The sequence below is a fragment of the Hakea prostrata genome, chromosome 6, assembly GCF_041222555.1.
Source record: "Hakea prostrata isolate BN-2017 chromosome 6, UWA_Hpros_2, whole genome shotgun sequence".
NCBI classification, from domain to species: domain Eukaryota; kingdom Viridiplantae; phylum Streptophyta; class Magnoliopsida; order Proteales; family Proteaceae; genus Hakea; species Hakea prostrata.
In genome coordinates, this window is record NC_142605.1 from 35,474,121 (window position 1) to 35,692,824 (window position 218,704).

At 38.2% G+C, this 218,704-nt stretch overlaps 23 protein-coding genes, 2 non-coding genes and 3 pseudogenes across 35 annotated transcripts; 7 read left to right on the plus strand and 21 right to left on the minus strand.

Moving 5' to 3' along the window:
• Positions 1–766: 766 nt before the first annotated feature.
• LOC149013657 (expansin-A7-like) lies at positions 767–2,177 on the minus strand. Its single transcript, XM_089159634.1, has 3 exons — positions 1,947–2,177; positions 1,537–1,852; positions 767–1,440 (listed from the first exon to the last, which is right to left on the minus strand). The coding sequence occupies exons 1-3, from the start codon at positions 2,167–2,169 to the stop codon at positions 1,128–1,130; spliced, it is 852 nt and encodes a 283-aa protein (XP_089015760.1). The 5' UTR covers positions 2,170–2,177; the 3' UTR covers positions 767–1,127.
• A 4,854-nt stretch (positions 2,178–7,031) lies between these two features.
• On the plus strand, positions 7,032–11,154 carry SAP18 (SIN3 associated polypeptide P18). The gene is made up of 6 exons (XM_089158066.1): positions 7,032–7,231; positions 8,388–8,420; positions 9,925–10,035; positions 10,116–10,211; positions 10,576–10,650; positions 10,742–11,154. The coding sequence occupies exons 1-6, from the start codon at positions 7,118–7,120 to the stop codon at positions 10,772–10,774; spliced, it is 462 nt and encodes a 153-aa protein (XP_089014192.1). The 5' UTR covers positions 7,032–7,117; the 3' UTR covers positions 10,775–11,154.
• A 561-nt stretch (positions 11,155–11,715) lies between these two features.
• On the minus strand, positions 11,716–19,141 carry LOC149013659 (PGR5-like protein 1A, chloroplastic). Of its 2 annotated transcripts, none has more exons than XM_089158064.1 (11): positions 18,790–19,141; positions 17,249–17,364; positions 16,176–16,272; positions 15,951–16,051; positions 14,881–14,937; positions 14,603–14,679; positions 13,521–13,572; positions 12,964–13,074; positions 12,763–12,860; positions 12,364–12,439; positions 11,716–11,988 (listed from the first exon to the last, which is right to left on the minus strand). In XM_089158064.1, the coding sequence occupies exons 1-10, from the start codon at positions 18,998–19,000 to the stop codon at positions 12,370–12,372; spliced, it is 990 nt and encodes a 329-aa protein (XP_089014190.1). In that variant the 5' UTR covers positions 19,001–19,141; the 3' UTR covers positions 11,716–11,988; positions 12,364–12,369. The 2 variants fall into 2 exon arrangements, with proteins under 2 accessions (XP_089014190.1, XP_089014191.1); XM_089158065.1 differs by lacking the exon at positions 11,716–11,988 and adding an exon at positions 11,995–12,186.
• Positions 19,142–25,017: 5,876 nt separating this feature from the next.
• LOC149013660 (polygalacturonate 4-alpha-galacturonosyltransferase-like) lies at positions 25,018–33,673 on the plus strand. Of its 3 annotated transcripts, XM_089158552.1 has the most exons (12): positions 25,018–25,294; positions 25,396–25,571; positions 28,491–28,528; positions 28,651–28,710; positions 28,831–28,965; positions 29,099–29,165; positions 29,264–29,310; positions 29,537–29,871; positions 29,978–30,335; positions 30,492–31,079; positions 31,205–32,355; positions 32,387–33,673. In XM_089158552.1, exons 2-11 carry the CDS (start codon positions 25,421–25,423, stop codon positions 31,475–31,477), a joined length of 2,052 nt encoding a protein of 683 aa, XP_089014678.1. In that variant the 5' UTR covers positions 25,018–25,294; positions 25,396–25,420; the 3' UTR covers positions 31,478–32,355; positions 32,387–33,673. The 3 variants fall into 3 exon arrangements, with proteins under 3 accessions (XP_089014678.1, XP_089014677.1, XP_089014679.1); XM_089158551.1 differs by having other exon boundaries at positions 25,018–25,571; XM_089158553.1 differs by having other exon boundaries at positions 25,018–25,571; positions 28,494–28,528.
• An 11,496-nt stretch (positions 33,674–45,169) lies between these two features.
• Positions 45,170–47,640, plus strand: LOC149013661 (gibberellin 20 oxidase 1-D-like). 2 transcript variants are annotated; one of them, XM_089158477.1, is made up of 4 exons: positions 45,170–45,277; positions 45,775–46,403; positions 46,515–46,836; positions 46,941–47,640. In XM_089158477.1, the coding sequence occupies exons 2-4, from the start codon at positions 45,796–45,798 to the stop codon at positions 47,208–47,210; spliced, it is 1,200 nt and encodes a 399-aa protein (XP_089014603.1). In that variant the 5' UTR covers positions 45,170–45,277; positions 45,775–45,795; the 3' UTR covers positions 47,211–47,640. The 2 variants fall into 2 exon arrangements, with proteins under 2 accessions (XP_089014603.1, XP_089014602.1); XM_089158476.1 differs by lacking the exon at positions 45,170–45,277 and having other exon boundaries at positions 45,440–46,403.
• A 3,682-nt stretch (positions 47,641–51,322) lies between these two features.
• LOC149013662 (glyoxylate/hydroxypyruvate reductase HPR3-like) lies at positions 51,323–56,224 on the minus strand. Its single transcript, XM_089158109.1, has 2 exons — positions 55,651–56,224; positions 51,323–52,931 (listed from the first exon to the last, which is right to left on the minus strand). The coding sequence occupies exons 1-2, from the start codon at positions 56,146–56,148 to the stop codon at positions 52,410–52,412; spliced, it is 1,020 nt and encodes a 339-aa protein (XP_089014235.1). The 5' UTR covers positions 56,149–56,224; the 3' UTR covers positions 51,323–52,409.
• A 52-nt stretch (positions 56,225–56,276) lies between these two features.
• Positions 56,277–57,907, minus strand: LOC149013663 (glyoxylate/hydroxypyruvate reductase HPR3-like). The gene is made up of 2 exons (XM_089158111.1): positions 57,131–57,907; positions 56,277–56,992 (listed from the first exon to the last, which is right to left on the minus strand). Exons 1-2 carry the CDS (start codon positions 57,566–57,568, stop codon positions 56,447–56,449), a joined length of 984 nt encoding a protein of 327 aa, XP_089014237.1. The 5' UTR covers positions 57,569–57,907; the 3' UTR covers positions 56,277–56,446.
• Positions 57,908–58,871: 964 nt separating this feature from the next.
• Positions 58,872–62,181, minus strand: LOC149013664 (glyoxylate/hydroxypyruvate reductase HPR3-like). Its single transcript, XM_089158110.1, has 2 exons — positions 61,581–62,181; positions 58,872–59,617 (listed from the first exon to the last, which is right to left on the minus strand). The coding sequence occupies exons 1-2, from the start codon at positions 62,076–62,078 to the stop codon at positions 59,096–59,098; spliced, it is 1,020 nt and encodes a 339-aa protein (XP_089014236.1). The 5' UTR covers positions 62,079–62,181; the 3' UTR covers positions 58,872–59,095.
• Positions 62,182–62,288: 107 nt separating this feature from the next.
• Positions 62,289–63,543, minus strand: LOC149013665 (glyoxylate/hydroxypyruvate reductase HPR3-like; annotated as a pseudogene). The gene is made up of 2 exons (XR_016173908.1): positions 63,061–63,543; positions 62,289–62,922 (listed from the first exon to the last, which is right to left on the minus strand). The product of XR_016173908.1 is annotated as a glyoxylate/hydroxypyruvate reductase HPR3-like (transcript).
• A 680-nt stretch (positions 63,544–64,223) lies between these two features.
• On the minus strand, positions 64,224–65,792 carry LOC149013666 (glyoxylate/hydroxypyruvate reductase HPR3-like). Its single transcript, XM_089159160.1, has 2 exons — positions 65,264–65,792; positions 64,224–64,991 (listed from the first exon to the last, which is right to left on the minus strand). The coding sequence occupies exons 1-2, from the start codon at positions 65,699–65,701 to the stop codon at positions 64,467–64,469; spliced, it is 963 nt and encodes a 320-aa protein (XP_089015286.1). The 5' UTR covers positions 65,702–65,792; the 3' UTR covers positions 64,224–64,466.
• Positions 65,793–66,026: 234 nt separating this feature from the next.
• On the minus strand, positions 66,027–67,553 carry LOC149013667 (glyoxylate/hydroxypyruvate reductase HPR3-like). The gene is made up of 2 exons (XM_089159158.1): positions 67,116–67,553; positions 66,027–66,737 (listed from the first exon to the last, which is right to left on the minus strand). Exons 1-2 carry the CDS (start codon positions 67,551–67,553, stop codon positions 66,213–66,215), a joined length of 963 nt encoding a protein of 320 aa, XP_089015284.1. The 3' UTR covers positions 66,027–66,212.
• A 468-nt stretch (positions 67,554–68,021) lies between these two features.
• On the minus strand, positions 68,022–69,700 carry LOC149013668 (glyoxylate/hydroxypyruvate reductase HPR3-like). Its single transcript, XM_089159157.1, has 2 exons — positions 69,116–69,700; positions 68,022–68,546 (listed from the first exon to the last, which is right to left on the minus strand). The coding sequence occupies exons 1-2, from the start codon at positions 69,680–69,682 to the stop codon at positions 68,022–68,024; spliced, it is 1,092 nt and encodes a 363-aa protein (XP_089015283.1). The 5' UTR covers positions 69,683–69,700.
• Positions 69,701–71,141: 1,441 nt separating this feature from the next.
• On the minus strand, positions 71,142–73,196 carry LOC149013669 (glyoxylate/hydroxypyruvate reductase HPR3-like). The gene is made up of 2 exons (XM_089159709.1): positions 72,705–73,196; positions 71,142–71,752 (listed from the first exon to the last, which is right to left on the minus strand). Exons 1-2 carry the CDS (start codon positions 73,176–73,178, stop codon positions 71,204–71,206), a joined length of 1,023 nt encoding a protein of 340 aa, XP_089015835.1. The 5' UTR covers positions 73,179–73,196; the 3' UTR covers positions 71,142–71,203.
• Positions 73,197–81,134: 7,938 nt separating this feature from the next.
• Positions 81,135–95,525, minus strand: LOC149013670 (Nucleotidyltransferase family protein). Its single transcript, XM_089158163.1, has 6 exons — positions 93,965–95,525; positions 92,626–93,000; positions 86,275–86,498; positions 86,065–86,128; positions 84,360–84,556; positions 81,135–82,315 (listed from the first exon to the last, which is right to left on the minus strand). Exons 1-6 carry the CDS (start codon positions 95,318–95,320, stop codon positions 82,105–82,107), a joined length of 2,427 nt encoding a protein of 808 aa, XP_089014289.1. The 5' UTR covers positions 95,321–95,525; the 3' UTR covers positions 81,135–82,104.
• A 671-nt stretch (positions 95,526–96,196) lies between these two features.
• LOC149013671 (putative carboxylesterase 9) lies at positions 96,197–97,921 on the minus strand. Its single transcript, XM_089159238.1, has one exon. The coding sequence runs from the start codon at positions 97,868–97,870 to the stop codon at positions 96,563–96,565; it is 1,308 nt and encodes a 435-aa protein (XP_089015364.1). The 5' UTR covers positions 97,871–97,921; the 3' UTR covers positions 96,197–96,562.
• Positions 97,922–101,455: 3,534 nt separating this feature from the next.
• Positions 101,456–103,170, minus strand: LOC149013672 (putative carboxylesterase 8). The gene has a single exon (XM_089159437.1). The coding sequence runs from the start codon at positions 102,824–102,826 to the stop codon at positions 101,840–101,842; it is 987 nt and encodes a 328-aa protein (XP_089015563.1). The 5' UTR covers positions 102,827–103,170; the 3' UTR covers positions 101,456–101,839.
• A 5,329-nt stretch (positions 103,171–108,499) lies between these two features.
• Positions 108,500–108,695, plus strand: LOC149013673 (U2 spliceosomal RNA). Its single transcript, XR_016174171.1, has one exon. It is a non-coding gene; the product is annotated as a U2 spliceosomal RNA (small nuclear RNA).
• Positions 108,696–110,092: 1,397 nt separating this feature from the next.
• On the plus strand, positions 110,093–110,252 carry LOC149013674 (U1 spliceosomal RNA). The gene has a single exon (XR_016174192.1). It is a non-coding gene; the product is annotated as a U1 spliceosomal RNA (small nuclear RNA).
• Positions 110,253–116,671: 6,419 nt separating this feature from the next.
• Positions 116,672–116,829, plus strand: LOC149013675 (U2 spliceosomal RNA; annotated as a pseudogene).
• A 2,086-nt stretch (positions 116,830–118,915) lies between these two features.
• On the minus strand, positions 118,916–120,514 carry LOC149013676 (transcription factor bHLH120-like). The gene is made up of 3 exons (XM_089159644.1): positions 120,020–120,514; positions 119,384–119,719; positions 118,916–119,269 (listed from the first exon to the last, which is right to left on the minus strand). The coding sequence occupies exons 1-3, from the start codon at positions 120,383–120,385 to the stop codon at positions 119,192–119,194; spliced, it is 780 nt and encodes a 259-aa protein (XP_089015770.1). The 5' UTR covers positions 120,386–120,514; the 3' UTR covers positions 118,916–119,191.
• Positions 120,515–127,164: 6,650 nt separating this feature from the next.
• Positions 127,165–139,580, plus strand: LOC149013677 (YTH family protein). The gene is made up of 10 exons (XM_089158381.1): positions 127,165–127,274; positions 129,078–129,138; positions 129,909–130,002; positions 130,740–130,969; positions 131,051–131,302; positions 131,389–131,465; positions 131,550–131,946; positions 135,243–135,299; positions 138,811–138,869; positions 138,981–139,580. The coding sequence occupies exons 2-10, from the start codon at positions 129,094–129,096 to the stop codon at positions 139,045–139,047; spliced, it is 1,278 nt and encodes a 425-aa protein (XP_089014507.1). The 5' UTR covers positions 127,165–127,274; positions 129,078–129,093; the 3' UTR covers positions 139,048–139,580.
• Positions 139,581–139,822: 242 nt separating this feature from the next.
• On the minus strand, positions 139,823–142,739 carry LOC149013678 (receptor-like serine/threonine-protein kinase At2g45590 pseudogene; annotated as a pseudogene).
• A 2,677-nt stretch (positions 142,740–145,416) lies between these two features.
• Positions 145,417–151,401, minus strand: LOC149013679 (glycosylinositol phosphorylceramide mannosyl transferase 1-like). 2 transcript variants are annotated; one of them, XM_089159573.1, is made up of 6 exons: positions 150,847–151,401; positions 148,010–148,406; positions 147,369–147,532; positions 147,196–147,266; positions 146,478–146,646; positions 145,417–145,751 (listed from the first exon to the last, which is right to left on the minus strand). In XM_089159573.1, the coding sequence occupies exons 1-5, from the start codon at positions 151,113–151,115 to the stop codon at positions 146,486–146,488; spliced, it is 1,062 nt and encodes a 353-aa protein (XP_089015699.1). In that variant the 5' UTR covers positions 151,116–151,401; the 3' UTR covers positions 145,417–145,751; positions 146,478–146,485. The 2 variants fall into 2 exon arrangements, with proteins under 2 accessions (XP_089015699.1, XP_089015698.1); XM_089159572.1 differs by lacking the exon at positions 145,417–145,751 and having other exon boundaries at positions 146,116–146,646; positions 150,847–151,396.
• A 2,639-nt stretch (positions 151,402–154,040) lies between these two features.
• On the minus strand, positions 154,041–157,532 carry LOC149013680 (2-C-methyl-D-erythritol 2,4-cyclodiphosphate synthase, chloroplastic-like). 2 transcript variants are annotated; one of them, XM_089159386.1, is made up of 4 exons: positions 157,135–157,532; positions 156,916–157,046; positions 154,950–155,208; positions 154,041–154,671 (listed from the first exon to the last, which is right to left on the minus strand). In XM_089159386.1, exons 1-3 carry the CDS (start codon positions 157,475–157,477, stop codon positions 154,975–154,977), a joined length of 708 nt encoding a protein of 235 aa, XP_089015512.1. In that variant the 5' UTR covers positions 157,478–157,532; the 3' UTR covers positions 154,041–154,671; positions 154,950–154,974. The 2 variants fall into 2 exon arrangements, with proteins under 2 accessions (XP_089015512.1, XP_089015510.1); XM_089159384.1 differs by lacking the exon at positions 154,041–154,671 and having other exon boundaries at positions 154,694–155,208.
• Positions 157,533–159,626: 2,094 nt separating this feature from the next.
• LOC149013681 (DNA primase) lies at positions 159,627–176,201 on the minus strand. 3 transcript variants are annotated; one of them, XM_089159657.1, is made up of 14 exons: positions 175,992–176,201; positions 175,486–175,640; positions 174,833–174,987; positions 174,569–174,715; positions 174,434–174,485; positions 173,570–173,744; positions 172,692–172,774; positions 172,101–172,307; positions 171,365–171,481; positions 170,998–171,151; positions 166,968–167,075; positions 164,845–164,910; positions 164,460–164,752; positions 159,627–160,660 (listed from the first exon to the last, which is right to left on the minus strand). In XM_089159657.1, exons 1-14 carry the CDS (start codon positions 176,059–176,061, stop codon positions 160,565–160,567), a joined length of 1,878 nt encoding a protein of 625 aa, XP_089015783.1. In that variant the 5' UTR covers positions 176,062–176,201; the 3' UTR covers positions 159,627–160,564. The 3 variants fall into 3 exon arrangements, with proteins under 3 accessions (XP_089015783.1, XP_089015782.1, XP_089015784.1); XM_089159656.1 differs by having other exon boundaries at positions 171,365–171,487; XM_089159658.1 differs by lacking the exon at positions 159,627–160,660 and having other exon boundaries at positions 164,550–164,678; positions 171,365–171,487.
• A 1,389-nt stretch (positions 176,202–177,590) lies between these two features.
• On the minus strand, positions 177,591–183,788 carry LOC149013682 (DET1- and DDB1-associated protein 1-like). Of its 2 annotated transcripts, none has more exons than XM_089160186.1 (4): positions 183,580–183,788; positions 180,551–180,611; positions 178,780–178,841; positions 177,591–178,678 (listed from the first exon to the last, which is right to left on the minus strand). In XM_089160186.1, the coding sequence occupies exons 1-4, from the start codon at positions 183,661–183,663 to the stop codon at positions 178,610–178,612; spliced, it is 276 nt and encodes a 91-aa protein (XP_089016312.1). In that variant the 5' UTR covers positions 183,664–183,788; the 3' UTR covers positions 177,591–178,609. The 2 variants fall into 2 exon arrangements, with proteins under 2 accessions (XP_089016312.1, XP_089016311.1); XM_089160185.1 differs by having other exon boundaries at positions 177,595–178,681.
• A 2,208-nt stretch (positions 183,789–185,996) lies between these two features.
• LOC149013683 (calcium-dependent lipid-binding protein-like) lies at positions 185,997–206,427 on the minus strand. The gene is made up of 11 exons (XM_089158104.1): positions 206,078–206,427; positions 205,134–205,235; positions 200,920–200,970; positions 200,030–200,150; positions 199,061–199,182; positions 198,450–198,548; positions 196,934–197,014; positions 196,748–196,833; positions 194,829–195,054; positions 192,249–192,413; positions 185,997–186,996 (listed from the first exon to the last, which is right to left on the minus strand). The coding sequence occupies exons 1-11, from the start codon at positions 206,180–206,182 to the stop codon at positions 186,637–186,639; spliced, it is 1,518 nt and encodes a 505-aa protein (XP_089014230.1). The 5' UTR covers positions 206,183–206,427; the 3' UTR covers positions 185,997–186,636.
• Positions 206,428–207,088: 661 nt separating this feature from the next.
• Positions 207,089–213,867, minus strand: LOC149013684 (putative protein phosphatase 2C 75). Its single transcript, XM_089159133.1, has 4 exons — positions 213,183–213,867; positions 212,679–213,056; positions 212,015–212,120; positions 207,089–208,249 (listed from the first exon to the last, which is right to left on the minus strand). Exons 1-4 carry the CDS (start codon positions 213,666–213,668, stop codon positions 207,909–207,911), a joined length of 1,311 nt encoding a protein of 436 aa, XP_089015259.1. The 5' UTR covers positions 213,669–213,867; the 3' UTR covers positions 207,089–207,908.
• Positions 213,868–218,704: the final 4,837 nt, after the last annotated feature.

The following is a 218,704-nucleotide window of genomic DNA, read 5'->3' on the forward strand; positions in this document are numbered from 1 at the left end:
AGAAACTGTTTTGTTTGTCCTGCAGGAGGAACAACAGCATGGATTATTTAAACCCTGATTACAAAACAAATAATGGAACTCACACATATTTTAATCATGTAGGTCATTATAAAACCCACATATATAATGCTGCTTACCAACTTCCAACCCTTAATTAATTAGAATTTATATATATTTTTTCAAATATCGCCCTAATACAAGGAACCTAGATAAAAGATTAATGTAAACATACGTGCTCAGGACTAAGAGGGTGGGGAAGCCTACCAAAGAAAAATATAAGACTTAGTGGCTGGGAATGAAGTCACCATTTCTGTTTTTTTAATGTTAGTCAAACTTCAATATATTCTACCAAACATTATTCTTCATAACATCTTCTCCACTCAATAAAATTTGAAGGTTTCATGTTAACATGTTTTTCAAACATTTTCTTATGAGGGTCCACTTCTTATGAGAAACAGACCAGCGAGTTTGTCTTCGAATTAAAATTTTGTACCTTTGAAGGTAGAACGAAGATACCCACCTTAAAATACTGACAAAATAGAAAAGAGGGTAATCATCTATCCTCGAGGATAGAGGAATCAAACTCATTATCTTCTATCGTGTCTACATTATACCGATGTATCATTATTTTCAAATTTATCTTGATTTCATCATCTATACTTGCAAATGTAGTTGCCCAATGTAATAGTAGGAGTTTAATTGGGTAAAACGGAAATTGAGGATAATCAATAGCAGAATTATTACACAAAATTTCTTAATTTTACCATTAATTAATGGATTTCACATGAGGGCTTCTTACATTTTTCAAGCAGAACATGGAATTATGAAGTAGAAATGATCAAGGAGGAGGCTATGGTTGTATACTGATCTCAAAAACAAATTCAGAACAATCAAAATACAACCTTTCATGTCTCTCTTCCCTCAAACATAAACTATGCAATTAATATATGATGTAATAAGCTTTACATCATATAATGACTAATTACAGTATATGAGGATAAAAAAGAGTTCTTCAGGAAGAAAAAAAAAGAAGAAAAGAAAAAAAGAAAACCTTTAGAAAAGGCTCATAATATGATATAGTTAACCTTTCCAAAATATGAAATAGATAAGAAAATTCATATTTTGTATCAACGGAAATTTGCTCTAGCCTGGTATGTCATTCCAGTGTTCCAGTTCCTTGGGGCAACATTCCAGGCAATAAGAGTTTGTCTTGTGGTGCGAGAAGTGACTCTGAAAGAAAGAGCTTGTCCACCTAAAGATGCAAATGCTTGATATGAAGCTCCCCAGTTATGGCTCATGCTAATCCACCCTGTGCGGGTTCCTTTCACCCACATATTTGCTACATCTCCTGCTCCTCCCACATTCATCACATACACTAGTAACCAGTATCCATTTCCTTGAAACTGGAATCTAATTCCACCTCTTCTCATGCAAGGAACCCTAAATGAAACACCAAACAAGAACAAATAAACAACAATGGATTCAATGGGGGAGCTTAGTATGGAATAAGTTAAAGGGCTTGATTCAATGCACTACCTGCGGAACATGACTGGGATGATGCCGGCGTGCCAGTCGGCAATCTTCATGAAAGCAGGTTTAGACATGTCGAAGTGTGTCCTTGGTGGGTTGCACCAGCCACCAGCGTTGGAATTCTCAGACCAGTTAGGAGGGCAAAGGTTGGTAGCAGTGACGGTTGTGAAGGGAGAGCCTCTGTAGCAGTGTGGTGATTGAACACAGCGCATCTGAAAACATTGCCCACATCCATATCCATTCTGAAACAGTACTGAGCTCAAAGCTGCTGTTTGTAGCCCATAACCACTGCTGTATAAGTTTCCATATCCACAAGCTCCTCCTGCAAAAAACCCAAGAGAAGAACCGAATCAATCACACATAAAAGATAAGATAAGGAGAAATATTAAGCTAGAAAAACATTAATGATCACATACCCATTGTCTCAGAGGCTGTATCGTCGCCATAGAAGGTAGCATGAGCTATTTGCCATCGACTTCCTCTATAACCTGAGTAACCATAAGCTTCGATTGTTGGAATGTTCATCGTCATCATCGTCCAGCACACAAGAAGGAAGCCAAAAGCGAATGACAGGTTCAAGGAAGCCATGATCGACAGACTTGGAGAGTTGCAGGCTTGACTTGCAGATCTACAAATCATGCTTTGCTTATATAATAGAGAGAACAATAGCCCATGTTCTAAGTCGTCCGACCAAAATAGGAAAATATGCATGAAATACCTTCGTGAGCCTCACTAACTGGGTCAACATTATTAAATAGAAGATGGTCTCAGTGATATACCATCTGGTGGATCTGAGGTTACATCTTCCCAAATGTACCTTCTAATTGTACTCCTTGGTGCATGTAAGCATCGCCGATCCATCGGTTTGAGCTGGTTTTGGTCTGGTCTGGTATGAACTGGTTCATTATGATAAGGAAGAATCCTACTCCAAAAGAACCAAAACAATAAGGACAGCTTCTGTTGCTGCTGGAATTGCTTGAACGGTCTGATCACCAGTCAAACCCTCTGGTTGATTGGATTCTAATAGACCTAAATTGGTTTGAAATTGAATCAAGTTGAACATAGAACCTACTAAGATCAATTTCACTGGTTCAGTTTTGGTTTTTTAAGAGATCGAACCGTCATAACCAGCTGGACCATGCATGAAGTCCTCGATATTCAGAACTTGTCTCTTGGATTGGAATCCGTGTAAGAAGTGGCTCTGAGATGCCGTAGTTGCTGAGGTTGATGAGGTTTATGCGGTAGTGCCTATTGAAGATTGTGAACCCGCGGTCCATCGTATCAAGTTAGTACGGTTCGTACCTAGTAATTCTTTTTTTATAATAATTGTAACCAACAATTAAAAGGGAATAAAAATCAGTCGATTTTTCACGCATAAAATAAAATAAAATAGATAAGGTGTCGGCTGAAAGACGTGCTTACCAGTTACCAATAGATAGCACCGTTCGACTGATGCCACGCATTCAGCAACTCTGGAATTTAATATTCACCTGCTCCACCGGCTACTCCCAATGGATTACCGGCCATGTTTTATCATTTCCCACTTTAGGTATTGGGTCAACCTCTTACATCTTCACCAATAAAAGAAAAAAATTTCTCCACAAAAAATAAATAAATAAATAAAACATTCCTATGAGGAGACTCATGATCTTCTAAAATTCTCAAATATTTTTTCTTAAAATTACATATATATATATATATATATATATATATATATATATAAGCATTTTATTTACTCTGTTAAAAGAAAATAGCATTTTACCAACAGTGGTTGGTCCAAATGGTAAGCAGTTTGGTCCGCTTAAGTAAGGTTTCGATACCGAAACCCTGTGGATGTAAAAAATTCTCGATGGGAGACTCACCCACCACAGCCAGGTGTGCGACTCAAGTTGAACACCGAATTAGTCAGGGCAAACCCTTGAAAACCAAAATTGGCAACCAAAATTAAAATTAAAAAAAATAGCATTTTATTTACTCATAAGACACACAATCTCCTCAACTTTTGTAAGTAGAATCTGCTGACTCTTTGATCATAAACTTAAAGCCTCCAAAAAAATCGGGTGGCATCAACAGGGGTTGGTCCAAGTGGTAAGCACCTTGGTTCGCTTAAACAAGGTTCCGGTATCGAATCCTTGTGGATGCAAAAAATCCACGGGTCGACCACCGGTTTATAAAATCCAGGATTGGCAAACCCAAAAATAAAAAATATAAAAAATATAAAAAATTGGGTGGCAATTGAAGGAAGCAATGAGGAAATTTCAGAGCCTATGCTTTTTTTATTTGCTGAAAATTTTGGTTAGCAAGGAAAGATTACACATTTACCAAGAAGATGTGGACACCTGACGTCACCTGACGAAGTAGCTCATAAAACCACACAGACCCCTGATCTATTTTTTATATGAGAGCTTCCTCTATTTCCATTGGAAACATGATGCACCTCCTCCGAAATCAAAACCTTAAAAAAACTCTCATTCACACCTCTCATGGTTAGTGAGCAAATTAACTTTGTTAAAGTTAAATTAATTTGTTAATATGATCATATTATTATTTTTATTTCTTTTTAATTGGAGAGAAATTTGGTCATTTAATCTAGGATAATATGGTGATATTAAAAATATTCTTTGAGATTTTAAAATGAATATAAAATATTATTTTATATTTTATATGAATTTATTAAGTGCGGGTAAAAAGTAAAGTCATATTTATCGTTAAAAGAAAACTAACAATGTGAAGTTTAGAAGGAAGTTTTGTAAGATTTTGATTTTGGGGGAGGTGCAAAGTGTTTCTAATGGAAATGGAGGGACTTATGTAAAATACTCAAATAAACTGTGATGTTTCTTATGAGGATAATTTTCATCTAGACCCTTTTTGAGGTTTGATCTATGTCATTTTTAATCCAGAAAAACTGAAACTTTGCATCTGCCTCCCCTATGCTATAGAAAAAGTCAATTTAAGGACAAATTATCGTTTTTATGACCAATTTGTCCTTATTCTTTTTGTTGGGTAATTTTCATTTGGACTCCCTGAGATTTGATCTATATCATTTTTAGTTCAGAAAAAACTAAAACTTTGCATTTATTTGCCTCTCCTGTGTTATAAAAAAAGTTGATTTAAGGATAACTTATCATTTTTTTGACCAATTTGGCCTTATTATTATTTTTAATTTAAATTTATACATAAACACCCTAACTTGTCATGAAACTCGTGATTCCTCTTTTAGTCAAAAATTTATAAAAAAAAAAACCTATAATTCAAATGAATTTAAAAATATAATCAAAATACCCTTCTATATTAAAATGATTCAATTACCTTTTAGTTTAAATCCTATTTACAAAGATTAAACTTAAATGGAGATGGATGTTTGCTCCTTGGTTGAGTTGAGCAAATGGGAAACGAAGACGATGAGTGAAGGGGGAATCTCTTCATCCACCTCGACTGAGATTCTACTTTGCAAATAGGGTTTAAGCTAAGGGGTACTTGAGTTATTTTAATATATAAGAATATTTTGATCATATTTTAAAATATATTTGAATTTTAGGACTTTTGTATAATTTTTTGACTAAAATGGGAGTCACGAGTTTCATGGTAGCGAGAGAAAAAAAAAAAAAAGACAAATTGGTCATAAAAGTGATAATTTGTCCTTAAATTGACTTTTTCTATAGCACGCGAAGGCAAATGCAAAGTCTCAATTTTTGTGAACTAAAAATAACATAAATCAAACCTCAGGGGGTCTAGATGAAAATTACCCTTCTTATGATGACAATAACTTGTAGGTGGGCATGGGTAGTTGGATCACGAACTCTAAAGGTCAAACAATCTTGGCAATAGGGAGCCGGACCATTTCAATTTAGACTCTCATGGGTGAAGCATTTACAATTCAAGCAGGAATGCTACGTACATTGAGTAAAGGTATTAAGAAGGAAATTTATCAGGTCGGTTGAAATCCATTTATAAGTCACATCAAAGAGTTGATTGATGTGACCTGTAAATGGATTTCACCATTTGATATGATGTTGGGACATATGTCACACATTTACAAAGAAATGGACTTGATATTGGTCCATATTAAGAATGTCATAATTGAAATGGATTGATTTTCGACCTAATATAGCATCTATCAAGGCTACCCCATGCCAAAAAAAACGATGTTGATCCATAATGGCTGGCATTAGGCATTTGGGACCATATTTTGGGTCTTGTAATTTCTACCTCATATCTAGGTAGATCAATATTGTTGTTGATTACCAAGCAAGGACGATTCAGTCAGTGATGTGTAGGACTATTTGGCCAATTTCTTTTTTTGTTGATTATAAGATTTCATTAAGGCAGAGCTAAAGTCAAGGCTGAGGGGCTCAGCCAAGGACTAGAAATTGGCCAACTGTCCGACCATTTGGCCAATCTCGTTGGGAGCTTGTATCCTCTCTAGTCTCAACTTTACCATTTCAATAAATTCATTTTACTACGCACCCAAAAAAAAAAATAGGTTTTCGTACCGAAACTCCTTGTTATTTGGTGGACTTCCAATGGGCATGGAAGACTGCTTCACAAGAATTCAATTGAATCTGATCACAATCGCAAGGAGAGGCTATCAATTCACCTTGAAGCCATATACGAAGGCACCTCCATGCTTGGCTGTTTTATCACTTGTGTGTGATGAAATGATTAAATTCCCTTTTGTGGCTTCACAGAATTGTTTGTCATGATTTCGTTAGCTATACAACTCCCATCCCCTTTCTCCCAAAAAAAACAGGAGTTCAGATCATCTCCCCTGATGGAAAGCACCGTGACGGCTATTGACCATGAATTACAAGGGGGCCTACAGGGTGAGGGTCATCTTGGTGTTAGTGTCTCTATATATAAGACTACCATTGTGCCAAAAACATCTCCATGTGGTTTGGAACAAATCAGTGAATCAAATAGGGAGTCGGCCGATCCAATCTAAGACGTTCGGTGATCCCTCAGGTTGCGTTTGTTTGCAAATGTGGGGTGAGAAAAAAAAAATGTGGGTCCCATGTGTAATGGAGTGAGAGAGACGGAAATGAAAGGAAATGAAAAGGATTTTCTGGAAAAGTGATAGTAGTGAGTCCCACTTTCTATTTTTCCCAACTTTTTCACAAAAGTCCCACCAAATATGTGGGGTTTTAAAATGGCTTGGGGTGGAAAAGTTGAATTACTACATCACCAGACATGTCTCTCACTTTCCCACCCCAAGCAACCAAACAATCTTCCATTTTATTGGGATTTAAGGCAAAAATAAGAAATTCCTACAAAAAAAAAAAAAAAAAAGAAAGGCAAGAAACCTACATTTTTTTGAAGAATTTTCCCACCCCACCTTATTCCAGTAAACAACAGCAGCCAGTTTCACGCTGATTGCAGCCTCCTTGGAAAACTCGGATCAATCCCGGTAAATTCCGATCCGATCTGACATAGTGAGTGAGTCACTCGCAACTCGTCAGGATTATTTTGTTTTAAACCCTGGCAGTGAAGCTAAAAGGAAAAACCGCAACCCATACTCTAAGAGAAGTCCAAAATCTGTAGGGAAGAGAGGTAGAGAGCATTAGGATTACAGAGGATATTTCGAATAGAGATGGCGGGAGTCGTGGAAGCTCCGAACAGAGCTGCTAGAGGTCCCCTTCCTCCTCAAACCAGAGGCCCTCCACCTCCTGCTCGCCCTCGCTTCGAGCCAGTTGATCGCGAGAAGGTGCTTCCTCTTTTCTCTCTAAGCGCTTTCGTTTGATCAATTTTACCTTGTAACTCGTTAGCTTCTCTAGTTTTTGATATGATTGCTACGTCCTCTTCTCGGACATTTCTAGGGCTTGTGAGTTTTGACAACTGCTTATGAATTTGAAACCTTGAAATGATATTGAATCTTCCGTTTAACATTAGAAAGCTCGTTGTAAGAACTTAGGGTTTTAAGTTGAACTGCTAAACCCGCTTAAGAATTACTTTAGTGCTTTGTTAAATATCAAATATTCTGTACAGGGAGGTGAGCATATACAACTCTAGAAGGCGCTCATCGGCTCCATCGCATAACATGTGATGGAGTGCTTTCCCCTGGCGATAGAATGCCTACAATAGAACTCCTTACTTTTTGATGTTTCCGAGAAGAAAGGGGCTTTTTTTCTTTTTCATGGACAATGACATGATGCTTGAGCTACGAATGAGGGCTTGCCACTAGGGAATAGTTCTAACTGCCTGATCCTTGATGAATGGTTTTTTGAGTAAAACGGCGCTAGTATATAAGACCTTAGGGTTCCCAATTTTGTGACTGAACCACTGAAAGCTAGAAGGAAAATGCCTTAGGAAGCCCTGGTCTTCATGGGTTATTGTTAATCAGCTTCTTCCAATCCCAATCCTCCGGTCTCCTATTTGGAGAACCATGTGGTGCCATCTTCTCAGGATGGGGTGCAACAACGACAAGCCTTGGCCTAACTAAATGGGGCCGCCTACATGGGTATCCTGTCAGCTCTGTTTGAAGCCATACTAGATACAAAGCCTTTCTCTCTACTTCTCTTAAGGTGATCTTAGGTCTGCCCTTAGTTCCCTTCTCTCCCAAAGATATATAAATTGTAAAGTCCCTAATTTTAATAACATTTCTATGCTCGTTTGTCTGAATCAGTTATGGGTTGAACTGGAACCCGAGCAATTACGTTATATTGTCATGTATGGCTTATTGATTATGAACAAAAATTGAGTTCTTCTGTCCATTTACTGCACAGTTTCATGAGTTGTCACTTGCAATGCATGCATCCTTCTAATTTGTGCAGTATCTAACTGTTTGGAATTTTTCGTCTATATTATGAAGATTCCCCTATTTCTTCCCTTTTGATGAGGTTTTGAATTTTTTGCAAATGCAGACTTGCCCTCTCTTGCTTCGCGTATTCACTAAGGTATGGCCTTGCTTTCTTATTGCCCTACAGATTTGTCACCATTTTCTAAATTTCAATGGTGTAAAAGTAATATGTTCTTGATGGCCAATTCCAAACTAAGCTTAGTTATAGTTCAACGTTATTACTGCGATTTGCTGGTATGTACGTTTGTGTACATTCCAATGAGCACCTTCTCAGCATTCTTTGTTGCTTCACTGTGGCTTTTTCTTTTTTCTACATGTTATCGTTGTCAAAAGAATGGAATAATTGTCCATAGTTTCCTTCTTCTAGTAAAATGTCAAATCTGGTGCCGAAGGCTTCCGCTAAGAGGCTGTTTTGGTGCCTTGGCCTCTGGCTACAACTGTGGTCCATCAACCATTGTACCAAGCTTTCTTCTTCCAGTAATGGCCTGTAAATTCATGTTCCTTGAAGCCTCCTATCCTCATTGATGAACCTAACCAATCTATTATCCTGCAATCCTTATTTTTAAGAAGTATGTTAATGTTGGAACTTGGTTTGAGCTATTTTCCACAGTTTCTGTTTTAGAATACATATAGGAATTGTTTTCATGGTTCGAAAACAAACTTGGCTTTGAAGGCCAATTCAGTGGTCCAAAACACTCAGATGGATTGAAATCCGCCGAGTTGGTGAACTTTTTTTGGTTGAAATGAAAGCCATATTTGAGTGGGAAACATATACAGTAAAATTCCGAAATATGCTGAAATCTCAATATATTACCCTAGATATTTGTCTTTGCTGCAATCTTTCATTTGGAACCTGCACCTTCCAGTATGGTACCCTATATCCTTTGGTGTGACTACAAGGACAAGATAATTTCATGTTAAAACAGGTTTCCTTTGTAATGATGGCCAGTTTGCCTTCTTTTTGATAATTGAGGGTGCCCCTACATCCTTTGTAGTGGATATAACCCCTTGGGGCCCCTAAATGATGGCCACTGTAACCCTCGTGCTGCATATCACTTTAGCTATGAAGTTTATGGTCCCTGTTTGTGCTAAATTGAGATTTGTTAGGTTGTAGTAGGCTACTAGTTATAAATGCTCAAGAGGCATAGAGGGTTTAGTAGAATCTGTTCATCTAGTTATCTCATGGATTACCTGGAAGGGATGTGTTGTCATACTGGTAGTGGGCCAGAGTCTTGTCCTGGATGCTGAACTCCTGTATTGTTGCGAATGGCTTGTAGCTAAGAGCTGGATCTTCAGTGGTTCAAATTAATGTGTTGTTCCGCTCGCAGTGCTGCTGAACCGACGGGGGAGTTCCCCAATTGAGAATGGTTCATCTTCTTCCCTTGGCTGCATTTTTCTTGTATGCAGAGAAGTTTTAGTTGTCATGCTGTGATGCCAATGCCCACTTAGTGATGAATGCTTAAATTTGTTCTTAATCTGAACAAACTAGCTGGTTGTTGCATTTTTCTTTTTGAATTTTAAATGATCTCAAAGCCAACATTGTGGTTGGTATTGTTACCGTTGGAGACTATATAAACAGCCGCCTCGTTATTCCTATGCAGATTGGAGGTCATCATACCAAGGAAGATTTTGCAGTGAGGGGCAAGGAGCCCAAGGATGAGGTTCAAATATATACATGGAAAGATGCTACTCTTCGTGAGTTGACTGATCTGGTAATCTCAATTTTGTCTGTCAATCAATATTTGAGGTGAAAAGTTGTTTATGCTGTCAGTTGATATTAGCTCTCTTCCAGGTCAAAGAGGTAGCTCCTGCTGCAAGAAGAAGAGATGCAAAACTGTCATTTGCATTTGTATATCCTGATAAAAATGGCCGTAATGTGGTGAGACCGGTATGTAAAACCATCCCCCTTTTCTAAATATCAGTTTCTACATGGTGGTGCATGTCATGCATTTCTTCCTGCTTCATAGTGTATCCTTTTAGTATGGGCACTGATGAACTAATGCATAGCTTGATACCTTGGTTATCAATTAAAGAAAGCCTGAGGGATCACAATATAAAATCAATCACAGCCAACCACTTTTGGGGAAGAAAATGTCATGCAATCACATACACACAAAATCCTTCATCGTTTTGAGCCAAATTACTCAAAGGCCCAGGAAAATGAAGGTCACTTGCATGAGTTGCATCACATACAATATCTGTGTATACTCTCTTGGGGCTATCTGTTATCTTGATATTTTCCATTCTTGAAGGTTGGGATGACAAATTCTTATGGAAATGGGAGGCGACCGGATGACAGCAAAACACTGGCTGAACTTAGCTTCCAGGTGAGTGTTCACGTCAAGGAATGCAACACATCTCTTAAATGTTAAATCTATGATTGCTAATTTTTTTCATGCAACCTTGTGATTTTTGAAGATTGGTGACTACTTGGACGTGGCTATCCTATAGAGGCAAATGTATTGCTGTTGTGCAGTCTGATGCTATTGATATAACTGTAATCTGTTGCAAGTCCAGTTGATCGTCTATGGTTTCTATTGAAGGACGTCGTTTATTTTCAACCAGGGGTTTGAGCCTGCCTGCATATGATCCATTAGCGTAATGTGTTGCAGGAAAACCAAATATCTAAATTGCGTTGGTTGTAATGCATTAGACTTCATGTTTTTATTACTAGCAGGGAGATTCTTCACAATCGACTCTCGTGTCTTCGGGTAGCACAACTATAGTTGTATCCATTTCATTGCAGACTTGAAAGAGGGAATACATTTATTTTTCTTTGGGCATATGGTTTTCATGGGAACTTCACGTCTACTATTTCTAAGATTTCCTCACCGTTAGAATCCCACACCTCCTTTCTTTTCCATGTGAGGCGTTTCAACTCTAAATCAGGGAACGGAATCCAACCGGAGAGGATCCATCGTAATTGACCTGAACTGGATCAAGGAGTGAAAATGTAATAAGATTCGGAAGCTTGAGATTCATTCTGATTTGATATGTATAATAGGAATCAGCCATTTTGGTTGATCTGATCCCAAATCAGGAAGCAGCCAAGGGGAGCTCAGGTTAGGCGATTCATCAATTTGCATCTCAATTTCAAAGCCATGCTTCCGTGGAATGGGGTTATTTTCTGATGCTAGAACTCTTCAGAAGCATTTCTATGGAACCCACTTCATGAGTGAAAACGCCTAACTAAACTGGGTATTACTTTCATTGAAACGAGACTTAAATAGAGTTGTTACGGTTGATGAACTCGCAACGGATATCTGAACAAGCACAGTTTGATGTTAACTCGATAAATTTTAAGGACACTTAGATAGCATAATGATTATAAGAACTCAAAAGTATTACACAAGGGGAAGAGAAGAGTTTTTTTTTTTTTTTTTTTTTGGGGGGGGGGGGGGAGATGTTGTCGAAGTAGATTATTTTGTCATACACAGCAGCACTGAGGAGAGGAAGCAGAGGATCTCAACCTTACAGTCTGTTTATAATGTGAAAAACGGTGTGGAATAAATACAGCTTTGATTCCATGGATGGTTCTTCTGCTATTGAGTATACAGCAGGAGCAAATAAGCTGGTACCAGATATACATATCAACAACTTCACATACATATGGACAGACAAATGGTATGATCGGCCTAATCTCGACACTCCATACTCTTCTTCAGCTGCACAGAAGACGCTGATTTCAAATACGTGCAAAGGAGAAACCCAGATCGAGTTCTATTAGCAGAAAGCTTCACATCCCTTAGTTCAGATTATTGCATTAAGCATCCATGGTGTCAATGTCGTGGGGCTAGGCATTTAATGCAACATAACAATGATACTGGTACCAACGGTGATAGTAACAACTCATGCAGTTTGCACTACAATACAAAAGTAGTTGGATGGAAACAAGAAAGGTCAAGCACCCTTAAGCTCATTATGCTGTTCTATGAAATATATATAAACGTCTGGAGCTTGTCTAATTGTACAGTGGTCTATTTTTTAATAACTATATTCAATGGCAGTGAAGAGGAAATCTGTAACGGTATGATGCATACCTCAACTCAAGCGTTTGCAGGCTCCGGTAAAGTAATCAAACGTGTCTTAGAATCATATATCATCTCAGTGCCACAACTAATGAAAACAGATGAAACATCATAGTCATAAATCCAAGGGAGAAGTAGCTTAAAGCATGGAACACTGCAGGCATTTAAAACTCCTTAAGTTATATATAGATGATTGCATCAGTATCAGGTTGAGCTGGTGGAATCTGATCCAACCATTCATTAGCAGTCCAATCCAAGCTTGGACAAGATGGCACTCGGCGTAGTGACCAAATGCCTAACCTGAATATGGTCTCTCATGCTAGCAGGCTAGCAGCAAGGTTAAGGATGTGGGTTTGCTGGGATTAAAAGGATTTGATGACTAACACAGTGACCAAGTAGTTTGAGACTTACTTTGAACATTTAATTTTATTGGAGGAACCGCCACTCGACACTGATAGAATTGTCCCAAAGAAGGATACATTTTCTGTACCACAATTAGGACATGGACCCTGAACAATAAAGGAATCTGTCAAATACACATAGCTATTAAATATTATATGAAGATCAAGTTTTCAACTGATCAACTAAGATATCTGAGGCTTTGCCCTGTACCTTTAAAATCTTAAAGTCTTTCACAATTGCATTTGTGATTGATTGAGCAATATAAAGTATGAGGGGCAAAGCAGCAAACCATGTGAAAATGAAACTGTACGGCTCTGGAAGCTGCAGGTTGAATGATTAAATTAGATTTAAAATGAGAGAGAAATGCATTGCACAATTGATGCAAAAGGTACGACAGCTAAATGTAGGCTGATCGCCCTCCACAGGAATAAAAAGACCAAAATAAATATTGAAGTTTTGTCTATATGCATGTGTGTGTGTGTGGAGGCAGAATCAGTAATTTTACAGCCAGTAAAATCTATCATATTTTTCTGCTTGTGCAGAAGCCTTCAGCACCAGTTCACCCTTTTTTCAAATCTATCATATTTTCTGAGAGGATGCTGAAAACATCACATAACTATTGGGTCAAAACAAAAGCAGCCAGCAAGTGTTTGTATCAACCTTAAAACTGCAACAGCCCTGAAGAAAATAATCAACTAACAAATGATTTTGTCCAAAGGTAGTGCCACTGGGTATCAGCATAGCAAAGAATAGGAAGAAAAACCAACCTCCAATAGATATGTGATCTCAAAACCAGTCAAGTCATCCAAGAAGAAAAACCTGTGAGCATCAAAGGAGAAGAGAATGACATATGGCACTGATGCATTTCAAGGTTTCACCTGCAGCTCTTATGATGAAGTTAGCCTTAATTATATTTACTAATGAAGATACTAATTTATATAAATAACTGAACATACATTAAGTCTTCTTAGATCATCTACACTTCCCCACATACACTAAATAGTTGCAATAGCTAAAGCAGTTTACTTAAGACTTTATTAAGTAAAATGGCTAATTATTTTTGGTACGCTAGAGAAATAGATCAAATCATCATCAGAAGCAACCCTCCCTTCTCTACTTATTTTATCAAAATCTAGTTTATCTTTAATATATGCTTTCTGATTTGAAAATATTTTCCTGCATTCCCACACCCATATCTCTTCAATTTTCTTCCCATGTCATTCCCTTGTACACAGGATTCAAAAGGCTCTACATGATCCAAATTACTCCTCTTCTTCATACCATGAGCACATTAAAAAATCTATTGCCTGATACATCTACATCTCTCTCACCCCTAATCAATAACTGACATTAACTATAAATAAATAAATTTTTTCAGAACCATATCAAGCAGCAACTTGTTTTAGATAGGAACTGGTACGCATTGTAAGAACCGTATCTATTTTTCTCTTGCTGACTTACATCATTTACCACCTGTAAAATATTCAATCTTGTACTGGATTGGTGAAACTTGTAGTCAAAAGACTTTACTGAGTCAAGCCAAGTCATTGAGCAAGCCAAAGGACACCAACTCATGGACATTTCCAAAGTGAACCTTAGAGAGCTAGAAATAAACAGACAAGTGAAAATTATATATCTGTACCTTCTTGGTGTGTGGCATATGAGTGAGGAGAGTGAGAATTATAGGTAGAACTGAGGTTGAGCCAAGAAGAAAATCATACTAGCTTGCTAAAATGCACATATATCTACAACTGAGGGAACAAACTGATGAATGAACCCTCCCATGGAGATGGCTATTACAGTAATAATTTGTCCACTTTAAGAATGAGGAAAGAATCATGTTACTTACAGCGTCAGTGCAATTACGGCGGCTGGAACATACAACAGGAACGTTTTGAAATAGTCAACAGTCAAGTCACTGTATACCTATAGGAAGATAATCAAGAGTACCAACCATTAAACAGAGCCCCATGGAAGAGATGAACTAGTTATTGCCTAATGACCTTAGCATCACTTGTCTATGTCCAGCTATTTCACCAAATAAAATGACAGTAGAACAAGTTGTGAAAGATGAGAGAATATTCATAAATTAACAGTAGTAATACTATAGATGAAATGCTAGCATACCTTTCTACTACGAAGGCTGCACCGTGGGCCTTCAACTACGATATCACTCCCTTCCGTCTATCAAATGATTATGCAAAAAAATGAATGCTGTATCATTAGGAGTGGAAGTATGATAATTTACACTACCTCTCTAATGAGACTATTCTTTTTAAGCAGGACCAGAAACAGAAAACAAGGTATCCACAAAAAGCATTTTCTTGAGATTCACAACTGTCAAACCAAATGAAAACACAGGTTCAAGCGCGTCTTTGATCTACTAGTATACATATGTCAAAAAGGATGAGCTGACCATGTCTGTGGTGTGAACTGTTAAGTGTAAATACAAGTAATCAACAAATTCAGATAAACTAGAAAACATGCTAATACTTTGGAAAGGGAACAGGCTTCCTTCTACCTAATTTCATATTCTCCATGCACAAAGCTTGTATAAGAGAATACCAGCAGACAAACAGCCATTAACAACTGCACAGATCTCTACTTCCTTCATACTGTTGAAAATGTAAGCATTAAAAAGGTTTTGGCCATGAGTCCTCTTAATCTTTCTGGGCTTTGCAAAATAGAATCATATATGCCAAGATGCACCAACTAATGAAACACACTTGGTAGATAGCCAAGGTTTTGATAACAACCACATCAGCAATTATTCTTGGAAGACTTGGAAAAAATTTTAGAGGACTTCCTAGAAAAGATAACCGCTGCAATCAAGCAGCACTTAGCAGCCAATCTAGCAGAAAAACTGATCCTGGGGGAGTAAGATAATGTAAATCTCTGGAACTACAATACACTAAAAGTTTTTAGCCATCTTCCCCATGGGATGCCATTCAGTTCTAATGGTTCATTGACCAGTCAACAGTTCTAGAGATTCAAACGGTCTTGAATAAAGACTAGACTCTGCACCCTTTGAAGTTGGCAAATAATCCAATTGTCTGGTCCAAAAACCATCATTCATCTTTCTATTTAACAGTTGAATCCCTTTCTCAAATTGAAACCTGTCACTACTCCTTAGTTAACAATCCTTTTTGTGTCCCTCAACCATTTCCTTGTGGCAATTGAAGCAATGGTGCACAAACCTTAAGTTGTATCTTCAATTGGTCATACTCCTCATCTGTCAGTATGGGTTTCCCAGCAACATAAGCCATTGAAGCTTCCAAAAACTTCTGTTCATCTGAAGCTGCATTACAGATGCAATAAAAGATGTCAGCTGGAATTGTCTTTGGCAAACAATTAGAGAGAGAGAGGGAGCAGAATTTCAGATTCAAAGGATAAAATTTGTGGAGGAAACTGATAGGTCATACATAGCATGACAACGCTGCTGCCTTCCCACATTAGTTCTTCCTTCAGATTGTCAAATTCTTCATTTGACATAATAGCCTTTCCCTCATAATAGAATGCCTGTGGTATAAGAACAGAAACCCAGTATTCCTTACCAGCTATGAACAAGGAAGTCAAACAAAAATTACAACCATCAGACAGGTAGAAGCATGAAATCTAAGAAAAGTCTTTGTCCATCCATATCCACTGGCAGTGTCCATGTCATTCTTGAGTGAGAACTGAGAAGTAAGAAAATAACCACACAGGTTGCTCCACCAATGTAAAGATAATAGCTTGGAAAGCTTTTATAATTATTAGAAAATATATCATTAAAAAATGAATAGTATACAGGGGTATAGATAATATTATGATTAAAATGGATTTAAGTATATGAAGCAATAGAGAGAAGTGGTAATATGTTTTCCATAAAAGTTTAGGCAAAGGAAAAATCAGGAATGGGACTAAAGTGTTAAAAAGTCTTGAAGAGGAGGTAGGCCAGCATTGTCTTTTGTAACAACAAAGAAATGTTTCAACTTTCAAAATACAAAAGAGGGGATGGTTTGGAACTAAAAATGGGCATGGCAATATGACCTATTATGACTGGGTCATCTACTTTTTTCTTAGTAGAAAAATATAACTTAATGTATTAAATATAGAAAGGGGAGCATATTTGAAGAATATATAAACGTGAAGCATAGATATGGAGCACTTTGTGTACAAGAAAAATGAAAACAAGCATAACAATGAAAAATCTTGGAACACCAGTGGGCCCTATATAAGGAATACAACAAGTAGTGGATGAGTAATAGAATAAAATGCTAGTTTTGGAATAAGTTTTGTTGAGTGGCATTTCTGTAAACACTCTACGAAAAAATAGAACACTTAGGACATGGATTGAAACCATCAATGGCTTTTGTTATAGGCCATATGAATATAATATAATAGATAAGCAGTGGAACTTGTTTTGACGGTAAAAAATCAGGTACAAGGAAAGCCACAGGGTGCACAGGACTTCCCGGATTTTCTTTAATGAGGCTAGAATGATATGTTTTAGTACCTGTAGTGCTTGAAGAAAATCTTGTTCCATCTCCCCCAGTGACTTCTTCTCTTTCTGGTCTATGCTGCAATATTGCAAGATTTTACTGTCGACAACGTCATCTTTTTTAACCTGGCCTGGAGATACCAGAGGAGTCAGCAGACAGCCTTGCATGACATAAGCAAATAAAAACAAACATACATAATAAGCATAGAGGAAAGCGAAAGGGCACCGGAGTAAGTGTTGTGAAGTTTTTAGGTTATATATATATATATATATATATATATATATATATATATATTAAACACTAATGAACAAAATTCCACAGTCATTCATGTAGTGAATTCTTGATATAAACTTTGGGGAGGAAAAAGGAGCTAAGCTACATAACTTTCAGAGGATTCTATGGCTTGAATCAAGAATGTGCTTGATAGCTCTTCCATAAAGAATAATCCACATAATATAGAATTCAGAATTGAAATGAAGTACAATGACTTCACTCCAGAAATTCTAGCGCATTATTAAGTTACACATTTCTTTCTTTCCAAAGTACACCAAATTACAAGTCGACCACAAAGTTGGCAACAAAAAGTACTAGAAATTAAGGATCTGTTATTAAACAAAATTATACATGCATGGACTATAAAAGAACCAAAAATCCTTGGGCTAGTTGCTAAACTAGAGACGCATGCTTGAGATTTTAATGACCACTATTCTCAAGATCAGAACATATGTAATCAATACCAGAAGCACAGTTGACTAGGAATACAGCACCAACCACAGCAGAACTGATTTGGCTGTAATTTACAGGCGATCTTCCAATCGCTTTCCATGGAATGTAGTTTATGTCCAAAGCAATTTGCTAAGACATGAGTCCAAAAAGTGCTTTCACTTCACTATTCATCATTACAAATTACATGGTTACCAACCAGCTGTTCCGTTTGCAATAAATACGATCCATTTAAACTATTAATTAACAGAAAATTTTCAATTGAACTTGGAAATCTTGATTTATACTAACAAGCAAATTAGTTAGTATGAGTGTGTGGCTACTAGATTCAAATACCCACTGATTTCTATCAGAGGGCTTATGAAGTATAAAGGAATCATAGACTTCATGAAGCCTGTTCAGTCGTGCACACCATTGATAAACTCGGAGTTGAGAAACTTCCCCCAAAAGTATTTAACTGTCAGAATTACTTAAACTGTGGATGCTTTCCTGCTGCAATACCAATATACAATCAGTTTGGTACCTGCAGCAAATATAAATGAACATCATATACTTCCATTTCCATTGGAAACTGTGTTACATGCCCTCGTACCAGAGACCAATTGCATATTTTTCTAGATTTGACTGACCTATTCTGTTTCAATGTTCACCCTAAATCAGTCAGTTATCCTAGATAATACGTTCCTCCAAATTGTCAATCACTTCGATCAGTTTCATCAAATTGGCCATTTCTCGAATCACAATGAGTCAGAAACGACTCCTTAATTCATCTGTTGGCAAGAAAGATTTCAACTAGGAAATATATTAACGTCCACATAAATGAGATACCAACCTTGCTGATCAGTTGCCTTAGGGGAGAGTATGAAAAGCCTGCGCCGAGACGATAGACGTTGGCGACCGGAGAGCTGAAGTGATGGAAGGTTGTGAGCCGATGCAGGTTGAGATGAGTGAAGTCTTGAAGACGCAAGGGAGATTAAGGGTCTGCGAATATGGGCAGAGAGGAGACGAGAAGAAGAGAGAGAAAAACCCAATTCGGTGAGCATCTCCAATGACAAGATTAGAGGAGAAAGAGACTGGATGCTTTAGGGTTCTGTTCAGGCAAGGACGGAAGCAGTGAGAGGGTTGTGTGTTGAGCTCCAATCGGTGAGTGTTGCTTCCCATTGTGTTGAGTTGCAAGAGATTGATCGACGAAATTACGAGAAGATAAGGCAATTCAAAATGTGTGGAGGGAAATTCAAGTCCACAGCTTCCTGCCTTTGTTGTTTTCCTCGTTGTTAAATATTAAACAGATAGAGATATTTTGCAGATTATCTACTTTTTTTTTTTCCCTCTTTTTTTCTTTATTGAACAAAAATCATCTACTTATCTACATTGTAGCAACTGCCAAGAACAATCCTACCAAAAATAATCTCCCAGAGAAACAATATTGTTTGGATCAAAATTATGACTTTCTGTTGCCTTTTCGTAGTGACACGTGGATTCTAAGATTTTCTTGTTCTTTATCGAGATCCTTTGCATCTGGGCGGGACATGTGTCCATTCTCCCTCCTCGCTGGAGGAAGACACGTAGCCTATCAGTGATTGCTTGGTACCACGGGCAAGGCATCCTTCCGTCCACCCTGCTCGGCAAAGGTTCATCATGCCTCTAAGCCAAGTTGAGATCTAAGAACAACATTGTTTTTACGTCCCCTCCTAACACATCTATAAGGAAAGACTAACATTGAACATTGACACGCTGAACCCCTACTGAATCCATAATAGAGGAGTACTACCTTCGAAGGTAGAGTAATCTTTAGGCCTCAATCAACTAGCCAAACTTATTCAACATCATATTAGAAACAATAAAACTCTTTTGGGTCTTTCCTTACACCCATAGAGTCAAGCACTGCTTGGAAAGTATCGCACTTTATCACAAACATCCTTCATTTAGCCTCCTCTTTTGATGAATGCATTTTCTCGTATATGTATAAAGAGGTCAATTACGTAGCTAACAAACTAGCCAAAGAAGCAGCCAATACCCAATATTGATTTATCTATCATCATTCTCCCTTTTCTCCCTTGGGGTTTACTTTTTGATCCTATTCGATGTAAGTTGCCTTTCGACTTCATGTAAATAAATAACATTTCTTATATGACCTCAAAAAAAAAAAAAAAAAAAAAAAAAGAGATATGATAAAACATAAATTACACGTGCCATAACTTTTAAGGTCTTTTTGGTTACACGAGTCTGGAGATTTCAAATCTATGGAGTCATAATTCATAAAATTAACTATTTGGTTGTGGAATGAAATTTGTGGATTCATCCTAAAAAACTATTTGGTCGACGTGATTTTTGTGAATGCGCAAATATTTAGCGCTTTTATAGTAGGGGTAAAATCTCTAGATTTCACCCAATACCCATAAATCTACAGGTTCATGCACGTTTTTAGTGTAAAAATATGAATCTCTAGATTTCATAAATCCAAGGATTTTCACAACCAAACGAGTATAAATCTTGAATTCATGAATCCAGAGATTTTGAAATCTATGCATTCATGTAACTAAACAAGCCCAAAGTTGTTTACCAAAATGTTATTTGGTTGAAAATGCACCAAAAAAAAAAAAACTTTTAGTCACCATATGTATGAAATCCCTTAGATTTTTGACTTTTTAACCCATCGATTCTAGAACCGCAAACCCGGAGTACAAGTAAGAGATAACTCTGGACCATATGAGTTGAGCCCGGATGTTCGAAAATCGAACCTATGGAGGTAGATGATCACGATGAAGACCGACCACTCTAATGAATTTCAAAAGAAGAGAGAGAATCAATCTTGAAGGCATAAAAAGGAGGTTTTAGCATGTCCGTAAACAAATGCTAGAGGACTTGAAATTCGAGGTTAACTATACGAATGATCGGGCCTAGAAAGGACATTTTTACCCTTCGAAACCCGTTGCAATTGGCTTTCTCATGAAGGAGACATAGGGTTGGTTGGTCGAAGGTGATTAACCGACTGGACCAACCGCCCCTGCAATTTCAAGGCAAATTCAGAATTTCGGGTTTAAAATCCTATTTTATGATTCTCTAACCCCATAAACACATTGTTTATTCAAAAAGGAGGTTAAGAACGTGGTGATTTTGAAGCTTCTTCACTCCTTGGGTGGTGCCAAAGTGTGAGAAAGGAAAAAAATTGCGCGATAAGGTAAAAATACTCGAAAACCCTTTGCAACCATCTTCTGAATGCAATTATGGTAGAATCCTTTGCATTGTTGGGATGGTTTTCATTGTTGGTCACATTGAATGCTTCATATTGCCCCATTAATGTTTCCCAATCTTTATGAGAACTGGTTCATGCAATTCTTTGTATTTGAGACCAATTTGAACATCTTAGAGATGCCCGCGGAGACACATTGATAGCCTAAATTAGGGGTTTTCGTTTGAGAATCAATTGGGGTGTTTGAAGGTAGTTTGGGGACCCTAATACCGTCAAATTAAAAACCCAAAATTCTATTTCAAGTTGAGAGCAAATTGGGGACGAAATTAGGGTTTTGGGCCGGAGCCCTACATTGGGCTGTCGACCAAGACATGTCGACCGGCCTTGTATGGCCCCACCCTCCTGCCCTCTGTTGGGTGTGTGTTTTAGCCCCCTTTGATTCAGGATGATTCTCGACTATTACTCATTTAATTTATTATGTCTCTAGGGTTATTTTAGGTCAATTTCTCTCTCTTTTTTGTGGATTATTTTAGGATTTGGAGATTTATATAAGCTTGAAATGTGAGAAATATACTTAACCATATATTGTATGAATGATAAGTTATTTAAATCTTCAATGTTTAATATCTAGGAATCTCTTATAAATTGTGTGTGACTTTGCATGAATGGAAGATAATGTTAGTTTGTACTTGTTTTTATTTCAAATTTCATAAATTATCTTATGTGAGAATGGTGTGAGCTTGATTTTGGGACTATGTCCTCTTATACTTATATACCAACTAGAGTTATGAGTTCTCCTTTTACCTTAGTGACTTTATATATATATATATATATGCACTTAGACTTAAGTACATGAATGCTAGGTGTCTAGAAGTGTTTGGTTAGGTAACCTATGAGTACTATTACCCTTCTAGTAATGGTATTGAAACCAGTTAACCTGAGATGACAGTGGTTGGGTCCTATGAGTATCAAATAGGCTCACTGCCAACATGAGATGGTAGGGTTGCATATATATAGAGTTAGGGCTTGTGTCACTTTCAATGCGATGTGCGATTTCCAAGGGAAAGTCATGAGAGCGTTCGCCTATATATATGTGGATGACTATAGGGTTGAGAAATGGAGTTCAACAGATGCCTCCCGTTGAGGATCTCATTTCTTGGTGGATAAGGATATCGGGCCAACAGATGCCTCCCATTGAGGAATAATATTCATACCATATGTAGTACAAGACTATATGACTATGCATTGGGCTTAGAGTTGTCATTGACATGCGCCAGTTTTCATGCGAAATGGTGATATGAGAAAGTGGTGACTTATATCCCTAGCCATGGATTGATACGACTTGACCCAATGGACATCTCTTGTTGAGGGAGAGTGACTGAGATTGCCCAGAGGAGATTGATGTATAACTTAATGTTTGTCTACCATATAAACTTCATGAAAGAATTAGGAGTATAACATCATATTCATTTATTCGTTATATTCTCATCATTATTAATCTTTTATGTGTGATGTGAGAAATTGGTGGATGAATGCTTGGTATGTTGTTGAGTCGACCTCATTGAGTTTTGTGGAACTCATTCATTTTATATGTATATTCTGTTAGATCTTATTGCAGGTTATGAGGACTCCATTCAAATGGATGATCCGTCGTCGGCAGACTATTATAAGGAGCGACTATATGAAAGTGGACTCATCCGCTTATATAAAAAGCGTCCTATTGTGACAAAAATATTAGAGGGCTAGAGATGCTTTGAGATCGATAACTCCCATCTCTAACAGTTTTGGTACATCTTTACCCTTATACTTTTGTGGAGGAGGGAGATAGCATTTTCTATCACGGATTAGATTACCCTCCAAGTGAACAAACAATTTCTTTTAAACTCTGATGTCCATTGATTATGTCCATTGTTTCCATTTGGATTATGTTTTAATCCTAGTTGAAGGATAACTCTAACCTTTTGATACACTACGTTTATAATTTTAGTTAGGGATTCATGTCTAAACTTGCCGATTAAATGATATCATATAATTGGTAAGGGTTTGCCTCTCCTAACCATGGCGTGGTGTTCACAATATTACCTACACGGATATGACACGGACCGTTGGGTGGGGTGATGGGTGTGACAATCTATATATACACACACACATATGTGAGTATAGATGTTTGCAGTTGCCCTATTTATATGATATATTATGTAACATGATATGATCAAGGAATAAGTATATTTTCTCAACGAAGGGTGGTTTCCCTAGTAGGATGTTATCAATTTTGTGCCAGCACAATCCAAGTTGCTTGTTTTGGTCAATCCAACTCTTGCTTAGTGGAGCAGTAGGGAGGCTCATTAGAGACGATATGTAATACCTCCTCCCTTAGATATAGCGTCATTGACAAATATTAGGTATGTCCTCTCCCTTTCTAAAAGTTGTCTTGTTTTGCTGGAGGTTGGGGCTAAATTATACATAGCCTCCAAGGCCATCAATGTCGATTGGATCAACTTAGGTTGTCTTAGTTTTACAATACATCTTTTGGGGGTTCCTCTCAAAACATCGATAAAAATCATTCTTGAATACGTTTGTTTCTTAAGTATGGTGGTTGACATATGAGCCTTGTAATGGTTATGCTAACTTCCTAGCCGGTAGTGCTAAGAAATTCGAATTTAGTCAAATTTGATGGCAGTCCCTACCAGCTGGTTTAATTCGTAATACTTTTCATTTCTTTACTATCACACTAGAGAATCTAATAAAAAGATAAATGCAATTACTATTATTTATCTATTCATCGTAAAATAATATAGATATCCAATGAAATACCATTCCATTACCGCAACGTAATTCACATGATAGAAATAGAAACACTGTTTGTCAATGTAGCTTCCGCATATGGAAGGACACGTAAAAGGGAAAAAAAAAGATTTGAACAAAACTAGGAAATATTTATTATTTCATAGTCAAGATTGATATGTTATTGAAGAATATATTACTAAATTCTTATTATAATTAACATACAGAACAGAAAAAATAGAGGACTTACCAAAAAAAAAAAGAAAAAAAAAGAGCGGAATCAGGAAAAGAAAACGTAGAAACATAAAAGTTATTATCTATTTGTGTAAAGTTGAAAAAACTTATCCATGGTGTTGTGTCCATAAATATATAAGAATTAAAGATTTTATTTTCTTTTAATTTATTTATCGCTATGGATGAGTTGTAGTGACGAGATATAGACATTTTATTGACAATAAGACTGTTTGTATAGAAAAATTCATTTTTTTTTTGACTTAAGCATAGAAAAAAATCATTGATCTGCTTTTTTTTTCCGAAAAAATGATACATCATTGAAAATTAAGTCTAAGAAAGCACATCATTGCTTACTTGTTATAAGTTTGATTTCTTTATATAAAAGAAAATTGGAATTTTTACCAAAATAAAATCACTTTGTTCAGAAGTGGGTCTTCAAGCTGATCCCTGAGTTCGGACCTGTGACCTTACACCTTACACCTGGACACTTTCCAACCATAAAATACAGGAAGACCATATGGTATTGGTGTGAATCATACTTTGTGCTTTCTGTCAAAGATGATTCGGACTCCTGACCCTGGTCATTGGAACCTCGTTCTCCCTCAGCAACAATGAAAACATAATTATGATATTAATTTTCGTTATATATATTTTTTAGAGTATTGATATTCGGTATAATTTAAGTATATGTAACATCGTATCGGAAACGACCCGCTACAACATAATAAAATAGCGCTGAAATCCGATTCAGCGACCACGAAACGCTTTTACCAGATTCTTGAACTCGTCACCGACATAATTAAGGTTTATATATTTCCTGTTAATTAACTTTTACACCAAAAGCAAAAAACGAAGCACTGGTATCGTCTTCTCTCTCCCTCAGTTAGCTTGAGAGCATGAGAATCAGAGACTTCATCTACACATTGCTTCGAATCATTAGCAGTTCGCTGCTTACTGCGACTGAAAGTTGAAAGTGCTTCTCATCAATCGTTCTCGAACGGTTTGGTTGAACTTACTGTCATTTTGGATGGATGTTTCCGTTTTCTATCCCTAATTTCGTTTGACATTCTTTTATCCCTTTTTCTCTTCTTGATTGACATGAAGATGAGCGATTCTAAGCTCTGAGGTTGGAATAAGCAGAGATCTGTGCTTCATTTCACTGCCATTCACTTTGTTTCTGTTTTTAGTTAGTCTTGTAATGACAATTGCCTTTTACTGCCGGAAAAGGTAGTTTTGATCTGATCAAGTAACCATGGCTTTGAAACGGGGATACTCTGGTGCTGGTCTTCACAAGAATAGAAGCAGTTGGTGTCGTGCACCTGTCGTAATTCTTCTCTTATTTGCGGTTTTCGTGCCCTTTCTGTTCCTCCTCGGACGGGGTAACCACACAGCTACCGAAAACGGTTAGTTTCCTCTGTACTTGTGTTCTGCACTTTCATCTTCTTAATTTGGTGTAGGTTGGATGTAGTTTTCATCCATCTGTGATGAGGCTACAATATCTGTTACTTTTCTGGCTTGCTTAAATTCGTTCTATGAATCTCTCTGCATTCTCTCAGGAACAAACAAGGAAAAACCAGAATACTATTTTTTCATGTAGAGAACGAGAAAAAGGTGTTACGTGTCTGTTGAGTTACCTTGACTTGACAGCTCCTTACAGAAGCAATAAGGATCCATAAATAAGAGCGGATCCCTTGTTTTTCTATTATAGTCATGAATGTGTAGTGAGTTCTATACTCTTAGGCTAGTGATGTTAGTGTACTTGAATTTCAGCAATTTTGCTACCGTTCTGTTTACACAAATACGAATATTTTCAAGACTGGAAGTTAACTTTCAAATCTTTATACTGAATAGTTGGGACCAGCCACCTGAATCGTGTTATATCATTCCACTCTATGTAGGGCAACCTCTTCTGTTGAATCATCAGTTGGTGATTCGTGAGGATTCGTATCAGTGTCAGCTTTTGCATTCCTTTCAAAAGCTATAGCTATCATTGTTTTTTCTGTTTCATAGAACTGAATATAATCTTTTGAATGAGTTCTCTGGAAGTTCTTTTTTGGAGACAAGTAGAAAGAAAAATGAGCTTCGCATTTTCAAGGGGCAAGCGGGATTAGGGTTGACAAATAGCTTAAGGGATGACACCTTCTGATTGAAGACACGATTGTGGTGTCAATATACATGATATACATAGCTTTTCACATTTAACTAGGGTGACATCTTTAGAATTGGTAATGTCTGAATAGTGGTGCTTGAAATGTACTTTTATTGTGGATAACTTGAAATTCCAGTGGTGGTTTGTGTAAGTGGCCCTAGTTGTAAATTTTGGAAAAATAAAAAATTAGTCAATTTACAAGGAATTTTAACTTTTGGCAAAATTTTTACTTGTTTTGGTTGTTTTGACCATTGTCCATATTTAAAAGCAGTACTTTGACAAAATTTCAGGCTTTAGCCCCCTTTGCCTTGAAGCTCCCAAATGCTAGAAGACCTCAATTTTGTTGGTAAATCCTTTTTTTTTTGGGATGAATAAATAATTATTTTAGTGGTAAGTCCTTTATTTTGCTGCTGATACAAGGTTCAGTGGTCAAGTGTTAAATGTCCACCTGACATTTAGTGAATTTATAGTATCATTTGGTTAAGATTTTTCTAAATTCCAATTTAGTATTTATGGACTTTGAGATATTCTTCAGGCAAACAATAACATAGCCATCATAAGTTATAAAGTCCGAACCCCAACAATCACTTTGGAGGTATTGTTCCCAATTCAATAATTCTAACACGGGTCCATATGAGTACTTATACACCGTGGTTCAATGGATCCACTATCATTATAAAGCTCTTACAGTTTGGTTGCTAATCATTTGTTGAATTGTTAGTTGTTGTTTCATTTTGCCCTACTGTTAATCCTAAAGGCCCTAATTAGGTTTCTCTCTTATTTTATGTTGATTTGTATAGGATTTTACTAGTAGGGTCTTAAGTGGGAATTTTATATGGACATCTATGTCATGCCTTTAGTTCCTTTTACTGGTGACTTGGTTCTGACAGCTCGTTCTCTTTTTTCTCCCTTAAATCTCTTCCTCTCTCCTCTCTTTTCCACTTGACTGGTTCCAGAGTCTGGGCTTGTCACAGGGTATCAGAGCTGTAACCAGTACTTGCCATCCCTTGATATTTGCTTTGCGAATCCTGATAATTTTGTCAGAGTTATGATGATGATGACGACTAAGCAGAAGAGTAAAATGTATCTGAAAACCTTATTCACTGGGGAAGTAGGGGTTTGTTGAACCTGTTAGTTGCTGATCAAAGATTTTGGTTTGCTGCTTCTAGCTGATCAAGCACTATGCCAATTGTACATATGCTGAAGGTTTCTGCTGTGAAATCTTTTCAGCCTTATGAGGATAACATGGATGCTATTCCATCTCCTCCTGACCCTCCTGACCCTCAGTTCCTTGAACACACAGAGAATAGAATCCTAATTAGATCTCTTGCGAGGTACACCACAAAGTGGTAAGCGTGAAGAGAGGCCAAGATGAGAGGATGCCTAACGGCTGACTGACTTCAAATTGGACCAACCAGGTACACTGACTATTCTGTGAACTTGCAGATCTGGGACAAGAAAACATTTGTCTCAAGACCTGTTGACCCATTATGAACGAGAATTGACTTATGCTGGATTTTTGCCTCTTTTTTTTTTTTTAAAATGAATAATTTTTTCTGTTGTTTTTCTGGTTTCTTTTTCTAGTGAATTGACTAGAACTGTTGGAATTGACTAGTTGGATTGCTTGGTACTAATGATATGCTTGCTACTCAGTTATTCCCTCAGGGTGTGGGAGAGAGGGATGATCTTAAAATAGATTAATTCTCGCATTTGCTGTCATTTGAAATCTATTTGATTATTCCTTACCTGGAAAAAAATGGGAGTTTTAGGGGTTGTATGGCAATGTTTCTGTTTCGTTTCTCTGTTTTTAGGTAACAACTTTTTTTTTTTTTTTTTATTTTTTTTTTTTTTTTGCATTTTCATTTTATTGTTTCACTGTCTCTGGGTGCTGAAAGCATGTATGATTACACTCCCCCGGCGGGAGGGGGGGGGAACGCGTTTTTGTAACCATAAAAAGGAAAAAAAAATGAAACAGGGAAGAAACTTTGATTTTTTAGGGTTTCAAAATTGGAGGTTATGTTTTGTGTCAAAAAGACAACAATGCCCCTCTATCTTTTCAAGAGAAGCATTTTTTGTTTTTTATGGGGTGAGAAACTGTGCCAAAGCGCCTTTTGTCCCTACCTGTGCTTTTTTGTGGTATTTGAACTGATGGGAATTCTATTTATCTAATCAGCAGATATAAACAGAACCCAAAATGGTGCCGACAAACAGGTAGCTCTGTTTTGATCATTTTTCTCTTTTTATTGTTTGTATTTTAGATTGCAATAAGAGTTCCCATTCCCAATTGCTCCTTTTGTTTTCTAAATCATGAAATTGTGGTTGAGTGGTTGTAGAATATAGATTGGCGAGAACGACTGGCAATGCAACATTTAAAACCCATTTTCTCGAAGGAGGCAAGTGAAATTATGCCATTTCTAACCAAGTTTGTTTAGGGGATACATTTTCTCTTGGCACCCTTTTAGTAATTATAGTTTTTAAATGAGGGTCTGATCCTAACTAAATAAAAGCGACAGGTCATTGACGCTATCAAAGAAAGCATGGAGGATATGGGACCATGGAGCCTTGATTTTGTAAGGAAAAACCCTTTATCTTCATGGAAAGTTGTGGGGTTGGAGAAATCTGACCAGAATACTGCTACTTATACAGAGGTAAATGACAGTTAGGCTTAGATATTTCCCCCCCTTTTTTCTGCGTTGGTTGCATATATTGAGTCTCTTATTGGATAACCAAGTCAATTACAGCTTTTGATACTTCCCTGTGATTTTGTGGTTGTCTTTGAAGCCACACCAAATCGTTACAAACATAGAACGAAAAACTTCTCACACCAAACCACAAATTGTTGCTACAGGTAGTTATTTGTATATTGGGGAACATTTGCCTTTCTTGGCTCAATTGGTGTTTCCTCTATCTACATGATGTTATAGAGTGAAACTTTTCTTGATGCAGGAGATGATGCTCAACTTCTTGATACACCCGAAAAACTAGCCCGAAGGGTAAGTATCTGTTTTGCAGTATCACTGGCTGTGTTTTTTTCTTTATTTTTTTTGTCTGATTTTCCTCTATGGCTGGAGAAATGAGTAGTAAATACTGATTCTTGGAGTATACAAATTTCTCCAGTCTATTTTTTGGTAATGCAAATTTTTTGAGTGGCTTAGGGCTAAATTGTTGTTCTATTAGTTTTCTGCATTTGTATTTTTATTAGTTCAACCTTTAATGCAGCGATTAAGAGAAAAGAAGCATGAGAAACGGGCAGATGAGTTGGTTCGCCAAGATGCTGGAGCAGTTGTTAAGCTAGAAAATGCTGCCATTGAACACTCAAAAGCTGTAGACTCCTCAGTTTTGGGCAAGTACAGCATATGGAGGCGAGAGAATGAGAATGAAAACTCTGATTCAACCGTACGCTTGATGCGAGATCAAATCATTATGGCAAAGGTTTTTGCAGGCATTGCGAAAATGAAGAACAAGCTTGACCTTCACCAGGAGCTTTTGTCTAGGATCAAAGAAAGCCAACGTGCCCTTGGAGAGGCCAATGCTGATGCAGATCTTAGCCGAAGGTATTGAAAGTTTCAATGTTCAATCTATTTTAAAATGGTAATTTGTATTTGTGGTTGTAATAATTCCTGTCCTCTGTGTTCTGTTCATTTCATTCTTTATTTCTAGTGCACCTGAGAAAATCAGAGGTATGGGTAAAGTCCTGTCTAATGTACGAGAACAACTCTACGACTGCAAGTTGGTATCCCAGAAGTTGAGGGCAATGCTTCAATCAGCTGATGAACAGGTGCGGAGCTTGAAAAAGCAGAGCACGTTTCTGAGCCAACTAGCGGCAAAGACAGTTCCGAGTGCTATCCACTGCCTTTCAGTGCGTTTAACCATAGGTTACCACCTCCTTCCACTTGAGAAGAGGAAGTTCCCAAGAAGTGAAAATTTAGAAAATCCAAATCTTTACCACTATGCTCTTTTCTCTGACAATGTCCTGGCTGCATCAGTTGTTGTCAACTCAACCATCATGAATGCAAAGGTGAAGTAATTGAATATTTCTTAGAATGAGTTATAGTTGGCAAGAGTTCTGCTTTTATGTTAGGATATAAAATACTTCCATGACATATGGTTTCTTTATCAAAGCTACCAACACTTGTTTCCATTATTAAATGAATATTTTTTTAATGGATTTCAGGAACCTGAGAAGCATGTGTTCCATCTGGTGACAGATAAGCTGAATTATGGAGCCATGAATATGTGGTTCCTGTTGAACCCACCTGGAAAAGCCACCATCCATGTTGAAAATGTTGATGACTTTAAATGGTTGAACTCGTCCTATTGTCCAGTTCTCCGTCAACTTGAGTCTGCTGCTATGAAAGAGTACTATTTCAAGGCAGCTCATCCAACTACTATCTCAGCTAGTTCATCAAATCTAAAATACAGGAATCCAAAATATCTCTCAATGCTTAACCACTTGAGATTCTATCTACCACAAGTTTATCCCAAGTTGGATAAGATCCTCTTTCTTGATGACGACATTGTTGTCCAGAAAGACTTGGCTGGGTTGTGGTCAGTGGATCTCCATGGAAAAGTAAATGGAGCAGTAGAAACCTGTGGTCCAAGCTTTCACCGCTTTGACAAGTATCTTAATTTCTCTAACCCCCATATTGCTAGGAATTTTGATCCTAATGCATGTGGATGGGCATATGGGATGAATATTTTTGACCTGAAGGAATGGAAAAAGAGGGATATAACTGGGATCTACCACAAGTGGCAGAATATGGTGAGTTTTCCTGACAATTGAATCACTTGTGTTTTTATTGATTTGTTACCAAATGTTTACTCCTAAATGGCCGCATCCTTGTGCATGCATAGTTTTACAACTCTTTTTTTTTTTGTTTGAATTAGAATGAAAACAGGGAGTTGTGGAAGCTTGGGACATTGCCCCCAGGCTTGATTACATTCTATCGGCTGATACATCCACTGAACAAATCATGGCATGTGCTTGGGCTGGGGTATAACCCTAGCGTTGCTCGAGGAGATATTGAGAATGCAGCGGTTATCCACTATAATGGGAACATGAAGCCGTGGCTAGAGCTGGCGATGACCAAGTATAGATCATACTGGGTAAAGTATATCAAGTATGACCACCCCTACATGCGCAGTTGCAACCTAGAATGATCAGTGGTGTATGTCTTAGCAATCATTGCTCAACTAGATAAGGTACTATCTCTTGCCCAAACGAAAGATCTGTAGGATCAAATGCATGAAGAAGAGCATGTCTGCCATCCATCTCCATGCTGCACATAGGTGTTTACCTTTTCCCACATTGGTTATTCTTGGTTATTCTTCTAATGTTTTAATTCACATTTAATTCATTTCCTAATGGAAGAAATTGATATCGTTTCTGTGTAGCTCTATTATCCTTTCCTGTTCAGTCCATTAGGTAGCATCTCCGGGCCAAAAATGAGTAATAATCCAAATTCCAAGGATCTAAATGATTTGGCTTGGTTTATCTTTCTGGTTGATTCTCAATCGTTCATACTGCTTGATTAGGTGATAAAATGAAAATATATGGTATTGTATTGGTATCCTTTTGAGGGGAAAGACATCCAATTCAACCTGTTTGGGTTGTTTTATATTGGATATGATATCTGTTGACCCTTTGATTGACCTACTGATAGGAACCTTGAGCTGGAAGCCTATCTTGAGAATGGTCTGGTTTTAGGATTCAGTTTGGACACAGTAGCTATGAATCAGTCTTGAACCGTGTATTCTAGGTTCTTGAAAGGTATTGTTGTAAATTCGTGTTTACTTTTTTTTTTTTTTGTAATCAAACTTTCTTTAAGAGACACGGGCAGAAGGGGAAACTGAACATAACCTTTGTAACCACTCTGAGGAACATTGCCAATAATTTGGGCCCTGAACTGAGTAGACCTTCCGTGCTAGATGATCTGCTGCACAGTTGGATAGTCTAGAAACATAAATGGGTCTAAACCCCATAAATGTACTGTCTATAAATATTTTTAATTACAGGTAATATAAAAATAGGGGATAAGGCTGTCTCTGTAAATAAAAATAGGGGATAAGGCTGTCTCTGATAAGTAACTCACCAGCAGCTGAGAGTTGGTCTCTATCACCAGTTCACCACATATTCGAAACCATTAGCCATAATTTCTAACATCCCTGCTCGCATTGCTTTTGCCTCCCCTTAAACCACAATATATAGTGTTATTTGCATTCGAATTGGATTTGGGTTCAAACATAAATTCTCACGTTGGAAGAAGAAAGTATGTGAAGTCCTATTTGGTTTGGTTTCAATTAATTGCTCTGTTTTTTCACTTCGGGTTCAAATCATCAATCTGAATTGTCCCGATTATGATGGTTTTGCTCCTATGGTTTCATTTAAATGATTTTACCACTGATTTGTGTCGGTTCATCACTTTCTGTATGGATAGAATTATAGAAAATCTTACCGTTCGTATACCAGAAAGGCTCTCATCTCATTTGCGAGGGAACCAACAAAGAATTAAGAACACTAAAACAGATTTACAAGTCTCCCTAAAGGGCCCAAGGGAACAAACTATAAGAATGACAACATATTGTTAATCTTCTTCATTTGTGGATGATGTGGCTTCTTTCTTCAGAGAGATTATTAACTCCTAAGTCATAACCCATCCCTTAAAATAACTGGCATCATGGCACAGCACGCACTGGGCTTTATTTAAGTAAGGACAGTGATCCATGGGATGAGTTCCTTGTTTCTTGTCCATAGAAACACAAGTGGAAATACCCATGCATGCAGCATCGGTGGAAGACAACTACTCATTGCTCTGCCCTTTCGCTTTCTATCTCATAACTTTAGATATGATGGACGCATGATCAAGTCTTTTTAACCTATTTTGTATTATGTTGATCTTGTCCACTGAGTGGAGCTTCATCTGCAGTTGGTTTGTGTGTGTGTGTGGGGTTTGTGCTTTGAATTCCTGATGTTTGTATGTTTTATTACCAAATCGACCGATAAGCTAAAAGTCCCAGCTTGTCGGATTCAAAGTTCACGTAGTCATGGGTTCGACTCTTTCCGGTGGTATATCATATATGTAATAGCCTTACCCCTTAATGTAAAGATACCCATTCAAATAAAACTCCGGTGAACGGGTGCTGGTTGATAGATCCACCCTCTTTTATCGTGAACATTGTTTCTGTTTTGGGTAGGAGGTTTTTCATGTTCATTTTGAGTAAAATTTTATATCTTTAACCTCGAGGGGTGGTTCAGTTGGCAAAAGACCAACGCTTCTACATAGGAGGTTAGAGTTGGAATCCTCTCAGGACCAGGGCTGAAGCTCCTCTCTCTATTAATTATATAAAAGCTCTCCTGTGGATTTAATCGTGGTGCGCGCAAGCTGGTTTTGATGAACCTCAAATAAAAAAAAAAAAAAAAAAAAAAAGGCCTGTACTCCACCATGATTAAAGGAAAAGAATGGTTTTCGAAATAGAAAATAATCAATATTTGGGAATTCGTATTTTGTTATTGGTTCATTGGAAATTTATTACTACGAAAAATACCTCTTCAGCTCAGTTGACCATAATATGAGACCTTTCCTGTCTAGTCAGTCTGACCTCTGTCTCGTCCGTTTAGAAATTCAAATTCTTACCATCTTGAGCTCTTCTGGCTGTAATGTTATAGAGAGAGATGACAATTTTAGAATTTGAAACCAATTCAAGAAAGAGTATCCAGAAAAATTCTTCATTTTCTCTATAAAAACAACCTCCTCTCCTTTCGATTCCATTTCGTATCTCCTTTCTCTACTCTCAATCTTAATTTCGGTGTTTTTTTTTTGGTTCTCCAATGGCAATGAGGATGAGCATCAGACAAGTTTTTTTCTCCTCCCTTCTCCTTTCTCAATTATCTCTTTATCTGCCTACCCCCACTCACCACCCTCATCATCGCCATTAACATCGTTACGAGGAGTTACACAGGAAAGCATGGCCATTTGCAGATTGCCGTTAACACATGGACTTAGTGAAGATGTTACAGTCGCAGTGAAAAGTGTTACCTCAAATTGCAGAAACTGATGATTGACAACTTTGAATTGGTGGCCATCCTTCAAGTGCAACTACGGCCAAATGTTCATGGGGATTGGCTGGTATTCTTAATTTGGTATGCTTCTTTTTCTTTTCTTCTTCTCCCTTTCCTCACTTTTTATTGTTGGATTTGTTCTTATAAGAAATACAATCTGAATTGTTTTCCTGATTCATGATTGTTTTCGGCTTTGCTGGATTTGGATAACAAAATTCTCAAAAATGCTATAATATCCTTTTCAAAAGTAATAAATACTCCGAAACTTACTCTGCTAATACCATTCCATTCCCTGCCATCCTGACTCTTATGTAAGTGAGAGATAGGGAAACCTTAATGAAGCATGAGTTGAAGCTCAGGTCATTCTTATGTTCTTAATGGTGGGTTTTGTAACGCTCTGAGCATTGTAGGTTGGTGAAGAAGTGGCTCTCTATTGGGATGAAAGGCTGCAACTGCTGTTTTTCTTTGTGCTTAGTTGCCACCTGGATCTCTCCCTCCCCCTACTGCAACCACCCTGCCTTTTGCTCTTTTTCTTCCTCGTCCTTCTGAGTAGACATTGATCATAACCGTGTAGTTGACATTGATCATAAATTCCAAAGTTGCCACAATCCCAATCTTTGGGGGGTTCTGGATCCTCTCTAGGGAGGATATCGCTCATAAAGTGTCCAATGAACCCTTAGAGAATGCCACATGTCTGATTCAAATCTTGTTTTTTTTTTTGGTTTGCCAACCCCGGTTTCAAGTCTTTGCCTTGTCTGATTCCAATCTAAAGGCTATGATAAACATTTTTTTTAACCCAACTTGAAACCTACATTATTGTGGAACTTAACTAATATTGCCAAACTTGATTTAGTTTCCAAGTTTTCCTCCACTTTTCAAATTGTTTGTCGTTTCATCTTCTTCACCCTGCTTCTTGTCTCTACAGGCTTAGTCTTCATCTTCTCCATTAGATCTGAACACTTTCTAAATCTATTTGGATTTATGTGTTCATTTTTTTTTTCTTCCTACAATAAGGCTTTGTTTAACTTCTTCTTCTTCTTCTTGTTCCTTTCTTTAAAAAAAAAGATTGTGGAAGACATTGAACAACAGTTTTTTTCAACGTTGTTGTTTTCTTTTTTGCTTTTGATTTAAATCACTTCTTTTTTGCTAGAATTTTTTTGGAAGAAGCGGCTCTGAGATTTCAACGTCATCGTCTTCTTCTTCATTGAGTTTTATTTATACTCCAGTGAAAGAGAAATGATTAATTTGAACGTAGTTTTCTTCTTCTTTTTTCTTTTCTTCGGTTGAGTTTTATTTGGAGAGTGAAAGGAAACTTGGATATTAAATCGGGTTTGGGGATATTAGTCGGGTTTTACAGTAGTGTGAGTTTCAAGTTGGGTAAAAAAGAGAGTTGTTTTGTCATAGTCTTTAGATTATAATCGAACATGTGGCATTCTCTGAGGGCTCACTGGGCACTCTATTGAAGATATCCTCCCTCCAAACCCGCAGGAGGGGAGGGGGAGGTTCAGGTGGGCGAATAATAACAAAGAATACAAAAATTGCAGCCTTTCATCTCAGCAAAAGGCTACTTCTTCACCAACTTGCAATGCTCTACTCGTTACAAAATTAAAATTCCACCCACTAGTTAGAACATAGAAATTGAAAAACCATTTTCCCACAGCTTCAACTCATCCTCAGTCAGGGTTTCCAGGTCTCTTACTTTGATAGCTCGCCAATTGGGATGACAGGGAATGGAATGGTGGCAAGCAGCACGAGTAGGTTTCCAAGTATATATATTACTCTCCTTAGGTCCTCTGGGCTGAGACGAAATGGATGCCTTGTATGGTTTTCCGTGTTTGACTTGATGCTTATATGGAGAAGCATTGAAAGAAAGGGCGTATCGAAAGTTAGAGCAAAAATATTTGGTGCACATCTTCGTTAGTTGTATTTGGACTCAATGAATGATGCCTTGTATGCTTACATGGTTTGGCTTGGATTATGTCTAAATTGTTGTGCATGGATGCATTAAAACTGTTCAACCCGAGTCATTAACTTGCTCTTCTATTTTACTACATTTTCTCAAAACAAATTAAGGCTATCGAGACCTTGAAATCGCAATAATAAGTATTCTAACTAAAAAAAACAATTGCTGAAGCAACCTAACAGAGTAATGAGCAGTGATGGGTCATAGTTTCACGCCAAGGCTCCAACAATTCTATGTATGCAAATCTAAAATCTGAATGCCATAACTAGTAGGCAAGAAACAACTCCAAACTCCTCATATATAAACACGTAAATATGAACCACCTCTTCCAAATGAGTGCTAATGTCATTATCACAAACGTTGGGTTTATATTTCTCAATTAACCAATAAACCTTGATGCGTGGCTATTGAATGTATTCATGGTAAGTTTTTTTGTTGGTAATTAGAAAAGGGGATGCAGTAGCGGCGACCTAGCGTCCTCCCCACTACGCACTACCAACGCAAGCATTGGCCTCGTCAGCGGAGCCTCACCGGAGGCCTAGTATTGTCCACAGTAGCCGGTAGCACTCATGCTTAGGTCAAAAAGCACATAACTGTCCAATTCAAGAAACAGAAGAGTAGAGGAGATTCAAACCTGGGACATGAGGCTTACCAAACCACTTGGGAATGACTTGTCCAATAAATGTATTCATGGTAAGGTTGCCACATGGGTACCCGTACCCAGCATGATATTTGACCAGAGGTTGCTCGAAAATTTTCTTAATAACCTTCCAAGGTAGGTTAGCTTAGATATGTAGGTTTTGATCAATTTTACTTGAATGCTCAGGTACGAGTGTATGATCCCCTTCATATAGATAAATGCTTCATGTAAGATTAGAAAAGTTGACAAAAAGATGTTTTCTTTATTTAGTGACACATTTAATGCTACCAGCTTAAGCTAATGCAAGGAGTTGTAAATTAATTTTGACTATTTCTCATTTAACATACAAATGGAATTGAAAATTTTACTTTTGTTACCCCTTCACAATTACTCCAGTGAGCCCCAAATTCCCTCCACCACTTTGTCTAGTCTTCTATATATGTATGAAAATAGAGAGAGATATGACAAAAATGTGTCTTGCTCGGTAAAGTGTAGAATATATATATAAGTGATTAGCTGATGTACTTTATTGTTTATTTTAGAATTCTACAATGAAGGCAGGTGTATCATGTATGCATACAATGATACAAGATACATACTTTGTTTTCTTAAATTGTTGAACAAAATGAAGAAGATCGAAATGATTCCTAATGATTCTCTCTTTTCCTTCCTTTCCTTCCCTCACTCATTCTCAAACTGTCTAGCGTCAAATTGAAAAAAAAAAGCTGCTCTGATAACTGATAAGAGACTAGTCACCTTTTCATGAGGTGTGATGGGATGCCCATCCGATCTTTTTCCTCTCTGGTATTTGAACAAGTACCCTTTTATGCGCAGTTGAAGGCTTTAAGCCTTTTATGAGACCAATGCCATGGCACATCTCTCCTTCCATCGAAAGCAAAGATCAAACTTAGATTATCTCTGCTCCCCACCATCACCTTCCACCCGGCCTCTTCTTCTCACTTCTCCTCCTCACCATCATCAGTCGTCTCTTTCTGGTACGGCTTTCTGAGACAAAGACCACAAAGTCTTGCTTTACTTTTGTCTTTCTGAGAGTCCAAACTACTGCAACTTGGTTAAAGATTGTTTTAAGATCCGAGCTTGTTGGGTATATCAGTGTATCTAAATTGTTTCAAAGAAGGGAAGGAGAGTGGGTAACAGTTCTGTATAATCTATAATGCTGATGGATATTTTTTTGGGTTCCTAGCAAGTTTGTTTCTTCCTTCGATTCATGTCTTTCACCAACTCAAATCTAGTGGAAAACTGAATTACTTTTTGAGTTAAACAGACATTTTTTGTCGTGGAGCCTTTTTTTACCTTATCTGTTTGGATCACCTGCTTACAAAAGTGACCCTTGTCGGATTATGTTTCGGATCTCCATTAACAAAGATCAACTGCAACTCACAGGTCTTCGGGCCACGTTTCACATTTTGGTTGGTTTTCTAAGAATATTTGCCTCTACTTACCATGTTTGATCGAAGCTCCATCTCCCTTCCTTATCTGTCTGGGTTTATAGTTTTATTACGGTTTCTGAATAATTATTGTAACGAAGGCAGAGATACCCTTGCTTGATAAAGGACAAAGGAGGAGAGTACAGTAGACAAGAAAGAGAAAGATGAACGACAAAAGAAAAGCTACTGACACTGCTCCCCTACAAGCTAGAATCTAAATTCCCATCTCTAGTAGATCTTTAACTGTTGTTGACAACTTGACACAAATGGGAAAGACAGTAGGTCAAAAGAGGTGATGAACAAACAAGTATCAAATAGGTTCACGAGTACATCGACCAACATATGTTACTGTTAGTTCTCTTTAGGTGTACAGAGACCTGTACCCTGCGAGTTTTTAGTTAGAGATTTGATGTGGTTGTCCGTTGTCCTCTAGAGATTCATACAAAAAGGAAATCCAAGTCATGTTGAGATTATTTACCAATATATATATATATGATTTAATTGGATTGACTAATAATACATGAGGAACTACCTACCTCTGACCTCCTCTTATCTAAAACATATTCTTATCTGCTCATTCACATTCTAAGTTTGGATAACATTGGGCTTTCCACTTTTGCATGTACAATTCCACCTCCTTAAGCTCTCATATTCAACAACTTATCACTAATCCTACAACTTACTCATCAGAGCCACTCCACCAATCTCACATTCTGATCTCATTATGGATACAATGGACTCGATACATTTTTCTTATTAATCCGTTGTCTCATATGAAATCAGTGCCGGAAGTCTCATCTCACATCCACAAAGTAGTAACTGACTACACCACTGATAATGCAGGTCATGGTGGTATAGCCCGGGATCACACATGCCATATACTTTTCTCTTTCGGCCAAGTTGTAGGCATCCAAGAATCTATTATCACAAAAACTGTCTATTCGAAGAGCTCTCCTCTGGGCAACATACTTTCACCTACCATGCATACTCATTGAGAGTGATAACCAAGCCATGGTGAGACTGCTAGATCACCCTTCCTAGCCTACTCCAGGAAGATATCCCTTCTTATATGCGATATTCGGCAATTAGTTTCGACCTTCATGGAAATAGTATTCCTCCATATTCATAGAGAATGAAACTTTGCAGCTGATATACTTGCAAAGACTGCGACAAAGACTCAAGAGTCCTTTTTGTATCTTGAAATCCTACTCCCATTTTTGTATTGGGCTCTCCTTCTAGACTCTCTCTTGTAACATCCCTCGTGGATTTGACCCTCTTAAATAAATGATAGTGATTTTCTTATTCCAAAAAATTAAGAAAAAAAACTTATAATTCAAAAGAAGGGACCTCCTTCTTGAAGGAAATATACCCGTGATAATTTCTCTCTTTGATATATACTTTTTGCCACCGAGTTAATGATTGTACCTTTTAGTGTAATCCCCAATAACAAATCTGCTTCATAACCATCATCAATGAATGTTCTTTTATGTTCAAGCCAAACTATTCATACACAGAATTTGTGTTGTCCGGCCCCCAAGAAGGCCACTCCACCATTCAAAAGCAGCAGCATTATTCTTGATCTGGAAGTTAATAATATATAAATAGCCCACATTACAAACAGGCCCTCACCATTTATGTGTGTTTTGGTGTTAAATTACCAAGTTTTGAGCGTTCAAGGTCATGGTCAGATGTTTGACCCACAGATAAATCAGGCTTCAAAAAGACTGGTTCTAGTTAAACCTTTAATTCATCTGTGATTAGTGAAGTATTGTCATTCATAATTTAGATAGTCAAGTTGATATGTCGGTCATCTTAGGGATCATCATTAAAATCAAGGGAAATTAAGTTTGACAAGGCTGCAATGACGTTATTTTTTTTTTCTTTCTAAGAGATTAAGAGGTGAAAATTTTGGGAAGCAGCAAAGTTTAAAGGAGTAAGAATGTTAATCAGTGCAGATAACAGTGCATGTTATTAAGATGACTGCCAAGATTATAAAGAAGAAAGTAAGTCTTCGTGACATTAACAGGTGATAATGAGATGGGTTAGAATCTACTGATTGGTTATGGCTCAATTGTTTAGAATGAGGATCGATCCATCACAGCTTGTGCAGATTAATGCTTCTAAAATTGTAATAGGGTCTGAAAAATAGTGAGAAAAAAGGAGAGTTCATCAGTTATAATGGATAATAGCAGAGTTACACTATTAAATCTGAAGAACTACAAATACAGGCATGTTGGAAATATATGTACCCACCAAGGAAAGTGTTGATTGCAACTGCAGTGTGTTGTCTCCACTCTTGAAAACAGCATATGGGATTCACTTTATCAAAAAAACATTCACATTTCCAGCGCAATATATGCTGGTCCTATCTATTATTGTTCTATAAAGACTGTCAGATTAAAGGAGTTTTTCACTTTCCATTTGTTTTAAATCATTCTTATCAATGGATGCATATATGTTTCCTCTTCTTTTCAATTTCGTTTTTGCAGGTTGAAGAAAAAGCTGTAACATAAAATGTAAGTTTTTCTGTGAACCATATGGTGTAATTAAAGCATACCTTCATGTAATTCTGTATCTACAAGCAGGCCATAATTAAAGATCAAATATCAAATCAAGGGGCTTGATTATTAATTTGACTGGAGTTTTTCAATTCATAGGTTAGGTAATCAAGTCATCTAGGTATCTAACGCACTATAGATCACAGGTCCACATGAATAGGTCCCAAAGTGCCTTAAAAACAACCTGAGTCCTATAGTCTTTATCTTCCACTATATAGGCTATTATAAAGTGAAAACTTGAAGCTTTTTTATTTCTTCAATAAAGAAGTTGAAGCTTCACTCACTGAAAGATTCATTGATCCACAGATTTCAAACCGTAGAATTAAAGAATGGAGGTAATGGAAACCAAAAGGAGGAGAGGCTACAAAGGACAGATGAAACAACTCTTCAATGTCTACCAGAAACTCCATTATGTTCAACCATTTATAATCAAAATTAAGAGAAAATAATAACTACCCAGATCATCTCACTTTCCTCTAAATCTTTGCTAATGCAGCTCATGTTCCCACCTGAACTGCAAACAAGAAAATATATAAAGATCACAAAGGTCATTTGGCTGAAACCCATAGAGACAAATGGATATATTGTGTAGTGAATATGCATTTCACGTGCATACCCCACCATTGATACTTAGACCCAAACCTGAAAGCAACTCTTATATATAAGTGCTAGGAAGACGATGAAGTGAAAAAGACACTGAAAGGAACCATTACACTATTAGTGATGCTCTCTTCCTTCCTATGGACCCTATTGGTTCTGTTGATGTTGATAGTGCCCAATAGTAATAACAAAACTAAATATTGGATATCTGGGTTCTTATTTTTTTCCCCTTTTATTTTAAGATAATCTACACTTATTTTGATCTTTTATTATTCTGTCCAGTCTCTTGGAGTAGTTTAGATAAGGAAACCCTAATTTCAAGTTGGTAGCAGCACCAACGGACGTGAAAGGCTTGGCATGGAAAAAGGCATGCAACACACACTCCCTGGCTGTTGTTTTGTGTTCTCTCTCTCTCTCTCTCTCTCTCTCTCTCATGACTGAGTGTGATCCACCTAGGAATCCTCGATATCATGATCTAAGGAACTGTACCTTTTATCTTCCGCAGTATCATCTCTTATGATATCCTAGTATAAGACAGAAAGCTATAATACATTCTTGCATGAAAGCCAAGAAAAATGTATTAATGCATGGAACAGATCTCTTAACTTAATTAAAGGATTAGTGTTCGATAACTACATTAATCTAAAAGAGTCTGTTAGTTAACTACATCTACATCTCTCCTGATGGAGCTCTCTCTTCTGAAATTTGTACTTCTTGGTATATTATATGTTTTACCAAACACCGACGGCTCCACTCCTCCTCCTTACTTCCATTTTTTTTTCCTCCACCTTTCCTTACTAATTATAGACACCATTTTAGATTTAGTTCACCATCAAATAAGAAAGTGAGACAAATCATAGGAGAGGTTTTTGTTTATTATATTCTAACCATCACAGTCTGAGATTTGAAGAGGGCTATATGTAGATCCTTTGTAAATCTCTTGAAAGAAAAAGGAAAAAAGAAAAAACACAACATTGGACGGTTCTTGCTTGGCTTCCCTAATCGAATATCATATAGAAAATTGCAATAAATAGTTAGCATCAATCCAATCATGGGTTACACTAAATATGTTTAAGAATATATCATTTGCTATATATTCTCCTAACCCCACCTCAACCAATGACTTTAATCATATTTATTTGATCCTCTTTGATCTTTTTATTATTTAATCATTGTCTTTACTTACATGGGTCTCTAAAAGAGGCACTTATTTTAAAGATAGTTTGTTTGGCTAAGTCCAGAGTGGGAGAGGAAATCAAAGGAGAATCTTCTGGATTTGGAATAGCTTCTTCTCCAGGGTGATCAGGGTTGTACTCTTTCACCTTTCACATCCTCACTTAGTTCATGAGAGTTTAGACTACTCTTAGGTTGACAAAGCTTCACCCAACCAGCTGAAACCTGAATCCAGAACTGGAGGAGAAAGATCCAATCCTTCAATCTTGAATGCTATTCTAAGTACCATTTTTCATATTCTTATAGTATCCAATATATTAGTGATGCTATAATCACACCAATTCACTTGAACACACTTCAATTTTAGCCTCTAGAACATAAAAAAATGGCCATTTGGAGATGGGGTTTTTGTCTACTGCTTCTAAAATTTGTCTGTAATGATCCTTTTTGTTGAAGTGCAATCAGAAAGCTCCACTGTCCCAGCTTTTAGTCTGGAACCACTGAACCAGCATTTATGTATCTATATGTTCTGCTTTTGAATATCAACAAACGCAGGTTTTTAACTAGCCTGAATAGAAATCGTTCACTGAAAAAACCTTATCGATCCTTACCAAATGGTTTACTGCCAAAAGGAGGACCACAACAGAAAGCAAAAGTTATTTGAAAGTTCTTTGTGGAAAAGAAAATTGGGGTTAAAGCTATACTATGCATGCTCCTCTCTTGACTTTCAGTAGAGGGAGCCTCATGTACCTTTCTTTTTTTGGGACAGAATAATAATAATAATAAAAAAATTATGGAAAAGAAGAAGAAAAATAAAGGTGTAAATTTGTAATCCAAATTTGTCACTGTGCATTCCATAAACAGTTTAAAATGTAAAACAACATTTCACCCTCATAAAAGTGGTCAAGATCCTCCCAGTTTTTAAGTGTGATTTAATATACACACTTGAAGACCATTAACTTTTAAGCTTGAATGATCGCATTTAAAATAACTCATTTGGCATGATAAAGTAATTTTTTTTACTGTATATTCTTGCATATGTAAATGTCATAGTAGTCGTGAAATTAGTTATCTTAATGTTCATATCTTTTTCGTATGCAGATACACTTGGTTGTCACCATTTAAGATTAGATTATATAAAACAAAGAATAAATTTGTCTGCAATATGAGAAAAGGCTTCCCCTTATTATATAAATGAGAAAGACAAATTTCGTATATTGACAAACTAAGGGTAACCCAAATTGTGATCATCAATACCAACCCATATCTAGAATATCACTCCTGCTACTGTCATTGAATTAATTACTACGAGTTCAGACCATTATGGATGATGAGGGTAAATGTTGTTTGTGCCAGCAACTTCTGGGATCCAAAAGTTAAGATACCCAGATTCCACCTGAGAAGATAGAGACATTTATATGAGTTTGGATTTCAATAAAAGTAAAACATGAAATGAAATGAAATGACCAGAAATTTTTTTGATATCTCTAATGTCCCACAATATATGCTTGGGAGGCATGGTACACCCTCGAACTAGAACTAGCCTCCCGATCAAAGTTTCCTATGACTTTTCACTGGGACCATTGAAGTTTAGGACTATTGCTTGGATATTGGTATTATGACGCGACTTGAGCTAAAAGTTATAAGTCTGGATCACCTCCCCAGCAGAGAATACAAAACAAAAGAGTTGGCGAGATTAGCTAAAGAAGATGGAAAGAGGAACAACACAGAAAGTAGAGAAAGCAGTTATCCATGGAATCAGGAGGGCCTTTACAGTCAGGGTCCTACATACAGAACCCATTCTTGCTTAATACAGCAATTTAGTTCCTTCAACTTCAACTACCAGAAAAGCTAGTCTGTCTTCACTGTTGGAGTAGCTAGGGTTGGCACTGGCCGGGCAATCCCTGATAATTGATCATATCATGAACAAAAAGCCAAATAAATCAGGTTCCACCTGAAAATGTGCACCTGTCTATTTCGGGTCTGGTTATTCCACTTGCTTAGCTGAGACCATTGTCTGCCCAGTTGAGGCCCAACTCCACCGCTCGGGCAAATTCATCCAACCACCATGGGCCCAGCCTCTTTTGTATAAATTCCACACAACACCCCCACCCCCCACCCCCAAAAAAAAAAAAAAAATCTCAGTTCTGCCCTGTTGAAGATCAAGAATCATAGTGATTTTTACTGTGGGCTAACCATGGTTTTCAAAGATCAAAGTATAATTTTCTGTTCTAGGGCTTATCTAAATGTTCCTGAGGATTATGGAAAACAAAAAGTAGACAGACATATTTCTTCTTCTTACTGGAAGAAAGGTCCCCCCCCCCCCCCCCCCCACTGCTTGTAAGAAAGGCTATTTCATTCAATCCCTGTTCTTAACCATTCATTATAAATCACAAGAGAAGAAGAAGAAGAGGAGGAACTTCTCTCTCTTTTGTGTGTCTTTTTTTTCCTGATCTGTCTAGAGTTCTTGCTAACAAGACACATTGGACATCAAGTTGAATTGAATTGGTCTGAATCTGGTAAGTTTATCTTGACATTAGCTTTCCAGTTCTAATAGATTGGTGGTTAGAACCAATCTGATTTCGTTCTATGGGGATATAAAGAGTAGTTGCGAATTATTTATTGGAAATACAAAGACATTTTTTTTGGGGTTAAAGAAATACAAAGACATAATACATCTATATTTAGATATTGTTGTGCCTGTCCATTTTGGATCTTCTTTGCTGACACACACATACATGAGTGCGTGTGGGTGTGGGGCAACAGATACCACACAAGGCACACGATATATACATAATCCAATTCCAGATTGAAGAGGGTAGTAGAGTAACAGAGAGAGAGAGAGAGAGAACAAGTGGGAGAAGAGCAGAGGCAAAGATCAGACTCCAAATGGGCTACCTTGGCTTTTCTTCTACTCTCATCTTCAATCTTTCTCTGTTAATCTAGAGTCATAAAGGTTGGTCAATCCATCTTAACACCCAAGTGTCTCAAGTTGTATTTCGAATCTGCTGCGTAGTGGAACTAGCGAGTATATACAATGACGATCGATTGCATTGCAAACGCATCGATGATGAGAGGTCCCTCGTCTCCACAGCAGCAGCAGCAACCACCGATGTCTCCAGCTTGTGAAGCAGATAGAAAAGATGAGCACCTGCAACAAAAGCCTCTAGTATTTGATGCCGTGGTACTTCAACAACAACCCAACATACCCAAACAGTTTGTCTGGCCAGATGATGAGAAGCCCAGTGCTGAGATACGACAACTCCATGTTCCTGTCATCAACTTTGGTGGGTTCCTATCTGGGGATCCTATTGCAGCCATGGAAGCGTCCAAGCTTGTTGGAACTGCCTGTGAGAAACATGGGTTTTTTCTGGTTGTTAACCATGGCGTCGACAGAGAGCTCATTGCAGATGCTCATCGCTATATGGACTTCTTCTTTGACATGCCACTCCATGAAAAACAGAGGGCTCAGAGGAAACCCGGCGAGCACACTGGTTATGCCAGTAGCTTCACTGGGAGGTTTTCCTCTAAGCTTCCATGGAAGGAGACCCTCTCATTCCGCTACTCTGCTGATGTACAAGCACCCACCAACATGGTAGAAGAATATTTTCTCGACTACTTTGGTGAAGGATTTGGGCAAGTCGGGTAAGACCAAATATCAAACACATAACTATCATGATCATTAAATACAAAAATCATCTTCTTCCATTCCTTCTCCAATCAAGCTTATAGTGTGCTCTGTTTTATTTTTTCCAGAAGGGTGTATCAGGAATACTGTGAAGAAATGAACAAGCTCTCACTGGGTATCATGGAGCTACTGGGGATGAGCCTTGGAGTCGGAAAAACCCATTTCAGGGAATTCTTTGAAGGGAATGATTCAATAATGAGGCTAAACTACTACCCACCATGCCAAAAGCCACATCTTACTCTGGGAACTGGTCCTCACTGTGATCCTACATCTTTGACAATCCTTCATCAAGATCAGGTCGGAGGTCTGCAAGTGTTTGCAGAAGACGAGTGGCGTTGCATAAGCCCCTGTTCTGAAGCATTTGTTGTCAACATTGGAGACACTTTCATGGTAAGTTTATAATTAATTCAGAATGACGCAATTCAGACGACTAAAAAAATGTATAAATTAACCTGGGAATGAGCCAAAAAAGTTGATTAATTTTTGGGTTTCAGGCACTATCAAATGGAAGGTACAAAAGCTGCTTGCATAGAGCAGTAGTGAACAGAGAGAAACCAAGGAAGTCACTGGCGTTCTTCCTGTGCCCACAAACGCAGAAGGTGGTCACACCACCAAGTGGGTTGGTAGACAAGGAGCACCCAAGAAAATACCCAGATTTCACATGGTCGTCGTTACTGGAATTCACACAGAAACATTATAGGGCAGACATGAAGACCCTGGCAATGTTCTCAGAATGGCTTCAGCAAGAAGAGAACAACGAATGAGGAGAGTGAGAGAGAAAAGCCTGACCGTCTCAGTCAGCTCTAACTCGTCCTTTTGTAAGATTCAAATATTTCTTCTTCGTCATCTTTGTAAACTGCCGAGGAAAGCGACTGCTTGGACTCTGGAGTTGAAGGAAAGAGCGAATAGAGAATGAGAGAGAGAGTAGAGTAGAGTAGTAGAGTAGAGAGAGAAGCGAGGATAGGAAAATTATATAATATAGAAAAAAAGGAAGGGAGGTTTCTGTGGGAGTAGAGAAAGATTGTTTTTTGTTTAAGATGTAATTTCCGATTTTCCTGGGGATTCGAAGGGGGAAAAAGACAAATTAGAGAACCACGAGCTAACCCAAGGGGCTGGTCCGACCATATTCCATGGGGTATCCAAGACTGGCCCACTTATTTGTATCACAATATCTATATGGAAGAGTATATTTAAATATTATATTGTTATCTATCTGAATGAGTTTCTGGTTGAATTAATTTTTTTTCTTCTTTTTGGATAAAAAGTAAATTTTTTGATAAATATTAACGTTTGAATCACAAAGATCTAGAAGCCAGGAGTCGATGATAACTGAACTTTTAGAAGCTTAACTGGATGAAATTCAACTAGTGACGAGTCTAGATTCTCATATTATGAAGTTTCTGAGTTTATTCTTTTTTTACTTTCCTCCCCCAAAAGGTTGAAAGTTTACGAGGGTGTGGAATTTGACCTAGGCTCTTATACACTCTTTGACAACAAAGACGGAATTTTCTCACTTTCTTGGCTTTCATCTATAGACATATGGCATGCAAGAATGATTCTTGTGTAAGTCAAAGATAATGATTCTTATCTATATGAAGTGATAAGGAGAAAATAGTTCTAATGAAATCTCATGTTTCCAACTTGCAAGTTTCGAGCAAAATTTAACAGGTTGGATGACTTGGGTTTAATTATATCCTAGGTTTAACAGAACAAAGCTCAAGCTACCAATCATAAGGATGTCTGCTCCAAACTCGTTTCCTTCCTGTGCCTAAACAGTTGTTGGATTCTCGAAAGAACCGACTCATTGTTGTCACTTGAGATCTAGATACTCTTTGTTATATCTTTCTAGGCATTTCTAGCCTAGCATGATCCCCACTCCCACACTCTTTCTCACCTTGCAGTTTCTTTTATAATTTATAATTATAATATATTTTTATTTAACATAAAGAAATTGGCTAAGGTTTAAGCAGTTGAAAATGGGTTGACTTTAGATTTTTAGCCTTACCCCAGCCCAAAGAGCCTATGAGGATATGAGCCCAATTGGCTCAGATGTAACAAATTTCACCAATGGGGCTTCATAAAGAAGAAAAGTCCTAGATAATCTCAATGTATCCTATCATGTCCTCTTGTAAATGTCCATGAACATACCATATTTTGCCACTTGATATATATATATCTGGATTCTGATCATGAACTCATTTTTGACAAACTAATCTCCAGAAGACCTTTAAGTCACAAATTTGACAAAGTAATGCAAATGGAACCAATTGAGCTACAAAACCCCATCTCTGTCTCTCTCTCTTTTTCTCTCTCTTTGAGGTTTACTGATGTCTTCCAATAGTGTATTAACAAGTTAAGATTGTCTGGCAACCCATGATGCCGATAATATCGTTTTCTGTTTCTTTATGAAATTTGGTTGTTTCTTCCTTGTTTAATCTGTTCCTTCTTTGTCTCTTGGTGGCAGAAGCAGATAGACTCATGTGTTCATTTTCTTCACCAATTATTATATTTTCACATGTAAACCTTTGTTTTTTCTTTTCTGGTCAAGCTATTCAAATATAAACCAATCCAAGGTTGATCTCTTTTATGATTTTATCTACCAACACTGTTGAAATCACCATATCAGCACCTGACCCAGTGGGTTTGGTTTCCAAGCATCAATTTCCAGAAAAAAAGTGCTGCAGACACCTCTTCAAAAATGCTTCTACAGAACGTTGCATGGTCAGCAGATTTGGTTGGTCATGTAGTTGACTCTTCTACTTGAATATGAGTGAGAGAGAGAGAGAAAGAGAGAGAGACAAGACTTATAAGCGTCTTCGCATGGAATAGATTCATTCAAATTTCCTTTTTATCTTTACCTTCTTATGTTCTTGATTCTCTTCTTTTGATTTCCAGTTGAATTTGCTGCACTAGATATATTCCATCATCTCCATTTTCCTGGTTTTTGTTCGATATCTTATGTTCTTTCTTTTGACTTTTACTGGAATCTATTGAACTAGATTTATTCTAACTATTTGAAGATACACAAACTTCCCATACAGATATATTCTACTTCCATAAACCTCTAGACTTAACACAGAACATAACAGAAAAAAAATTCTGATCTGTAGACCAATTAAGGGATTTCATGGCCTGTAGGACCAGACCACTCAAATGGAATGAATTCCTCCATTTGGATAAATAGTTACTAGTGAACTCTTCTCCAAGAATCTTATCCAAAGGAACAGAAAAATAATTCTTCTTCGAGAATATATATACATGTCATGTAGAGAAACGATCTGGCATCGTGAGGGTTGCATATGTGTAGGATAGAATCTTGACATATTTACTCAAACTGTTCTTAGTAGCAGTCATGCCTATGGAAGAAGTAAAATGACTACCAAGAGAGATATATAACTATTCGATGAAAGACTGTGTCAAGTATCCTATAATGGTAAAGATTTATACTAGAGTGGATTCTCATTAACATTGACTTCAGCATTGAGTCTAACTTAATTAAAACCTTAAACACAAGATATAGATTTAAACAATCAACATGCACTAATCCTAGTGCTCCTCCATCATTCTTTCACACCAATTATAAGACATAATTAAACCTATGGTTATTAATGTGCCATCAACTCTCTTCTTGGATCCCACTCCAACCCCAAAAGCCTATAGATACCCACAAGAGATTTATACTAGTTTGCTCCACATTCCCTTTTGCATAACATCCAAACAAGGCCACCATAGGAGAATCTCCCTTAAACAATTATCATAAGCATTAGCATGTTCGTGTGTTCATATATACATGAATGTGATTAAAATGGACAAAAGAAAAACCCTATAAGAAAATCCCCAAGGGAATTGCGATCATCTTTTGCTGTCATGATCACAAAATTCTCCGTTGATATTACGGTAGTACTAGCCGTGTTCAAGCAACTTTTTCTTTTTATTTATTATTTTCCCGCTTCTATAGAGAGTATCTTATTAAGGGAGAGTGGTCCTGTGGATTGATATGAATAATTCAAACTTTTTTTTAGACGATACAAATCGTCCATGATATGTAGCTTCATAAGAGCAAAAAAGGCAACAAAACACTACCACTCAAGAGCTCCAAAGCATAGCATTTTCCCTTTCTCTGTCTTTTTTTTTTCATTTGAAATTCTTTTTCTTTTCTTCATAAAGTTTTTCATTGGTAGTCCCCCCCTCCTCCCTCCATTCGCTTGTTTACTTTTAGTTTATCTTTCTTCACACCATGGGGGTAGTCTCCTCCCCACCCTAATAAGATAGGGCAGCAGTTTAAAAATAATGGAGTTGCTGTCTATTCCTAATTCCAAATCAATGAAAACTAATCATAGGATTTGATTCTCACTTTACTACTTAATTAAACATGATTAAAGTTCAGATTCTAGACTCAGCATTATATGAAAACCACAATTATAACAAAAGGCACAATCAGATTTATTTGTTCTAGATCATTTCTCTCTTTTCTCTTCATTTTTTTCTTTTCTGGGAAAGGGGGTGGGGTGGGGAGAAGAGAGAGAGAGAGAGAGAGAGTAATGTTTGTTCTCTACATATATGGTCTTTGTGTTGGAATGTGGGGTGGGGTTAGTTGAGGGGAGAAAATTTAATAAAGCCCGTGAAATTCAGGTGGTTTGAGTGAAGCCCACTTGACTCAGGCCCAGCCCAAGAAATTTTGGAATTCTTGGGCTACGTTGACCCAATCTAGCCCAGATAAACACGTACCAAGCCTACAGGACTTTTAGGGTCTGGTATAAGGTTTCCTGTATTTACAGACAAATTACACCCCATTCCCCATGTCATGTTCTTCGGTTGAAATTTTACAAAAATCTACGTGAAAAATAAAGCGCTTTTTTTATTTTTTTTTATTTTTAATTTTTAATTTTTTTTAAACTGCTCATCACATAGGAAGATGCAAGAGATTAAAATTTGACATGTGCCTAATTTAGATCATCTCTGAAATACCCATATGATCAAAATTACCAAATCACTTTTTTCATCTCATAAATTTTCTACGTATTAGACAAACACTCTAGCTTTGCTAGACAAAGTTAGTTATTAGGCTACGTGGTCAAAAAACTTTGAGATTGCAGTAAAGATTGTGTAGTCAGTGCAACCTTGGCGACCCCTGCCACCATATATTCAAAGGAGGACCCACGTTGTCAGTATTCAAAAATAAACCCCTCTCCTGAATGAATGTGTGGAGTGGGCCGTATGAAGAAGATTATCAATCCCAATTCATCACAGGCTAGCCCCACATTCTCATTTTCTTATGACGAGGAATTGCAATTAATTATTCAGGGCATGTTTCGTTACATGAGTTTAACTGTTTAATCGACGTGATTTTTGTAAATGCGCATATGTTTAACACTTTTATAGTAGGGTACCCATAAATCTATAGATTCACGTTTTTAGTATAAAAAGATGAATCTCTAGATTTCATGAATCCAAGAATTTTCACAACCAAATGGGTATAAATCTCGCACTCATGAATCCAGAGATTTGAAATTTCTGGATTCATGTAACTCTTTAGTCGATTTCAGCCAACATGACCTTGGCTGGATTTATGATTGCAAAGCCCAAGAAGTCAAGCCCAATCCTAGTTACAGTCTTCGCATAAAAATTCATGTTTTCTTTCTTTCTAGTCACCTGGGCTCTAGAAATGAAATCCAAATCAGAAACAGTGAATTCAATCCTGATTTCCGAAAATGTGTGTCTCAGGCTCTCAGCTGCGCCATCAGTCATATAAGGCATCTCGGCATTTGGAGGAAGAAAAAAAAAAAAAAAAAAGATCAGAAGAAAAAGGACAAGCACAAATCATGCGTAAAACAGAGCATTTATCTGATACTGAGCTTATTACAACTCAATTCTCACGTGAATTTAGTTTTTCTAAATTATTAAAAATTAAAAGAAAAAAAGGTAGAACGTTGGGGAAAGAGAAGAAGAAGAAGGGTTTTTCCTTAATCCTTCACCGGAGACAGTAAGGGTTTACCTGCAAAGAAAGCCTCCAAGTTGTCAAGGGCCAGTTTTGCCGAAGCAGCAAAGGATTCTGGTGTCAACACAGCTTTATGTGGAGACAATACAACATTATCCAACACAAAGAGCTCCTGGGGCACATCTGGTTCATTTTCATACACATCCAAACCGGCACCACCAATTTCCCCTTGCACCAAACACCGAACCAGCTCCTTCTCATCAACCAGAGCCCCACGTCCAACATTAATAATGACTCCTTTCTCTCCCAATGCTGACATTATATTCCTGTCAATCAGATGGTATGTTTCCTTGGTCAATGCACAAGAAAGGATGAGAACATCACTGTTAGCAGCAAGTTCATGGACATTTGAATAGAATGGAAATGCAACAGATGACTTTTTCTTCCTTGAATTGTATGAGATACTGCATCCAAAGGGCTCAAGCCTTTTTGCAACTTCGGAGCCAATATTCCCCATTCCAATAATACCAATACGCTTGCCCCCTAACTGCAATCATCACATAACCAAAGAAATAGGGGAGTAGAAGAATATTATACACCAAGCAAAATTCAGTACTCTGCAGTAAAAGCTCTGTAAGGAAGAAGGGATTTGTTGTCTTTTCTAAACCATTCAATCAGTCAAGTACTTGTTCTTACACACAGTTCATTAGAAACTGGGCAACAAAGTCCTTTTAAGATCATAAAGGCATGGGTCATTTGGATCACTTCTTTGATAGTGTTGTGTGGATAACAAGAACCTTAAAAGTTTTAAAGAGAACTAATATTATCATAAGACCACCCAATACATAGCAGAACATTAAGCAACAAAGAATTTTAAGTGCGCAGTTCTATTTCAAGGCTTTGGAGATAATTGCACAGAAATAAAGATGTGCACTCTAGAGTAAACAGGAAACAAGAAACAAGAAACAATTCAAGGGATGGTCACTAGAAATAGATGAGATAACAGTATTGGACAGATTAAAAAGTAATATAAACATCAGCGAGAGAAGAATTATAAAGCAATATTTTTCTGGTCTAGTTTATGTTTTTCTCCCCCCCAATTCTCGTTGAACAAGATCTAGTGCAAACTGATAAAGTTTCAACATAGGTGGAACACAAAAAGAAAAAAAACTGGAATTAATAACAACAAAAGTATCAATGTAAAGGCAAGTTGGTTGAGATTGATTGGATTGCTCCAGTAAGGAGTTATATGATGCACGGGGATTGGCACTGAGAAAAGACAAAGGAAGGAGAAATCTAACTCAAAATGTAAGTGGTGAGATAAGTCATGGTTTTCTTTTTCTCAATAAGGATTGATCATATCAATAATGAAAAAAATGAAAGGAATTACATCAGAAAAGGAGCTATACAAGACTAGATAGAAAAAACCAAGTCCCCAAACAAATTCAACAAAACTGAAACTGCGGTTGTCTTGTTGCATCCCTTTCTAAATCCAACACTCTCGAAGAAGGCCATTCCGTCACCAGTGAAGAGGTTTGCAACCTAGCTGTTGATTTTGCAATAAAATCAGCCAAAATATTTGTTTCCCTATAGCAATGGGTTATTTTCTTTATAATTCCTTCCATGAATGTAATCGAGGCATTCCACCTTTGCAAAGCAAACCATGGAAAAAGAGCCCTTTGTTTACGATTTAACTTATGATCGGAGTAGCGGAATAAAGCTAAAGAATTCTTGTTCAAATATCATCAACAGAAAGAAGAGAAGGAAAGTGATTTTTTGTCCCCGTACAAGATAAATCAGCAGGAACCCTAAAAGCTCCATGTAAAGTATGCATTTACCAGCTCTACATAAGGATTCTTATGTAAACCCTTGAAACGCCACCCGCAGTTTTGGACAATCGTTCCCAAGGAACTTCGGATCAAGTGATGATTGCATATGGTGGTCATCAAGGGAGAATTTTAAGTTCCTCAATGAGTTTCTTGATTAAAAATTGTTCTTTTCACTATAATGCAGTAGAGTGCAGGAAGAAGAATTGTACCTCACTTGGAAGCTATACGGATGAGCTTAGCTTCTGATTGTTAGCTTCAAACTAGATTAATAATGGAAGTTTTGTAGGTATCCTGTACCAGCTGGGATCGATGAAGTACAAAAGATAATAAAGCGAAGGTGATAGTTTCTTTTCAAGTCCTATTGGAGTGGCAGATTTGACGGTAGTAAAAATAGAAGCTTTAATTAAGAGGATGGAAATTGCAAGATAGATGCTGACAACCCATTTTGAGCAAAATCTTATTCCAAAATGAAGAAACACAGATGCAACATATTACTAGACACTATAGTGTCTGCATAACCCAATCAAGTATGACCTATCGAGTGCAGATGAAATGAATATCTCATTCTAGTTGGTTGTCAATCAACTACATGGTGGATGAATTCACTAAAGCAGGAACACAAACGGATTCAACATACTTGAGGGCCAATCCATTCTGTAGCATATTTTTAGGTGGTGCTCTTTCTGTATTATTTATGAGTTGACCAGTGCATCCTGCTACATATGTTTGTTTATGAAAGCCCAGGTTGGAGATATCCTTAACCTGTCATCCTTTTGCACAAAGTGGCCACTCTAAAGACTAGCCCCTGCATTTGCCAATCGGTTGCTTTTAAAGAATATAAAAGCAACAACTAAAATGTGAATGAGGGAGTAGAAGGTTATTTGATAGGATTAACCATATTAGCCATCTCTCAGCAACTACTCTCCTCTTAAAGCAGATTAGATAAAGGTCTCAGCAACTACTCTCCTCTTAAACATATTACAAGGTTATCCGAATGTGGAACTTGTTTATGGGCTCTAGATAAAGGTCTCCTGCACAAGAAGCTTTCAGGGGGTATCCCAGCAAATTCATTAAGACAAACAGAAAAAGATTTCTGTAATTGTAGGAAAGAAAGATTCATTTGAGTTCAGCCCCGAGAAACATAGATTTACTGAATTGAGGGAAAGAAATCCGAAAATGCAGATGGGGGAAAATGAAGAATTCTAATTGGGTTAAAGATGATTCATGTAACTGTAGAAAATAACTGAACCCCTCAAAAAGGCTAATGGGTTTGATCTTCATTGTTCACCGGACCAAAAGAACAAAGTAAATAATACAGTATTCGCTAAATCAAAAGAAAGCCAACAAATGATGCAGAGAAACAAAGTCAAATGAAAAGGAAAACAGGGAAGCTGGGACGAACCATGAAGTATAGAGGAGATGAGATAGAGATGATACCTTGGAACCAAGGGGATAATCCCCCTTGATGGGCCAAAGACCTTGCCGCACAAATCTATCAGCGGCGGAGACACGGCGGAGCACATCGAGAAGTAGGCCGACGGCAAAATCGGCAACATCTTCAGCGAAGGCAGGTCCAGCATTGGTCACTGCTATTCCCTTCCTCCGGCACTCGGCAACATCGATATGGTCAACGCCGACGCTGGTGGCGACAACACACTGCAAGGATGGAAGACATCCGATGATTTCAGAATCGATGCGGTGGAGACCTACGCAGGCCAAAGCTTTAACCGACTGAGCGTGAGTGGTCAAGAATTGTTGGGTCGACATGGATTTCTCTTCCAATGGCTTCAGAAGTCTGAACCTGTTGGCTAAAGGACCAAAAAATTGATCCAATGAGTGACCAAAAATCAGAAGCTCCGGTAGCTCAGCCTTTTGTTGTTGGGTTTCTTCGACTCCCCCACCGGCACCGGCGACAGCACTAGCAACGGTATCCATTGACGATGAATACTGAATCAGAGACTCAAAAATAACCCAATTTTATGGTAAGGTAGATTTCTTTGTGATTGTACAGCACCTTTATTAACAACTATTCTTTTGTATTTGTCTTATATGTTTATTTATTGATTACGGTTGCAAAAACGATTTTCTTTCCTTACTTATATGATAACGACACCATCCAAACAATTATTTTTTTGGGTTGAATACTGAACAACTAGTACAACAGAGTAAGCAAAATCAATTACGCCTCTCTTCGTATTTAATAACTTTTCAGAAGAAGAATCCTTTACTGTAATTACATCATGGATGGTAATATGGGTTCAGTCTTAACTTCTGAAACCAATGGTTTTTTGGAGAAGAAAGCCTTCAGATTTTCAAACACCAAATCCTGCAACGACTGATAGGATTCTGGGGAAGAAACCGCATTATGTGGAGATAATACAACATTATCTAACTCGAAAAGCTCTTTGGGCACTTCCGGTTCATTCTCGAACACATCCAGACCAGCACCTGCAATTTCTCCTTGCATCATACACCTTACCAATTCCTTCTCATCAATAAGAGCACCTCGTCCAATGTTAATCACAACACCTTTCTTTCCCAATGCCAACAGCACATCCCTGTTAATCATGTGATGGGTTTCTTTAGTCCATGCACAACAGAGGATCAGAGCATCGTTATTAGCTGCGAGTTCAAGCACATTTGAATAATATGGAAATGCAACTGATGGCTTCTTCTTCCTTGAGTTGTAGGAGATACTGCATCCGAAGGCCACAAGCCTTTTCGCAACTTCAGAGCCTATATTTCCCAGCCCAACAATCCCCACTCGTTTACCTCCTACCTGCAAATCACGACCATTTCATCCACATTAGAACTACCATTCAACAACTGCTACAATGCAAGATCATGAAAGATATTCACTAATCTCACAGCCCAGAAACACTATTAGTCTAATCAGAAGAGAGAAGAAGAATGATACCCTGGAGCCCAGAGGAAACTCGGCTTTGGTAGGCCAAAGTCCTTGACGAACATAGCGGTCGCCGGCGGAGATGCGTCTGAGGACATCGAAGAATAACCCAACTGCGTAATCAGCAACGTCTTCAGAGAAAGCATCGCCAGAATTTGCAATGGCAATGCCTCTTCGCCGGCATTCTGCTAAATCGATGTGGTTAAGACCGGCGCTGGTGGTGACGATGCATTGGAGTGAGGGAAGGCATCGAAGGACGTCAACATTGACAGGGGTAGCACCAGAGACGAGAAGGGCTCTCACAGACTGCAAATTTGTGGTCAAGAAGAGTTGTATGGGCATAGAAGATTCCCAGGCTTTGAGAAATCGGAATTTCTTTAAGAATCGATCTTCAGCAGAATTGATTGAAGGGACAGGACGGAGTTGTAAAACTATCGGTAGATCTTCCATTTCTGCTCCTTCGAAGAGGAATGAGAGTAGAATAGTGTACTAATGCATATCTACAGAGCAAAAAGGCAGAACACAAAAGGAACTGAATGGCAAGTAAGCATGGACATTGCCGAGCTCTTCCTTCGTATGACGACTCATGACTCAATTGCATTTTGCATTCCAAAGTAAAAACAGGGATGCTCCATGCTGACAACAAATCGTCGCCTATCCCACTAAAGACAGAATGAAAATTTTCTGTGATGGATTTTGGGTTTAAGGAAATTCAAACATCGATTTTGGATTTAATATTCTCATGTATATAGATGAAAACAGATCAGAAACAATCATAAGACACATGGGTTCTCCACTTCAGGTACAGGTTTTAGGCATGGATTTGCTATTTAATTTCTCCTTGATCATTTTCCACTTGCAATGAGTTTTATCAATTGCCTGGTTTTTATGTAAGACTTGTATAACATGCAGGCTTAAATTGGAAAAACAATGAATAACCCTTCCATTAATTTTTTGTTTTCTTCTTGTGACTGTTGAAAAGATTTATACATACAGTTTTAACACTTTTTAACTCTGCTTTCGTGCCCCACACCTTCAATTGTAGCTTCTCCTTCTCTTGCTCTGTACATGTTTTAAGTTTTAACTATGGAATTGCAATTAATTATTTAGGGCATGTTTGGTTACATGAGTTTGAAATTTTCAAATATTTAGAGATTTCAAATCTGTGGAGTCATAATTCATAAATTTAACTGTTTGGTTAACCTGAATCTATGGAAAGAAATTTATGGATGCATCTTGAAAAACTATTTAGTCGACGTGATTTTTGGAAATGCGCAAATGTTTAGCACTTTCACACCATTAACCATAAATCCACATATTCATTTTTTTAGTGTAAAAATATGAATCTCTAGATTTCATGAATTCAAGAATTTTCACAACCAAATGGGTATAAATCTCGCATTCATGAATCTATAGATTTGAAATTTCTGGATTCATGTAACCAAACATGCCTTTAGTCAATTTCAGCTAACATGACTTGGCAGGATTTATAATTTCAAAGCCCAATCCTAGTTACAGTCTTTGCATAAAAAGTCATGTTTTCTTTATTTCTTTCTTTCTTTCTTTATTTCTTTCTAGTCACCTGAACTCTAGAAATGAAGTCCAAATCAGAAACAGTGAATTCAATCCTGATTTCCGAAAATGTGTGTCTCAGCTGCGCCATCAATCATATAACGCATCTCGGACATTTGGAGGAGAAAAGAAAAAAAGAACAGAAGAAAAAGGACAAGCACAAATCATGCATAAAACAGAGCATTTATCTTATACTGAGCTTCATTACAACTCAACTCTAACGTGAATTTAGTTTTTCTAAATTACTAAAAGTTAAAAGAAAAAAAGTAGAAGGTTGGGGGGAAAGGCCTGAAACTTGCCAAAGTCATGCCACAAGTCCCTTTTAGGGGACAAAATAGGGGAGTGAGGTTGATTTTTAACCCACTAACAATCTCCACCATGCGAACAGAAAAAATGGGTTTTTCATTAATCCTTCACTGGAGTCAGTAAGGGTTTACCTGCAAAGAAAGCCTCCAAGTTGTCTAGAGCCAGTTTTGCTGAAGCTGCCAAGGATTCTGGTGTCAACACAGCTTTATGTGGAGACAATACAACATTATCCAACACAAAGAGCTCCTGGGGCACTTCTGGTTCATTTTCATACACATCCAAACCGGCACCACCAATTTCCCCTTGCACCAAACACCGAACCAGCTCCTTCTCATCAACTAGAGCCCCACGTCCAACATTAATAATGACTCCTTTCTCTCCCAATGCTAACATTAGATCCCTGTCAATTAGGTGGTATGTTTCCTTGGTCAATGCACAAGAAAGGATGAGGACATCACTGTTAGCAGCAAGTTCATGGACATTTGAATAGAATGGAAATGCAACAGATGACTTCTTCGTCCTTGAATTGTATGAGATACAGCATCCAAAGGGCTCAAGCCTTTTTGCAACTTCGGAGCCAATATTCCCCATTCCAATAATACCAACACGCTTGCCCCCTAACTACAATCATCACATAACCAAAGAAATAGGAGTAGAAGAATATTATACACCAACCAAAATTCAGTACCTTGCAGCAAAAGATCTGTAAGGAAGACGGGATTTGTTGTCTTTTCTAGACCATTAAATCAGTCAATTACTTGTTCTTACATAAAGTTCATTAGAACTGGGCAACAAAGTCCTTTTAAGATCATAAAGGCATGCGTCATTTGGACCACTTCTTAGATGGTGTTGTGTGGATAACAAGAACCTTAAAAGTTTTAAAGAGAACTGATATTATTATAAGACCACCCAACACAGAGCAGAACAATAAGCAACAAAGATTTTTAAGTGCACAGTTCTATTTCAAGGCTTAGGAGATAATTGCATAGAAATAAAGACGTGCATTTTAGAGAAAACAAGAAACAATTCAAGGGATGGTCACCAGAAATAGATGAGATAACAGTATTGGACAGATTAAAAAGTAATATTAACATCAGCGTGTGAAGGATTATAAAGCAATATTTTTCTGGTCTAGTTTATGTTTTTCTCCCCCCAATTCTCATCGAACAAGATCTGGTGCAAACTGATAAAGTTTGAACATAGGTGGAACACAAAAGAAACTGGAATTAATAACAACATGAGTATCAATGCAAGTTGGCTGAGATTGATTGGTCATGTACAAGAAAGATTACTGATTGCTCCAGTAAGGAGTTATATGATGCACGGGGATTGGCACTGAGAAAAGACTAAGGAAGGAGAAATCTAACTCAAAATGTAAGTGGTGAGATAAGTCATGGTTTTCTTTTTCTCAATAAGGATTGATCATATCAATAATGGGAAAAAAAAAATGAAAGGAATTACATCAGAAAAGGAACTATGCAAGACTTGATAGAAAAAAACCAAAGTCCCCAAACAAATTCAACAAAACTGAAACTGTGGTTGTCTTGTTGCATCCCTTTCTAAATCCAACACTCTCGAAGAAGGCCATTCCGTCACCGGTGAAGAGGTTTGCAACCTAGCTGTTGATTTTGCAATAAAATCAGCCAAAGTATTTGTTTCTCTGTAGCAATGGGTTATTTTCCTTTTAATTCCTTCCATGAATGTAACCGAGGCATTCCACCTTTGCAAAGCAAACCATGGAAAAAGAGCCCTTTGTTTACGATTCAACTTATGATCGGAGTAGCGGAATAAAGCTAATGAATTCTCGTTCAAATATCATCAACAGAGAGAAGGAAAGTGCCTTTTTTGTCCCAGTACAAGATAAATCAATACGAACCCTAAAAGTTCCATGTAAAGCATGGATTTACCAGCTCTACGTAAGGGTTCCTATGTAAACCCTTGAAACGCCACTTGCAGTTTTGGACAATCGTTCCCAAGGAACTTCTGATCAAGTGATGAATGCATAGAGTGGTCATCAAGAGAGAATTTGAAGTTCCTCAATGAGTTTCTTGATTAAAAATTGTTCTTTTCAATATAATGCAGTAGAGTACAGGAAGAAGAATTGTACCTCACTTGGAAGCTATACAGATGAGCTTAGCTTCTGATTGTTACCTTCAAACTAGATTCATGGAAGCTTTGTAGGTATCTCGTACCGGCTGGGATCGATGAAGTACAAAAGATAATAAAGCGAAGGTGATAATTTTTTTTAAAGTCCTATTGGAGGGGCAGATTTGACGGAAAATGAAGAAACACAGATGCAACATATTACTAGACTAGTTAACCCAATCAAGTATGACCTATCAAGTGCAGTTGAAATGAATATCTCATTCTAGTAGAAAATAACTGAACCCCTCAAAAAGGTAACGGGTTTGATCTTCATTGTTCACCAGACCAAAAGACTAAAGTAAATAATACAGTATTCGATGCTAAATCAAAAGAAAGCAAAGCCAATAAATGATGCAGAGAAACAAACTCAAATTAAAAGGAAAACAGGGAAGCTGGGACGAACTATGAAAGTAGAGAGGAGATGAGATAGAGATGATACCTTGGAACCAAGGGGATAATCCCCCTTGATGGGCCAGAGACCTTGCCGCACATATCGATCAGCGGCGGAGACACGGCGGAGCACATCGAGAAGTAGGCCGACGGCAAGATCGGCAACATCTTCAGCGAAGGCAGATCCAGCATTGGTCACTGCTATACCCCTCCTCCGGCACTCGGCGACGTCGATATGGTCAACGCCGACGCCGGTGGCGACAACACACTGCAAGGATGGAAGACATCCGATGATTTCAGAATCGATGCGGTGGAGACCTACGCAGGCCAAAGCTTTAACCGACTGAGCGTGAGTGGTCAAGAATTGTTGGGTCGACATGGATTTCTCTTCCAATGGCTTCAGAAGTCTGAAACTCTTGGCAAAAGGGGTAAGAAATTGATCCGATGAGTGACCAAAAATCAGAAGCTCCGGTAGCTCCGCCTTTTGTTGTTGGGTTTCTTCTACTCCCCCACCGGCACCGGCGACAGCACTAGAGATGGTATCCATCGACGATGAATACTGAATCAGAGACTCAAAAATAACCCAATTTTATGGTAAGATTGAATTCTCTGTGATTGTACTGCACCTTCATTAACAACTATTCTTGTGTATTTCTCTTATATGTTTATTTATTGATTACTGTTGCAAAAAACGATTTTCTTTCCTTTCTTATATGATAACGACACCATCCAAATAATTATTTTTTTTGGGTTGAATACTGAACAACTAGTACAACAGAGTAAGCAAAATCAATTACGCGTCTTCGTTTTTATTTACTTTTCAGAAAAAGAATCCTTTACTGTAATTACATCATGGATGGTATTATGGATTCAGTCTTAACTTCTGAAACCAATGGTTTATTGGAGAAGAAAGCATCCAGATTTTCAAACACCAAATCCTGCAACGACTGATAGGAATCTGGGGAAGAAACCGCATTATGTGGAGATAATACAACATTATCCAACTCTAAAAGCTCTTTGGGCACTTCCGGTTCATTCTCGAACACATCCAGACCAGCACCTGCAATTTCTCCTTGCATCATACACCTTACCAATTCCTTCTCATCAATAAGAGCACCTCGTCCAATGTTAATCACAACACCTTTCTTTCCCAATGCAAACAGCACATCCCTGTTAATCATGTGATGGGTTTCTTTAGTCCATGCACAACAGAGGATCAGAGCATCGTTATTAGCTGCGAGTTCAAGCACATTTGAATAATATGGAAATGCAACTGATGGCTTCTTCTTCCTTGAGTTGTAGGAGATACTGCATCCGAAGGCCACAAGCCTTTTCGCAACTTCAGAGCCTATATTTCCCAGCCCAACAATCCCCACTCGTTTACCTCCTACCTGCAAATCACGACCATTTCATCCACATTAGAACTACCATTCAACAACTGCTACAATGCAAGATCATGAAAGATATTCACTAATCTCACAGCCCAGAAACACTATTAGTCTAATCAGAAGAGAGAAGAAGAATGATACCCTGGAGCCCAGAGGAAACTCGGCTTTGGTAGGCCAAAGTCCTTGACGAACATAGCGGTCGCCGGCGGAGATGCGTCTGAGGACATCGAAGAATAACCCAACTGCGTAATCAGCAACGTCTTCAGAGAAAGCATTGCCATTGCCCAGAATTTGCAATGGCAATGCCTCTTCGCCGGCACTCTGCTAAATCGATGTGGTTAAGACCGGCGCTGGTGGTGACGATGCATTGGAGTGAGGGAAGGCATCGAAGGACGTCAATATTGACAGGGGTAGCACCAGAGACGAGAAGGGCTCTCACGGACTGCGAATTTGTGGTCAAGAAGAGTTGTATGGGCATAGAAGATTCCCAGACTTTGAGAAATCGGAATTTCTTTAAGAATCGATCTTCAGCAGAATTGATTGAAGTGACAGGACGGAGTTGTAAAACTAACGGTAGCTTTTCCATTTCTGTTCCTTCGAAGAGCAATGAGAGTAGAATAGTGTACTAGTGCATATCTACAGAGTAAAAAGGCAGAACACAAAAGGAACTGAATGACAAGTAAGCATGGACATTGCCGAGCTCTTCCTTCGTATGATGACTCATGACTCAATTGCATTTTGCATTTTGCATTCTGAAGTAAAAACAGGATGCTCCATGCTGCCAACAAATCGTCGCCTATCCCACTAAAGACAGAATGAATTTTCTATGATGGATTTTGGGTTTAAGGAAATTCAAACATCGATTTTGGATTTAATATTCTCATGGATATAGATGAAAACAGATCAGAAACAATCATAAGACACATGGGTTCTCCACTTCAGGTACAGGTTTTAGACATGGATTTGCTATTTAATTTCTCCTTGATCATTTTCCACTTGCAATGAGTTTTATCAATTGCCTGGTTTTTATGTAAGACTTGTATAACATGCAGGCTTAAATTGGAAAAACAATGAATAACCCTTCCATTAATTTTTTGTTTTCTTCTTGTGACTGTTGAAAAGATTTATACATACAGTTTTAACACTTTTTAACTCTGCTTTCGTGCCCCACACCTTCAATTGTAGCTTCTCCTTCTCTTGCTCTGTACATGCTTTAACTTTGGAAGCCTGAAAAGCCTATCTCGAATTAAAAGAAGTCGGATGGAAGTCTCTTGTATGAGAGAGGAATATAAATTGTCATCAAATTGGCCACATTTTATTATGGTATAAAAGGAATAACTTGTACATATTCTTAGTTGTGTGTCTTTGGAAAATACAAGTTTTCCAAAGATTACAAGAATAACATTTATAAATGCAGAAATTTGAGCAGGGATGACATTCAAATCTCTTCATGAGACCACCACGTAATGATGGTTGGTATACTGCAAAGTTTTTTCCTTGATGATCAAAGTGTGTGTTGTTGATGTAATCCTGCAGAATGGGTCTTATCATTCATCCTTCACCTCAGAAACCAATGGTTTACCTGAGAAGAATGCCTCCAAGTTGGCTAGCACCAACTCATGCAATTCTGAAAGGGATTCATGAGTCAAAACAGCATTATGTGGAGACAATACAACATCATCCATTGCAAGAAGCTCTTCAGGTACATGCGGCTCATTCTCAAACACATCCAGACCAGCACCTCCAATTTTTCCCTGCATCAAACACTGGACCAATTCCTTTTCATCAATAAGAGCTCCCCTTCCAATATTAATGATAACCCCATTCTCTCCCAGTGCCAACAGCACATCTTTGTTAACAATGTGGTGTGTTTCTTCAGTCAATCCACAACAAAGGATGAGAACATCACTTTTTGCTGCAAGTTCACAGACATCTGAATAGAATGGAAATGCAACAGATGGCTTCTTCTTCCTTGAATTGTAGGAGATACTGCATCCAAAGGCCACAAGCCTTTTTGCAACTTTAGAGCCTATATGTCCCAGGCCAATAATCCCCACACGTTTTCCACCTAACTGCAATCCCCACAATTTCATCCACATTAGAACTACCTCGACATTGAAACAAAGAAGGCATATTTCTTTGTTTCAGCGACAAGCTAATTCAGATTCGAATTTTGTAAGGAAATAAGAAAGCTAGAACCTGAGCAGCTGATGCATATATTGTGGTAAATGTGTTTGAGAATAAGCACCAAAAAGTCCTACTTCTTAACCTTTCTCATTCCATGAAAAGAATTCAATGGGGATTATAACTAGAACTAATAGATTAAAAGGGAGAAGATTGATACCCTTGAGCCAAGAGGGTAGATGCCCATCGTAGGCCAAAGCCCTTGGCGAACATACCGGTCGGCAGCGGAGATACGCCTGAGGACATCGAGATAGAGGCCAATTGCGCAATCAGCACCATCTTCAGAATAAACATCACCAGCATTGGCTATGGTGACACCTCTACGATGACATTCAGGCAAATCGATGTGGTTGAGACCGGCAGTGGTAGTGACAACGCATTGGAGGCACGGAAGGCACCGAAGGACGTCCACAGTGACAGGGGTAACACCAGAGACAAGAAGGGCTCTCACGGACTGCGCATGCGTACTCAGAAAGAGTTCAATGGGCATTGGAGACTCCCAAGCCTTAAGAAATCTGAACTTCTTCAAGAATTGATCTTCAACAGGAGCAATTAGAGGAACAGGACGAAGTTGCAAAACCACCGGTAGCTCCTCCATTTCTGCTCCTCGTTGCTGTTCTTTTTCTTTCTTCGATGAGGAATGGATGTAGATTAGTACATTTATTAAGGAACAAAAAACGAGCTGGAAAGGAATGAATCTTGCCGAGCTCTTTCATCTTGTAATGATTTCATGACTCCACCTTGCTGTCGTTTACATACTTTGGATTTTCATGAGACAGTTCCCTTCAAATCGTTGGTCGCAGTTGCAGTATGGACGTTAGTGATGAACAAACGTAATCAAGAGCTTGGTTGGTTCAAAAAAGACTCTAGTGGACTTTTAGAGATTTGAGTGACGAAATCAAGAGATTCGAAAATATTCATTACTCATGACGCATTTAAAGCGTGACCCACTTGCATTAAAATCAAATACATGTAAAACGTCTCCAGAAATTGGCCCAGAGACCTGTGAAGAGATGATTGATATTCAAGTTTTTTCAAGAGACCATGCACTGCATAACAATTATTAATTTATATACTGTTACGTGTTGTTTATTAATCAAATGCAGAAATCATTCATCCTTGAACTCAGAAACCAAGGGTTTATCTGAGAAGAATGCCTCCAAATTGGCTAGCAGCAACTCATGCAATGACACGAAGGATTCTGGAGTAAAAACAGCCTTATGTGGAGATAATACAACATTATCCAAATCACGAAGCTCTTTTGGTACATCTGGCTCATTCTCAAACACATCCAGACCTGCACCTCCGATTTTCCCCTGTATCAAACACTCAACCAATTCTTTCTCGTCAATAAGAGCTCCCCTTCCAACGTTAATGATAACCCCTTTCTCTCCAAGAGCCAACAGCACATCCCTGTTAATGATATGGTGTGTTTCCTTGGTCAGTGCACAACAGAGGAAGAGAACATCACTATTTGCTGCAAGTTCAACCACATCTGAATAGTATGGAAATGCAATCGATGGCTTCTTCTTCCTTGACGTGTAAGAGATGCTGCAACCAAAAGCCACAAGTCTTTCTGCAACTTTAGAGCCTATATGTCCCAGACCAATAATCCCCACACGCTTACCTCCTAACTGCAATTATTTACCACAATTGCATCCACATCAGAACAACAATTCACAAACTAGCCATTTTCAAACCTTGGCTTCATAAACATGGCATATCGTATCCAGAGGTTTCGTAATTAATAGGCTTGGATTGTTTCCAAACCCTCTGCTTAATATTGTAAAAACCCAAAACACAGACAACTGACATGAAACAAGAATGCAATTTGGAGCTGGTTTAAAGGTAATCTGAAAAAAAAATGCTCAAGGTTTTATTTACCACTACATACCAATGCTTCGATGAAATCGAGAGAAAAAAACAGATTACTATGAATGCCCATAAACGAATTCGATCAGGAAGAATACTAGAAATATGAAATTCTTAGGGTTTAGAAGATTGATAGATACCCTGGAGCCTAGAGGATAATCGCCTTTGGTAGGCCAAAAACCCTGGCGGACGTATCGATCGGCAGCGGAGATATGTCTGAGGACATCGAGATAGAGCCCAATTGCATAATCAGCAGCGTCTTCCGAGAAGGCATCGCCAGCATTGGCTATGGCGACACCCCTTCGCCGGCACTCGGCCAAATCGATGTGGTTAAGACCGGCGCTGGTAGTGACGATGCATTTTAGAGAAGGAAGGCATCGAAGGGTGTCAGCGGTTACAGGGGTTCCACCAGAGACGAGAAGTGCTCTCACCGATTGTGCATGTGTACTCAAGAAGAGTTCGATAGGCATCGAAGACTCCCAAGCCTTCAGAAATCTGAACTTCTTCAAGAATCGATCTTCAACAGGAGCAATTGCAGGAACAGGACGAACTTGTAATACCACCGGCAGCTCCTCCATTTCTGCTTCTCGTTGTTGTTCTTTCTCTTCATCCTCTGGTGGAGTACTAATATACTAGGAAAGACCTAAAAAGTTTCTTTTCATTATTTTCTTTCGGTGGGACCTAGGGTTTGGAGAGCTGTCATTTTCATCCCCTGCATTTTGCATTTTGGGTGGAGTTCGAATCGCACAGTTGGTTGTTTGGAATTTGGATTATTACAAACTGACGAATTCATCTATGTTCTCTGGTTCTTGACAGCCATTAATGGATTTCACTGTCATGAATGAAGCAACTTAGCTTTACACCATTGTCTTCCTATGCTTTATTCTTTAGAATTCTTTCGCAAGGAATGAGAAACCCTAATTCTAATCCACCTTGTCAAGGGCTTTCTGAAAAGCAGAGCATACAACCCAACAAAATGATCAACCCTCCTTGTTGTTCAATATAACAAATTGGATTCTGAAGAAAAGACAAGATGATCTTCCATCTTATTCATCCCTCACCTCAGAAAGTAATGGTTGATTTGAAAAGAATGCTTCCAAGTTGGCTATCACCAGATCATGCAATGCTGAATTGGATTCTGAAGTAAAGACGGCTTTATGTGGAGATAACACAACATTATCCATGTCACGAAGCACTTTGGGCACATCAGGTTCATTCTCAAACACATCCAGACCAGCACCTCCAATTTTGCCTTGCATCAAACACTGAACCAGCTCTTTCTCATTGATTATAGCTCCACGTCCCACGTTCACAATGACTCCTTTCTCTCCCAGTGCCAAGAGTACATCCCTCCCAATTATGTGGTGCGTTTCCTTTGTCAATCCACAACAGATGATGAGAACATCAACATTAGCTGCAAGATCACGAACATCTGAATAGTATGGAAATGCAACAGATGGCTTCTTCTTCCTCGAGTTGTAAGAGATGCGGCAGCCAAAGGCAACAAGCCTTTTTGCAATTTCAGAGCCTATACGTCCCAGCCCAACAATACCCACCTGCTTTCCTCCCAACTGCAAGCACCAGCATTTCATCCATATATCAGAACTGGGGTTCATAAAACTATTTCCTGAGCAACATTTAAGCGCCACAAATGGTGAGAAAACCACTATTAGAATGTGGTGTAGCATAAAGTCAGAGAGTTAATTTCAGTAGATATTTAGAAGAAACAAAGACAGCACATCTTAAATTGCAAATGTATTCGAAAACCCTTGATTTATATGGAATATAAGTTGAACACTTGATAGATGTGCCACGAAAATTCCCTAGAATGATACAGAAACGGTATTTAGAATCTTAATTTAAACAGAACAGGCAACTGAGTTATTTAGGCTACGAAAACTGCACCGAAAGTTCATGAAGGATATTCACTAATTCCATAGTATCATCATAGCAAATACTTCCAACACTAGACAGAAAACCCATTAGTCTAATCAGCTTTTGTTGTCTATTATTGCTATTAGCAAGGCAACAGCACATCTCAAACTCTGGGTAGCACCGAAAAGGCATAATAATTGAAAGAAACAAAGAAGCAAACAGGTAATCTGCCTTAAGAAATTGAATTGAGCAAAACGACACATACCCTGGAGCCTAAAGGATACTCGCCCTTGATAGGCCAAAGCCCCTGGCGGACATACCGATTGGCAGCAGATATACGTCTGAGGACATCTAATAAGAGCCCAATGGTGTAATCAGCAACGTCTTCAGAGTAAACATCACCAGCATTAGCTATGGCAATACCCCTCCTCCGGCACTCAATCAAATCAAGGTTGTTGAGACCGGCACTGGTAGTGACGATGCATTTGAGAGACGGTAGGCACCGAAGGGTGTCGTTGGTGACAGGGGTACCGCTAAAGCAGAGAAGGGCTCTCACAGACTGCGCATGAGTGGTCAAGTAGAGGTCCAGGGGCATCGACGATTCCCAAGCCTTGAGAAATCTGAATTTCTTCAAGAATGGATCTTCAGCAAAAGCATTTGCAGGTACTGGACGGAGTTGTAAAACCACTGGTAGCTTCTCTGGTTCTGCTTGTGGTTGTTCTTTTTCTTCATCTGCCATGAACGAAGTTTGGTGCTGATAAAACAAAAGAATGTCTTCTGTTGACAGAGCTCTGGAAAGACTTGAAGAACTTGAATGGGTGGGACAAGTCATGCAATGATGCAACTAGCCACAAATAATTTAATCAGTTTTTCTTTTTGGGTTAACAAATACAAATTACAAAGAAAATCAAATGTATAAAGATGCCTTTTCATGCCTTTCAAAAGCAAGAGCATAAAACATGAACAGAGAAAGCAAAAAATTTGGATTTTTGACCGATTCTGTCCTTATAAGTGGGAAAAATTAATGGATGTCCACTTTTAACAAAATCATAAATTGTCCCTTATTCACTGTTAGTTTAAAATTTATTTTCTTAAATTTGAATATAAAATGGTAGATTTGTCTTCATTTGTGGTAAATTGATGTTCACCACCGTCTCTTGCTAGAAAAATCTTTCTCCGAAAACCACCATCTTCCAGTTGAAGCTCAAGGTTCTTGTTCTGCAAGCTCTTTCTAACTTGTATGCACCGTGATCATCATTATGTTTTTCACCATATTTTTTTCATTTTTTTGTTTTCCCTTACATTTATCTACCTGTCTCCTTTGGTTTCTTGGGAACTACTGTTGAAATCCATTTTCACTTTGTATATTTAGTTTTCCCCTCTCTAAGTTTATTTCTTCAAGGGATTTGTTAGAATAGTTAGAATTCGAACAAGTTTTCATTACATAGATGTTTTTTTCTTTCGTTATTTCAGTAATCGCAACATATTAGGGTTTCATCATAGTTGAAATTTTGGGATTGATTGTATAAGTTTATATGGATAAGTTCAACAGTTCGGTATCTCTAAGTACTTTGAATCCTTTATAGGGGATGTAGAAAAATCCAATGCATTTGATGAAGAAAGGGAAGGGAAACAAATGCCAGAACTTTCATTACGGAAACGGTATTTTTGTTTTAATAATAAAACTAGATTAGATCTGCTTTAAGAGAGATTTTTTTTTTTTGCAGAAATGATGATGGGTGAATTCTGACCAAGGTTTAAAGTATCGATATCAAGTATCATATCAGTCAAATGATTCTAAGAGACGTATCATCATATATCGAGTATTGTATTGTACTGGCGAATATATTTTAGAGTAATAAAATAGAGAGACGTATCGGCTAGTATCGCATCATATCATGAGATACTTTAAACCTTGCTTCTAACAGGTATTTTCCAACAGGCAAGGCTTAGGTAAAAGATGGGTGAATTCTCTTTACATCATTTAAAGATTGGGTATTGGAGGATAATTTAATCATAACACTCTCCTACAAGCAAACAAAATGATCATTTCAATTTCAGATTAACAGAAAAATTAACAGTGGATAACGGATAATTTTAGGTTCTTGTTGATAATGACTAACCAGTAATTTTTCCCATTTAAATGGATAGGTCAAACTTTCAGTAGAAAACTCAAAAAAAATTCAGCATGACTTTTCCCACTTATCAGCCAAAACTACCCAAGAAATGTGAATTCAATAATCCAACACTTGATGTGGCTCAATATAGCACACTACAAGAACCAGAAAAACTAGGATTCCTCAGGGGAAGTATGCATAGTACATTCAAGAAAGGAACTTTGAAAATAGAAAGATTAGAAAGATAAGTCATGGATCAACTCATTTATATTCACCTCAGAAAGCAATGGTTGATTTGAGAAGAAAGCCTCCAAGTTGGCTATCTGCAAATCATGCAATGATGAATTTGACTCTGAAGTGAAGACAGCTCTATGTGGAGACAATACAACATTATCCAATTTGCAGAGCTCCTTGGGCACAGTGGGTTCATTCTCAAACACATCCAGAGCAGCACCTCCAATTTCTCCTTGTACCAAACAATGAACCAGTTCCTTCTCATCAATGAGAGCTCCACGTCCCACATTCACGATGACTCCTTTCTTCCCCAATGCTAACAGTACATCCCTGCTAATTATATGGTGCGTTTCTTTGGTCAATGCACAGCAAATGATGAGAACATCACTATTAGCTGCAAGATCATGGACATCTGAATAGTAGGGAAATGCAACGGATGGCTTCTTCTTCCTTGAGTTATAAGAGATGCTGCATCCAAAGGCAATAAGCCTTTTCACAACTTGAGAGCCTACATGTCCCAGCCCAACAATTCCCACCCTCCTTCCTCCCAACTGCAATCACCACCATTTCATCTGAACATCAGAATTCACATCCATAAAACAAATTTCCAGGAGAATCATGGCAGAGCTTTGCAAAAAATCTGAGGGTTCTTTACTTTTTTTTCTTTTTGGCTACAAGAACGGGTGATCAGGCAGAAATGCAAGGTAACTTGAATAAGTAAAATGTAGTTGGAACGAAATTTTTCAATGGTCACAAATCATGAAAAAGGACAAAAAACACATGACAAATCCAATATATTTGTGGCCCTTGATCTTCATTTGAACATATAATCCTTTTATTGTGGTTAATTCCATCCATGGATGGCGTGACAAGAAGTACAAAGTAGAAAATAAATTAACATTTTAAGTTTCTAAATGATGTGGAAATTAATCTTAAAAGAGTGAGTTTCCACATTAGATAGTAACCAGTTGTTCTATGTCGCTTCTGTACCAAACAACAGTAATGCAATCAGACATCCCTTCCCAAACAACTGCATTCAGGAAATGAAGCAAAGTATTCCCACTTCCAGAGGATCAACATGTTAAACACTGAAACAACTCGAAAACCCATTAATCCAATCACATTTTATTTATCAATAGCGCCTAGCAACTACCCAAAAAGAAAAGGGAAATTGTGAACTATGGACACAGAATAGGACCAACAGGTAGATGAAGCAGTGTGTTCCCTAATAACTGGAAAACCCATAAATCCAATCACATTCAGGAAATGAAGCAGTGTATTCCTCAATTTGGATCAACATGTTAGACACTGAGGTAACTGGAAAACCCATGAACGCAATCAGATTTTGTTTATCAATAGCCACTAGCAATTACCCAGAAAAACAAAAAGGAAATTGTGAATAATGGTCACAGAATAGGGATATATTCGTTTAACACAAACCAACTTTGATAAAGTAGAAATCTAAAATGTAAGAAATTGAAATGGGGGAGAAAAGAATGGTACCCTGGAGCAAAGAGGATAGTTCCCCTTGATGGGCCAAAGCCCTTGGCGAACATAGCGGTCGGCAGCAGAGATCTGTCTGAGGACATCGAGCAATAATCCAATAGCGTAATCAGCAACATCTTGAGAGAAACAGTCTCCAGTATTGGCGATAGCGATTCCTCTACTCCTGCACTCAGCCAAATCGATGTGGTTGAGACCCGCGCTGGTGGTAACGATACAACCGAGAGAGGGAAGGCATCGAAGGATATTGGCAGGGATAGGAGTTGTGCCACAGCAGAGAATAGCTCTCACTGATTGGGCATGGGTGGTCAAGAACAGTTCAGTGGGCATCGATGATTCCCATGCCTTGAGAAATCTGAACTTCTTCAAGAATCGATCTTCCGCACGGCTTATTGAACCAACAGGGAGGATTTGTAAAACAACCGGTAGTTGCTGTTGGTTTGGTTCTTCTTCTTCCTCCTCTCTGTTCGCCATGGTCGACGAGGACCAAGAGTAGAGAAGGAATTCTCACTGAAACGTAGCAAAGAGCACGTATCGAGCAGGAACGAGAAGATTCTTTTATCTTCTGAACCTGTGCGGACATTTGTCGGACCATGGAATTAGAACCAGCGTAAACAGGTTTCATGTCAGAAAGCTTCGCTTTTAATCTTTCAGTCCATTGTCATTCAAGATTTTGTGTGTTAGTTTACAGAACGATTACGTTTTTAGCTAGAAACAGTAATTGGAAAAAATTTCAGCGCCACCTTTTGAGTTCTTGAATTTATCAATCCCACCCTTTTCCAAAAAAAAAAAAAAAAAAAATTATCAATCCCACCCAAGGTCCGCATGTCGCCGCGCCGTGTCGGCCATGGCGACGACCCCCGGGCGGCTGGGCGACATGCGCCCGACTTTTTGGGAGGGGGCGGAGGATGCCATTAAAGGCATATTAGAGATTAGATCCATCGCCTGTTGGCCGGTTCCGCGAAGGAAATCAAGAAGATTTAGAAGGGAAGAAAAGGCCAGTGAACGTGTGCGAGATCGGGGACGCGCGTTGTGGGGCGGTTGAGCGCGGTTCCGTTTGTGTGTTCGACAAATCCTCGCAAGAGTCCCGGGCCCCGTCGCGGTTTCCGCTTGGTGGGTTTTGGCCCGGCGTTTCCCTTCGGGTTCGGCCTTTCTTGGTTCCGCTGGCCTCCGATCCCCTCTCGTATAGTTTCTATAGTCAATTTTCTTCCTTTTCCTCTCCCTTTGTGTTTTCGTTGTGTTTGATGATCTTTGTCGGGGTGTCTTACTATGTCATCCGTTTCTTTTCCCTCCTCGCTTGTGTCGTCTTCATCCGTTCGCTTCGGCGCCGCTTGGTCGGCGGGGTCGTGTCGTGCGGTGATATCGCCGGGCTGTCCCACCTTTGTAATGTGAATCAATAACACCTCTGTTGGTAAAAAATCATAGTTAAATGTTTACATAAAGAAGTTAAACTTTTTAATAAAATAAAAATAATATCGAATGAGAACCTTGCTAGATTCATTTTTTTCATCTTCTTTGGCAAAACTGCTATTAAATTTGAATTCGAATCCAAAACTTTATGGAATATCTAATAATAATCTGATTCGATAAATTATTCTATTGGTGATTTTCGTTTTTTTATTTTTTTATTTCTAATTTTCAATTTTCGATTACCGATTCCTAGGTTTATGAAACTGATTATCAACCACCCTTATTTAGATAAAAGAATATTTAATACTTTACTCCAACAGAATAATTTTCGATTATCATACTTTTTAGATAAAAAGAATATTAAATACTTTATTTTATCTGGATAAATTTTTGTCCAAATATTATTTGATCCGAAAGTTATATATTGCTCCACTTAAAAAGCTCCCCCTCTTTAAAAAAGAAATTAAGTTTTTTAGTCATGGTTTGAGTCTTAATGTCTCCTTTTGATCCTCTTGATGGATTTTACATTGTCTTCTATAACCTTCTATGTTGATTTCGTCATTGGAACCCAGCTTGTGAAGTTTAATTTACATCCCAATTTTATTTCTCATTCTGTACACTAAGTTCTAGCCTACGCCCTCTTCATTAAGAAAGGCATGCATTGAATGATGTCGTCATTCTAATTTTACAAGAACACTATGGACATCCCTTTCTCATCTCCAGTCCAACAGGTCTATAAGAAGGGAAAAGAAAAGAAAAGAAGAAAAAAAATACTGAACAGCGATCACAGCCCCATATTTGACTTATGGGAATGTCTCTAGACTTAGTATTTTGGTTAGTTTAAGTTTCTATTTCAGTATCCTTGTTTTCTGGCCAAGCAGGGATAACTCTGAGTGAGAAACCCAGCCTGAGAGAAACATTTCACTTCCCCCTTCTCTTCCCATTCATCCAACCGACCATGAAGCTTTAACTTGTTACTATTGCTACACACTTCAAAGACCAAAATCTAAGAACTGCTCAAGGATTGCTACTACTGATTATAATCATCATCAGAGAAGGATTGAAAGTTAATTTCCTGCCCAGATCTCCAGCAACTTCAAATCACTAGATCTGCGAATTCTGAACTCGGTTTCAACTTTCAACTGATATTTGTAGAAGATAACCTGGATACAAAAGCACTTACTTCTATTGTTGACTCAAAAAAGGAAAAAAGAAAAGAAAAGAGAGATACAAGCACTCATTCAATCCCAATTCAGTGTCATATTCCATTGGCTAGATTGCTTCATACCTGTGAGACCGGCTTAACTTCATTTCACACTTATCGTATCTTAACTTCTGTCCATCAGAATCTCACCGAAATTGCGGCAGAGCTCTTTCATGCCAAAGCAGTACTGAATGCAAGTGTTCTACAAACCTTCTATTTAGCTTTTCCTCCGTATCTCCCAATTCCGTCTTCATAATTGGCTGGGACTTCTCTGCGGTATCTCCCAATTCCGTCTTCATAATTGGCTGGGACTTCTCTGCAGTGTCTCCAATCCATAAAAGGGCCGTCAATTCAAGTTTGGTTGCATTTTGCAAAAGTTTGTCTCAACGAGATCTCAATCTTGACTGTCCATTTTGCAAAAGTGTGTTTGGACGAGCGCTGCAGGTGTTGCACATTAATTACATAGCACCCAAGCAACGTATCCCAAAAAAAAAAAAAAAAACTACACTTGCCTCCCTATCGATGTAAAGCTTGCTTTGCTGTTGTATTCCTTGTTTTGGCTGAGGGGTACAAAAAAACTACCCTTGCCTCCCTAACTGATGTAAAGCTTGCTTTGCTATTGGTATTCCTTGTTTTGGTGACGGGTACAAAAAAGCTTCCCTTGCCTCCCTAACTGATGTAAAGCTTAATTTGTTGTTGTACTCCTTGTTTTGGCCGAGGGGTACAAAACTAAAACAACAACCCTTGCCTAAGTGGGCAAACATACAAAAGTAGTCACTCAATCCCAATTGTGTGTCATATTCCATTGGCTAGATTGCATCATACTTGCAGACCGTCTAACTTCATTCCACTCTCATATCCTCACTTCTGCCTTCAAAATCTCACCAAAATTGCAGCAGAGCTCTTTCATACCAAGCCCTACACATGAATTGATGAGCAAATGACATGTTGAATGCAAGTGTTCTACAAACCTTCTAGTTTGGTGTTCCTCCATACCTCCCAATTCTGTCGTCAGAATTAGGTGGGACTTCTTTGCAGTGTCTCCAATCTTTATAAGGGCCATCAATTCAAGTTTGGTTGCATTCACACAGCTGATTTGGTTTAAAACCCTAATAATCCAATTTTGTTTGCAGGATATTTTGGACAGTCAATCTAGTGTAACATTTGTTGGTATCAGAGCTAAGGCTGATGAGAAAAGTTTAACAAACTTGCCGTGCTCTATTGGCCCCTAATTTCTGTGGGTACTCGAACATACATATGTCATCTGATACTTTAGTTGGGAAAAAAAAAGGTGTTTATATGCACTTATTCATAATGTGTACTTGTGGGTCAGAAACATTAAAAACTAAGCTACGAAAAGAAGAGAGAAATGGATGCACAACAAATATTACCAGGCAATTTAGTGGGTTTTCTCACAGGGACAAATTTTATTCCAATAGCCAAGGCAATAGGAGGCCCAAATATGAAACCTCTTGCTAAAATTTCCATAATTTTTCACCAATATGAAACAAATAATAAACAAAATAACGACAGGGTTTAACTGCTAGTATGAAGCAATAGGGTTCTCGGGTCATGACACAACGTATGAACATGTCGATGGAGATTAAAATAATAGTGTAGAAAAACATTCAACTTAGAGCCCATTGATTGGCATGGCCGACAAGCGACACCTTGCAACAACAACAAGACAAACTTTTAGACTTCAGATTGGAGTGGTCACCGGATGATGGCAGACGCACCCCCTTGTTGGGAAGACGATAGAAAGCAGATTGGAGTGATTGGAGTGGCTACCGCGTCTCAACACAGGAGTCACTGGATGATGGCCTTATTGGGAAGACGATAGAAAGCCAACTCCCACCAGAGCTAACCTAGTAGGATGAACTGGCATGGCGGACGCTCCCCTTATTGGGAAGACGATAGAAAGCCAACTCCCACCGAGCTAACCCGTTAGGATGAACTGGCAAAACTCGTAGCCCATTGTCCCCGCCCATCATATTGATTTTAGAAGCCCATCATATTGATTTTAGAAGAATTACCTTCTATGTTTATACATTTTATGTTTATAGACATTGTCCCCGCCCATCATAAACATTTTAGAAGAACTACCTTCTATGTTTAAACATGTTTTCTACCGTGGCTTCTCTAATCTCTAGCGATGTGGGATTATATACTTTTGACAACATTCCACTATGCCTGATTATGTAACTACAATTCTCTGTAGTTTTCATAAAGATTTTAAAAGAACTACCTTCTATATTTATACACGTTTTTTATCGTGGCTTCTCTAATCTCTAGCGATGTGGGATTATATACTTTTGACAACATTCCACTATGCCTGATTATGTAACTGCAATTCGTTGTAGTTTTGTTGGATTGATTTCTTTTAATCAAAACTGTCATGTCCCTCCCATACATCACTCATGAACAAGCTTAATCGAATCACAAACCTACAATTCAAGATGAACTTTCATGGACCATTAATTCCTCTAAAACAAGAAAATCAATCAATTCAACCATTCAAAACTATTCAATGTGAACGTCTTGAAAGTCCAAATAAAACAACCCAAAACCTCAAAAGAAAGTCACATAAAAATTTGATAGACATCTTCTCTGTTCCCTTCTATGTTGAAAGTGAGTTTTAGTCCCATATCGGAAAATGTGAGAGAAGTTGGGACGAGGAGAGGCTATAAAAGGATGCCTCCCCCTTCACATGTAATTAATCTCAAAATTATTTCTTCTTGTGTAATTCTTTCTATATAGTAGAGTTTTCTCTCTTGCCCGTGATTATTTTTTTCCTTGGGTTTTCCATGTAAATTCTTGTGTTCTCCTTTTATGCAAATTTTTATTTTTATTTGTTGATTGTTTTATTTGGGGGTTTTATAATCTAACAGTGGTATCAGAGCAAGGTTTTTTTCTTTTTATACAATTTTTTTTTATTTGTTGATTGCTCTATTTGAGGGGTTTTATAACCTAATAATGGTATCAGAGCAAGGTTTTTCTAAAGTATGCTCTGTGGTTGCTACATAGTCTAATCATTAAAGGAAAATTCCTTAGGGGTCTATTTGGAAAATTTTATTTGTTGATTGCTTTATTTGGGGGTTTTATAACCTAACAGTGGTATCAGAGCAAGGTTTTTCTCTTTTTATGCAAATTTTCTTTTTATTTGTTGATTGCTCTATTTGGGGGTTTCTAATTGGGGGTTTTATAACCTAACAGTGGTATTAGAACAAGGTTTTTCTCTTTTTATACAATTTTTTTTTTATTTGTTGATTGCTCTATTTGAGGGGTTTTATAACCTGGATAGTGGTATCGAGCAAGGTTTTTCTAAAGTATGCTTTGTGGTTGCTATATAGTCTAATCATTAAAGGAAAATTCCTTAGGGGTCTATTTGGTTGGTTTTTTGAAGCCGTTATTCATGTGTTTGTTTTCTTTTCGAATATCCTGGAAATGTATATTGGGTGATTAAGTACATGTCTAGAAAAATTTTATCTAAGGATTTGGTACTTAAACGGACCTGGAAACATTCCTAGTGTATTTTGGTTCAATAATATACCAATTGGAGGTAACCTAAGGAGATATTTTTTTCACGTGAAATAGTTGGAGTTATTTTGTAGTCAACAATAGCTCGTGATAGAAACAATGGCAGCAATGATCGACATCAACAAGTCTGACAGCACAAAAATTATCATTATAGAAAATGAAGATGGATACATTATTGATAAGAGATAATTGCCTAAAAGCCATTAGGAATCGGTCGGCAGAGATTACAGATAACGAAAAGTGGAACATAATAGATGCAATGGCCATTTCCAATTTGCATATAGCATTATCTGATCTAGTTTTTCATTCCAAGACAAAACACATAGAAGTACAATATCATTTTGTTCGTCAAGTGGTGGAAGACGGAAGGGTAGATATACAGAAAATCCACACGAAATAGAACCTAGGTAGAAGACGGAAGGGTAGATATACAGAAAATCCACACGAAATAGAACCTAGGTAGAAGACGGAAGGGTGGATATACAGAAAATCCACACGAAAGAGAACCTAGCAGATGCATTAACAAAGACAATCAACACTGGCAAGTTCATTTGGTACAGATCCTTATATAGCTTGATAGAGACGTAGACAGCATGGTAGTGGCAAAATACAAAATGGTGTGGAAATTGATTGGTTCTCAATCTAATCTCCAAATGGGAGATTGTTAAAAATGAGTTTTAGACCCACATCGGAAGATGTGGAAAAAGTTGAGAGGAAGATGTGGGAAAAGTTGGGATGGGGAGAGGCTATAAAAAGATGCCTCCCCTTCCACATGTAATTAATTTTAAAATTCTTCTTTCTTATACAATTATTTTTATATATTGGAGTTTTCTCTTTTATCAGTGGTTTTTTTTTTTAAAGGGTTTTTTTACATAAATTTTTGTATTCTCCTTTTATGCATTTTTCTTTTATTTGATTGCTTTATTCGGTGGGTTTTTATAACCCGACATTCTAATCATTGCATATGTTATTAAACTCCAAGCAAATCATTTGTCCCAAAAGTAATAAATATTTTTCTTTTTTATAACCCGACATTCTAATCATTGCATATGTTATTAAACTCCAAGCAAATCATACGTCCCAAAAGTAATAAATATTTTTCTTTTTTGAGCACTTGGCTTGCTTCCCTATTAGCGCCTTCACTATTCCCTTTGTTTGCCAACTCTATTCTTTGGCACTGCCTTGGTTTAAATGTCTCATCTCTCGTCATTGCCCTTTCATTCCTACATCAACATTCCACATCCATTGTCACATATTTGTAACCCCTCGCTATATTCTTCACTCTCATGGAATTGAAGATGTCAACCACTTCTTTATATGCCCCTTTGTCTGCTTTATTCAAATGTGTTCCATTAGTTCCATTCGACCTTATCCGGGACTTATATCTTGCTTTGTTGGGGGAATGATCATGATTTCCAGGTCCTTCACTAGTAATTCCATGTATGACACCATTGAAAAAGGCTACTAGAATTTCAAAGATGGACTTCTAACTCTAAGATTATGTAATTTATGTGCAAAGCCAATTTTTAATTTAGTTCCTACATTTAGTTGTTAACCAAAGCCTTCGCATGCCTACAGTGACTTCTCCCAAGGGGCTCCCTACCCCCATTATAACTCGGCCCATCCTCCGGATTAGTTATTTGATTTTTCATTCATCCAAAAAAAAATTTTAAGAATTTAAGTTAACTAGATAATTGTAATTTCCATCAACCTATTTTGTTGTTTATAATAAAAGGAAATAACCATGATCAGAATTAGTTACAAACTATTGTAACCCTCTCTTTTTTTCCCTTTTGTATAGCAAAATTTCTCAATGAAGATAAACCTCATTATTTCACATGAAACTGCACCAAATAACTTTTAGGAACAGAATAAGGGGTAAAAAAGTTACAATGGAATTCCTTATTTTTCCACTACCGTGACAAGAAATTGTTCTCTCTATAAAAACATGTGGCGGTGTTTTTAAACTTAGGAAGAGGGAATAATTTTGAAAATAAATAATTAAAAACTAACTAAGATTAACCATATTAGTAATAGGAGTCTTGACTGATAAATTGAATAACTTAGGGAATGACATTAATATTAAGAAATAACTTTAAAAAAAGTATAATTTTTTTATTTTATTATATTTTTTTGAGTAGAGGAATTGGTAATTTTATATTAGGAGGTTGAGATTATTATATATACCACACAAGGAGTGTGCAATCTATGACCTCTTCACTAAGAAATACCAAGCAAGCAGTTCGACTCCGCAACCCTTTGATGATGGTAGAAATATGTAAATTACCCCGACACCTCAAAACAAAAGCTTTAACAGTGACCACATACCTTTATATGCATGGGGTGTAAATGTCCATCCATACTCTTCACAATTCCCTCTCACACCAATCTCTTTTTTGTTTTCCTTTATTATTTTTCATAAGAATATTTAATCAACCTTACATAATTCAAAGGATAATTTCAAAATTAAAAAAAAAAAAAATTTAACCGGCATTTAGTAATGAAATGTGCCCACTGAAATCAAACGTTAAGATATCTTTGTTTTTCGAAGACAAAGTAGGGTATCTTTCCCTCTCTTTCTTTTTTTTTTTTCTTTTTTTTTTAATTAATTTTTTTAATCAGACAAAGGAAAAGAGTGTACATTCATGATAGATCATCATCTGATACATAACAAGCCTACCGGGCCATATTGGATGCTGCATATGAACAGAGTTAGTATCCACAGACACAGAAGCAACAGAACCCCTACCTGGTTAGAGATAAAGTTTCTATATTGGAGTGACGAAGCAATTTACTTTTAAAAAAATGATAATGACCATTGAATGTGTATGTATGTATGCTAAAATAATATGGGTTTGGTCACAGACTCACAATGCAGCAATTTCACCATTTCAGCTTTGAGAACGAACAGCAACCAAAGTAATATCATTTGAAAAATACTCGACTCGGCAACACAGTTGTGCCCTGACTCAAAATGACGTATTAACGAGGAGGGTTTATTGAACTCCGAATTCACCAGAGCCTTCATAAGTCCCCAAGATTCATTGGGAAAATAACAAAATTTAAAAGCTAAAAGATTGCGTGAAGTCCTACAAAATGATTGAGTAGCTATACAGGGCAAACCTAATATTCTAAATTACATATGAACAAAAACTAGAAAACATATCATATCAAAGAACTGATGCAAGAATACACACTTCAAAACACATACTTACACCGACATAATGCCCAATCTCAGGGATAAACTCAACTTGGTACATAGCGGTCAAATAGTTTTATCGAAGGATCAGGATCGTACTGCATAATCTTCGCAGCTCTTTCAAATTCCTCCCGAAGAATCTTTATGCTGTGCTTATCGACAACTCGACCAAGATCATGAGATGTTTCAAAGGGATCTTCTATGCATATCAAATGACGATCATTCCCAATTCGCCTTGTCCAGTCCTTGGCTTGCTTACTATATGTTTGACCCAGAAAGAAAGATTTTTAATTTAATGAAACAATGAGAGACATACTGTAAGGAGAAAATTAAAGAAAGAAATGATATACATAAATAAGTTTTAGACGTAAGGCAATCCCACCGGGTAATTAGTAGTTTTGGGGGATGAGGTCAGAGTAGTTGAAAAGAAAAGTTGCATACAGGAGAAATTCTCTAAGGTCACTCCATCCTGCAATGGACGAATTGATGAAATTCTCGGGAAATTGAAGTAGAATCCAAAATGTGACACGAAACAGGTCACCCTAATGATTGTGCAAGATTAACCAAGCCCATTTTGGGAATGTATGGCAGATGCTAATGCTTCCTAGAGCTTCACTATATGATTTCTTCACAGCAATAATATACTTTTCTTACGAAAACTGAAGGACATGTAGGGGTTGGTCGAGAGCAGGAATGATTTTCCTCTCCATCTTAATGACATGTCTTGGGAATAAAATTTGCCTTCCCCTAAGATTGGGTAAATGGCTGAAGATGAAAACGAAGGTTCCCCATAAAATTTTACCCAAAAAATGACCAATAAACCATAAACTGTTTAAAGCATCTCCATTTACAGTTTTCAATATGACGATGAAATCATTCAAGGACTAAGGATTTATCAGATAAAACAGACAAAAGCAGCTACGTGTCACATCCTTACACATACATGACCAGCCTTACATGTCCTAATATTGTATTGTAATCAAGTTAGGTGAACCTCAGTATAGAGTTTTAGTTGCCACTGCCACCATTTGAAAACTAGCATTTGCTGCCACCATCAATCAAATTTGGATCAAGCGGAACATCAGGAAATAGACCTCCAGCTCCAGACCTTTTTGTCAGAATTGGGATCCATCTCTTTTGATGTAAAAGAAAAATGTTCCTCTATTGTAATGTTTCCCCAGGAATAGGCACATTAGCCTCCTGAGCCAACACTTCCACCCCCACCCCCCAAAAAAAAATCCCCTGCCTCCCTGATGTGAAGCTTGCTTTGCTGTTGTGCTCCTTGTTTCAGGAGCTTGTTTTCTTTTTCCAGTAATTACTCATTCACCCCCCCCCCCCAAAAAAAAAAAAAAGTTGCTATTGCAACCTGCTGGTTGTGGGTACAAAACTAAACAGCAACCCTTGCAAAGAAAGGGGATGAGGCTGCATAGATATGCTGATGTAGGACAAAGCACGAAGAAAAAGAAGCCAAAACACTGCTCAAGTGAACAGTGTCACAGCTCCTAGTTTCTCCTTTGTGTGAATGATACTAGAAGAATCTTGCAGGGCCCAAGACCAGATCATGTAAAGATTTTTTTTTTCAGAAGTTTAACTTTGTAATGTTCCACCCAGGAATATGCACATTTTAGCCTCCTGGGCTAACCCGCCCTCCCACCCCCCAAAACCCAAAAAAGAGAGAGGGGGGGACCCCAACCATGCCTCCCTGATGTAAGGCTTGTTTTGCTGTTGTGCTCCTCGCTTCAGGAGTTTGTTTTCTTTTTCAAGTAAATTACTCATTAACCCAGAAAAACAAAGTTGCTATTGCAACCTGTTGGATGTGGGTACAAAACTAAAACACCAATTCTTGCAAGGAAAGGGAATGAGGCTGCATAGATATGCTGACGTAGGACAAAGCATGAAGAAAAAGAAGCCAAAACACTGCTCAAGTGAACTGCGTCACAGCTCCTTGTTTCCCCTTTGTGTAAATGATAGTAGAAGGATCTTGCAGGGCCCAAGACCAGATCATGTAAAGGTTTTTTCCAGAATGATAATTTGTGTGGGGGAATTAGGAGTTCATCTAGTTTTGCAGGTATTTTAGGGTTAAGTTAACCTTAATTTCAGCTCGACATTATTTTGTATCTAAGCCATGGTTTATCGAATTCCCCTTTGCATACTTGGCATGAAATTCAGCACATATGATTTAAACTAAAAGCCATAATGTTACAATATTAGAATGACACTAAACATCCCCAAACAAATTATATATGCATGAATAGCAGGCTGGGAGTAACTGGATTCTGAAGGTTAAAAAGGAGTAACGCACCTGATTATACTCCCTGTGCGTACCGATATAACAGCATTTGCATAGTCGTGCCGATATGCCCAATAATCAAAAAATTCCCATATCAGTTGAGCAATCCTTTCTTTGTTCTGTGCTCCAAAATCACGCAGAGCATCTACTCTATCAAAGTATGCACATTCTACATCATCTACCGTCACTGAGTATGTTGCCTCCATTCCCTTGAATAAAATTGATGGTTCAGTAAAAAATAAGATAATTCACCAATTCTTGACAGGGAAATAGAAATATTATGATGATAATAAATTTGTACCACCCCACATTTAACATGAGATAACAATAGTGCCGACAGTAGTCACAAAGACCAAAAATGCTTAACAATCAAATTCTTATAGCAGGCAAGAAGAATTTGATTATGCAACCAATAACTGTACCACAACTCATGACAGAAAATATGGTACTATTTTTTATTTATTAATTATTATTACTACTCTGTTAGAAAAGCATTTATTTGTTAAATGTTCCATACTTTCAAGGCTCTAGTAACTTGCTAGGTATTCTATGATTAGAAGATTGGGATCCAATCCATCACAAGTGTTAGGTGGAACCTTCAAATTATAACTTTGTTTTGCCTACAACCAAGTTGCAATAATACAAGTACTTTTACTGTATCTCATGGTTATGGGATAGTAAAAACCATCAATAGATCACTCTAGCCACATAAGCTAATCCAACTTCAACCCCTCCCCTCAAAATAAGTTAAAGATAATCCTTTTAGACAGTTTTATCTCATGTTCCACTTCAGTCTTTTCCCAACCACTGAATTTTTTTCTTCAGGTCTTCAAAAGCAACAGTGCAAAATTAAGATTGGCCTATTGCAACTGAGTGATTGCAGGTTCAAATCCCAGAAACAGAATCTAGATGATGCCGGAGTTATGGCTGCATGTACCTCGCAGACTAGTCCCAACATCTAATAAGCTCCATCGAAGAACTGTGGGGCAAGACCATTCGTAAAGTTCTGGTCTTCCACCCTGGTTTCGGCTGGTGGTACAAAAAACACCTCCCTCCCCATTTTGATATCATATTCCTTTTAGACACACACACACAACTCTTGCCTTCCCATTCTGCCTTTGATCTCTTCTGTCCTTTATTTTCTGATTATTCCTAGTATATCCCACCTAATAAATGTTAATCCCCTAGATACTGTCGTCTATAAAGTACCACCTTAAGACTTCAGATTCTTTATGAGGTTGCCACTTTCCCTAATAACCCAGGAATAATTCATGTTTAGTCACTATTCACCCAAAAAAGAATCATGTTTAGCCACCATACTCTGAGTTCTCTATTGTCCTATGGAACCAGAGTGAATCCCAACAGTTTCCAAACCCCAGAATCACCAAGGGGATATGAAACTAATTAAGTGAACACTGCAAAGTAAAACAGCAAAGTCATGATCCCTGTAATAAATTACCAGCCTTATGTGACAGCAATGAATATACTAAACCACAGTGAAGCAAATATTTCAGTCACAGACAATTCATTACCATCAAACAGCAAGGCAAGCTTGCACAACATAAAATCCACAGACGGAATGAACAGATGGGTAAAATCTAAGAAATAAAAAAACCTGGTGCCAAAGACTTCACACATGGAAGATCAAAGTAATAAGTACTTCAAAAAATAAAACTACATCAAAGTTTGAAAATTAGCCAAACTAATAATAGGGTACCTGCAAACATGGAAGAATAGCAGGCTTACGCTGTTGTAAGAAGTGGATGCACATTAAAACATATCTGGAAAAGTAATGCAACAATCAGCTTACCAGAATAACATAGATATGAACAAGGTGCACAAAAAGATAAGGAAAGTTGGGGGGGGGGGGGGGTGTTGGAACACCTGCTAACATAAAAGTAGTAGTTACCAGGTGATAGATACTCACGCATAACTAGATAAAGTTCCCTGATATGTTTCATTGACACCCCGTGACTTTGCCCAGTGTTTCACGATGAAAGCCAATTGGCGCAGTCTGGCATCTATTCGTGCATAGTCTCGAAGGAGCTTTGTATTAACAACAGCCAAGACATTATTTATGCATATGTCGCAGGAGATACCGGTTGTTGGATCCATCATCTTTACTATAGGGACTCTGGCACGTGTTAGAGCCTGCAGATATAAAGCATATCATGCCCTTATAGTCATAGCCATTCAGGCAAACTAAACAGATTTTTGAGACACAATTTCTTCTTCTTCCTCCCAATGGCAATAATAACTTGCTGAGCAAGAACTTTTGAAAGCATGTCACCATTTGGGAAGTAGAAAGTGAATTCACACAAAGTAGTAGATCATGACAACCCCCCCCCCCCCCCCCCCCAAAAAAAAAAAAAACCCCAGAAAAAATCTACCCCCAAAAAGGGAAAGGAAAAAAAAACATGGGGAGGAGAAGAAACTAAGCATATCAAGTGAAAATTAAAGGGAAAAGGGGGCTAGAATCTTAAATGACTCATAGAACCATTGTACAACTCAATTTCTCCACAAAAGTATGCCATATGATGTGCAACAATTGATGAGTTTACAAATTTTAAAAAGCCTACACATTATTGCTTTTTTTATAAGCCTTCAAGTATCCACCAAACCATAAGAGCAACACGATGACAACAAATACCCAAATCTTTGCACTTATTGTGATAAAATCAGAAATTGAGAATTAAAGGTAAGTTTTCCAAAAGACATCTGCCCGTTGATTTACCAATCACAAAATCCAAGCAAATGAATAATTCATCAAGGATGCACAAGATATAATTGCATTCAAGCGATATGGTGATGATGGTGATTGTGATTCACTACTTTTTTTTCTTTTTTCCCTGTTATTTGTCTTTAAGATTTCCAGATGGGGATTGAGCCAGAGTCAGAGCCAGTGTGCTGTCCAAGCAGGACGCGGTATACTCATGCCTGATGCAGATCCAATATGTCTCTGGGTTTCCCAACTAACTTGAAGATTATCTGTGGTGTTCCGTCTCCTGGTGTGAGTCCCACCATTCAACCGGGGTGGTATATCCCACCTAGTTACTGTTCGGTTAATCCCATTACTTAATCATGATATCATCTACATGAAGATAAATGGTGGCACCAATTAATAGAAGTACTATGCAACAGTTTATAATACCTACAAAGACCAGGACTTTTTCTTTGGGATGAATAAATAAATTGACTAACCAAGAAGAGAAAGTACAAGAGCACGAAGGGCAAAGCCCGAGCATAGCCACAGCGCTCAACAACAAGCAACCAAAGAAGCAACAAAATTAGCAGCTACCTAAGAGTGCAATGGAAGCAAACAAGTCATACAAACAGCATCTATTTCAGATTTTTTTCTTCTTCTTATTACACGGCTACGTAAAATCAACAATGAAATCATCCTGATTTGTGTTGCCCTTTATTGGCTTCGTTGCTCCTACAACTCTCACAATGGGGACCGACAATGGGTTAGGGACATCGTCCTTGGTTTGGCCAGAAGGGGGAGAAGGGATAAGAGGAGTGGGCTGGAGAGAAGAGCAGGTGGGAGAACTAGGGGTAGGGAAGAAAAAAGAAGTGGACCTAGATGGCTGGGCAAGCAGAGGAGGCCGGGGGGTTGGGCCAAAAGGAACCAAAAGGAGGGGAGGATAAGGGCCTCGGCTGGGAACAAATCCCACTTCTGGAAGGGACCAGGCCCAGCAAAGGTGGGGATGGGCCATCCCATCAGGGGAGAAACATAAGGGTGGAAAGTAGGATCCTGGGTTGAGTGGGATAAATGGGCTGAAGTAGTGGGCTCACTAGGAGGCAAAGGTAATAAGGAGTGGGAGGCCCAGATGGGGAGGCCCACATGAGAAGAAATAGAGGGGCGAGAAGGGAAGGACAGAAGGAGAGAGTGGAGGGTTGCCTGCTCGTCGTAGATGAAGGCGGGGCAGTGAGCAAGGGGAAGGGGGGAATTCTCTAGAGAAGGCATCGGGGAAGGGGATGCATCGGGAGTGTCAGGGGCAGCCAAGACACAGGAATCCCGACCTACATCACAGCCGAATTCCCGCCCTGAAGTGCAGCAGAATCAGAGGCCAGAGGAGCAGAACCAGAAGCGGGATCAGCAGTATAATCTGGATTTCGAGCTAGGTTGCGGTTTGCAGGAGGGCTCACCGAGGTGACGGCTGGTCGTAGGTGTTGAGGCCGAAAGACAAAGGAAGCAACCAACGACGGTGGGAGGGAGCTTCAGGGAAGGTCTCTGCAGCAGCAAGAACTTCAAAAGGGGTTATTTCCAAGGAGTCGGAAGCGTCATTGCCGTAGGGACGGCCAATAAAATCTTCTCAAGAACATCTATGATGGAGGACGGAACAGAGGGTTCTTCCAGCGGCATTCTTTCCTCAATTGAGGGGGGAAGTGGGGAACCACCGATTGGTTAATTTGAACAAAGGAGTATGAGAAGATATCATAGCCGAAAGAAGAAGAACTACATCGAATTGGGACCCAATTTTAAACGACAATTTGGTTGTATCTGAACCATTTTCGTCTTCAATGGTGACGAAAGGAGGCATGGCTTTAGCAACAGAGACCTCCACACAGATTTGAGCATAAGAGAGGCATTCCAAGTTGATCTTTTTGAACCTGAGCACAAGGGTCTTCCAACAGCAGAGCCAATATGACTCAAGCAGTCCTGATTCCGAGTTCCCAGAGGCAGACCAGGGAGATTAATCCATTGGGGAGGGAGCTGAAATTGAGTCTACAAAGGGGCATCAAGTGTTCCCAAGTTTTGAGAAGGATCAGAGAGCTACCAACAAACAACGGAGAACCTTTGAGGGCTTTGGACTAGCAGGCAAGGGAGGCAAATTTGAAGAGGAAGACCCCACAATCAACCATGAAAATATCCATCATGCCTTGAGCCTTCCATTGTTTACCAAGAGAGGATTTTACTATGCTAAAAGAGGGAGACAGCATAAGCATGCATTTATCATTATTTATTGAGCAAATTGCACTGGACCCCAAAATGGAGGCTTTAAAGTATTGACACCCCACTTTGTGTTTAAAAAGCACAGAGACCCCAAAATTAGATTTTCTTTGGATAGATTTGTCCAATTTGTCATTGAAAACCTTTCAGACACTTTTTATTATAGGGATATTTTTTAAAATAAACAGTGATTTAACTATTTTTAGTGATAAATTTGACAAATAAATCCATTAAAAATCCAATTTTGGGGTCTCTGTGCTTTTTAAACATAAAGTGAGGTGTCAGTGCTTTATGGCCTCCATTTTTGCGTGCCAGTGCAATTTGCTCTTATTTATTTGATTTAATTTCCCATACTTAGTTAATTAAAAGAGAGCTAATTGATTATTTTTGTGTATTTTTCAAGAATAAGGTGATTTTGGTTATTAGAGATAATGTGGAGCAAAGTTGGCAAATTTATTAGATATTGGAAGATTTTAAATCATGGGATTCAATCTTGTTGCCCAAGAAATCATGAATGCTAAGATCCAACTTAATTTATGCAAGGAGTGCATGAATCTTAGCCAAATTGGAAACAAGTGGAGGTCCAAGGAACAAAATTGGTAATAAGATCAGAAAATCGGGTAAACAGACCCACCTTGAGTATTTTGGACATATATCTCTTGTATGAACTCTAATTTCGGTGATTCAAGATGCTATAGAAAGATAACGAAAATATAAACAACTTTCTAGTTTTGAGTTTTTTCAGAATTCGAACGAATAAAGGTCGAATTGACAAGTAAAGAGAACGAATTCATTGTGTGCGGGATACATAAAAGAGAAGCTAGCCACAGAGGAGGAGAATACAGCGAACGCGGATCTTGGCTCTCATCTCTCTCATTGCTCAAGAAGAACACCACATCTGTCTCTTTTTCTAAATTTCATCTTGTTTTATGAACTTTGATATAATGAGTAGCTAGTTCCTTTTCTTTGGGATGTAGATGAACCATGTTTATTTTATTAATATGATTGTTCTATATCTTCTACTTGATTGTGTTTGAGTCTGGCCAAAGATATTCTATAACTCAGCAAACTAAGCGTGCCAAGCTTCGGCGAAGGACGACAATCTTGCGAAGATAGGGCATACCTAGGAAGACCATCCTTAATTTGCTTTGTAGAGTTATATCGGTTAGTGAAAAGCATAGGGGATTCACAATCCCAAAGATCTTCACGTATTTATAATTAAAGTTTTTGCATTAATTAATAGATTTAATTTAAATTTATTTTTGTTAAATTCAATCTTAGTAACTTAGCCTTTTAGTTCCCCATAGTTCAACCCCATACTTTCTGCTAGCTAGATTAGTATAGGATTTTATAGATTAGTATAGGATTTTATTTTTTATTGGTTAGCGACACGATCACAGCCCAAGGAATTGGCCCACCATAGCATTTTGCCATCGTTGGATTATTGGGTTGGCTGCGGAAGAACGGCAATGGATCATTGGAAGAGGGAGGGATGAAGGTTAAGTCGTGACCAAAAGAGGGTTCCGGAGTAGGGGGAAAGAGAGAGTTCCATGGTTTGGGAGCAGGAGGAGCATGGGGAATGGTAGAGCCAGGAATAGGGATGGGAGGACAGGCAGGGGAAAGGTGGCAAGGTGGGATTAGCCATTAAAGAGAGGGAGGGGGTTCAGGGGAGGTGAAGGTAGCAGAGGTGACCGGAAGCAGGTAAGGTGAGATAGCCATCTTTTGCCCCATAAAGACAAGGACTTAATCCGGTGAAAACTGAAAACATATGTCAAGACACACATTTAACAAAAAGGTCTAGCTGCAGGTGTAGCAAATCAGCAGAAGAAGAACTGGACAACAGAAATTGTCTCAATGAGGTACTGACTTACATTGATGATTTGGCAGCCAAGTGAATTAATGTGTTGCAAGAAAAGTCTTAACTTTTTCTTTTGAATGTGGTTTTTCTCATGGAACAAATCTCACCTAGATATCTAAGCCTTTTGAAGGTCAGAGACAAGACTGATGAGTTAAGGAAACAGCATCGCTTCAAAATCTAGGAATAGCAATGTATCTCAGTATTTCACACATTAGTTGTAACTTGCTAATACTAAATTACATGCAGAACAGGGCCTATTAGTACGTTGTAGCTACCAACCTAGGGTCCGAAGTCAAATTCCTATTTGGACATTGATACTTCAAGACCTAAAATAGTGTCTTTGGGTTTATTGGCCCAAAATAGGATGTATACCAAATTTCATGACCTAACTAAGTCAAAACCAACTGAAACCTGATTTTGAGTTTTAACCTGCCAACATCTTGGTCTAACTCAGTTGTTTACCTGTCCAAAACCAAGACTTTGAACCATGGATCTTAACAAGTTATCTCTGCTTTTTCAAGATGTGAAACAAGAGAGAGGACTAGTAAAGCAAACAGCGTTACAATCATGATCTCAGATTCATCTCAGCATCTGGCCGAGTCCTCAAAATTTTGTAACTATTTTAGGTTGATAGTATTCTTTCTAATTCTAAAATTATGTATACAATAAATTACATATAAAATAGGGCCAATTAGTATGTAGTAGCCTACAAACCTAATGTCTGAACTCAAAACTCTTGTTACGACACTGATATTTCAAACTCTGATAATGTCATTGATATGCCGCATACCAAGTTTCATGACCTCAAACCTGTCAAGTTCTTTCTCTCTCTCTCTCTCTCTCTCTCTCTCTCTCTCAAAAAGAACCCAACAAGACATTGGTCCAATTAAGTTTTCTGCCTGGCCAAAACCAGGCCCATAACTGAGACAATGAACCATGGTTTCTTAAGGTCCCATGATGGTGGAACTCAGGAATCTTGTTCACTGGGTGTGGCTATTTTTGTTTGATTTTCCTCATGTTGTACCCCATAGCATTTAATAAACAGATGAAATAATTAATAAGATGATTCCCAAGCCTAGAATGATGAATGACAAATATGCTTTTCTAGAGCCTACAAAAAAAGGGTTATCAAGGCGATTCAACACAGGAAGGGGGAATTTGAGGTGACACCACCAAGGTGACAAGGCGTCGCCTACACAACCAATGTGACACAAGGAGCCCAGACAACCACAAAGTTCCTGGGTGGCGGGTGCCAAGGCAACGCCTTGACAACTAAGCAGAGAAGTAGCATATATTTAAGGACCAATGAGGTAGAGACTTGTTCCTACTATGGTCCTCACCGCCTTACCGTCTATTAGGAATAAATTCAATCCTACGATTAAAACAAGAATCTCTAAAGGCTTGGCTAGTCAATGACATCCAAACTGTAACAGGCATACTGAAAATAGAGCAAATATTCTGCTCACCTGCACATCCTGGAGATTATCCGACTGCAAAATCTCTGCCAACTTCAACAAGATCTCAGACTTGTTAATGTCTGCATCATCAATTGCAAGGCAAACATCAATGTCGCTATTGGAAACCCCAAATGAATTAGCACATGATCCATAAAGATACAGCTGAGCATTAGGCCACTCCTTGTTAACCAGTTTTTCCAACAAGGTCATCAGTTGCTTCTGCTTGGCCTTTTCTTCCTCCGCTGGTATTAGAGATTCATATATTGCAAGAAAAGGAGCATTTAGCCTGTCTATATCACTGCGACAGATCTCTCTTCTCTTGTTCCTGGTCCACTGGCCAGATACACGTGACCCCCTGGAACTGGACATATCTGATTTTAAATCCTGCTCAAGAAAACTGACTAGTTAAATCTAAAGGGAAAGGAATCATCTTATTTATGAAAAGAAAAATTAGTGGCAACACAAGTTTCAGCTCACAATACAATTTATCAACATAGCCAAATTGACCTGACACAGACCATGACCAGTGACCATCTTGTGGAAATAATTCTCCTCAAATTTTGCTCATTTTGTCTTGTTTCTATACAAGCAATTTGATGCTATAATGTTGTGAACTTAGCATCTTCTTTGTGCATCTATCTTCTAGTGCAAAATGTTAGGTCAGCAGAAACAGACTTCAAGAGAGAGAAATTTAAGGTGGCGTTTGTATAAATCAATGACAAGGAAAATTGGGGTTTTTTCCCCCTTGTTTCTCATATATTATTTTGCAGGTGAACTAAATAAAATATATCCTGATTTAGAAGAGAAAGAGGGTGAAATGATGGACCAGTATTTAGCTCTACCAAAAAAAAAAAAAAAATGGACCAGTATTTAGCAATACTTTCCATAGTAGTCTAGAAGCGTTTTTGAAGGCCTATTCCTCTGCTACATCTAAGAGGATAAAGCCTAGGAAAGTATCTCTAGATGCAAGTGACACACTAGTTGAATTTAGGCTGTATGCATGTATTCTTCTCTAAATCTTAAGAGCCATTCTCAACCAGATCCGTATGTTTTAACAATTGAATAACTACATAAAAAGAGATGGACCTCGTAGAGTTCTAACGTTTAGATTCACCAGACGCGACTTAGGACATGAAATCTCAGATCGGATAATGCTAAATTCACCATTGTAAATATGTCATTAACAAGAAAACTACATTATTTAGTTAATATCATTTTTTCTCTTCCTTCCCCAGTGGATTGCTCTATTTTCCTATCCTTACATCAACACACCACCAAGTTCAACGCACTATCAAATGTTACTTGACAAAAGCAATACAACTACTAAATTTAAAGGGCATCGAGTTACCTTCCTTGTGCCATTGTTGTTAATTTCATCCTCATGCATCAAAGAACCCACATGCTTTTCAGCCAAAATATCATGTTCAAGTAGTCGATCCCTTCCATAGGCTGCAGCCACTACTCCATTCCTATCCCTCTGCCCAGGCCTCAGAAGTCCGAGATTTCCCCTTTCAGCAGCACCCCGAAAATGTAAATTCGACAGAGATTCTTCAATTTCTGACGCAGGAACAGAATGTAGGTTACTCCCTGTTGGTGGCCCAGGGCGATCAATCTGAGTAGTGAGTCCCAGTCCACGAGATGCATCACCTTGAATTCCATGATCTTCAGGGACCTGTCTTCTGATGAACCGTTCTTCAGTGTACAAAGAATTCATTAGGTTTTTCACTTCATCACGACTTTCTTGACCCTCAGAAACCCGATGTCCTCGGCCCTGGGGCTTGTGCGGAAAACCAGGAGGTGGTCGCCTTTGCTCCGGCAGAACAGAACTATGAAACCCAGGAGACTGCTCATTCCCCCAGAGTGTTCTTTCCCTTTTTGAAAAATGCTCATGAGGCGCATAACTCGCTTGCCTCGCACCAGGGTAATTTATTTGCCCATCTAATTGCCAGTTCCAATTCGACTGAAGAGGAGATAAAGAGTGAATATCTATACCACCAGAGATTCGAGCTTCAGCTTCACGTTCTAGCTCCTTCTTGGCACTGAATTCGGCCTCTGAACTTACCCTATCGACTCCTCGGTTGGGTGGTTGAGAAGAATTCTCATTTGGAAGACCCTTACTGCGAGGGAGGTCAATCGAGAATGAACCAAACATTAACGTGCTCTCTGGTGGCTGTGTCTGCTGATGCTGGTTCCGAAGCTCCAGCCTTCCCGCACCATCGGGAGTACCCCAAATCCCTAATTTCTGAAGGTCGTCGGCTAGAAACAGGTGATTTGCAGGTAAATGAGAGCTCCGGTGATGATCAAACCTGTCGATGCCATGGGGAGGGAGTCCTGGAGGACCCCAGGTGCTTTGATGAAAAGGAGGGAGAAGGAAATTAGAGTGAGGCGGCCAAGGAGGAGTTGTACGGAGATCATGGCTGTTAGAGAGCCATGTCGGGAAAGGGAGGGTAGGACCTACGGCTGCAACGGCAGGATCATGGTAGTAGTTATGAAGGTCAATGGAATCAACAGCCACAGGGAAAGGCGGAACCGGAGAGGGAGAAACTCTAGAATTTGCAGCGTTCGTTGGCTGTGGTGTTGAAGTGCTTGCTGGAGCTCCAAGAGGCGTTTGCGATTGATGAGGTTTTTGAAGGAGTTGAAGAAGAAATTCCCCACCGGCGTTGGCTTGAGGTGGTGACGCTCCTCCGCCTCCGCTGCTGGTCATGGTGGTCAGTGAATTAGTGAAGGAGTCCACAGGTCTAACCCTAGAATGAGCAACAACTGAGAAGAAGCCTCCATGGTTACACACAAAACTCGAAACCGATAGGAAATCCTTCTCTCTCCCTCTCTCTCTCTCTTTCCCTATCTGATCAACTTTTCAATCGACGTTCCTGACTCATTCCTCATTACAGTTAGATTGGAACTTGTTCCAGGATTACACTAATACATAAATATATATTCCGATCCAAAGATCACGTGCCAAATTGTTGAACGATTGTTGTGCTTCGAACCTAAGAACAGATATTCCCTCCATTCTCTACTTCACTTTGGTTCACATATATTTCTCTCACCCACTAAAAGTTTGCAACACATCTCAATTAATTACCCTAATTCTACCTTCCAAAAATTTCTATAGTTGATGTCAAGTTACAATTGTGGTCTTCGAGTAGACGTCTATGTTGTGTAGGATGCCCACGTGGTGATTACTAGAAGTTTTATATCTGATCCATTTTGTTAGCACTTAGAGATACATCTTATCTCGTAATGTAAACTGGAAAAGTATAAAGGAAGTGCAGACTTCTATCTTGAAGAATAGAAAATCCAAACTCGGTTCATCATTTAAGTTTAACTTTGAATGGATCTTTTCTTGTATGAATCATACTAACAACTTAAGGAATTTTATATCCAACTAAAAGTTGGATTAAATTAGTTAAGATTTAAATTCTACCTCGATCGAGCCTGATCTTCAGCGAAATTCTATAAGATGATTCATGTTAAACTTTATCAGAAATCAATGAAAATTGAGAATGATCCCACACCTAGTTCCAAGTTGTTGGCATTGGAGAATCTGAAATAACTAATGTTGAACCACTCGTATAAATTCTTAATCTTTCACTTCCGTTCTTCTAATAAGATAAATTGTTGAAATTTATATTATGGGCGAGACTATTACATATAGGACAGAAGTGTCAAAATTGTGACCTCTTCACTAAGGAGTGCGCAACTCCTCTACCCACAATTAATCATTATAGAACACCCCCATATCAAGACAGTAGAAAAGGGCAAAAATAAAGTGAAGACAACTAAAGTTACAGCAGAGAAGGGCAGAAATGAAGTGAAGACCACTAAAATGTTAATAAAAAACTGATCCAAACTTTCTGAAAGACGGGAGAATTGAAAAGAGATTCTTGTCAGAAGTAAAGGTAAGACAAACTTTAGTGAGGGCTGAAGGAATTGGATATCTTAATCAATTCTTGTTAGCGATGCGTTGTTCTGAGTGGAAATTGGATCTGGAAATGGAGGTGGATTTGGAGTAATTAGGGTTAGAAGAGGTAGAATTGATGAAATTTTTTAAGTAATTGAGAGTGATAACAGCTCTACGTGAATCGATGAGATCGATGCCATGGAAACCCACATCTTCGAATTGAGCTGCAACCTCAGCTCCATTCATCAGCAGCAGCTCCACCAAAGCTCTCTGTCGATCAATGGTAACATCTCCTCCGTAACCTCTCACCAATACCTTCCCCATCATCGTTATCTTCCGAATCAAATTAGGGCTGCTCCATGGATTGCAGTACTCATGATCCCTGTTTGCTCCCACTGGTAGCGCCATCTCCCAGATGAGATCACTCGCCGTCAATGGAAGCATCTGATCGTCGGCGTATCTAAGTTCAGAATGGGTTCTCTCCTCCCCACCAAACAATGGTTGTGTCATCATCACACCGAGGATCTTAAGTGGACCAAGATCCAAATCCAAAGCTCGCAACCTCGCATTGAACGCGATGTTTCCGCCGCTGTTCCACCCAAACAGCAAAATTCTGGAGAAATCAGCCATTTGCCTTAACCATGGCTCCCCGTTTTCATCTAGGGCTTGATGCTTCACCCACAGCAACGCATCATCTGCGTCTTCGTACGCCGCCGGGAGACGATTCTCCGGTGCCAGACGGTAGCTGACGGACACCACGATGCAAGGTACAAGTCGGGCGGCGCGTTCGCAGAGATTGTTGCAGAAGACGGTGCCGGAGGTGAAGGTGTGAAATCCGCCGCCATGGAAGTAGATGACTAGAGGGATGCGAAGGCCAGGTTCAAGATGGTCAGTTTTGGGGCGAATGATACGAGCCCAAGTTTTCTTCTCAGGGTTAATCTTTACATCTTTGCTTAGAATGCCTCTGGTTTCACCATAAGGATCGTCCACGGATGCTTCAAGAGTAGGAAGCTCTGCTAATCGTGTCAAAGTTCCATCTGGGTTCAGTTTGATCTGCAAGTGTTCATAAGGATTAATGTGTGACCCTGAAGGCTTCTCCTTCTTGTCGTTTCCATTACAACGGGGAGAATTCAAAGGACTACTGAGTGTTGTTCCTGTATCTGGATCTGGGTATGCGTGCTCTTGCTGCATCTTGGCCATTGCTTTCTTCTGGTATCTATGTGTGTTTACTGCTAGGATTGTGAGCGAGAGAGAAAAGATTGCTGGATAATGTCCTTCTTCTAATCTTGTTTGTCGTCGTTTATAAATATATATCGAGAGAGAGAGAGAGAGTTGAAGAACCGTAGACATGGTGGACTGCAATGGTAGGATAAGCGTCTTATGCGTTTGTCTACCAAACGTAAAAACTCCAAAAACAGAAAGAAGCTTCTTCCGGGTCAGAGTAAGAGACGGTTAACCGTCCTTTAACTACTGAGTTTTTGGGTCCTTCATTCTCACATTTCTGAGTCTTCTTTCTTTCAACTGGTGTCTTTTTTTTTTCTGGTTGAAAACTCTTTGAACTGGTCTCCTTCATTTTCTAATTTTAAGATTCCTTCTTGCTAGTTTAAGATTTCAGCTGTGAAAGAAAGAGAGCTGATGATCTGATATGTTAATGAAAGAGTGAAATATTACAAAAAAGAAAGGGAAATTTATACAAGGTGGAGCCCAAATTTAACAACGGATGGCCACAACTAATTTTACACGTGAAAAGAGAGACAATGCGGTCGGTCACTCTAGGGAAATTTCCAAAAATTCGAGGAGAAGGGTCAAGTACTAGTATTTCACACAGAAAGAAGGCCATCTACTCTTGTACATCATAACAGGGGTTCACACAAGGTCCGAAGTATTGGTTGGTGTCGCCATGTCGGTGGCTGCAACACCACCGAAACCCCGAAAAGTCGGCGACCTTTCGCCAACATTTAGTGGGGTGAACTGTGAGAGTAGACTTAGAGATCAGAGAAGACGGTAGTAGTAATACACTGTCGCAGACTGAGAGAGATAGAGAGAGATCTCAGACTAAGGGAGAGAAGAGATCACAAACTGAGAGAGAGAAAGATCACTAACTGAGGCCATGCGGGAGAAGAGTTGCAGGCTTGCAGCGGTGGTGGAGAAGAGTTGGAGAGAGAGAGAGCAGAGAGGGTTTTGGATTTTGGGACTATGCGTAGAGAACCAGAGACAGAAAAAAAGAGGGAGAGGTTCGAACAGCGATCGAGTTTTGTTAGTCGAAAAATGGAAGACCTATGGCTTGTATTCAGTTAGTTTCTTTCTCTCTTCCGGCGGTAGAACACACCAACAACAGTTGTACTCATGCTGCCGGTGACAAAAGCTTTAATTTCGTCGACATTTCGCCGGTTCGACGAAAAATAACCAATTTCCAGCGAATTTCCGGCGATATCTTGTACCTTTCATTTTGATTGCTATTTTCGTGTCGGACTTCGGCGACACGACGATATATCGCCAACATAAAGTACCATGGGTTCACATCCTCTGCAATTCTCTGTAATTCCTTTTTAAGGAAGCAGCCCATGGTCCACTTGAACCCCAACCTATTGTGGAAGATATTAAGTTTGCATCCTCCAAGCTATTGGGCTTCAATCCCACTTATATTTGTAGAAAATCTAATATTGTAGAGTATTTAACACGGAAGCCCTCTCAATTTCGTGCCAACTAAATTGTCTTGTCCTTGTGCGTGGTTATTAGAGCTATGTTTGGCCATGTCTCCAGTGCTAGTTAAATAAATTGCTTTATTACCACCCCCGCCCCCCCCCCCCCCCCCCCAAAAAAAAAAAAAAAAAAAAAAAAAAGAAAATAAGGAAAAGAGAAGGGAATGCCAATATCTGAAGTCATCTATTAGGGTAGCTTCATGCAAATTCAAAAACAACCATGGTTGGGGGTGTCACGGCCCCCTAGCCTTGGGGTAGCTCTCCTCTTGACTTTAATTGATTATGTCAACAAAATCTTATGTGAAATTAATTTCAAATCATTTGTTAGTCTTTGCTTTATGATGCGCATATGAATTAGATTTTTTTTAGACTGCATATGAATTAATTAATCTTTAACTTTGGGGCAACATCATTGTTCTAATATTATCAAAATAAACAATAGAGGGGTTGGGAAATAGTTTTTACATTTGATAAAAGAAAAGTATGACTTTATTGAGTGAGATTTCTTTGTGAGTGACATGTTCATGAAATAATCTTGATCTCACTTCAAGATGGGTGAAAATCAAAAAGTATTCCAAGAGACAAATGATAAAACCCTGATCTTACCATAATTTCGGAATGTGAAAGGGAATCTGCTTTTCCCTATAGAAAGATAAAATTTAGGCTTAACCCTATATTTCTAGGGTCTAGAATGCAACAACTTGGAATTCCCTAGGATGACTTCAAAAATAATAAAAACTGCAAAAAATCTTTGTCAACACAAATAGAAAGAGAATTGTTACCAATTAGCACATATGAGAGCAATCAGCAATGACATGGCTATAACTCGAAATTTTCCCCTACAAGAAGGGAAAATTGTTATCAAATTCATAGGTTTCGCAATCCCCTCATACATTATGTTTTTTCTCTCGCTATTTGCCCATTTGTATCAAACTTGAACAAGACATGTTATAGATTCGTGTGGAGACAAAGGAAATATGAGAAAACGATTTTTTTTTTTTTTTTTTTTGTTAGATCAGATTTTCTTTGTAAGCCAAAGCTTGAAGACCTTTTCCATAAAAAAATAATGCTTTGTCAAAAAAAGTTAGTTAAACATATAAATTTATTGAGAACTTGTTGATGAATTTGCACAAATGTTTAAAATATTGTAGTAATTATGAACTTAGTTACAGTTGAAATATACCAGAAATACTTTCTTTAACATATGTAGACACCCCAATTGACGTAATACGAGTATCAAATGTGTCTTTGCCCGCAAGATCAGTCAACACAAACTTGTAAGGTTGCACCTTATAAAGGTTATTTCATAATGAAAAAATTAGTTTATATAGAAAGAGCCAAAGGTTGTGGGGGAAACAATATAGTCACCCACTAGGTGAAAGTATGGAGAAGTCATTAGAGAGACAGTATTTTCTTAGCGGGAATTGAGTTGAATAATTATCATTGGATCACATCAGGGTTCAGGCTTTGTTCACGTCACATATAGGTTGGTACTGTAGGCATAAGTGTGATCCTTAACCTCGACATATTACATAACTCCTTACTATATACAAACGAGATAATCAACTCCTTTCTATCCGATATGGAACTAAAGTTTTTGTTATAGATATCATAAGATAAAAGACATAATTAAAGCATATATTTAAGTAAAAAGGAATATACATAAATTTTAAACATTTATCAACAAAATCTCAATAAGGCCAACTCTATCGATAACCAAAATTGATTTAAACTTGTGTATTTTTTTATTTTCTATTTTTTACATAACAACTTTCTTAATTCCCATCTCTGTTTAAAGTAGAATTATTCCAAAAGGATTTTTATGATTAGTGGCAAATGGTCATTCTATAAGAATTTTGAACAATGGCAAATGGGTATATGATCAACGGTTGAGGGTCTTGAAGTTGAAGCCCTTGTTTTATAGTCAAGTTTGTCATGAAAGTTGTGTGTGGATCATCTCCCCTAACGAGAATAGAGTGCTCTTTCGACAGTATTACAATCACAAATTCTATAAGTACAAATAAAAATTAACAAAATATTTTAAAAATAAATTTCATTAGTCTAATCTTGTGAACCCCTATAATTTATGGTCAACAACAGCAGCCAAGAGAGCACCCGTGTTCAAAACTGCTTCTACTAGACTTCACGCAAAAGAACAATTTAAATGAAACGCGAAGCCAAAAACGAATGAGTACAAGAAAATTGAGTAATCGACTAATTGACTTATTATGAAGAAAAAGTCAAAAATACCCTTGTATTAATATCTTTAAGACTTTAAGCACCTTCATGATTTGCCGCCAAAGCAGAGGAATTAAGAAAGATAAAGAGAATCTGATCTGGATCCATCATCAATATATCCCGAAGATAATAAATATATCTGACGGCTAAGAATGCTTGGACGGTCTCCAATTATTACACGTGAATAATAATTCTCACTTTTCTCTATTATTTTATTTTAAGGAGACTACAATAGAAGAAGCCGTGATCGAAGAGAAAGAAGCAAGACGATAGAAGTAAAAATTGGAAAATGCTTTTAACGAAGAAATCTCAATTTTTTTTGGTAATTAAATCTAATTTACCATTTCGAGAAGCAGGAGCAGCAGTAGTAGATCATAGATCAGCTGATGAATTCCTTCATGGCCTTGAAGTGATCTTCACCTTTCTCAGGCTCAAAGAGTTCCACAGCATGATAAGCTTTTTCATCATAGAACTCGACGAACTTGATTCCATTCTCCTCCAACATCTTTGTGAATCTCTTCTGTTGATCGAATATTGGATCCTCTCCGCCGATGCAAACCATGATTTTTTGGCTCTTCAAAGCTTCGATCTCTGTTTCTGATAAACCCTTCAACATAGGGTTACAGTAATAGTGATCACGATCGGCTTCGATTGGCAAAGACAACTCCCACATCAGGTCCGCGCATGGGAACGGCACGATCTTATCGTCTAGCTTTCTCAGCTCTGATGCTGTTCGTTGGATTCCACCAAAGAAAGGCTGGTTCAATATCAACCCTCCGATCTTCAATGGATGGAGTTGATCTAATCCCAAGTTCCACAACCGTAAAGCCACGTAATACACCATATTTCCACCGGCGCTGCTTCCCATGACGTAACACTTGGAGAAATCCACGTAGTCTCTCAACCAAGGCTCACCGTTGGATTCGTCTGAGGCTTGATTCTGGACCCACTTGACTGCTTCGAAGCCATCCTCGTACGCTGCAGGGAGACGGTGCTCCGGAGCGAGACGGTAATCGACGGAGACGATGATGGCGGAGAGATTCTTAGCCATGCGTACGCAGAATTCATGGTAAGGTAGAGAAGCGTGGCTAAAGAGAATGAAACCACCACCGTGGTAGAAAATTATCAGAGGCAACTTGGATCCGCTGACGGCGTTTCTAGGGCGGTAGATTCTGACGGTGGTTTTGTTGACCTCATTTAGAGTAACGTCTTTGGTGTACACCTCAGCTTCTACGCCGTCGCCGGTTGGTGGCACTTCTGGAAATGGAGGAATTCTAGTGATTGTGCCGTCAGCGTTCTTCACGATGCTGAGGAGTGCACAGGGATCAACGCTGGTTGCTAGCGTAGATTGCTCCGCGGTCGCCATGGCCCTCTTCTTCTTCTTCTTCTTCCTCCACCTTCAGGATTTTATACTACATGGAAGAGATCGAAAGCCACGATGAGCTCACTCGTGAACGTCAGATTGGTATCATTTCTGGTAACTCTCATCCAACTATAATAAAATTCTGGAACCCACCTAGATACCTACGTAATCATATAGTTTTTTTCCATCCCGACCTACGATCATAGGCTCATGAGTTGCCATCTATGACCTGAATTACGACCGTAGGATTAGTGATCAGAGGAAGTAGAAGAATGTAAAGCTGTTTGAAACTGTCTGGTAGGTAGGTTGGCAGTTGAGTGGATTGGATTCCAATCCGATGAATAAGGATCATGTCAATATGTGATCCTACGGTAATGGTTGGACGATATCTCACTTTTGAACTGTCAATAAAGTTGTGGGAATTGGGAACATGATGGTGTAGATTAAAAAAATGGAAGCATGAAACACGGCGAAGTATATTAACATTTCCCTTTTTCATGGCATGGAACAGAATGATAAGCCAACGAAATTATTTAATATTATTTACTTAGGCTATGATTGGAGATTAAGAAATAAATCCACGAATCATTAATGAGAGATAAGAATAAATACATGAATGGAGGTAGTTTTTTTTTTTTGGGTTGAATGAATTGAGGTAGTTACTGATATCTTAAGTGGGTTATGGACTATGAAATAATCAATAATCTTCAGGATAGGTGACAGATTTGGTTAAATTGATTTTCTTTTTTAAGGTTATTGATTAGTTTTTTTTGTCCATTAATTTTCTTTTTTTAGTTCTTGATTTGAAATCTGAGTTTATGGCGAGTGAATAATCCCAATTTTTAATAATACTTATTCATTTCTATGTGAATCTCAGCTAATTAATACAGTTCATTTTTATTTGCCAACCCTTACCAACCTCTCAAAGTCAACTATTTCTATAGTTAATAATATTATAATTTTCTCAACAAAAAAAAAAAAAAAAAATATAATTTTCCACTCCCCATGCAAATTTGGACTCATATGATATTGACTCACCAACCAACCCACTCGGAGAAAATGCACTTTGCAAGTCAAATTATTATATTTCATGAACCAGGTGAAAGTGCAACCAACACTTACTTTATAAAACACCCCTAGCATAATTATCAATTTGTCTAATCAAATATTTTACTTAATTAAAAATTACTGTTAAACTTCTAGGCACTTTCACCGGGGTCCAACTTCTCTGAAACGCCTAAAAATGAATGCCACATGTTCCTTATAAATTTATAACCATTGGATTACAATATCTTTTAACTATCTAACTCATATGGTTCATTGATTAAGCCAAACTATAAATAATCCAATGGTTATAAACTAATAGGTGACATATGGTGTTCATTGATAGCTAACTGATGGGTGATTGCTCTCTTGGACATTGTAGTCGATTTGAACCCCTTTCACCCCCAAAAAATAAAAAAATCTAGACCCAATTCATGTGCACTCGTGGGTAATAATAATTCATAAGCAAAATAGTGCATCATTTCATATTTGGACACAAGTGAGCAATTTTGAATTGTTAGGTAGTGCCCAAATAATTTTTTTTGGTAGAGTAGTGCCAAAATATCTTAATCTTTGAAATCAATTATTTGCATGACCAAGTCACCTAGCCGGTGGCTTAGTATTTTCATTCCTTGTGTCTAGTTGGAAAGTACATGTAGGATACAAAAGGTCATAAGTTTAATTCCCTTACCTCGTGTTGTTTTATTCTTTGTTTAGATTTAAAATTTTAGTCGCAATAAATTTTGGGTTAAATTCTACTTGACAAATGTAAAATTTTATATACTTAGAAGTTTTGTAGTATAAATACACAGACACTTTTGGATATATAATTTTAGATGTTCTATTTTAAGAAACATATATATAATCTTCACGTTTGATGTTTCTCTATCTTGAATAAGACATCGTGACAATGTGTGCTTGGATAGAATGTTAGAATCTATCATACCAAATAAACAAATACATGAAACCATGTATCACATGGTGTGTTATAAAAGATTCAAAGAGAGTTGGCAACGTAAAGACCTAATTTTCATTTATATCTTGTGATTTTATAGAGTAATTGTAGTTTGATTTCTATATATTATACAAAAAGCCAGACAATAGGCTTAATCAGTGGGTCAATGCTGGTTACAAAATATCATTAAAATAAATTAACTAGCATTAATCATTGACAAGTTGGCTATTTCTATGCTCACCTAAGCCAGAAGCTCACTAATATAACGAACCAATTGAGCATTAATTTATAGCCAATGTATTTCAAATCAAGGGAGAAATTTATTGGAATATCAATTCACATTGACTTAGCTTACTTGCAACTAATTATGATTAATACAATATTATTTTGTTTCGGTGCTGCTATCAACTGATGTGTGCCAATATCTTTGGGATCAATGCTATCAGTGTTTATATTGTCATGATCATCTTCCATTTTACAGGTCATTTCATCTAAGATAGTTAATTGTGTCTTGTTATTTTCTTTTCCATATGACTCATTTTACATATTACCCACAAAGATATGGAGTACATCGATACCAGATATTAGATATATAGACATGAAGTAGATCGATACCAGATATTAGATATTTAGCTAATCAAATTGAGTGTAGCTTCTTCTTTTTTGGGCCAAAGTTGAGTCTAACTTCAAGGGTTTGAAGTAGAAAGCATTAATTTTTGTAAAGTACAGTATTATTGGTCGTTATTAAATCTGCATCACTAAGTGTTGTAAATATGTTTAAAATATTTTAATATTTTTATATGTTTTAATCGTGTTTTTTATCCTATGGTTTTTATTTAGTCCCACACCGGGTTGAGAGGAGTTGATTATATCGTCTATATATAATAAGGTCCTATGTAATATTAATTTGGGTGGATCAAACCCTGTGAGACGCGAACCAAGCCTGAACCCTGTTGTGACCCTGCCATGATTATATAGATATATGTTATTATTAATAATTCTATATGACTTGGGATTTGGGTCATCGGCCTTGATCCGGAAGGCTCATTTTGTGAAAATGAAAACGTGGAGATGCCATTAGAGAAACACTTTCCTATAGGGAGATAGCTGGATAGGTACCCTCACAAAGATAAATGACCTTACCCTTTCATCCACAACCTTTGGGCTCTATATAAACCTATTTTCGAGTTCATTTTGGACATTAAATTTCCTACTACTCTTAAATAAAGTATTTCTGGTACGTTTCAGCTCTGAAGAAATATTGTGATTACAGCTTTGGTAAAGTTTTGCTATATATTTAAATTATATATAAAAAGCTATCTCGAGGATGTAGTTGAGGTGTGAATAAGTTGGTTTAGATGAACCTCAGATAAAAGAAAAAAATCTTTCTATGTAATAGTAGAAAAAGTCTGCTTAAAGAATTGTCTCAACGAATGAATAATCCTTGAACATGCATTAAGTGTATCACTTACTGCAAAAAGCTCAGTTTCATGTGTTTTCCCTACCCCAATAGTTGGTTTGGAACCTTGGAGCAGCTCAGCTTCTGAAATGAGACCTACTTGAATCTTAAAATAGGTTGGACCTGTGGGTGGAGCATCCAAACTACCTGCCTTGTTGAATGCTACAGGAACTCTTAATTTTTATGATTCTTAACATGACAGTGAAGCCCTAGCAAAATATGCAAAGAAAATGGTTATTGAATTTAAAGGACGAGGTGGCATGCTGGTTTTTGTGGGGTTATTGGTTTGTTTTCTTGATTTTCTCAATTTTTGAAATCCGTATGGCACAGCAGTTCTAAGTTATCTGTTATGATTCTTTTTCTTCGAACATTTGATCAATGCTTAAATATTAGCGTGAACAGATGATGAGGGATTAGGAAGATTCAGGATAAGTTGAACTAGGAAAAAAATTTCTTATCCTGATTTTGTTGCCCTAGGTGACAGTTATGTACTATAAAAAGAGAACATGAAGGTCTCACGGTTGTTTATAAATTTCTGAACTCTGTAGGTCTTTAGCTCCAATTGGTAGAGTCTTTGTAATACATGCTTCAAGCATGTTTCGAGAGGTTGGTGGTTTAAATCCATCGAGGCCCTATTGAATATTCAATCTCCATTGCATAGTCAGTCAAGATAATAGTGTAAAATTAAGTGCGAGTGACAATTTTCATATAGATGAAACCATAAACATGAAAATATGGAAAAAACTATCTCAATGGGTTAAAAATGGAGTCCATCTGTGACCTTATTGCTACTAATTAGCTTATCTCTTTTGGGTAATCTTGAGGAGGAAAGAAAAGAAAAGTTTGATCACAATGATTGATGGGTAGAGGATGATTGAAGAGGGAATTGTATTGGTTTTGGTTCACAAAAATACCAACCAAGAGGGGAGAAATATTTTAGATACCAGCAACTCTACAATGGGTTCTGTCGAGGCTTGACTCACCAACTAGATTGTTGCTGGTCTCTTGCCAACTGAGCAACCTCTTCAAGGTTCCATTTGAAGCAAGGTGGTGTGCCACAATATTGTTTGCTGAGAGAACTTTATCTGTTCAAAGTCCATGCCTAAGAATTTGATGTCTTGGATGGATGAATCCAACCCAAGGGACCTCTGATTTGATTGATGTAAGAAGCTGTATTATCTCCGAATTATCTCCTTTAGTTATATTCTTCATGAAATTCTGATATCGGGCATATATTAATGCCTTTTTTTTTTTTACTGTTAAAGCTTTAGCAGTAGGGAGTTAACAGAGCCACACCCTTTGGCGAAGCAGAACATCATTCTCCCTTGTTGATCACGAGCAACTCCTTCTATTCCTGCCAGAGCATAACTACTAGAAGTTAGAGCGGATCCATTGACATTCACTTTGACCCAAGAAACTGCATGGGGTTCCCATCAAATTTGCTCAGGATTTCTGCTGCAACAGAGATTGTGTCTTTGGGTTAAGCTTGTAGTCACATACTCACATTGTCATCTTATGTGCTCTTCAATATTGTTTAGTATAAGCTATTTGTCTTGGACTAGAAGTCTTTCTACTAGTATAATTCTTCCACAATAGCCACATTGCACTGAACACGACACCAACTCTTAGAGGATTTGTTGTTTCTTCAGTGTTTTTCATGATGAGACTTTGAAGAAGTTCTGAAGTTGAGGTTTGAGTGATTCCTTTTGTGATCAACTGTTGCTTGAGCTTGATCACAAACAGAGCAAACACTTGGAATGAGGCATCCTTTTCTAATAAGAAGATCTGGAGTTGATAGCTTACCTAGTAGGATTTTCGAAATGAACAGCTGAATACAAGGAGCTAGCTACTTGCAGATTCCAAAGTCGCAACCAAACCTTGGAATTGAGAGAAGAGAATGCTTGATCTCCCACATTGAAAAAGGAGTCATGTTTTAAATATTTTTCACACATTAACTTGTGCCAAAGAGATGGAGAATAGAATTCCCAGGTCTTTCTCAATACCGAAATTGGAATTATAAGATGAACTTTGGGATCAGAGTAGGAAGCTTAGACACATAATAGAAGCAACCTGGAACCAAGTTAATCGTACATCAAATGGAAAGGGAGAAGATATTGCAAGCGATTATTCTAACTACATTAATTCCCACATCGGTTGCTTAGAAGAACGGCACGACGGAACGCTATTATAAAAACGGAAGAGAGACCACGTCTTAAGCATACCTTTCTCGGCCTTTTGGCTAAGATCAAGTGTAGTATCTGTTCTTATCAGTTTAATATCTGATACGTGGGTCATCGACTCACATGATATTAAATTAATTTTTTTAGGGGGAGGTCCCACCACGGTAGCTTGCTGCCGGGGTCCTCAAGCGTCGCCCATGCGTTGCACTGCTGCACGGGCCTGGCGCACCCCACTAAGACTAAGTTTAATAATTTTTGCTTGGATTGCAGTAATTGGTTATCTCTAGCTGTGGAGCCTTGCCTTTCGATCGCAAAGGAAGTTGCTCTGGTCACATCTCTAATTCTCCTGAGACCAGTTAATCTGTGAGATTTCTGACTTTGGGTTTAAGCCCAAATCATTTTCCAGCTAAAATATGTATCTTCAAATTCTGTGCTACTGAGAGTATTGACCACTCATGGCTACATTTAAGGGAAACTTTTTCGATGCGTGCATCTCAATACCCAAATTCGAACCATGAGTTGAACTTGGCATCAGAGGAGGAAGCTGAGACACATGAATGGAACCAATTTAATCGTACATCAAATGGGAAGGGAACAGACATTCTCTTCGTTCAGGAGAGCAGCATGATGGAAAGCTATTATAAAAGAGGAAACAAAGAACTTGATGACTCCCTGTTTAATCTCAACAGAAGTTAATGATCAATTATTTTGCTAAGCTTCTATTTTTTCTTCCGAAGGACTGATCAAATCTGTTACAGCTATTGAATTGCTAGGTTAATTAGCTAGTTTTCCGAGATTCATAACAGCTGGACAAGCATATAGTCCCTGACAATTGTGTGTTGAGCGGTTTCCTTATTGATGGAAAATGCAAAGCTGTGATGAGAGAAGCACAAAATATTGTTGCTAGAGCATCAGAATTCTAATCACTGCCAGGGTAACCCGGCTTATGTAAAGGGAAAAAAGGAGACAAACTGCCCAGGAAATCGTAACAATAATGGTACAGAGTGTTTTGTACACAAATTCATTGATTATTAGATGAAGAGATACCTTAGGATGGAATTTTGTCAACTTATCCACTGGGTGATCGATGAAAAATGTATGCTCTTTTGGGCACGCATAAGATTTAATGCCAAGGAACTCAAATCATGTGCAGAAGTAAGGACATCCTCGTGAAATAAAATTCATTGACAGAGGCATGTATTTTCTGTGGGGGAAGGGGGTTTGTGAGGACACATTGATCCTGTATTGTGGCATGAACTGTGTGATATTTAAGATCTCATATTGTCTTGTTCTGTTCTCCTGCATTGAAGTTGTCAACTTCATTCCTGCTTGACAACATCATTTAACTAATACAAACACGAAGGGGAACTAAACTGCGAGTCAGTCTCTGACCTGCTTCTCCACCATGACAATACCCATGCTGAATGCATCATAAGTTCATAAGCAACAGCGAACTCTGTAATGGTTCGCGCACCTGCTTGAACTCTACTTGATAGAACCTTGATGGACATAAGAGAAGTAGCACCAGAGTTCACATGACGCGGTGCGGGTCTTTAGTCCCACATCGACCAGCATATGAAAGAATGAATAGTAACAAACAAATAAATAAGAGACGGCTATGATGGTTCAACATACTTACCTGGACGGGGTCAATGGCTGATCAAGAAGGGTCATGGCCTAGGTTGGTGACCTCCATTGCACTTGGGAGGGGTGCCCGCCTAACATCTCCCCAAGTGGGAGAGTGTACGTCATAATTTGTGGCAGAGGGGGTACGCGTTCGCGCGGCCCCTACCATTTCTACAGTTCAAAAGTTGCAAAGCCGGAGCTGGCATACTCATTTAGGAAATTTGGTTGTCTTCATAACAAATTGCGATGGCCAAGTTCTCCTTTTAATGCATCCAGGTATTTTCACATTTTCAGGTCACATTTTCCATCGTGGCTAGTTCACGAGTTCACGTAGTTGTTTTGGTCCTCAGCTCAATTTCCTTGGCTGCTATTTGAATCGGTACTTACGTTGCTACTAATATTCTGTTTAAAAACGACTTATTCCAAGAACATTAGAAACAAAGAGTATCTGATTCCGAAAGTAGTATGTGTGGTGCTGGTGTCTCCACTGTGTAGATATGTTGGAATATCAAGTCCGTGATCAATATTCAATTCTTGTCACCATATTCAAGTTGGGTTTTCAAATGATACATAGTGCGATAGAGTCAAAACAAAAACAAGGCGTATAGTAAGAAAAGAATAAAGAAGACCTCGGAGACAAGTAGGTTAATCAACGGACCCTCTATCCTCTCTTTTCCAGCAAATTGGCTTTGTCTTCATTTAGGATATCTTTTCCAGCAAATTGGCTTTGTCTTCATTTAGGATACATTTAGGATACCGAGAGGATTAGAAATCCTTTATTTTTGCAACCCGATCGCTCTTTTGATTTTGGAATAAATTATCTTTATCAATGTTTCTTCATTGGGATGAAATATTTTTTAACCCTCTATGGTTCTAAGACATTAAAATTTTATGTTTTACTCCGATATCATCTGCTTTAATCCCACATCGATCGAGACCTCACTTGTTACACATACCAGTTTTAAGGAACTAAGGTCGTAAAACTATATAAATGAAATGATGAAGGGCTAAAGATATTTCTTACACATACCAGTTTTTTTTTTTTTTTTTTGGTAAACATACTTTTAATTAGCAAAAGGGCAAGAAAAACTCAAGACATCTTGATTACAAACTTCAAGAAGCCAAGGAACGGAATTAGACCAGACAGTCCTACTTGCCATGGACCGGGCCTTCCTAGTTTTAATTTAACGGTTGAGGATTGAAGGTCGTTGAACTGTATACATGAAGGGCGGGAGACATTTGTTACATATGCCAGTTTGTTGCACATGTCAGTTTTAAGGGACTAAGTTCTTAAAATTGTAAAAATGCAGGGTTGGAGACATTTGTTATGCATACCAATTTTAATGGGTGGGGATAGGGGGTAACCCTTGGGAGGGTTGCTCTCCTAACATCAAGGGGTGGAGATAGAAGGTCGTTAGAATGAAGGGTTAGAGACATTTGTTACACGTACCAGTTTTAATGGATGGGGGATAGAAAGTTGTAAAACTGTATAAATAAACGAAGGGCTAGAGACATTTACACATACCAGTTTTAACGGATGAGGATAAGGATAGAAGGTCTTAGAACTATGTAATGAAGGGCTAGAGAAAACTGCGAGCCCTTCATTTATACAGCTAGAGACAGTTTTGTCTCCGGCCCTTCATTTATATAGTTTCATGACTTTTTATCCCCACATTCTACACAAGCCCTTAATTTATATAGTCTTATGTCCTTCTACCCCTTCCTCTACATTCTGCACAAGCCATTCAATTATACAGTTTATTGGGAAATTGCTTCATTGCGCATGCAGCACGAAGCTGCGAATGGTGTGGATGAATTTTATGTTTTTTTTTCTTCTACTTTTTGAACTACATCACTAAATAAAAATAATAAATAAAAACTTTAAATCTATACCATTCGCAGCTCAGTGCTGAAGCCAAATCAAGTTTTATGACCTTCATCCCCACATTCTACATGTTTGGAATATGAATGAAAGCTTTAATATTTTGACAAAAAAAGAACTGTAGACATTTGTTGCACATACTAGTTTTAATGGGCAGGGATGCTACAACCACTTTTTCCCACGCCAACTAATTTGATGAATGTTATTTATGATATTTGTCGCCCCATTTCATGTACTTTTCTTTCATTCCAAGGGATGCCAATACTGTAGCTTAGTCCTTGGCCAATGAAGCCCTAGCGCTTGAGAGTTGAGACAACGTTAGATTAGCCTATTTCTAATTTTCTACTAATTGGTTGAAGGAGCCTGTTTTTGTGTCTCCTCTTATTTAAGCTATCTTTCTACCCAAAAAAATAAAAAAACCCAGTTTTAATGGGCGGAGATAGGTGGGTCATTGAGAATGCCTACCTGTCTAGGTGGATAACCCTTGGGAGGGTTGTTCTCCTAACGGCTACCCCCTTGCGGAGACTGTCCGACATTGCCCTGTGGCTGCCGCGTGTGCGTGAGCGCGCGCGCGCGCGGTGGCCGCTGCTGCCTGTGTGTGCTCCGTGGTCACATCAATTTCAGTTCAACGCTTCTTTTCTTTGATCTCTTTAGTGAAATCTGTTGGGCAGCTTCGATGTCCAGTGGGATTTGTAATGTTTCCCTCAATCATTTTCTCTACCCTGTTTAGGCTATTCTGAGCTGTTGATTCCCCATGAATCTCTTGATCTGTTGAAAGAATTTATATCCTCCTGGTTCCTTTTTCCTGTCTTGTTCTGTGAACGGTGTATTCCAATTATTGGCTCTAAAATGACATTTATATGATTTGTTCGTTAACTAGCTCAAGAATTTCACCCAGAAAAGAGAAAAGAGAGTCCCGTAATTCCCAATTCAGATCACGAGCAAATAAAATGCGTTCGCGCCGCCGCTACCAAGATTTTATGTTCTAAAGTTTTTCCTTGTTTCATTCTTGATTTTCTCAGTTACGCTCCAATCACGCTTCGAAGGCGTTTCTCGAGCTTGAAGGAGAGTCCGCGGCCTACCGAAGAAGAATCCATTGTACTGCAGCCCTAGATGTCAAACGTTGAATCTGGTAATCTTAGTTTGTACTTTTCGGGTTTTTATGTTCTTGTATTCTGTTTCCCGGTTGGAAATACATACGGAATTGAATCACTGAAACCTAAACAAGTTATTCAAGGGTTCATAATTGTAAACTATTTATCATCTGCGAAGAAGTTTCAATGTTTGATTTCAGTGTCCATTTGTATGAAACCAAATGCTGATTCTAGACAATATATATCTTTGGTTCCTTGCGTATGATGGAATTCTGGGTGTCTGATTGATGTTTATTCATTGTGTTTAACTAATCTTTAGTGAAGTTGGAATTGCTTAGATGCCATATTTCTTCAGTGGGTTTTGCAACCTTGTAATTAAAGAGTATTGGAAAGTAAATTTGGTTGGTTAGCTGGAGAGTACAATGAGTAGGATGGGACCTTGCTATTGAATTCTCTGTGTTTCCATTCAAGAGCTGCTATTATAGATCTCTCTGATTTATTAGTGAAGCTTCAGTCTTCCAGGGTATGCACTGTACCATGCCTTGGTCTTAACTTCTTCCCAGTGCGATCCTTGTATTCCAAGCACCAAATGGTCTTTGGTTAGTCAACTGCCTTTGACTTCCTCTCTTACTTTATGTGATTTTTCTAGGAGGCACATCATGCTATTTAACTATTTTACATTGCAGCCATGCTTTGTTTTCTGCCATTGCTCCCTTCTTAGCCTTTCATTTTGGGCAGAAAGCCATCTAGTTTCCTCTTTTCACATGCCTAAAATCATCTTTGGTCGTGGAACATATCATTCTACTTTGAGAATTTTGATCTTGTGTTGGCAGGTTATAAATTTTGTAGTCAGAATTTCTTAGTCCGTGGAAGGTTTCCATGTTCTAATGGTTAATTTTAGGTTACTTTGTGATAACTGTCAGATCTTGCTTTCTTAGATATTAATGGTAGTTTCTTTTTGCAATGGAGTTTCCCTTTTCAGTTGATAGATGCTTGTGAAAGTTATGTAGGTTTCTTTGGTTTATTAAACACATAAAAAAAGGAAAGAGAAAAAAAGGGGATTTATAGTCACTGGCATGTTTTTAGAGTCAAAACCATATCGTATTCGAAAATCATGTTTTCACTCAGGCTTGTAAATCAGAATGTCTATTCTAAACATGAAGCTATATTTATGATCGTTCTTCTAAATGTGAAAACAAAGAGAATGAATTATCATTCAGCTTGTACTGGCTTTCAGAATAAGTTAGATGGGGCAGAAATAAAATCTCTTTTTATACAGTAATAGAAAAAGTCAGCATAAAGAACTATCTTAACCAATGGATAATCCTTGAACATGCATGAAGTGTATCACCTACCACAAAAAAGTCTGCAGTGGTTGGTTTGGGACCTTACAGCAGCTCAGCTTCTGAAAAGATATCTGCTTAACTTTTAAAATTGGTAGGTAGATCGAGCATCCATACTACTTGCCTTGTTGAATGTTACAGGAACTCTTAATTTCTGTGATTCTTCACATGACATTGAAGCCCTAGAACAATATGCAAAGAAATGATTATTGAATTAAAAGGACAAAGTGGTATGCTGGTTTTTGTGGGGTTGGTTCGTTTTCTTGATTTATTCAATTTTTGAAATCCATATGGTTCAGTAATTCTAAATTATCTGTTGTGATTTGTTTTTTCTTCGAACATTTGACTAAAGCTTAAATATTAGTGTCAACAGATGAAGAGGAATTAGGAATTTTCTGGATTGGTTGAACTTAGAAGAAATTTCTTACCTGATTTTGTTGCCTTAGGTGACAGTTGTGTGCTACAAAAAGAGGAAAACTGCGCTCTCACGGTTGCTTGTAATTCTGAACTGTATAGGTCTTTAGCTAAATTGGTAGAGCACTTGTGACATATGCTTGAAGCATGTTTCAAGAGGATGGTGGTTCAAACCCACCAAGGCCCTATTCATTACAAAACTGTCTCAAAGCGTTAAAAATGAAGATCCATCGCTGACCATGTTGATACTAATTAGCTTATTTCTTTTAGTTAATTTCAAGGATAGTTGAAATAGTTGATGCTGATGCTGATACACATGGTCTTCTTTACATGATTGATGGGTGGAAGATAAATAAAGAGAGAATTATATTGGTTTTGGGTCACAAAAAAATGCCAGCCAACACAGGGGAGAAATATTTCAGGTTACCAGCAGCTCTACAATGTGTTCTGGCTGAGGCTTGACTCATCGACTACAGTGTGCAGGAAGCAGACTACATATGATATGGAGATATTGTGGTTGGCTTATATTAATGCTTGCCTTTTCAAAATATCATCCTGAAAGCCATGGAGGTATCAGACACAAGCAAGGTAAGTCAAGTCTTTTCTTTCTTTTTTTCTTGGTCAAAAAGTAAAATTTGTATTAATTGAAAGCAGATAAACCAGGGGACATGATCAATAACAAAGAAGTATCAATGACAAACAAAGGTGGAACATTCCACCAAGACCGAATCAAGGAGACTTAGAAGTCAAGTCTAACACCTATTGGATAGCACAAATGGTGATCTCTGGCTGTGGAGCATAAAAATTGCATCATCTCTTGAATTTCCAAGCCCTTGTGTTGCCTTTGATAGCAAAGGAAATGATGTGTCAAAAATTTGTTTAATCCTCAATGTGTGCCTGCAAAACAATGTTAGAAGTGGGCCGACTCCATGGTCGGGAAACCACCTCCGAAGGTTAAGTCAATAATGGAGCACCACAGAGCTTTGGCTAGATGTAGAGCTTAATTGAATAACAATAATAAAGGGAAATGATTTAAATACCTCTGCTTTGTTTGACCCTTCAATTTATATAGGGTTTATATCTTATTTTCAATCATTAAATTTGCTTGTAGTTCTCCTTCATTGCCGTCCAATTGTAGGGTTTTTCTACTTTCATTTGAGTCAGTTATAGTTTCCATGTAAGACACGATCGCGTATCCCAAATTTTTATGGGTGAACTTTTCTTTCCATAATCGTCAGGTTCCTTCATGCCTACGTTACTCCTTGGTTCAGCTCTTGAACTAGTCTCGACCAAAATTCTTGAGCCGATCGTGGTCAAACCGGATTTGCTGTTATTTTATCCTTACCAAGAAATTGCCCTGCTCATGAGCTCTAGCAATCCTGAGACCAGTTCCTTCAAGATTGGAAGGATCTCTGAGATTTCTTAATTGGGGTTCAATCTCAACTCGTCTCCCAGTTGATTCTTTATACAGTTGGAAATTCCCAATATGCATCTTCAAGTTCTGTGATTTGGAGAAAGGATTGACCACCTATGGCTACATTAATGGAAACTTTATTAAGAAGAGAAGCCCCTCATGGTATTCCTCCATAATTTCTAATTTTGATGCTTGCATCTCAGTACCCAAATTTCGAATTATAAGATGAACGTGACATCAGATGAGGAAGCTTAGAGCCTTAGACACATAAATGGAAGCAACTTGGAACCGACTTAATTGGACATCAAATGGAAAGGGAAGAGAAATTGCAAGTGATTGTTATTACTATAAATTAAATCCCACATCGGTTGTCTCGAAGAGCGGAATGAGAGAAAGCTATACTTAAAAAGGAAGAGAGACTAAAATTTTCCACGGCAAACGACTTTTAGCCTTTTGGCTAAGGTCAAGTGGAGAAACTGTTCTTATCCGCTAAAGTCTGATGTATGGGTCTCCCGCCCACTATGGTAGCTTGCTACTGGGGTCATCAGGCGTTTCCCATGCGTTGCACTACTGCACCGGCCCTGGCGCAGCACACCAAAGCTGAATTAAAAGTGTATGATTACTAATAAGCATGATTTGCGATTAAATAACTATTGAGTCAATAATCTGGCTTGCAATCATGCCCAAAGTAGACAGACTTAGTGTCATGCTTTGTGGTTTCATTGCTGGAAACAATTCACCCTATTGACTCTCAATGTTTTTTGGCCAATGGAAGGACTCAAATCAAATTATTGTCCCATCAGGTCTAAACATTGTAAGAGCTGTACTGAGAATGACCCGGTGTTTTGGTTGGTTCCTTGCGTAGTTGAACAGGAGAACATCCTTATCAAAGGTCTCCAAAACTATGTACAGCTTCTTCATATGCATTCGCTCCACTTCTAGCACCAAATTTGTCAGTGCATACAACTCCAGAAGCTTGGTTCCAATGATGAAATCAAAGTAAAAGATTATAGAAGACAGTTCTAATCCATTAAGAGGATCAAAAGAAGACAAGACTCAAACCACGACTAGAAAAAACCTAATTTCTTTTTAAAAAGGGGAACTTCTTTGAGGTAATGAGAAGCAACCTCATGGGGTAGGAAGTCACCTTCAATTGTTTAGTTGGTCTTGTCTCCACCGTGATTCTCGGATTCATTCATGATTTTATGAAGAGAACAACTTCTTGTCACCAAAGTGGCATAATAAGAAGTCTCAACAAATTCCCCCCCCCCCCCTTCTTTATTCCCAAAAATCATTTAATGTATGCTATCTTCAACTCCAGTCAAGTCAAGAATATAGCAAGGGGGTACAAAGATGTGACAATGGGTGAGAAATGCCTGTGTGGGAATAAAAGGCCATGACGAGAAATGAGACATAAAAACTGGACAAGGCGGAGCCAAAGACTAGAGTTTGGCAAGGATACAAGCAATGCTCCAAGAAAAGGCAATAGTGAAGGTGCTAGAAGGGATATGTGCAAGCCAAAAGTGATAAATTTGGAGGGGCAAGGGTTAGTCCAAAGAGGGGAAAGGAAGGCCTACAGCTAAGTAAGACCAGTGACAGAGAGGAGTTTGTTTTTTGGTGGTGGGGGGGGGAGGGAGGGGGCAAGACCATGGGAGATAAAGGACGTGAGAGGGAGCTTTTGAGATCTTAGTGAGACCACTGTAATATTTCTAAGAATCAAACTAGTAATGAAATAAGTGCTTTTAGTAATGTATAGATCTATGAGTTCTACCAGCAATAAAATGTATAGATATGTATAAGAAGATGCAATGAATAGTTGCTGATGCGAACAGAAATTTGAGGATAAAGTCATCTCCAGGTGGACCACCCAATCTCACATCCAGGGAAAGAAATCCTTAACTAATGTAATTTTGATTTGGGCCATGCTGTGGCTGGAATTTAAAATGCATGAACATAGTTTGGGTACCAATAAGATAACACTGATCTCCGAGGTATGTTAGGTAGAGAAGATTTTGAAAGATATGGATTGAACAAAACAATCATGTGGCTGGTTAAGTTCCTTGAATCTACAAAAGACAAGTGGAAGTGGGGTTAAATGTTCTTTCATACTGGTAGGCTAGAACAAAAGGTAGCTGTGGCTCTCATCTTCAAGAACTGCCAAATTCTTCTTCTAGTTCTGTAGAAGTAAATAGCTTTGAGAGACCACTGAAGGTCTATCTGATTCTCCAATTTTAGGGAAGTAACAGTGGAAGGAAGATACATTTTATCAAGCTACCAGTTACATATGCACAAAAGAATACGCTGAACCTAAGCAAATCAGTTCATGCAATACTCAATTGATAGCTAGATATAAAACCATACTGAGACATCAAAGCTGATCGATCAGGTTGTAATTTTATGGATATAAAGAAAGCAAAAGCAAAGGGAAATGAATTTCCTTACCAAACATGTGATGATAGACCATGTTCCAAAAGTATTGCCACCTTCTTCAATCCACAGCATGGAAGTTTCTTTCATTTGATCATATATGGGATCAACATTAAGCCCGAAAACCCATGTTGATGTATCCACTGCCCTTCCCTAGTAGTTCTGGTTTTTAGGTGAAATGGTAACCAATAACAAGGAATATCCAGAGGCTCAATTTGAATTTGCATTTGTTAGCCAGATGTTCAATGGGAAGGAAAAAGTTTTCAATGTGAAATTTGCATTAGGTAGCCAAATATCAATGAGAAAAAGGAAGGTAAGTACAAGAAGGATGCCTGGTACATGGAAAAAAACACCCAGCTAGCTAGCTAGCTAACTTCTGGTGAAAAGAACTATAAACTATCAAACACTACTGAAGACATCCAGAGATTAATCTGATGAACTAGGCGAAAATGGTGAAACCCCAGTCTCCACCAAGAAAAACACCCTTTAATATCTTCCAGAAACGTTGTCCAACCAGCTTGATGGGACTCTTAATTCGAGCCGGATACAAGAAAATCAGTCAACATCTGTTGCAGTCCAGATAGATCTATGGATTCCATATCACTGACCTGTACATAGAATGTAGAACTAGAAAGTTACAATCTCATACGAAAACGAAACCCTAAACTTGTGAATTTGCAATTCTGGAGTTCAGAAGAATCGGTTGATTGGGTTAGCTGTACCTCGGACTGTATTGTGTGTAGTGACCTTTCATTTACTGTATTAGAGAAACAGCTAACTATACTAAACCCTTGGTTGGTCAGCAATCTCAGCACCTTGGACAATGGAAACTCCTCATTTCTCAAGCTGCTGTTGATAAAAACCTCCACCACTCCACTGCAACAAGGCCGGACTGAGACGGAGTCTGGTATACGACAATCGTTGGAGGTCATATCGGGAGGAGCCGAATTCATCTTGCTGAGCCTATCCCTCTTCTCATTAAGCTGTTGGATTTTCTCCTGTAGGTCTCTTATGTAATTGGTAGCCTCGTTCATGTGATCAGAGATCGAACGCTTTCCCTGCAAGATTGCATCACCAGTAGCACAATCCTAAACAACTGAACCCAAGAAACCCAGATCATGCATTGCATCACCAGTAGGACAATCCTAAACAACTGAACCCAAGACACCCAGATCATAATTTTTGAGAAAGAAAGAAATTGAAGAAGCAGTGAAAGAAAGAAATTGAAGCAGCAGTGTTAGTGGGTATGCATTGCATCACCAGTAGCACAACCCTAAACAACTGAACCCAAGAAACCCAGATCATAATTCTTGAGAAAGAAAGAAATTGAAGAAGGTATGTTAATGGGTAGGTCTCACCTTGAGATACTCTAGAGGGAGTTGTTGCCGAAGTGATGCATAAAGATTAGCCATTTCCTGCCTCCTTTGCCTCTCCACTTCTCTGTGTACAATCTTCTTCTTCTTTTTCTCATTAGAGGTTTCAACAAGAGAGTTGGGATTCATGTATGCCTTGTGGCTTCGTTCTTCAGGTATATCAAGTTTGAGGGGGAAATCAGTGCAATAATCTAGCAAAGGAGTCATGGGCAGTGTATCTTGATGTGGGTCTATGTAATATTGCTGACTGGAAGTAGATGAAGCTTGGAAGAGCGGCTCATCGCTTTGTTGCAAAGGGAAGATTTGATGATCTGGAGGAATAAAATCCATATCATCTGATCTCTCATCCATCTTTCAGGTCTTTCTTTATCTCTAAGTGGAAGACATGGAAGGGTGGAGGAGGTAGCAAGGAGAGACCATAGGACACAATATCTCTAATTCTGATTTTAAGAATTGTTGGTGTTGACGAGACCTGCTGTTGCGTTCTTGCAGTCTTTACAGACAAGGAGAAATAAATTAAGACAGAGAAAGGCCTCTCCTGTTGCTGGCCTCATTCCAACACCTAATTCCAAGCTCCTTTCCCTTTTAAAGGCGACCTGCCCGGTTTGAAGGGTGAGCAGTGGGCACTGTTCATTTTATACAATTTGGACCATTCACATCTGGGTGTCTATATCACATGTGAATACAAACCCAAATCAGCCATTAATTTCTTATGCTGTTAACTGGTAGAGAATTTATGGCATGTGGAAATAAAACCCTAATTTTGTCATCATCTGCGACCCCATGGCCATGGCTTACCTATGCAACTCTTTAAAGGTCAAGGTCTTGATCAAGGTGCTGTAATGGAGAGAGAGAGAGAGAGAGAGAGGTGAAAAGGTGTGGAAGGATATATACCTGAAGACTTGCCTGAGAGGACTTCGTCCCATCAAAGGGTGCATTAATTAACATGTGTCCCATGCATGATATGAAATTTCTGTTAGGGCTCTATTATGAGGGACCAAGAGATCAACTAATATATTGACATGAGATTTTCTCCAAACTTGTTGAATATTAAAATGTAAACAAGGATTTGCTATTATTAGGGTTTTGTTTGGTATTCTGTTGCCAGTCATACTACATAAAATAATTCGATAAGGTGATAAGGAAAATGATTGAACCCACGTACATAATTCAATTGATTATTTGACGGAGTAATGAATGGGATCTTCTAAACTTATGAAATAAGGTAATCATAGCTAGTTAGTTTCATAACTGCGTTCAGATTAATTTTTCCAAGTGGTCCATCATTTTCAGCAGGTGAAATTGGATTAGTTATATATCTTACAAATTAATCACATGTCAAAATTTTAAACTTAGGTTTAATAAATTTCATTCTCATAGATGTCTATGCATACTTGTATTTTTTTTTTTTTTGCCAAATATAAAAACTACATTCATTTATTTCAAAGAAACAAGTCTAGGGATATCCTCCCAGAAGGAACAACAATAGAAGGTGTAATACGTCTAGGTGGATGTAACCACCAAACTTTTGACACGCCCAAACAATGGGTGCCCTTAGCTAACAAATTAGCCAAACCATTAACAGATGTATCTATTTGAAGCACCTAAATGGTGTCAAACAAAACAAAAGAATGTCTAATAAGTTGAACTAATTTAAGACACATCGAGTCTAGACTAGTAAAAACCTCATTCAAACCCAAAATTGCTGCCCTACAATCCGGAAAAAACTATTAACATCTTTAATTCCAATGCTACTAGAAATTTGGAGAACATCATAGGTTGCTTCCAACTTAGATTGAGCAGCCGATGAAGCCGATCCAAATTTCATCCGGGCAGCTATAAAATCTCCATTCGGGCTTCAAATTTCATACGGGCATCTTCCAGCTAGAATATTCATCCAATGATGCTGCCATCGGACTCACACACCTTAAAAAGCAACCAAGCATATCATTTAACAGTAAGCACATAAAATTTTGAAACCGATGTAAACGTGGATCAATGCCTCCAAACTTATAAAGATTCCGAGCCTTCCATATTAACCAAGCAACTAAACTCCAAATGGTACGTACACAAGGTAAATTTCCAGAATCTTCATAAGATGAATTAATAAATTGCCACCAATTCATAATGTTTCACCAGCATTGGTGGTAACTTATTGTGGGTTTATTCTCTCAATATGGTAGCTTAAGGGAAATTTTTTAAAAAAATGTGGGCAAGGTTTACCTTTGGTTCATGCCTAATCAAAGATCCAGACACAAATTTTCAATTAAAAATTGAGATATTGTGTGATATTCGGGTGACTGCTGGATGGGTCAGGACAAAACCAAGGATTTGGATGGGTCAATGGGATCCCTAAAGATTATTAAGTTTAAGATATTATATTCATTATATAAGTTTTGAATTTTTCTGATATCCAAATATATATATAAACGTAGATTTCTTTGGGTTGCAAGAAAAGCTAAAGAAAAATAAAATAAATTAGGAAAACTAAAAGAAAAGTTTTCACCTACACAAAAATACCTATATACAAATATATATATATATAGTACCAAACTAAACAATTAAATAAAATATTAAATGAGATAAATCTTTCCTTCTCACCCTTAAGTATCATACATCAATTTAAATATTTTCAATGTGGCAAATGAGATGAGCTGTGGGTCAATTGTTCTTTCTTGTCACCCTCAGCCTGATAAGTGATGTGAAGCAGATCCCTTTTTCATTGGATTCTAATGATAAAGTAATAAAGAAAGGAAGGGAGGGAGTGAGGGATCGTTTCAAGCCATAAGTTTAATTTAAAAAATTGATCATTGGGTTTAGATTACTAAGCTGTGTTTAAGCCACGTTGTTATGTTATAAAGGAATTAAGAAGATTAACTTTTAAAATAGGAAAGATTATTCTTAACTTCACTGCTTCACTAGCTTCTTTAAGTCTTCCTCATCGATCTCCATCTAACACTTTCAACACTTTTCCTCTCTGTTGTGATGAATTAATTATCTTGGATACTAAATGCTTTCCTTCACCCCCCTCCCCTCTTTATAGCTTGTAATTGAGCACATTAAAAAGTCTGTGTTTGATAGTTCACATTAGCTCTTTTACTTTGGATTAGTTAAGGTTTGGGTTCCTTTGGCGTCACTTATCCTAGTGAAGTATGACATCTTACAATATATCATATAAACAACACATGAGTTAGTTTCTATGATAAAGGGATCATACAGACATCACATAACACATTTTCGACTTAACTTGAATAGAAAAGTAGATTACAAAAGAATCCATTTTATATTTTAGATTCATCTCAATATTATTATTGGTTTTTTTTTTTTTTTGGTTGTTTTTGGTAGAAACAAAGTGATATTACAAATGGCAGTTACTGCCTCCCATGTGTTTGAAATCGACTTATCTATGGTATTTTGTGCAAGGGTACAGATCCAAAGCTTGGACTTTCGGTATTTGAACTGATTCGATCCGGACACTAGTAGTCGCCTTGGCTAAGGAAAAAAGATCCTCTGTAACCTCAATTGGCCATGCTATTCGGGCTTTAGGAATGTATTGTGGTAGCTCCTTAATTGTTGTCTATATTTTTGTAATGCAGATACCGAATGATGCTGCGTAACAAGATCCTTTGATAAGACATTGAATAACCAGTTAAAGATGGTTGTTTGATCGGAATCTTCCAGCTTCACAGTGCTGCAAGCAGCCGTGTACAACGATGGCCCAACAACATCCTGTCCATTCACTTGTATCAAGCGTACATCCTACACATATGAGGAGATTATCATTTACAATTTCAGTTTTATGGAAGGCAGTGCAAGAACAAACATCGGGATAAGGGATTAGCTGAGAAATATCCCTAGAGCTACTCTCTGGTGGTTTGAGACTATGTTCCTTAATCCATTTGTTTAAAAATCCTACAACTTGACTGGGATGCAGATGAGTTTTATTGGCAATAGTCTCATTACGAGTAAGCCATATACCATAACAATTAATAATAAATACAGAGAAAAACCATGATAGGGTAACTTTATCCAACATATTTTGGAAAAACAGCAAAGCACAAAAGTCAAGCATATCGGTTAGGGCAAGATTTTCCAATCGAAGACCTAGTGGTCCCGAGGCCCAAATCCTCCGCGTCCATTGGCATCCAACAAAGAGATGCCAAACGGCTTAGCCATGGCTATCACAAAGTGTGTACACACATAGGATTAGCCATGGTCCACTTGGCCAGAACCTGCATGAAACACATGCCAAATTTTTTTTTTTAATTTAAGATGTAAAGGGATTTTCCAAAAGAATTTCCACCATTCAGACAACCTATGGCTTGCACCAACATTTCTTTCACCAAGCAAAAAGTGACATGCATGTTTAGTGGACAACTTGTTATTTTGAGAGTGAGTAACCACCCAAGTATCAGCCTCTTGATTAATAGGGACAGATGCCAGAAAAGACCTTTCTTGATCCCTAATTGGGACCAAGGATGGGAGAGAGAATCAAGACGATTAACTGCTTCAGCCACAGAGATCATCCGCATCGTCGTAGAAATGCCCTTACGATTGATAGAAGGAACAACGTCAGGAAACACCCAAGGGTCAAACCATAAATTGGTCGTTCTACTTCTACCATTACCTACTTTCCTTTTAATCATTTTAAAGAGTAAAATAATCACCCAAGATATTATTGAATTTCTTGATTTTATTAGAATTTTGAATCAAAATTTGAACAATTTGTCATTCTCAATGTGTCAATAAATGGGGTATGAAAATTTATTGAGAACTCTCATTGTCCTATGGGCTAATCATTATAATAAATAGTGAAACATTAGAGTTCACCAACCATGATGACACCTATAAGGAATTTATTTAATATTTCTTTTAATGTTTCATTTATTTAATATTTTTTTAATAGTGAAACATTAAACTTCACCAACCATGATAACAGCTTAGAGATTTATTTATTTACATGTTAATTTTGTCAATGTGGAACGAAAGAGTGAGATTCAAATCTGACAAACATATTAATCCTTACGAATCACGTGCAAATATAAATTTATAGAAATTCACTATCATTAAGTGATGACAAATGGAAGAAGCCAAACCAACAAGATATGATAGGTTAAAAAGGAACATTTTTTTTAATAGAATTCCTAGCACTAAGAAATGTCTTTGTTGAGAACTCAATTATATTAAATTCTTGGGAAAACCCAAAAATAGTAAATATATATATAAATAATTAATTAAGGTTGATAATTGAACTGGTCTAAGACTCTTAAGTGTCTAACTAGGCTAAGTTAATATAAAATATTTATTTATTTATTTTTATATTCTTTAATTAATATTCAAAATTAGTTGAGAGAGAGAGAGGGTCCCACTTGAAAATTGTCAAAGTAAACGAAAGTTGTTGAATAAAGGCCCTTCTTCATAGACAACAGGGAAGTAATACTTTAATTTTAATAAAGAGAAGAACAAAATGATAATGTTTAAAGTAGTTATTAAAATTACTGTTAACTCAGACTTTAGAGGAAGACTTCACACTTTATAACATGCAATTGCAAACAACCAATACAAAACATACGGGCAGGGCAGCCTCACCGACCTGCCCGGTTTTCTCCACCGTTTAACACCTTCATGGATTATTAATATAAAATCCACACCGACAACCCAACCCAACCCAACCCAGCCCAACACCCACCTAATATATGGGCCAGAAAATTGGGCCCAGTAAGATTTTTTTTTTTTGGGGGTAAAGGGCCCACATAAGATTTGGTAGTTCTTTTTAAGGGATCATCTACTGGGCCTTGCACGAAAGATATGAAATTGCATTGTTATTGGGCTTCAGACTGGTCCTACCATTTCAAACTACATCAGCCCATCATCACTTTTGAACCTAAAATATTGGACGAGTTTGGATCACCTTTCTATCATCGACATTTTTCCACCACACAATAGGGAATGGTGCTCACCTTTGATTATTGGAGCTTCTTCACCATAAAATAGGAGTGGGGACCACACCTCTTGTATGTTGGAGAAGCATTGTGGGAGGCGAATGGAGAGGTGATTCGGACTTATATTGGAAAACACCCCCTCTTGTGGACCTCATCCCCTATTGTGTTGTAAAGAAATATGAGAGAAAGTGAAGTATAAGCAAAGTAGAGGATCTAGACTCGTTTTTTGAGTACAAAGGCGTTTTTTTATTATAGGAGTTCGACTTTAGTGCTGCAATTAATGCGCAATTTCTATGTTGCAATATTTTAACATCGACCCGTTCGTTACTCAAAAGTGTGAAAACAATATTTCAAAATGGAGGTCGAGACTCAATTGAGATATCTATCTTGATCTTCGCTACACCCAATCAATTTCTTATATAGAGGGGCCCACACCTCTTGTATGCTAGAGAAGCATTAGGGGAGCCTAATGGGGAGATGATTCGGACTTATATTGGAAAACATCCCTTCTAGTGGGCCTCATCCCCTATTGTGTAGTAAAGAAATATGAGAAAAAAGTGAAGTATAAGCAAAATAGAGGATTTAAATTCCTTTCTTGGTATAAGGGCCTTTTTCGACTTTAGTGCTGCAATTAATGCTCAACTAATATTTCAATCTTGAATGTTTGCTCCTAAGCAATTTCCTATATACAGGATGATGATATTACATATACCATAATCAAGAGTCAAACCCACGACCTCTTTAAGGTGTTAGGTTTTACTAATCGAAATGCATCAGATCACACCATATATCGGATATGGGAGCCACTTCTCATACCATATGGACGGTGCAGATCCGATCTGCATTCACACGTGTAATTTGCAAATCTAATCTCAAAGTGATCGTCAGGGTGATGGAGTGATGATTGAGAATGCAACAGGCAAGATGACTCAGCCTTTTCTAAATCCTGATTGGTTTGATGGTTAGATCTTCTCAGAGTCTCGTTAAAAGTTAAAAGAGACTATTTTTCTATTTTCCATTTTCCATTTTGTCTCTTCTCTTCTCGGGAAATTGCTTTGCTCGTGCATATTGTACGACGCGTATCAGCGATCAAGAATTAAGATGGGCTAAAACAGTAAAAACCCAATTGCAGTCTTAACAGATGCTGTTGCAGGAAGTTGGGACTGAGAAGTGCGAAATGTTTAGGGCTTTGGTTGTACTGGGGAGTTCGTTTCGTTCGTCTTCATAGAGGGCTACATCGAAAGCTACCCGTTTGCACTTTGCAGTCTGATTCACATTTTAGCAGGCCTGTTTTGTTGGTACGCTTCTTTTCTTTACTTCTTTCTCATTCGTTTTCGATTGATCAGTTCATTTGGATATATTTATTGTCCAACTTGGTTGAAGATTTTCCCATGGTTTATATAAGAAAAGTGATTGTCGTATGTTCAGTTGTGTCCTTGTTTCAGATTTAGTTTGTTTCTGGAAAGACCTGTAAGACTATTATTTAGATTTCATCATGGGACAGTATAAATGGATGTGATTAAGCTTAAATTTTTTTTTTTTTTGGGTAAAAGTGAATAAGCTTAATGGTGTTGTATGAACTTAATTGGGCCAAGAAAAGGGCCAATGGATTTAGAGGGGAAGGGTTGGAGAAGAAAGAGTTAATTTTTTTGTCCGTAATAGAAGGTTTGAATGCTCCGGCGGAGAATCCTTGGCTGAATTGGCTAGAAAATATGGTCATTCAAAAAAAAAAACACTTCTTTATATGTTTTCCACCCCCTCCTCCTCTCCTTGTGGGGGGTTTGGGGGCGGTTGACGAGTTGTTGGTAAAACTGGACTATTTTCGAGCTTGATTCAACTGTGGTGGAAGAGAGTGAGGGAGTGATTCCTTAACAAGTGTAGTTCTTCTTTCAAATGATTTTAAGTCCACCCATATTTCAAAAGTTTTGGGATTTCATACAGATTCAGGGGATCTTCTAAATGTCATATATTAATTTTGGAACACATACAAGGGTGGAAGAGTCGCTTCACATAAAAACAGGGCAGGAGGAAACAATACAATGAAACATGAAAATTTTCATGTAATTTTGATATTTAATGTCCTTTGGTAGTCCACACAACAATTAGAGCGATGTCAAATTTTGTGAAATATCTAACTCCATTTCTTGCTCATGGGGTTAGCTTTCATAGCATTTGGTTAAAAGATGGATTATTTTACTCCAAGAAGACAAGTGCGCTGAATCTCTGTGGTAAGGATTCAACTAAGGCTGGGGTGAACCCGAGCATAATGCTGCTATCCTTTCATGTGTGAGAGAACATGATTACGTTATAAACTAGCAGAGGCATAATACATTCTTATCAAATGCTAATTTATTTTAATAATGATAATAGTTCTGGAAAACTAAGGGAATATGATATTCTATTAAATTATTTAAAGAATTCAGCTTTCTGGCTGTTTAGCCAGCTAGGCTCCTCAAAGCTAGGTATTTAGCTCTTAAAGCAAGGCCTTAGCCCTTTTTATCATGCAAATATGGACAATAGAACCAGTGCTCCTCTAGCATATTTCTTGCCAAACATCTCGGCATCTACGTCAATGTTCCTTACACTCTCTCTATAGAGATTAAGAGCTGATAATTTACTCTAGACCTGACATGGAGAGGCTTGTAAATGTGTGCTCCTTTTTCAAATTGGATGGTCAAAGTTGAGTTTTGATGGGGTGCTTTTTGGGAATCTTGGTCCTTCAGGTGTTAGGAATCACTTGTGTTCCAGCAGAAGCATGGTAGGAGTTCGGTTGGGTGAGGGGATTCTTTGAGAGATGAGAATGTATCCTTGTGTGTTTTTTTGTTGGCTGTTTGCACTTTTTTTCTTGGTGGGTGGGTGTGTGTGGGGTCGGGGGGGGGGGGGGTTTCACAGATATTCTAGTGGAAGGGAACTTAGAGTGCCCAAGGAGATGTGTTAGATGCAAGTCTTTGTTGTTTCTTTCTTTGGTTTTGGGAGGTTTTATGCCTGCTGCTTTGCTCGTTTTTGTCATTCTCCAATTTATCAGTGCAAGCAGTTGTTCATTGTAAATGGTAGAAGTTTCGTTACTATTGTGGTTCAAGTTTCCTATTCAACTTCAACAGGATTTTGAAGAAAGAAATGTTTTCACCAAGAGAAATTCCCACAGAGAGGCCGGACTATGAGGTAAAGTATTTCCCATGTTGAGCTATCTTAAGACTTGAAATTTCTGATTATTTACGTGTACTTCCATAGTCTTCCTGGGTGTTATTATTCAGAATGGTGTGTTGCGGGATTTGCTTTTTAACTTAAGATGAAGTGTTCTTCATTTGCTTTCGATGCTTGATTATGTGCAGATTTTATTGAATATCATGGAAACAACTATTAAATTTGGATTTTTAAAGCTGCCAACAACTTGATAAGTTGAAACTGGTGGCTCTTGTACCATAGTCTGGGGTATTTAATTCATCCCCACCTAATTACCCGAGGTTCTATAACTTGCAGGTTATGTAACTGTCTAACTGAATAGAGAATGATTGTTGAATTATTGATATGGACCTGAGTTCAATAAGCAGTTCCTCAGTCACACCAAATATCATAAAATTTGCTAAGTTTGCAACCATTTACTTCATATTTATTTGTACTATACTAGAATCACAGTCAAAACTGTCTACCTAGTGTTGAAACTTTCAACCCATGAACAAGTTCTGATCTGATTAATTTTATGTAGCATGTCACTGATGTGTAGTGTTTATCCATCTTTTGGTGGACACCAGTTATATATTTTGCTAACAATTGCTTGATAATTAATAATTTGGATGCCCCTTTCTTCACTTTCCAAGTCTTAATTAAGTATTATTCTGCTCAGAAATCATGTAAATATATATTTCTTTTAATTTATAGGCTACCTTATCTCTTCCATTCATTAAGTCTTACCAGCAAAGGGTGTAATTCAGGATTTATCAAGTGATACTGGGAAGGAGAATGCATCTGTTGTTGATTCATCAATGACTGAATCCAAAAATGACTTGGAGAATCTAAATGATCCAGGTAACGGATGAATCATGTTGTCTTGCATTTTTAATTTATGTCGCTTATTCGTATCTTTAGTTATTGTTTGAATTTGCTGAGAGTGGATATCTCGAGTTAGAAATGTCCAACTTTCTCGTACTAGATAGGTTTGTATGCTTACTGCTATTGAATTGACTGGCAGTTGCAGTGTCCCTGGAGGAACCTTAAACATCATAATTGTTAGGAGTTCCCTATGTTACTGTTTGTATTTATTTGGTGTTATGTATGATTTCGGTTTGTCAGGGAGGTTTCATGCATCATGGAAACACACTGCATACCCCCGCCCTACTGTTCTTTGGGTTTAGATGCTGTGAATTGCAAAGGTTGCGAAATCTGAAATTTCATAAGATTCTTTGTGCACAATACCAAGTGAGTGAGTGTAGGCAAATGCTTTGCATGGACTCAACAAAGTAAAAACTATTGATGTTATATTGCTGTTTTCTCATGAACTCAATGCCTTTATGCTATATTCTGAAAGTGAACTTTGGGATTTTGATGTTTCTTACTAGTAATGAATCTTAATTATGGTCCCCTTTTTTTTGCTCACATGGATGGTGCATGTATTCAGTTTTCTGTGTCTAAATTATGCATTTCCTTGCCGGTGTCTTCTCAATAATCCCCTTACTAATAGTTTCTATAGGGATACATTTTAATACACATCACTGAGTATTAACCTATGCTTGTATGTACTAGTAAGTTGAGAGTTTTGTTCTCAGGAAGTTCAAATTACAAGGAGAATGAGGAATGCCATCCATGTCGGACAAAAGAGCAGATTCCTTCTTCCAGCCAAGTAGAAAATTCTACTACAATGAAAAATGGAGGACATTATAAAACTAGATACTTCATCATTAAAAGTTTGAACCATCACAATATCCAACATTCAATCGAGAAAGGAATTTGGGCCACTCAGGTCATGAATGAACCAATCTTGGAAGAAGCCTATCATGTAAGATCTTGTTTTGTTTAATGTTGTGCAGAATATTCCCAACCTTGACTCTTCACAGGGGAGCTTATGATTGTCTTGCAGAGCTCTGACAGAGTTATTCTAATATTTAGTGTCAACATGAGTGGTTTCTTCCAAGGGTATGCCCAGATGATGTCTTCTGTTGGCTGGAGGCGAGATTGTGTTTGGGGTAATGCCAGTGGTGGAAGTAATCCATGGGGGCGAACTTTTAAAGTTAAATGGTTGCGATTAAATAACTTGGCTTTTCAAAAGACTCTTCATCTCAAGAATCCACTAAATGACTACAAGCCTGTCAAAATCAGCAGAGACTGCCAGGTGTATATTGTATTAAGTGATTTTTGCATTAAACCTCAACTAGTCTGAGTTTGAATATGTAACTGTGATCATCATACTTTTTCCAGGAGTTGCCTCAAGATATTGGTGAAGCTCTTTGTGAGCTCATCGACGGAGTGATTGATATAGATGGGAATCTGAAAAGGTACCAGTCTGGCTTCTTCAATGAGTGTTACATATTTTTACCCTCTATGCTTAACATGTTAATCCTCTGTATGACTGGATGCAGGAACATTTTTGCTAGGGATGAATTCTTTTTTAAAAGACCTTGTTTGGAATCTCCAGTTCCCATTCAGGATGATTTTTTTCATATTGCACCATTGCATATGGCATGGGCCAGGGCACCTTTGGCTTATCCTTCTGCGCTCTACCAATACAACCCAGAAGGTGAAGCAAATTATTTTCATCCAATGCATGGAAGATCTCCTAGGGGATTTCTTCCCAATAAACACCCTACCAATTTTGAGGCATCAAGAAGTTCACAGAAGAAATCTTTGTCGGATCATGGGAATCATGGTAGCACACTGGGGAATGTGGATGTGTCTTTTCAGCTGAATAGTGGGGGACAGTCTTCAAAAAGAAGCCATCTTGTTGATTCCCTATCTGAGGATGATTTTCTTGATATGGTACCTGTACCCTTAACCTCATTTTTGACTCTTTCTTTGTTTAAATATGGCTTTGGTAATTTAAATTATTAGTAACTCATAGGACCTGGCTTCTTGTTGATGTGATCATTAATACCTGTTTTCTGATGAGTGAAATTGTAGAATTTGTTCACATAAGAATGGTGTAGATTAAATTACAGTTGATGAAATTTTCACGAAGACATACATCTTAGTGACTAATTGATGCAGTGCAAAGCCAGCCAGAACAAGGTCCCAATTAATCACTGTTGGTTTGAGTTATAATTCGCCCAGCCAAGCCCTTTTTTGGCCAGTGACTTAAATCATAGCTGGGCCCATTCATGGGTCCATATATTAGTCATACTTAAGCCCAATATAAAGCCATGTCCCACTCCTGAGGTAACTATTAATCCCGTGTACTAACATTACCGACATATTGTGGGCTTGTAAATTAGCCTTATTACATCAATAAACCCAAAAATAAGACCTTGAGGTCTATGGAACCCACCTGTTGGCCAAAAATATGTATCCTAAGATCAATTTACCCATTTGAACAATCTTAGTGGCATCAGCCACTGGCTGTTTCAGTTTCCTCAATCTGAATCAAATCTTCTTCTATATTGGAATTCCAAGGCTTCCATTGAACATGATCATGGCATCTCAACTGATTTTGTTGAAACTTATTATTATTTAGAGCTATTCCCAACCCAGCTGTAATATGGTCATACCTTTCTTTTGTCCTTCCTAGTTTTACCACACACGCATCTCCACTACATCTTTCACTTGAGACATTTTTTTTAACTGTCCAACATTTTGTACTATACATCATTGCCAGTCAGATGACCGTTGTCTATAATTTTCCTTTAAGCTTTTGAAGGAATGTACCAATCATACAATAGCCTAGATGGACCTCACTTCTTCCATCGTACCATAGGGCAATATCATCCTCTGTCACCTGCTTTATTTATAATTGAGGCCAGGTGATGAAGTCTCACTTTGAAGACCCTAACCCACAAAGAACCAATCCAGTGGTTTTTGGTCTTTCAAGTATTGGAAGACTTTTTTTTTTTTTTTGGGGGGGGGGGGGGGTTATTATTTCAGTCTTTTGTTTGTTTTGGGTTATCAACATAGGAATTAGTGTTAAAATTTGGGTTGCAAGTTGTTTTTAATATGATTATCCAACTAGGGGATTTTTTTACTTCCTTTTTAAATGTGTGCTTGTAGTCTAATAATAGAAAGGGTGATTTGGATAGAAATTTAGGTTTTTTCCTTGAGAGCGTGCAATTGTGCACCCCTTCCCCTACATCTATTCATTTATTACATGTGGTCCTGCACCACCAGGTGCCTAAAGTAGTCACTATGTCGAGTCTTCCTGTCCTCAATATTCACTGCCTTATTGTCCATACTCGTGTGGCTTAAGGTATACACCATAAACCCTGTCTTAGTTTTACTTGAACTCCATTGCTGCAAGTTGCCTTTAGTCCTCATCTACCAAAACAATAACATCTTGTGGAAGCATACATGAAAGAGAAATTCTTGTATACCTCTAGTTAAGAGTCATCCATGTTAATCACAAAATATGAGGGCTTAAGGTTGATCCTTGATGTAACCCAATTGTAATTCAGAATGCACTACTTTGACTATGACAACTGGTTATTCTTGGTAATTTTGGTTCCGAAGCATATAGTTGAGTTATTTTATGGTTCTTGGTTATTGGGATGTCTTATAGAATTTAGAGTAATCAATTTTTGATATTTCTTAGTAAACCTCAAGCAATTTAACCTCTTAAAAAATTTGAATCTTGGGGAGCATATTCTTCTGATAACTAACTAACCTGGGTTATGTTTAGAGTCAAGTCATTATGTGGTCTCTGAGTGCTTGAGACACAAGATGAGTCAACTCTGCTACTTGGGCAACTTGCTTCACTCAAACTGAGTTTTCAGGGTTGATCAATCAAACTTCTTCCTTCTTTTGGAAAGAAACGCAAGTTTGTGGCATCAAATCCATGATATCAAAGGACTCAAGTGAACAACCAACCATCATGGCAACTCCTCTTTTTTTTTTTTTTTGGGTTTACAAGTGACAAAAGTTGGTATTCAAGCACACAAGCAAGGTTATTAAAGCGGTAAAGCGACCAAAGCGATGGGGGTGATTAAGCAGCAATAAAGCGACCAAAGCGGTTTAGTCAATATTTCTAATATAACTACTTTTAAACTACTTTTTAATACAAATACTTTTTATAATAAACTAAAGTACTAAACAAACATTCAACAATTACATTCATAAAAATAAAAATAAAAAAACATTTAAGGATCACAATTATGAAAAATTATCCAAAAAAAGATACCTCTATGATAGTGTGACGCCAATTAAGTGTCTTGTACTCTTGTGCATAGATCAGTAATCAGAATTGATGTATCCATTTTCCCTTTTTTTTAACTAAACAGTGCCGACATGATAAATTAATAGATCTCATCATTCCGATTTCCAAGTCATTGTTTATTTAATGATTCATTGATTATCAATGTTGAATATGTCTCATGCTTCACATTCTATTGCCGAGAGGCACTTTGGGCCTTGGAGTTCATTTGCAAAATTGGGCATCGATTCCGAAATGGCTCACATATTTAAATTTATATACGATATTGTAGAATAAATTATAATTAAAAGAAAACTAATATGCAAAAATTACAAATGTAAAAAAAAGTGGTTGCTTTAGCATTTAGGCAATATGGCGCAAAAGGCGGCAAAGCGGCAAGAAATCAGCCGTTAGTAATGTGGCAACAATTTAAGCGGTTCAAAAACTGCTTTGTCGCCTAGGCGGATGCTTTGATAACCATGCACACAAGAGTTCAAATTTGCCATAAAACACATACTGCAAGATGCAAACCTAGAGTTCAACATTTTCCAGAAACTGCAAAAATAGAAACTATACCACCATGCCCAACACAACTCTAATTATTATTTTTCTGTATACATAAAGAAATTTCTTTTTTTAAATGACGCCCCCTAATTCACTGGATTCCTGAGGGCCCTGAGTTGATAAAAAAGTCCAAGTTGCCAGACTATGTTCAAGAGCATCATTTTCCTTTCACAGTTTGACCTTTGGCTATTCTGCATTTACAATGCACAAATTGCTAATGCAAATCTTATCAAAATATACCCAAATCTTACCTCTGTAAATATTGTATGGTGAAATTGGAAATTCACTGTGTTATTGATCAGATAGCAAATATCAAAAGACCTTTGCAGTCAAAGTGAGCATTATGGTAATAGCCAGTTCTTGGTCGATATTACAGACATATGAAGAGTACGTGCAGACCCTTGGCAGAAGCAACAAGGCATCACATGGTCTGGTTAGTATTTTTCTTTCTTAATCTCCAGTTGGCATGCAGCTGCCTTCAGCTTACCAAGTCTAAGCATTTTGGATTGATTTTAATACTTGTATGTTAAGTATCTTGTGCATTGATGAAAACATGGTGATTTATTTGGAGTGTACAACAATTATCTCCATTCGAAAACCTGTTAGACCTAAGCATCGACATGATGGTCCTAAAATCCAATCAGTTGCACTTGTCTGTTCAATATATAGCAATTGAACTACAGAAAGAACATAAATATTCCATTATCTGAATGATAAAGATTAGTAATCTTGGCAAAGGGATAGGGTGCTTTCGCAGGTGACTGAAAATCAAACACTTGGTGAAAGGAACTGGAGGCTCTGCCTATCTTGGGTTCAAGCATCTGTAACTGAGCAGTTGCTTTGATAGTTTTTACAACCATCTATTGCTAGGGAGTAGCAAACCCCAGAATAAACAAGAACAATAGCCTAATATTGAACCAGAAATAAGGTTTTTTCTATAACTACTGGCAGATTAACCTGACGGGACAAGATTCTGGTTGAAGTTACCAATTAATGTAATGAACAAACTCTCAAAATCTGGTGTACCCCTCATGGTTGCGTCGTTTTTTTTCTCCGGTCAACAACATATCCATTTCATTAAGCAAAACAATCCAAGTTCAGGGACCTGTAAGATAACAGTGAAGGGGTAACCTGTCATAGTTGTATCATAGTTGTCAAGGTGACTAGGCATCCGAGGGGACAAAGAAAACCATGGCAATACCAAACAAGGTGCCTAGTGTCGCCTAGACGACACCTGGATGCCTAGACCACAGGCCTAGATGGTGAAGAAAGCAGCAGGTTGTAATTTTGGAAAAAGTGGTAGAAACAGCTACTAATATTATATAGACCTATTGTACCATCTGCAGGTCATTAAACTTCAAATATTGATTCAAAACAATAGAACTGAATGCTCAGATGAGAATCAACAGAGATGACAAACTAAAACCTGAAAGGCTCGCAGAAACCAACAAAAGACTTACCAATGGGAAGAGACAGAACAGCAGCTGAAAATGAAGAAATCAGAATAAATGGAAGTGACATGGTTGAGCCTCTCACTCAAACCTAGGTTAGACTTCCTTCCCCCACCAAAAAAAAAACCCCTTAACCCACGCAATCTCCCACCAGGGATTGTGCATCGCAGAGTCATCATAGAACCATTCTTCTTCTTCTTATTATTATTCTACAAATTGTGGCCTTTGTCCAGCCATTCCTTTGTTAACTAATGGAACACACATATTACAAGGATTGGGAGCTTCAAAATTGAAATGACTCTTATTCTAATATCTCTCTTCTAGAAATATTGCATGTTAGAAACTAAGACTCCGATATTGCTATTACATGAAATGGAAAGTCTAACTTTTGAAAAATAGAACAGAAGTTGGAAGTACTCAAAAAAGCAAACTTTAAAAGGTCTTGGGAGCATCTTCCTATGCAATCTCAGTCCTTGGCAGAACTTCTCTTGCAGCACAAGCTAGCACAGGACCGACAATATATTCTGAATCTTCTTGAAATTCTTCACAAAGGCATATAGTCACTTCACAAGATCTTTCAAAGCAACTCCTTTTCCCAGAAGCTGGTTGATGGCTACATGAGGCACAATTTGGATTTGAATATGGTTTTAGACCCTGACAGAATGTCACCCCAAATTTGCGGGATCAGTGGACTTAAGTTATAGCGGAGTAGGACTGGACAGACTGCTGGTGGCTGACTCTCCCCTAATGATCTGCATCATACCTACTCAGTAACTCTGTGTTTGCTTGTGCTTGTGTAACTTTCACTACCAGGAAGCCACCTTGAGGGCCACATTGTCATGTTGTCTACTCTCTCAGTGGCCCAAGGCATTGGAGGGGGTCATATGCAAAGGTTACATCAACAAGGCATCTAGATTCCTAGGCATCTGTATGATACCTTGACAAATACAGAGTAGAAGTCATTTAAATTAGAGTTTTTTACATGTCACTCACTATTATGGGGGTGAAACTCGGGGTTCCCCCTTATTATGGCTAAAATTACATGTCACCCACACAGCAATATTACAACTTACAAGTTATCCACAGTTAGGTTTTTAATCAAGATTTTGTAAAATGACCCAAATGCCCTTTGGCAGGTAAATTACCTAATTACCTCTATTTAATACCCTCCCATACCTAACCCTTAGGTGGGTGCTTCTTCCCACAGCTCGCCAGAAACCACCACACCCCTGCCGGAAATCTCTGCCCACTATCCCCTGTCGGAAATTTCTTTCTCGCCATTTTCTTAAAAAACCCTAGTCTCTACCCACCATCCCCAACCAATGCTTCTGCGCTCGTCCAATCTTTGACCCTATTTCAAATAGACCATCATTGCCATAGCGCAGCTCCTCCGGCACTGTTGATGACAGTATCCTCTACACTTCCGATTTGAAAAATCCCAGGAGATTTTGGTCTGCCATTCAAGGGTTTCTTGAAAGATTGATTGGATTCCTTTTACAACCAAGGTTGCAAACGATTACTTCAAATCTTGTGTATTGAAATTCCAGTCAGGATTCGAGTAAGTAAATGGGAAATTTTTGTTTAGTTCCAATTGAGGCCTGTTTCTACTGATGAGGTTACGACTAAAAAATTATGAGATTTCAGGCAGCAGTGTGGTGGTATCCACTGAAGGGTTGGGTATGAAAGGGTATTAAATGGGGGTAAATAGGTAATTTAACTGCCCAAAGGGCATTAGGGTCATTTTACTTTTCTATTAATCTTGATAAAGAACCTCATTGTAGGTAACTTGTAATATTGCAAGTAGGTTACATGTAATTTTAGCCATAATAGTGGGGATCCTTGAATTTCGCCCCCATAATAGTGGGTGACATGTAAAAAACTATATAAATTATTAACCAGCATCTCAATGTTGATCAAATTTAAGTTGCTATACATTTATGGAATACTTTGGCATCTATTGTTCTTGGATGCCCTATGGTCCAAATAGATTCCTATGTGATAGTCATAGCATCATGGTGCATTGTTGCAGCCTGCTGGGTAAAAGGGGACCTTTTATACAAATGGATGGCTTGAAATTTTAGAAGATTTCCCATGAACATTTAAAATAAAGTGGCAGAAGAGACCAGATGATGAATGTTCATTAGCATTGCAAATTTTATTCTAGGATGCCTTGAAGGCAAGGCTCATTCAATGGTGAGTCCGGACCTGCAATACATGCTAGTCTCTTGCTGTCAAAACTACAGCTCTCATGTTCCTAGGACTGGTAGAATAGACACACTTGGTAGAAAGTTACTATATATAGATATGTTTTATGTAGTTTATCAGCAACTATCTAGATTCCTATCAAATGGGTCTTACCTAGGGGTAACCTTGTCCAAGACTATTGCAGCGTCTTTATGGTCTAGGAGTTCTCCAAATGAATATCTATTTAAGCTTCAGATTGATGATGTTATTGAAGTTATGTATAATTTTTGTGCTCACACACACTGACAGGTAGTTGGATCATCAAGAACCATACTGGAGCCATCAAGTAAAGAGTCTGAAGATGATCGGTATGCTAACTCAAGTCCTATGATAAAAGAAAGAAAAATGCTATGTTTAGTTCTCTACTGAGAATCTGAGACATCTTTGGTGTGTTGATGGTCTTCATCTTTGATGTTCAGATATTCATGTCATCTCTCTGATCGTCGACACTCACAAAAGAAGACTCATCAGCGATCGTACAAGTAACTGCTTATGTGCAACAAGCTAGGTTATATCTTCATGGACTACTTTGTGGTTAGTGTGGGACAATATTGATGAGGTCTTCCATTTTCTACAGGGATCAGTTTGTATGAAAAGTAACTCCCAACTGTACAATCTTTTCCACGCAAAAGATTTCTGCCCAGGAATGGGAACTAAATTTGTATAGAAATTAATTTGTGCCAATTCTCATATTCCAATCACCAATCACCAATCACATCAACGATCACTTGTACATTCTGGAGTTTCATCATCTATTATTTTTAGTGAGAAATTTACGTTTGCTCTTTATCGTTTTCTTGGGAAGATGGAGAATGAAGGGCTAAAGTAGCTGGATAGCTTCTAGATCATCAGAAACTATAATTGAACTGCTTTCAGCAGCAGAAGTGTATTCTTTAAATTGTCAAATAAATATATTTGTTGCTTCTTTTAAAGGTAGGGAAAGTACTCTATTCTTTCTTTTCAAATATCAATTCAGTTCGCTTCCTTGGAAATCTGGGGATGTAGCGAGTCATATTCAAACCATATTCAAACCTGGGTCATCTTAAAGCAGGACTTCTACGGGTTTGCAAGAAGGTGGTGTTTCTTTTGAACAGCTTTTGATGTAGGGCGTCATCGACATACTGTTGTTGAATTCTAAAATCTATGGATCCGTAGCAGCCCAGGTTTACCGAATGAGATCATATATATATATATATCTCCATCCAGCGTCTGAATTGGTGGGGTGGTCTTTGCATTTCGTTTAATGAAAGGAATGTGTTTGAGGTTGATATTCTTTGCAGATAAGTATAAGTGGAGCCCCAAATTTTCTCTCTTCTCCACGGCAAGCAATCTGAATTGATCTGAACTTCTTTTTCGGGTAGAAAAATTTGTCTGAGCCCAAACCTTCCTTTTCTGACAACAAAATCAAAATGAATGACTTGATTCTTAACATGGGGGTTCCGTAACTCAACTTCTTCGATAAGCAGAGGAGTTTTACATGTCTTTTTCGACGATGGGAATTCCTGCGAATGAAATCATAAAAAAACTGCGCATATGAATGAAGGGATTAATTTGAAGAGTAGAGCAATGCGAGAAATTCAGGAAGATAGTTAATCTGAAAAATAGCAGCTGAAAAGGAAGAAAATTAATAATAATCCATGTACTCTACTTCTTCTTCTACGCCTCTGTTTTTTTTTTACATAAATAAATCATCCAAAAATAGAAGATTACGATAAAAATGAACTATAACAATAGAAAATGTTTCTTTCTTTCTTCTTTTTCTTTTCTTCTTTCCTTTTCACGGAGCGAGAAACATCATTTAGCTGCCCGAGATTTCTTGCGGGACTTGAACGGTAAATGATAAGGTGGTGAAGGAGAGAACTCAAGAGGTAAATGGGGAGGTTCAGATTCACCGGTAAGCATCGCCACAACTTCTTTCATGGAGGGTCGATGCAGAGGTGAGCGTTGCAAGCAGAGAAGCCCAACTGTGATGAAGAGAAGAGCTTGAACTCGATCCAAAGACTCTATAGATGGATCAACTAGGTCCAACAATTTCCCAGCTCGAGCAAGATGACGAGTCCATGAAAGAAGGTTAGCTCGTTCGAATTCAGACATGGGTGAAGCAGTCACCTGAAGAGGCCTTCGGCCGGAGATGACAACCAACAACAGCACCCCAAAACTATAAACATCGCATTTCTCAGAGATCTGTTCACTACCACAGAACTCAGGAGCGATGTAGCAGACGGTGCCTCTCATACTTGGTGTGCTGCTCACACCGCCACTCTTGGGTATCTCTCCGCTTCCCCAATCATGGCTGTTGTTGCGCCAACGACCCTTCCTGAGCTCTCCACTGAGCCCTTCTAACCACCAGTCCACACTGCTTCGACTACTCCTCCTACTGTTCTTCTTCTTCCTCTCCGGTACCGAATCCTCATCTTTCAACCACCAACGTTCTCCAACACTACTACCACTTCTGGATTTAAGCACTTTTTTTCTTCTTCTTAGCAAGTTCTTCGCAGAACTCCTCACGCCACCACTCTCGCGGCCTTCGGCTCTTACCCTTCTTTGCAATCTTCTCCTCGTCCAATGAACTCCACCACTCCAAACGCCTCTGTTTCTTCCGTCCTGATTTCCCAAGCTTCACCGAATCCGTCGCTTCATCAGCAGAGGCTGAAGACGCAGCAACCCAATCACTCTTGGGTCTCTCCTTAATCTCATTCCCAATCCACTCCATCACGTAATCCTTCACGCCCCCAGAATCAGAAGCACTTCCGCCATTTTCCTGTCGCCACCACCAGTCCTTCCTTGAACCAGTCTTCTTCCTTCCGCTCCACCGGCTTCCCCCGCCGCCACTAATTACATCCTTCCCATTGTCAACGCTATGCTCTGAGAGGCTCGTCTTGTCCAATATCTCAGAAGGAGACGCCTCTGCAACAAAGGTCGTCTCCGGTGACTCTTCAGGATCAGGAATCCCGGTGACACTGCCCGGCGAGTTTTCCACACCCGCATTGCAGTCATCACAAGCCGTAGTCACGCTCTCTGTCTCTTCAACTATAGATCCGTTTTCGTCTCCTCCTCCTCCACCGCCACTCTCCGATTCCTCTACCTTCTTCGCCTTGGCTTTTGGCGCATCGTTTTCGACAATCTCAACGGCGACAGAATCGAAGTTGTCCGTTTTCAATCGAGCGAGACCAAAATCCGCGATCTTGGCTGTGAAAAAGCAATCCAATAAGATGTTACTAGGCTTAACATCGCCGTGAATCACAGGAGGATCGCAGACGGTGTGGAGAAACTCCAGACCTTTCGCAATGTCCACTGCAACAGCGAAACGTTTCTTCCATTCCATCAACTCCGGACACTTGCGATGAAGCAAAGCATCTTGCAAGCTCCCGTTATGCATAAGCTCATACACAAGCAGCATCCGACGACGCCTGCGATTGCAGCAGAAGCCCAGAAGCGACACCACACGGTCACAATCGATCTTACCAGTGATCGACAACTCATTCTGAAACTCATGCTCACCCTGCAAGGAACCAGAATCCATGACCTTAACAGCGATTTCCTGACCGGACGGGAGGGTACCACGGTAGACAGAACCAAAACCGCCTTGCCCAAGGCGGTTGGAGGACGAAAAGGAAGAGGTAGCACGGCGGAGAACAGAGTAAGAGAAACGGTGTGGGGGCTTCAGATCGGCCGGAACCGTCCGACTTCGTGACAATTTCCGGTAAAGAAAGGCCACAAAGAAAAGAATAGATAGACCAGCGCCGGTACAACCGACTGGCAAAATAACTTTAGAGCTACGGTGGCGGTGGTGATTATGCGTCTCCGCCGCTTCAGGTGGAGAAGGTGGTGGTGGTGTTGCGGCGGTTAACGAATCCAAAAGCCGCCGCGGCGAAGGCGGTTGTTGGCGGGAGGGCATGGTGGAAAGAAACAAAAGAAAAAACGCTCAAGAAACATAAATCTTCATAACTGAATTTTGACGAGAGAATCGAGAACCATGACAGAGGAAGAAGAACCCAACTCTCGAAGAAGAAGAAAGTGTCAAAAAGCTAAAATACCCAAGTTGCCAAGATGGAAACAGAAGCGAAAAAACAAAAAATTATTCTCTCTGTCTCAGCTGCTCCTTCCTCTGCTTCGCTAAAACGCCACTCTGTTCTAGGTCGTCGTCTTCCTCTTCTGCTTCTCTTCTTCTGCTTTTGTCGACCTTTTCACATTTTTGTATTTTTGTACAGAAATGAATTACTAAATAAAAAAAAAAAAGCATCTGGGTGGGCCAGGCCTTGAGGGCTTAGGGGAGGGGATGAGTAGGTGTGATTTTGCGATTTTGGGTGGCGGTGGGCTAGGGTTGGGTTGACCAATAAGACCAATCCACGTGAGATACATGGGTAAGATGGTAACTTCCCAATATGAATTTGACTTTGTGTTCTTTTCCTATTAAGGTCTCTGCTTTACAGCTTTACAAAAGAAGAGCAGTTGAAATCATGTAAAGAAACAGTAAACCGGCTTTACTTTTTCATTAATTTTGTAATTTAAGTTTTGGGGCTTATGATGATGATTATTATAATCATTAAAACAAAATATAGATTTTATCGGGAATGGGAGGGTAAAAGGGTAATAAATGGCACTCATGCCCACCTTGGTGACCACTTTCTTTTCATCTTATTAGGTTCGCTGATTCCAATTTCTAAGTTATCCACTTCCAAATTCCGACCAACCAAAAGGTATATGTCACTTTCTCTCCTCTCCTCTCCTCTGTGTTTCAGTGTTTGTGTAAGCTATTGTGATAATGTTGAGGGCCTCTTCATTTTTACTTTGTAGTCAACCACTTCCCTTACAAGTTGAGAGCTGAGAATGAAAGTGAGAGGCCATCTCTGCAACAAGGACAGCGGAAAGGTTCTAAAAAGACGAGTTTCTTTCAAGCTGGGATTCTCTACTTGTCAGGTAAAGGTATATTTCCCTTCCCTTAAACCTGTACTTCTGTACCACATTCTATTCCTTTTAATATCTTTTCACCACATATTTTGTAATTTTGTTTCCATCGTCAGATCGGGATTTAATAGAAATTTCGATCGAAATCTCGATCTAACGGTCGATTTGGTTGGTAGGACCGTCCAACACCATTATGGCACATGTCTAAAGCAAAATTCGATATTTTGTTGGAGTCTGTGATTACATGAGCCCCACATATGGACCAGCAAACGGATCGGATTTGGCCCGGATACACCAGTATTCGAATCCGAATCCGATTAGCAAAACCGCTATCCGAATCCGAAACATTCTCGGATATCCGATAATAATCCGATCCGATAAATTATCCGATTATTGATCGGTGATTGTCATTTTTTATATTTTTTATTTCCAATTTCCAATTTTTGATTACCAACTACCGGTTTCCGAATCCGATTATTAGCCCCCTTTTTTAGAGAAAAGTGTTTAATACTTTGCTTTAACCAGATAATATCCGATTTTCGATTATCCGGTATCCGAATCTGACTATCATCTATTTTCAAAGAAAAAAATGTTGAATACTTTATTCTATCCGGATATTATCTGATCCAATAAGCAATTATCTGAATCTGAATCCGGTTGTTTAGCGTACGAATACAGATATTTTCCGATAAGAAAAATTCCGGATACGAATACTTTTAGACGAATACGAATGCAAATTCGGAGGCGGATTTCGACTATCCATTTACAAGTCTACCCACACAAAATATGTGGTGAAAAGATGTGTTTTGGCCCCATATAAAATGTGTGATGAAAATATGTGGTCTCCCAACGGGGAGGTAATCCAAACTCGTTCCCCTTATATTTTTCTACTACATATTAAGAGAGTGACTATTTTTGAATTTTGACTGGATGAATCATAGATGTGACTCTTAGTGGGTACCACTATTAATATTTAGTGAAGAGACGTGAGGAAAACACAGATCTCTGCCCGATGGATTGAATACCTAATACAATTAAGATTTTGTGGGGTTCCTAAAATGAGAAGGATTGGGTTTGGATTATTTTTATCCAAGTACCCAATATATACACGATTTCATGTCATTTTTTTTTTGAAAATAAATTATATTTCCAATACAATTGAGTCAAGATTTAAGAAGGGGTAGTGGGATGGAATGGATTGGAAAACATCAATTCCATTATAGAATATACTAATGGAAAAGATTAACCCCACATCTTATTAATTATGATTATTTGCTAAAAAAGAGAAAGAGATTCACACCATAATACACGTTGATCAAACCAAACAAAGTGACACACATTCTAAATGTCTCTTGTGAAACTTTTTGTATTTTGCTAGGATTGAACAAAGTGGAGACACATGAAACTTTTTGTATTTTATTTATTACCCAAGAATCAAAGATTTGTAATTTAAAACTATGTTCCATTCTCTTGCACTTTCCCAGCAATCAATCAAGCTAATCTTTTTATTTATTTACTCATTTTTTGGTTTTCCTTTTTTTTTTTTTTTTTCCCGTTTCCCTTCAATTTGCTATACCCTATATGGTCTACAGGTCTAGCATAGTAAGTTGGTTGGTTGAAAAAAAAAAAAAAAAAAAAAAAAGAGAAAGGGGGGGAGGGACAAACCCCCCAAAGCCAACCCCCCAAAAATCCAACACTAGGGCAAATGAAGTAGGAGGTGGGAACCAACGATTTGTCCTTTCATATTCATAAATGAAGTTGGAATTGACTTTATATGGTTTTAAAATAGGATAGAACGCTTGTTTCTTAATTTTAATGAAGGGAAATAGAATTAAAATTCAAACTCGCTGCCATAGGGGAAAAGGAAGTTTAAAATAACAATTAATTCAAAAGGCTAGGAGAAAAATAAGAACCTTACTTTTCTTATCAATTGTATATAATGGTCCTTTATAATGTCTTTGAATTTGAGATTCAGATGGCTTGATTAGCGCAAAATTCCCAGATTTGGTAAATGTGGTCCTCATTTTTTGATTGAATGCAGGTGGGAAAGGCTGAATTAGGTTACATGAAAACTATTCTTGCATGAAATCCTACTTCACAAATGGAACCTACATACTTTTTGATTTCCATCTCTATCAAAGAAACTTTTTGAATTCCATCTATGCCACAGATCCATACCAGAATCTGATCCATTTGAGCTGGTGGGGTTGGGGAATCCTAAATTTAGACAACATAAAGTCTTTGAACTTGAAATCTCTGGCATTATGTTCTACTCTTTTCACCTATAAAAGAAAAGAGAAGAGAAAGGATTAGGACTTTCAACCCACCAAATGTTGGAAGTATTTTGAGTCTTTAACTAAAACCCTAAAAAAAAAATTATACATCGGTATCAAATTCATTTGAGAACCTCAATTACACCTTGAGGGGTAGTTTTATAATTATATAAATATATGACAAGATTTTGCCCATGATATCAAGGAGATTCAAACTCTTAATCGCATACGATGAGTAGTTGAATTGTACCAATTGAACCAATCCCTTGAGGTTTCAATTGAAAAGTGTCACAAAGCTTAAAATTACATCCTGACTGTCACATTTTCTTACCCCCCCACCAAAAAAATAAATTATGTATTTGATTTAACAAGTAGAAACTAACATGAAGCCAAAAAAATATCAGTTTAAAATAAGTAAAATACCCTGTGTTGGTTTTATATCAAAAGAAAACAAATTATGTTGTTTATAGCGAGGATTTCATCTAAGAACCAAATAAGCAGTGCAAACTGAGAGTAGGAAGGATCAGTAATTTCCAACCTCTCAAATTTAATTACTGCAGATGGGCAGAAGAAGAATTAACACTAAATACAATAATGGATTGTGGGGTTCATGAACTGAACCACACCGTGGATATAACATATTGTACAAACTCACTCAGCAGGTTACAGGTGGGAGGTAATTAATTGAAATCTAAGAAATTTCATTAGGAGGGGTAAAATGGGAGCAAGAGCCACCTCAGTTACTACCAGAACCATTCATGTCTTGCATCCACTGCTTTAACATTGGTTGATACTAGAGGTATAGTTCCATAGAGGGAAATGAAGTCATTGAGGCATGTATTCCTTCTGTTACTGTGCCCTTTCATACTGCTGATGCCTGATGAACCAATCTCATAGAGATTCCCTGTGATTGCATGAAACTAGTAAGCAAATTACCCAAGGAATAGCATTTATGAAACTAGGGATGGTAAACCAATATGAAATACTTGGAGAAGTGCCACACCATGGACCCATCAAAATAAACTCCTGAAATTATGATTTGGATAACCTACTTGTCAAGTTTCATACTCAAATTCAACCACATTGCTTTCTTGTTTATTGGTATTCATTTTCATATGTGTCTATGCATGCCTATGGTACTCCAATGCTAGTGTGTCTCGGATTTTCAAAGCTCTAATTTTTCCAATTGGCAAGCTTTATTTGTGTAAAATTTAACATGTGAGCAGGGGGACCAGGATATCTCCCTGTACACAATTTGGGAACATCCAACATAGCAGGTGGCAGACTTTTAGATTGATCAAGCCAACCAGATACACTTTGCCAAGTACTATGAAAAACCAAACCAAACCTATTTCTGGAAAACTATTAAGTATAGCTCCTGTATGTGAACAAGCCCAAGAAAGAGAGAAAGAGAGAGAGTGAGAGAGAGAATTGAGGCAGCCAAAGTATTTACCCTTAACCCAAATTGGAGGAGCACCTGTGGCATTTGCAACAAGAAGAGACATTGCAATGTCTTCACAGTTTCTGCATGAAAGGAAGTGCAGATCAGTCATGTAAATGTTTGTTGCCTAATGTGTAGATGCTAAAGAAAACATATTCCAACCCCAAAGAGTAAACTCAACTCACCTTTCTCTGGTCACATAATCACGTATTGATGAAGGCATTGTGTATGTGTACATATCCAAGTATGTTCTGTGAAAGAATGCTGCTTTTGAGAGGACCATACTGTAAGTACCCATCCACCACACAGACCACCAACCTCCATATTTATAATATGCAACGCCGTCCTTCTACATCAGATAAAATTTTATGTTAAGAAATTCCTGTGAAAGAACTCACTGGAGAAGATTATTGTGAAGAATTAGTTTTTTCCCCTTCTTGTAAGAATTAATACTCATCCGATTTCATAAGTACATAAATCTTGCACAAATGACTATAACTGCTGCATTACTGTATGATATTACAAGCCGTTCAGTTGCCATGGAAGATCAAGTGGAAAAGGAAAAATGGTACAACTCCACCACATAATACACTCGTCTACAAATAAAAAAAAACCTTCATATAATGGTATAGTCGCACAGGTAAGAATCCCAAATAGCTGTCCGAACATTTAAACTACCATTTTCTATCCCAAGAAATGTGTAGATGTCCTTTTCATATGGTGTTTAAGTAATGAATCATAAATTCTATTATCAGAGTTCTACCAACAAGCAACACTTTCAGTAGAAAATCTCACTCATTACTTTATTGCAAAGGAATTAATGTACCTCTTTCTCTATCCAATGCATGCGGGGAACAAATCCCACCATTGTGGATGGGGCACTTTGCCATACATTAAACGCCATATCCAGAGTGGTGCAGGGAATGAGAACATCATCATCCACAGAAAAAATTGCATCTGTTCTGAGGTCTTCAATTGGCTTAAATCTATTATTCAAAGTGTCCTCCTCATTGAGGTCAAATTTGAAGTTGGTTTTATGATAAGTTTGTGACTTCGACTGTACAACATGTTCAAGATAGGCTTTTAGGCTCCTCGATGGTGGATCACTCTCACTCCAAACTACATGTATAGCATCAGTCCCACCACATGCTGCATAATGACCAACAGCTTGCTTAAGGAGAGAATAGCGCTTCCATGTGTTAATCAACACTGTGTAACCACCCCTGCAGTGAAGTCAAAAGTTTTAAATCAATAGGAGATCAACCAAATTTGCTTTTCACTAAAAATAAAGTTCTAATATGTCAGAAAAGCACTAACAAGAACATAGAGATAGATTATGTGTATAAAGACCACAGTCAGACAGATATTTGGTTTATCAGAGATTGCCAGCTAGGAATCAACCATTAGTCACAACATTTTGGATTAATATATACAGAGACAGAATTGTAAATGATACTGGCACTGAACATAAATTCACACCCCCAAATACTGCCAGGTGGTACAGGAGGCAAAACCGGTTCCCATTAAACTTGCATAAATTGTATAGTCCAACATGCAGAATGTGAATGAGCGAAACAGCACTGGTGGGAAGAAATAGTGGCCTTTGAATGCTTTGAATAGCATTATTTTACCAGGAAAATATATTTGCTCAGTTTGGACAAATGGTGGCTGAGTAGAAACTCATGGAAGAATATGTTCTGTAATTTAATGTGCCCTGGAAATGATGGAATAGGTAGACCTCTTTTGATCCACTGTTCCATATAAAAATACATGAAATGAATATATTCCTCCTTGTTCAGACCTTTTTTATCCCCTTTTCCATATAAAAGTAGATGAAGTGTATACATTCCTGTTTGACACAATAATCCTTGACTTCATCCGCCAGTACAAATATTCCCTACACATAAACTGGAACAAAGAAACATTGAAGCTGGAGTCAGAAGATAACCCATTCCGATTCAGTTTGGAGTAATGGAGGAAGAGTTATGCAGGACAGTTTGAGTGAAATAGACAAAGAGCATTGACAATGGAAGATGAGGAAAGAATTGGAAAAAAGCAATTTGGGAAGTATAAATATTTCCAGGGCATTCAGGTAACTTTCAGCAAGATGTGGTATTACAGTATGTTGGTTTGTAAAATATTTTCGTAAATTTGGGGGTAATATAGAGTAGGAAGGGAGGGATCTTCCAGCATTTTGATTGTTCCAACCAATTTTCAACTGTTAGATAATAATAATCCTGATCTGGATCAAAACATTAAAGTAAATGATTTTGTCAGAGATTGTTATGAAACTTCATCTTCATTAACTGTGTGATTCTGATAAGCTTCAATCATCCAATGTCATTAGATTTATACTGGTTTTCTGGTTTGAAAGTAAAACCTTTCTTTTTTTCAAACTGGGGGTGGGGGGGTGGCAAGGGGGATATAGTATAAATTGCACTCAGATAACTTGAGTGTAAATGAGTGTTCATTTGTACCGAAAGGTGAATAAAATCCGAATTTTCTCTCACTTTTTGTTACTCATCTACTATACTGCATCTTCAGTCTCTGCTCTAATTGAAGTTGTGTTACTCATAATCTTAATAAAAACCAAACCATGGTGAAAGGTCATGTGAAAACTCTGAGAACTGTTACAATTGCTACAATAACAGAGGCCATTCTTCAGCCTATCCAATTGCAGACCTGCTTAGAGTTTTATTTCAGACAGAGGGAGGAAGGGAATTAATAAAATTACTTCCTCCCCCTAACATGATACAAGGAAATGCATACAGAAGTGAATTAATTACTCATTAAATAAAAAGCATATACCCCCAATGAAATCTACCATTTAATTTTTAAATCCAAAGGACCAGTTCTTTGAATTAGTCATTGCAGCACTTGTGCCATAGACTGCTGTTTCCTTAGATTTCTGTTCACCCTTTCTTTTTTCCTTTTCTCTTTTGTGTTTTTTTTTCTTCTTCTTCTTCTTCTTGGGGGTGGGGGAAGGGGGGAGAATAAAAGTTGTTTTGTGGCAAGTCTGCTTCTTGAAGAACAACATAAAGGATCTTAACACAACAAATTGTATTAACTAAAACTATGGGTATTATGCAATTAAGAAGTTAGTGAACGAGTGAGAAATCTGCTTTCATCAACTATATGGGCAAGAACCAACTACATATCTGACTGAAACTACATCATCTTTCCAAAACAGACAACAGGCAGGAGACAGTTACAATTTAATAATCACAAAAAGTAGGCCAAAAAGATAGCTGGTAGGAGGCAACCTTGCCCAAAGTCCATAACAGAGCCAGGTTAATTATATCCAGACCCATAACGAATTTTGATCAATTAACTCCAATGGACACAAACAAAGGCCCCATAGTTTCAGCCAGATCGATATCAAGAGCTCAATCATCCATAAACATTCTTAGCTGTTTGTCATCATTAAAATTAAACAATCCGAATTCAAAGAATACTCTAATCGATTTCCATTCGATTCGAGTAGGAAAAAAAGAAAAAAAGAAAACCATTTTTCACTTGATAAAATACTAAAGAAATAAAAAGAAACGAATCGTCCAACGGAAACAGAGCAAAGAAATACAGAAGAATGATTTAAAAAAGGTCGAGCATTTTAACAGTGGTCCAACAATTCAGGAAAGAAGCAATAGATAAAGAAGGGCCTACCGAGAAGCAGAAGAAACCGAAGAAGGGTAATGAGGGCTCCGTCGCATTGAAGAACCGATCCTGCCGCCGATAACAAGAAGGATGAAGAAGATACAGAACAGGAAAAGTAGCTTAAGCCTCCCAATCCCAAGCAACTGGCGGATCCGACGTAGAAGAAGAGGGGAACGGCTATAGAAGATACTCCTGGTGGAGGCTTTCTCCTTGGCTGGTGAAGACGAACCACCGTTTCCGGTTGAAACACCGTCTCTGAATCCGATTATAGCCGCCATGACTCAACTCCATCAATTTGCAGACCAAGATCCGAGCATATAGAGTTCGAACTTCAGTCAAAATGTTGCTGAGTAGATTACTGAAATCTTGAAATCTTTCCTTCCATTTAACCTTTTCAGATTCAAAGAACTGATAAGAACAGATTCAAAGAAGCTCTTCAATCTCAAATTTAAAAGCACTTGCTTTTCAATCTCTCCCTATCTTTCGCTTTCTTACTTGCTGATGTATGTATTTTTGCGTACATTCGTAGATTTAGAGATTTGCAGGGATCGTAATTAGGTAGCTTTTAACATTTTTTAATTAAGCTAATCATTTGTTTTAGAGATAACTAATGAACGATTTAGTTACGAAATCTCGTGGAGAAGAGATTCCTAGAGATATGCTTGCAGCTCCAACAGTGTTTCATACTTTCACCTGTGTTCGCAATGGGAACACTCGTGACGAATAATATCGTGACGAGTCATAAACGAATCTTGTAGTCATTTTATCAACAGACTTAATTACATATACACCCCTCTTTTTGCATACAACTATATTTACACCCTTAAAATTTTATATTATTGTATTAACATCCACTATGTTTCAAAATATATATTAAACATACCCCTATTAGAATAATAATAAAGTTAAATGTTGCCCTCTAGCTAAATATGGCAAGAGAAAAAAAATCCTATGCCATCGCTTTCAAATAAACTTACAAAACAATTTAAGAAATTATATTTTTATTAAGTAGCCAATCATTATATATCACGTCCATATCAAAGTTTGGATCCTGTAACCATCATTGTTGAAGTCAGTGCTTCCATCATATCTTTTCACTACACTATTAGGAGGGAAACCTATATGAAATCCATTGAAGGTCTTACCGTTGATTCATTTTATCAGCACTCAGATGTGTGCTTCACTTTTATTATATGATGGAAAAATATGATAAGAGAACAAACCTCTACCTTAACGGATAAAAGATTCAGACTTGTGACTTGAATATTTGAATTTTCAACTGAAAATTAAGTTCTAACTTTAAATTTTAAATTATTATCTTGTTTGTACTAATACAATGAGCAATGGCTCTAATGACGTTTGGCCTAGGCCCTAGACACTCTTGTTTACCCCATGAAGTATTACTCATCACTAACGTTGGTTTTAAGATAAATTTAATAAACGCTCAAACGCTATTAGCTCTCACTAATAATTTAGCGTTACGTTACCACTTACCGTGTGGATTTGAAAGTTGAAACTTATCTTGACTTGAAACATTATAATTAAATACAATGTATTAAACTAGAATTCTAGACAAAGGGAATGCATGAATTATGCGATTACATCTTAAATTCAAGATGTTTGTCTTACTTTATTATATCAACATCATACATGTCAAGAGACATATCGTTTTCCATTCGTGTCAGGAAATATGTAAAGATTCCAGGTTATTAATGATGAGAGATATTGTCAAAGAGAAAAAAAATCAATGGTGAGAGAGAAAGAAATATTATGTATGGTATGGTTTCGAGTTAGACTACTCAATGCATTTTCTCATTTTTGTGGGCAGATTAGTACTACCCTCACATCTTTCTAGCATACATTTAAGAGTCCGGATCCTCATCCTGTCGGGGAGGACAGACTGCTCCCTGACGGCTTCCCAACCACACAAACACGTGGGGCCCATAGGTGAAAAAACACTTTTTGAAAAAAATAAAAAAAACTTCAAATTTTCATCTGTGGGTCCCACGTGTTTGTGTGGTTGGGAAGCCATCGGGGAGCAGTCCGTGCTCCCCCGACGGGGTGAGGATCCGGACTCCTCAAATTGTCCCAAATCTTCTGAGCCTGACATACACCCAACTCGATTTTTAATTAAAGATTGGGTTTGAGTTACAAAATAACTAGTCCTAACGAGGTCAAATGAAATTTAGTTTTAGCCCGACCCTTCCGAGTTTTAGTTTAATTAAAACATTTTTAATTAACTAAGTTAAATTATAATTATATATAAATTGAGTTTAACTAATTATTTAACCAAGTATCCCACTAACCATTTGAAGGGATTAATTCAGTTGACAAACATTAAAACCCATCATAACTAAGAGGTAAAATGCTGAAATCTCTTTGGTGCTACTCACCCATGCATGTTGTTTTATTTATAGGGTTAAAAATTAGTTTTAGGTTAGGGTAAACAATGCTAATCTGATCTTAGCAAGGTAAATTAGGATAGATCGGGCTTAGAAGAACCCTGGCAGGGTAGAATTTGGGTTTGGGGTTCTCAAACCCTAACAGCGTTGGACATGATGTTGGCCCATAGGGTAAGGTTGGTTTAAACTAGTCCGACACAACCTACTCCATTGACATCCCTCAGAGACTCAGACCTAAAGCACAACTCTTATAGCTTAGTTGGCAATGACCAACGTCTCTTAGTGAAAAAGTCCCCCATATGTAAAACCACACTCTACTAAAAAATATCTTGGTCATTGATTTGTTAACCGTTCAATCACGTTACCATTAACCGGCTATTTGTCGGGAAAGAAAGGGAAAACCCCAAGTTGTACCCTCCCGCTGCTCATAAAGTAAATATCTGTGGATCTCAAGATCCGTCATTGCCATTTTTTTCTTGAACTTTTTTCATAGCTGTTTCTGCTTTTGCCTAAGGTTGTTCAAGTTTCATCTCTTTCGATTTGTTCATATGGTTCTTACTTCTTCCTGCTAGGGGTGTAAATGGATAACCAAAATCCGCTTCCAAATTTCCGCATCCGCATCCGTTTAGGGGTATCCGAATCCGTCTGATTACTAATAGGATGCGTAAATGGTATACCCCCCTTCTTACCGATTATTATCCGTCCAATAAAATTACTTATTTAATTTTAATTTTAATTTTCTTTCGCGAAGAGTCAGCGTGAAAGGTGAAGAAATCTAATTTCATGCCAACTCCCCATATATCCTCTGTAAATCTGATGTGGGATCAACTCATACATTTATTTTGATTCTTTCTTTATGCTTATCAATAACATATCATTAAGTTTTTGAAGCATGCCAACATTGAACCAGTCTAAATTCAAAAGTCCTTTCAGTTTCTTCTCTCACAGTTCCATTCTAGCACCAGGTCATCCAATGGGTAGACACTGCCCAGGTCCCCACCAATATCATCCTCTCTCTTGTCCTCTTTAAAAAAACTCCCTACGTTCCTCTCTCCTGCTGTGTGATTAGCTAAGCTCCATTGAAGTAAGAGCTTGTAGGAAACCAAATATTAGTTCATGGAAGAGCGGAAGGTGGAATCTGCAGCTAATTTTTTACTCTTCCATGGTTGTCTTGGATCAAAGGGGATTCATTATGCTCCTAGGCCTGTTGATCAAAACTTACTGGATAGGACAGAAGTTTGATTGGGGAAAAAGAACCTGTCTCATGTTGCTAGTCTTCTAGTTTTCTCAAATATATATTAGGTACTACCTGTCACAGGGAAAGAGGAAAGACCATACATTTTCATATTAAGATTGATCAAGACCATCAAATGACCTGTGCATGAGAAAACTTCCACGACCGAATGTTCAAAGCACACTTCAAACTTCAGCTCTGCAACACAAAATGCCAAGAATTGACTGAGCACTGATATTTTTGCTGAAACGATTCAGTAAAAGTTCATGTGCAAGGATAACTTTGGACTAAATTAACTGGATATTCTGAAATTTCTTTACTTTTGAAGCCTATTAGATTATAATCGAGTTACATACAATGCTGAACATTGGCCACATTAGGCCGGTGACCACATGGTGCTCAATTCTTACAAGGACAAAGCAGATATGTTTCTGCCAACAGTAAATAAAACAGGAAAGAATTCTAAGTTCTCTCACCGAACTGTTTTGGAAGATAACCCTTTCACTTTCTCATAAGAAGAACCACGGTATGAGCTGCAATGCTACAGTTTTCTCCAAGGCTGTCAACCTTCTCATGAGTTTTTGCCTTGAGATTAACAACAGATGGATCGACGCCAAGCAGAGCTGACAGGTTGGCTTTGATTGCTTCCTTGTGTGGGCTCAGATTTGGTCTCTGCAGAATTAATGTTGCATCCAAGTTTCCCAGCTCATAACCTGATTCATCCATTAATCTCACCTGAATAGGTAACATTGCACAGAATAAGTAAAGACAAGACTGGGAGCTACCCTCTTTGGTTATCAGGGCACAAAGTGAAGGAAGTAACAGAGCAAACTTCAGAAACTAGAAATCTTTAAAAAGTAATTATAATAATCATTGATGATGATGATGCAGCCAAGGACTGACAGTTGCAGCAACAATCAGAAATCCAAACTGTAATGCTAACTCTACTTTATCATGTCATTGTGAATTCAATTCAGTCATGGGAACAAATCCTGGAAACATCCACTTTGGGAATGGGAGTAAAACTGCACAAATCTGACCCTCCATAGACCTTGCCAAGTGTGGGAGCCTTGTGCAGTGGATATGATATTTTATGAATTCAATGTGTTGAAATATGCATAACAGCAACTAGCATATAATTTTTTGAATTATAATGCATCAATCACATAAATAGGTAGAAAACAAATCGTAGACAGAATAACATAATTCACAAGTAGAGCCAAGAGAAGGCTAGGTAACAACCATAAAATGGAGAGGAAAAATAATAAAAACCGCAACAGAATAATCACCCCAATATCCAATAGTTGGCCATCTGTGTCTTTCCCTATTCTTTTCTTGCTTGCTTTAATTTTAGAGATATCCATCTGTGTAATATTACATAAAAAAGGACATCATCTAAGCCCAAAGATCAACCTCATGCACTAGAAGATACCAAATAAGCAAATTTCAGGATAGAACTCTTTTACTGTAGAAGGTCTAGGTTGCCGTAGATCCATGAAGAAAGAACTTCATGATTGACACTAAAGGTAAGAACCATAAAAGGAGAAGATTCTGACCACAAGTAGGCAAGAAATGATAGTTGGCCACTCAACTTAAATTGCTTTTAACTAGTCTGAAGTAGGACTACAGGCCTACCCTCAGATATATTATCAATCAAAACCCCAGCTTTACAGGAGCATCTGTAGAAACATTACCTCTCTCTCTCCAGAAAACAGAACTTAGGAGTAATGCAGTCAAGAAAAAACATGGACCCAGAAAATGATGTTGTAAGAAGCCAGCAAATCCTTTCTGGCACTATCCACCAATAAATAGTTTTTCATAAATAAATGAGTTTTAAAATCGCTCACAATACCAAATCAGAAATTTGTGGGTGAAACATTTCTTCTCTTATCACCTTTCCCCTCTTGTTCCATCCATCAATCTCCCTTTTACCCCTTACAGTTATTCCTCGAAATTTAAGCTAGGTTGTAAATAATGCAAAGGATGTTGGCAATGTCTACAAATTCATCATCAAAGTAAGTCAAGGTAAAATTATGGCTGCAAGCACTAACAAACTGTAGTGCTATAGAAAGGCTTTTTGAGAAGTATCTATGTTGTGTCTACTTGCTGATGATTTCATTGCTAATTTGCCATTTTTTACTGGCTAATATATATTGTAGGATCCTGTGGGTTAGCAGTTCACAGTCAGCTTATTGTTGACTCAATTTAGACGAAGATGTCCATCTGACATTTCTGCATAGTTCATTAAGACCAACAGAGCCAAAAATCACAAAATAGATAAAATAATTAATTCCCACACGATCTGACAAAGAATATTTGAAATTTCAACCCGTTTGAGATAACCAGATAAGAACAACTTTTTAATAGCTACTAAGAAGTAAATTACTTCCCTTACAAAATCAGAGCTAAATCAGCAAATAGAAAAAATGCCAACAAACTTACAGCTTCTTTCACGAACACAGAAGACGCTGCGCCCTTCCATTTAGGGTCGTTATCAGGGAAGATCTGCCCGATATCCGGAAGTCCCAAGGCACCTAATATAGCATCAACCACGCAGTGAAGCAACACATCACCTGCAACAACAAGAATTACTTCAACGCCAAAGTTCCCGCAAATGAAAACCTTAGTTAACCAAAATGCTCGATTGTAACCTAATACTACCATCGGAATGAGCTTCACAGCCTCTTTCATGGGGGATATCGATTCCACCAATGATCAATGGGTACCCAGGCTCCAGTCTATGGAGGTCAAAGCCGTGACCGACGCGGAGAGGAAGAGTCTTTGAAGGATTTCTGGAAATTGTATCTTTTTTGACTTCGATCGCAGCAGCAGTTGCAGATACAGTCAAAGGTCGAGGAAACGACAAGGCAAGGCCGGTGAAAGAGCTGCGATGATTGTCGTTGTTGAAAGGACGAAGAGAAGGTGGCGAAAGATGAAAACTTTGCTTGTTCGTGGCGACTTTGCTCAAAACTACTGACGCAGAGATAGGAGAAGCCGCTGCCATTGTTTGTTTCGAAGCTTCGGTCTTCGCTTTTTCGAACAGTCAATTACTTAAAACTCGGAACAGATGGTCCAGATTACGATGAGAGACACACAGCGCCGCAATCAAACTATTTAGTTGGGGGGAGTGGGACCACTAGAATATCAGATATAAGCTTTGTTTTTTTTTTGGTAGATCAGATTTAAGCTTAAAAACGTGGTTTTTTGGGGAGAAATTTTCAATGCTACCTTGAGGTATTTCTAATATTAATGTCACCCACTCATTTATTCAATTTACCAGTCAGATCCTCTCTAACAAGTTTAGATCACCTACCCATTAGAAAAGATGTTGATGGTTTTGAGCTATACATAGGGAATGTGGCCCACATAAGGTCCACTGAAATTTTTACTTTCGAATTATTTTAATCAATATTTTATAAGTGGGGCCCACTCCAATTATGTGGTTCAAGACAATCAAGGGAACACATTGTTTCTATTGATGAGGAGGTGATCTGAAGTCCCAGACTCCTTATTAATAACACAAGTAGTCTCAATTAGTTTCAAATTATCCATTTCCAGTATTACTCCCACATCTTAAGTTTAAAAACATTACCTATAAATCCTATCTCCCAAATCTTGTCAAGATTTATGATTGAAAAAAGAAGAAATAGCTAAGGGTAAAGCAAAACAAAGAAAGGACTTGAAAGTAAAGTTTTTCATTCAAGGTCATTCTTGTCTTTTTGAAAAATTTTACTCACTTACATTAGCATTTAATGATGAGTTCCTAATTGTAAAAGGTGTCATTGATACATCCACCTCCCCCCCCCCCCCATTAGGACACTTTTGAACCATACAATAGAGAGTGGACCCATGTGAGACCCACTAAAATTTTTCACTTATAAGTTTTTTTCAATATCTGACACCACCGTTATTTTGTGGATCAAAAGTGTTTGGGGAGCAGATTGCTCTCCCCCAAGAGGAAGGTGATCCAACCTCAATAGAGGGTCTAATTGAAAAAGTAAATAACTTAGGGCCTACGAGATATGCAATTTACAGGAATGCGGGAGGTGATTCAGACTCTCCAATAGAGGGTCTAATTAATAAATATTCAAAACAAGATGATACACCTCTTCAAATCACCCAACCAAAATAATACACGATACACCTTGTCCAAGTCTTCCTTCAATCCTCCTTTTTTTCAGTCCATGAAATCTGATTCATTACAAGTTGTTTCAATGAAAAAGCAATTTGTGATAAGCCCTAGTGTATCCACCAAAACCTCTCACAAGATAACTTGGCAATGCAAAGTAGTAAACACCAACTAAAAATATTGCCCTTCACAAGCATGCAGGGAGTCAGGAGCTGATACCACTCCCTAACTACACTTAACATCAAACAGCATCAACCATCTCACAACAATGATTAATCAATCATATAAAAGGAAAAAAAAAAAACTTGGATTCCTGTCACAAATTGCTATTTCATTGCATTATCAAATAAATGGCAAAACAACTTTTCATGCAGGAAGCTAAAATATTGGAAACAAAGCTTTCTGTCATTGAGCAATATATATAACTGCAAAACAAATGAAAGCATAACCTGAAATAAAGAGCATCTATTGAGATAATTCTGATAATCATACATAGCAGCTGCAATAAGGAAATGTTAAATAACCAAATTATACAAAACTTACTACTAAACAGAAGTTATTAGAAGTGTGACCTCCACTACAAAACTCAAAATCCATAGATTTAACTTACTGCCAAACTGATGTTATTAGTGAATGTAACTTTCATTCCAAAACACAAAAGCCATATAGATTACTAAAGCTACTTAAGACTAAACACACCAACATAAGAGGAAACAACTGAATCAATCCATAAACTTCCATTATTTTCTGGTGCTTCACTAATAGCCTCCAATCTGATATCATCATTACCGATGAACACCTCTGTAATTGTCCTGTCTTCATTTAACTTCATGGCTAGGGAATTTGTTATGGAGACCATCTGTGGGGGTGACATGATACATGGTCTCCCTTCAAGAGGGTTTACCACCACCCCAAATTTGCCTCTTGCGTTCCTTTTGATGTTGTCTGGTTGTCCTGGGAGTTGGATGAAGACATCATGACTTGATGAGTTGCAACTTTGGGACCTTTAAGCCAGTATCTCAGGACCCTACCCATATTTGTCTCAGTGACAAGGACAAATGTGCCATCATGACTAACAACGACTCCATTTCGAAATCCAAGGCCTCTAAGAAACACTGTTACCATTCTTGTATTTGGATAATATTGTGTTGGCCTCCGTATCTGGTCACCACTATGGATTATAGCTTTATATTCACTAGAAAACGCACATGATGAAAAAATATTATGTTATATTTATTACAAAACCTTAAAGACTTGACAATTAGGAATAAATCATTACCAGGGAAGTAAGAATTTCTTGTATAACGAAAGAGAATGACAGTATCAAGTACAGACTTCCAGAAGCTTCAAGTTTTCCTTCTTTCCCTGAAGTCATTACATTATCTTCACAACTAATGGGGGGGGGGGGGGATCATACATATCTTCACAACATATGAGAGGGATTAACCAAACTCATAATCAGTTTGGACACTTTAGAAAGCACAAACTATCCAAATTCTAGCAATTCATGCATAAGTAGTTTTACTTAACTGAAACCAGATCTGCCTGGAGCTTGATTTGACCAGCATTGTTAAAATCTCAACCTTCCAGCATATTTCAATATTTCTGAGTCTTTTGAGCATTTGAAGTATCATCATGGTCTCATGGAAGCTAACCAACAGATTGATAAGAGTTTCTTGAAGATCTTTACAGTTGCTTGTAGTGCCTGAAATCTTTGCAGTCACTTCCAGTGCTTGGCACTTTTATTGCAGCACAATGAACCATCCAATGTTGAACAGGGTAAGTAAATCAACAGTTAAACGTGAATGGGTATACCACTGAGTCATAGGTGGAATTCATCAAAACTAGCCATCCTGGCATAGGTTTTGCAAAAGATGGAGTTCCGAATCCAATTCAAAGATGTGATAAATCCCTGATTGGCAGAAGGTACAGGATGAACCTTCATCATGTGGTATCGTGTTATCATTGCATGACTAACTGCGTGAAGGCTTGGTTTTCAGTCTGAGATGCAGTCCTTTCAACCACCATCCACCACTCATGATCTTCATCATCAGGGATCTGCTTACATACCATGCATGGAAGACAATTAAGCAAATATAAAAAGAGCACAGATTTTGAACATTGCTCAGATGCAAAGAGCAAAGTTCATCCAGTGAATGATGGCGTGGCAAACCTTTTGTAGTACTGTCCCCCCCCCCCCGGGGTTTTTTAGTCCACAGTAAGAGTAATTGTCCTAAATAAGATGAATTACGTGCCTGTTGAATCCTGGTTCAGTCCTTGAGTGTGTATTGAATAGAACCAAATGCAAAATGTTGGCACCCCTAAAGGGAATTTTGAGTATTCTCTAACATCAGGATGCATTGAACAAAACCAATTGCAACATGTTGGCAACCCTAAGGAGCATTTGAGTTATCTTTTATCTAATACCAAGGCACTCTCTCATGTTGGGACACCTAGACTCTTCATTCACTGGGGTACTTGTATCAGGCAAGGAAAGACATAATAGGGTATGAATACGTCTCATGGATCATTTCCCCCAAATTTGACATTTGGTATAAGTTCATGCACTTAACCTTTATAGGTTATGAATACTTGGTATACCATTACATTGACATTCAATTAACTAGTGTTGCAAGTTCACAGTTAACTGCTTTATGGTTCATGTTAGCCAAAAGACCCAACTAAGACATCAGGTTTTGATGATCACAAACACATATAAGCAAGGTCTACCAATTTACTCTTCTGGGTAAGATAGTCTAAATAGAATACAAAGAATACACTCAAGTCGAGAGTGTACATTGCACTAAAGCAGTCCAAGTGGCACATGAAGACCAAGATTAAGGGCTCAAGACATGGAGGACCAAGGAATGGACCTACCCACATGCAAGCACACTCCAAAAACCCAAGAAAGAAGAAGACGAGCGTGAAGATCATGCACATAGAAGAGGAAAGTGGCACATGTAAAAGCATGCATTTTTCAAGTCTGTAATTTTATAAAAAAAAACTAATCACATGGGTGAAAGGGTTTATTAGGTCAGTTCTTAAGGGATATAAAAGGAATCTAAAAAGATATCTATGAAAGCCCTACAAAATGCCCATGGACTGTATGCCAGTTGACCATGAGCCAAAGTGGTCTGATTGACTGCCAGCATTCAAGAAAGCTCACAGTATGTAACATGGAAGCTTCAGGGTCAACTGCCAGTCCATGGTTGACCGTGAATCGACCGTCAGGCCAGCTGGCTTCCATGGCTAGCTTCAAATGGCTACATTGAGCCGGTTGACGGTGAGTTCAAAAAAGGTTACCATTTTCCATCCGTTGGAACCCAATTCGAACCCAATCATTTGGCTATAGATGGGGTTCTTAGTGATTCTCTGAAGCACACATTCCAAAGCTATCATTGCTCCATAATTGTGCTTTATCTCTAGCTACCTAATCTCCCTAAAATCCAAAATCCCTTTAGAAGTTCATCCCCTTTCTCGAGAAGGTTGCAGTGTTGATCTCAAGGTAGATTCTTTGGAGATTTGAGACCATTGAAGTTCATACATTCATACATCCGTACAAAGAGTTTGCGCCCCACCTTGAGATTTTTGTAAGTTCTCTTTTGTTTAAATTTTTATTGATAGTTGGGTGCTCTTGCCCGGAATCAAGGATCTTGTAAATGTGCTGTTGCTTTCATCAAGAGGATGTAAAAGATGTGTCCCCACGTATTGTACTGAAAGGGACATACTAGTGGATAAAATCCTTATAAGATCTAGAAGGGAGTGGATGCAGATTCAGTTGAATAGAACCACTATAAATCTTGGTCTCTTGTCTCTCTTTGCTTATTTGCTTACTTACTTTATTTTTTAATTATTAATTAATTGTGAGAACAAGGTGAATCCACTAGTCTCAACCTATTCACTCCCCCTCCTGCTTCTAGGTTGACTTTCAGTTCAAATATCGATGACTTTATGTCAGTAATGAAATTTGCTTCAGAAGTTATTGCACATCATTAATTTGCATAATGTGGCACTGAACTAGGTTGATGGACCCAAATTAGCCAAGATCCATACCAATAGGTTAGAAACCTACTACCCTTACTCCTAATGCCTAAACTGAGTGACATAGGTGTAATAGGACTAGGTGTGCAGTGTACATCCAATGGCTGGAGAGCCACACACACACACATTGCCATGTGTGGTGATGTGTGTTGCGGTTCTCAAGCCATCAGATGTGGACTGGACATCATCCCATGCTGGAGAGGAACCGAAAACCTAGCATATCCAGCTTATCTTTGTAATACCACGAGGCAAAGATCACTCATTCAGAGAAGCAACCTCAAGCCCTGCACAGCCACCAAAATCCACCAACTCAAATCCTGAGTTTGTATTTAACACAACTTGCGATACAGATCAAAAGAGAAAGCAGCAAGGGAGCAATTAATGTGAACAAGTTTTGGAACCCTTGCCAAAACCCTAAGCGGGGCCCATAAGATGGCTCTAAGAAGCCCCCCCAAGCTGGCCAAACCCTCTAGGCGGGGTTTTGGGCATTTATGCCCTAATGAGTTCTTGGAATTTAACTCCGATTTAATTCTAGAGTCCGAGTTGGTTAAGGAGTCTTGTTTTTAGTTAGTAGTTGAGTTAGCTCTTGGGTCCTTAGTTCCTTAAAACTCAAGCACTTGTGACAAATTAGAGTTTTGATTAAATAAGAAATTAGCATGTGCTTATTAGAGTTTTCAGTTATGTAAAGTTTTATTTCAGCATGTGTCCATTAGGGACCCTTAAGATGTTTTTATTTATTTCAATGGTGTGGTGGGATCCAAATCTATAAAGGAATCCCACTTAGTGTCTAGTTCTTTTAGTAGGCTATAAATTAAGTTCTATTCTTTCTTTGTAAGCTTAAGTCTGATTGAATAAAATTAAAGTGTTTGTGAGAAACTAGGTCATAGTTCTCTTTGGAAGGGCCACGCAGATTTTGAAGCATTCTTCATCAACAATCAGCAACCATTCTCAAGTTCCAACAGCCTCCACTAAATAAGTACACACGCATCCAGCCCTGACCCTTCCTTCAATCTCTGTCACAGCTGCTTCCCTTTGCCTCCCCCCCCCCCGGAGCCCTAGGAGAACCCTTCCCCCACCATCGCAGCCCCCTCCGTCCCCTTCCCCCGTAATTACAGCAACATCCTAACCTTCCCCCATCTCTTCTAGGCCCCTCCCCTATACTGCGCAAGTGCCCCCACCCGATTCCCCTGCTGCCAGCCCTGCTGCCACAGCTTGGCAGCAAGCATCCCAGCCCTCCCCCCCCCCCCCTTTTCTCTTTTACTTGCTTACAACCAAAAAAAAAGCAGAAAACAGAAAGAAAGAAGACAAAAACAAAAAACAAAAAAAAACAAAAAAAAAAAAAAGAAGGAAACAAGAAGAAGAAAAAAATGAAAGAAGAGAAGTTGTCCAAGATCTTTAATTACTTGAATTGCTTTCCCTCTAAAGTTCTCCAGAATTTTCCCTCAACCTATATCCATCATGGAATCCCTTCTCAAACCTAATTCTATTTAGGAACCCCAATTTCCCTTCCATTCCATATATGTCTCACCTTGGGTGATTTGTCAATAATCCAAACTTGTCCCTAAGGTTTCCCGTAATTTCTTAGAGATCCTGCAAAGCATTCCAAAACTTTTCCAGAGTATTTTACCATTGTTTGCTGGAAGATTCTTGGCAAATCCTAAATTCTGGGGAATTTCTCTTAGAAACCCTAACCGTAGAATTGGGTTCACATCAGCAAGGCTCAAATTTTTGAGGCTGTGGAATAAAATTGGGAGCTGAAATTTTAAAAAGACATGGATAAGCTGGATCAAACAAAGTTGCTGACTAAATTTGTCACCTGGGGTAGTGAAGCCGCTGGACAAACCACGTCATTGCATCCCTCTGTCTTCATACTTTCAATGTCATCTGCAATTCGTATCGCTTCAATCCACCATTCATCTTTCTTGCAACTGACTGTAGTGCCTTCATCATTATAACCAGAAAGATCTTCTGAATCCTTTCCTCCAAAACTTTGATTAATGTCATTATTCATCATCATCCCTCCATGATGCTCTATCTGTTGCGAATTGAGCATGTATGTTGGATCAGGGATAATATCTGAGGGGATTAGACGGAGAGGAGATCGATAACCTGGTGCCACCATTTTAGCCCAGTGAAGTGAATGCTCATGCAATTAAAAGGATTTCATACTTAAGACAATAAAGGAGAATTTGTCTCTGAACCTTTGCAATCAGGATCAAAACATTTCTGATAGTAGACGGCCCTTCTCAAATCGACAATGTACATCACTGAAACAGCAAGACAATATTAGTCCCACGTTAGTTTTGTTTGCTTTAAAAAGCTAGTTGTAGAAGAACATGATTGAAAATCAATAAAATATCATCAGTTGTGCAAGAACCAAGTGATGTTTCAGAATAGGTGCAGACAGTGGTTAGAAATTGACCAGGCTTGTTGTCAACCGACTTGAAAAATCAGAGTCCGTAATGAAGCAGAAAGCTATTGATAATTTGAACTGCCCTGGTTAAAGTCAATGAAGCCACACAGAAAACAATACTGTGACCTAAAAATGAGGTTATTCCAGGAATTCTTGTTTTTCAAATATTTGTAATTAACAAGAGCAACAAAAAAAAGTCCTAATGCAGGAAAAATAAACCTAAACTTTGGGTTGCACACTTTAGTGCCCTGAATTACAGATTGCACACTCTCAAAATTACAAATTGCACACTCCAATATTCCATCCAAGATTCTGTTAAATCATTAGTAAATGACCATATTACCCTCATTTAAACCCTTCCATACCCAACCCTTAGGTGGGTTCTCCCTTCACCCATTTTCTACCTACACCTTGCCGGAGACTGCCCACCTTTGCCCGAAATCACTGTTCCCTGCTGGAAAATCACACCATCCCCTGCTGGAAAAAATCTCTCAAAAGATACCTTTCATTTTAAGCCCTCTCTCTCTCTCTCTCTTCTTCTTCTCCTTTTCGTTTGCAGTCATTTTGAAATTGAAACTGCAGAGAAGGAACGGAAATTGGAAACTTCAATCCCATCTCTTCAAACAAAGGGATTTGAGTATAGACCACTCTCTCCCAAAACCACTAGATTGCAAACTTGAAGAACGTAACTTAATATAAAAAAACCATGTGCAAGAGAAATCACACCACACTGGTTCACCCAGATCGAAACAGAGAGAAACCAAAACAGAGTAAAAAGAAAAAGAGAGCGTTTTACTTTATTTATTTCTGGAACTGCCATTGCTAGGGTATTGCCTTGCAAAACGACCTTGCTCCCCACAGTTGTAGCAGCCACCAGCTCCACCGCCATACCTTCGCCTCCCTGGTTGACACACTTGGGCCAAATGCCTCTCACCACAATTGTAACATCCACCACCTCCGCCACCCTGCTGATTTTTGTTTTTCACTCATTTACTCAAATTTGCAATTTTGAGAGAGAGAGAAAGAAGGGGGTAATTACCATGCTCCTGCAACGCATTCTCCAGGTTACCCATGCAGGTTTCTAAGCATCTTGGGTAGTTGTGAAGAAGAAGAAGAAGAAAAGAGAGATGGTAAAATGAAAGCTATCTTTTGAGAGAGAGAGAGACAGAGATTCTTTCGGGAGGGGACGGTGATTTCCGGCAAAAGTGGGCAGTTTCCGACAAGGTGTAGGTAGAAGATGGGTGAAGGGCTCCCTTCACCCACCTAAGGGTTGGGTATGGAAGGGTTTAAATGGGGGTAGATTGGTCATTATACTATAATGAGGGTAATACGGTCATTTTACTCATGATTTAACAGAATATTGGATGGAAAATTAGGAGTGTGCAACTTGTAATTTTGAGAGTGTGCAATCTGTAATTTAGGGCATTAAAGTGTGCAACCCATAGTTTAAGCCCCACTAAAGCATGCAATCTGTAATTTTCTCAAAAAAATAAGGCATCAAAATATGTTGGGTTTAAGTAACAGTGTCCACAGCCAAAAAAAATTTGTGGGTTCACAAGTAGGTATCTTTATCTGGCAGATTCTGCAATTTAATTTTCTTAAATTCCGATTATTCTGTCTGGCAGATATTAATAAGAGAAGCCCTTCATGACATTATGGGTTATGCTTCACAGTTCACACTCTTTTTCCCAAGATTACAATTAAAACTCACACATAGTCTCTTAATAAAACTTTCAAACTTAATGGAAAGTTGACAAGAGAAAGGGTACATAACATGAGGCATGAAGTACATAAACTCATTGACAGGAAAAAAGAAACTCTTTTAAAAGGAAAAGGAAAAAAAATTTACAAGCAGACATTGCTTCTGATATAACAGAGAAGATGAGGTGAAAAACCAAAAGGAAATATTACCATGGTTGCTTTTGTGTTGTCTGCCAATCCGCTCACAGTATCTATTCCTCGACATATTATAAACCATCAAACCATACTCTGAGAACCAATACCAACTTCTGATTCTTCCTGCAGTAGTGGTAGCAAATCATCAAGAACATGCATTAAAATGTAGCAAACAGTTCTGGTGTTGGTTAATCAAAAAAAAAAAGAGAAGACGTCAAAAGACGAGAGGTTTTGGATAAATATCTCCACAGTATGGACAAGAAAGAAGAAATGGAGAAACAAGAATAGGTCCCTGGTTATATCATTCAAAAAAAATCAAACCCAATCCTACAGTAACTCGCAGCTTCAGAATATGAAAAAAGTGAGCAAACTTCAACTGCAAGGGTTACACAGTTATGCTACAGGTATCTCATTACTAGTAGGAAAATTCACTTAAAAAGTGTCCCAAAAGAAGTCGGTAAAACTTTGCTAACTGCATATATGAAAATAGAACAAAGCTACTAAAGTTTTCTTAAAGGCAGGGAGATAAATGAATGGAAAGGAACTCGAAGTTTGAACAGAACTATAGATGGTGACATGTTTTCTGTGGATGACCATAAAACAGCAACAACTATGCTGTTTACCATATTTTGTTATTCATCCCCCACCCCCACCCCAAAAAAAATAAAAAACCAGCAACAACAGCTCAGCCTTAACCCCGACAACAACTCAGCCGTAACCCAGCTAGATGGGGTCAGCATATTGATGTCCATGATACACCAGGTAAATCATTAGCCCCTCCCCATGAGTAACAGACATCACCGCTACCTCTGTGCTGTACTATAGGACAATTTCCAAGCAACCCCTGGAGATTAGTTCAGCTTGCCATTCTGGAGACAGGACTGGAAAATCTCACAAAAGTTGAAACAGCACCAAGACATCCTCCAGAGTAAAACAACTGCTACATTCTTGTCTATTTTTGTTCGTACACTGATGAGTTTAGAAATTTGTGCTTTCAAGACAGAATTTTTATGGTATTATTTCTCAAATGCATCAAAATTCTAGTTGCACATAGTGATTGAGATTTAGTAAGAAGATTATAAGGTATACTCTAAAAGCTGTCAATATTAACACTTTAAACCATATCCAAAACCCATATTCCATCTTTCTATGATTTCTCCAACAACAAAAAATTCGGAGAAATTATTTTATGAGTTTGGTTCCATAAATTTTCTTGGTTCACTAAAGTCTAGCTCAGAAGCATTACTGACTTCTTTAAGTTAGTTAGAGATTAACTTCATACATGTTTCAGCAGATTTACTATCTTAGGTCAACTAGGCTAGACCCAGTCAACCCCACACAAATGAAAACCTTCCCATAGATTGTTGCAAGAAGACTCTGTACTGAACTAAACGAGTAGATAACTCTCTCAATGAGCCGATGAGAAAATCCATCATTTGAAAACAACAGGATAAGTTTAATAAACAAAAATGAATAGATCAGACTTTGCATTTATGAATCAGACTATGTAGAACAGAAGCATACACAATAAAATATAAAGAAAGTGAAAAAGCAAGATTATCTTCATTTTCAACAAGAAGGTAGAGTATTAAGAAATTGAGATCCTTAATATTAAGCAGAATAACCTCTGTGACACACTTTGAACTTCTAAATCATCAAATTTACAATGTCAGCTCTATACCATTGGGATACTTAACAGCCTCCAATTACAATCCCTTATGCAATAAACAAATGAGAATGCCAAGGTACTCTAGTTTCCCAAGGCAACCGATTCAGGCCATAAGCTAGCTGCAAGTTGAAATAGCTTAGGAACCATTGACTTGGCAATAAAGCACACAATGAAAAAAATGCATTCAAAGGCCACGTGTGCCCATGGTCATGCATGCATGGACATCCTTGCCATGAAGCTTTCAAACTACCAAGTCGTGTATGGACTCAATCTCAAGGAATCAGCAGGAGTTGAGCTTTACAGGGATTCTTCAGTGCCTCGACGCAGCACAGCCTGGACTGAACCAAACCCACTTGGCTATTGATAGGTCCCTAATATCACGAGTCTACATTCAACAGGGAAAGCAAATCCCTAAATTCTAGGGAAGGAAATGATTGGCAGATTTGAAGAGTCCTATTGTATTCAGGTTACTTTTTAGGATTAGATTGAAGAGTCATATTACATTCAGGTTACTTCTGAAGAGTTCTATTCGAATTCAGGTTACTTTTGAAGAGTCCTATTCGAATTGGGATGATTCTGTTAATTAATCCTGTAGGAACGTAATTGCTATAAATAGGGGGAAAGAATAATAGAAGAGACAGGTTTTGAGCATTGAGAAAGTTTATGTGAAAGCTATTGCTCTTGGGTAGCCGTAGGAATCACCTACTGCTGGTAGAATGTATTGTTTCTTATTCAACTTTTATTCAAAGTCCCTTTTTTCTTCTTGAGTTATTCCACCTTGTTAAGTAGCCTCATTCAGGTACCTAACAAATTGGTATCAGAGCTGTAACAATCCAGGGAGGTGATGGCACTACCTTTGTTTTCTGGTAAAGGAGGAGTTCAGAGATGGATTTTAGAGGTTCTTCTCTTCTGCTGGGAGAACCAGATCAAGGAAGAGCGGTGGTTGGCGGTGGCGATCCAACATCTAGAAGGAGAGGCACTTGACTGGATCTATCACAAGAATTGGACGGCATTTTCTTGGACGGGATTCAAAAAAGCCCTGAGGTGTGAGTTTAGCGACGGGAGACAACCGACATCAAATTTGGAGATAGACAACAACCAGGTTGAGAAGTATCGAATGAAGGATGATGTACTGCCGGCTACGGAAGTCACGCATCACCAAACGTGGAGCAAAAAGATGAAGATAGGATTGAGTGAAGATACCTACCGGACCAGAGTGGAGGAGCAATATTCTGCTATAAAATCGAGATGCAGTGAAGTGAAGAAGCATAGAAAGAGGCCAGGTACAATCGACGGCAAGTTGCAGGCGGCTAAAAATTCTATTCGCAGGAAAGGAAGAAGACAATGGAGTATTAGGGTTTTTGGGGTTGGTTCGATTCACCTCAAACCGGTTTGTGGGTTTGGTCCAATCCCTATGAGCCAAAGATTGTGTTATTTGGGCCTCAAACAGTTATGTTTCCTCTCAAACTTAAGGCCCAAACAAACCCAACACAAAGACTGGGCCGCTAGACCCCCAAAGAAACCCCCTTGGGTCAAGCCCACTCCATTAAACCCCAGCAGAAGAGATTTTCAGATTTTCACCTTGAGGACAAGGTGAAACTGTTGGAGGGGAGTATTGATAGGTCCCTAATATCACGAGTCTACATTCAACAGGGAAAGCAAATCCCTAAATTCTAGGGAAGGAAATGATTGGCAGATTTGAAGAGTCCTATTGTATTCAGGTTACTTTTTAGGATTAGATTGAAGAGTCATATTACATTCAGGTTACTTCTGAAGAGTTCTATTCGAATTCAGGTTACTTTTGAAGAGTCCTATTCGAATTGGGATGATTCTGTTAATTAATACTGTAGGAACGTAATTGCTATAAATAGGGGGAAAGAATAATAGAAGAGACAGGTTTTGAGCATTGAGAAAGTTTATGTGAAAGCTATTGCTCTTGGGTAGCCGTAGGAATCACCTACTGCTGGTAGAATGTATTGTTTCTTATTCAACTTTTATTCAAAGTCCCTTTTTTCTTCTTGAGTTATTCCACCTTGTTAAGTAGCCTCATTCAGGTACCTAACAGCTATCCAGGTGGAAATGATCCCGGTCCAATTAAATCTAGGGTTTAACACATATTTAAAAATTGAATTTATTTGTATAATTTTGTAAGCAGATTTTTAATTTGCTAGGAGATAAAATATGCAACATGTGGTATAAGGGTAATCTTATTCAGTCTACATAAACTATGCACCTGCGAGTATTCTTCCCATGACCAGATGTAAAGGAAACCAACACACAGTGCTAGTGAACAAGAAACTAACCTCGAACCTACTAGTAACAGGAAAGAAACCCCATGGTACAACTTTAACAATTGATGTGACTGAATATGACTACCTGATACATTTCCAACGGAGGCGACAGATTCCACAAATATGTCTAATGCTGGGAATGGTGATTTCCCTAATAAGTATGTCTTTGGCACATCATTTGTGTAACTACAAAATATTTCTTTTGGGGCATCGAAATGTTGTCCATAATTAGCATCCATCTGCATTGCCAGAAATTCAATGGTTACAAAAATAAATAACTAGAGATTTAGGCCATTGCAACCTGCCAATATTGTTCATCCAAAACAAAAAAACGTGCCAATAATCCTTTTAACATTCAGAAAGAACCATGAAAATTCATTGGGGCCAATCAGTTGAAATGTTTGAAAGGTGTTTCAGAACATGTGCATATAGTTAGAAAGTAGTTAACCAACCTCAGACTCAAAGTGCAAGGTCTTCACACACTCTAAATCCATTTTGCAAATTAGGAGCCTCTTACAATCAACATCCATTTTGCAGATTAATGATTCCATGAAGAACTCTTCCTCGGACTGCATCTATCAGTAACAGCTTTCAGCATGTAAAAAATTAGGACAGTTGTTATGCACTAGTTTGACAAGAACCACCAGTAGTATTTCTTTCACACATGGAACTTCTATGAAGCAACCATAAAACTATGTATGGAAGAAAAAGAAGAAGAAAAGGACACAAATGGATAATTGAAATATTGAAAATAATCAAAAGAGGATGCAAGAAACTGATCATTTCTTTCAGAGGGAATTATTGTTAGTGCTATATTAATGTGCTAGAGGGTGGATGTTAGTGCAATAGTAAGGCTACTCCACGTAACCAAGTGATAACGGATTTGTTTCTGGAAGCAGCCTCCCAGCAGAAGCAGGGATAATGCTGCATACATTATGATTCTCCCAGACCCGCAGGAGCAGGAAACTTGTGCACTGGTTATGCCTGCTACACTAATTTAACAACGCATTAACAAAAGGCAATCATGCGTATTGAAAATAACAGTTACTGCATTTTTTTTGGAGCATTTACAGAGTAATCAAGTTTAATTGTTTGCACTGAAGAAAGTACTGCAAACAAAATTGAAGACAATATTGCTAAACAAATGATGAAACGTAAAATAAAAATATTTTGAAAGGAGTATCATACCATGTTTTTACATTTGAAACGCCCTGTAGGCAGAAGCACTGAATTCTTTCCTGCCTTTGATGACAAAGCTAAACGAAAGCAGCGATTTCGAGAATAAACAGCATTGTCCACAAAAAGTTGAACATCAGCAGTGTTCGAATCTTTTGAGACAAATAAATTGTCAAATCTTTTATCACTCTCCCTTGCTCTTGAAATCCGTGAACATATCTGTTAATGTCTCCAAACAATGGTGAACCAGTGCTTAGTTTCTATTGTTTCATCGGATTTTACAAGTCTACCGAGAGAGAGAGAGAGAGAGAGAGAGAGAGAGAGATCATGGTAATCAAGATCAAAATTCTTATTCTAGCAACAAAATGGCAAATGATAGCACAATTATGATGCATTAACCATCTTTTCTATATATTTGAGGCAATTAAGATATTTCATAGAGATATTAGCATCATATAATAAGTAATAAGCATGATCAATCCCACAAGCATTTTAAGGAGAAGATATTGAGAATCTGGAAGTACCATTAGAGGGAAGTATAAGCATTTAGGATTTTCCATTTAGCAAGAGATAAAGCAACCCAAATGTTTCATGAATGCATACCTCAGCAACAAATGCCCCAGCATGTGAGTTGTCCTTGAAGGCAGTTTTCGGTACACGCAGGATCAAATGACGTGAGAATTTTTCTGCTCGAGAGTAATTATCAAGAAAGACTTTAGTTCGAAACTAAAATTTTATTGATGAAATTGTTTTTGGAGACATAGAAAGGAAAGTCATACTGGGGAAGGGAGATACTCCCTAATGGTCCATCAAACCAGCGTAACAGAAGTTGTACAAGAAAAGATCTGTGTCATTCACTTTGGATCATAATTGCTACATATGAATTGGAAATTGAGATTCCTTGTTTCCTACATTGAAACCCTTTTTCTTTTTCTTTTTTTGGTTATTTTCTGTTTCTTAGTCCTAAACTTCATTTATTTCAATTTCTTTCACTAAGGAGCAATTAATCCTTTTTGAGGAAACAACAAAGTACCACCATCTCAAACTTAATGTGCTCCAAATAAGGAACTCTTGCAGTGCACTTACACTAGATGTTTGAAGGTAATGTCTGATGACACTGCCACTTCTATTTTCTAGTTTCAGTACCTTATGCTTTCATCCTGAAAGATACACCCTCCATTAGAAGTTAGTGGACAAAATACAGATCCAAAAGGTGAGCCCAAGGCAGGGGGGGGGAGAGAGAGTTTTGTATCTAGAGAAGCTTCTGAAGGTAGTTCCAACATAGAAACCTAAATTGGAGTAAGCATCTTATGATCTCTCCAATAAAAAAGAGAGATCTATGAGCAAAAAGGTAACTCAGTTGATTTGAATGTTTAACAAAAACATATCACATGGAACTAACAGATTTATTTTATTTGAGAAATGGCTAAGGATTAAAGGAAGCATATCAAGAGGCCTGATATTAGGAAGTAGGAGCAAACCTTTAGTAGATGAATCAAGCTCTACAATCCATTCTCTGTCCCCTTGTATAGAATATTTCTCAAATAAGGCATCAAAAATAACTGAAATCAAGAGATCAACCATGTCGTCTCCATTTTTTTCTACATTGAATCGCTTATTGAACTCCAAATCAAAATACAAGTGGCAAGGCAGACCCTGAAATTAACACAATCAGCATTGATTACTAACAAAATAACCAAGGCACAGTATTTCCGAAAGTAAAGGATGATATAAATGAAACATTCTCTCCCAACTGTAATGTGTGATAAATGAATTGTTTTAAATTCCCTTTCCTCAGTGGAAAATGACAACTATACAAATTAAGATTATTGTTCAAAGTTTCAAATGTAAAAAGTGAATAGAGATATGAGCCTCCATTAAGTAGGAATTTAGTAAACCAATAAATAGTTTATTACAATCTTAAAATCATAATGATTATAAAGTTAAGGATGTTCATGGCATAAGCAGGCAGCTAAAATCATCCCCCACAAGGTGCTGAGGTGCTGAAGAGAAAGAAAGCTGCACAATAATCAACTGAACTTTACAATCATATTTGCACAATTATCTATTCAACTTTATAATCATACTGATAAGACTTCTTCAGATTGTGGCCTATGTTGTATGCCCAAGTATAAAAAAAATTAAGTTAACCAAACATTTAGGTTCTCTCTTAATGGATAAAAATTTAATAATCATCAATCTCTTTCTAGAAAGCTGAAATTTACCAACAGAACTAACTGTTGAATTTTGCAATTATTTACTAGCAGCTTGTGAGAAAACTACAAAAGATAAACAGAACACAAAAATGCAAAATTTAGAAGTATATGATCAAGAAATCACACTACCTCCTGGATTACTTCATAATGATGTCGAAATATGGGATTCATGCTTTTGTACCTGGAATAGCTAATGCTGTTAGCACAAGGTATATATAAAAGAACCTTCTTTGCCCATTATGAAACAAAAGTAAAAGGGATAACCTCTGCCAGAATTCCTTGTAAGTCGATACAAGGAACCTTCTTTGACCATTAAAATGGTCTTGATAGCTAAAAATACGAACATTTCTGTGGCTCTTTCCAAATTTTACTGCTTCATCTTGCCTGGGAAATGTAGCCCATACTTTGTTTCTAAATGAAGAAAAGACATGCGACAATTCCATAAAACTAGTTAGAAATGGATACATGAATTATGAATGGCCTCTGAAAACTAATAAAATCAAAAGGCTCATGCAAACACACAATTACCTTGTGTTCAGCTCATTTTCTGCAGAGAGATCATCACGTATCTCATGTAATAATTGCAACAAACGAGATGGTCTTTTTGCTGGCACACCATGAGGAGATCCATAAAATATGAGAGGAGACAGCTGCTTGCCATTACCAAATTTGCTTGGTTTAATCTGAAGTAATAATAATTAACATTGATCAGAAATTATATTATATTGATGAGAAAAATTATATATATATATTAATCTAAAATGAGCAGTCCCCAAAAAATGGACGATAAATTCTAATAGAAAAATGCAAAGGTACCACAAAATCCCAAAAATTATCAAATCTTGTTTCTAAAAGACTTCCAGAAGCCACGGAGTACATTATTACCATATTTATCTCCAGTACTTGAATAGTCTATTTCCACAAAACAGTAGGCCATCTTATTAAAGCAAATAACTGGCAGTTTTTAAAGCTTGTACAGTTTAAGAAACCAAAAACTATGTTCCGAGTGGCCAAGCAAATAATGATTGCATGCTGAATAGCGATCAAGTCAGCTGCAGCACAGCACTCGAGCAGGGCAAATCAAAACTTGATGCCCATTTCAATGAGACAGGAGTTGCAAGTATAGCCCCCAACCCAACCAAATTTATACATGAAAAAAGTAGCAATGCAGAAATACCTACTTTTTCTGTGGTGGGTTGTAAATCTGCTACATTTTCTTTGCTTTGCCTTGCAAATCCTGGGGATGGAGAGACAGACAAAGCGGATAAACCTGCCTGCGTCGAACTTACGTTTGTTAATTTCTGACGTCTCGACTTTCTTTCTTTTGTCGCAGACTCTGGATAGTATCAAACAAGTAAATAGAATCTTAATATCAAACAAAAAGGTATCTAAAGAAGCAGTCTGAAAATGTGAGAAGCTGGAAGAAAAGAACATAAAAAAAGGGGAATGAAACGGATCATTGGCCATATTTTAACCCTACAAATTCAAAATTACTTCTTTCATTTATTCGTGATCAGGTCTCTGAAACGTAATCATTTGCAAATATTCTCAACGAAGCATCCATATATTTGGATTATGGAGCTGAGAATCTCAGGAATAGCAACAGATCTTACTAGTTGCACAAGACAAATCGATTATGAAACGTAATGCCTTCAAGAAAGAACAAAGCTTAAGCGAGAGCACTTACGAGGAGGAGAAACACCACACTTGAAGCAAGCAAATAGCCGATCAACATCGTCTTTGTGATCTGATGACATTTTCTTCTTCCAGTGATTGCTGAATTGAACTTGTTTTGTCCCTGTTTGTTAGTCTCTTGCTCCTTTCCCGACGTCTCAGTAACAAAAGTGAGCGGGAATTTGATTTTGGGTTTCGGAGGAAAACGACTTTCGCATTTTATTTGAACATTTGCCAACTGCGCGAGTCAGAGTTTATAAGTTTAGGTTTTAGACCGCTACAAAATCGGGACCGAATCGGAATAGACTGTGACCGTTACCAACGGTAAAGTCCAATCAACGGTAATTATTAATTAATAGTTTCCAAGCGCCATTGGTTTTCTTTTTATTTTCTTGGTAGAATAGTATTTTTTTATATATAGCCACATAGGGGATAGGAAGATTGAGTGTGGATCATCTGTCTTGAGGGGAGACAGCATTACAACAATAAATTATGTGGGCCTATAAGTAAAAAATAATAAAATATTTTTAAAAAAAATTATCACCCTGATCCTGTGGACCCCTTGTAATTTGTTGTCAACAATCGTCACAGAGCACGGAGAGATGATCCAAACTCAGATGGAGATGGGGATATTACATATAATGTTGAACCCATAATCTTTTCATTAAGAGGTATTGATTTACCAACTAAACAATCCTGCATTGGAAGCCGATTGGTTCTTGAAATCGAGTCCCAATCAATCGAGTAGGGATCACTTACCCCAAGGGTTTTGACTACAAAAATAGAGATAGGGTCTATTTGGGTAAATATTAAAAGTTAATGCAAATAGAAACCTAGTTGGCTCACCCCCATTTCTTTTTGGTTTTGACTACAAAAATAGAAATAGGGTCTATTTGGGTAAATATTAAAAGTTACTGCAAATCCAGAAACCTAGTTGGCTCACCCCTGCATTTCTTTTTTGTTTTTTTTTTTTTTGGTTTGCCAACCCTGGTTTTTATAAACTGATGGTTCGACCCGCGTTGCACACCTGGCTGTGATGGGTGAGTCTCCCAACGGGGATTTTTACATCCACAAGGATTCGATACCGAAACCTTGCTTAAGCGAACCAAGTTGTTTACCACTTGGACCAACTCCCGTTGGTGCTCACCCCCATTTCTATACTCAAAATTAGGGGAGCAAAAAAAATAAAAAAATAAAATAAAAAGCGGGCCTTTTCAAATTAGCAATCGTTAGAAACTTAGAATTCAAAGTTTTGACTTTATTTTTCATTTTTTGATTAAAATACCTCTCTACTAGTCAAATTACTAAAATACTCTCTCACTCAAAGGTTTAACCACTCGAATGACCACCATGCATGCCTCTCCTGGGATTCACATCCTCAGCAATTCCTTTTCCTACAATTCCCTTGTGTCATGTGACATTTAAGTAATCCAATTTAAACTAAATTTAAATTTTATTTAAACTCTAGTTTGTTGGATAACCATTGGATTACTTAAATGCCACATGGCACAATCCAATGAAGGAATTATAGAGAATGTGAATCCGCCTCTCTTGCCGTTGCTGGAAATCATCCCTAACTCACAACTCACAAGGGTATTCTTCGTCTAAACCTTGTTACCAGTTACCTGCAAGGAAAGAGAAATGAAGATGGTATTCTTGACTTCCATGGTGCTCTCCCCTTCTGCCTTGCTCACCATAACCGTTCCTGCAATTCTCTGCCTGCAACAACTTATCTTGCATTGATTTCGTTTAATTCTTTCTGGTTTTTTTTTTCTTCTTTTTTCTCCTGTGTCTCTTGTCTGGTTGGTGGTTAGTTGAGCAAATAAATATCTTTTTTTACACGAATGAGGGCTAAAACCACTTCTGGGTCATGATTATTGATCAACTATGGCCTTAAATGCCCTGACGAAGGCAACTTTGTGACAAGCAGCATGAAATTTTGAACGATGTACGGACATTACGTGTGGAGATGCTTATTTTGTTTATCAGCTTCTTCACGCCTGCAGTGTTTCTGCTATTCTTCTCGTGTAGTAAAACAACCAGAAAAAAATAAACAAAGCTCATAAAGAAAGACAGTACTTGACATCCCTATTCTGATCCATAATACCTTATAAGAGACCTGCTTAGATTCCTCATTAACTTCAGACATCTTCCTCCCAATAAATCTCTTCATGGAGAAGAAAGTATTCTCAGGATTCACGACAGCTTGTCTCTCAGCAATCTGCCCAACCAAATGATCACCATTTTTTGTGTAAGGAACAACGGGGCATCGTATGTTGATCTATAGCATTAGTCACGATAGTGGGGGCGGTGGTCGCCGACAGGGGGAAGGGTGGCGATCACCAACGGTGGCTGCTTTCCTTTCTTCACCCCCCCCCCCCCTCATACTGGGTGGTTAAGACCAAAATTTGATGGTGAGAGACATAAAGGGGATGCTTGACCTACTGTATTTATCAAATATATGTCCTATAAATACATAATCTACATGTCTTCCCTAAGCATTATATCCACAAGAAAGCACCCAACTAATACATTACACCATCCTTCACATGATAGGAAGGGCAGACAGGACAAGCAGATAACTTGTAAATTACTTGGCTGAAGAACTCATTTGAAAGTTTCATCTGGCATTCAACCCCTCGGCTGCTTGAACCCAAGTTCAGAAGTCAGATTTTCAGAGGCAGCTCTCTTGGGCCTTAACTGCTATTAAAAAAATAAAAATAAATAAAAAAAGGCATTAAGGTGAGGCATAAGTTGCTTGTGGTACTGAGATTAATCTAAATCAAGTGAAGAAATCAAACCTTTTCTTCGCCATGTTGGTAGAACTGTCTCAAAAGAATATTTGTGGCTTCAGTTGATATAACTGCAAAACATGAGGAGGTTAGCAATTAAACATTTAAACATACACAAACATCAGAAAATGCTTCCACTAGCAGACTGAATTTTAAGGTTACATAACTTCTTCTCGTCACAGACACAGGAAACTCCACACATTTGAGGTGTCTTTTTGTGTTTTGCTCTGCCTACTGGATCTGCACTAATGGGGAACTACAGCAGGTAACTGACCAGCCCAAAATCAACTGAAGAACCAATACAAAAACATAAAGGGATGTAATCCAGTGAAATCCCAATTTTGCAGGGTCCAGGGAGCATGGTTGGAGATTGTTTTAACCTTTTGCAGTTCTGCACAAAGTAGCTACTGGCCTACTAGAACCCACATAAACTTGGACAGATGGAGCGGGGAGAAGTGCTATGGTTGAATTTATTTGAATTCATTAACTAGAATAGAGCTATAGCTGAATATGGATGTCTAGATTTAAAGAGAAAATGAAATTTCAATGTATTTAATTCCATATAACACTCCTCAAATAACCTACTTCTGTGGTTATGGAATATGGGGATAAAGTTCAAGCACCCTCCTGAAATTTTAGACATGCATAGCTTAGTTTTCATTACCTGTATGACATCTACTAGGACTGATTGGAGAACAAGGACCAATGTAGCCAAACCCCATTTAATAGGGGAAAGGAAGGGTGGAGGTTATTATTTATTTGTGTTTTACAAGGTCAGGAAAACCACATCAACTACTAAACAATTGCAGCTCTCAGCCATTACCAATCCATGGAAGGTGATTTTTCCTTACTAGTTCAACTTGCTCAAACAGTCAAGACATTCATGGCTGGGCTGTTAAACAACACAAAGATCACATTCCTATTTGCCCAACCATCTCACTGTATCTGCCTTCCAAATCCAAATACAATCACCATAAATTAATATAATGCATTGGAACCATATTTAAAAGTAACAGGTTGCACAAATACTTGATTGATGCCAAAGGGTCTAACGTTGATCCTTGGGGACATGTACCAAAGATCTGATGTGGGACCCGTTGAATGTTGCCAAAAATTAATCATGTTGTACAGCATTTTAAAATTTAAAGTGCCACTCTCTTTTCTTCTGTTTTCAGGTGCCAACTGCGCCTCCCCCCCCCCCACCCCCCCCAAAAAAAAAAAAAAAAAAACCAAACAAGAAAAACAGCAACACCGTGATACATTGAGAACAGTTAAGCACCGAGAAAATGGCTTTTTTTAAATATAAACCCATAAGGCCATACGCAGGCAAAAAATGCATAAAAGCAAAGTATTGTGTCAGTAAGCTAAGCATCCTAGTCACATTTCACCTGCAGCACATGGGATAGGGTGTGGTATTCTCAAACAAAGCAGCAGAAATGATGGAAAAGAAACATATGCAGTTCTATCAATTACCTTGGCCCAGCCTCAAAAGAAAAAGTCATCATGACTGTTGATAGTCATTTGAATGCTTGGGAAATGTAAATAAAATTAATATTTGTTAGAATATAATTTTTTCTTGGTCATAATATCATTGTTCTTGCGGTCAGCAAGCAACCTCACAAAAAGAAACTGTTAGTTGAGAGAAATTGTGGTAAATGATAATAAACAGAAAACCATAAATTTTCAGAAGAATACAAAATTAAGGAATTCTGAAATGCAGCGTGCACCCAAAATAGAATATTGTAATAGTTGTATGAACTTATAAGGATCTGATTCTGACCTTGATTAGGCGGTGGAACTGTCCGATTATGAGTAGGCTGGTAGGTAGCAGGCATTAACTTCTGAAGATCCACCCAAAAAAAAAAATTAGAATAAAAGAAGATTGCAAAGATACATCTTATTACATACTCACTTTCTTTGCATTAAATGCAAAAGAAAAATGAAATGCACCCAATGCAACAGCAGATGATGCTTTACAAAACAAAATAACTACATCCAAGCTAACAACTGAGATGGTCAAAAATTCTTTAGAGACCAACAGCAAATTAAGAATGGGTCCTCCAACACATCCTCTTGTATCCAAAACTATGCCACCTCTATTGTGAATTGGAAAGGATCTCAAGGCTGTTTCAGTGACAAAAATACTTAGTCCCTGATATGCCTAAAATCGACCACTGTGACAACTGAGACATGTGGCAAAGCAACGGCAAGGCTCAGACTTCTGCAACATAGGCAAGTAAGGTCAACATAGTAGGCTAGTAGTTCTCACTCATAAGGGTGACAGCATGGCTCCCAAAAATTTCAAAGCATACTTCAGGGTAAAGTCTCTACCAAATCTCTGAATGATCATAGAAATCATTAGTTAAAAAAAATCTTATAAAATTTTTTATACAAAGAGCACTTTGTTTCCAAGATTTTGCCCTGTTATAATCTAAAATTACAATTCTCCAATATAACTATCACAGTAGGGGCTATGTCTGAAACCTGCATCCATGCAGGAAATGGATATCCATGTGATCTTGAACTGTCGATGTACATTACGCTATCCCTCCGTAACAGTTTGAGCTTTTAGGTGAAATCGTATTGGAACATGCAAATTCCCTTATTATTCCTTAAAATTAAGTGAACTGATCTCACAATTTTCAATGCAAAACAGAGAGAATGAATGAGAAAAATGGTTCAACTACTTCCATCATGTTTGGATTGATAATGGGGCCAACCCCCAATCTCCATTGCAGTGAAAATCCAAACATAGTTCCATGATGTTTTGGCAGCAGTGCATTTTCCTATTCTCTAGAATCAACATAAATAAATACAAGATCAAACCTCTTAAGCACTCAACAGACATATTCGTATCCTCTATCTTGTGAATTACTGGACATCCACTTAATTCCATAGGTCTGTAACCCTTGCAGTGGACTTGACTCCAAAATTTAACTATCTTATTAGCATCTACCACACTAATCATATTTAGGCCCCACACTACCATCTCAGATCATCATGTGATTGTGGTGATCTAAAATAATGAATGGTAGAGGAAACATTATCACAACCTGTAGTCAACTGTGACTAATGACTCTGAGAAGCACAAACTACGCATCAACTTGTTCCACAACCTAGTGTAAATCACGTTTCAACCATCAGATCAATTGTTGATTCCATCAGGCCATTGTTCCCTAAAATTCAGTCTGCTCATCAAATTGGACCCCAAATTTCCTAAAAGTTATTGAGAGAGGTGCAGTTGCACAGAATTCCACATGCAAGGCAAGAAGAGTTAATGACTATGAGAGAGAAACAGAACTAACAGAAGTGAAACATAATGAAGGAATAATACCTGGATTTTAGCAGAAGCAAAGCAAATTCAGCATTCATTATGAACAATAACAATTAAAAGACTTCAACAATAGAATTTTCTCAAAACCAAGGTAAAGCCAAATGTCAGAATTCTAATAGTAACGAAACTGTTTATTTTTTTTAGTTAATACTACCTCCTACTTTAGATATCCCTAATATTGAAACCTAAGTTATGCATGTCTTTTCCCACCACTTCTCTTAAGGTCATTTTAGGTCTGCCCCCTAGCTCCTTTGGTTCCTTCAGTCTGAATCATATACTCCACTGTATTGGAGCATCCAAAGGCCTTCATTGGACATGGTCATACCATTTTGACTTTCTTGTAGCTTACAATGTATCGGAATGGCTACCAAACCAGCTCTAGTATGATCATTCTTTACTTTATCCTACCTAAAATTTTGCTACTCATCCATCTCAACGCCCCCATCTCCACCACCAGGCCATCCACTGCTCCTGTACTTGTTATCACATTATTGTATGTATCTTTAATTATGTCTACATATTTATTTGATACACTTCTCTTCTCTAGTAAAGGGGCAGGCCTTCACGCAATGATCGGAGGACCATAATTATGGCTTGATGTTAAGGTATCAAAACAGCCTCACAGCAAAAGTTACTGGGTAAGGTTGCTAAGAAAATTGCCCCCCACTCTCTGTCAGACTTTGCTTGTGCAAAAGCCTTCAGCACTAGGTTCACTCTTTTTAGTTCTCTTCTCTAGTACTTGCCACATTAACTATTAAGTGCCCATGTAGCCAGCCCCATTTAGTTGGTATAAGGTTGAGCTGCTGTATTACCTGGAAAGGTCAATAAACTTTACCCATAAGAAAGCTCAGGAATTGAATTAGAAGCTCAATAAACTTGAGCTCCAACCTACAAAATGTGATTTAGTGTAAAAATTACGTTTGCATCAGAAGCAACGCATTAATGGATAAGAATCAGCACCAGAAATGTTCTGGAATCATGCCCACAGTAGGCTTCACCTCCTTTATCTACATCACCGAAAGGGAATATAGAAAAAGCTTACTGTCCCGACCAGCAATACACACAGGAAAACCAAATTTCACATGACAGTCAGAAAACCGCTCATGGTTGCCAGCCCATGCAAATTATGAACTCTTTTTTCTGTCATGCAAATGAATAGAAACAACAGATTGTATAATTTTCCACACGAATGTAGAACCCCTAAAATTTCATTGAAAATTGAACAGTGGTTTCTGAAGCGATCATTTGCTCCCCCCCCCCCCCCCAAAAAAAAAAAAAAAAAACAAAGGCGAAATTTGCATGAACAAACGGCAAACCCATAAAATTTAAAAACAATGTAGTCAGTTCGAATTTCGACTCTCAGGTGAATGAAGGAGTGATGAACTCAAACCCAACAAGCAATTAGAGTAAACAAATGAAATTCCAATTAAATCGTTACAGTTAAAAACAAAGAATACAGAAACAACAATGCTTACAGAAGGATGGGTGGGATCAGATGGTCGAAGTTGGCTGAAATTGTGAGGATCGATTGACGGCCAGTCACCGAGCATAGATCCCATTTAAAGAAATGGATTTGGGAAGTGGGTGTCGGTCGCAGGTGCGAACAAAAACGAACTATCTATGGCCCACTTAGAGCACCATGGCACCGATGTGACGCAATCGGCGATCATCGAAGAGTTTTAAGAGTAACATAAACTCTATGACTTTTAATCCATAAAAGATGATATCTTTCGTATGCCTCCGCTCCTATGAGGTTTTCAAAAAAATCAATAAATGACGAATTAAATTTTTATGATTGAAGTACTAATGTAAACAAATTATGCTTTTTAAAAATACAATAATAGCCTTAAACGAATAATCTTATGCTTACACTCCTCTTTTTCCATTCTTGCATCTTCAAAATTTACATTTCCGTTTACCAAAAAAAAAAAAAAAATTTACATTTCCGCAAAAAAAAAAATCTCTCTATTTTGCCATCTTCCTTAAAAATGTGCGGAATAAAACTGAAAATAAATAAGTGAAGCCTAGTAACACTAATAGTGTTGGTAATAGGGGGTTTAATTAATAAATTGAATAACTTAAAAGATAATATTAACATAAAGAGGTGGCTTTGAAAATCTTACTTAGTTAATGCCCACCAAGTCCCATGCATGCATCAACCACCATACTTGAAGAAAAGGTTCCGGCAAAAAATGTGGATGTGCTTTGGTATATAATGACAGTCTCTTATATAAAGGCCTTAAGACTAAAGTGGTCTTATGTTCCATCTTCCACCCTCCACACTTTTTCTCTTCCCCTACCCCCTCTCTCTCTTTCACATTTCCTGGGCCTATAGCCCCCAATCCTGAGATATTAGCTCTTTAGTCTTATAAATTATTTGTTGCTCTATAAATCATGACAACAAATTCTATACTTGGTTGCATATGTAGTACAATATTGTTTTTCAACCATAGGCAGGAAGTCATGTACTATCTAAGGGTGTCAATCAATATGATTTCGGTAAGTCGGTACAGTACAAACTTTGAATACAAAAAACTAGAATCGTACCGAACTTACACAATACGGTATGTCGGTATTTGCAAAAACAGTTCGGTACAGTTTCAGTATTAAATCGGTGCAGAAAAAAAGTTTAAACATAGTATCTAGTACGATACACTTCTGGTACAAATGAACCCATACTACTTTTGTTATTAGTTGATTAAAATCATAATGAAATTGCGATAAAACAATCGATAGAATCTGATATTAATAGAGACAAAGCAAGTAAATCTAATTAATAAAGACAAAACAATTAAATATAAGAAGAATGAAGGATGAAACAAAAAACTGAAACAGGGAATTAAGGCTAGGGTAAAGGTAAAGTGTTTTAATTGTAAAATTATATTTATATCCCTTAATTTGGTACGGTTTTAGTATGAGTTCTTGAAACTGGAACTGTATCGAATAAATTCAGTTTCAGTACATACCATACCGAATTTTGAATGGTGCGATTTTAGATGACGCAGTTCGGTACAATTAAACAATTTCATACTTAATTGACACCCTTAGTACTATCTAATTATTTGAAATTAATTGCGTACATACACAAAATTTTACAAGGTTCTCTCATTGTTAAAAACAATTGAGCAAATTGCACTGGCACCCCAAAATGGAGGCCTTAAAGCACTGACACCCCACTTTATATTTAAAAAGCGCATAGACCCCAAAATTGAATTTTCATTAGATATATTTGTCAAATTTATCATTGGAAACAGTTAAATTACTGTTTATTTTCAAAAATACCCCTATAATAAACATTGTTTGAAAGGTTTTTAGTGATAAATTGGACAAATATATTCAATGAAAATCTTGAGGTCCCTGTGCTTTTGAAACATAAAGTGGAGTGTCAATATTTGAAGGCTTTCATTTTGGGATGCTGGTGCAATTTGCTCAAAATAATTTTAAAGAAAAAAAAAATATATATATATAGAATAATTCTTAGACTTTTATTTTGTGGGTAAAATTGTTAAACGGATGATACTTGGTGGATGCATTCCCCTTATGTTCTAGATACCAATCACCTCCTCTCAGTAGAAATTACAGAAGTTGTGGGTTCGATGGTACATTATGTAATATACCCAAGCTCAATATATAAGAACTTGTTTATTTAAAAAAAATAAATCTAGATAAGAGGAATACTTATATTATTATATAAAGATGAGAACATGAGACATTGAAATTTGATCAAGAACTGATTGGCATGGCAGACGAGAGAACAGATCCGGCCGTCGAGTTCATCTGTTCATGGTTGATTGATGATTTCAGGTTTTCTCCTTCACTTCTTTTCGTTGACAAGTGCAAATGGCTCGTTGACACAAGTGCAAATGGCATATCCATCCATGGTTTTATCGCAGAGAGGCGAGGAATTAGACTTGGGGTACAAAGGTTCAGTTTCCTTTTGGTTGGGCATTATTGTTCAGGGTAACAATTAAGAAAAGGGAAAGTGTTCACTCACACTGACCACATATTTGAAAAATGGAGACCTAAAATTATCAAATAAGCTTTATTTATCCCAATTCATACTGAATCTATTCATCTTTATTCTGCTAAATCAATCCGAGTTAATATAACATACAACTGGGTTTGACCAAAGAATCAACCCAATCGATTTCTAGGCTTTGGAATCAATTCTTATTAACTTCCTTGGAAGTCAGCTTGTTCTACTGGGGAAAAAAACCACACCTGGTTGATGTCAAAGAGAGGAGAGTTACTACAGTATAACTGAATGTGGTAGAAAGCCTTTTCCTACTGAAAACCAACCCAAAACAAAAAAAAAAAACAGAAACACAGCTTCTGGTCTTAGGCAGAGCATGAAACCAGACTTACAGCACAGCAAATATGTCATTCATTTTGAACCTGAACAACAATAGTGATCCAGGAGAAGTAATAGAGGGAAGAGAAGGAATTCAACTCTTCAACTATTAAACTATAAATTACTAAAAACCAAAAGTCATGTGGCAGTACCCAAACGCTAAGACTATATATAGGAAAGCTCAAGCTAGCTTTGTACTACCATTTTCTTGTGCAGTTACAGGAGTGCTGCTCCCACTCCTCTTGGAGCTGTTTGATGTCCCTGTAATGGTCCTGCCCATGAACTTTCCAGCTTTGCTGAGGCCACTACCCACAGCACCAAGACCACTCCCAACAAACCCAACTCCTGTACCAATGCCAGTCCCAACAAGACCTACTCCTGCCCCAATGCCAGATCCCACAAGCCCAGCTCCAGCCCCAACTGCATCCATTGTGCTTCCTATCACCCCTTCTTCTTTCAGTTTCTTTTTCATCTCTAAGCTTCTCTTCTCTTCTTCGAGGGCTTCTAACTGCTCTTCCTTGGTGAACTCATGATAAAAGACCTGCATACCCCCATCCATACCCAAAACTGGTTAATTTTTGTCCACATGAAAGAGCAACAAAAAGGAAAAAACAAGTGCAATTGCAAATGACCTATTATCTCCTGTAACAATATGGATAGTTTATGTGTCACTACTAAGATAAGGATCAAGAGATTGCCACTTGGTCATGTAAGCCCCTGTACTAGCAAAGGACCAATGTGTGCATGGAAGGGACATAGATAAGGTCTTATATTTCACAAGGGGCTGGACAGGAGTTTCACGTGTCCAATGTGTCTGGGCAAGAGCCACATGACCAAGCAGCAAGCTTTTACCCTAAGATAAATAATCGTTGTTGTTCCTTCTAAGTTCTGACACACTCTGTTTCTAGCTCCTTCAATACAATAAATGTTTTATTGTCGTCATCAGAAGACCCATGTAAAAAAAAAAGTGGTTAAATGTTCTCTTATGGCAATGCTCATCACTAGCAAGCAAAAACTTCAAATAATTTGGTAAGCAAACCCCCCCCCCCCCCCCCCCCCAACAAAAGAAAAAAAGAAAAAAACTTACTTCAAATACGTGAAATAGCTGAGGTGATGACAAAAGAGTCACATCGATTAAGCATTAAGCCATGATGGTATGACAGCCTCACAATAGAACCCACACATATTCATTTAATAAATGTAGAACACTTGTATACAACCAAGTTGACACGGACATTTGATCACTGTATAGATCTTTTGCAGGAACTACCAGTGTGTGATTCCTTATTCGTAAATTTCGGGTAATTGAGCGTTATACTTGTAGCTGGCCTTTTATTAATAAATCAGCACATACAAGGAATAATCTTGTGATAAGTTAGAACGGCTCAATTGCCAATCTAGCCTGATATTCCACAATTTCGGACTATCAGAAAACTTCAGAGAAACAGGACCCAGCCGATTCCAATCTGGACCAGTTTGTATGCCTGATGTAACCCTGCTACTTGAAACCTTTACAATGTCACTTGATGATGGTTATGATCAATCAGTAGTTTATGCTACCAGGGTGCAGTATGTCATTTAGTTTTGACATGACTTTCCATACACAAAAAACCAAATCACAGGTTCAGTTGACTGAACTGTTTTAAGCTAATGGGGTGCATTATGTTGACTCTGATCAAGTTGTTGAGCACTTGCACTCCATTGGAAGAACCCCCCTGTCGAGGCTTCCCAGCAAGCCTTGCGGATCTCTGCCTGCGAAGTCCCTCCACTGCGTCTACCTGGACCCCCCCCCCCCCCAACCTGCTGCCTGAGTCTTCTGACTCTATTGCCACACCTGCTCCTCTGCAGAACCCTGTTCCATCCAGCCCTCCTCGTTGTGTTTACCTCAGGAGATAGAGATCTTTCCCATTCCCCTCCATCTTCCCTTCCCCATCCTAGCCTTCCCTTAACCTGGGCCTTCCTCCTCTTCTCCCCTCTCCCATTGGACCCAGCAACCTCCAGCCCATTCATGCCCCAACTTCTCCCTTTCCTCGCTTCCCACACAGCCCAGGCCCACTCCTTCCCCAATAACCAATTTCCTTCTTCAACCCCTCCCCTTCCCTTCCCTCTTCATCAGCCCAACTGATCCCACCTGATCCCCCCCATCCATACAGTGGGTCCTATATCCCCTCCACCCATCTTAGCCCAGAGGCTCCTCTACCCTCCCTTCCCCCTGGATTGGCCTTCCGTTTCCCCCTGCTTCTTGTCCCATTCCTGCCCATACCACTCCCCAACCCTTGTGGTTTTCCCCCCTCCTCTGATGTGGGCATCTCTAGCTACCTCAATGGCATTTCTAGTCGGTATTCCTTCCATTGGTCCCTTGCTAGTTCCTCTCCAGCTGTTGAGCTCCTCCAGTTCCCTTGGCTCCTCCCCCTTGTGCTTGCGGTGGAACTTGATCCGATTTCGGACAATAGCAACCCTATTGCTTTTGAGGACTCCGATGTTCACGAGGAACTCCCTGAGTCTGATGGTGACGGCTGCAGGAGAAGTAATCGCTCTAACTAAGGGGTGCCACCTTTTTGGGGATGATTTCATTGTAAACTTTAAATCCTCCAAAAAGAAAAGAATAGACGATTTCATTGTAAACTTTAAATCCTCCAAAAAGAAGAGAATAGAGGGAGGAATTAGTCTTTTATTTAGCGTGTTTTTTCCAGTCTTTCTTGCCGTCTGCGTGCTTCATTTGGTAGCTCAGCTTGTTGGCATTTGTCAATTCTTGTTTGTTCTCCCCTTGGTTGGGCTTTGCCCTGTTGTATGTGTCCCCCCCCCCCCTTTTTTTTCCTTTGCTCTCTTCGATAATGAATTTTTTATTCAACCCCCCCCCCCCCCCCCAAAAAAAAAAAAAACCCACTGGCATGACTTTCTACTATAAAATAAAAACATGGGTTCAGTTGACTGATCTGAATTTGACTGTTTTGGGAGAAAGAACTCATAAGCAAAGTACCAAGATAAAACTTTGTACACCCTAAACAAAGCAAAGGTTGGCGGCAAACCAATTTCGATCATCAATCGTGTGTCAGAACTCAGACCTCATTCACAAACATACCTAGTTCGCTACATGTTTATTGGTGGAAATCAGAAACCAGCACTACCTCAACCTGATGTGAGAAGAAGACTATAGTTTTAATAAAAAGTACCTTCTCATTCTTAACAATACTGGAACCTATGAAACCAAATTGGGTTTTCGTGGTGGAACTCTCTCCTATGGACTCCAACTGATCTGAAATTTTGGGTGCAAAGACACTTAATGCTGCTGAGCAAATCCATTCCAGAAACCTTTATCTTAATAGAGCTGGAACAGTGCTATAAACAGTTGCAGGAAGAATCTGCAATAGAGCGTGAGGCACATTCTTATGGTTGATATATATAAAAGAGTCGTCTCTCCATGAAATCGGAATCTTATATCCCCAAGTTGGAAAGGAAATCTAAGCACCAACTAAAGATTTACCACCCAGCACCAAATTTGAAGAATAAAATAAGAACAGCGAGAGTAATCAGAAGAAAGAAAAAAAAAGGAATAACAAGAGACCTGAAGAAGAGCACAGATTCCTTTAACTGAGGGAGAAAAGGTGCACGTCCACAGAGGTAAATCCACTCTTTTTATCATCCATCCTGAGTCCTATGATGCTTCCAAGAAGAGAATTTATAGACTCAAAGAATCCTCTGCTGATATTGAAACTGAAACAGAACTTGGCTCCCAAATCAGAAGAACACCCCCCCCCCCCCAAAAAAAAAAAAAAACCCCCAAAACCCCCCAAAAAAATGATAATAAAAATCCTGGACTCTTAGATCCTACTTGCTATTAGGAATCTAACAATATAGAGGCAATTTTAGCAAATGAATTACATAATTGTTCCTAGCTCCCTGGCCAATGGTTGCCTAGACCTGAGATCTCCCTACCACGCCTTTAAAAGATGTTTGGAATATCTTGCAGAAGAATGAGTCCTACTTGTTGAAACCATTAAATAGTTAGAAATGTGAGCTATGCAACCTTTTTGAAAGAATCTAGCCCAACCAGACATCACCATTGGTCTGAGAGTCCAACCATTCAGTCAGAGTTCGTATAGATAAATCCCTTAAAATAGCATTGTACATAGTTTCATTGAAGCAGGCAAAAGGAGGAGAGGGAGATGACTTCCCAAAGAAGTTTGGAATACCTTTTAGAAGGCTTAATCCTACTTATTGAGACCAGTAAATAGCTACACCTTGTTGAAAGAATCAATCCCAGTCAGACACCAACTTTGGTCTGAGTGCCAATCCTTCCAAACCACTGGTCATGTAGAAACTTCAACCATAGAATCCTATGTATGCCCTAGTTTTCTCCCCTCTTGGTCACTGCTGGAAACTTCAAGCTAGCACTATATCATTCTCATGGTCCACCGTCCACCATCTATGCATACTGCTCATAGGATAGATATCCCACACATCCTACATCTGGTTCCCCTTTATGGGTGGACAATGGGGGGAGAGGAGCTCATATAACATTTCACGAGTTATAAAACTAAAAGGATGAATAAGATGTTTGTAACATCATGCAGAGGGCCTTTCTGTTCATTGAAACCGTTGAATAGTCAGAAGAATGCAGCCAGAAATTCTTATATAACCCCTTCCCAGAAAGTCTACTTTTTTACTACCTTTTGAGAATGTTTCATAGAAAAGTACCTCTCTTAATTTTGTTACTCTATTCTAGTCAAAAGTAAATCTCCATACTCTCTTATGTTCTGTTAACTTTCTACATGAATATCCCTACAAGAGTGTGTGGACAAAAATATATTTGTGGCACCAATAAAAATCATCAAAGGTTTTTCATGCAGCAATGAATCAAGATTAGAAATTAATGGTTTGATTTTCCGCAGCGCAACCTAGTTTTAACTTTTAAGAATATCTCATGTTGATACAAGGGTTGGGAAGCTTGCAGTCTTAGGTATTCCATGAACCTGCAATAGGGGAAAAAGTGAGAACAAGAAGGAGATAAGACAGCTGTTCTGGAACTCTGAACAATATCTGTGAATACAACCATGAATAGCAATATAGAAGAGATGAGGCAAGGCAGGAACAGACCAATGATAACCTACAAGAATGGGTGAAGAAAGACATGCATAGCTTAGGCCTGGTACTGAGTATGATCTCTAATAGAGCCGATTGGATCCATCTAATCCCATTTAGTGGGGATAAGGTTGAGTAGCTGCTTTTGGAAACAAAGGAGCTCATAGCTCACACCTTGCTGAAATAAAATAAAATTAAAACTGTGTGACCTGAAAGGGGGTTACATTCTTCTATTAAACAACTCACAAGTAGAGAACTTCAAACACCTCAGACAAGCTCACCCCGAGTAACCTAATAGACTTCATAGAACTCTAATGAAGATCCCATAATAACTGTAAAGGTTTTGGAAAGATCTGTTTTCCAGGGCCTCAACCAAAGGCATTGAACGAGCCTAGGTGCCTGGACGAATTTGAAATCTTCACAACTATATTCAAGACACTAATCTCCAGCAACCTTCCAACTAGGAGAAAGAAGAAGAAAAAAAAGGGGGGGGGGTTAGGAGCTAAAAAAAGAGGCCCATACCCAAGTAACAGCAATATAAGTTAACTTTGGACCAAGGCAGCATTAGTTTTACAGACATAAACAAAGACCTCAAGCACTAAACAGCTATTAAGATTTGAGACATAAATGTAAAGCAATGACATGAATTCGAAAAATAGTTTCTGATTACAAGACTAAGGATATAATGTTAGAAGACTGGATGTTTCTTACCTTAACAGTAAGAGTTCCTCGATCCTTCTTATCTTTAATTTTTAGCATATCAAGTGATGGCTGCAATCTCAAATTAATCTCTTTCAGGGTATCTGGTACCAAATCAATCAATGGTAATTTTGTTACACCCAATCTTTTGTCCTGTCCAACATCTTCATCGAAAACCTGTTGCAGGATTTACAGATATTATTTGAGTAAGTGGCCAATCAACCATTGAGTTTATCAAACTAATCGAAGAAATAACAGATTTTCACTTCAAACTCTTTTAAATAAGAGAACGTATCTAAGATGTTTTCTCCCAAGATTAGTTGACTTTTATATTGTACATGTGTTGAAGATGATGACTCCATATTAACGAAACAGATATTTATTTTTCTCCATTTAAACTAATCCACTCAATAATATTTCGACGTGTATTCAACATTCGCTTGAGAGAATTGGAGAGTCACTAGAACTTCTTGAGAAAGATCTATTCTTCCTACTCAGAGGCTAATGACATAAATCCATGCAAACCTAAGGGCAAAGCCTTAGATGGACGATTGTTCTCCATATTGTATTAATGACACATGCAAGCAAAATGAACAACTTTCCTCATGCCATAAACTGCACTCAAAGATGTGTATATGGTGTACAAGTCAACAATCTTTCATTCTGAATTGAGGTTCAACCATTTAAGGATGATAAGTGAAGAAGCATTTCCCTTCAGCATAGAAGGAGAACTCGTGAGATCTCGGCAATATCTTTCTTTTTCACAGAAGTCAGATAAGGTGGTTTTTGAAACCAAGGACTACCCCAATGCGACTGAGATATCAGATATCTTTGTCATATCTCGATAATATCTTGTTTGGCTTGGTCATGTCTTGGATATATCTAAGTCAGATCTCAGGTATCTCGGCAAAATCTCAGTACATCTCAAAATTTTAATGTAATTTAATGCTTCCCACTTAAATCTGGCTTTGAATCTGACCCCCAGAAATTTTAAAAAAAAAAAATAACCCAGCTCGATCTTTTTTGAAATCCCGGTGAGATATTTAACTCACATTTTGAGCGAGTGAGTTGGCATGATGATCAAGATCTTGATAGATGGCATTAGAGTATATTATGCTTAAATTCCATGGGTTTAGGATGAATTAAAAGAGACAAAAAAAGAATATCAGCATAATCACAAGTATATTTATCTTGATTAATATCTCTATAAGCTTTGTACATATAATATTCCAGACAGATAAACAGATGAATGAAGCAGATCAGTAAGCTGGTAAGTGGTAAAGGGATGAAGCATAGTCCAGTTAACCAGATCCATGTGGCATGAAATGCAGGTTCATTAAATTTTCTAATGTTGTCGTCACTAAATTTGTGTAATATTTGGTCATGATGGGGACTGGATGATGCAGCACAACCAGAAGTTACTGTTCACGCTACAGTAGTATGAACAGTAGTAACCTAGATGATAATTTCATATTTGGTGGGCCCCAAGTCCAGCTTGCATGGAAATAGATTCAAATTTGGTGGGCCCAAACTCCAGCTTGCAAGGAGATAAAATAGGAACTGTTTTTTGTGGGAGTTCTAGAGATAATTTAGAAATTTGTTATTTATTATTGAAATAATCATGTAATCAAAGTTTTTATTTGGGTAGGATATCTAGGATAAGTTTTAGTTAGTTTTAAATTCCTAAGAGTCCTAGTAGGATCAGTCTTTTGTTAGTTTTAAATTACCAAGAGTCCTATTATAGTTGTTTTCGTATCAAATATGTTTGTTTTGTTATTTAAACACTTGTAATCAGCTTATTGAGGATGGAATGAAAATATATGAACTGAAGCTTTAGCTTTGTGCGTTTGCAGCAGCCCCCCCCCTCCTCCACCTCCTCTTCTTCTTCTTACAAATTTCTTCTCCCTCTTCCCCGTCTTCAAGACTAATTCTTCTAAGATTCTCCCTTTTTCCCCTTTACTTCTTTATCCTTCTTTCTACTCTATTCTGTTAACTAGATCCATGTGGCATGAAATGCAGGTTCATTAAATGTTCTAATGTTGTCGTCACTAAATTTGTGTAATATTTGGTCATGATGAGGACTGGATCATCCCAGGACAAGCAAGACAATTTCTTAACTAGAACATGTGTGGAATGAAGCATTGCTCATCAGCAGGTCCTTATATAAAACAAATAAGTGAATGGGAAAAAGGAAGGCAAAATAATACAAAATTATTGTCTCCAATAAAATTGGAATTGATGCAGACCATTTCAGAATGGTGCCTACATAAATAAAATCTTAATGATGCCTACTGAGGAGCAAGATAGCATAAACGGATCTTGCCACATACTATTACTTACCTCCAAGATGACCACAGCATCCATATGTAACTTCCTTCACCATAAAGATAGGATTGAAATCCAGGATAAGGCCAAGTTTAACACCCCCATCCCTCCACACACACACACAAAAAAAAAGTTGCAATATAACTTGATACATCAATACACACATGAGCAAGAGAAGAAACAAACAACTTCACAGTAAAAATTCTACAACAGTTGAAAGAAGCATGAAGTTTCAGATCAAGGATTAGAGTGAGTTTTGATCAAAACCTCAAAGACAAGTGACTGTGTTTCCTTGTCTTCAGCAATCATCTCAAATGTTTCATTCCATTCAGGATTGAGGTTGTTGTCGACGACCTTTGTCTTTAACTTGAATAGAGGTCGAATATATGCAACCACATATGGATCTGATTTACCAATTAATTCCATATTCTTCAGGTCATTTGCTTTAACTATGGTAACTTGAAGCTTCCCTTGTGGTCTAAGCTCTAAATCACTGCACAGTTAACAGCAGAAAGGAAGAAAAGAAAAATAGGGTTAAAACTCACACCTATGGAATAGTTGTGAACCTGGATCTAGGCATGAGAAAAAGAATTCTGGAAATAGCCTCATTGCAAAAGCAACGGTAAGGCTCTGTACAGTATGTCTCTTCCCAGACCTTACCATGGGAAGCCTCATGCACTGGGAAGAGCCTTTTTATAGACATGAAAAGGAATTGATGAAAAGGAGGGGAAAGAAAAAAGTAATAACCACTTCTGGAATCGATCCTATCAATGTAAATAGGAAAGGAACCATAACTATGCTTTGCAAAATGTTGGTACTCAAATGAAAATGAGGTTAAGGATAGGCATGTGGACACCATGTCCAGCTTGCGTCCCCCACCTTCTCCATTGGGCACAGCCACTAGCTCCAGGAAAAAGCTAGCAGCATGCCCAGCCCTCTCCCATGAAAAATGCATCATGTGCATTGTAGCAAATAAAGAAGAATCTCTAGAACACAATCCACCTTGAGAGTGATATATACCCAAAACAATTGTGGTGGGCTAAACAAAAGGTTACCTTTCTTCTGAAGTACTTCAGACATGGTGAAATAGAAAGTATAATGGAAGAGTAAGTGCACCAAGGAAACTCCCCCTTCCATCCCCCCCCCCCCCCCCCCCCCCCCCAAAAAAAAAAAACCGCAAAAAGAACTCAAAGCCTTAAAAAAAGTTGTACCAAGGAAAATGCAAGAGATTAGACTTGAGAATGGAGATAAGAAGCATACATTCGAATCTTGCCAGACCTTGCAAAAAACAGGAGCTGGCCCTTTTTCTTTCTTTGTTATTATTTTCTTTCCCTTAATTAGAGAACACGAGAGATGTTTATAGCTTCCAATTTCCTACGCAATTTACTGGTTTAAGTACTGTATTCAGAAATTTTATTTTCTGCTTAATTGTCCTCAGTGGAGTCCTGCTTAAGGATCGACCATAGAAGATCTCAAGTACATCATGCATACTGCTGCTGCTGCATACAGCACTATAGTTAATAGTAGACAATAGAAACAGCTATATTCTATAGGAAGTCATTTTAAATATTTTTACATCAACTGCAGAACTTTATTTTCCCCCTTCTGTTTATTTTATGGAAAACTCTAGCAGCCCCCCCCCACCAAAAAAAAAAAAAAGATGGAAGAAGAAAAAGGATCTCCAGATTAATAATCATTTAACATAGTTATCCTTAAAAAACCACTAGATATAAAGATGATGGTAGTATCAAGGAAACCAAATTAAACCTTTAGTTATTGATTGACTGAGGGCATCAAGAGAAACCTTTTATGGAGGGTGGGAGGGTTGAAGCGAGCTCCATGGTATTATACAGAACTTAAAAAATACGACAGTAAAAATAAGCCAACCAACTAGCAGTTATATTTTGCCCCCCTAAATCCAGAAATTATACATTTTAATTGCAGAAAATATAGTAACATCATAAGCTCATCAGTTGCTATATCATTTCCGCTTTCCGAATCAAATTATATGAGTTACCGGTTGTTTTCCAGACATGCAAATTGGAAAATATGAAAATTCTCACTATTCAACAAACTTGTCAGATAGTATGAATGTTCTAATTCTGGTGGAGGAATAATACATGAATATGAATTCAACAGAATGAAATACAATGACTCAAGTTAAATATGGTAGATATTCATGTTACCTAGTATCCACGGGAACACCACCAATTGGAACTACAATACGGTGGGGCCACTCAAGCATGTCTGTGACAATTGATTGGACAGTATCCTAACAAAGAGCATAAAAGAATTAGAAAAATAAGCTGACAAATGAACATAAAGAAGTGTTGCCAAGACTATTAAAGATCGTAATAAAAGTCTCGAGTTACCTCAATCATGTCTGATAACCCTGGAAGTGCAGTTAAGCTTCCTCCAACAGCCTTCAATGTGTAATCTATTTTAGGCTTTGGCTGATTTACCATATAAAACCATCAGTTATCTTAATATACAGACTCTATAAGGTAATGGTCAAAGAACATCTAGTAGCTGTTGATCATAAAGAAAATAATTACGATCCACCATGTTAATATTAAGCACCCTCAAAAAGGGGGAAGGGAAAAAATTGAAGCCTCCAAATGTCTTCATACAAGAATACATATGTTTTTTAATATATATAACCACAAAAACTATGCAATAAAGAAGTAAATTACTACAAATTCTATCATCCACATGTACTTGAAGACTTTCATAGGAAACATGATTTACGACTACAGGGTTAAGGTGGCTTTAAAGCAAAGCCTGAAGCTAGGTTGCTCCATCTCCAACCCCGCAATGCTTCTGTGTATAATATGCATTGTATCTTCTAGAAAGAATTGGCACCAAGCGGCCACGGGCCATCAACCACTTGGATGCATAACAAAGTGAAGCACTAAAATCAATACATCACTCAACATGTAGAATTATTGAACTTGACTGAAATGGGCAAACTATGGAAGTAAAAGATGTTACACATAGAATCATGATGTCTTTCGTCTTTGTTTCCACAACAGAGAACTGTTTGGGAAGTTTTCATGGTCATTGATGCCAGTGTATTAAAAGTAGTCATCAGTTTTCTGAACCAGCCTGGCTAAACTTTCTGACCCCATCAACCAGTTTTAAAATGGTTTCATTAACTGTAACAACCAATCTTTCACAAAAACTCATTGTCGAAGTTACTTAACACTCTGAACCAAATAACTATAACATTTAACAGGAGTGACACCATAACAGGCAATGGGTGGTGCTTCCTTGTGTTTTAGATAAAAGCTAATAAATACAGCAATATGCTATTGGTGGCTTGGTGCAACTCAATCACAATATTTTCCAAAATTCTCACCTAATCAGGCAGTGCAGAATCAATCCCAACCTAGTTAAGCCAGTGAGAGATCAATCTCTAAAGGACCCCATACAGGGACAAATTAGTATTAAGAACAGGAATCTCTAACACACTTTTATGCTTCTCTTTTTGTGGATTTTATTCCTTTTTACAAAAGGAAAGAAAAGGAATATGACCCTACATTCACTACCAAAGGAAATGAAAAATCTATGAAGACTGAACCCGGAGGAAGCTGCATGAGGCCGGCAAAGTTGAGTCTTACAGCTACTCATTGCTACAGCAAATACTCAGAAGATCAGATTTAACTTCCTTCATGTATCAGTTGTATTTTGGTTAAGGGAAAATTTACTGTCTTACATAAGATAAGTATCTTCTGTTACAGTCACAATAAAAAGAAGGCTTATGAGTCCATTCCCATGTTCCATCTGAACAGTCAAGCTGTAAGTATTCAAAATAAATTCTAGATGATTGTAGGTGGAACTAATCTTTTTTTGGTGCAAGACAAAGAAATTTGTTCTAAACAGACATACCTCAGCAAGGAGAGCGACTACTACAGCAGAAATGCAAGGGATGTCTTCAGAGAGTTGGAAGATAACACGAACAATAGTGAAAACTTGAAGATCCTTCAACTGCAGCCAAAACAAATTAGTCCAGTCAGCAGGACAGCAATAAATGGAGCACAAAATATGGAAAATTGATTTGACCCAGATATGCACATTCTAGAAGCCACTTGTTAGTATTCAACAAAGAATGCATTAATGGGAGACATAAACACTGTAATGGATACCTGGCGAGCAATACAGTAAACTAAATTATCACATTGCAACTCTATTGAAGGGAACCATAAAATAACTAAAATAGAGTTCAGGTTTGGTCTTTGATGGCAAACACATGTCACAATAGATTACTGTAAACAATAAAATCCATTATAACATCTAAAAGTGTTTAGGTAGATCCTGTCCTCCCTCTATTATATTCAATTTTGTTATTCAGTTTGACAGCACAAATCCATACTGAATGCTATCTGCTGCTCGCCCCAATCCCATCCCCCCTGGGCCCCCCACAAAAAAGAAAAAAGAAAAGAAGAAAAGCACATCATTCCTTTCTTCCAAATACTTAAGCCCTGAATCGCTTCACTAACCTGAATGGGTAAAGAAGCAACAAGTGCTGCTTCTACAGCAAGAATGATGCTAGGATCACCACCCCAGCGAAGGTCGATATCCATCGTGATCTGACCTTTCTTAAGACTTTGAACACGAATGCCTGCATAGGTTAATTCAATATTTAGTGTCAAATCTGTGTCAAATGTAAACACTATAAAAAGCAACCGGCAAATTCAGGATATGCAAACTACTAGCAACCAAAAAAACCAAAACAAAGTCATGCTTGCACACTTTCCAAGCTAGACAAGGATTAAGGAAAGACAGAAGGAGCTTCTTTAACTCCTAGACCCTCATCAGAAAGCATGGTTTCAAGTAACAGGATCAGTTTGGATGTATCAGCCGATCCATTTCAGGATTGTCAACACAAATCAAGCTAAGATACCTATAAGAGAGTCTATTGCCCAAAATTCAGATAAAGCTGTTCTAAATCAGCTCATCCATAATCAAGTTGGTTGACCCTGATACGAGTATGAAATTCCAACTCTTGGCAAAAAAGGAAAGAGAGGAAAACTTGAATCTTCCTTAATTTCTCAAATCACTAATTACACCATTTCTCTTGTTCATGACCAAAAGCTAAACAGAGCGTTGTAACTGAACACTTCCATTGACAACTCCGTATCAAAGGCCTGAGAACCCTACAACTAAATTCATCCCTTCTATCTCTCATTTTAGTTCTTGTTCTTTTTTTCTTTTTTTATTATTATTTGTTATTTTTGTGTGTGTGTGTGTGTTTTTACAATCCTAATCAAAGGCTAATAGGCCAATTACAAACTCAGAGGGAAGGCCAAGACAACCTCCCCCCCCCCCCCACCCAAAAAAAAGGAGGGGAGGGCTTCTCAATTACAAATCAAAGCTAATAAAATTTATTATGTAGACTAGGATGGTTAAATTTGCCATTTCAGAAGGTAGAGGCGAAAAGTACAACTGAACTAGTTCTGAGTTCAGACCTTCAATCTTGGGCGGTACGTTTCCAAGAGAGAGTTTGCTGAACTTCAGCGATGTAATTCCAGGAGGTCGATAATCATCCAACAGTGGTTCCACAGATTCTTTTATAACCATCGTTGCTGCCTGATAATGGCATAGAGCAATTTGAATCAACAAATTAAAATCGAAAAGTGATGCGCTGATATGAACAAAAAAAATGAGCCTACAATGATTCTCCCACAATCTATTCAAAATTCAGACACCATAGAGACAGTTTCAAACTGCCAAGTTTTTTTTTTTTTTTGGGTGAATAAATATATTAAACAACAACAAAAGGATACAAAAAGGAGGAAAGAGAGGGGGGGGGGAACCGATCAAGAAGAGGATCGAAAAGTAGCGGAAAGACAATAAACTGCCAAGTTAATTCAACCAACCATTAACAAAAGAGGAGGTATCATGACAAATATAACAAGAACACCAAAGAAGTTCCTCATAAACCAATTCTTTCTGTCTGAATATTTCATTCCACACAAACTGCTGAAAAAGAATAATAAATTCAGTCCAATTCCTAAACAAACTGTTTAACAATACTTAAAACCAATGCATGCAGGATACTGAAACTTTATATGGTGTCCATGTTGATGGAACACTTACAACAACAACAACAAGAAGCCATAACCCAACTAAATGGGTTGGCTACATGGATCCTTGTCATGATGGAACACTAATTAAAAATTTTGGTTAAACAAGAAAGTTTTCTAAACAACTCATAACATACCTAGAGCAGAATGACTACCAAATATAGCAAAGTGTGGACATAATAAGCACTCAAACAGCATAACATCCAATAGACAATTAACGGTAAACAAAATGCATCTCATAAAGACCCATCAAAGAGTAAAGAGAAGCTTACCTCTGTAACATATGGCCACATTTTGCCCAGTTGCTTGTTTAGCCATTTCACCTGAAAAAATTAACATTCTTGGGATTAAATACATAGAATAAAACATGAAAAATTATGACCATTAAGGGACTTATAAAAACTTAAAAGCAATAGCACTTCATAATTCAAAACAGATAACAAATTCATAAATTTCCGCCTACTGCGGATGGATGGTTACTACACCATTAGCCACTTGCTATCTGGGACCTCCACATACCCCTAGCTCTTCCCATGAGCCCATCCATGGCTGAAACAGATCCAGACATTGTCGCTGCCGGCCACATGGTCAACCCGACTCGGGTCTCCAGCTGGAAGGTCTAAACCATCCTTCCGTTGCATGCTGCCAATTTGCCCCCATCCATCAGTGCAACTGTTTCACCAACCACCCTCTGATGCTAATGTAGCCTCAATAGAATGACAGCCAAAAATCCAAGATCAATTAGGGAATCGGCAGTAAAATTAGGGTTACTAAAACCCGGCAGGTATTAAGGGCTGTTTAGGGTTTTGGGGGATTGCAGGATGCACGTACAGGATTTGGTTAGGGTTTATAGGCTTAGGACTGTTGGAAACCTAAATATGAACCTTGCTGTGCTCGTTTCAGATTCAAGTTCCAGAAGTGTAGGGTTTAGGAAATTAGGGTTTCTAGAGAGTAACTAGGGTAAGGGTTGGGGTCAAGTGCTAGATGGAGAGGAGGGGATGTGATTCTAGAAGGGGAGGGATTCTGTGGTGGGCACTGGGAGTTATAGAATTTAGGATTTGCGGGAAGAAGGGTAGGGCGAATGGGTTGAGGAAGGGAATTAGAGAGGCACAATGCAAGGGGGAAGAAGAAAGGGGGCAGGAGGTGTTTGCTTACCAGTTTAGGAGGCTGTGGATGAAAAAGGAACGAAAGAATGCCAAGTAACAAAGCCACCACAGGAATTCCACACTTGAGAAACCCTAATACCCTACTCGATCCTTGCTCACTTGCTGCAATAATTTTAATCATTCAACACTGATTTGGTTACAAGCAGTAGGCTGTGTATTTATAGCCTTTAACAGACTACTCCTAGCAGAACTCCACTTAGAAACATAAATTAAGGACTTCTATTTTAAATAGAACTCCTAACTAAAATAGGACTTCAACTGCAGTGATTCAGGCCAGGGAATCTGGCTGCTACTCAGGCCGTGATTCCCACTGTCTTCGATGTCAGCCTTGCTCCTGACACCACCTGCTGCTGATGCCTCCTCTACCCCGATGCCTTCCATCCCACTGGTCTCCCCCCCCCCCCCAATTCTCTACTCAACCTCAGCTGCAAATTGCAGTTGAGACATCTCTCCCTCTGCTACTCAGGCGATTCCCACTGTCTTCGATGTCAGCCTTGCTCCTGAAACCACCTGCTGCTGATGCCTCCTCTCCCCCGATGCCTTCCATCCCACTGGTCCCCCCCCCCCCCATTCTCTACTCAACCTCGGCTACAAATTGCAGTCGAGACATCTCTCTCTCGCTCTCTCTCTCTCTTCCCTCCTCCCCTTCTCCGCTCTCTACACCTCCTCCTATGGGGCCCCCTCTTGAGCCCCAATCCCCTATTTTTCTTTACCTTCTACTGAGCCCACTTTGCCATCCCATTTTTTCTCCCTAAGCATGAATCCCCCTGTTGGGCCTGGCCCATTTACCCCGATCAAGCCCTTGTACCCCTCCCCTTCAATTCCCTCTAGACCCACCCCTCCCTTCCTCTCGTGAAGCCCCTTCCCCCTCTTCGTGACCGCAGGCAAAATAGTTGGTCTTCTTGAGGACATCACCATCTCAATCAAGATTTCGTTGTGCAAATCCGTCCCCCAAAAGAAGAAGAAGAAGAAGAAGAAGAAGAAGAAAAACTGAAAACACTAGTCACTTCTTGTGTTGTCTCAGCCTGCTTGCCTTAGATTTTTGTTCTTCTTGGTCCCTTGTGTTGCTTGTTTGTGCCATTTGGCCTTATAGCTCCTTGCCTTTAGCTTATTGTATCCCCCTTGCCCCCTCCCACCCCCACCCCAAAAAAAATAAAATAAAATAAAATTTCTTTTGTTCATAGGTGGTTGCTCGGCTTGCTGCCTCTTTGTTTGCCTGTTAGATGAGCCTCGTGGCTCGGATCGCATGGGCTTTGCCCTTTGTGCTCTTGTATCTTTTCCCTTTGGTAATGAATTTATTTATTCATCCCCAAAAAAAAAAAAAAAATAGGACTTCAATAGTACTCAACCACCTTTTCTTATCCTACCCCCTCCCCATTTCCATCTAAAAGAAAGCCATGTCCTTAATTTAGCCCCACCCTGATAGCTTTCACTCCTCTACTGTAAGTGGTTGTAAGTCTTGAGAGCCTTCTAGAGTAGCTCTATCTATGACATTGTTTGCAAGTTAGTCTTTGGAGCCACTATCTTGCACATTTAGTGGGAGCGCAACCCTAGGAGAGGGGCTTCCAAATCTCAGTCCATAAACTCAATTTGGAAAGTCTCTTGATGTTTCTTCTATATTATAGTCTCTCCCCCGCCCCCAAAATCCTCATACACCAAGGAATAGACACATTATTGTTACCTCAGGTTTAGACTCTTAGTTTGTCAGCCACTTGTGGTGGCCTTTTGCTTCTTGTATTTCCCCTTCCCCTCTTTTCTCCTTTTGGTAATGTATTCTTTACACACCAAAAATGTAAAAACTATCATGAATCTAATCTGAAGCAATCAACATGTATTACCCACAAACACTCACTAACTCTGGTAGTTGTAACTTAAGTGATAAGAAATACATAGTGGAAACAAGATAAAATTACAACCAGGTGTTTGACAAATCTTCAACATCCTAACATAATGGCAGTTTCATAAGCAAGAGATCCTTTTGTAGATTCTTGAAGAACATAATCAGGTGGATAATTTCAGAAGATGAGAATATATATGTTGAAACAGATCAACCTGCAAATAACATGGCAGCTGTGAACATTGGGTAATGGGCAGCTAGTGTGGACCCATGAGGTGACCTAGCAAACTTAGAGAGTCAATCTGGAAGGATGCACATTCATTTGTGTTTTATAGTGTGTAAGTAGGTGCTGTTATCTGTTTGGAATAATGGCTAAGAGGGAATGCAATCCTTGACTGGAACCTCCTTCACCTCCCTAAATGAGGTGTTATGGGGGGTTGCCTACTTTGTAATCCATCGTTTTCTAATATGACAACAAGAAGAAGAAGCATTATCCCAACTAATTGGGGTCCATTACATGGATCCCTGCCTTCCAATCAACTCTATTTGAGACCATACCAGGTATAAGGACTAAGGCATGCATGTCTTTTCCCACCACTTCTCCTAAGGTTATTTTAGATTTGCCCCTAGCTCTTCTGGTTCCTTCAAGCTAGGCTAATCGCTCCTTTGTACAAGGGCATTTAAAGGCCTTCATTGAAGGTGGTTGTACCACCTCAAACAACTTTTTGCAACTTATCATTTATTGGAGTTACTCCTATACCGGTCTTACTTGTCCTTCCTAGTTTCGCCACTCATCCATCTTTGCATCCTCATTTCTGCTATACTAAGTTATCTATATGATACTTCTTAACAACCTAACATTCTGCACCATACATCATAGCTAGTTGTACAACAATCCAATAGAATTTTCCTTTGAATTCTAAAGGAATACATCGATCGTACAAAATCTTGGATGCACCTCTCCACTATTTTTGGGGTCATCTCTCTACTCCATCCACCCTATTTTAAACATCATCCTCCATATTGCCCTCCTATTCATAATTGCACCAAGGTAAATAAAATAATCGCTCTGCAAAATTTCCTTCTCATCAAGTTTCACCACCTCCTTATTCGCCCAATCACTTATGTAGTAGATATTCCATCTTCATTCTACTTAGTTTAAAATCTTTTGATTCCAAAGTTGCTCTACATAGGTCTAGCTTTTATTTAAATGAATCCATAGCTCTAACTTAGTACTATTCCCTACTTGTGCCCCGTTTATAAAACAATATCACCAGCAAAAAGCATATAGGTATCAAAACCAAGGAATGGGTATTACACAATGGTATACATAAAAAAGAAGGGAAAGCACATTAAAGCAAAAAGAATCACTTTGAGAGTTGACGAAATTGTAACTCCATATCTTTACTGAATTTCGATCATACACAAAAATAACATTTACAAAAGAGAAACAAAATACTATTAAGAAGATGAGAAAAGCGACCTGTTCATACACAGGGAAAGATATCCATTCTGGATAATTTTCACCACAAATTTTCTTCAGATCATCTCTGTTAAGGGACCCAAGAAGTTTAATATCAACTGCCTGCAGGGAAGAGGAAAGTAGAATATAGCCAATGGCATCAACAGTGTTTCACAAAGATCATGCAAAACAATAATTTTAATAATTGTCTAGTTGGGGAAAAAAAAAGGGTTAAGAAGATTGAAATATTGTTACAGGTTGCAAATATAAAACTGAAAACAGCCAGAATAATCGTTGGTGCAAATCAAGGGATTACCTACCTTTCATCAACCCCACGAGTATATAATTTTGCCATCATAGGAATGGTTCGAAGTCAGCATAGACGAGGAATCAAGAGAAGAAAGCGACAGGATAAGTTGAAACCATCACTTACACTAGGAGTGGCCATACATCCATGAAAAGGACTTTCAGCCTACCATCTCCGCAAGGCAGGAGCTCTAAACCTCTAAACTACAAAGAGTACATAATCTCTCATCAAGCAAATGAATGAATTTGGAAGACCTTCTTTTCTTTATTTTCTTTTTCCTTTTTTTTCTTTTTTGGTTTGGGGGGGTAAAGAGGGTTTCAAATTTTAGAAACCTAGAACAAACAGACTATAAATGCGACAGAGACGGTTCATTTTACATTTTCAAGAAAATGAGTAAGCAACTAAGTAGTAGCAGTAGAAGCATCACTTTCAGGGTCTTTTGTTACTTGCTAATTCAATTACAGACAAAACTCAAAACAATACAATACTGAGAATCCAGACGTTCGATCTCCTCCTACTCGAGAAATGAATGTGCAACAAATGGGATTTTTTCAGTCGTTTAAACAAAGAACTGAAACACAATTCAGAGCATTTGAAATTACTACAAATTGGTCCATGAGAAGATGGCTTTCATGAGCAATTTGGAAAAAGACGGTACCTTGGCGATACGTTTGGTGCTGCGGTACCTCATCATATGACGCCAGCCAGCCATCAGAGCGATGCCGACAGCGATCCCCATTAGAATTCCAGAAATCAAACCCATCTTTTCTTCTGCTGTTGAAACGGAGCAAGAGATAATCGAATAACCGAAATCAAAAGAGAGAAGTAAAGAACACTCCCCCCTCCTTGGAGATCAACACCACATTGTTATCACACTGAAAAGTTCACGAGAAACTTGAGAGACGAAGAAGAAGAGTAAACTAGGAGAAATCAAGAGGAGCCAAACCAACCAACGAAAACGTTTTTCTTCGCTTCCCTTCAGTTGCAATTGCAAATTGCATTTGCAATTCTTCTAGGCCACACAAGATTCATTAAATCGAATGAATAAAGTTTTTAATATTTCACGTCTGTTCCCGTCCGACAATTCAACGCTTTATTTTAATTGCTACTTATTAAATTACAAAACCGTCCATTCGATTCGGATTTCTTTCTCCGAGTCGCTTCTTTCCTTTTCAAATCTTATTATTATATATCTTTTTCCGTTAATCTCCTTTTTACGGTTTTCCTTTTCACTCCACGAAATAATATCAGCATTATTGAAGTTGATGTCGTTGAAATTTAACAAAAGATGGAAACGCTCTTTCACACCAGAGATTACGAATCGGACGGTCGGAATACATCCTCTATTTTTTGATATTTAAGTCGGCTTGAAGTGTGGCCCACTTTTTCTTTTTCGAAGTACTCAGGATGGCCCACGGCCCGCTCCGGACAGAACGCGACATGCCTTTTAAGTAAAAAAATTATTTTCAGAAGCTTTTTTTTTTTGGTGGTAAAAGAAGCATTCTAAGATATGCATTTTAAACGTTACGTGGCAGCCACCTGAATTTTTTTCATCTTCAAGTAATCTTTCTAAATTAGTTGGGAAACAGCTTCTCCAAATACAGTTAAACAGGGTTAGATACATGAATTTATGGCTTCTTTTTTTTCGGTGAAGAATTTATGTCTGTCGGTGATATAGCTATTCTTATTTTCATCTAAATTACATTATTTCTCTTATTAATATTTAATTTGTGAACTTAATACTTCGGATAATGTCTGAATTTATTTTTGTCTTCCTCATCTCTTTTTTCCATTTTTTTAGGAATCGGCGGCTAAGTAGAAACTATTACAAGAGGGCTAAACCCTACTGAACACCCTTGAACGTGGATTTCTTCCTTTCTATTTCTTGGATAAAACGTTTAATTCCATTTTTTTGAAAGATGTGCTTCTTAAAATTCTCAGGCAAAATCATCCAGGAGATTTCATTATATAGGAATAATCCTTTCAGAAAGATTGAATTCTGTGAAACGAATACCGAAGGCATCAGAATTCTGTGACTGCAGTGGTTGCAGTAAGAATAGTGACGATGGTCGGCTCTCAAAACCCAGGTAGAACGAATCAGGAACCACGAAACTCCTTAAAGAGGGAAATACCAGAAAATCTTCACTACCCAAATAAAGAAACAGCTGATTCACTATTGGGTATTTTGAATATTTCCACATCTGAAACATATATTGGATGATGCATGGAATCTCTTTCGATTAATTGCATAATTTCCAAGCAATTTTGATGTCACTAACAGAGCAAACCATATATACAAGTTTTCCTTCTGTAGACAGACCACCCAGAGAGAGAGAGAGAGAGAGAGAACATGCCCCACCTACCATCAACTAGTGAGTGTTAGGATCCGTTCCCCCATTCTCTGCCCTCACCCTGCATTCTGGTTGCACCGTTTTGTTTCCCTACCTCAAAGTTGTTCTGGTTGGTGCACTTCTGGAATTCCTTCCATCTCAACCTCTTTTTAAATCAACAACAATGACACTGATATTATCAGAGCTCTTCCGTCCCAATGCAAGTCGAGTAAGTAATGCAGCAGCGAGAGAGCATCTAGATTGCTCCACTGATTCTGTTTTTCTAGCATTTTCATCTGAAGGGTCTGCATTGAGCATTCGGACAGCATTAGGGGGACCTCCCTCGTGTAGGCACTTGCGAGCCACTTCACAAGCCAAATCATTTGAGATGACATCCCACAAGCCATCGCTTGCAAGGATCAAGCACTCATCTTCAGAGGTCCTTTCTGTGACTGTTAACTCCGGTTCTGAGATTACTATTGGTTTTAAGTACTTGTCACCTATTTCAAATGCATAAATTAGAGAAGAGAAGATTCTACTATAGCAATAAATGGTAAATCTCAAACGAAATAGAAATATTTGATGACAATGTCAAGATTTCACAACAGGACGGTTCATTGTACATAAAATTATCTTAAGAGGCTTCTGAATGTTTGATTTATACAAGAAAATTTAATCAGTTACAAAGCTAAAATGAAAAAATGGTCAGCAAAAGAAGCACAGCATAAAGAAAACCAATCTCAGAAAAATATCTGCCCCATACCTGCAGTGTCAGAAATGCTTTTTTATGGGAATTGCCCTTATGTTGTTTGTAAGTCATGAACTAGAACAAAGAGTATTCACGTATTAAATGCAAGATCCATTCCTTTTCCAGGAAATATAACCTAGTTGTGATGCGCATGATAATGATTGATCCCATAAGCATTACTTGCTACTAATAGTTGGTAACAAATAAACTAATCTTGCTGTCAGTAGTTGATAACAAATGAAACAGTTTTCTAGGTGCTCTAACAGGCAGTCTAAGAAAGACATATTACTGTTTCTTGAACGCCATACTCTTCCTTATCTGAGAGATCTTCCAGCATCTTTCAATGATTTGACTTATGCAGTAGACTCCATTACAAGGCAAAGACAATGCCAAAGTAGTCTGAAAATATATGAAGATCCATCAACCACATTCCAGCATTAAATTACATGAGCAATAGATAGAACTCTGGCGGTGGAGGGGCAGGTCAGGGAGGTAAAGAAACAACTAGAAATTAAAATTTTCATCATAATCCAGAGAATTATGCTGGAGAGCTCTCATAGATGGTTACAACCAACAATAATGGTTAAAAGCAGATGGTACCGCATAACCTTGAAACCTCAAACTCATGCCGGGTAGGACAGAACGGCTAGAATGACCAGAAAAGTCCCATTGACGATATATGACTATATAAAAGAAACCATCATATCTGTGAAAAAGTCTTGAGTGATTGGAATAGAGGAAACGAACAATCCCTTGTCATATTATGGACCTATGGTGGCCTACACGTAAAATAACAGGGGAAGAATCTCAGACACTCCTAAAATTCTAGATGTCAGACAGGAAACAACATATTTAAATACTGATGCCCTCTGATTTAGTTACACCTGAAGGTCTCAAGAAATAGTTATCGAATTATTGATACTAGAGAAAAAAATGGGGCCTGGAAATGATTGATAGCCCCAATGGGTAAGCTAGAAGGTAGAACCAATGGGTCCCAGGTTCAGGCATCATACATACAATAGGAACAGCGAAATCATTTTGATGGATGAAGAGAGAGATACAGAAGAGTCATTATAGCATTTCCCCAAGATAAATATGTAAAACTATCCCTACTGAAACTTTGCATGTGTACAATGGCAAAGTTGCCTACGACAGCTAAGCCATTCAAGAAGGTTCAAGTTTCTGCCATGTGGGAGAACATCTGTGCCAGTTAAGTAGAGATCTGGAAATCTAGAGACTAAAAGGTAGGTGGACATACATGGATAGCTAAGCAAATAGAACAATGCAGACATGCTGATAAGCAAGAGGAAGAGGATATCAGATTGGGTTAGGTCCTCAAACTTGATCTGGGGATTATCCAACACTAGACATATCTATCTTAAGGTCCAAAACGTCATCCCAAAGTGCGGCTAAAATATTCATTTATTTTGATATATTGAACAAATAATAATAATAAGGTTCTAACAGTGATTTTGACATCACGTGCACTCATCAAAAAAGGTTTCAGCAGAACATAACTTCTTCGATATAACTCAAATTTAAGCAATCTTGGATTTGTTGCAAACATTGTTTTGTTTTCTATCTAATAATACAAAAGGTCTCATGTAAAAATAATTTCATTTGACCAGTCAAACATCTTAGAAAACAAAAATATTTCTTCAAACAGAAAGGAACTTAATTACTTACAGATAAGATCATATTACCCAAACCAATATAAACCAAATGTTAAAACTAGGTATACCAGGAAAACAACCATTCCAAGAAATTTATAAACTGAGTGTATGTTTTCAACTCTTATAATACCTTTCTCTTATCTGTACCACTGAAGATAATAATAGTATAATATTCAAGGTTGCTAAAAAGGGAAAGAGGTAGCATCCAATTACTTATCTACCTCAAATGTAGCATAAGATCGTTGATTCTCAATTAAAGATTCATACCTATATATACATCAACAGCAACAAGAAGCCTTGTTCCAACTAAATGGAGTCGGCTACATGGATTCTTGCCTCCCAACATACCGATATATACATCTAAACTATACATAAATTTTGTATCCTTCACTAAGTGCACTATGTAACGGACCTTCGGGCAATATTTTTATGTCATCTCACTATTCCATTGGAAATCCATGAATAGAGAAGCTGAACTGTTGATTGGATTCTGGCTTCCCAACATACCAATATATACATCTTAAGTATATATAAATCTTGTATCCTTCATTAAGTGCACTTAAGTCTCTCCTCTTAAGATATCATGTAATGGACCTTAGGGCAATATTTTTATGTCATCACACTATTCCATTGGAAATCCATGAATAGCGAAGCTGAACTGTTGATTGGTAACATCAAACAATTTATGAATAAATAATAATGCTAACTAATATTTTCAACACGTTTTGACAATGATTTATAGGATTTGCACCAGATCTAGATTTTGTCCAATCAAGTTCAGAAAGTATCTCTCTTTGATATTTTTCCTGAGGGAAGTGGATTCCTTATCAAGCATCACAGCAAAACATCATAAATACAACACACTATTATATAATCTTAGGGAACATCAACTGTTGATACACCCCAACAAAATTTTCGTTCTTAAGATAACTGACAACACAACTCAAGATTCTCATTTGGTTCATTTCTGTACATTCTTAATAATATTTCAAGATCAACACCCTTGATAGGGAATAATGCAATTACCATATGAACCTAATTTTATCTCTAGCTGTGAACAGTCATAGGTCCTTGGGGACTACAAAATAGCATGTCAACATCATGTTATCATTAACTTATAATATCACTTTATTATGTGATTTGATGAACACTATTCCAACACCACCTACAGGAGGTGCAAGTGAGAGATGGCTAGGATCAGCCACGTCAAACCGTCCAGCCAATGTGGCATAAGTCACATTGAAAAGAGCCATATACATAAAACGTAATTTCCCTAACAAACAATATTTGTTCTGTCATCTTTAATGTAGATCAATACCAAACTAAGATTTGCATTGATATAATGCCAAAAAAGGACAAATTTTTACCAAGGCAAGAAGGCCAATTAGACCATCATGCAAAACTCTCTTGACAGCCTAATGTTTAGAGTTTCTAAACGATGAACCCATGTGTCAACAACCGACCACAGCTTACCATTTGCTTAATTGGGACCACAAGAATAAAAAATCAACAAATCAATAACGCCATTAGTCCCGTTTTCGTAACCATTCCTCATGGATGATTCAACGGACAAAGACGGTGATAAATTATGCGTGGCATATAATGTTATGAACTCCAAGTGGGATTACTCTAGACTAACAAATACAATCTCTACTCTAGTTGCGTCTGTCCAATGACCACACTAATATTCCGGAGGAAAAGGGCTAATCAGAATGGAGGTTTTAGAAGCAACCCCAACCAACAAAAAAATTCAAAAACAATAACAATAATAAAAGAGGGCCAGTGAATTAACTAAGTCAAGTTGTAAAATGCAAACGGAAGGAAGAAGCCAAGTAAAGGAGTACCGAGAGCGCGAGACATAGCAAGGATTCCAAGAACTCGAGCTCCATTGAGGTAGATAACCCGGCCGCCGGCTGCTTCAATTCTTCCTAGTTCATCAGGCCTGTCAGGCTGTAACAAAATTAAAAATCCATATCTGAAATTGAAAATTCCAGAAGCAACTCAAAATACTATTTCATCCCTCAATGGCAATGTCTTCCCGAGAATTTTGGTACTTCGTTGACTGAAACAGTTCCTTCAGGGTTTCTCTAAGGATTCTGGAGCTAAGACCATTTCTGATTCCGTTGATCTCTCCCTCACCAGAAATGGTTTTGGTTGGGAAAATCCGTAAATTGTTAAGGACGAGTACAGGACACAGAGACTCACAAGCTAAAAGTGAAAGAAGTCGCTGGGCTGGAAGGTTCAAAAGAGCAAAATAAGTGGGACCAGGAATAGTCAACAACCAGACGGCTAAGATCATCTGACAAAAAGGAGGGAACTAATCTCCTAACAAGGCATGTGTGCCACGTGCATCTATTTAAGCAAAGCTCTCGGAATAGTAACTCCATCTCGCGTCCTTGGAAGCTATGCAGCTTCTGAGTCTCATCTGTTCATGTCGTGTCCTTGCCTCGTCTCAGGTCTGATGCTCTTAATTGTTGTTTAGTTAACGTCTTATAACGATAAACTAACCTTGTGATCGGTGGAAAGAGGGATAGCTCTTCGGCCGCGGCTGAGGACGGCGCGAGAGTCGCCGCAGTTGGCGACGATAATGCTATCAGGGGTTAGAACAGCAACAACGGCGGTGGAGCCTACAATCTCGGACGTTCCTCCGGCTTCTTCGCACGTACATGGATTGGTGATGCCGCCGCACGCACATGAGCTCAGAGCCACCTCATCCATCCGTTCAAAGCATTTCGTCATCGCTAATCTCCACCTCTCCTCCGGTGATTCTTGTTGTTGTGCAGCAGAGCTGCTGCTGCTACCGCCGCCGTCACCGGAGTTTGACGCCTTTTTCATCAACTCTTCCTGCAGGTAAACATACATTCGTTCTTTACAGAGCGTCGCCACCTGCAGAACAATCACCGTCAACCATTAAAGCAACATAAAAGTATTAATGATTCGAAAAATAACAGAGATTTGAAAATTTCAAGAAGAACACACACGGCACATAGTGATAGCAGCAAAGAAATTTACATGCGAGCCACCATGACCGTCGTAGACGGCAAAGAAGTGTATAGGTCGGCTATTAGATATCGCCGGGCGGCAAAGTTCTGGATGAACTGATATCGCGTCTTCCATTTCGCGGCATCGTCCTGATACCGAGATGGAACCGTAAATCGGAACCAGATCGTTGGCCAGAGTCTTGGCCATGGTGTTCGACGGCACCGATACAGAAACTTCTACTCCTCTGCTTGGTGAAGACAGCGATGACGAGGAAGGTGTTGGCAGGGAGGAAAGAGATTCAAGGATCTTGAACGTCCGATTCCGCTTGCCTTCGTCTGAGCGTTCCGCGCTGTCAGGTCTCTCACGACGTTTTGGGGGAATATTCTCAGTCTCCGGTAAATATGGCTGTTCCGTTGGAACGGAGGAACGTCGCATCTCCATTCGTCGCCGGCGAGCCTCTTGGCATTTCACCGGAGATTCATCGTCACTCAACATTTTACGGTAAACCTCTGCCATAGAGAGAGGCAAGAAGTACGATGAGTATCAGAAAACACAAGAACGCAAGACGAGAAGCAATTTCCGCCTTCTTTCATTTCCAGCGTTGCTGCGCTGGAGAAGGGAGAAGAAGTTTAAGAAGGAAAATAAAAACTGAAACCAAAAAACAAAAAAAAAAGGAAAAGAAAAGAAAACCTGTAAGTTTCCTATTCGGGGTTTATATAAGAAAAACCCAACGTGGTCGGTTTTCTCTTTAGCCAATTCTTCGTCTTTCCTGCCGGTTTATTGCTTTTGCCCGTCACCGACCACCTGCAGCTAAGGTTTCGACACGTGTCGATAGCGATATTCCAATTTTTTCCATCCTCGCAAGTTTCTTTCTTTTTCTGACCACCGCTGATGCATCTTCGACACGTGTCAAAGGTTGACGTTCCATTATCCGTAATCTAATTGTAAAACGCTTTCCCCCCTTGGATGGTTTTCGTTCCCCGAGAGAGACACGAATTCAGTCGCAAGCCACCACGTGTCAAGAAACAACTGACCACTACTGGCCCCTGCAAAACCGGGCCACTAATTTACAATGGTGCCCATGGCCCACCGAAGTTTGCCTCTCTTAGATCCTTCCTCCCAAAATTAAAAACCTTCTTTGAGTCTCGATGCAGGCCATACACGTGTCGTTGGTTTTGATGGACCAACATGGAGACCATTCGCGCTAGTGACGATGTTTGCATGTTCGACAACGATGCTGGTGCGGCAAAAAATTGGGGTTTTCGTGACGTGGTGTTGTGTTGGCCTAAGGAGATAAAACACAAGAAGCAAGAGAAGATCGAAAGTTGGCTATGGCTGCTCAAATTTGGAAAACAGAAAAGAGGATGTCATCGTTCATTCGTATCAGTGAAGTTTGACCCATGTTAACTGACAAAAGACTAACGTGTTAAAGTATAATTGAATTTTCATGAAATTGGAACGAAATTCTGTTCTATATTTAAATTAATTCAAAAAATAAGTTTGACACGTATTCATATTTTTAACATAATAATTTCGACAGTCATGCTCAAACAGGCATTCTACATTGAAATTAATCATCCTCGTGGGGAGGTAGAATAGATTTTTTATGAGTCGATAGAGTATCTCTCTGATGTCTTTCGGACATAGTCATAATGTTGGGTCTGAAATTTGACCAACGTCTGATCGGTAAAAGAATGAATCCTACAAAAGAAGTTAAGATGCGAGTCGATTAGGATGTCGAGCAACTGCCTCTGATGGCTAAGCTAGTTTGAAGCGAGTGTTATTCATAAATTATCTAAAAAAGTTCGTATCCTTACCTAATGATTGGAATCTTATAATATAATGTACGGGTTATTTTTTCTTAGAGCCGATAGAATCCCGCATATTTGTTTGTTCAGCTGCTTGTGGGATAAATCTCCGATTATAAGTTTCTATCAATGTCATGTCTTTTTTTACCTTAGTGTGAATGAGACATGTCCGACCAAACAATCTGGTGATAGGCCGAGGGATATGTCGACCTTGTATACATGTGTCCATACGTGTGCATCTTATCTATAACATATAAATAGCCTCCTATACAAATAAAAGTTGTAAGATTAAAAACAATCTTACGTTTGAACCTTTTTTTCTTTACATCACTTGAACCTAAGGTTTAAAGTATTTATAATACAATACAATATATATCTATATTGAATATAAACAATATAATAGATATCAATAGATCTCTTTATTGAATTGGAGTCAAATATATTTATCAATATGAATCATACATGTCTTAAAATCATTTGACTGATATGATATATGATGTCGATATTTTAAACTTCTTGAACTTATAATCCCAATCCTTGTGACAATATTTGAAAATGAAAAGGGATATTACAGCGTATGATGGACTAAAATAATAAAAAAATAAAAAATAAGATTAAATATCATAAAGGTGATCGGTACATGCTCTTGAGTCTTGTATATGGTGTCAGCATGCAAATTCTAACACCCCCTTCCCGCCCCAAAGAAGAAAAAAAAAGGAAAGAAAGAAAAAAGGTTGGATTCTTTGGCCGGTGGATACAGAGAATGGAGGAGCCCAGGAGTCTCACGAGGACAAACCGTCTTTTGGGATATTGGAGGCGGGAAATCCTCTGGCCCCACTAGAGAATATGATTGCTACAGCACCCTAAATTTATTTCAAAGGACGCGTGTCAAAATCTTGAGCTTGACGTGACTTTACGGTAGGTAAGATCAGCAAATACCCAAAACGTGGCAAGTTAACCAAGTCCCGTGATTCTCTGCATATCCTGGTGGCGAATAAAATTTGAAAACGTGTCGGGTTAGTGTAGTCCACGCTACCGTTACTGGTCATTCATGGTAGCTCAGCATTAGCGATCGGTTGAAGCAACGGAACTGACGGGAGTTTAGGTGTCACCTTTTCATTGGCTCTAGAGCGAATAACACGAATATCATAAACTTTGGGGTCACAATAGGTCGACAACTAGCATGCTTTTGGCTTTTGGGTGTCACAATCGGGTATTATTGTGACATTGATAGCATGTTGTTCGAACCGGAACCGAAAACCAGTAGAACCCGTTCGGTTCTGGGTCTAATCTTCTATATATGCCCTCTTTGGGCCATGTGGTTGAGTATCCTTCTTTTTTTTCTGCCGTGGATTTACATACAAAAAGAAAATCAATAGAAGAATAAAATGAATATGAAAATTTAAAAAAAAAAAAAATCCAGTCTGGTAGTAGCTCCATCTCTACTAGCAATGGTGATACCTCTTTACCTTGCAATACTAATTCATTCCTCGCAATCCCAGTTTCCATTTGTGTGTGCCTACTCCCTGTTTGTTTTCTCCCTTTTCTTTCCCATCTTCTGACTTTGCTTTGGTCTTTGTCGGGTATGATAAACTCCCTGCCGTGGCCGGCGTCCTTCTTGCGTGTCCTTTTCTTTCCCTCTCGCCCTGGGCTGTTCGTGGTATCTTTTTCCTGTTCCCCTTCTTACCTTTGCTGCCTGGGGCCTTGTGCTCTTGTTCTTCCTTCTTTGGTCCTTGGGGTGGTTCTGTGTCTTTTGCTCTCGTCTTTGTGTTGGGGTTGTGTGGTCCGTGTTTCAAAGCTTCCCAAACCTGATGATCCACCATATTAAACAAAGTCAACTTTATCTTGAGAACTCGTTCGCATCATCTAGCTGGAATGAGTCATACGTTAATATGGGCTTTTCCATGGTCTAGAGTGTTGGTCTAATAGCCTGGCCTTCTTAATATAGGACATCTCCTAATACTCCTTGTGTTGGATCTTATAGTTCTGTTAAGAACCTGTCCAATAATATTACTATATGTTTGTTTGCTCACCTGACCCAATCAACAAAAGGAATCTAGCTCTTAACAACTCTCTAACTGTAACAATGTCTCTTCATGCTCATGTCATGAGGGTTGTTGACATCTAACTGTAACAATGTCTCTGTAAATGTCACATTTGGATGATACAACTCTTTAAAAAATTATGTTCAATAAGAATAGGGTTCGACATAGCCTGCATGCAAGTCTACCAAACAAAGCTTTGTAATGTAGAGAAGAATCCCTAAAACCCAGACCTCCTCAATCATTTAGTTGCACCTGCATGACCATATTAAAAGAAAAACTGAGCTGAATTCACATTGTCATATATGAAAACTAAAAATTTCAAGGTATTTAGCATTGATCAAAATTATAATAAATAAAGCAAAACCATCCACCAAAGAGAACAGTGGAAATCCAACTTTTACCTTTACCAAAAAAAAAAGAAATCCAACTTTTACATAATCAAGTTCAGGTTTCCAAATTTTGTCTTTTGAGTAAGCTGGTATGCTTCTTTTTTTTGTGTGTGTGTTTTTTTTTGGGGTCGGGGGTTGCAGAACAGTAGCAATGGTCCAAACTTTTCTTCACACCATGCATGTCACGTGTTATTTGATGACTAAATATTTCTACATTTTATAGAGCCATGCAATTTATGACTAGAAAGGGGCACAACCACAATATTATATTTGCAGATCCAACAACGAGTGGATGGAGTCAGCTCCAAGCTGGAGCATAACCTTTGTAGATGGACCTCTAAATCCCATTCTTTTTAGCAGATTTGGAAGGCCATCTGCAAGGATGTCAGCTCTAAATTTTCCCTTCGTATGCTCAAACCTTTGTTAGGTTCCCCAAGGAAAAAGCTCATTGTTATTACCTGGGGCTTAGACTCTTTGTTGCTTCTAAGGATGTCAGCTCTAAGTTTTCCCTTCGTATGCTCAAACCTTTGTTAGGTTCCCCAAAGAAAAAGCTCATTGTTATTACCTGGGGCTTAGACTCTTCGTTGCTTCTAAGGATGTCAGCTCTAAGTTTTCCCTTCGTATGCTCAAACCTTTGTTAGGTTCCCCAAGGAAAAAGCTCATTGTTATTACCTGGGGCTTAGACTCTTCGTTGCTTCTCCCTCCTTAAGAAAACACAAATTGAACCCTCAGAACAAAGCTGTTGTTTAGTTCTCGCAATTCTCTCCCTCTTCCCTGCGATCCAGCAAACAGCCCAGCAACACTACAGCAGCCAATCAACAATTCCAGCAAGCATCCATCAAGAATTTTCTGCAAACAGTGAGTAAATCCCCTCCCCAACCCTGCAACATTAATCCCATACTGTTTCGGAATCAACAGACCCTCCCCCAGCCCCATTTCAGCCTTCCCTTTCCTTCCCCCTTCTTGCGCAACCCCAAGAACCAGTCCCTGTCCATTGCAGCCCCTCCCCACCCCCAGTGAACCTCCCAAAAGCCCTTCCCCACCCCTGCAATCACTGTAGGACCCTTCCCTCCGGCCTCAAACCTAGTGGCCCCCTTTCCACCTCTTCTCAGACTTGTGGCAACCCCACCCCCCCCCCCCCCCCAAAAAAAAAAAAAAAAAAAAAAAAGAACAAAACAACAACAACAACAACGGAAAGGAAAAAGAAAGAAAGAAGAAAATAGATCATTGCCTATGTTTCACCAATTTTCTTAAGTTTAATATGCCTGTAGGGAATAGGGATAATGCAGTTAACTTTGAACATATACAAT

Coding starts and splice junctions, on each gene's coding strand:
- LOC149013657 (XM_089159634.1), bottom strand. CDS start 2,169: ATGATTTGTAGATCTGCAAGTCAAGCCTGCAACTCTCCAAGTCTGTCG. Junction 1,853..1,946: donor TACAGCCTCTGAGACAATGG/GTATGTGATCAT, acceptor GGTTTTTTGCAG/GAGGAGCTTGTGGATATGGA. Junction 1,441..1,536: donor ATCCCAGTCATGTTCCGCAG/GTAGTGCATTGA, acceptor TGTTTCATTTAG/GGTTCCTTGCATGAGAAGAG.
- SAP18 (XM_089158066.1), top strand. CDS start 7,118: ATGGCGGGAGTCGTGGAAGCTCCGAACAGAGCTGCTAGAGGTCCCCTT. Junction 10,212..10,575: donor GCCGTAATGTGGTGAGACCG/GTATGTAAAACC, acceptor CCATTCTTGAAG/GTTGGGATGACAAATTCTTA. Junction 10,651..10,741: donor TGGCTGAACTTAGCTTCCAG/GTGAGTGTTCAC, acceptor TGATTTTTGAAG/ATTGGTGACTACTTGGACGT.
- LOC149013659 (XM_089158064.1), bottom strand. CDS start 19,000: ATGCTCACCGAATTGGGTTTTTCTCTCTCTTCTTCTCGTCTCCTCTCT. Junction 13,573..14,602: donor GCCGTAATTGCACTGACGCT/GTAAGTAACATG, acceptor TGATGCTCACAG/GTTTTTCTTCTTGGATGACT. Junction 12,440..12,762: donor AATAAAATTAAATGTTCAAA/GTAAGTCTCAAA, acceptor TGTTTTCATTAG/TTGTGGCACTGAGATGATAT.
- LOC149013660 (XM_089158551.1), top strand. CDS start 25,421: ATGGCTTTGAAACGGGGATACTCTGGTGCTGGTCTTCACAAGAATAGA. Junction 29,311..29,536: donor CCGAAAAACTAGCCCGAAGG/GTAAGTATCTGT, acceptor CCTTTAATGCAG/CGATTAAGAGAAAAGAAGCA. Junction 30,336..30,491: donor CAACCATCATGAATGCAAAG/GTGAAGTAATTG, acceptor AATGGATTTCAG/GAACCTGAGAAGCATGTGTT.
- LOC149013661 (XM_089158477.1), top strand. CDS start 45,796: ATGACGATCGATTGCATTGCAAACGCATCGATGATGAGAGGTCCCTCG. Junction 46,404..46,514: donor GAAGGATTTGGGCAAGTCGG/GTAAGACCAAAT, acceptor TATTTTTTCCAG/AAGGGTGTATCAGGAATACT. Junction 46,837..46,940: donor ACATTGGAGACACTTTCATG/GTAAGTTTATAA, acceptor TTTGGGTTTCAG/GCACTATCAAATGGAAGGTA.
- LOC149013662 (XM_089158109.1), bottom strand. CDS start 56,148: ATGGATACCGTTGCTAGTGCTGTCGCCGGTGCCGGTGGGGGAGTCGAA. Junction 52,932..55,650: donor ATTATCCCCTTGGTTCCAAG/GTATCATCTCTA, acceptor TGATGATTGCAG/TTAGGGGGCAAGCGTATTGG.
- LOC149013663 (XM_089158111.1), bottom strand. CDS start 57,568: ATGGAAGATCTACCGATAGTTTTACAACTCCGTCCTGTCCCTTCAATC. Junction 56,993..57,130: donor AGTTTCCTCTGGGCTCCAGG/GTATCATTCTTC, acceptor CGTGATTTGCAG/GTAGGAGGTAAACGAGTGGG.
- LOC149013664 (XM_089158110.1), bottom strand. CDS start 62,078: ATGGATACCATCTCTAGTGCTGTCGCCGGTGCCGGTGGGGGAGTAGAA. Junction 59,618..61,580: donor ATTATCCCCTTGGTTCCAAG/GTATCATCTCTA, acceptor TGATGATTGTAG/TTAGGGGGCAAGCGTGTTGG.
- LOC149013666 (XM_089159160.1), bottom strand. CDS start 65,701: ATGGAGGAGCTACCGGTGGTTTTGCAACTTCGTCCTGTTCCTCTAATT. Junction 64,992..65,263: donor TCTACCCTCTTGGCTCAAGG/GTATCAATCTTC, acceptor TGGGGATTGCAG/TTAGGTGGAAAACGTGTGGG.
- LOC149013667 (XM_089159158.1), bottom strand. CDS start 67,553: ATGGAGGAGCTGCCGGTGGTATTACAAGTTCGTCCTGTTCCTGCAATT. Junction 66,738..67,115: donor ATTATCCTCTAGGCTCCAGG/GTATCTATCAAT, acceptor AAATAATTGCAG/TTAGGAGGTAAGCGTGTGGG.
- LOC149013668 (XM_089159157.1), bottom strand. CDS start 69,682: ATGACTTGTCCCACCCATTCAAGTTCTTCAAGTCTTTCCAGAGCTCTG. Junction 68,547..69,115: donor AGTATCCTTTAGGCTCCAGG/GTATGTGTCGTT, acceptor TGGTGCTTGCAG/TTGGGAGGAAAGCAGGTGGG.
- LOC149013669 (XM_089159709.1), bottom strand. CDS start 73,178: ATGGCGAACAGAGAGGAGGAAGAAGAAGAACCAAACCAACAGCAACTA. Junction 71,753..72,704: donor ACTATCCTCTTTGCTCCAGG/GTACCATTCTTT, acceptor TGGTGATTGCAG/TTGGGAGGAAGGAGGGTGGG.
- LOC149013670 (XM_089158163.1), bottom strand. CDS start 95,320: ATGACCAGCAGCGGAGGCGGAGGAGCGTCACCACCTCAAGCCAACGCC. Junction 86,499..92,625: donor ATAATCTCCAGGATGTGCAG/GTGAGCAGAATA, acceptor TTATATCTGCAG/GCTCTAACACGTGCCAGAGT. Junction 84,557..86,064: donor CTATTCTTCCATGTTTGCAG/GTACCCTATTAT, acceptor ATTTTATTCAAG/GGAATGGAGGCAACATACTC.
- LOC149013671 (XM_089159238.1), bottom strand. CDS start 97,870: ATGTCTACGGTTCTTCAACTCTCTCTCTCTCTCTCGATATATATTTAT.
- LOC149013672 (XM_089159437.1), bottom strand. CDS start 102,826: ATGGCGACCGCGGAGCAATCTACGCTAGCAACCAGCGTTGATCCCTGT.
- LOC149013676 (XM_089159644.1), bottom strand. CDS start 120,385: ATGGATGAGAGATCAGATGATATGGATTTTATTCCTCCAGATCATCAA. Junction 119,720..120,019: donor TCCCTCTAGAGTATCTCAAG/GTGAGACCTACC, acceptor GCAATCTTGCAG/GGAAAGCGTTCGATCTCTGA. Junction 119,270..119,383: donor TACACACAATACAGTCCGAG/GTACAGCTAACC, acceptor TTCTATGTACAG/GTCAGTGATATGGAATCCAT.
- LOC149013677 (XM_089158381.1), top strand. CDS start 129,094: ATGTTTTCACCAAGAGAAATTCCCACAGAGAGGCCGGACTATGAG. Junction 130,003..130,739: donor GGAGAATCTAAATGATCCAG/GTAACGGATGAA, acceptor TTTTGTTCTCAG/GAAGTTCAAATTACAAGGAG. Junction 135,300..138,810: donor ACAAGGCATCACATGGTCTG/GTTAGTATTTTT, acceptor ACACACTGACAG/GTAGTTGGATCATCAAGAAC.
- LOC149013679 (XM_089159573.1), bottom strand. CDS start 151,115: ATGGCGGCTATAATCGGATTCAGAGACGGTGTTTCAACCGGAAACGGT. Junction 148,407..150,846: donor TCGGTTTCTTCTGCTTCTCG/GTAGGCCCTTCT, acceptor ACTTCACTGCAG/GGGTGGTTACACAGTGTTGA. Junction 147,533..148,009: donor TGCATTGGATAGAGAAAGAG/GTACATTAATTC, acceptor TATCTGATGTAG/AAGGACGGCGTTGCATATTA.
- LOC149013680 (XM_089159386.1), bottom strand. CDS start 157,477: ATGGCAGCGGCTTCTCCTATCTCTGCGTCAGTAGTTTTGAGCAAAGTC. Junction 157,047..157,134: donor CTGTGAAGCTCATTCCGATG/GTAGTATTAGGT, acceptor TTGTTGTTGCAG/GTGATGTGTTGCTTCACTGC. Junction 155,209..156,915: donor CTGTGTTCGTGAAAGAAGCT/GTAAGTTTGTTG, acceptor TTACCTATTCAG/GTGAGATTAATGGATGAATC.
- LOC149013681 (XM_089159656.1), bottom strand. CDS start 176,061: ATGTCATCAGATCACAAAGACGATGTTGATCGGCTATTTGCTTGCTTC. Junction 175,641..175,991: donor GTGTGGTGTTTCTCCTCCTC/GTAAGTGCTCTC, acceptor GATACTATCCAG/AGTCTGCGACAAAAGAAAGA. Junction 173,745..174,433: donor ATTATGAAGTAATCCAGGAG/GTAGTGTGATTT, acceptor TGTTAATTTCAG/GGTCTGCCTTGCCACTTGTA.
- LOC149013682 (XM_089160185.1), bottom strand. CDS start 183,663: ATGGGATCTATGCTCGGTGACTGGCCGTCAATCGATCCTCACAATTTC. Junction 178,842..180,550: donor AGTTCCACCGCCTAATCAAG/GTCAGAATCAGA, acceptor CATGTTTTGCAG/TTATATCAACTGAAGCCACA. Junction 178,682..178,779: donor ACCAACATGGCGAAGAAAAG/GTTTGATTTCTT, acceptor TTTTTTTAATAG/CAGTTAAGGCCCAAGAGAGC.
- LOC149013683 (XM_089158104.1), bottom strand. CDS start 206,182: ATGGGTTTGATTTCTGGAATTCTAATGGGGATCGCTGTCGGCATCGCT. Junction 200,971..205,133: donor CTTTCCCTGTGTATGAACAG/GTCGCTTTTCTC, acceptor TAATTTTTTCAG/GTGAAATGGCTAAACAAGCA. Junction 192,414..194,828: donor CACAGTCACTTGTCTTTGAG/GTTTTGATCAAA, acceptor ATCCTGCAACAG/GTTTTCGATGAAGATGTTGG.
- LOC149013684 (XM_089159133.1), bottom strand. CDS start 213,668: ATGGCAGAGGTTTACCGTAAAATGTTGAGTGACGATGAATCTCCGGTG. Junction 213,057..213,182: donor ACGGTCATGGTGGCTCGCAT/GTAAATTTCTTT, acceptor ATTGTTCTGCAG/GTGGCGACGCTCTGTAAAGA. Junction 208,250..212,014: donor TGCTATGTCTCGCGCTCTCG/GTACTCCTTTAC, acceptor CATTTGAAATAG/GTGACAAGTACTTAAAACCA.